This window comes from Haliotis rubra, unplaced genomic scaffold, assembly GCF_003918875.1.
Source record: "Haliotis rubra isolate DU_JTF1 unplaced genomic scaffold, ASM391887v1 Scf110, whole genome shotgun sequence".
Taxonomy (NCBI): domain Eukaryota; kingdom Metazoa; phylum Mollusca; class Gastropoda; order Lepetellida; family Haliotidae; genus Haliotis; species Haliotis rubra.
Genome location: NW_025765004.1, coordinates 1,384,600 through 1,658,471, shown reverse-complemented (window position 1 = coordinate 1,658,471; position 273,872 = coordinate 1,384,600). Strand labels below are relative to the sequence as shown.

General features: G+C 40.6%; 6 protein-coding genes and 1 long non-coding RNA gene across 11 annotated transcripts; 5 read left to right on the top strand and 2 right to left on the bottom strand.

Moving 5' to 3' along the window:
* The first annotated feature begins 35,716 nt into the window (after positions 1-35,716).
* LOC124286314 (transmembrane protein 68-like) lies at positions 35,717-68,302 on the top strand. 2 transcript variants are annotated; one of them, XM_046722678.1, is made up of 9 exons: positions 35,717-35,822; positions 40,097-40,400; positions 43,845-44,012; positions 46,745-46,843; positions 52,387-52,481; positions 59,625-59,688; positions 61,881-61,956; positions 63,976-64,039; positions 68,096-68,302. In XM_046722678.1, exons 2-9 carry the CDS (start codon positions 40,127-40,129, stop codon positions 68,198-68,200), a joined length of 945 nt encoding a protein of 314 aa, XP_046578634.1. In that variant the 5' UTR covers positions 35,717-35,822; positions 40,097-40,126; the 3' UTR covers positions 68,201-68,302. The 2 variants fall into 2 exon arrangements, with proteins under 2 accessions (XP_046578634.1, XP_046578642.1); XM_046722686.1 differs by lacking the exon at positions 68,096-68,302 and adding an exon at positions 64,425-65,102.
* Positions 68,303-77,502: 9,200 nt separating this feature from the next.
* Positions 77,503-82,892, top strand: LOC124286304 (beta-1,3-galactosyltransferase 1-like). Its single transcript, XM_046722666.1, has 3 exons — positions 77,503-77,717; positions 80,794-82,115; positions 82,702-82,892. Exon 2 carries the CDS (start codon positions 81,191-81,193, stop codon positions 82,094-82,096), a length of 906 nt encoding a protein of 301 aa, XP_046578622.1. The 5' UTR covers positions 77,503-77,717; positions 80,794-81,190; the 3' UTR covers positions 82,097-82,115; positions 82,702-82,892.
* Positions 82,893-98,454: 15,562 nt separating this feature from the next.
* LOC124286296 (dual specificity testis-specific protein kinase 2-like) lies at positions 98,455-150,560 on the bottom strand. Its single transcript, XM_046722655.1, has 10 exons — positions 149,898-150,560; positions 130,219-130,340; positions 123,490-123,538; positions 119,034-119,183; positions 118,556-118,641; positions 118,233-118,317; positions 116,123-116,208; positions 115,835-115,919; positions 105,828-105,936; positions 98,455-102,007 (listed from the first exon to the last, which is right to left on the bottom strand). Exons 1-10 carry the CDS (start codon positions 150,168-150,170, stop codon positions 101,151-101,153), a joined length of 1,902 nt encoding a protein of 633 aa, XP_046578611.1. The 5' UTR covers positions 150,171-150,560; the 3' UTR covers positions 98,455-101,150.
* Positions 150,561-155,693: 5,133 nt separating this feature from the next.
* On the top strand, positions 155,694-212,211 carry LOC124286267 (ribonucleoprotein PTB-binding 1-like). Of its 2 annotated transcripts, XM_046722619.1 has the most exons (14): positions 155,695-155,961; positions 157,510-157,576; positions 160,297-160,518; positions 173,804-174,054; positions 178,873-179,055; positions 180,938-181,052; positions 187,946-188,026; positions 194,331-194,443; positions 197,229-197,285; positions 197,616-198,299; positions 198,734-198,784; positions 200,804-200,884; positions 204,837-204,968; positions 209,551-212,211. In XM_046722619.1, the coding sequence occupies exons 1-14, from the start codon at positions 155,725-155,727 to the stop codon at positions 209,707-209,709; spliced, it is 2,433 nt and encodes an 810-aa protein (XP_046578575.1). In that variant the 5' UTR covers positions 155,695-155,724; the 3' UTR covers positions 209,710-212,211. The 2 variants fall into 2 exon arrangements, with proteins under 2 accessions (XP_046578585.1, XP_046578575.1); XM_046722629.1 differs by lacking the exons at positions 200,804-200,884; positions 204,837-204,968; positions 209,551-212,211 and adding an exon at positions 199,049-200,185 and having other exon boundaries at positions 155,694-155,961.
* LOC124286290 lies at positions 195,564-196,241 on the top strand. Its single transcript, XR_006901004.1, has 3 exons — positions 195,564-195,629; positions 195,739-195,998; positions 196,188-196,241. It is a non-coding gene; the product is annotated as an uncharacterized LOC124286290 (long non-coding RNA).
* A 553-nt stretch (positions 212,212-212,764) lies between the features above and the next one.
* On the bottom strand, positions 212,765-223,393 carry LOC124286279 (calponin-2-like). The gene is made up of 6 exons (XM_046722638.1): positions 223,302-223,393; positions 219,379-219,527; positions 218,469-218,535; positions 218,263-218,367; positions 216,711-216,743; positions 212,765-212,989 (listed from the first exon to the last, which is right to left on the bottom strand). The coding sequence occupies exons 1-6, from the start codon at positions 223,350-223,352 to the stop codon at positions 212,771-212,773; spliced, it is 624 nt and encodes a 207-aa protein (XP_046578594.1). The 5' UTR covers positions 223,353-223,393; the 3' UTR covers positions 212,765-212,770.
* A 101-nt stretch (positions 223,394-223,494) lies between these two features.
* LOC124286244 lies at positions 223,495-263,507 on the top strand. 3 transcript variants are annotated; one of them, XM_046722600.1, is made up of 14 exons: positions 223,495-223,573; positions 224,663-224,774; positions 225,375-225,503; positions 226,948-227,081; positions 230,656-230,788; positions 231,003-231,109; positions 231,577-231,738; positions 233,741-233,824; positions 242,742-242,866; positions 243,293-243,394; positions 245,551-245,628; positions 256,277-256,325; positions 258,985-259,152; positions 263,298-263,507. In XM_046722600.1, exons 2-14 carry the CDS (start codon positions 224,708-224,710, stop codon positions 263,433-263,435), a joined length of 1,476 nt encoding a protein of 491 aa, XP_046578556.1. In that variant the 5' UTR covers positions 223,495-223,573; positions 224,663-224,707; the 3' UTR covers positions 263,436-263,507. The 3 variants fall into 3 exon arrangements, with proteins under 3 accessions (XP_046578556.1, XP_046578564.1, XP_046578548.1); XM_046722608.1 differs by having other exon boundaries at positions 223,501-223,626; positions 224,661-224,774; positions 225,378-225,503; XM_046722592.1 differs by having other exon boundaries at positions 223,501-223,626; positions 224,661-224,774.
* Positions 263,508-273,872: the final 10,365 nt, after the last annotated feature.

Below are 273,872 nucleotides of genomic sequence, written 5' to 3'. Positions count from 1 at the left end.
TGCACTATGAACAGGATAAAGTGTATGCTCCTCGTCACATTCAGTGGATCTGTTCTAGTGCAATATCAGACAAGGCCTACACTATGTTTTGGAGAATTACCTCACATGTTGTGTATGAAGATCAGGAAACTGTTCAATAAGCTGACCCCAAAACATTTGCTCAAGATTACTTCTATTTGGTAACTATTGTGTTTCCAAATACTTTTACTCAAAAGCAAACTAAGATCCTGAGCTATGTTTGTGTGTTGATGTTCCTACTATCATAAGATCTCTATCTGGACACAGAGCCAAATCTTTAGTCTTCCGTAGCTATTTCACCTTGTCCAATGTTTTGAACCTTGTGTTTAATGTCCTATTTTGGGCTTTTCATGCAGGCATTAATGGAGCAGACCATATGTTGTCTTAATGCTTGAAGCAGCCTGTATGTACCCACCCATTGCCATGGGTTAGTAATATATAACTGAATATTGATGTGATGACAACAGAGCTACAATTAGCACATTAAGAAGGGATGATGTGCAGTGTGCCTCCCCTTACAAGTCAGCTGGGGTTCCTATCCACTTTCACACTGATTATTCTTGATTTGATAGCACCCTACATGTTCTCGTGATAAGCATTCTGTTTTGAATTTCCTTGAAGTGGCATGACATTATGTAATTGGAGCACTGTAGATAGCAGTGTCATATATACTATAACACAGTGCATATCGTTCAGTGACTTGTTTATATTGGCAGTGATATCGTTGGTACTTGCATTGCACAGATAAATGAACACAGATGCTGACTTGTCTTGTCTTGACTATGCACACCTGTGGATAAAAGCACCACTCACATGTTGTACCCATGTCATCTCCAGTGACTCATAAGAACATGATGCTTCATTCAGTGTGGCAGAAAGAGTGTGTGTTATGTATTTCTGTTGCCTCATCATGGGGTTGATGATACTGTGTGCAGCACTAGTGTTTCTACAAGAGCAATCAAGTTTGGTGTTTGTTGTGTGAAGCACATGGTTGGCATACTGTTATATATGGTTAATCCCAGTATATCATTCAGACCAGGTTGTAGATAACTTGGTTTAAACAATGCTGTAGCTATTATGTGACCATCTATCGTGTGTGTCATATAGTCGTACCTATCATGGTGTCTGTCATATAGTCACACCTATCATGGTGTGTGTCATATAGTCACACCTATCATGGTGTGTCATAAAGTCACACCTATCGTGGTGTGTCATATAGTCACACCTATCGTGGTGTGTATCATATAGTCATATAGTCACACCTATCATGGTGTGTCATATAGTCACACCTATCGTGGTGTGTCATATAGTCACACCTATCGTGGTGTGTCATATAGTCACACCTATCATGGTGTGTCATATAGTCACACCTATCATGGTGTGTGTCATATAGTCACACCTATCATGGTGTGTCATATAGTCACACTTATGGTGGTGTGTGTCATATAGTCACACCTATCATGGAGTGTGTCATATAGTCACACCTATCATGGTGTGTCATATAGTCACACCTATCGTGGTGTGTGTCATAGTCACACCTATCATGGTGTGTCATATAGTCACACCTATTGTGGTGTGTCATATAGTCACACCTATTGGTGTGTGTCATATAGTCACACCTATCATGGTGTGTCATATAGTCACACCTATTGTGGTGTGTCATATAGTCACACCTATCATGGTGTGTCATAAAGTCACACCTATCGTGGTGTGTCTTATAGTCACACCTATCGTGGTGTGTCATATAGTCACACCTATCGTGGTGTGTCATATAGTCACACCTATGGTGTGTGTGTCACACCTATCATGAGTGTGTCGTATAGTCACACCTATCGTGGTGTGTGTCATATAGTCACACCTATCGTGGTGTGTGTCATATAGTCACACCTATCATGGTGTGTCATATAGTCACACCTATCATGGTGTGTGTCATATAGTCACACCTATCATGGTGTGTGTCATATAGTCACACCTATCGTGTTGTGTGTCATATAGTCACATCTATCGTGGTGTGTGTCATAGCCACACCTACCATGGTGTGTGTCATATAGTCACACCTATTGTGGTGTGTCATATAGTCACACCTATTGTGGTGTGTGTCATATAGTCACACCTATCATGGTGTGTGTCATATAGTCACACCTATCATGGTGTGTGTCATATAGTCACACCTGTCGTGGTGTGTGTCATATAGTCACACCTATTATGGTGTGTGCCATAGTCACACCTATCATGGTGTGTGTCATATAGTCACACCTGTCGTGGTGTGTCATATAGTCACACCTATCATGGTGTGTGTCATATAGTCTTGGCGGTGGGGTAGCCTAGTGGTTAAAGCGTTGGCTCGTCACGCCGAAGACACGGGTTCGGATCCCCACATAGGTACAATGTGTGAAGCTCATTTCTGGTGTCCCCTGCCGTGATGTTGCTGGAATATTGCTAAAAGCGGCGTAAAACCAAACTCAGTCAGTCAGTCAGTCAGTCATATAGTCACACCTATCATGGTGTGTGTCATATAGTCACACCTATCATGGTGTGTGTCATATAGCCACACCTATCATGGTGTGTGTCATATAGCCACACCTATCATGGTGTGTGTCATATAGTCACACCTATTGTAGTGTGTGTCATATAGTCACACCTATCTTGGTGTGTCATATAGTCACACCTATCATGGTGTGTGTCATAGTCACACCTATCATGGTGTGTGTCATATAGTCACACCTATCGTGGTGTGTGTCATATAGTCAAACATATCGTGGTGTGTGTCTCATTTTTCCACACCTATCATGGTGCATGTTTTTTCACTACTACCAAGATGCAGGTTCTAATCACTACTGTCATGGTGCAGGTTACATAGTTTCCTAGGTTTGAGTTCTATCCTGTGTTGATGGTTGTGCCTGTGGTAGTGGGGGCTTTTGTTGCCACTAGTGACACTACATGTCAGGCAGCCTCATGTCGCAATCTGTAGTATTCACATCAATGCAAAATGGTCACAGCTTTTGTTAAATAGCTGTTAGCTGTGTAAGTTTTTCTGTCAAACTGTAATTCTGGAGTCCCATTTGTTATACAGTTATACTATTGATAGAAGGAAAATGTTACTTCACTTTGTTATCCTGGTGCAGGCTAATCTGCTGATATTGTATGGCACTCTTCACCACTTCATTCATGCTTTCAGTAAGCACATGGCTGTTGTCACTGTAACACTATAAGGCCAGTGTGAATATGTATTTATTGTTATGACAGTTGGAAGAGAAACATCAACTCAGTATATTGGAAATGTTTATCCTGTACGAAGAAGACAACATGCCACGTCAGAGTTAGTCCTACACCACGGCGTTTCATTCTAACGATGGGTTTTTAACTGATGCAATGCTGAGGATGTCTCTCCGGGATAAAACTATCCAGATAAACACATCATCTGGCTGCTGAGATGGCCTTCCAGCTCTCTCTCTTGTTTTATAGACATAATCCTGGCTCCAGTCTTGTGATCAGTTAACTAGTTATCTAGTGTTATAAATATTCACAAATATTGACAATGCTCATTTTGGAAATGATGACAATTTTTAGATATAAAATAGCAACATATAGCATAGGAAAATGATAGTGATAGTGAAATTCTACTAAACTGATTACTCTGCTGCAAGTGATTATATTGTGTAACACAAAACACATTTCCATTGTTATTTCATTTAGAGTGCACCCAATGTTGCCTTAGCAACCTACAACTTTATCCGGTGCTCTCCTCATGAGAAAGAGGTATTTTGTAAATATGTGTGTAAATTCTCTCAAATCTGTTGTGAAATATTTTGCACAATCTGTTTCACTATTTTTATACATATTGTGCATTTCTTTTTATATCTCAGGATATAGCACTAGCAAAGACACATCCATAGACACACCAACACCCCTCCCCTACCCCGTCCCATCAGGCGTCTTAACTCAGTCCTGAGAGTTAACAGTTAACATGTCAATGTACACATGCTATTTTTTTATGAAAACATGGATGTTCACAGGTAATGATCAATATGACAAGGATAGGCAAGTATCCCACGCAAATCAGATTGATAACATACTTATGTTACACTTGATGTCAGCCAGTTGACATGCTTTAGTAGATGCTAAAACGTTGCCAGTTACACTATATGATGACATTGTGTCAGTTACACTGGACTGTAACACTGTGGCAGTTTCATGAAATGATGACATTGTGGCAGTTACATGAAATGATGACCTGTTGGCAGTTACATGAAATGATGACATTGTGGCAGTTACATGAAATGATGACATGTTGGCAGTTACATGAAATGATGACATTGTGGCAGTAACATGAAATGATGACATTGTGGCAGTTACATGAAATGATGACATTGTGGCAGTTTCATGAAATGATGACATTGTGGCAGTTACATGAAATGATGACATTGTGTCAGTTACATGAAATGATGACCTTGTGTCAGTTACATGACATTGTGGCAGTTACATGAAATGATGACATTGTGGCAGTTACATGAAATGATGACCTTGTGGCAGTTACATGAAATGATGACCTTGTGGCAGTTACATGAAATGATGACATTGTGGCAGTTACATGAAATGATGACCTTGTGTCAGTTACATGACATTGTGGCAGTTTCATGAAATGATGACATTGTGGCAGTTACATGAACTTGTGGCAGTTACATGAAATGATGACATTGTGGCAGTTACATGAAATGATGACATTGTGGCAGTTACATGACATTGTGGCAGTTTCATGAAATGATGACATTGTGGCAGTTACATGAACTTGTGGCAGTTACATGAAATGATGACATTGTGGCAGTTACATGAAATGATGACATTGTGGCAGTTACATGATGAACTTGTGGCAGTTACATGAAATGATGACATTGTGGCAGTTACATGAAATGATGACATTGTGGCAGTTACATGACATTGTGGCAGTTTCATGAAATGATGACAATGTGGCAGTTTCATGAAATGATGACATTGTGGTGAGTACATGACATTGTGGCAGTTTCATGAAATGATGACATGGTGGCAGTTTCATGAAATGATGACATGGTGGCAGTTAACTGGAGGCAGGATAACAACATTCACATGTTACTGTATTCAGTGACATATCTCAACAATGTATGAAACTGTTCTAGAAGGTATTGCTTTCTGAAATTTCCTAAAATGAAACACAAACGCCTCTGTCATTTCTATAGTATTCTTACATTTAAGGATCCTTAAGTTATTCTTTGACCATACCATCCCACAGGTTACCAATGTGATCAGCACAGATCATGTAGACAGGATTATAAAGCCTTCATTGCCATGTTTTCCACAGTGATGCTGTAAGGTTGTGTATGAATGTGACTGCCACCACCAACACTTCAGTTTTTGAAACCACAGTTAATTCTCAGATATTTCATGCAGACTGTATCAAGAAAATATTGAGACGTTACTTTCAAGAAGGATTCTGTGAAATGTGTCCATGTCTTTCTGTGGCAGGCTCATGGTCCACTAAGGTCATGAGTGACCTACATATAAGTCAGTCAACGTTATCTTTGCTGTTTTCTATGAAATGCCTTTGCCTTTTTCTGCAGGTGTTTTTCAGGTTGCATGATTAGTGGTCATAGTTTATTTGCTGTATGACCCTTGTTAATGTCCACGATTTTCACATCACTGATAAGGTCAACTTCTTTCAAGTGTCCAGTAGTCATGGCATGCTAGAAATGTCTACAGGGTACTGTGAGGGTTTGATTGACCAGCATTACAGGTGTGTGGCCCTGGTCACACCCGAAGCTTCTTGTGTTTCGTATTGTCTCTGGAGGCAGGAAACACTTTGATATAAAGATGGACTGCATTTGGCATGTGTTTTTCAAAATAGGAAGTGAAACCATTCAACTGGATAAGCAATTGTCATTTTAAATAAATAACATAGAGCCAGTGGAGTTTGTTTAAAAGCTATGCTTTTTCCAAACTATAAATGGATATTGGAATGCAGAGAACGTTTCCTGTTAAGGTAGGTAGAAGCTTTGAGCACTGCACTTCATGTTTCTATTCCAAAGAGAAAATTATGTCCCATTTAACCAAAAGCGTGTACATTTTAGGAAACTGGAGGCACAGGTCATTCTGCCTTGAAACTAATGCACTGAATATGTTTTTCACAAAGCAGAAATTATTTGAATGGAAGTGATGTCATCAGAGCTGCAGAAATGTGTCCTACTTAAGTAATGAAAGCAATTACACGTTTAGGTTTAAGGTCATGTGTGTTTTCAGATCACAAGTATTCATTAGACTTCAGTGCATTTAAGGCAAGCCAGGAAGCTAGAAGCATGTAACTGTAATGACAACTTTCAGCTGGTCATAGGCATTGTACACCAATGTATGGCACTGTCAGGCACTGATTGCTGGAGTGTTCTCCCCATGAAGGGCTGCTTCTGCTACATTTGCATGTACTTGCAAACATGTTTGTGTCAGACTTGACTGTTATCTGGCACTCTTTTGTTTCATCACGGTTTAATGGCATGGAACAACTGGGGGCAAGTTTATATACTCAACGACTGCATGTATTTCACATATCTCTTCATGTCATCAGAGATACAAGCAGCTCACTGACTCATACACTCGTATGACGTAGTTTATTTTGGCTACCTAGCGTGTCAAGACTGTCACAAGTTTCAACATATGATACAGAACACTCTTGTGCTGAGATGTTTGTACTGACTGCACACACAACAAATGAGCACGCACGCATCTTTGGCAACTTGTTACATGTTACTGTAAACCCCTGATATAGGTGAACACACTCGTATATTTCCATATATCCCACTAAGCTGAGACCTGATGTTTTATTATACAGCTCTATATTTTTAACTATATATTATCTTTACATACATGTGTGTTACTGGTTTAATTGGATTGTGATATTGTTGTTTTTGTAGTTGTTTACAAACTTTCTGATATATTTGAAATGCCATGAATACAACGTCTTAAAACCCTTTGTTACGTCTGAGTTGTTTGTTTCTGTGTTGTGCTATTGGAGAAGTAGTTACAACCAGATATTTATGTGACAAAATGTCTTCCCCTTCTGGCCTGCTTGCTTATGGTTTGACTGCTCACCCATGGGATGTTGCTCCTGATGTCAGACACCAGTAGTTACAGACAAGGGTTTTACATTTGGCTTGTATGTAGCTGGAATAGTGCTTCCTGACGTCAGACACCAGTAGTACAGACAAGGGTTTTACATTTGGCTTGTATGTAGCTGGAATAGTGCTTCCTGACGTCAGACACCAGTAGTACAGACAAGGGTTTTACATTTGGCTTGTATTTGGAATAGTGCTTCCTGTATGTACAGACAAAGGGTTTACATTTGGCTTGTATGTAGCTGGAATAGTGCTTCCTGACGTCAGACACCAGTAGTACAGACAAGGGTTTTACATTTGGCTTGTATGTAGCTGGAATAGTGCTTCCTGACGTCAGACACCAGTAGTACAGACAAGGGTTTTACATTTGGCTTGTATGTAGCTGAAATAGTGCTGGCTTCAAGCAGCAAACAAAACTAAAAAGGAAATGGATAGTCAGCTGTAAGAGTAAATGCTGTAATACACTGGTTTTGTTTGAAATGATGCTAGTGTCATGGTGCATTTAATAAGTGGTACAGTTGTCATTTTGATCAATATTATAGCAAAGCATACATCTCTAGCATAATGCCTATCATTACATATAGAGAAGCAACATGTTATTTAAGCAGTGTGAATGACACCCCCACACATCTTCAACACCCATATGTGCACTGATATTTTGTATCAGCTCACTATTGTCATGAAATTGTACACACACAATATGTTACTGAATGACCACATTAATTTATTATCATAAGCATCTTTATTTTAGCAAATATGAGGACACAAATGTTGTTATTATATCCCATATCTTCCATCATTATATGGTGGGTTTAGTGAAAATATTGTTACTTGTAAACTAACCAGAGAAACACGTTTAAGATCCGTGTGGATGGTGTTTATGCTAGTTTGTCATTGCTTGGATTATTTGGCCTCTGGACTTTTGTTAATATGCAAAGCCATTCACATAGGTATTTGTTTTCTAATACAAAATTGATTAAGTTCAACGTAGTGTTTTTTAAGTACCCAGATAGCATTCGGACGTTGGCCCAACGTTGGCAATGTTGGCAAAACCATTGGGTCTCAATGGGATAATAATACAGAAGAGTATATTCATTACTTTTAGTTACTTTGACATATACCATATGTAAATATTTTGTTCACTCCATTAGCTGTGAGAATCGGTGTGCAAGACAACATGAACAAGTCTTCAAACAAATATTACTGAAAAGTGTTTAAGACTATTGTAAACATGTTAGGTGAATACATGGGAATTATGTTATACATCACCATAAAAATGTACAGGAAAAATTCTTTTTGAGAATGAAAGCTTTAGACAGGTGTATGTTCCACTATTTCTTTGTGAACTGTTGAATTAATTCTGATTTATATAATTGAAACCTGCACTATAGTCTTTATGGCTCGAAGCCAGGGTATAAAATTGCTGTACATTGATCATTTTTAGAACATGATAATCTCTGGGATATTGAAGTAGATATGTTTAAGTCATAAATCCTATAATTTGATATCAGTAATTATTGAACCAGTTTGGTTTAATGCTGGGATGGTGTGGTGGCCGAGTGGTTGAAGCGTTCACTCGTCATGCCATAGACCCGGGTTCAATTCCCCCCACATGGGTACTATGTGTGAAGCTCATTTCTGGTGTCCACTGGCGTGATATTGCTGGAACATTGCTAAAAGCGGCGTAAAAACTAAACTGACTCACTAGGTTAAATGCTGCTATGGAATCTGTGTCCTTTACTATGTTATGCTGCCTGAACTTGTTGACAAGTTCTGTGTGAGGCCCAAATGTAGGATTATAACCCTTTCTGTATTGTGTTCAAAATTCATTTCTTTTCATCAACTAAGTTTAATCTTTTTATAAAGTTTCTGTCAAAGGGAAATGCTGTATTAGATGTTAAGTCAACAGCCATGTGATATTTTGATTGTTTGGGATTTGGGGGCCTTTTTTACGCTGCACTCAGCAATATTCCAGCTGTATTGTGGCGGTCTGTAAATAATCAAGTCTGGACCAGACAATCCAGTGATCAGCAGCATGAGCATCAATCTACACATTTGGGATACATTGACATGTGTCAACCAAGTTTTATAAATTTGTCTCCTTTGGCATTAAGACTTATCCTATTGTTTGAACTACTATTAATGTTTTATAAAGAAATCTTGTGATAATTTCCTTCTGCAGCTGAGTTAGTCAAAATTTGTAAACAAAATTATATATAGTTTATAGTTATTAAGTTATGATACGATATGGAATTTCAAGACATTGTTAAGGTAATTTGATAATTTTGACTGAATACGGTGTACAAGTTTATTTACTGAAGGTTTGTTCATTTTTCAGTCAATCTATTACCACACCTAATATTGTAAAAAAACGTAAGGAAGAAAAATATGAAGAAAGAAAGAAGAAGAAAATATCATTTCATTCAAGGCATGGTCGCTTTGTGGATTGTATATTCTGCATTGAGATTTTAATGGTAACAAGTTGAAGTGTTATGTCGGTATTTGAATTTTGTAAACAGATAACATATATCTTTATAATTTTGGTGAGAACCCTGGTATCTGTTATTAATTCTAGTTATTATACTAGGCATTCAGTTAATTTCCAGCGTCCAACAGCAGGTGATAATGGGCCCTAATAAGTGAAATATATGTCATCACATTTGCTTGAATAAAGATACTAATGATATTTAATTGATATGGTCATTCAGTTCCATGTTCGGTGTGTGTACAATTTCGTGACAATAGCGAGCTGACACAAAATATGTGTGTGGGTGTCCTTGTTTACATTTCGCCCATGTAACTGTGACTTTGTGTCTTGAAACAGCTTAAATAACGTTATCCTGCTCTCATTATCCCCCGCAACGCGTTTTGTGGGGGTATTAAAATGGACTCCATCCGGGCGTGCGTGTGTCCGTCCGTCCGTCCGTCCATCCGTGCACATTTGTTTTTCCCGGAGCAGAACTCTAAAACCGTTCAATATTTCTTCACCAAACTTGGCACATACATGGATCTGGTGGTGTACTGGTGCCTTTTGGTAGTTTTGGAATTCTGAATTAAATATTTTTGCTGTTTCCATGGCAACAAGTTCGACTTTGACTGAAATTAGTGGTAGTGCTCTTTTCCGGAGCAGAACTCTAAAACCGTTCAATATGTCTTCACCAAACTTGGCACACGATAGATCTGGTGGTGAACTTGTGCCTTTTGGTAGTTTTGGAATTCTGAATAAAATATATTTGGCGTTTGCATGGCAACAAGTTCGACTTAGACTGAAATTAGTGGTAGTGCTCTTTTCCGGAGCAGAACTCTAAAACCGTTCAATATTTCTTCCCCAAACTTGGCACATAGATAGATCTGGTGGTGTACTGGTGCCTTTTGGTAGTTTTGGAATTCTGAATAAAATATTTTGGCGTGTCCATGGCAACAAGTTTGACTTAGCCTCAAATTGTGGTAGTGCTCTTTTCCGGAGCTGAACTCTAAAACTGTTCACTATTTCTTCCCCAAACTTGGCACATAGATAGATCTGGTGGTGTACTGGTGCCTTTTGGTAGTTTTGGAATTCTGAATAAAATATTTTTGGCATTTCCATGGCAACAAGTTTGACTTAGCCTGAAATTGGTGATAGTGCTGCTTTCACCATTCAGTACTCTCCTTCCACTTTTCTATATACACACCTAAATATTTGACATAATCATAACTCTTAGACATAATCATGAACAGTATTTTGCCATTGCGGGGGATATTGATGACTGTGTCTTCTTGTTTGGCATTAATCTGGTGACGCATACTTTGCTATAGTGTCCATGAAAATGCTAAGAAAAATTCTAAACATCAAGTCACCACAGCCATAGCCACAGGAACATTACAGTCACCATAGCCACAGCGACATCACAGTCACCACAGCCATAGCCACAGGGACATCACTGTCACTGCAGCCATAGCCACAGAGACATCACAGTCACTGCAGCCATAGCTACAGAGACATCACAGTCACTGCAGCCATAGCTACAGAGACATCACAGTCACTGCAGCCATAGCTACAGAGACATCACAGTCAGCGCAGCCATAGCCACAGGGACATCACAGTCATAGCCACAGGGACATCACAGTCACCATAGCCACAGGGACATCACAGTCACCGCAGCCATAGCCACAGGGACATCACAGTCACTGCAGCCATAGCCACAGGGACATCACAGTCAATGCAGCCATAGCCACAGGGACATCAAAGTCACCACAGCCAAAGCCAACGGTACATCACAGTCTTAGCCACAGAGACATCACAGTCGACCCAACCATAGCCACAGGGACATCGAAGTCACCACAGCCAAAGCCACAGTGACATCACAGTCATAGCCACAGGGACATCACAGTCACCGCAGCAATAGCCACAGGGACATTACAGTCACTGCAGCCATGGCCACAGGGAAAACACAGTCACTGCAGCAATAGCCACAGGGACAATACAGTCACCGCAGCCATAGCCACAGGGACATCACAGTCACTGCAGCCATAGCCACAGGGACATCACAGTCAATGCAGCCATAGCCACAGGGACATCAAAGTCACCACAGCCAAAGCCAACGGTACATCACAGTCTTAGCCACAGAGACATCACAGTCACCCCAACCATAGCCACAGGGACATCGAAGTCACCACAGCCAAAGCCACAGTGACATCACAGTCATAGCCACAGGGACATCACAGTCACCGCAGCAATAGCCACAGGGACATTACAGTCACTGCAGCCATGGCCACAGGGAAAACACAGTCACTGCAGCAATAGCCACAGGGAAAACACAGTCACTGCAGCAATAGCCACAGGGAACATCACAGTCACCGCAGCCATAGCCACAGGGACATCACAGTCACCGCAGCCATAGCCACAGGGACATCACAGTCACTGCAGCCATAGCCACAGGGAAAACACAGTCACTGCAGCAATAGCCACAGCGACAATACAGTCACCACAGCCATAGCCACAGGGACATCACAGCCATAGCCACAGGGACATCACAGCCACAACCTCGGGGACATCACAGTCACCGCAGCCATAGCCACAGGGACATCACAGTCACTGCAGCCATAGCCACAGGGACATCACAGTCACCGCAGCCATAGCCACAGGGACATCACAGCCATAGCCACAGGGACATCACAGTCACTGCAGCCATAGCCACAGGGACATCAAAGCCATAGCCACAGGGACATCACAGTCACCGCAGCCATCACAGCCACAGGGACATCACAGTCACCGCAGCCATAGCCACAGGGACATCACAGTCACCGCAGCCATAGCCACAGGGACATCACAGTCACCGCAGCCATAGCCACAGAGACATCACAGTCACTGCAGCCATAGCCATGGACACATCACAGCCATAGCCACAGGGACATCACAGTCACAGCAGCCATAGCCACAGGGACATCACAGTCACCACAGCCATAGCCACAGGGACCTCACAGTCACCGTAGCCATGGGCACAGAGCCATCACGGTCTCCACAGCCAGAGCCACAAGGACATCAGTCATAGCCACAGAGGCATCACAGTCACCACAGTCATAGCCCCAGGGGCATCACAGTCTTAGCCACAGAGACATCACAGTCACCGCAGCAAAAGCCACAGGGAAATCACAGTCACCGCAGCCATAGCCACAGGGAAATCACAGTCACTGCAGCAATAGCATCAGGGACATTACAGTCACCACAGTCATAGCCACAGGGACATCACAGTCTTAGCCACAGAGACATCACAGTCACCGCAACCATAGCCACAGGGACATCACAGTCACCACAGTCATAGCCACAGGGACATCACAGTCATAGCCACAGAGACATCACAGTCACCGCAACCATAGCCACACGGACATCAAAGTCACCACAGCCATACCCCAGGGACATCACGGTCACCACAGCCAAACCCACAGGGACATCACAGTCGTAGCCACAGGGACATCACAGTCACTGCAGCCATAGCCACAGGGGAATCACAGTCACTGCAGCAATAGCCACAGCGACAATACAGTCACCACAGCCATAGCCACAGGGACACCACAGTCAAAGCTACAGGGACATCACAGTCACCGCACCCATAGCCACAGAGACCTCACAGTCACCGCAGCCATAGCCACAGGGACATCACAGTCACTGCAACCATAGCCACAGGGACATCACAGTCACCACAGTCATAGCCACAGGGACATCACAATCTTAGCCACAGAGACATCACGGTCACTGCAACCATAGCCACAGGGACATCACAGTCACCACAGTCATAGCCACAGGGACATCACAATCTTAGCCACAGAGACATCACAGTCACCGCAGCCATAGCCACAGGAGAATCAAAGTCACTGCAGCAAAAGCCACAGGGAAATCACAGTCACCGCAGCCATAGCCACAGGGAAATCACAGTCACTGCAGCAATAGCATCAGGGACATTACAGTCACCACAGTCATAGCCACAGGGACATCACAGTCTTAGCCACAGAGACATCACAGTCACCGCAACCATAGCCACAGGGACATCACAGTCACCACAGTCATAGCCACAGGGACATCACAGTCATAGCCACAGAGACATCACAGTCACCGCAACCATAGCCACACGGACATCAAAGTCACCACAGCCATACCCCAGGGACATCACGGTCACCACAGCCAAACCCACAGGGACATCACAGTCGTAGCCACAGGGACATCACAGTCACTGCAGCCATAGCCACAGGGGAATCACAGTCACTGCAGCAATAGCCACAGCGACAATACAGTCACCACAGCCATAGCCACAGGGACACCACAGTCAAAGCTACAGGGACATCACAGTCACCGCACCCATAGCCACAGAGACCTCACAGTCACCGCAGCCATAGCCACAGGGACATCACAGTCACTGCAACCATAGCCACAGGGACATCACAGTCATCACAGTCATAGCCACAGGGACATCACAGTCTTAGCCACAGAGACATTACAGTCACCGCAACCATAGCCACAGGGACATCACAGTCACCACAGTCATAGCCACAGGGACATCACAATCACTTAGCCACAGAGACATCACAGTCACTGCAACCATAGCCACAGGGACATCACAGTCACCACAGTCATAGCCACAGGGACATCACAATCTTAGCCACAGAGACCTCACAGTCACCGCAGCCATAGCCACAGGGACATCAAAGTCACCACAGCCATACCCCAGGGACATCACGGTCACCACAGCCAAACCCACAGGGACATCACAGTCGTAGCCACAGGGACATCACAGTCACTGCAGCCATAGTCACAGGGGAATCACAGTCACTGCAGCAATAGCCACAGCGACAATACAGTCACCACAGCCATAGCCACAGGGACACCACAGCCATAGCCACAGAGACCTCACAGCCACAACCTCAGGGACATCACAGTCACCGCAGCCATAGCCAGAGGGACACCACAGCCAAAGCTACAGGGACATCACAGTCACCGCAGCCATAGCCACAGGGACACCACAGCCACAACCTCAGGGACATCACAGTCACCGCAGCCATAGCCACAGGGACATCACAGTCACCGCAGCCATAGCCACAGGGACATCACAGTCACCGCAGCCATAGCCACAGAGACATCACAGTCACTGCAGCCATAGCCACAGAGACATCACAGTCACTGCAGCCATAGTCACAGAGACATCACAGTCACTGCAGCCATAGCCACAGGGACCTCACAGCCACAACCTCAGGGACATCACAGTCACCGCAGCCATAGCCACAGGGACATCACAGGGACATCACAGTCACCGCAGCCACAACCTCAGGGACATCACTGTCACCGCAGCCATAGCCACAGGGACATCACAGTCACCGCAGCCATAGCCACAGGGACATCACAGTCACCGCAGCCATAGCCACAGAGACATCACAGTCACCGCAGCCATAGCCACAGAGACATCACAGTCACTGCAGCCATAGCCACAGGGACCTCACAGCCACAACCTCAGGGACACCACAGTCACCGCAGCCATAGCCACAGGGACACCACAGCCAAAGCTACAGGGACATCACAGTCACCGCAGCCATAGCCACAGAGACCTCACAGTCACCGCAGCCATAGCCACAGGGACATCACAGTCATTGCAGCCATAGCCACAGGGACATCACAGTCACCGCAGCCATAGCCACAGAGACCTCACAGCCACAACCTCAGGGACATCACAGTCACCGCAGCCATAGCCACAGGGACACCACAGCCAAAGCTACAGGGACATCACAGTCACCGCAGCCATAGCCACAGGTACACCACAGCCAAAGCTACAGGGACATCAAGTCACCACAGCCACAACCTCAGGGACATCACAGTCATCGCAGCCATAGCCACAGAGACCTCACTGTCACCGCAGCCATAGCCACAGGGACATCACAGTCACCGCAGCCATAGCCACAGGGAAATCACAGTCACTGCAGCAATAGCATCAGGGACATTACAGTCACCACAGTCATAGCCACAGTGACATCACAGTCTTAGCCACAGAGACATCACAGTCACCGCAACCATAGCCACACGGACATCAAAGTCACCACAGCCATACCCCAGGGACATCACAGTCACCACAGCCAAACCCACAGGGACACCACAGCCACAACCTCAGGGACATCACAGTCATCGCAGCCATAGCCACAGGGACATCACAGTCACTGCAGCAATAGCCACAGGGACATCACAGTCACTGCAGCAACAGCATCAGGGACATTACAGTCACCACAGCCATAGCCACAGGGAAATCACAGTCACTGCAGCCATAGCCACAGGGAAATCACAGTCACTGCAGCAATAGCCACAGCGACAATACAGTCACCGCAGCCATAGCCACAGGGACACCACAGCCAAAGCTACTGGGACATCACAGTCACCGCAGCCATAGCCACAGGGACATCACAGTCACCGCAGCCATAGCCACAGGGACATCACAGTCACCGCAGCCATAGCCACAGGGACATCACTGTCACCGCAGCCATAGCCACAGAGACCTCACAGCCATAGCCACAGAGACATCACAGCCACAACCATCAGGGACATCACAGTCACCGCAGCCATAGCCACAGAGACATCACAGTCACTGCAGCCATAGCCACGGAGACATCACAGCCATAGCCACGGAGACATCATAGCCATAGCCACAGGGACATCACAGTCATCGCAGCCATAGCCACAGGGACATCACAGTCACCGCAGCCATAGCCACAGGGACATCACAGTCACCGCAGCCATAGCCACAGGGACATCACAGTCACTGCAGCCATAGCCACAGGGACACCACAGCCAAAGCTACTCGGACATCACAGTCATCGCAGCCATAGCCACAGGGACATCACAGTCACCGCAGCCATAGCCACAGGGACATCACAGTCACCGCAGCCATAGCCACAGGGACATCACAGTCACTGCAGCCATAGCCACAGGGACATCACAGTCACCGCAGCCATAGCCACAGGGACATCACAGTCACCACAGCCATAGCCACAGGGACATCACAGTCACCGCACCCATAGCCACAGGGACATCACAGCCATAGCCACAGAGACATCACAGTCACCGCAGCCATGGGCACAGAGCCATCACGGTCTCCACAGCAAGATCCACAAGGACATCAGTCATAGCCACAGAGGCATCACAGTCACCACAGTCATAGCCCCAGGGACATCACAGTCTTAGCCACAGAGACATCACAGTCACCGCAACCATAGCAACAGGGGAATCACAGTCATTGCAGCAATAGCCACAGGGAAATCACAGTCACCGCAACCATAGCCACAGGGACATCACAGTGACTGCAGCAATAGCATCAGGGACATTACAGTCACCACAGTCATAGCCACAGGGAAATCACAGTCACCGCAACCATAGCCACAGGGACATCACAGTGACTGCAGCAATAGCATCAGGGACATTACAGTCACCACAGTCATAGCCACAGGGAAATCACAGTCACCGCAACCATAGCCACAGGGAAATCACAGTCACTGTAGCAATAGCCAGGGGAAATCACAGTCACCGCAGCCACAGCCACAGGGACATCACAGTGACTGCAGCAATAGCATCAGGGACATTACAGTCACCACAGTCATAGCCACAGGAACATCACAGTCTTAGCCACAGAGACATCACAGTCACCGCAACCATAGCCACAGAGACATCACAGTCACCACAGCCATACTCCAAGGACATCACAGTCACTGCAGCAATAGCCACAGGGAAATCACAGTCACCGCAACCATAGCCACAGAGACCTCACAGCCACAACCTCAGGGACATCACAGTCACTGCAGCCATAGCCACAGGGAAATCACAGTCACTGCAGCAATAGCCACAGGGACATCACAGTCACCGCAACCATAGCCACAGAGACATCACAGCCACTTCAGCCATAGCCATGGAGACATCACAGCCATAGCCACAGGGACATCACAGTCACCACAGCCAGAGCCACAGGGACATCACAGTCACCGCAGCCATAGGCATAGAGCCATCACGGTCTCCACAGCCAGAGCCACAAAGACATCAGTCATAGCCACAGAGGCATCACAGTCACCACAGTTACAGCCACAGGGACATCACAGTCTTAGCCACAGAGACATCACAGTCACCGCAGCCATAGCCACAGGGAAATCACAGTCACTGCAGCCATAGCCACAGGGAAATCACAGTCACTGCAGCAATAGCCACAGAGACATTACAGTCACCGCAGCCATAGCCACAGAGACATCACAGTCACTGCAGCCATAGCCACAGGGACATCACAGTAATAGCCACAGGGCCACCACGGTATCCACAGTCACAGCCACACGGACATCACAGTCACCACAGTCATAGCCATAGGAACATCACAGTAATAGCCACAGGGCCACCATGGTCTCCACAGTCACAGCCACACGGACATAACAGTCACCACAGTCATAGCCATAGGGACAGCACAGTCACCACAGCGATCACGATCTCCACAGTCAGAGCCACAGGGACATCATTCATAGCCACAGAGATATCACAGTCACCACAGCCACAAGCACAGGGCCATCACGGTCACCACAGTCATAGCCACAAGAACATCACAGTAATAGCCACAGGGCCACCACGGTTTCCACAGTCAATGCCACAGGGACATCACAGTCATAGCCACAAGGCCATCACGGTCACCACAGTCATAGGAGACTAGAGCTTTGCTACAGTCAGTACAGCCATCGGGGAAGGAGATTAGAGCATTGCTTCAGTCAGTACAGCCTCCGGGGAAGGAGATCAGAGCATTGCTTCAGTCAGTACAGCCATCGGGGAAGGAGATTAGAGCATTGCTTCAGTCAGTACAGCCTTCGGGGAAGGAGATTAGAGCATTGCTTCAGTCAGTACAGCCATCGGGGAAGGAGATCAGAGCATTGCTTCAGTCAGTACAGCCTTCGGGGAAGGAAATTAGAGCATTGCTACAGTCAGTACAGCCATCGGGGAAGGAAATTAGAGCATAACTACAGTCAGTACAACCATCGTGGAAGGAGATCAGAGCATTGCTTCAGTCAGTACAGCCATCGTGGAAGGAGATCAGAGCATTGCTACAGTCAGTACAGCCATCGTGGAAGGAGATCAGCCATCGTGGAAGGAGATCAGAGCATTGCTTCAGTCAGTACAGCCATCGGGGAAGGAGATTAGAGCATTGCAACAGTCAGTACAGCCATCGGGGAAGGAACTTAGAGCATTGCTTCAGTCAGTACAGCCTCCGGGGAAGGAGATCAGAGCATTGCTTCAGTCAGTACAGCCATCGGGGAAGGAGATTAGAGCATTGCTTCAGTCAGTACAGCCACCGGGGAAGGAGATCAGAGCATTGCTTCAGTCAGTACAGCCTTCGGGGAAGGAGATTAGAGCATTGCTACAGTCAGTACAGCCATCGGGGAAGGAAATTAGAGCATTGCTACAGTCAGTACAGCCATCGTGGAAGGAGATCAGAGCATTGCTTCAGTCAGTACAGCCTTCGGGGAAGGAAATTAGAGCATTGCTACAGTCAGTACAGCGATCGGGGAAGGAACTTAGAGCATTGCTACAGTCAGTACAGCCATCGGGGAAGGAGATCAGAGCATTGCTTCAGTCAGTACAGCCATCGGGGAAGGAAGATAGATCATTGTTACTGTCATAGAGCCGTCGGGAAAGGAGGTTAGAGCATTGTTACCCTCAGTACAGCCATCGGGGAAGGAGATTAGAGCATTGCTTCAGTCAGTACAGCCATCGGGGAGTTAAATGAAAGTTAAGTGAAATATGATATAATATACTGTAAGCCATTAAAAACGCAATTTGACATTCATACTTTCTTTACTCACACCAATGTCCACATATATAAACCTAACTGGCAGATATGTTTTAAGTGAACATCTGTGAATAATTGCATCTGAAAATGTCCAGTCAACAACAACATCAGTGACGCAACAACGACATCACACAAAGGAGGGGTCACTTGCAGTCAATATCGTGTGTGTCCACCGTGCGCTGCAAGACATGCTCGCAGTCTTTGGGGCATTGAAAGACACACATTTCTCAGGAACAGCTGTTGGATGGTCTGCAGCCTCTGATGCCGAGACTGATGGTCTGTGGTCTGATCATGACACCACCCCCTCCAAAACGATCATGTTCAAGGACACAGTTTGGCGCAAGTCTTTCTCCTTTACGTCGATAAATCTGTTGACGTCCATCTGCAAAGGATCTGGATTCATCTGAAAAAATGACATCTGGCCATGTCCTGTTGCCAAGACTGGCCCCATTTGCTGCCCATCGCTGTCTGGCAAGTCTGTGGCGATGCAATAAGGTTGGACCACGGTACGGGTGACGACACCGGATGTTGAAGGCAGCAAGGCGTCCTTGCACCTTTGGGCGCTGAAATGACGTTGACTTGTCCCAATTGTCCTCCTTGCCTCATCATCAGCTGTTTGGAACCGATTTCGCAAGTATGAAACTCGGATATTGCGGTTTTGTCGAGCTGTTATCACAGTTGGTGCACCAGGTTGCGGACGATCAGCAACACTTCCGGTAGCCCGAAAACGTTGTCTGAGTCGACTTACAGTGGATGGTTACACATTAAAGTGCCTGGCAATCATCACATCTGAAGCACCTTAGCTGACCATACCGATAACCTGATTCCTTTCGTCTTGTGTCTAGTGTGGCATTTTCTCAAAGTGATTGAGTTCCACAATTCCTTGTGCTTTTACAGGGCCTGGGTGCAGGTAATGCATGTGCACAACGTGTTTCATGAATGTTGTTGTGTTTACGAGAAATGTCAAAGGTTCAGTTTTAAGTATCAAAGTTCATGTGAGAGGAATGCTCCGGGACTCGAACTCGAAATGGGCCAGAATAACAGCCTTTTATCCCTACATCCTCTGTATCGCCGGCAAAAATCTTTAATAGAACTTTTGTGAGTTGCAGGACAACAAATACCAATTGCGTTTTCAATGGCTTACAGTATATCTACCACCATATTAGATCGGCCATCTCTGACCACATCATCGAGTTGGACAAAGTACAAATCTGTATTGTGAAGTTAAATCTGACGATGAGGTATTGCGTTCCATTCTTGGAGGTCATGTTCCTATGCATCAAGATGCTGTACTGGATATTCTTTCTGACGTATTCTGCGAGCCATGTGAGTTCTATGGGACTGGGATTTGGCTTCAAGGGCCAAGGTAGAGTTGCTACCGCCTCTTGACGTAAGAAATGCACGATATGGCCTAGTATTGTCGTTCCTGAAGACTGGCTTTGTATTCAGAGTTTAGTATGCCGTTGTTCATTAAGATTTCATCTGATCGTCACAGTGTCAATTTCACAGTTATGTACTTGCTCCAAGATATTCTGTTGTGCATATGCAGTGTTTCTGAGGCGCCAAATACGAGCTCGGTCATCGGTAATGAAGAAAAGAAAAAGAAAAAGTGACTTTCGTCAGAACAGTGGACCTTCACCATGACCTAAGATTCCAGTGAAGTCGAGTTAGTCGTGCTACGTTGAGCTCTGGATATAACAACGGACGTCTGATAAGCTCTGGCTATATATAATAGGCCGAATTGGGGCGATTTCGGACTGTTCTGTTGGACAAATGAGAATGTGGAAGCCACTCTGTTTTGAACACATCACTGGGCATGAACGGAGACCTGAACGCAGACACCCTTAATGCAAATAGTTTTCTGAAGTTTCTGGTCAATAGGCTGATAGTCGATGGCTGACAACCATCAAAAGCCCTCAATGACATGCCAGGATTCCGTACAACAATAACATGCCAATTTTCTCGATACATTATTGACGACATTCCGTCGCTGTACCAGCTGAATTCTTGTATTTTGAACGATACACTCCAGCATTAATCAAACAGCTTGGCATAACTTTACTTTTACCGGAAACATTGATAAACTGACAAATGGTCAAGACGAAGAAAACGTACTGTGGCAGTCCAGAAAATACATGTTTAAAAATGTCATCGATGAACTTCGCCGCGGTCTAGCTTAAAGGGTCATATGTCATTCTTTTGGAAAATATATACTGACCTGCTTGCTTTTTTTTTCTAACATCAAAATCAATAGCTAATGTTAATACGACATGTATTGATCGAGTAAAGACTGCGAACAATATCTAAGTCATTACCAGGGCAGGTGAGCTTAAGTTCGAAGTGATAAGAGTCGTGCAAGTCTGAGCAGGATAAATCGGCATTGCGACCCATACATCCACACATACTGCTTTCATAAATAGGCGTAACAATTCTTCCTTCAGTAACCGTCGTGAGTGAGTGAGTGAGCCACACTCAGCAATATTCCAGCTGTATGGCGGCGGTCTGTAAATAAAAGACCAGACAATCCAGTGATCAACAACATGAGCATCGATCTACGCAAGTAGGATACGATGACATGTGTCAACCACGTCAGCGCGCGCCTGACCACCGATCCCGTTAGTTGCCCGTTGGGTTACTGAAGACCAAATCTAATCCGGATCTTCACGGGTCATTCCCCGCCGTCATATTGCTGAAATATTGCTAAAAAGCGGCGTAAAACCAGGCTCACTCACTCACTCTTACTTCAGTATCCACTACTCCAGCTGCGACTCCACTGGGTCAAAAAAACATCATCCGTGTGAAAGGAGCACCGGGTGCAGGTTATAGCGGAACCTAGTAAGTAAACGCGTGTTGATCCTCGAGGTATTTCCCTTAGATTTCTCAAGAGTTACAGTTCAAATACCTCGATAGGATAGTTTTGCAAACATATGACCCTTGACTATTTTTAAATACTTTTACCAAAGTTGCATTAGATAATGTTACACTGGAGGTGCAGGAACTATATTGTTAATGTAAATCACGATTCCACTTTGAAAAGCTAACAATCTGACACTATTTAACACTCCAAGTCACATGCTAACTGGTAACAGGCAACAGTGTACAACCAAGCACATTGTGTATGGTGTGTATCCTACCTCGTAAACATGTTATCAGTGCACTGGGCGAAGCCTACTTCAGGCTAGCTTCGTTACGGAATACAAAAACTAAGCCTTTTATCAAACTCACCAGCGACACTGATCGAATGTACCTAAACACTGTTCAGTTGGCATTTTGTTTCCATTTCCCGATAGACAGCTAGTGTGAGGACACCATTTCGTGGATAAATTGCAAGAATGTCTGTTGCTGGTAAATCGAGAAAATTCCTTCTGCACCTGAAAGTGTCCAAGAGAGACAACTTGCTACACGACCACGAACTGTATGAGATGATGCGCTCTCGGCAGTTGTATAATGTGCATAATGACCTCAGGAAGAAACTAGGACGCACTATCAGAGGCATACAGGATGCAGAAAGGGTGCATGTTGCAAATATTGAATCTCAAAAGATACTTTTTCTCCAACGAGCAGCAAGAAAGGCGAAAGCCAGATTGCGTTTGACAAGAGTGAACGAGAAATCACCACACGATTCGCTGGCAGTCAACAAAATTAGGGATACAATAGACAATGCCTCACATGAAAACCCAGGAATGGCTGATGTACTCAATCCCCACGAGTACAGAGCCAAACCCAAGATTGACACAACCATTTATCATTCCAGTATGAAGAAACTGTCTTGTGAAATGAGCTATGTTGCGAATCAACGGGACAGAATGAATAAGCAACGACTTTCCCCAAAGGACACACCCTCATCGCTCCCGGACATACGGGGCTTCCGCCACAACAGAGACCGGACTCCAGTCTGTGACAGTAAGGACACAGTCGGTGAACAGTGTAGGCTTCAACTGTTGCGCAGTTCACGATTACAGACCATTCGAGAATATTCTCAGCTTCTGGACAGGCGAGTGCAAGAGTTCCGATGTGCCTCCATAACAGGCATCCAGAGATCTCCCACCTTGCTCAAGTAGGCCACATGTATACATAGTTCTGTATGATATGTTATTTATATGAAAACACTCGATGATTCACCATTGTCCTTCATTTGGCGATGATATTTTGAACCTAAGGGTAGTTGTAATTTAATATCTCCTCCAGGCGTATTGTTTTCCTTGAGTTGTACGTGAAAAGTTTAATGTGGTAATAGTGGATAGTTTTTATTAAAGTTATCAAGTATGTCTTAGGTATCTCATATAATAACGGGCAGGCATTTTGTCCGTACATTCACTTCGTGCAAGTAAGCTAAGGTACGTACGTATGATTATTGAGGAAGCACTGGGTTGTAAACCTAACATGTTGTATATTATGAGACACCGACAAGCACAGGCAGTCCATCTACACCATGTTGTGAAATACTGTTACAGGCATGGATGTATGGTTGTATATGCCCTATATTGCCCTATATTGTTTTAGTAGTCTTGCTTGCTTCAGGGTTTAAATGATTCTATCTGAGCTGTGTTATAATCGGCAAGTCAACGAAGACTAACTTCATTTGTTAAAGAAAAGTATAATACTTTATGGATAACAACTTCTTTATTTCTTATGATGTGGCGTTTCGGTATAGCTTCTTATACCGTTGTCAAGCAAGTGCTTGCTTGACAACGGTATAAGAAGCTATACCAAAACTTGCTTGACAACGGTATAAGAAGCTATACCGAAACGTAGCATCATAAGAAATAAAGAAGTTGTTATCCATAAAGTATTATACTTTTCTATTACTCATCAACTTCTAAAATGCCAATCAAACAGATTCATTTGTTAAAGAGCAGATTTTTCTGTTATATACATGGCTTGGTCAAAATATAACACAGAAAACAAATTTTGTAAATTTTTATACATTTGTGGCATGCAAAGGCATTTGTTTTTCGTTTTTGTGTAAGCTTACAGTCATATATGCTACTTTAGCATCCGGTTAAAAAGAAATCCGGCGTTTAAAAAGTCAGCCCTAAGTAAAGGTATAATTCCTATCTATTGATAGTTTGGTAGTTGTTGTTTTTAAATATATCCCTTGAAAAGGAAAAAACAGTGTGGTTTTCAATAGATTCTTTCTGTGACGCCCTTTTTCCAAATAAAACAACAGTTTAACAAGCATACTGGGGACGTGTATGTTTGGAACATAACGAAGTGAAATAGTTGTGGAGAAGTGTTAACGCAGACTTTTTTGCATGTCCCGGTAACGTCCTTATCTGAGGCACGGCAGATGTACAGCCTAGTACCACATACGTCAACTGGAGGCCAGAAGCATTGCTCACATACAACCCAAACCAACAGGAACTACAAGCCTGGAGCCTTTTCATCGCATGAATAACATCGCATCGCAGCTATTCCCATCCATGCTCAATTGAAATGAGATGCAGTGAACTTGATGCCCGCGTCAGTACCTCTATATTCTGAGCTCTCAGGACGTTTAAGACCTTTAGATAATATTTGACTAAATACACATATTTTTGCCAAAGTACGGACACAAGCATGTACAGAGACAAGTTAAATTTTTGCTATAATTACAAACAAACCCGAACACACCAACCGGTGAAGATATCAACAACTATATCCAAGATACCAAGATGCAACTGTTAATCCTACGAGATATTTATTGACAGCTTATCCAACCAGATGCGGGGAAATAACGAACTGGCCGGCTAAGATAAATTGTTCTACAGCCTTTGCGAGGTTCTTTCAACATTACTTGAAGAAGCTGCGAGAACGTAATATCTGAAGTATACAGTCATCGTTCTCTGAATGGTATGGTTGGCGTAGACGTTCTCTATGTCTTTGCATATGGATGCAATGGACGATGTGTTACAAGATTCTACAGGCACGCTTCCGTCAGAAGCTACTGATTTGTGGTCTGCGCCTGGTACGTTCGGGGCAAAATACTTCGCAGGGTGGAAATACTGACTAGTCGTGGAAAATGAAATAATTATTTACACGTATTTTCATGACACGTGTTACCCGATGAACTTCAATATACTTCTTCTCATATATTCTTTTTCAGATTCTTACTGTTTTGAAGCAAGTAAATTGTACATTAAAAAACTGAAACCACTATAATGTTGGCGTTGTAATTTTCAATTGTTCCCCCGGTTGTAGTAGAGTAAGAGCCTTAGAGGTAAAGATGCATTTGAAGTAAGTACAAAACTGTACATAATTAATTATCGTAATCATGGTACCCGTACCTGTAGCTAACCAGTGGACTTTTCGATTGTTGAGACATTTTATCCTAAGAGCATAGACACTTAAAGCATTCAGATGGTACTACTAAACTACCGAAGAAATCCAAATTCACATGTTTTGATACTTTTGGGAGTGATTTAGTTCGAATTAGTTCATTATATACTCAAAGACCTTGGTTAAGCACCCCCCTAACATATCTCACGATTGAGTGAGTCCAACCTTAACCCTTTGGAGTATATCTGGGACATGATTGGTCGTCGTGTGCAACAAAGGGATCCTCCTGTACAGAACCTGGCCCAATTGGAAGCTGCTGTACACCAGGAATGGCGTAGACTCACCCTTCAGAGGATCAGGAGGCTGACAGGAGGTATGAGGAGGAGAGTGCTGGCACTGCTGGCTGTCATACAGTCACATGGAGGTTATACTCGGTATTGACCTTGAATCGTGTAAGACACGCAAAGTGTCATTTTGAATGTTCACATTCACCAGTAAATTCAACATTAAATATTTCAGGGCCATGCTTGTACAGACATGGTTTTGTATGAAAATCAGTGTTGTTGGCGGTGGGGGTTTTTAAATTAGCAATTATCATCATAAAATCAACATGGACTCCAATCATTTTGTCGTTTTTTTATGAGTCAAAGAATCATACGGGTCAGAAAGTGTATTTGTATAGCGCTGACTTCCACTACACAAGGGTAATGCGCAAAGCGCATGACAGAAAAAAGAATCATTCCTGGCTCCAACTCATATCACTTATTTGCAAAATTTGAGAATATTGTTTAATAACACAAAATTTAAATTATGTCTTTTAACAGGATTGAGTTTTAAATTACATGTATGAAAAGGATGCCTTCACACGCACACGCACACGCACACGCACACAGTGGCCGACGGGAAGGTTTCTTAAAATTATAGCCATATCAGTTATGTGTCACATAATAAAACAGTTATTGACTTTAGTTTCGGATTCGCCTCGGTGAATGTCCCTTGTCCAAGATCGACAGATCAACCCCAGTCTATGATTGTACAAAAATGCCACTGACGGTAATGTTCACCTGGCAGTAACAATGGGCAAGCTTCCAATATAGCAGCGTACCCTGGATGAAAAGCTGTTCACACAACTGCTGATCTTCTAACGTGAGATGTAGTGTGAGATGAGAGGCAAGAGTTCACATAAGAAAGAGCTGCCAGGTATTTCTCTAACTCTCTGGCTCAGATCTAGAAACTATGTAAAATACATCACTGTTGTAAAATGTCTATACAAACACTGCCACACAACAAAATTTATTATTCATAATGAACGTTCTGGTCATGCTATTTTGACATATTTTAAAAGCTCTTTGCTGGAGCTACAAGGAGGCTGACTGTGTAGTAACGATGGTACAGAAGATTAAAATGCATCTGTAAGGTAAATTTCAAGGTGAGCTTTAGTTCGTTTGAAATTCAATAAAAACATTTATCATCCAAAACTGTGTTCCACAGGAGATATCGCTTGTGTGAGATCAAACGATGTATTACTCACCAGTTGAAGATATCACTGTTTAATAATTTTACAATGTTATTACACATTGTTTAATAACGTATGACGTCAAAATGATTTACAGTTATGACGTCACAATGCTAATACCTCTGTGACAATAGTATTAAGGGGCCTCCACACGGCAAACTAAAGTTTGACAACACATGTAGTCAAACTCGAGTTTGAGGGTGTGAACATTCCAACAACTCGCCACCAACACCATTTCAGAGTTGTCAAACTGTTGTCGAGAAATAGGATAGGTCTCTATTCTCACCAACTTTTGCATCAAACTTTCGGTGTTGTCAAACTCAAGTTTGACGTGTGAAGTGTTGTCCAACTGGTGTTGTTCAGAAACAACCAATCGCAGTCAACGAAATTGTCACGTGACCACACCGATAGAGACATGGAGCTCAAATGACATGAAAGTTTGACAACATGTGTTTTACGTGTGAAAACGCGAGTTTGACAACTTTAAAAATGTTAACAACATGTGTTGTCAAACTTTAGTTTGCCGTGTGAAGGTCGTTTTAGGCATTGCTTGACTTGCGGAAAGCTGGGAGTCATCACACTCGTTGAATTCTTAGGAAAGAAGTACTTGGCTCGATAGTACTTTGCTAATGTTGGGTGAGTAATAAATAAAATACTAAACAATGTCCCGTGTATCGCTTTCGCTCGTTACATACCAAATAGTGGGGCGGTTTAGGCAAAAATTGTGCACTTTGGGTTAAAAGCACCAAACTTGGCACACTTATATACTGAACTATTCCGAACATTTCTGGATATGGATCCACCTCAGCAGTGACCCCTGGTGGCAGAAAATCCAAGATGGCCGCCATTTCGACTAAAATGCAATAGATGTTCCATATATCATAATTATCTTGTCAAATTTCGTATTTCATAGAGGATTAATTGGAACAGTGAGGTACATATTCCTAATTTATTACACAGCGCCACCTGGTGGTGATGAAAATCCAAGATGGCCGCCAAAACATTCAGAAATTGCCTTGTTATACTGCTGTTATTTGTAAGTTATTACCTTTTGGTTTTGGATAAGTTGATGATATTTAGATATATTTAATATTGTGAAAAAGACATTTCAAATAGCAACAAATGAATGTATATATTTGTGCACTCTTGTGTATGATCTGTTGGTATTATGCTTTATAATGTAAGAAATATTCCGGTTAGTATTTTACAAATGCAAAGTTTCAGAGAACAATTTAATGCAGACACCTTTCAGTACTTATTTGCAAGTAAACGATTCTGTTGTATTATTAGTGAGTGAGTGAGTTTAGTTCTACGCCACAGGCAATATTCCAGCTATATGGCGGCGGTCTGTAAATAATCGAGTCTGGACAAGACAATCCAGTGATCAACAGCATGAGCATCGATTTGCACAATTGGGAACCAATGACATGGGTCAAACATGTCAGCGAGCCTGACCAGCCGATCCCGTTAGTCACCTTTTACGACAAGCATGGGTTACTGAAGATCAATTCTAACCCGGATCTTCATGGGCGATTGTCTCAAGAACCCACACCTACTTCAACCAACTCAGACCTTCATGGGTCTGTTTCCAGTGACTGATCATGAATATTGAAACTGTAGAAAGATGTATTGTACTGATATTCCTGGCCATTACTCTGTGATTGCGTAAATTTCATCAGAAGAATATAATACATGACCGATGCTCACGCTGCTGATCACTGGATTGTCTGGTCCAGACTTGATTATTTACAAACCGCCGCCATATAGCTGGAATATTGCTGAGTGCGGCGTAAAACTAAACTCACTCACTGGAAACACTTTCCTTCACAACTGCACAAAACAGTGCCCTTTGGACCAGCTTTGTAACATTTACAAAGGCCTGTTCAAGACTTCGTACAGGTGCAGTATGTCAGTTCATAACACTGTTCTTGTGCCTGACCTAGCGTTGTCCACTATGGTATCCATGTTTTATCACATGCCAACTTCCAACCCCAGTCTGCAGGACGTCGCAGAGATGCACCTCACCTTCCTGTAATGTGTGTTGTTTTAGGGTTGCCTGTGTCTGTCTGGCTTTTGTCTGACTGACGTTCCAAGTCACACTAGTTCTGTCATATAAAAGAATGACAAACAGCTCAAGGAATTGCATTGCATTGTCAGATACAACACAATACAGGTATCTGCTGGGGCATCTGCTAGTGGCAGGAATGCTTGGTGACTTCAGGATACAGATTCCAAGTATCCCAAGCAGTTTTCTTCACGATCCCGGCAAAAAAAAATGAAGTTACATCGCAATTGGTGAAGGCATGCAATACTGACAATGCCTTTTATTTTGATGGAAAGAGGGTAGTTCCAATTTAATGTGCAGCTATATATCCTTTGTGCTTGCCTAGGCCAAATGACAACGTCTGTATAAGCAGTACTAATCAGCACCTTTTCAGCGCACCACGTGAAGCAGCAGATGTTGCAATACAAGACGAGTGTGGGCTTCTTCATGAACTCTTCTGTCAGCTGTTTCAGGAGAGGTTACAACACTTGTCTCAAGGGTGCTATAAATTTGTTTTCCTTCAAATTATGTTGAAGAAACCTGTGCAAAAAGCTCATCTTTGTTCTCATTAACTGAGAAGAAGCTTTCTCAGTTACTTCTCACAAGTGATGATGCTTTGACTATTCTTCTTAGACCCTTGCCACCTTTGACTATGGTGAATGCTTTAAGGCTGTACGTTTAGGTGTCCCAAAGAAGATCCAGTCTGTCCTGGTGTTCACGATACTGGAACATGTATGGCAGAAATACATTCTGGATATCGACTTGAAACATTATGGATGTTCTGGGATGAAGCATCTGCACAATCATGGGGCCATCAAGTATCACTGCAGAAACTTCTGGAGAAGCATCTGGTGGCTCCGCCTGTATATGTTCATGTTGTTCAAGAAGGTCTGTACGAGATCTAATTCCTCCCATCTTGGACAATAAAGGAGGCCATGGTTGATTTTCATGCTCGAAGAAAGTCCCCTTCTCTTGGTAGACATGATATGTACAACCTGGTAAACAGACCACACAGTCACCCTCAAGTGATGCACAATGAGATAGGAAGACGAAGAGTCTTCAGTCTTAAAAACAGTGGCAGCTTGCTCTTTCTTATTGGTTCCTTTATTGGTTTTGATCTGTCAATGAACCTTTCTTTTACAAAACTCTCATATTGAATTGAATTCTTGAATCATTCTAGACGCTTCTGGTCCTGCAACCACCCATCCTGATGGGTTTTCTGTCAGTTCAACTGCCCCTCCATCTCCTTTCACAAGAACATTGATTTCTTCATGAGCCTGATCTAGTACCATGGCAGGGAATGGTCGTTTAGGTTTATGTTCTACAAATCCACCAGAACATAATGTGTGGTACAGTGCTGAGTGTTCCACTGATAAGGAATACATGTTTCTGATGTGAACTGAAAGCGAACGTGCATAGATGACATGATCTAACATAAAGACCCATGGTATTACTCTGACAAGTGATGCTACATACTTTGGGGAATCTGCTTTTCGAATTGCACCCACCAGGAACAAAGGAACAAAGGACCAATACTGAGACTAGGATTGAGAAGCTGACTTTGCATCACACCAACTTCTAAAAGTAAAAGGTTTTCTTTGTTTGGTTCTGTTTCCTGATAGTGAGCATATGCCTGTGGTAGTAGGAAGAGTGTAGCGGATATGATCTGATGGACATGTCTTGTTCTAGCAAGGTGGGTACACTTGATGAAGGAATCAGCAAACCCAGCTACGCAAATTGCAGTTGTCCGTCAAATCCAAGGATCCTCAACGCAGCTATTTCAATCTCCAATCCACCAAACTTGATATAAGGAAACTGGCATCACCATATGATTCCGGAAAATTCCACTGGATTGATGACCTAAGTGTAACTGCTCAACAGCTTTCTTTGCCACATTCACTGAATGTTGTATCGTAGCAACAGAGTGTGCACATTCTAAAAACAGTGGCATAAGCGCTGTTGTTGTTGGAGGGTTTGTTAGTGCATTGTATGCTGCCCATGAGAGAAAAACATCATTATTACCTAGTTCTCATAATCAAGTATTGTGTTAACACAATGTTCATCTTAAGTAAAAGGTCATTTCAAAGGCGGCTCATAATGATCCGTCTTGGTAAAACATAATGGGGGTACACTGGTATAGACGAACGGCAGCTTGACAATGATCTTCCTATTTCTTCCATCAGTTGAACTCTGTTTGATGTTCCCTCCCATTCAACCTTACGGTGCCTCATTAATGAAATATCCATCACAAGAACGCTCTCCAAAATGCATCGACTGCTACAAGCAGCCATCTTAGATTGTTCAAAGGAGACAATTCCAATACTACTTGCAAAAGTGCTGATCTCATTTAAAAAGGCCATACACATATGTGTATTAACAGAATATATTTTAAAATCCATAGCTATAAAACAATTAACATTGTGGAACATAATATCGTTGATCAATACTGTATTCATCATGTTAATCATGTGTTAATTATTTTATAAATAACAAAAAGTAATACTTTAAATGTACAAGGAAAATCATTTTGGTATTAATAGCTAGAACATTCAGTAACAAGGAATTTTTTAAATCCTAAATTAAACTGATCTGAACAAATAATACTGACATTGTGTACAAACATTTAAAACATTCTATAGAAATCTAAATTTGGCGGCCATCTTGGAATTTTGTCATCACCAGGGGGCGCTACATGCTAGATGTAAATTACATACATCACTATGAAGACAATTCCTTAATAAAATACTGAATATGACAAGATAATTATGATATGTTGAGCATGGGCTGACATAGTTAGAGATTTCAGTCAAACTGGCGGCCATCTTGGATTTTCGGCCACCAGGGGGCACTACTGAGGTGGATCCATATCCAGAAATGTTTAGAATTGTTCAATGTATCAGTGTGCCAAGTTTGGTGCTTTTAACACAAAGTGCACAATTTTGACAAAATCCTGGCCTTAACCGCCCCACTAAAACCATTCACTCGTTTCATAAATATGGTATTACACTGGACATCGTTTAGTATTCTCTATATCTCCTAGGAGATATCGTTTTAACAGTAGATTTTGAACAATACCCCGACAATGCTATGACGTCATGAGCATGATGGCGTCACGTGCTATGACATCGCTGTACTACAAATCTAATGGCAGAACAGTGGTCAGAGATGTACGTTTTTCAGTGAAATCTAATGAAGGGTGATTTTGATGATAAATATAATCTCTCCCCTCGTGTCCTCTGATATCCAATATATCAACCACTCGTTGATAAAAGTCCAAATATCCTCGGCAAGCCTCGGATATTTGTAACTTTATCAACTCATGGTGATATATTTGATATCAAAAGACACTCGGGTGAGATTCTCTATATATGTTAATGTGTGCATGCGTGCTCGCAAGGGGAGGGGGGCGGGGGGTCCGCCCTTGATGTTTCAACAGGCCTCTAGTAATTATTTGGTTGTAGGTCCAACTTCGAACTGCCTGTGAACCATTTTGCCAAGTGTCAGCTATTGTTTCAGGTGTGTGTGTGTGTGTGTGTGTGTGTGTGAGAGAGAGAGAGAGAGAGAGAGAGAGAGAGAGAGAGAGAGAGAGAGAGAGAGAGAGAGAGAGAGAGAGATGATATAACCTGATGTTATTTATCATAGATTGTTATAGAGAGTTAGGAGGTAACACAAATAATCGTTTTCTCTTTTCTACGGGGACTAATCTAAGGCGAATACATATGGGATTGGGTCGGCCAGCGTACATAGGAAACAAGGTACGTCCCACTGCATTAACGGCCCTTTGAACTGCTTGTATTGAAAACAATAAAACGTTATAGTGTATTATAATTATACTCAGTAATTGGAAATTGTATTTAGAAAAAAGACGTGCTAGGAATGTGTTGGGTTTTTTTTTGTGTGTGTGTGTGTGTGTGTGCGTGCGTGCGTGTGTGTTCGTGTGCATGCATGTATCCATGTGTCGCTCGCGCAGCACTCAGCAATATTCAAGAAATATTTTAACGTCTTTCCTCTTTGAAACGAAGCAAACAGCAAACATAAAATGTCTCGTACGGTTTAATGCGAAAGTATGGAAGATATAAGTCATACTTTAAGAAATACATTTCCCTCTACCCCTATGTATAGTGTAATAAAGTACAGTTTTGCACTAAACTATAATATTACAGATCAATCACAAGGACTCTTCGTTGCCGTGTTGCTGTTTCCACCGGTGATGTTAAGCCCACAGAAGGAACTGCAAACCATGAAACGGGGAGCTAACCGATTTCAGTAACACTGTAGGAAAATGTAGTACTCAAGGAAAACTGACGTGAATCGTGACGTCGATTACCAAAGGTTCGTTTGATTACCAGGGGGCAAAGTAGAATGGCGTAGTGACGTCAATTTAATGTGACGTAATACAAAGTGTGTACCTTATCGCCTGATAAAGTACTGTCAGTGCCTTTGATCTTAACCTAAACATTTAGCGAAGCATCAACAGGTGTCCTCGTGATTTAACCATAATAGTTCAGTGCAAAAATGTGTTTATCACACTATACGTGGGGTAAACAAACTGTAGTGCTTAAATAAAGTACTGTCGACGCCATTGATCCTTTAGCGACCTGGGGCGGCGGGGTAGCTTAGTGGTTAATGCGTCCGCTCATCACGCCTAAGGCCCGGGTTCGATTCCCCACATGGGTGCAATAAACGTTACGATCTTAGGTCATATGAGAGACACAGTGATATATAGAGGATACTAAACGACCTTCCGTGTAGTACCATTTTTATTAAACGAGGTAATGATTTGATGCTAAATCTTTCACGAGTTTAATAAAAATGGTATTTCACGGAAGCGAGTTAAGTATTCTGTTTATTACTCTCCAACATAAACTGAAAGAAACTGCCTACGAAGTGTGATGACCCTCCCTTAAACTCATCATCACCCCCTAGCCATAAATTATGAACGGTCCCTAAATGGATAGAAACTGCCTACAGTGTGATGACTTTCAGCTTTCCGCGAGTCAAGCAAGGTCTAATACCATTGTGACAGACGTATTAGTATTGTGACATCATAACTGTAAACCATTATGACGTCATACGTCTAGCGGTATTACACTAGTGTAATAGTGCCGTCAAAATACTACACTGCAGTATCTTCCACGGGCGAATAATAAACAGAGATTATTACACGAGCAAGTGTGTCCTACGACTTATTCGAAACGAGTGTGAAATTTTGTATTCCAAGGTCTAATAATACAGTGACAGAGTTATTAGCATTGTGACATCATAATTGTAAACCATAATGACGTCATACGTAAGGCATCACGCGATGTTATTACTCAATGTGTAATAACATTGTAGATGTCAAACAGTGGTGTCTTCAACGGGTGAGTAATAAATATCATATGTCTAAGACCTTGCTTGACTCGCGGAAAGCTAAAAGTCCTCACACTGTAGGCAGTTTCTATCTATTTAGGGACCGTTCATAAGTTATGGCTTGGGGTGTGTGTGTGTGCGCGTGTGTGTGTGTGTGTGTGTGTGTGTGTGATGATTTTAAGGGGGGTCACCCATTTTGTTCTGGGGAGCTAGGGGGGTCAGCAATTTTGTACATATGTACTAGGGGGGGTCAGCAATTTTGTACATAAAAATATTTTAAAATAATGCTTAGAAATTATGGGAAGGGGAGGGGGTCATTGATTTTGTACATGGCATGCAGGGGGGTCACTTATTTTGTACTTAAATTTTAGGGTGGGGTCATTCACATTGTACATGCTTCTCCATAAAAAAACCCATTATCACCCCACCTAGCCATAAATTATTAACTTTCCCTTATGTTGGAAAGTAATAAACGGAATACTGATTTCGCTCGTTTGATACCAAATCATTAACTCGTTTGACAAAAATGGTATTACAAGGCAGGTCGTTTAGTATCCTCAATATATGACACGGGTTATGTTTCAACATATGGGTAATAATTTTAATAAATGTCTATGGTGCTAGGAGGCTCTGTGTGTGTGTGCGCGCGCGCGTGTGTGTGCGTTTGTCCATAACGAAGCACTCAGCAATATTCATGATGTATGTAAATATATCACAGCAGTCTGTAAATTAATCGAATCTTGTTCAGACAATCGAGCGATTGACATCATTGACATTCTTTATCTATAAAGTGTTATTCGATAGCATGCATCACAGAAGCAACGTCACATATGTCGCCTCTTTTACCAGTTTGCTGACGGTCTTACAAGGATCTTCAGTGGTTTAAATTTGTATGTGTTCAGAAAAGCAGAGTTTATACCTCTCACACCCAGAGGACAAGCGAAAATGTATACATGTATATGGCTTAATATACAACAAATCATCTTTTTGTTGGCCGTTTCGCAAGTAAGTGGGTCTGTTTGGGGCTGTTTTGGTAAAGGGCCGTATTAACCACACATAATCTCTTACTTCTAGGCAGAAGAGTTCTCTGTATACACCTTTGAAAAGTATAAGTCATGTTCGATGGCAGTTCTACGTGTTGTTGTTGGAAGTATCTGATACTACTTCGTGAACAGGTAACTGTGGAGCGGTCATTGTTAGGCGATGTTAGGTTAGACTCAGTAGCTGTACCAAGGTTATACCAATAATATTTTGACTCATGCTCAATTTACAATTCATGGCAACCTGTTTTCGACGGTAGACTTTATTGCTATTTGATATTATAACAAGGGTTCACAAATTCAGAATGCTCACTCATATTTTCACGAAACGTGGAAATCCGGAAGTAAAGAAAAATAAATTTAAAAATAACAAATCCGTCCATGACTAGTTCCAAGTTTTTTAGTCGCTTGTCGAACCGTTCACATGTGGGGGACCAAAACCGATAGAATACACCACTATGCTCTGAATTCATGCTAAGCTTTGCCCAGTCAGGCAAACTCAAACTCCCATCAAGAGGAGCTAATTGTTCAATAGTTTTGCTTACATAACGTTTGTCAGCACCACAACTGTTCTGGTGGGTTTCACTGTGATAGTAAACATCACAGACCTGCAGCACATTGGGCTGTCCCCACACTGCAGGCTGACACACAGTGATGTCACTGAAATACTGATCAAAAGGGAATTTATCCAAAACACTTCACCAAAGCCACTCCGACCCATGAAGATCTGAGTTTGAATTGGTCTTCAGCAATCCGTGCTTGTCGTAAGAGGTGACCAACTGGATCGGGTTGTCATGCTCTCTGACGTGGTTGACCCATGTCATCATATCCAATTCGTGTAGATTGATACTCATGCTGCTGAACTCTGGATTCTTTACAGTCCACCGCCATGTTGCTGGAATATTACTGAGTGCGACGTTAAACAACAATCAATGATGTTTATAGACAGAGAACAAGTGGTTAGGCTTTAACCCTGGCAATGCTCAGGCGAAATGTGGACAGTGCGGCAAGGAAAATACCTGCAAACACCACTAATTGTACTCTCTACTGTTTCTGCATTTATGTGCAGTAAATATGGTGTACTCATAAAACATATTATGTATTTTAACTTCTACTTCAAATTAAACATAACAAGCAATTAAAACATTTGGCACAATTTAATAAATTCAAAAGGCTGGAAGATACATCATGAAACTTGTCAGTATGCAGCCAGTTACAAAATGTTACAGTAATGTAATAATGTATATTATCTCCCACACAGTACAATTAAGTATGTAGCTTGCATATTGAAACTGACGGCCAGACAAGGAATTGCGTGATACATTGTGTGACTCCACAAACCAGAAAAGCTACTGGGAGGGAGTGGAGGGTAAAGCTTGTGTGCGACAGCAGTCGCCATGCTAGCCGTAAGCACAGTGTTTTATGAAACACCAAGGAAGATAACTGTCCACATCACAAATCAAATGTGCTTTAAGTCATGAGCTGGTCAAAGGGAGGCAACTCTTTACGTACTGTTAAAATCAGTTTTACTTAAGAAATACACTTCGCTCTACCACCATGTATAGTGTAATAAAACACACTTTTGCCCTGAACTATTATAGTTAAAGCACGAGGACGAGAACTATTATAACGTTAAAGCACTCGGACGCAAGCGTCCTCGTGCTTTAACTATAACAGTTCAGGGCAAAAGTGTGTTTTATTACACTATACATGGTGGTAGAGCCGAAGTGTATTTCTTTTTTAAGATGCCAAATTTAATACTTTCTAAAGATAATTACGATTAATTTAAGGCAGAAAACAAACGACGGTGTCGGTGACCTAAATTAAGAATCCTCGCACAGGGCTAACTGGCACGCTGTTCTATTGATGTGTCTGCCACCTACGTTAAGACAAACGTTACCAGAAAAAAACAAATGATAACAGTTTGATGACCGTTTACGTTCGGATTAAATATCTTCTCTGAATTATTTTAATTACATCTGTCATTAACGTAAACCATATGGGGCAATATGAACGCTGCATTTCTACTACCAGCGTAAGTTTAGATCAGTACATCCTGAGGAAGTTGAGTAGTCAGCGACATTCCACAATTGCATTGTGGGAATGTAAACATTACTTAACGCTACCGTGTCGCTGAAAACTTGTGAGTCGAAATGACACATTTTAACCGTCGTAAAACATAAACGTAATGTTTCCACCAGTGATGTTAGCTGCGTGAAGCAACAGCAAACCAAGAAACTGGATGCAACGGTGTAGTTTACTGTAGGAGGCCATACGAGGCGATGACAACTGACATGCATCGTGACGTCGCTTACATTGTGACGCAATGTAAAATGGTTCGATTACGAGGGGGCACACTAGAATGGCGCAGTGACGGGATAACGTCATTCAATTGTTACGTCATCAAAAAACTATACCTTTATTGTCTGATAATGTTTGTTTTTTTCGATTGTTCTAACCGCTAGGCATCATAGAATCTAACCTAAAACTATACTTTGTGTGCATGTATTTATTTTTGACTGATGTGACCTACCTTGAAGTGGAATAAAGACATTTACTGAAATTTTATGTTTATGATCCCAGCAATGTTTACATGATCCGTTTTCTGGATAACAACTACTTATTGTTGTTTATTCGACGTATAGCACATGCCGTGGTCGCAGTTAGTGGCTGGCTTCTTTCTGTGGATTTCGATGCTTTCTTGAAGTTTCCCCTTTTTCCAGTGGTTGATGTTGGTGTGTAGAATTTTGGTTTGTTTACCAGGAAATATGGTGGTCATGATTTCTTATGAGGTGTTCGAAAGGGCAGAATTCATGTCAGATTTTTCAACAGAGGTCTTATGTTCTTTTATCTGGTTGCTATGGGGTATGATGTCTCTCCTATGTATTTGTCTCTACAGTTTTGGATGGACTGGGTGGGACCGTTTCCATCTGCATGTAACATGATTTTTAGTGAAAGTGACGTCTATTTTGGCTCTTCTGGTAGGCAGTCTGCTGATCTGGTGACTGGTATGACGTTGTACTCAATTGTGCTATAATTACTGGCTTCATCTTACGTTGTTATAGGACCACCTCCGTGCTGTAGTTGTTAGAGCATCTGCCCAGAGAGCAGAAGGTCGCAGTTTCGATACCTGGCCGCATCATACCAAAAGACGTTAAAATATGGTACTTGTTGGTCCCTGCCTGGCTCTTGGCATTAATGGGTACAACAAGGACTGGTCAGCTTGGAGTCAGTATAATGTGTCTGAGTGGGGTATTCATGCTTAACTGCGGCATGGTATCTCAGTGAGCAAGCACTATAAAACCAGCTTAAGTCTGGGCTAGTACAAGCAGCCACATACACATACATGCACATCATCATATGAGTGAAATATTCTTAAGTACGACGTTAAACCCCATTTCACCTCACCTCATCTAAATTGTTATACCGTTAAGCTCATTGTCTTCAGCTTTACATTGTTATCTCTGTACACTTATCCCATCTAATTGACTACATGATTATGTTGTTATCTTTGAAGTTTCTCCCACCTTGCTTTGTGTAAACATATTCTGTCGATATATATTTACTTTGTGTAAACATGTTCTGTCAATATATATTTACTCTGTGCATTCAGCATTCACCTGGCGAAGGAGCAAGAATGAGCTCTGAAACATCGTATAAAGAATAAATAGAACTTGTTATCCACAAAATGTGTCATATATTCATGTCCGACCAACTTCTAAATGCCTTTCAAGGATCACAGCAATGTTGTCCCTGAAATATGTTCTAAATATTTTCATCTTACTTTAAACAAATATCATATTCTTCCATAGCTCTGTCATCCTCCATGATGTAAATATGACACTTATTATATAGTATGACTGGAGATAACAAATGTTTCAGAATACTTTTTGTCTGGTCATTCATTTTGATGACAAAAAATATCTCTATAACTGGGATTTACCTTGAGTCCTGTATTTGAGGGTCCCTGGTACTCATGCTTATAATTTTCAGGGGTCCTGGACAACAAAATGGGGGTCCCAGGCACTTAAATATTATCATTAATACTGTTATTGTATTGTGTATCATGATCAACACATTAATTGTTACCATAATGAAATTGTAAATAATACCATAACCCAGCTAGTAACAAACTCAGTGATAACTTATTGTTGCTTGACTGGAATTTTTACAAAAGTATTTGGACTTTTTCTGCATCCCTGTGGATGCTCTAATAAATTTCATTGCTTCCATCGTCAATTTTTATGCGTATAGGACGCAGGAATTTGCGGCCTGTAAATCCCTACTTAACAAGATAATTGATTGTTCATGTGTCATGTATTTACCACTACTAAACCACAGCAGATGTATACGCGGGCATTATGGAACCATGTATCTGACCTTAATTTTGTGTGTTTTGTATGTTATAGGTAGGTAGATGTTGTGCCTGAGGATGTGAGATGTACAACTTGACCAAGAGTGTGGATTACATTCTGCAGCAAGTTGGCCAGCTGGACATTGATTACTTACGCTGGGTAGTATGGCTAACCTACCCAATCATTATCTCCTTTCTGCTGCCACTAGTCCTCCTCTTGTTCCTGTATGCCTCAGTCTTGTTCCTACTGGTGTACAGACAGAGACACAGGCTCAGAGATGCCTATGCTCAAGACTTCTGGGATGGAGCCAGGAAAACTCTAGCAGCTTTGTGGGATGGTCAAGGCAGAATTTGGCATGGTATGTGTTTAATTGTTTGTTTGAGGTCAGTTGATGTATAATCCTTCTCAAAAATAGAATTGATTATTTACAGACCGCCGCCATTTAGCTGGAATATTGCTGAGTGCGGCTTAAAACTAAACTCGCTCACTCACCTTCTCGAAAGTTCGTAATTACTTTGATTAGCCTCCCCCCAGATAGCATTGATATGTTGGCCCATAGTTGGCCCATAATCAACGGTTTGGTTGGCCCATTGTTGTCAAACTGACGATGGGCCCACTTGGATATGCTCATCGGCTCCACAGTGGCCCATCATGTTGGCTAATTGTTGGGCCAACGAATGAAAATTCACACAAAACTATTGCCCATAGTTGGCCCAACGTAGTGATTTGGTTGGCCTTATGTTGGCACCACTGTGTTTCAACATTTAGCTCTTTCTTGACCTTTGTACTCAAAACCATGGCCCATACTTGGTCTAACGATGTGATTTAGTTGGCCTTATGTTGGCACAACTGTATTTCAACATTTAGCTCTTTCCTGACCTCTGCAATCAGAAACATATATAAACAACACAACAAGTTAATCAAGTGAACTATATCTAATTCTTTTTTTTTTCATTGTTATTTGAACATTATTGTATTTCTTGAAAATATTCTTGTTTTAGGTCTTTGGATGTCGCCATGACAGTTTTTTCGAACTGCTCCTGAAAAAACAACCCAAAAATTTCATGATACTGTCGGATATCTATCGTGAAAAGGACATAGTATTTGGCCTTATGTTTTATTTGAAACATACCATGTACAACTTAATGATTGAAAACGCCGGATGTAGATTCTTACACTGTTACCAAGCTAAAACCAAATGATGAGAAGGATATATGTAGTATGTTTTGACAATCAGCAAATTGACATTAACAACAACATGTAATTGAATAACAACTGGTACATTAGTGGGAGAGGCCAGATGGGGACTAAGAACAACAAATGGAATGGTGATGAAGCCAATAAACAGGGGATTCAGTTGTAACAACAAGCTGATAGGGTGCTTTGATAGAGTCTATAGTTTGATTAGTTCTTCATTGGTCTGTCGTTTTCATGTGACTGCAAAATTTGGTTTTGTTGCAATTATTTGATTTTGTGTTAGTGAGCAATTCATCGGTCTCAAGTGAAATCAAACAGACTATGAGTTGGTGGGTTACTGGTTGAGGCTCGTGGAAGACATGTTGTAGGTGGTTCCGCCATGTTCTAGGTCATGGCTGGTGGAGCAATGTTCTTAGCGTGCTTGATCAGGGTTGAGATGACGCTTAACTTAGTTTTAGGGGCTGGTTTGACAAATTTGAAATCTTATCCACCAAGAATCAGGACTGCACAAAAAGAAAACTTTTGGAAGCCATCAAAATCAGCCGCCACAAACCTTTGATCAATAGAGACCAAGGATACTACATACCATTGGGATATGAAGAACTAATTAAACTATAGACTCTATCAAACACCCTATCAGGTTGTTACAACCTAACACCCCACCCCCATCCCTTGTTAATTGGTTTCATCACTAGATCAATTTGTTGTTCTTAGTCCCAAACTGGCCGCTCCCAATTATGTTTATTTGACAAAACATACTATGTACATGTATATATACTTCTCATCATTTGGTTGTAGTCACTTTTAGCTTGATAACGGTGTAAGAATCTACATCAAACGTCAGCTTCTATACTATAAACAAGAAGTTGTTATCCATAGAGATGTATGTTTCATTTTTGACTGACCAACTTCTAGAATGCTGTTCAAACAATGTTTTATTTGGATATGACGTGTAACTACTATAACTGTGACACATATATCTGATTTGATGATGTTTAGCAATTATTGGTTGTAAAGATGAATAATAGAGAGAGTTGTATATGGAAACAGGAGTGTAACTGACAAACACATAATGTTAATAAAGTAAACACAATAAATTTAAATAATTTAAAATGAAATGAGATTTATCAAAGTGGTTAAAACAGGCTACCTACAGAAAAGAGTCAATTAAATCTTTTATCTACTCAATCAATTGCCTTTCAGTACGGTATGTGTCACTTTCTTTAGCCTAAATGATGATTTTAATTAATTATTTCACAATATATTTGCAATTCAGTATCACAGAAATAACAATGCATATTTACCAGTTGAAGGCCTCCAGAAATGTAGTGTCGTCTGCTCTTTGAATATCAGGTAAAGCTATCAATGATGACAAGTTTGGTATTCAATTTGGAGAAAACAATGCTGTAATATTCACTTTATCATAGTTAAAAAACAGGGAAATGGATTCTTTCTTTTGTCTGTGTAATTATTTCAACTTTCATCAAAATCTTTATAAGAAAACATGGCTAAAAATGGCCGTGTGCTCACTCTTTTATTCACAATGTTGGGCCAACGGTGGCCCAACTTTGTGAAATAGATGAAAGATCAGGGAACATAGGCAGAGTTTTTCAAATGTTGGCCCACTGTTGGACCAACGTTCAAAAGCCACCGTTACTTTTAAGTCATTAAGATAACGTTGGGCCAATGTTGTCAAACTGTTGGCCAACCAACCAACCATATACCAACATTGGCCCAACACACCTTTGCTATCTGGGCCTCTATTACATCATATCCACAAATACCTATGTAGCTGTCATCACATGTTTGTTTGTTTTGCACCCTACTCTCAAAGGGGAAGTTCATAAAAATCCAAGTCACCTGAGACTCATCCAAGTTTAAGTCAACACAAAAGACTAGATCATCTGCTAAAATAAGCCTCAAACGTATTTAATGAGGACAGGTTGCCATTGTACGAAGCGATCTTAGAGCTAAGGTGATCGTAACTCCTATACATTAACATAGACTTATGACTATAGTATAAGGTTGTTTTGTACAACGGCGCCCTGATCATTATACCCACCAATAACAAGATCAGTAACACAGTTGGATGTCATTTGTACGCAAAAGCTGCAATCCTCATCAAATCTGCCTAAGGAGAAAAACAGATAGATATCACTTAATGGGGTAAATCTTAGAGGATACGGTTGCATCTGCTTGATTGTATCCAAGGTGTCCAGACTTGGAGGGTACGGTGGCGTCTGCTTGATTGTATCCAAGGTGTCCAGACTTGAAGGGAAGGGTCATGTCTGCTCTGGCAGATTCAAGGCATCATGAAAAAATTAACTTTGGTAGAAACAGACTATTTGCAAAATTTATTCTTGTCTTTAAATCAGGTGAACATATGTGATTGGATGAAATCTAGTTACTTGTCTTTGTTCTGTATTTATCACATGGTGTTCATTATTTATGCACAGAATATTTGGATATCATGGGTAACTTTTGTCAAGTGGCTTTCTTTCTTGATATTGTAAATTGTTGTCCATACATCTGCTAACCTACTGACTACAAATTGTTACTGATAAATGGTTTGCAGAATGAATGATAACTTGTGTATTTGTTTCAGGTTATGAGGTTGTGGGGCTGCAGGAGATACCTGCCACTGGACCTGCCCTGGTTATCTACTACCATGGGGTCATCCCCATTGATATATATTACATCATGGCCAAAATCATCTTAGAGAAAGGTCGTCAAATCAGAGCCGTTGGAGACCGCTTCCTGTTTCACATTCCAGGTATGTAACACTCTTCGAGGAAAGATTTTTAGAAACCTTAGACTCTTTGACTTATTGCATTTGTGACAATCCCCTGTTGTTCAGTTTCATCAATGCAAAATATTGTTGTTTTGTTCACCAAGAACATGTATCTTGTTACATAAAGACCTACATCCACATCTCATGTTCCAACCCAAAAGGCTGGAAATGTGTTCATGCAAAAGAATATTGATAATATGTTCAACCATGAAAAATTTCAAACTAAAACATGGATTTGTAGGTAAAATTTGTGTATGTTTATCTGTGTTATTGTAAGGGGGAATTCCAAGAATAATCAACACTGCAGTTCTGTAGTTCTTTACCATTTGATTAATTTTTAACTTACCTTACCATAGGTCTTATGCATATTACCTCAAGCTCCGCTTAAAAGAGATCAGACAGTCGTTGATGCGCCATTCTCTAGAATGGCTGCCTCAAGTATCGACGAGTGTACAGGAATGGAAGTGACGTGATCTCCCCTCTCCGTGCAAGGGCGGTCTATCCAAAAATCACTTTTACTTCAAGCGTGCTGTGTGTCAGACGTTTTTTTATTTCGCTAGTTCACTACTTACTGATTCTTTCAGATATTAAAGTTCTTGTTCTTCTCTGTGTGGGTGAAGAACATAATTAAAGCCTGGATTTCTCTGATTGAGACGCAGCTCATGATGAACCCCTCAAACGTTTATCGGGTTCTCCACAGTCTTTTACCGACGAGTGCAGGACTCTAAGATGTTGGCTATTGGCCAGAGCTCAAGAGGATGTTGAAGCCTGTTAAGGCGTTGGCCTCTGCAACTTCGGTTGCAGCTTGGAACTTAACTGAAGATAATGCATCGAGGACAGAGCACCTTACCACCCTTTTCCAATGGCAGGGTAAGGTGTTACATGATATACTGGCACACCTTCGACGGCATTGGCCATGACGACTGTTGTTCGACGGATGGGTTTCCTTGAGCCTTGCTCTTGGCAGGAGGAGTTCAAAAGAAAGCTGTTGAGAGCCCCTTTCATGTCCCACTTCCTCTTTGATGACAGGATTCTGGATGTTTATAAGGAACATGCAGAGCTTACTAAAACGGAGGTGTCCCTGTCTACTTTCAAAGCTCTGAGTTCGGCCTTTCGTGGCAAGTCGTCTACAAGGGGTAGAGGGAAGCGCCGTTACGTCCCAAGAAGAGACTCTGTCCATAGTGCCTTCGGCAAACGACGTGGCCATGGCAGGTCAGACCCCGACTTACAGCGCCGGCAGCAGGACCGTCCCCGGGAGCCTCCTTCGACGCCCGGCAGGGGTAGAGGGAAGCGCCCCTACTCAGGTCACTGAAGTTTGGAACCAACACAACTGGGACCTCCCGGCCCCAGCCGTGCCGGTTCGTCCTACTCCAGTAGGCGGGAGACTGGGGATCTTCTGGCCAAATTGGACAGTCCTAGAAGATCGGTTTGTGACCAACATTCTCAGACCGGTTACAAGCTGCCATTCGCCGTGTCGCCGCCTCTGACTACTACGCCCCAGTCATGCGTGTATGCTCCAGGCCAACAGTCACTGCTAGCTCACAACATTCAGACTCTGTTAGACAAAGAAGCTATAGAGACAGTGCTAGACCCCCAACAGTCCCCAGGGTTCTACTCACCCATCTTCCTGGATCCCAAGAAAGACTCAGCGAAAATGCGCATGATTCACAACATGGCAGTTTTCAACCACCTTTACCTTTCGGAGCCGCCTCACTTCCGGATGGTGTCCCTGGAACAGCTTCGTGCTAAGCTTGTGCCCAGGGTCTGGCGGGCCAGTCTCGACCTCCAGGATGGCTACCTGCATGTGCCCATTTACCATCGTCACAGGAAGTACCTGAGGTTTATTTCGAGGATGTTGAAGGTCTGCAATCCTTTGGTCCACTGGTGGTTGCCCAGCAACTCACCCGACCTACTGCCCATTAGGTAATTACTTCTCCTTACCTTCTGGTCTTAAGGATAACTTACGCCCTGGGTGTATTGTTTTCTTAGGGTTTCCTTGGGTCACTATCTGTTTCTTGTTCCAGGCGCTGCCTGCGACAGTCTGCCGATTCAGTTAGTTTCCTTGGTTTCCCTTGGCATGTGATCTTGTTTTTCTTCATGGGTCCTCTGGAGCCCGACACGGCCGTCCTACTGTCGAATCCATATGCATAAGACCTATGGTAAGGTAAGCTAAAAATTTATTAAAATCTAAATATTTTAGATGTTTAAATACTTAGCTTACCATAGGGCAGTAACTCCCTCCCAATGCTGGATGCTCCTCCCCTCTCTGGGCTCTTCGGACCTGGTCAGTAAAAGTGATTTTTGGATAGACCGCCCTTGCACGGAGAGGGGAGATCACGTCACTTCCGTTCCTGTACACTCGTCGATACTTGAGGCAGCCATTCTAGAGAATGGCGAATCAACGATTGTCTGATCTCTTTTAAGCGGAGCTTGAGGTAATATGCATAAGACCTATGGTAAGGTAAGTATTTAAATATCTAAAATATTTAGATTTTAATAATTTTGAAAGAGTACTCTTTATATATTACTTCGACAATATCAATATTAGTATTTATGCTTTAGCCTATGTTTTTGTCTGTTTTTTACATCACATTCACTGTAAGTATGCATATACGTAGATGTAAGTGTTTATACACTTCTCCCATTTTTTCTGAGTGACAAAGAAAGACATTGTCTACTGAATGGTTTGTGTAATGTATGTACTTGTGGTACAGGCTGGCGACTGTTGATGGAGGTGTTCCATGTGACGCCAGGCACTGTACAGAGTTGTGTAGATGTACTGAAGGCTGGACACATACTCACCATATCTCCTGGTACGTACACTGGCCATCAGGCTTCACCATCAAGTCACACCAACTGAAATTGTCCACTTGAACTCATTTGCAAATTTGGAAAATCATATTCATGAAAGAATGTCCCATGGGAGACCAGCTTTCGGTTGATTTGTTTTGTCATATATCAGGTAAAATGACGCATATCACTATGTTCTTGTAAGGACTGACTTTCACTTTGCGTAAATTCATTTAGGGATTAACTTTCACTTTATGAGGTTGTTTTGGAGATAGCGTGAGAGGTTTCAAATTTGAAACTTAGTGAAGTTAGTTTTCAGTTGACCAAGCTCTATGTTTTTAACACTGCATTCATCTCCAGTGTGGATCTCCACAAAATGTACTCTTAGAAGCTAGTGAAGATATTGAATGAAAATAATGAGTTTTGAGTGGATTGAATCAAAATGATTAAGGGAATCACTTACAATAACCTTGAAACAAAATACAGCAGTTTTATGTTGAAACATTGTCAGTATACATGTATAGCGTTGTGGATGTGATGAACCAGTGTGGGGTGTTCTGTAAGGAGTTACTCTCAAGATACCATCAATGTCATGCATTATATATCAATAACGTGTTGACTAACATCCCACGATGCAGGTTTTTACTCATATTTTTAAAAAAATTATTTCCCCTGATGTCATATATTCATGAAACATGGAGTGTCACAGAATTGTTGATTCACAGCTAACCCCATAGCTAAAACACAGCATAAAATGTTGTAAATAAGAGAGTTGGGTTCAAACTGGATTGAGTTAAGAAAATTTAAAATGAGTTAAAATACAGTTACAAATACTTCTACTGAAGGGAACTTACTCATGCATTTGTAATATTTTATCATGTCTGTTTCCTTGTTAAAAGATAGGATATTAATGTAGAAGCCAGAACTGTCTGCATCTGTAGTAAAACATGATGAGACAAAGGTCTTATTATTCTTACGACTACGTTCCTCAAACACTTCATTGCCTTTTTCCAGAAACTTGTTTCTGATGCACAGCTTTAATTGAATAAAAATTGACAAGTTTGGTGAAACTGCTAAATGTGGCAATTGATGTCTCTTCATGATCCCTGTGATTATGTTGGGAGAGTGTAGATTCGTCTTGTTCCTTCGTCACCAGATGTGATATCTGCTCAGCTTATCACTAGCGGCCTATGAAAGTATTGTATGGTGATTAAACAGAATGATTTTGAGTTGGAGAAGAATTAACCGATGATGTTGATCGTGATGTATTACAGTCCGGCAGAAGCTCCAGCGCAAGTTAGAGGCTTCGGGGGAGTTTGTTGTCCTTCCTGTGTATACAGTTCTAAAATCGCCTTTAATTACCAACCCTGAGCTGTTCGTCACAAAGTGGTGCTATCTGCACTTCTCAAGCTGTTTGGAGATCTAATAAGGGACTTATCAAAGCGACTGACAACCAAAGCTGAAAGAGGAAAGTCAGCATCTCCTCCAAGCAGCTTCATCGAGAGCCATCAGCCACGATCACTTCAGCAGAGGTATACCCCGGTGACCTAGTTTCCGAGGCGATGAAGTCACCACTGGACAGCACATTTCCAGGTCACCACGACTTAAGGATCCCTTGCTGTCTACAGCGGACTTGGTGGGAATTGCAGCCAGCCATACACCAGCTGTACACCTGCCGTAACGACTGCACCAGCCACAGAGGTGAGACAGATCACCAGAACCATGATGGCCACTACAATTTAGACGCAACAGCACGAGCATGATTTCCTATTTCAAAAATATCAAAATGGAGGGTTCATTGATCGTCCTACCAGAACTGTTATCATGAACCACACGGCCATGGAGATACCTATACGTCATGGTGCAGATGCAGTAAAACATGATGACACAGGATGTGAAGTTTTATTTCTAACCAACCCAGATGCAGTAAAACATGATGACATAGGATGTGAAGTTTTATTTCTAACCAACCCAGATGCAGTAAAACATGATGACACAGGATGTGAAGTTTTATTTCTAACCAACCCAGATGCAGTAAAACATGATGACACAGGATGTGAAGTTTTATTTCTAACCAACCCAGATACAGTAAAACATGATGACACAGCATGTGAAGTTTTATTTCTAACCAACCCAGATGCAGTAAACATGATGACACAGCATGTGAAGTTTTATTTCTAACCAACCCAGATGCAGTAAAACATGATGACACAGGATGTAAAGTTTTATTTCTAACCAACCCAGATGCAGTAAAACATGATGACACAGGATGTAAAGTTTTATTTCTAACCAACCCAGATGCAGTAAAACATGATGACACAGGATGTGAAGTTTTATTTCTAACCAACCCAGATACAGTAAAACATGATGACACAGGATGTGAAGTTTTATTTCTAACCAACCCAGATGTAGTAAAACATGATGACACAGCATATGAAGTTTTATTTCTAACCAACCCAGATGCAGTAAAACATGATGACACAGGATGTGAAGTTTTATTTCTAACCAACCCAGATGCAGTAAAACATGATGACACAGGATGTGAAGTTTTATTTCTAACCAACCAAGATGCAGTAAAACATGATGACACAGGATGTGAAGTTTTATTTCTAACCAACCCAGATGCAGTAAAACATGATGACACAGCATGTGAAGTTTTATTTCTAACCAACCCAGATGCAGTAAAACATGATGACACAGCATATGAAGTTTTATTTCTAACCAACCCAGATGCAGTAAACATGATGACACAGGATGTGAAGTTTTATTTCTAACCAACCCAGATGTAGTAAAACATGATGACACAGGATGTAAAGTTTTATTTCTAACCAACCCAGATGCAGTAAAACATGATGACACAGCATATGAAGTTTTATTTCTAACCAACCAAGATGTAGTAAAACATGATGACACAGGATGTAAAGTTTTATTTCTAACCAACCCAGATGCAGTAAAACATGATGACACAGGATGTGAAGTTTTATTTCTAACCAACCCAGATGCAGTAGGTGACACAAAACATGATGACACAGGATGTGAAGTTTTATTTCTAACCAACCCAGATGCAGTAAAACATGATGACACAGGATGTGAAGTTTTATTTCTAACCAACCCAGATGCAGTAAAACATGATGACACAGGATGTGAAGTTTTATTTCTAACCAACCCAGATACAGTAAAACATGATGACACAGGATGTAAAGTTTTATTTCTGACCAACCCAGATGTTACATGAAACCAACAGAAAGTATATTTGGCACTTTAAGAGCACATTTTGTTGCTATGAAAATCAAGGGCAGATAATTCCAAGGGAGCTAACTCTGGATGACCCAATATATTGCAGAATCTGAACGATATATTTGTATAATGAGATACTGTACAGGGTTATTATTGCATAGCCCTAACAGCAACCAACAAATCTCCAAATCACAGAACAAGTCATTGACCATAACACAACAACTGTCAACAGCGGTTATGGGATCCATGAGATACGATTACAGCCTGGCACCATAGTCTCATGCTTCCAATAGGAGTAAGGATGGACGCCAAGGGAAGATTGTTCCACTCATGGCGGAGAGCAATTCTGTGTTCTTGAAGAGAACCTGGATACACAGGACAACGTGAGATGGAAACCTGAAGCATGTTCAGAATGTGTTCTATTGGGTTGAGGTCCGGTGAACGAGCTGGCCATTCCATACAGATAATTGTCTCTTGCTCAAGGTAAGCATCAACCACCCTGGTATGATGGGGTCGTGCATCATTGGGTTGAAGTCAGGACTAACTGCACCAACAAACAGGTTCAATCACATCCAGGATCTCATCCCTGTAATGCACACCTGTCATCACACTCCCAGCCCTGCTGATGCCTCCCCAAACCATTAATGAGCCAGATGCCAATCTGTCATGTTCAGCAAGTTAACATCATTAAATCGCTCTCCTGCTCTTCGCTACACCCGTGCACATCGATCGGTGAAGTGCAAACAATACCTTGACTCGTCTGTACCCAATCTGCCAACTCCAACTGTGCTTGTCAGAGACGCCGGGTAAGAGGGATGTGAATGCATGCTCTCCTTGACCAAAGACCAGCCTCCCGAAGACGATTATGAATTGTCTGAGTGGAAACGTTCACTCCAGTAGCATTTTGCAGTTAATTTCATAGCTTGGTTGCCGTCACAAAGTGATGCTGAAAGCAAAAGGTCATTATGCTGGCTGGTGGAACATGTTCAACTACCCGCATGTCGCTGGGTTGTTGAACCATGAGTTTGATATCGATTCCATTCCAGACTCGGGGAACTAGGTACCCCCCTGTCCCCTCTGACATGGATATCCATCAACCTGCTGTACCAGACATACCTCAAACACCTAAATTCATCACTGACGAGACTTTATCTCCTGCTCTCAAACTCTCTGGAGACTTTATGAACGGACTATTGGATAGGATCTCTATGTTGTCCCAAAGGACAGGGGGAAAGGAGGAAAATACAATGCAGTCCAAACACAGATTCCAAGTTAATCTCTCTTCATAAAATCACAGTATATAATAATTTCAGAGGCCTATGTGTAATTGAATAATGGCCTCAACCAAAAGTTATGCCTACTTACCGTGTAAATGGATGTAATATTTTGTTTAGTACACTGACAACAAGTCATTAATGTGATGAATGATTTATATTTCAAATCCTTCAACATCCTTGAACGAAAACTGAAGCACTTATGTTGTCATCTGGTCTATGCTTACATTATTTATTGAACGCTGATGGCAGTGTAAACTAAACCAGCTCTATCAATGATCATGACACTAATACTACTTTGTGTAATGTTACATAATGGGGACACATTCCTTTGACTAGGTTACAAAGCAACTGCTCAGTAAGAAATGCCGAAAAATGGCAATATTACAGTCACCGCTCTAATAGTTTTGTTTTTCGTGCGAACAGACTAGTTCTTAATTTGCTTTGAGTACAGTCTTCAGTCAGGGCCACTTCCATCTTTCGTAATTCGTGATATAAGAAGTACAGTGAAACAAATAGGTTTAATTTCAACGGAAGTTTCGGCTTGGCCAATAGGCCTCTATTTCAATATCAGCCTGTAATGACTACTGTTGGACTGTAACTACAGCATTGCGCCAAGCAGGTAAGGGGACACAACTCCAGGAACATTTCCCATTGTTTGTTGTTAAGAAATATTGATTAAGTCAAGATCTGTAAATAATGTGTGTTAGGACTTGGAGTTCATTATATGCTAGGATTCTGGCAACTTTTGAGAAAATGGTCCTGAAATTGGTGCCGTAAATATGACAGAAACATTGCAGCAAGCTGTCTGGAGAATTACCTGATGTACTCCGTCAGTCTAAAGTCTGAAGTATGGTATCTTGTGGTTCCAAACTGGAAACCCTTCTAAACAGCATGCTACTTGGTATGGGGAATTAGTCAACAAAGAGAATAGGTATGATATATTTTAGGAGAACAGAGAAAACATGATAAACACAACTTTCAATATACCTTTTACACAGGTCAGCAAGTGGATAGTCTTTAAATTCATAAAGTGTTGATGTATTTTTACACAGGTGGTGTGCGAGAGGCACTCTTCGGAGATGAATATTATCATGTCATGTGGGGAAAAAGAACTGGATTTGCCAAAGTTGCTTTGCAAGCAAATGTAGTAAGTATTTTTGATAGCAGACATTTAGAAAATTCTACAGAGTAAGTATTAAGCCTGCAGTCTGTAAGTTTTGTTAAGGGAAAATATATCAGACCAGGCATGTTAAAGGGTTCAATCTTGAACAAATTTTGTGATCAAACATGTTTTTGTTGATGTTTGTGTTCTATGTCGATTGAAGAGATCTGCATAGAATCCTCTTCTCACCAAGTGTAGTGACAGTACCTGTAGTTTTTTCTCACCAACTTAATTATGGGTTACATTGGTAGTGTGACTTGGAGAGACACCACGGATGTCAGTGTTCTTGCAGCATTAAAAGGCCAGGTACAAACTCTCTTTTTGAACACTGACAAATTGGTACCAATCGTATTTCATGTCATCATTACCACTGCTTCTTTGTGTCATACCTCAACATAATATATGACTACCGGTAAATGGAATGCTTTCAAAAGATATTCATGTCTAAGTTACTGCTGCCCTACACTTAGTTGATTGTGAGGGGATTTCACATTTAGTTGATTGTGAGGGGATTTCACATTTAGTTGATTGTGAGGGGATTTCACATTTAGTTGATTGTGAGGGGATTTCACATTTAGTTGATTGTAAGGGGATTTCACATTTTGTTGAATGTGTGGGCATTTCACATTTAGTTGATTGTAAGGGGATTTCACGTTTAGTTGATTGTGAGGGGATTTCACATTTAGTTGATTGTGAGGGGATTTGATGTTTAGTTGATTGTGAGGGATTTCACATTTAGTTGATTGTAAGGGATTTCACATTTAGTTGATTGTAAGGGGATTTCATGTTTAGTTGATTGTAAGAAGATTTGATGTTTAGTTGATTGTGAGGGGATTTCATGTTTAGTTGATTGTGAGGGGATTTCTGATTTAGTTGATTGTAAGGAGATTTCACGTTTAGTTGATTGTGAGGGGATTTCACATTAGTTTATTGTAACGGGATTTTGAGTTTAGTTGATTGTAAGTGGATTTCACATTAGTTGATTGTAAGGGATTTCACATTTAGTTGATTGTAAGGGGATTTCACGTTTAGTTGATTGTAAAGGGATTTCGAGTGTAGTTGATTGTAAGGTGATTTCACGTTTAGTTGATTGTAAAGGGATTTCGCGTGTAGTTGATTGTAAGGGGATTTCACATTTGATTGTTAGGGGATTTCAAGTTAAGTTGAATGTGAGGGGATTTCACATTTAGTTGATTGTAGGGGACTCAATGTTTAGTTGATTGCAAGGTCTGTTAATGTTAAGTAATTCAGTGTAGTTTCCACTGAAAACCGTGTCCCAATGTCCCAAAGCTGTTTTATGAACATGAGGGATTTGGTATCTGTAAATATGATTGTGCAATGCTTTGACATATCACTGATAAGTCAATGTTCCTCCAAATAAGGGTGGAAAAGTAGTATAGTGAAACATGAATGTAATGAAAGACACAAATATGATCCTAAACATATCTAAAATATCAAAATTGAGGAGCAAATAAAACTAAAACTACACTTTTCAGGTAATTTTATCATGTGTTTGATTTTTTATCATTTTTATTTTTCTCGGTTTCCATGGAAACGATTTGGACTTAGTCTCAAAAGTGAGGGGTGGGCTTCATTTCCGGAGCACACCTCGAAAACTGTTCAATATCTTTCAACAAAACTTGGCAGATATATCAAACAGATCTTGAAAGTGGTGCCTTTTGCTATTTGCAAACTTTTGGCATTTATATTTTTCCTGATTTCCATGGAAACGATTTGGACTTAGTCTAAGTAACATTTTAACTGGCAGATGATTTGTTCTTCAAGAAGATGGCATCATCACAGACTATGAAGATAACATGGATACCTTGTCATGATGTATTGTACTATGAAGCATTTCGAGTCGGGGTACATCTAAAATTTTAATAATTTTTTAATATCTGTAATCCTTGCAAAGACACGAGGGCCTGTGCTTCCAGCTGCAAAGTATGCCAAAGACCTGAAAGTTCAAGGATCTGGCTTCTCTGGACAGAGATCCATGTTATTTTCATAGCCTGTGATGATGTCATCTTCTTGAAGAAGTATATATATTTTAAAAATCTTTAATCCTTGCAATGACATGAGGGCCTGGGCTTGAAGACCATAAAGCGAAGTATAAACACCTGCATGGGATCTAAATGTGGAACTACATGTATGTTTTTCATGAGGGGCCCCTCTAGAACCACTCAACACTTGATCTTTCTACAACCTCACCAAGAAGATCTTCCTCTTGGCCACAGTGGCCCGAGTTACTGAGCTTCATGCTCATGACATATGATCTCTAGGGGTTGCTTTGAGTAACCATTCATTGTTGACTTAAGTAACACTGTATCTTTATGATTCTGTGTGGCCATACTCCAGGCATATGAGACTGCTGGTGGTCATCCACTCAGAACCGTCAATCCCCATCAGATTAGAGCAGTAGTGTACATGATGGCACTTGACAGCAACTTTTCTGTTCAAGAAATCATGAAAGGATGTTTCTGGAAATAGAACAGTCTTCACCAGACCTACCTGCAATAGCATTAACCAACATCAAAGGTTGTCGCTGGACAGGTTGCCATGACCAGAGGTTATTAACTCTGCTGTTAAAGGGGCACTGATCCAGAGCGATTAATGTTTTTCGCCAACGGTCTAATTACGAAACCTAACTGCAAGCTGGCCAGTACCTGCTCCCTCAACCGTGATGGACACGGGGACTGGGCTACTGTCCACCTAGGCAGAATTCTTCAACCTAAACAGTGGGACTAAGAAGGGTGGATGCCCATCAGATGACATTACAAAATGTATTTAAAAATATCCCTGGTAGTTCTTGTCTAATTGTAATAAAGTATCCCAGCAGGGTAGGCAGTGTAGTCTAATGCCTGGATGGTATAGTGACTGATCCAGTTTCATCCTATTTCTGTGTTTTTACCTTGATACGTAATCATGTCATGTAAAAATATGATGTCTATTACCTATGATATTAAAAACACACATTTGATTTATTTTAATCCGTAAACTAAACAACCCCACTTTGCCATTGACAGAAAAATCAGAAAATTTATTTAGGTACATAGATATATATACAGTTTTTATCTTAAGTACACAGCAAATGCGTATATGTATTTCTTATGCAACAATGAAGTGTCGTTTGTATCCTCAAAACAGCGTCGGACCATAAGTTTTTTCGGGGCAATTAAAATTGCATGCAATACAGCGATTACTACTCTGCTGTAACCCGTGTTTGGTGGTATAAACCTACACATGTTATTTGTCATCATTCACTCGGTGGTCAGTTAATGAATTTATAACAGGTACAATTAGCGGTAACACCACTCAGATTACCCGACAAAGGTTCCCATTTGTCATTTCTGGTGTCTGGAGTAAATACTCCACATTATACATTAAGGTCTGGCATGGCAAGTGTATTGCATGCTATGTAATATGTGCATGGAAGTGCTGAATTATCAGCTGAGTTATAAAAAACAAACATTGATCAAAGGATTAACCGATAACACGCTGATTGATTAATTACTTTTTGTCTGGTATAGTGGATTTGTCAAAAGGTAGTGTTTATGTAAGTAGATTTACTAATCTATACTGAATATAGTGCCCGTGTAAAAACAATGTCCTTCCTTCAAAGGATTAACCACCAATACGTTGATTGATTGCTCACTATTGACTAAATAAATTACTTTTAAAGAATGGCGGACATCATGTAATTAGTTCCAGGTGGGCTATCTTGGGTGACCAATCAGACTATACACCAATGTGATAAACCTGAAACGATATATCACTTTTTCGCATATTAAAATGTTAAAAACACATGACATGGAACAGGATTCTTTGACAACTGCAGATGAATGGCATATCGTTCCTTTAAGTGGATATTGATGGACACATTCCTCGAACAAGGTAATAGCCTGACATTGTTGCTATAACTTTAGCCTGTTTAATTTTAATATTTGCATTTTGTTTTTATTTATTTGTTGTAGCATTCAACAGAATATATTTTTTCTCCGTGAAGTGTAATGAGACAGACAACATATACCAAGTCGCTGCTAAGACGTTGGCAACCATAAAATGTCTAGATCCTACAGTAATGTTATAAATTCACTATAAGTATAAGCAGATCGCGTGCTTTTTATTAAGTTTCAAAATGCATACAGATGTGATAATAAACTAATTAGGATTATAAGACAAATATAAAGACATACATAGACTTCGTTATTTTTCAGTCAAAACATTTTTTACCACTGGCAGATCGTTATTATTGGCTATCAACCAGTCCACGGAAATTGCTCTGGATCAGTGTCCCTTTAACCCCTATGTAGGCGCACATGAGCACAAAATAGTTGCAACAGTTCTACAACTGGATGGATGATTGATAGGAAATCCTGGGCATTGTTTTGAGATTTACTGAACATGTCATGGAAGAGGTGGAATTTGATGACTTCTTGGACTGTACCCAAGTATATGATGATGTATGTATGTGCCTCTTACTGCCTCAGGATTACAATGTACACATAGGGTGATGATTGGGATTTCATGAAACTTGATGTGTACTATGATCCCTGGAGTGGGTTCTCAATCTCATTAGTTTTTGAGTCATCTCTTTGTAAGGTGACACTTAAAATTCAAACCAGGACATTGTTTCAATTCATGAGAAATCAAAAACTTAAATTTTCACCTGTCGTTTGTCAAATCTATTAAAAGACTGCAGTTACTAAATATTTTCAGGCAGTCTGAAACTGAAGGTCAAGGCTGGTTACTGTCATGGGTATAGTTCATAGTTTAATAATTGTGATGCATCAGGCACACCGTTTGTCCCAACCAGAAGTGAAATGCATACTTGGGTTGATAAAATATACCATGTCGGTTGATTATCGGATCAATATCTGGGGTTATCAGTTTTTGTGAACGACCACTCAAGGGGTTAGTTATCAGATCTTATCTTCTCTAGAGGTTGGTTACCATATAAACCCCTAGGGCGGTTATCTGACCAACTCTCGGTCTGATACTGGGACCAAAGCTCAGATTCGCCTCACCTTATTCTCGGTATTGCAGAAGAACTTGTTCCCTTGGCAGACTGGGTTTGACAACTCTATGCCTCTACCTCAATGTTTTTGTTGGAAACATCTTCAATAAATAAACAAATACAGAAGCATTCAAAAAGATTTATTTTTTACAATATCTGCACACTGCAGTTAATAAATCGAAACGGGTGGGACCTCCTTCCCCCTTTTCCATTCTCCTCAGGGTCACTTGAATCATCTAAAACATGAAAAAGTTATTTAGACAGGATGCTCATAGGTAGTTTTGTAATGAATAATTTGAGTTACGCCAATGATTAATTTTATGATACATTCTTATGACGTGAAAATGCCGTTTACCAACAAATTACATGAATCAGTATCAGGCACATTTTGCATAAATATCTCAAATACCAATAGACTTGGGGTTAGTACAAACTCATGACCAATGGATTGAGAGGTTGGTTGGTGGGCCACTGTGGCCTTTGAGGTGATGAGCAGTGCATTTTCCCCTGACCAATAGCGTTTAATTTTATTAGAAGAGTTAATAATGAGAATGTTTTACATTTTCCCCTTAAATTATCTCTCCACTGGGAGAAAGAAAACATAACTCCTGGAGTTGAAGCTTTGTGTTCCGCTTTGCATGGTACTTCCTTGGTTTTTGGCTTCTTACTGGTGAGAATGCTGCTGACCATCTTCATTTGTTCCTCATTTACTCTTTTGCACACCTGCAACTGAAAGACAATTGTACATCAATCAGATAAATTCCCTGCAACAGGGGTGGGGGTGATGAAGATGTTAAGGGGAGGGGGTTGTTCTGGGGAGTCATCAATGTTGTACACATGTACTATGGGGTGGGGTCAGCAACTTTGTACATGACATGCATGTCACTTTGTATATAAAGTGGTAAGAGTTCCACCCATAACCCACGCTTGAAATGTATTCTGTTTATTAGGATTATTTCGAGGGGGTAGAGTTTAGGATTAGGTTTAGGGTTAGGTTTCTTATTATAAAAACCATAGGCCTATATTCTTAGGCATAGAATGATAGGTTACGGGAGGAAATCATTCCCATATAGATTTTCATTCACATTGTACATGCATAGATATGATCCAGAGGTTACTTTGTCCTGAAAGTTTATTAAATGACCATTGAAATTCGGGTGAAAATGAAGTGTGCACCCTCCATCTCAATAGTGTGCACCCCCTTTCTCAAAAAGCTGTGTACATGCATCCCCATAAAATACACACACACAGACACACACACACACGCATCCATACCCATAAATTATGAAGGGTCCCTTAGTGTTAATCAGAAGAATAGGACAGTGTTACGAGGTAGACATCTAAATAAAAGACACATCAATACTTTACAAGCAATTCAATTAGATTACTTCATTATCTGTGAATTTAACTTTTACTTAATATGACTACCCATATCCTAATATTTTCGAAAAAAGAACTGCTAGGGAGGTGGTAATGAGTATAGCTTTTCTGACAGCTTCAGTTGAGTACAAATACAGATATAGACAAATGCCATGTAGTGCACGATACTTACCAGATGACCAGTTTGCTTCAAAATCCACACCGGCCTGGAACAGTCATAGCACCTCGCTGAGAAGCCAAGAGCACCTCCTTGTCGCAATTCATTTGCTGTAATGGCTTGTACAGCACTGTCAGTTTAAATCACATGGTTTTACATTGCACATGATTGTTAATTGCTTAATTTGCATGAGATTCTGGTGAAGGAATGTATTTTGCACACCTACCCCACATACACATGCAAGATCTTTGAAAATCATTGTCAATTTCAAGTGTTGAAAGGTGTTTGTTAAGCTTGTTTGTATTTGGAACACTCCTGAAGGAAAATAACAAAAAATGTGTTGTTTAATTTTCTTTTTTCGTATATCACTGTGTGTGTTTGTTTCACTTATTTTGTACATAAATTTTAGTGGGGGTCATTCACATTGTACATGCTTCTCCACAAAAATCATCATCATCCCCCCTAGCCATGAATTATGAACGGTCCCTTAAGGAGTATATCACACTATTTGTAATGTGAATTTCACTGAACTGGGAACTTACAATGCTAAATAATTGCATTTATTTCTTGCCAGCCTGTCATTCCAATGTTCACAATGAATTGTCGGGAAGCCTTCCGAACTCCTGGCTGGGGAAGATGTAAGTATGTTTAATCTGATTTGTCCTGTCTCTGGTGGTTGTTACTGCATCAGATACATGCCATGTTAATGGAGTACTGTGTTAATGGAGTACTATTATTCAGTTGTTATAAACTCTTATGAGATGCAGTGTTAATACATATAAATGATTGCGGACAAGCTTGGATACAAAGTCTCGGGGAAGAAACACAGAAGAAAGTCACAAATTTACATGGGCCTAGATTTTCAAAGCTCTCTTAGCGCTAAGATAGTTGTAAGTGCCATACATTAACATAAGCTAACGATGACTACTTAGTATCTTAGTGCTAAGAGAGCTTCCAAAATCTAGGCCCTGGTTAAGCACTGACTTCTTGTAGACATATCTTGTGGAACAGTACATGTACTAACTTATCATGTATTCATGATTTACACTGATCTGGGGACGTAAACCAACTATTAACATATCTGGAATAAACATTTACATGAGATTTTTACCTGAACCTTAACGTAAATCAAAAGTGGATGACAATTAGCTATCCTTGCATATTTACAAGGTAGTTTTTGTTTTGTTGGGTTAAGTGAGGATTAAGGCTTGTTAACATTGATATTTAGACCACTTGTGTGCCATTACTGTTATATTAATCATTGTTTCAGTAGAGATAATTGATAATTGAAATGTTTCAGTTCATGTAACAAAGCATTTAAAGGGCCTGTATGTCATGTGTCAACTGAAGCATAGTTTGCAGCCAAGTGCCAGTGACGCCAAGCTAACAGTGCTCACCTCATTATTCCATATAAGTTTCTGCTACACTGCAGGTGAAGGCTTATGAAGTGACTGCACACAAACAGACATATTCTGAAAAAAGAAAAGATCATCCTAATGCATTTTTTCGGTGCACTTCACTAATTGTTTTGCATAATTATATAGATACGCTCCTACATCTGTGACTGTGAGGTGCATCACGATTCTGACTTAACACAACAAAGTGAACGCAGCACTTGCTTGCTGTAGGGCTTTGGTGACAGTATGTGGAGCCGCCCAACTGATCACAACAAGGGACAAATTTGCAAATGGAAATAATTTTTCTGATGCATATTGGTGGAAGCAGATATTAGGTGCTCATAAAATCTTGAGCTTTGAAAGTGCCCCAGAGCAGCTTGTATACTGGTGACCTGTGAAGGTGTGGTTTAGAATGAACCTTCAGTAACCCATGCTTGTTGTAAGAGGCGACTTACGGGATCGGGTGGTCAGGCTCACTGACTTGGTTGACACAGGTCATCGGTTCCCTATTGCGCAGGTCGATGCTCATGATGTTGATCAATGGATTATTTACAGACTGCCGCCATATAGCTGGAATATTGCTGATTGTGGCTTAAACCTAAACTCACTCACTCATTGTATACAGGTATATGGAGTGACCTCCTATTGGTTGTGGCGGCAAGCTCAGTGAGAAATTGCATGTTACCAAGGTCTACAAACATGACCCTGATCTATGATTTGGCACTAATCTGTCGAAAATCTTTGAATGGCATCTAAAAGTCCTTCGCTTAATGAGAAGACTTTGGGTTGTGAACTTCTGTGTTATGAGGAACACAACATTCCGGAATATGTTCTCACTTACATATACTCAGCAGTACAAAATTAGAAATGTGTTTATACATTTTGTTATATCCAATGTGGAAACCAGTTTAGTTAGAAATGGTCACAACTTTGTTCGTATGCTGTTTCAAAATAGTAGTGTATTGGTGAGGTGTGAGGTCAACTAAAACCTCATGTAGGAAACTTTGAGCATTCATATAAGACGAGTATATGGATGGCAAGTTCTGTTTATTGCATATCACAACGTTTCTGGGCTACTTCTTGCCCCTTCTTCAGGTGATTCAGAAGTTGCCATCCATATACTCATCTTATATATTCATCAACTTCTAAATGCCTCTCAAGAATTTGAGCATTCACTGCTTCAAACACTTTTCTAGTTTAAAAAACTCTTTCAACAATGATCAAGAATGATTACTATCCTAAATATATTTGCTTTGGCATTTAGACACCAATCAGGTAGCTATTTTAACCAAAGGCACTTTCTGTATCTGCCATTTCTGACTGATTAACAAGATTCAAATACTTTTCAATTTCATGGTAAACTTTATGTTCATTAACAGGTCCTCTGTGAGGGCCTACAGCCCTTCATAATGCTATATATTTGTCTATTTCAGCTCTGTTGAGAAAATTTTATGAAATTACAAGACTGCCACTTGTTCCTATTTATGGATTTTTCCCAGTAAAATTGAAGTAAGTTGAAGATTCTCTGTTTGTGTTGTAATGTTCCCCTGTCTATGGTTGGGGTAATCACAGTACATGACATAGCTCACCGTCTCCTCGTCTCATCACCAATACATTTAATTGTTTGTCCTCTCTTTAAGCTCTTCTCTCTCCAGATAATGTCATAACATTTTGATGCTATAGTCCTTGCCATTTGAATTAGAAATTAGAAATATTTGATGACTGTAGAGTAGCAACCAAAACGTGAATGGCTTACACTCACAATAGTTACCAGTATATGATGCAGTTATTTTAGCATACCACAAACAAACAAACAACAGTAGGACATGTATTTCTGTAGGTGGCTTCCACACATGTGTATCCCCCGAAACACGTTTTTGGGGGTATTAAAATGGACTCCGTCAGTCCGTGTGTGTGCGTGCGTCCATGCACATTTGTCTTTTCCGGAGCAGAACTTTAAAACCATTCAATATTTCTTCACTTAACTTGGCACATGGATAGATCTAGTGGTGTACTGGTGCCTTTTGGTGGTTTTGGTATTCTGAATTAAATATTTTTTGGCGTTTCCATGGCAACAAGTTTCACTTAGACTGAAACTGGTGGTAGTGCTCCTTTCTGGAGCAAAACTTTTAAAACCTTTCAATACTCTCCTTCCACTTTTCTATATACACACCAAAACATTTGACATAACTCGAAGACATATTCATAAAGAGTATTTTGCCATTGCGGGGGATATTGATGACTTTGTCTTCTTGTTAAATCAAATATTATGAACTGGACTGACTGATGACTGAGTTTGCTTTTAGCAATATTCCAGCAACATCATGGGCGGGGACACCAGATGGGCTTCACACAGCTGGTCATCTAACCATTAGGCTACCCCCAATCACTTCCTAGGCACATGATTTGGTAAAGTCACAATTGTTTATGAAACATTATTCTGTTAGGAAATGGTTGGAACTTTCAGGTGAACAGGTATGGCCACTTCTTATTTGGCATAGATTTACATTTCTTGTTTACATTATCACAAACCTACTCATCCATTAAGTCTGTCAAGTTTGTATATTAACATCACCTTCAAGTGAAATATGATGTCTTGAAATCTTCCTGGAATTGCCAAAGTTTTACCAGCATGGATCTAAGGCATGTTTTGATTTTTGTTTAACAATGTTGCCCATTGTTACGTCAAACTATTTATGATGTTATGTTGTGCCAAATCTTTCATCATTAATTTTATTTTCTGATTCTTGTTAATTATGACTATATTATGACTGTAATATTGCAAATATATATTCCAGAAATATTCCGTGAAGTGTTGTGTAGGGTCATGTGTTTTGGAATAACATGTATGCGTGGTATGGTGAATGAGCGAAACTTTACATTGATCTGAGATATATGCTCAAAACCTACTCATCCATTAAGTCTGTCAAGTTTCATATGTAAGTCTAAGTAATTCATCACCGGGTTTGTATAGTCTGTCCAAGTGAAATGAAACCTGAAAGGAAAAAATTAATACTAAATTTCACTTACATTTTGTTTTCAATATTTCTTCAGTTCATAATTGTTGTTTTACTGAAGAGGATCAAAGCAATAATTTTACATCAGGACCATGGATCTAAGAATAAAAAATATAATTAAGACAATTTTTCTTAATATTTTAAGTTTTGAGGCTTTTATTGTAAACAATCTGTAATTCCAACAGTCAACACGTAACAAATAAGGGTTTTTAAACCATTAAAACACAAAAACAAAGACCGTGAAATTTCAGAGTTTTATTCATCGGTTCACGTTTCTGTCAGTATCTCTGAATCTGTGATCGACCATGTGGCCCCTTTACCGGTAGCCTTCCCCATTTATGATGTTATGTTGTGCCAAATCTTTCATCATTAATTTTATTTTCTGATTTTTGTTAATTATGACTATATTATGACTGTAATATTGCAAATATATATTCCAGAAATATTCCGGTGAAGTGTTGTGTAGAGTCATGTGTATGACTCAACTAGTGTGTATATCTGTTGTTGGCAGAACGTACTTGGGGAAGCCTCTCTACCCAGCATCAGATGACACGCCGGATTCCTTTGCATCAAAGGTAAGTGGATCAAACTGGTGTAATTTCAGTTTTGTATTTATCAGCAATTGGACTGTGATGTGGTGTATTGGGGAAATTTTATGTTCACTTACATATAGGGGTGAAACGGTATACTGCGGTATTAGTAGAACCGCGGTAGTTTGACTTCGGTTCGGTGTACCGTACCGTAATGCAATCCAAAAATTCGGTTTTCGTACCGTTGTTTTATTGATCATTTTAAACCTTTTCTAAAATGTCTTGAAATCGAATCATTTGGTCAAAGTCTTTGCATTTCTTTGCTTGACGGCCGCTATTTTCCTGGAAGTAAGTTCGAGATCGCCTGAAGGCATCTACTTACAAAGACAGCAACTGCAGATACCAAATTTGGGTTCTGTTTCTCTTTCAGTTATTTCAAATCAGACGAACAGCGGAACATCGTAATAACTTATGAAAGACGACTTTTTCATAAAGACACGCCATCAGCCGAGTACTTATGATGTTTGCTGTGATGCAACACAACGCATTATATAGCGCGAGTAAACACTGCCATCCGAAAACGTCAGGAATGTCAGGAAACTCAAAATAAAACGATCTTCCTCGATTTCATTTTATTTGATTAAATTTAATCCCATTTTCATTCATTAAAATTGTTTACAGTAACATCAGAGAGATCTTGTGTGAAATGACATCACCTCTTTCTCGTACCACTTCCGCTTACCTTTGTAACAAGTAGTTTTCCAACTATTATATGAGCGTTTAAACAACCTTGTTCATAAGGGTCCGTTTTTCGAGCCCACCGCGATAGCACCAATTTCACATTATTCTCAGCAATCATGAACAGACACCCATTGACCCCAAGATCCACGTTATTGACTCATTGAAGTCATATTTGACAATTAATTGCCAACATTTTGTTTTTACAACCAAAGTGGCAGGTACCACGGGAAGTCAACGGTGACTTGTCAAACTGTCTCCTACGTCTCCCACGTAACCCAAAGTGATGAACCTATGTTAATTATTATGTTAAATATGTACGCAAGGACAATGGTCAGTCACACAAACTGTAACTGTCTTATGACCATGGTGATGTGTTAATTTGTTTAATATATTTATCTATGATATGTCATCAACAAAGTCACATTCGACAAGATCTGATTTGTGTGTTGTTTTTGGTTTTTCACTGCAGTAAATGCTGATGTGATGTTAATGACTTTTAATCATACTTGGCTACTTGCTATTTTGCCACACAGCTGTGAGCTCCAAGTTTCCAGTGATACTTTCATTCTTCTATGTTGTCATGAAATGACAGTTTTGTTCATTCAAATTAACAAAGATTATGGATGTTTTTTCTATGTTATTAAACAATGAAAGGTTTGGCTCTTGTCAATTTTCTGCATTATGATCATATCTCATATACCGAACCGAAACGGACCGAACCGAAGGCCTTGTACCGCAATACGTACCGTACCGTGGTAAGAGCGTACTGTTTCAACCCTACTTACATACTATTTCGGTGAATATACAAGACAGAAAATATTATACAAATTTAGTTTGTTGAGAGATAAATAAAATTAATAAAATGATTAAATTAAACTATGTTCAATTTCCATATCAATTTTTTGGGCCAAACATGAAATGAGAATATACATTTGTATACAGAATATATTTCTTTTTTAACACCTCACTGAGCTTTCATATAATACCTCAGAAATAGAAAGCAATTCTACATTAACTATGTATGTTCTACCATTCGAATGATACGTTTGTACATGTTGTAAATCTATTAAGGTTGAACATACAATACAATACTGCTGTCTATTCATACAGTAAGTACCGCCTCCGTGGTGTAGTGGTTAGAGCGTCTGCCCAGAGAGCGGAAGGTTGCGGGTTCGATCCCCGACCACGTCATACCAAATAGACGTTAAAATATGGTACTTGTTGGTCCCTGCATGGCGTTCGGCATTCATGGGTACAGCAAGGACTGGTCGGCTCGGAGTCAGTATAATGTGTCTGGGTGGGGTATTCATGCTTCACTGCGGCATGGTATCTCAGTGGGCCAGCACTCTAAAACCAGCTTAAAGTCTGAGCTAGTACTAGCAGCCACACATACACACGCATGCACGTCGTCATATGAGCGAAATATTCTCAAGCACGACGTTAAACCCAATTCCACCACCACCACATCATACAGTAAGTATGATCAACTCGTAATTTTGGGTCAGTTTGACATTATTAATATTAAAACACATAGTGGGCGCTGGGAGCTGAATTGAGCGGTTTTGGAGGCTCCTAGAGGCATGGTTGTCACCTCCATGGTCTAGAATCCCCTTCCCTACTACTAGTGGACATCACTATATTCAAAGAAATGCCTGCCTGCTGAGTAGAGTCCATAGTGGAAACGTATATTCATATACTATCAATTGAAGTAGAGGTTTCAACTATTGTAATCCACAATATGACCAGGCAATAGTTAGCTTTCTGTCAGAGCATCAGTTCAGCTTGGTAACTTCCTGTTGAACGGTGTAGCGGTTACATTCAGAGACTGACTCGCCCTCATCATTGAAGCCGCATTTTCTTGCCTCATATACTGAAAGCCATTAAAAATGCAATTTGACATTCATACTTTCTTTACTCACACTAATTTCAACATATATAAACCTAACTGGCAGATATGTTTTAAGTGAACATCTGTGAATAATTTCATCTGAAAATGTCCAGTCAACAACAACATCAGTGACGCAACAACGACATCACACAAAGGAGGGGTCACTTGCAGTCAATATCGTGTGTGTCCACCGTGCGCTGCAAGACATGCTCGCAGTCTTTGGGGCATTGAAAGACACACATTTCTCAGGAACAGCTGTTGGATGGTCTGCAGCCTCTGATGGTCTGTGGTCTGATCATGACACCACCCCCTCCAAAACGATCATGTTCAAGGACACAGTTTGGCGCAAGTCTTTCTCCTTTACGCCGATAAATCTGTTGATGTCCATCTCCAAAGGATAAGTTAAACCTGGATTCATCTGACAAAATGACATCTGGCCATGTCCTGTTGCCAAGATTGGCCCCATTTGCTGCCCATCGCTGTCTGGCAAGTCTGTGGCGATGCAATAAGGTTGGACCACGGCACGGGTGACGACACGGATGTTGAAGGCAGCAAGGCATCCTTGCACCTTTTGGGCTCTGAAATGACGTTGACTTGTGCCAATTGTCCTCCTTGCCTAATCATCAGCTGTTTGGAACCGATTTCGCAAGTGTGAAACTCGGATATTGCGGTTTTGTCGAGCTGTTATCACAGGTGGTGCACCAGGTCGTGGACGATTAGCAACACTTCCGGTAGCCCGAAAACGTTGTCTGAGTCGACTTACAGTGGATGGATGCACATTAAAGTGCCTGGCAATCATCACATCTGAAGCACCTTGGCTGACCATACCGATAACCTGATTCCTTTCGTCTTGTGTCAAGTGTGGCATTTTCTCAAAGTGTTTCATGAATGTGGTTGTGTTTACGAGAAATGTCAAAGGTTAAGTTTTAAGTATCAAAGTTCATGTGAGAGGAATGCTCCGGGACTCGAACTCGAAATGGGCCAGAATAACAGCCTTTTATCCCTACATCCTCTGTATCGCAGGAAAAAATCTTCAATAGAACTTTTGTAAGATCCAGGACAACAAATACCAATTGCGTTTTTAATGGCTTTCAGTATAGATTGATTGCTCACATGTGTGAAAAGTACAGATGTGCCTCTCCAGCACAGAGGTCAGTGGATATTGTCATGAGAACAACAATCCAAACAGTTGAGATATCAAGAGAGGGATTTTACTGCTGCAAGAATGTCATACAAAGATGACAGCCAAGTAACCATAAGGGTCTTCTGAAACAAGTCCAAAGAGATAGTGGTAGTGAGAATGAAGAAACAGGCTGTGTTCATCCACCAAGTGGGATTTGTATTTATATGCTAGTTAGATATGTAAACACTGGTAACATTTATAGTCATCCTAACTGGTGAATATTTACAAGGTAATATGTTAGTGAATTCAACTGTTGTAAGATGATAACCCACTACTGTATGTGTTGCAGGTCCAGAAAGCAGTAGAGGCACTTATCAACCATCATCAGCAGGTGCCAGGAAGTGTTGTCAAAGCACTTTTAGACAGAATACCATGGAAGATAAAAAAGAGTTGACCCTATATAGAATATTTATGTTTTTATATGTACAAAATCATCTTTTTCTCTTAATTTGTTGTTTAATGAATGTTTTTGCTCTCAGTAAAGGACTGTGACTTCCTAATCGGTTATTGTAATCCAAAGAATTCTTGACATTGGCTGAACATGCTTTAGAATGTATTCCACAAACTCAGGTTACAAGTGTCAACACTTGTTCCATTTCCATATATTACAATTCAACAGTACCAACTGACAACAAGATACCTTGACACATGGACACAGCCTTCATGAGTGAGTGAGTGAGTTTGGTTTTATGCCGCTTTTAGCAATATTCCAGCAATATCACGGGACAGCCTTCATGAACACACCATTCCTCTCACACCTGGTATCCTGAATCTAACCATCCCACAATCTCATACAATCTATACTAGCCACATAAAGAAACTGCACACAGAAAATTCCTTCAGAATTGGAATACAACACAGAAAAGACGAAATGATGTATACACTTTATAAGCTGAAGTATCGGACCACAAGAAAATGGGAAAGAGCAAGAACAATATCTGTAACGATGACGTCAGAAGTTCAAAATCGAGAACGGCGTCACACGATGAAGTCACAAAGTCAATAACGGGTATGACCACCATGTGCGTGAAGCACAGCAGTGCATCGACGACGCATAGAGGCTACTGAATGAGCATTGAAAGCCTGGGGAATGGTCTTGGACATGGTCACTGCCGTCTTGAACCTGTGTCTGAGATGAGTCACCCAAATCCATCTGTCCTGTCTTGGCGTCGTTACGGCGGGGACACCCATACTGTGGGTGGTGGGCGACATCATTAGTGTTTCCATAACGCCTGACCAATGCAGATATCGTGTTATGATGGCATTGGAAATGTGCTGTCACCTGTTGTTGGCTCATTCCTGCGCGAACCATTCCATTGGCTTCATGACGTTGAGCAGATGTTAATCTTGGCATGATGTGCATGTGACTTCTCATGTGAATTTGTGAACGTTTGAATGACCAAAGATCAAGCTTTCGACAGTGACAGCAATTTCTGAGTTTCACATGTTGTGTGCAGCTGCATGGGCTGCACGTGCAGTAACACATTGCAAGTCCATAGGCCACTATCAATGACGTCACGTCGCCTGACACGTGCATGAGCGTTTGATTGTCTCCAATACTTGCTATGTTCACACCTGTATTTATGTATAAAGACGCTGTGTGCCTATATCTACATTTTCTGTGTGCACAGTTTCTTTATGTGGCCAGTATATATACACAATATAGAATAAAAGTATCCAAGGCTACAACTAACAGGAAGTAATACCATAATGCAAAGGAGAATAACATGTTGACCTCAAGAAAATATGGGAAGGGAAAGCTGAAAAATAAGCTGGAGGTTCTCTGAAGTTTAACACAGGTAGCAGAGACTGGTACTGGTGAATGTCCAGATTATTTCCATTTCTCATATCATGTTGATGGACATCCATTCTGTCAAGTCTCCAACATGTTTAGCTCACCTGACTGTGTCAAATGAGCTTATGCTGTGTCTTGCTTGTCCATTGTCACTTGTAAAGATATCTCCTCAGAAACCATTTGACCAAAGGACACAAACTACACATTCTTTTTTAATACCAGTAATGACACCCAGATTTGTTCATGGCATATGAATCTGCAAAATGTTTCAATGACCTTACACAGTCGGTTTTGTTCAAAATCGAATGAATTTTGGTATATGTGTAGTTAGTTACGGGGCTCAATATATTTCTTCAGGTTTTTACCAGGTGTGAAATTTTGACATTGACTTTATCTCTGCACTCCTTAATTTTCTCAAAATTAAATTCTTTGCATGGTAAGCACTATCTCCTTTTTAACTTGCTTAACGTGAATGATCTGTTTGATTGGCATTTTAGACTTTGGTGAGTAACAATAAAGGCACACTTGCTTGACCTCAGCATACGAATCTATACCGAAACGTCATATCATAATGTAACAAAAAAGTTGTCATCTATAAAGTAGCTTGTCATTATTCTAACTCAACATGAAGTTTCAGCTTCCTGTTTCTGAGGGGATGATAATTAAAGTGTAAGGCATCAGAGATGTTTGGTGCAAAGGTAAAATCAAGGGCAATGCAGCAGGAGAGTTTTTAAAATTGTTTCCACTGATAGGGTGGCAGTTAGGTGGGGTTTTTGTTATCATTGCTGACATGTCTGATCATTTAGAACTGATTTCAAATATGTGAACATCAGTTTTATGGTCATGTGACCAGCCTCTCATCCAAATCTGTCATGCAAACTTAAAATTAAAAAAATCCTTTATCACAACTCTTATGTTTTTCCTACAAATTATAATGAATGAGGAAAAAGAATGTTCTTTGAGTGTTTGCACATTTGCATCTAGCCTCATTATTGGCACAGAACTGATCATAATCTAGTTCACATGGACTGTATCAAACTATATATATATACTGAACATCATTGAAAACGCACCACTTATGAAAGTTCAGATTATTAAAAGCATGTGTATGGAATTGATATTTTTGAGTGGATAATAACAGATGGACGACTGACAAAAACAACAACACAGAAAAGACGCTCATTCATTGAAATGTTCCACAGTCAGAAAGGATTAAACACACGTGGGGATCAAATCGAAAAGTCAATATCGCGTGTGACCGCCATTTGCATTGACACATGCAGTTCAACGTCTCCTCATTGAGTCAATAAGCATCCGAATAGAGTTCTTGAGGATGGCATTCCACTTCTGCACTAGTGCAGCCTCAAGTTCCCAGATGTTTCGCATCTGTTGTCGCCGCGAAAGACTTTGACCAATTTTGTCCCACAAGTGCTCGATGGGGGATACATCTGGCGACTGTGCTGGCCAATGAATAACCTGGATGTGTTGCTGAGCCAGATACTGCATGGAAAGTCTTGTTGTGTGTGCCCGTGCGTTGTCCTGTTGAAAAGTATGGACATCTTGGTGGTGATTGATACGATACGCTTCTGAAGAATCTGCTCACGGTAATAAAGGGCATTAACTCTCCCTTGACAGACATAAAGGCGTCCTGTGATTGTAATTTATTCACCCCAGACCATGACACTTCCACCACCCAAAGGTCTGTCTGAACCACACACCCATCAGCATTACGTTCACCACGTCTACGTCAAACACGTAATCGGCCGTCAGCAAATAAGTAGATAAAAGCGTGACTCGTCAGTGACTACCACACCATGCCATTGTTGTAACCTTTACTGAAAATGCCTGCTAGCCCATTGTATACGCTCATTATGGTGTCTGTAAGTCAGAATTGGTCCAACGTAAGGACGTCGAGCATGGAGCCCTGTAACGTGTAGACAGCGTCGCATGGGGTCAGCGCTGATGACCCCCACGTCAACCTTGAACTAGTGCAGCAGTCCTGGCAGTCGGCAGTGTTCAATCACTGATATGGACAAGGTCAATATGGCGATCCTGATGGAGCGTCGTAACACGTTGTTGCCAAGGTCATTGAAGGTCACGGGTGCTGCCTGTTGACTGATGTCGTCTATGAAGCCTAACGATGGTGGAGTGGCCAAGTCCAAGTTGTCGAGCAATATCCCTGCTGCTGGTGCCAACCTGAATCATGCCTAGTGCACGTTCTCTTTCGTGAGGCATCTCTGTCCTCGTTTCACAATCGTTAGTGAAGCAATGAGAATCGGTTCTCATACACCTGCTTTTAATGTCACAGTCAGTATGATTTCAGAATGAAATTCGCGCTTTTTTCATGGCGTGGCTGCATGTTGATGCATTTTGGAATTAAGAGTCATACTGTGGACAGGAATTTGTTTCTAAAGCATTTTTTCAACTGGACATGCCCTTCGACTTCATGTGAGTTATATTCATTGATCATTGTCCTGCTGAAATCCATCTTGATGAAAATATTGACAATTTTAGACGTGCGTTTACAATGATGTTCAGTAAATATTCAGAGGCACAAGTGATTTTCACATGGAATTTGAGATGAATTGTTGGATTTGTGCCAAACAAGAGTGTGTTGAAACACAGCCATCTTGTGTAAAATCTGCAAGAAGCATGGCACAAATAGAGGAAAATAGCCAGTAATGTTCACTTTGAAAGGCCAGACAACTAGACACTCATCATTATTATTATTATTAATATAGGATATTAATATAGCGCACATATCCACGCAACTATTGCATGCTCAAGGCACTGGTATTTTTTCCCTCGATTATTGGATGTCCATCTCAATGGCACATCGTATTTTCAATTTCAACTCCTTGGGGAGTATACAACTCTTGCTGCCACTAGGTACACCGAGTTATTGTGGCTTTCTCATCCTAACGATTACCCATTCACAGCTGGGTGGACTGGAGACACATAGTCACAGTACTTTGTCCAAGTTCACTGCACGTTGCTGTACCCGCAACTAGGTGTTTGGACGTATTCAATGTGGCCACCATCTGGTCACCCACTGCACACAACGTATGAAATGGAGTGACTTGTCCTCCAAATCCTCCTACAATGCTACAGGAACTTTATCGTCCCTTGAATATGGACTTTGTCTCCCCAGGACTTACGTGTACGTTTAGTGGTCTTAAAGAGGTGAAGTTGCCAAGGCCTGCATCAAAGCACGAAATGGAAACACTCGCTAATGACTATGTGAACTTACTTGTGAACCCCCTCTTGTGTCATGGCTCATTGACAATGCCAGGTGTGCTGATCTTGTGGACTGTTGATCATCACCATACTTTGAACATGAAACATTTGTCTTTCCATGTAATAATTCGTGGCAGTTAAACAGAAGAGAGTACATCTGTATAGTGTTGAAACATTTGTCTTTCCATGTAATAATTCGTGGCAGTTAAACAGAAGAGAGTACATCTGTATAGTGTTGAAACATTTGTCTTTCCATGTAATAATTCGTGGCAGTTAAACAGAAGAGAATACATCTGTATAGTGTTGAAACATTTGTCTTTCCATGTAATAATTCGTCTTTCCACAGTAAGAATACATTTATAGTTTGTGTCTTTCCAGTAATAAAGTTAAACAGAAGACATCTGTATATACCTGTTATTGTGGTGAGACATCTTTATAGTGTTGCATTTGTCTTTCCATGCGTGGCAGTACATGGATTTTATAGTGTTGAAAATTTGCCAATATTTCCTAGGTTATGATCCATGATAATAACAGAAGAGAATACATCTGTATAATAAAAAGTAACTGTCTTTCCATGTAATAACATAAAATTGAACAGAAGACAAAACCTTTATTGTGGTGAGAAAGGCGGCACATGGGTTTTGAAAAAAGTTATGATAATAACGTAAAAATAACTGCATAACATAAAATTGCATAAAATGTAGCAGTTTGAAAAGCACCCAAATAAAATGTAGCAAAGCACTTTGCATGAAATTTGATGTCATGTATCGTGCGTGGCACGTGAACTTGAACTCACTTTTTGCATGCTTTTTCTGGTGTCCCCCTGCTGTGATATTGCTTGAATATTGCTTAAAGCGGTGTAAAACCAAATTCACTCACTCACTCTAGCCTCTGAATGTTGTGGAAAACACGTTAATCTCAACGTATTCTGCGCGTACGCCATGCCACCGCTTACAGAAAGTATGCTGGAAACTGGAATGGCCCAAAATGAAGTGGCCAGACATTTTGGTGTCCATCGAACACGATCGTATCTCTACACGAGAGTTTTGCCTCAGACCGGCTGTCCACGCGTGACGTGACGTCAGCAAGACAACCACATTAGGCTAACCCATCTAAGGAATCGATTCTAGACTGCCAGTTTGACTGCTCGGACCATTCCTGGCTTATGTCCAATCAGTTCCAGGACTGTATGAAACCCACTGAGGGAGCACAACATCCGGTCCGACGGCCTGCAATACATTCCAATTTTGCTCTAACGTCACCGACAGGCACGCGTCTCCCCTGGTTCAGAGCATCTACGGTACAGGAGACAAGATTGGAATGGTGTTTTGTTCCCTTACGACAGGTCTGCGATACAGGGATGAGATCCTTGGGCCACATGTGCAGCCGTTCATTCAGGGACAGAGACGTAACTTCACGCTTCAGCAAGATAATGCCCGTCCACATGGCGATCGTGTTGTGACAGATTTCCTGAGACAACAGAGCATACCGGTATACCCCTGGCCAGCTGTTTCTCCGGACCTGTCCCTTATCGAGCAGGCTTGGGATGAAATGGAGAGACGTTTACATCAAGCCCAGAATCAGCCATCGACGTTAGCTGAATTGGGACAAGCGTTGGTTCAGAAATGGAACAACATTCCCCAAGCTTTCTTTAATCGCTTAGTGTCCATTTTGTAAAACATAGTATTATTGACCATTTATAGAACGTATCGTTTATGACACATCATGTGACAATTAGTTTCTTTGTTTATTTGATGATGGCTGGTACCACGAACAGCACCACACACGGTTCTAAAGGCATCAAGATTGAGCTTTTTAAGTACATCTGCTTGCTGTGTAGTACAATTATCCCATATATGACTGCAATAATCAAATACTGGTAATATGAACTGTTTGCACATGGTTTCTAATGTTTTGTCGGTGACGATATTTGAGACTTCTTAGACAATTCACCATTGGTGCAACTTTTTAGCACAGTCGTTAATGACCTGCAACTGACAAAGAATCCCGTTCCATGTCACGTGTCTTTCAACAATCTAAAGTGTGAAAAAGTGATATATCGTTTTAACTAATGGTAGTTTCTCAACTGATCACGTGACTGCTTCAGGTTTTTCACATTGGTGTATAGTCAGCCAAGATAGCTCACCTGGCAACTAATTGCATGGTGTGACTTAATTTGCCAATAATGAGCAATCAACGTATTGACGGTTAATCCATTGAAGGAAGGGTGTTGTTTTTACACAGGCACTTTTCGACAGGGTGTATTCAGTATAGAACAGTAGTTAGTGAGTGAGTTTAGTTTTACGCCGCACTCAGCAATATTCCCGCTATATGGCGCCGGTCTGTAAATAATCGAGTCTGGACCAGACAATCAAGTGATCAACATCATGAGCATCGATCTGCGCAATTGGGAACCGATGACATATGTCAACCAAGTCAGCGAGCCTGACCACCCGATCCCGTTAGTCGCCTCTTACGACAAGCATGGGTTACTGAAGATCAATATTCTAACCCTGACCTTCACGGGTGTATAGATTAGTAAAACTACATACATAAATACCTTTTGACAAATCCGCTGTGCAAGATAAACGCAATTAATCAATCAGCGTGTTATCGGTTAATCCTTTGATCCATGTTTGTTTTGTAACTCAGCTGATAATTCCTCTTGCTGCACTTCCATGCGCATATTACCTAAGATGTAATACATGTGCCACATCAGACCTTAATATATAATGTTGAGTATTTACTCCAGACACGGGAAATGCCAAATGGGAACCTTTGTCGGGTAGTCTGTGTTACCACTAATTATACCTGTTATAAATTCGGTACCGTAAATTCATTAACTGACCATCAAGTGAATGATGACAAATACCATGTGTAGGTTTATACCACCTAACATGGGTTACAACAAGGGAGTAGTAATCGCTATATCACATGCAATTACAGTTGCCTGAATAAATTATGGGCCGACACTGTTTTGAGGATACGAACGGAACTTCTTCGCTGCATAAGAAATACATATACGTATAAGCATTTGCTGTTTACTAAAGTTAAAAACTGTATATACCTATTTACCTAAGTAATTTTTCAGATTTTTCTAGCAGTGGCAAAGTGGGGTTGTTTAGTTTACGGATTCAAATAGATCACATGTGTGTTTTTAATATCATAGATAAGAGACATCATATTTTTACCTGACATGATTAAATATCGAGGTAAAAACACAGAAATAGGATCAAATTGGATCAGTCACTATACCATCCAGGCATCACAGACCGCCTCCGTGGTGTAGTGGTTAAAGCGTCCGCCCGGAGAGCGGAAGGTCGCGGGTTCGATCCCCGACCACGTCATACCAAAAGACTAAAAAAAATGGTTCTTGATGGCCCCTGCCTGGCGCTCGGCATTAATGGGTACAACAAGGACTGGTCGGCTCGTAGTCAGTATAATGTGTCTGGGTGGGGTATTCATGCTTCACTGCGGCATGGTATCTCAGTGGGCCAGCACTATAAAACCAGCTTAAAGTCTGGGCTAGTACAAGCAGCCACACATACACATACACACGCATGCACGTCGTCATATGAGCGAAATATTCTCAAGCACGACGTTAAACCCAATTTCACCTCACCTCACCAGGCATTACAAAATCCGAAAAGCCTACATTGCTGGTCTACTTTATTACAATTAGACAAGAACTACCGGGGATATTTTCATATAACGGCATGTGATGGGCACCCACCCTTCCTAATGTCCCACTGTTTAGGTTGAAGACATTCTGCCAGTGTGGACAGTAGCCCAGATATTGTTTCAGGCAATTGTAGATAAACTGAATGAGTTGAATGTTGAGATTGTTGTCCCTGATTTTAACCCTTGGGGTTATGCCCCAAACAAGGAGAAAGAAGAATATGGAGTCACTCCAGCGTAGACCAAAGACCTTGTGTGCACACTATGCAGCCGGCAGCCTGTCCATCTCCGAATTCCTGGGGTTCGCCAGAACATTAGACTCAATAAGAACATTTAGTTAGAACTGAGAACATTGCTTATGGATGCAAAAAATGTGTTTGTAATTGTTTTGTTATACTTTGTTAATAAATAAAACACAAACAACTGAAAAAGTGTTTCTTTTTTTCCTAGCAAAATCTGTTACTTTTTTTGCTGTTACTTTTTTTCCGATCACCGAAGAAATTCTGCCAAGGTGGACAGTAGCCCAGTCCCCGTCACGGTCGAGGGAGCAGGTTAAATATGACCAAGCTTGGTTTCGTAATATTTAGGACTAAATGAATTATAAATGGAAACTAATATATATATGTTTTTTAAAAGCTATAAATGTCTCACATATATTGTGCTTGTAACGTAAATTTATCATGACCAAAGGCATGCATATTTTACTGGTGCATAATCCGTTAGGGTTCAGCACTCATAATTGTCATAAGTGCTATTATTGTGTAAATATAAGCCTCGTAAGGTAATGGCTTTGATGACATAACAAATTCCACAATCAGCTGTACTTAGTGATTCCTAAACCGCTTTTACAAATGCGGAAAGTAGCTTGCTGTTGTTGTTGAGTTTGGTGCTTTTGAGGTCGCCTTCGCCGGTTGGCGCTTGCTGCGACAAGCTTTGGATTTTAGACTCACCCGTGACCTCAATCGTCCTTGACCTGAACACACACCTCCACACGGAATTGTGGGATTGATGTAAAGGTGACTGGGTGTTATGTGGCGTATTGTTATTTGGTCTCAGTTGGATGCTGTAAGACAAAATGTGGATTTCTTTTACTGGCTGTGGATAACGCGAGTTATTCACAGCCAGACGAAGCTCATATCATCACGCCCCGAGACAACCAGAGTTTAGCGATCACTTGGATAAACGGCAGAATACAGTCTAAGTAGGTCACGATTCACGTTTGCGGTTTGCAAATTATATTATGTGTTATTCTGAAGGTTTTCTCTTATGTTATCATGTGGAATGTTATTAGTTAACGTTATTTGTTCTGAATTTTAAGTAAATATATCAAACGTAGAAAAACAATTCATAACACAGGACTCACTTGCAATACTTACTATTGACAGTATTGTTATTGTCATAAGATAAATCTATCCCTACATGGGTACAATGTGTGAAGCCCATTTCTGGGAAGCCAAATTCACTCACTCACTAATAAGATAAATCCAGGTATATTGCCTTTGAACCTGTGACTACTTTGAAGACTGCTCCTTTCCATGGGGAAGCATGTAGTGCTGTAGTTTCATTAATCTTGCTTAGGACTTAGATAGTTGGGGAAAGGTTAGGTTAAAACTGTCCTAAGATAAGTGGATCTTCTTAAGATCAAACACCCCAAAAGATCCTTAGTGTTTGGATTCCCCCATTGCCAATTAAACAACCGTCCTTAATATTAGTTGAAAGAGTTGTTGCTTAATCTGAGTAGTTTCATGAAATGTACACCTCCAATGCAAGAATAATGTCAGTGTTGGTAAAATTTCATTTCAACCTGTGTACTATGTTGAGCAAAGAAACATAGTACTCAGATGACCATTGTTCCTCTGTTGCATTGCCACCTGTTTACTGCACTCCATGCTACATACCATGTATACTCTGACCTCATTGTATCGCGGCATTCATTGATTCACTGCATGTGAAAATGTCGGAAAAGCAGAAACACCATGCCACGCATCGGCTGCTTACATATGCAAATTACGTTAACAGTTAAAAAAATAGCTTCGCTCATGAAAGAGCAGGGATTGGGAAAGGCAAGGGCCATGGGCCATTTTTCACCATTAAACTTTTGAAGTTTACTATTTGATTTACTATTAGGGTTTGGGCCCATTCTAAATTCAGAAAATGGCTAATAATCCTGAAAATGGGCCCATTGTCAAAGTTCTCTATCCCAATCCCAGAAAGAGTCATTAATTTCATTGGAATGTTATGTCTAATCATAGAAGTATTCATCTTTGCAGTAACTACTTGAACATTTTGCCGCCATATAGCTGGAATATTGCTGAGTGTGGCATAAAACTAAACTCACTCACTCACTCTGGAACATTTTGAAACTAGTATGACCCCTGCCGCCAATGCATCTTGCACGAATACAAAAATACTTTGCCAAGGGTAATCCTGCGACAACTATAAAGTAATTTGCATATTTTCTGTCCTAAACTATATCAGGAAGTGGCGTAATGTGCAAATTCACCCTGCACACAGCAGCAAATTGTATGGCACGTTTAAGGCGGCGAAAACTGATTTCGTTTCGTCATTGCTAAGCTTTGGTTAAAAACATGATGATATTACCAATCTTAACAAAATCCCTAAATAAATTTTAATATAAAAACTATTTAGATCCGTTACTTGTCTTAAGTCAATGTTTGTTAGTGTCATTTGCTTGTACTGCGTGCCATAGTGGTGTAACGATTCATCGATAGTATCGATGTTTGCATCGTCAACTACGCGATACGAGTGCATCGATACAAAACACGTTTAGGCAATATATCAGGATATTTATATCGCGAGGGTCCATGATACATCGATGTATCGCCACAAGAGACGATATATCCCGATACAACTTAAATATTACTTAAAGTTGTAGGGAGTATTGCATAAGTAATAGGAAGGGAGTCTCTTTGAAATTTTTCTGAATTTTAAAAACAAACTGAACCTTAAAGGAATTTGTTTGTGTCTGCCATCTTTGTTACATGAACAAAGGAGTTAGTGTATCAGTGAAAGCATGTGAACAATCTCTGTGAACTGTAAAGACTTGTCTTTAAGTAATTGAAACATGTTTTAGTTGTTTGACAAAAAACACCATTTATTAACAACTATGAACAATGTCTTAGCTTTGTTAAGAAAGAGAAGATAAAATTTAGAAAGCATACTTATGAGTTTTTTGCAGTGATTCTGGTATAAATTACTGCATACATTGCCTGTGCAAGCATTGGTGCAGAAACACAACTTTCCAAGGGAAACCTAGAGCAAGACATACTGAATATGTTTGATTGTACTTTCTTAAGCATTAAATGCTGAAACTTTATTACATGAACAGCCTTTTAAGTGTGTGTCATTCGGTCATTTTATCTATCATATATGTCCTGTTTTTAGGATTGTAAAGTATCGGGATAAGTATCATATCGCCATCACTGTATCGTGATGATAATCGTCTCGCAGGTTCCTTGCCAATACTTTCATGATATATCATCTCGCCTCATTAAACTAGTATCGGGATATATCGTCTCGCCACTTAGGCCACGATACACAGCTCTAGCGTGCCATATTAAGAAAATAGCAATACTGCGTTACGATGGAGTTCTCTCCCTTGGTTAAGAATAATCAGCTTTGTTCATCTTATGACTTTCGTTGAAAAACTATCAAAGTTAGAATAATACTTTTTTCACATATAGGTTGATTAAATCAATAAATGTCATGTTGATCAGATTTCATAATAAAATAGGCCTTATTAGTTCACAATTTAATTTCCGATCACGGATATATCAAGTACTGCGATACAACAAGGCTGCAAGCTAATACATAAGCCACATCAAACCTGGTATAATCTTTTAACATCCGGGGTGGTGGGGTAGCCTAGTGGTTAAAGCGTTGGCCCTTCACGCGCGAAGACCGGGTTCGATTCCCCACATGGGCACAATGTGTTAAGAGGACAAATGATATTGCTGGAATATTGCTAAAATAAAACTAAACTCAGTCAGTCAGTTTAACATCTGTTTCTCAGAAAAAGGTCCAAGGAGAACAAATGATTGTATAAATAATACTTTGTATCAGTAATGTTTGCTACATGCATCATGATCAGCAACTGGAAATAATGATGGCATGTTGTGAAAATGGCTTAAAGTTGAATCTAATATAAGTGTGTGGCAACAAAAGTTGTGGCTCCTGCATAAACACTGCCATGATATACATGCAATATTTTTGTTCAGCTGACTAGATTATAAGAGATTACTGATATGTTGTTTCAGATGCTAACTGGGCCCTAAATGTTGTCAACATGGTACTGGAAGGTGCACGAGACTGGTACCACAACTTGGTAAAGAAGGTGGATGAGAGGTCCAGCTCACAAGTTCTCATCCAAGTGGTTGTCTTGAATGCAATGAAGCCTCGTCGCCTGTCTGCAAAGGTTATTTTGCAGGCCAGTGTATACACTGTTATAATCATTGTGCTAGCATTTATTCTGCTGTACACATTTCTACTCACCTATGTGGACAGACATTTGAAGATGGCTGCGTCTAGCGAAAGTCAGGCTCATCTACCACTAGAGATTCCTCACAAAAATACTCATAGCAATCACAAAGTCAAATATCAGTCCAAAACCTCAGGAAACTATAGACTACATAATGTGGAAGAAGGTGGCGGGGAATGAAAATACTCTCCATTTCCATACAGGTAGTAACTCTCACAGAAAGGTGTTGTGGAATTCCTTCAAACTTTTATGATGTGTTCAGTACCAGTCCAAAGTGTCAGAGGAACACATCACTATTGACTATCATCATCACATCATCACCAGATCACTTGGATCAGAGGAGTCAGATTCGCCAGACATGGTGTAATGCATCAGCAACAGGATACCAGAAGGGGGAATGGCAGTGTGTGTTTCTGATAGGCCAGACATCCCTCTCTTACATTGATTCTGCAGTAGAAGAAGAGGCTGACAACTTCCAGGACATTCTCAGGGGAACATACATAGATTCATATCGCAATCTTACACTGAAGGTGCTGCATGGACTTAACTGGGTCAGCAGGCTATGTCCTACACAGTACACACTTAAGACAGATGATGACTGTTTTGTTAACACGCTACAGTTGTATGACTTCCTTCAGCATAGTAACACCATCAAAACAAATCTGTATGTGGGCAATATTTTTCACAAACTACAAAAAAGGAAGGTGGTACGCAGTGTGAGTAGCAAGTGGTCAGTTTCCAAGTCTGACTATTCTCCTGACCATTACCCCCCTTATGCTAGTGGGACAGGCTATGTGTTGTCTCGGGATGTGGTGGACAGAGTTGTTGTGGAGAGTCAGTATATTAAAGCCATTCCTAATGAGGATGCTTTCATAGGTATTGTGGTCAACTTACTGAGAGTGGAACCAACATCCAGCTTCCGTTTTACTTTCTTCAGTGAAGGACTGAGGTTGTGTAACTACCTGTATGTTTTGGTGGTGCATCGTGTGCAGCCAGAGCAGCACCATATTTTGCATGCTAGCATGTTGAAGGCCCCACAGTCATGTCAGGGGGACACTGGAGATCTTCACTCTTGGTCATGACATAGAGTCAACTGCACAGGTGTGTACTTAACTTACTACAGTTACCATGTCAAGAGATTATCACATGAATCACTGCAAAACCATTCAAACAAATAAGTCTGTATGTTTTAGTACATATCAGCTACCTGAGACAATCACTTGAGAAAGCCAGTCAGCACAAGGTGCAGTCTTGCAACCAGGCCTAAAAAAAATATGTTGTGGTTGCGATTACCCGACCTACCCTTGAATTCTGGTGCCAACCCTATTTTCTTAAAGCAGTATCAAATGAAATAAAATTGTTCTTTCCCCAGCACATTGGTCTTTCTGATAGAGAAAGTCGACATGATGGCTGCAAGCTTGATTGAATAAACAATACACATTGATAAATGTGTTATTAGTTTGTACTTTACTTCTAAAAAAATGTTTTAAAAAATCTTACCTGCCTACCTACCCTAGATTTTAAAGAGGCGTAATTGGAACCACAACATATTTTATGTGGCCTAATGTATTGTTCTTAAATGCTTTGCAAAACATTTACTGTTCCACTTTTCACTCATGTTTCTTGGATACATGCTGATTACCTGTAAATGGATTTGATTCTGATTCTTTTTATTTGTTTTTTTCAGGATATTTTGCAGAGAGAAGAGGTTTTCCATTCATGCTGGGCATGCTGTTGTTGAGTTTTTGTAATGGTGGCTGCACTCGTATGCCTTTTATTGTTTGTTTTTCCCATCTTTGTGAATTCTTCATAAAGACACATTAGTGTTTCTAACTAAATTTAACTTTGATGAACTTGCAAAAAAATTCATTGTTATCATTTGTGTTTTGGTTTGTTCTAAGCAGTTGGTTTGGAGAACTCCACTAAAAGAAACACACTGAAAATGTATTTCTGTAACATATGTGTTTTGTTACACATACTAAGTTATGTACATGTGTTCATATGTTAAACAAATCCCGACTGGAACATGCAGATGTATAACCTCATTTTTCTATATGGCTGTTGCTCTCGTACATCATCAAATGCACATATCCCAATGCAAGTATATGTCAGGGTAGAGACTGCGATCTGGCAGAATCGTACTAGTAGAGATTGTAATCGTAGTCTCTACTGGTTGAATCGGAGATTCTACCAGTACATTTTCCAATTCAACTGGTAGAAACTCCGATCCTACTAGTAGAGGCTGCAATCGTCTTCAACTGGTAGAAACTCCAAGTGATCTTTGGGTAAACAACAAAGACACTTTTTCTGAACAGTACTATGCATTTTATTCAGATATAACACTTATTGTAACACTGCTCCAGGAAATACAGAATTGGTTTGTTGTTTTAAGCTATAGGTGTCTTGGCATGTCGGCATTTTTGGAGGAAAGCTGTAGGGCAATTCCCCACCAGGACATTACCCCATCTGCCATATCCCCACCTGGTCATTTCCCCACCTCTTTGGAAAGCAGTTTTTTTATAACAATTACTGATCATAAGTTTTGAAATACATCTGAATGAACTTCCTACTTTTAACTGAGACTTAGATAACAAACATTTAACACCTCACTGTAAACAATATCAAAATAAACAATAAAAATGGTTTGTAACATCATGAGACCAAGCTGCCAAATTTGGACTCCACTCAAAAAACAAAAACAAAATACCTTACTCTCAAACAGACTTAACAAATAAAGTTAACAAGATAACAATAAATAAGTTCAATTATAACTGGCAAATAATAGGAAAACATTATCCCCACTTATTATACTTGCTTGCATAGGTTATTCCATATAATCGTAGTCTCTACCAGTAGAGACTACGATTGCAATCTCTACTAGTAGGATCGGAGATTCTACCAGTAGAGACTCCGATCGCAATCTCTACTGGTAGAGACTCCGATCGCAATCTCAACTGGTAGAATCTCCGATTCTACCAGATCGCAGTCTCTACCCTGACATATATATGTTTGAAAATGCAATGAATGAAATGCAATTTTTGAGATTCTTTAAGAATGTTAAGATTTTCCAGATTGTTTAATTGCTTGGAAATTATTGAGTGCATGCTTTGTGTTTGTTAAATGTGATGTTGCGTTTGTAATACCTGAAAGTAGTGAAACCTGTGAATAAGATGGAGATCCATGAGATCTGAGTCTAATCATGCTACTACACCTGCTGATGCTGTACATCAGTTATCATGGCTATGATGATCTGTGCTTTCTACTTAAAACATTCCTCGTACTGCCTGACCTGGCTTTATTCACATGTTTACATAACATATTGGTCAGCCATTGTTCCATATAGAAGATTGTCAAGGGGATTACAGGAATTATTTCACAGTTTGATTGATTTTCAAAACAGGTCAAACATGTATTTAGGCCAAGTGAACACAAATTTGATTATGGAAATGTATCAGTTAGTTTTCAAAAGTATCCAGACAAAATAAACAGAATTTGTAACAGGTGATAAAATGTATCTCTCCTTGCTCTGAGAGGGCAGGATCAGTCATCACTGTTTGTCACTTCACAAGTCAGATTCAGAAATTGTGTATTAAAACTTCTTGAAAATGGTATTTATAACTAAACAAAAATAAACATGTTCATGATAACTGACATAACATTTGACATTTTGGAGCTGTTGCAAAATGAGAATGATCTGGTTTCATCATGTTTCTGAAGGGAAAAGGTATGTCAAACTAATGATAAGAGAATTATTGTAATTTTGTTGATTATAAGAGGACTACTTTGGGAACAAGGACAATGGGTCCCAAGCTGTTTGTTCACTAGCATGAAGCAACTCTTACATAACCAATATTGCCATAAACCCTATTGTTCAATGTAGACCGAATCAAGTTGATACGTATATGGCCACAGAATAGTTATTGTGAAGTAGATAAGTCTATCCTCTGTTCTGTTTCATTTGGACAGATACAGCAAACACATAAGCATGTTTTGTGGACATAAAGTTATCATTTTTTGTAAGTGTCGTTTAGAGTTTAAAACTCAAAACAGCTTGATGTCATTTTGCTGAAGTACAGGCAAACACCATTTTGTTAAAATAATAGTTGACTCTAAGCGAAAGCTTATACCCTGCATATTCCTTCCTTATTCATCACTTTTCAGTCCAACCTCAGATAACTATCAGTATTTAGAGTCAGTACTCCGAATACCGTACAGGCTCTTGAGTTCCGTACACTTTGATTTGTGAGCAATAGCTTATTATGTTTGCGCTGTGGCATCACCTTACCATTGTCGCTTGAAATGCGGTAATTCCCAACTCTATTTTTAGCTATCGTGTGTATTTGTCATGCGCTTTCTCTTTCGAGATACAATTGGTTATCGCGTTGTGCACTTCTTGCATAATAGCCACTCTCTCCACTTGTTGCCGGGTTGACGTCAAGGTCACTATCCGAGACTCTCTGCGCGCTACACCTAAAAGCAGGAAATTTAAACATCACTCACGGTACGGAAACCCGAAATAATGTATTTGATCTGACCAAAAATGTAATCTTCAAACACAGTGACCGGTTTCATACAGGTTACTGTCAAAAGTAACAAAACGTACGATATTTGATGCCCAAATTATTATATATTTTTGCTATGCTCCTTATTTCGTACTGTGACATTTTATTTTTTCCCATGTCATATTTACTCATATGAAACATTTGCATAGGCACTGATAAACAATTGAATATTACATGTAGACATATAATAGAATAATAGTTTATATGGCCGTTGTTGAAGTCCATTTTGAAGTAGTCACTTATTGTCAGAAAAGTATTTATTGTTGATATTAGCCCATGCAACCTTGAGGGGTTTTTTTTACAAATAAAATTAGAAGGGTCGGTCGGGGGATGAGAAACACAAAATGTAAGAATACTGCCCTAATAATTTGGTGGTATAAAGGAGTGTATATGAATATAGTTTTTGAACCTGAGTTACCCCCGTTCATTATTCCAAATTTATAATTAGCCAGTAAATACAAATTGTCTAAAGAACTAACAGCAGCGGAAGTGTCTTTCAGATAGTGTACGGAATTACAATACGTGTACGATATTGGAAGAAATAGCGTACAGTATTAAAGTCAATCTCTACTAATTTAAATGACCAAGGGTAGCTTCCTTTGACTAAACGCATGGTTAAAACGAAAAAATGGAATGCACAACCGGTTTACTGGGCAGGCAAGATGATTGGACAACCTTTTAAACAGCATGCGCCATGACGTAGTATTGTGTAGGAAGCGATATAGGGGGATACCGGTGGCCAAACGTGTACAGTATTCAGAGTACTGACTCTACATAGGTCTCTTCAGCTTAGAGACAGGTCATGACTTGATAAGAATAAGAACATGTTGTCCTCCTCCACAAGAGAAACAGTCTTTATTATTGGTGTTAATGTTAATAAGGTGTCTTCACTGTACAATATAATTACTGATAATTTGGGTGGAGGGTGTGGTATGTTAAGTGTCAAACCCTTGTGTGAGCCCTTGGAGAGGTTATATACTGTAGTATAATTAGTTATAGGCAGTTCCCACAGTCTGTTGTCGTCATTTAAGAATCGGCCACAGACATGGTGAATTAAACAACTTATTTTAATTTATGAGTTTTTAACACTTATGAAGTTGTTCTTTTTATAAAAGCTCTTTAGTGCTAATATTTTGTCAACTGATCTGGAGATTTACGTAGTCCGTTATTGGATGTTATTACCAAGACAAGAAAGACCAAGGTTCCTTACAACCTTTGTGCTTCTGTACATTGCACTCAACATTCCTGGACTTACTTGTGTTAGTGATCAACATGGATATGTGATGTCATACACACTCTTAGCACAACGTAATACAAGAAATCTGTATGCAGTAAAGGTTGAACATTTGTGTTGTAAGTGCTATTTTAGTGCCATTTGTTTTTGCAAACTGAAGTTCTGTATAGTGTGTACTAATAGGCATGTGTTGGCTGTGATAGGAGACTGTGTGTGGTACAATGGTTATACATAGCAGTATAAAAACACAATTATGGTACATGAGAATTCATTGTAAAATCTGTGGTTGTGAGAATCTTAATCAGTAAAGTGTCAGATTCTGAAGGTTGTATTTTGGCAAATTGGAGGCACATTTAACATGTTTAATCAGTTGTTTTGTTGTACTATAGACTGGTATTGATCTTTATCATCCAAAACTGTGTTCCACAGGAGATATCGCATGTGTGAGATCAAACGATATCTCCTAGGAGATATCGTTTTGACAGTAGATTTTGTACAATGCCCTGACAATGCTATGACGTCATGTACTTGATGACGTCACAATGCTATGACATCGCTGCACTGCAAGTCTAATGGCAGTACCATGTTCAGAGATGTACATTTTTCATTGAAAATTAATGAAGAGTGATTTTGGATGATAAATAGAATCTCACCCTCGTGTCTTCTGATATCAAATATATCAACACTCACTGATAAAGACACTTGGGTGAGATTCTCTATTTATCAAGTTGCAAACCATCTAGACTTACCTCTGTATTTGTCAAACGTGATTTTGCAGATCAAGGCACTTAGGCTGCTGGGGGATGAGGGCCTCAGAGTGTTTTGTACGGGAGGATATTGAAAGTAAATCTCTGGAGAGTTTGTATAGGATAATGGAAGTGAATTTCATAGACTGTTTGTGTGTGAATATTGAAAATGAATTCCATACAGTTTGTGTATGATTGATGAATTTTCAAGAGTCTTGTACAGGAAAATGTTGAAAGTAAATCTCTGAAGTCTATGTTTGTTTGAGTGGACATAGAAGGTGAACCTCCAGGAGCCTGTGCTTGTGTGAGTGGAATAGAAGGTGAATCTCCTGGAGCCAGTGCTTGTGTGAGTGGACATAGAAGGTGAATCTCCTGGAGCCAGTGCTTGTGTGAGTGGACATAGAAGGTGAATCTCCTGGAGCCAGTGCTTGTGTGAGTGGACATAGAAGGTGAATCTCCTGGAGCCAGTGCTTGTGTGAGTGGACATAGAAGGTGAATCTCCTGGAGCCAGTGCTTGTGTGAGTGGACATAGAAGGTGAATCTCCAGGAGCCTGTGCTTGTGTGTGAGTGGACATAGAAGGTGAATCTCCTGGAGCCAGTGCTTGTGTGAGTAGACAGAAGGTGAATCTCCTGGAGCCTGTGCTTGTGTGAGTGGACATAGAAGGTGAATCTCCTGGAGCCTGTGCTTGTGTGAGTAGACATAGAAGGTGAATCTCCTCCTGAGAGCATAGAAGGTGCTTGCTTGTGTGAGTGGACATAGAAGGTGAATCTCCTGGAGCCAGTGCTTGTGTGAGTAGACATAGAAGGTGAATCTCCTGGAGCCTGTGCTTGTGTGAGTGGACATAGAAGGTGAATCTCCTGGAGCCAGTGCTTGTGTGAGTGGACATAGAAGGTGAATCTCCTGGAGCCTGTGCTTGTGTGAGTGGACATAGAAGGTGAATCTCCTGGAGCCAGTGCTTGTGTGAGTGGACATAGAAGGTGTATCTCCTGGAGCCTGTGCTTGTGTGAGTGGAATAGAAGGTGAAACGCCTGGAGCCAGTGCTTGTTTGAGTAGACATAGAAGGTGAATCTCCAGGAGCCTGTGCTTGTGTGAGTGGACATTGAAGGTGAATCTCCTGGAGCCAGTGCTTGTGTGAGTAGACATAGAAGGTGAATCTCCTGGAGCCTGTGCTTGTGTGAGTAGACATAGAAGGTGAATCTCCTGGAGCCTGTGCTTGTGTGAGTGGACATAGAAGGTGAATCTCCTGGAGCCAGTGCTTGTGTGAGTGGACATAGAAGGTGAATCTCCTGGAGCCAGTGCTTGTGTGAGTGGACATAGAAGGTGAATCTCCTGGAGCCAGTGCTTGTGTGAGTGGACATAGAAGGTGAATCTCCAGGAGCCTGTGCTTGTGTGATTGGACATTGAAGGTGAATCTCCTTGAGCCTGTGCTTGTGTGAGTGGACAAAGAAGGTGAATCTCCTGGATCCTGTGAATGTATGTGTTTGAAAGAGAATGTTCCTAAATTCAGTTGTAATATATAAGACGTGAATGTTGAAAATTAGTTACTTAAAATTGCCAGGTGTTATTTAGTCCCTGCAATAAAACGCCACATGGCAGCATTTTATTTTGTGCAAAGAAAACCATTTCCCTACCTCTTTCAGAAAATCTACCTTATTTCTAGAAGTTACCTGTGCCACCTATATTGTTGTGTTGAGTGGCAATTATCAGGTTCCCTCAAGCAAAGCTTGTTCTGCACACCACTGTGTACTAAGTCATGGGCTGATGGATCTGTTGCAGTCGTCAATAGTGATGAAGGTAGTCTGACTGTAAAAGAGAAGAGTTAGTTGATACAATCCTGAAACAAAAAAAATAGTTATAATTACTGTTTACCACCAAGTGAGATGTGTTTGTTGAGCTGGATGGTTTTGATACAGAGGGAAATGTTGGGGTGGTTTGGATAGTGTCCCCACAGAGGGAAATGTTGGAGTGGTTTGGATAGTGTTCCCACAGAGGGAAATGTTAGGGTGGTTTGGATAGTGTCCCCACAGAGGGAAATGTTAGGGTGGTTTGGATAGTGTCCCCACAGAGGGAAATGTTAGGGTGGTTTGGATAGTGTCCCAACAGAGGAAAATGTTGGAGTGGTTTGGATAGTGTTCCCACAGAGGGAAATGTTAGGGTGGTTTGGATAGTGTCCCCACAGAGGGAAATGTTGGAGTGGTTTGGATAGTGTCCCCACAGAGGAAAATGTTGGGGTGGTTTGGATAGTGTCCCCACAGAGGGAAATGTTGGGGTGGTTTGGATAGTGTCCCCACAGAGGGAAATGTTGGGGTGGTTTGGATAGTGTCCCCACAGAGGGAAATATAGATATAGCAGGCAGGGCAGTATACTGATACATGTGAGTGGTGCGGTCAGCCAGTTATAGCTGTGTGGAGTACACTAACATGTTATGTTTGTTGTGGCACATTACAATGTGTTTTCATGCTAACTTCCTTGATGTTCTGAAGGCATGAGATAAAGCATATATGTTTTTGCATTGCTGTGTTACTGATATATGATAATAGCACTGGTGTATTATGGATGCATGGTGTTGCACCTGAATGCTGCGTCAGAACTACAAGTACTGACAATCTGATACTAGTGATAGCTACAATTGTTTATATATATATATCATACCGGTAGTAACTGGAGCTGAAGGGGTCATTGTCGTCACAGATACTACAGTTGTGTACCCCAGGTACGTTTCTGTATGCAGAAATATCCCTTCCCAAAATGAAAATACAGAAACATACCCAGTACCCTAAACAGCAGACAAGTCCTTATTCCGCAACTTAAACCTGTATGCAGTTGTTCCCGTTCAGCTGGTTATCAGTGGTGTTGTGCATCGTCAAGTATTTGTTACTGCATATGCTCGTTTCTTATATAATGCAATCAAATGTATCTAATACAACAGTATGACATTGATAGTTCCGATCAAGAAAACACACGATGCAGAATGGAACCATCCTTGGGTTCTGTATTCAGATTTTGACCAGGGTACGTCTCTGTATATAGAAATGTACCTGGGGTACATATCTGTAGTACCCATGCCGTTAATGATCTTCAGCGTTACTGGAGCATGAAGTTCATTGTTGTACATACAATTGGCATTTGTGAAGGTGGCAGCCCGGTGAAAGTACCATGTGCATACAGTCCTGCACTTCATTGTCTCATCTTTTCATCTGTGGCAAGATGTAAGCGTCATGGTGTCAAGGATTTCATTTAATGTTTGTATATGTTTGTATCCAAGAGGAGCTATCTCTATACACATTTCATACTATTGCTACGTTTTGCAATGGGTAGATTGTGTAACTGCAATATGTTTTGTGGAACCAGAATACTCAATACTGACAGGTTTATCAGATCTTCTAATAATATCACTATGTAAGTCTGTAGTTACTCTGGTTTTCCTCTGGGTGTCAAGGAGTCTGAGGTAGGTTAATGCATGGTGTTGACTAGTGCCTGATCCAACACTGCTCACCCAGTTTGTAGCAGAACCTTCAGGTTTACAAGGAGTATTAGAATTTTCCAGGAGTTCTTATCCAGCCACATTTGTGCCTTTATATCAGCTCACATCAAACATTCCAATCCTGTTGTGGGGATATTTGTTTTCCATTTCATAGTATTAAACATTCAGTAAATTTATTAATATTAGCCTTTGTTAACATCTGTGATGAACAGTAGTCTATTTATGGAGGTAATGTATCCCTTGCTTGTTACATGGTGTATTGTAAGGAGTAAAACATATCCCAAACTGGTTACCTTTGTTTAAACCTGTTACACAGGTTATTTGGCTGTTATTTTCAGTACTGATGTGAGACAGCATACAGTTGCATGATTACTCTCCCCATTTGTTGAGGTCACATGACATAACAGTAACTGAAATGTCTAAGAAGATATGGTGAAAGGTGGAGATTGATAATTTCCAAGTTGTCTGATTGGTTTCATTTCAACTGCATATTTTCTAGTTTCATTGTCCTTCTTCAGGCTAAAAACTTAATCAGCTTTGCTTTCTACCCTCTTTGTTTTCTGAGCCAGGGACAGGTCACAAGTTGGGGCTATGAGTTTTGATGTCATGGCCTGTTTGTCTGTCAGTGGTGCAGTGGCATTTGTAAACTTCTCCTCAGAAACCACTGGACCATAAAGCTCATACTTCACACTTTACAACTTGTTCCCATAAGTGAGGACACTTAAATTTGTGGTAGAAAGTGCAATCCTATTTTCAGTGTCTTACAACCCGATTTAATGGCCAACCTTGAGCCACCTATATGTGTTGTAGGTAGTGATGGGGTTAAAAATAGTCATCCTTCACTTTCGGTCTGGCAAAAGGCATTCTTAGGTCTGTAAGCCTCTCTTCCTGTAAAACTATGGGATTGACAAAGTTTAAATTTGGTTGGCAAGCTTGTTTCTCCTATGTTTGTTCAAATCATTGTTAGTTTGTCATGCAAACATGGATATCTAAATAAAAATAATTGATCAAACAGAAATGGATTGAGCAACATTAGGAGAGGTTTACTTTCACCATCTTGGAACTTTTGGTAGAAGAGAAATTGATATTAAAGGTTTGGCCCTCCTTTAATATCAGTTAACTTGGGCTGGTCAAAACAAAACAACACCTTGTTTTGGTTATTGTAAATGGGCAAGGACATTTGGCACTTTCTTGTGACAGACTACTTATAGGGTGGCCCAGTAACCCCAAGTAACTCCTATACTGACCTTTACAGTGGAAGTGCTTTGCATATTACCATGGCTTCCTTTATTATCTACACTAATAACATTTTAAACTATTTTTTGTTGCTGTATATAACATATATTTTGATCTAAAGAAACACCAGGCACAGAAAGATGAAACATTATTTAGATTAATAATGGCTATAAGAAGATTCAGGACATTAGGTTTGCCAGTTAACTTGGCATTCTACATGATTTGCAAAAGATTTGTTTCTTGATATTAGTCAAGTTTTGAATTTATTTCACGTAGATTCCATGCTCTGAAAACATGGCCCCCTGAGAGAGCACTGAACCAATGGAATTTCAAATACGTGTTCCCACACTTATGATGACAACCCATTTTGTTTAGGTTTCAGTCTAATAATACTGGAGCTGCCATATTGAAAACAAATGTTTTGCTTCTTATTACATGTACTTGGCTAATAAGAACAAATGTAATGAAATTTCAATACATTAACTTAATAGCAGGGATTGAATATCAATCCTTAGTTTTCTTAAATACACTGACTGTTTGCATTTACAACCCATGACAATGGCACCCAGGACTCCAGATCCCAGGGGCTGTAGTGCCATGGCATTATTTTTTTAACCTGTGTTCAGACATTGCAACCTGATGTTTGAAGGGTTTTGTAGTTGGTATGGGAAGCAGATGACTGGAACAGTACTTGAGGATTACACTTCAAAGCCATGTCCTGTCAAATAAAATCTTTTGTAGAGCCAACCAGAAACCCCAATATATACCTTTGTATTACTGACATGGTTGTGTATATCCTTCTCGATTTAGATTGTCAAGCAGACACACATCAGGACTCGATTTATATGACTGTACTGCATATTCGACATTTCTTCCCATGTGTGTATATTGGCAAAGACATTTTTGCTTATTTCATCCAGTTATGACCTTTGTTTATAGTCCTTGAAATTTTCAGTGATTCCCTGTGTGGATTGGTTTCAATGGTCAGTAGATCTCCAAAAATTGCTATCAAGATTTTGATTTGATTTTGTGTGTGCCCACCATGGAAAACATTTATGTTATCCATGTGGTATCATTATTGGCAGAAGTGAAAAGAAGTTATTTTTCGTATTCTATACAGGATTGTCAATATTCCAGGATGATTCAAGTGATCTATTGAGTCTTTGTCCAGATAATGGTAAGCAAGCTAACAGTGATGATGGATAACTTGACATAAGGTGCTATCAAAGTTAGAAATGATTCTTCTAAAGTTTCAACTCAAACATCCATGTGATGATAATGTCAGAGGTTGTTTCAGTAGATAAAAGATGCCTTATTGAACTAAGGTTTCACATTCTCAAAAATGCGTTTTATCACCTTGTGGAGTCTTTAGGTCTTTACCATCGACTGAGACTTGCTGTAATGATTTAAATATTACACTGATAATTCAGTTACTTGGTTTTTTTCCTGAATCCTAAATATTCATGTTCAGGACATATTTATCTGTTGATTACATATCCAAGTGAGCCACAGGGAGAGTTATGTTTTGTGTTAACCTAACGTTGTGGAGCATGATGTATGAAAGTGTTTTATGCATAACTAAAGTACAATACTTAAGAGGTTCACTTCAGAGGTTCATGTCAAAAAGGAAAAGAGGTTCACTTCAGTCATGAAAATGTCATATGTTAAATAGGTCAAATGAACACAATGATTACACTGTCAAAAATACAAAAGTACTTTCAGTGGGAGCTTAAGGGTTTCATATGAAAATAAAGATATTATTATTACTCATATGTTAAATATGTTGTTTTGTCATTCAATGCATATTCTATATCTAGGCCATTAATTGATATATATATAAATTATATATATATATATATATATATATATATATATATATATATATACATAACATGAAATATATTATATAGAAATCATGTAAAGAAAGTTTCTAAGAAATCATAGAACAAAGAGTGTCATCATATGTTGACAACATGACATACAGACAAAAGTTCAAACAGCACTAGCAAACAGTAGTGGTATACCCCTCAAAATGAGAATGACAAACATGAAACCGGTTCACCTCCAAGACACTGGGGCACCTTGTTCTCATGCTCCTTATCAAGTTCATAAAGAAAGCTTGTGGAATCGCATTCCATTCCTCTACTAGAGCTCTGCGGAGTGCTGGGTGATGTGTACACACATCAACAGAGTTCATCCCAGTCATGCTCATTTGGGTTGAGGTCTGGCGAGAATGCTGGCCACTCCATCCGCTCTACATCCTGCTGCCTAAGGAATTCCGTGTCAATCCTGGCCCTATGAGGCCTAGCCTGGCCATCTTGCTGTAAAGAGGGTAGACCGTTTAAGCCATGCATAGCTTGCAGGAATGGTACTGCTATAGGAGCCAGAATCTCGTCCCGATAACGCTGTCCTGCAAGATTACAGTCGACCACATGAAGTGGAGTACGTCCAGTAGGATTTATCCCTGCCCAAACCATGACTGACCCCCTACCAAATCGGTTATGCATGGCCATAGTTGCATCTGTGATTCTCTTTCCATTGCGACAATAAATCCTCTGCCAACCATCATGGAAGGACAAATTGAATCTGCTATCATCTGTGAAGAGCACACAAGACCATTGACATTGATTCCAGCGGCCATGATGTCTACTCCATCTCAAACATACCTGCCAGTGACGGTGGTGTTAGTGGTAGACAAACTGTTGGATAGAGCAACTTGCATCTGCAAATCATTGACATGAGTGACAGGTGGATTTCCATATTGACAATTTGAATATAAAATGTGCCATTTGTAACAGAATGTATCGGACGTTAAAGAACTTAATAATGACATTTCAACGACCTGATGCGTTTTTCCATACTGTTAAGAAAGTTTGTAAAACATTCAGTTACATTTCAAACAAAAACAATGATTTTACAACTTTTAAGAAATAGTGTTACCAATAGCTTGACCCTAATTAATGACGTCGGGTATATATTTTCCTACAATGGAAAGCATTGCTATTTGATTTTCTTTTGAACAACATCCCCATACTGCATCTCACAAAGCAGTTCAGTCACACAGAAAGATGAAAAACCCAGCAACCAACAAGAACAATTTATTAGCAAATTCTTTCTGTGCAGGAACAAAGACAAACTGCAGTTAAAAACATTCCTGTAACATGTTATCCAATGAGTGCTGTGTAAGGGCAACCCCCTTCCACCACATGCAGTTCCCTGTAGTGAGTCAGACATTGTGATGTTGGGGTGATCAACCTCATGGCTTTCTGTGAACACAGTCTAAATTTGTTTATTAGAGTGAGTGGGAGTGTTGAATAACCTCTCCAATAAACATGTTTGTGGGGCACATTGTCTTTAATTAAATTATATTCTCACCTGTGAAGTAGTATACTTGTATACTAAGTGCAATCTGTCACTGTAGTAAACACTGATCTGTACAGGCCAGCCTGGACAAGGTACAGGAGACCTAATTGAGGTATGGATGTTGAATGACTTCATTCTGCCTGTTGCATTGATAGGGTACACTAAGTAGAAACAGGGCTGTTCATGCAGCAGAGCAACTGAGCATTAACGATTGTGTATCAAAGCAGTTTCCAAATATGTGATGTGATTAATGTTTGGACTACAAGTGTCCTCTCAGGGATTTCGCTGAACACTGATGGGCAGTATGTGCCAACGATTCCAAGTTAGGATCAGTTATTGCCACTGTTAACACTATTCCAGTTATATGATGGCATGTCGGCTTAATGTAGCAGTCAAGCCTGAGATAATGGAGGTCTGATACACATACAACTTTGGTGAAACCCACAAGCACGGGTTTGGTGCTGATAAACCAAGAAACAATCTGGACAAACACGCAACCGTGCAGGTTTTCTGCATGATGAAAGACTGGAACTTGCAGAGTAAACTGGTATCAAGATGATGGGGCAATCTGTCCATCAGGATACAGCATGGTTGATGGATCGTAAATACACTTCAACCAAATCAACAAATAGTTTGGCCCTTCACACCTCAGTCAAATATATTTTCTAAACATGTGAACTACACAGTAGGATGTATGAGGCAAAATTGTGCACTGAGCAGACTTTGTCTACAAGCAAAGAGTGACATAGTTTGTATCCTGCCCTACTTCATGATACTAGGAGTGTGAAGTCGGGAACACAAATGGTGACCACCAAACACACTCGACAGACAACATGCACTGAACCACCCTGTAAAAATATGTTTTCCACTAAAATTTGTTAATTAAAATTAAAAATACAGCAGTCACTTAATGATGCTTGTCCTTGGCCATACCAGTACCTGATTACTTCCAACTGTGGTATCATCTGCCAGTAGTCAAAGGCATGCATGCTGATCATAACAGTGTATGATGTAATCAACCTGTCATACATTAGGGACAACACCAGCAGGTACTGCCACCATTGCTACAAGTATCCTATATGGGTAGTGGTATTCTTGTCACATTGAAGGGACAGATACAGCACATCTGTCTCACTGAATAGATCTAGAAAGTAAACACATGTAGATTTTTAAAAAATGATTATAACTCATAAAATGGCTAACCATAATAAAACAAATAAGGAATTTCCCTGCCCACTTCTGTTGCTCCAACCTTGTTCAGTGGGATCCTCTGGACACACCACACTTGTCCTCTCAACACCAGCACCATCTTCTTACACTGAGCCGGTTTTGTTACTGTCCATCTTAAGCACAACAATTACTTCTGCATTCTTCTGCTTGCACAAACAACCTTTGCACAATAAGCAAATGGCTCAGACTTGAATATCTCAATGATCTAGAAGAATGGAATCAATTTGTTTCTGTACCATAAATTGGAGTTCAATCTGAATGTGTAACACATGTGAATATGCTGTTTATATACTGTCAAAGAAATCAAATGCAAAACACTGTGAAAGGAAGGCTTAGTCTTGGTGCTAGGTTTAAAAGACATGCCAACAGTTTTAGCCACTTTTCTATGCTCCACATAACCTAAGTATTGCAGAAACAATTAAATTTCACTGTAATGTGAAAGGGCACAACATATTTGGCAGGGAGAAATATCAGCTTATAAGCAATGCAGGGGTAATGGTGCATAAGAACATCTTAAGACAAAGGTCAAACACAACAAAATTCAGAATAAAAGATTAAGAAATAAAGAAGTAAAGGAGGCAACTTCATTACACTATGACAGAAACATGACAAACTGTGTTATTATAAGGGGAAAGAACTCGGAGAGAAATAGGGTTAGTTGGCCATGTTATGGTGTTATCTCCTCAGGAAAGCTTGCCAACATGTTAATCTTGTCTGTTAATAATAATAAAAGGAACATTTTGTACTTAACATAACAAGGAGTGGGATACTTTAAACCATCAGGGCCAAGCTGCCCCCAGACCAACTGTAACACGTTGAAGTGAGACTATAATGATCAAAGCCTACAGTCACTTTGTATAAGTGAATGAAAATATCTTATCCCAAGCTACAATTCCAACAATTACATCAGCTGTCAACTGACTTTGTGCAAATGTCCCTGGTGTACTATACTCAACAGACAAACAATCTTATATCTCAAATATCTCATTGCTCAAAATTTTTAACCATTATTAATGTTTTGGCGTAGGTTTTCAGATCTGTAGGTCTTGAAATTGGCAACTTCAGGCAGTACACAGGATCACACTTAATAACATGACAGTATTTTTAGATCAGTATCATTTTATGAGGTTTCCACCTACAGCTGATGAGGCTTGTAACTTGGTGTACACACTAACAATTTTACATAATAAAGTCAGATATACCTTGACAAACTCAGTTAATTCATTAGTTGTTTCATGAAAATATAAAATAGAAATAACTCCTCTGTAGTTGCAGTTTACACACACACACACACACACACACACACACACACACACACACACACACACACACACACACACACACACACACACACACACACACACACACATATATCCTGGATGATCAACATTTACACCAGACAAAGTTCTCAACAGGTCTGGTATGCAGTCACGGTTGATCTATTTCATTGTTAATGAGATTTCTTCTAGAATATTCCAAAGATTGATGATCCTCCAAAATATCACACTAAATATCAAGTAGTAGTGATCAACTTATGCCAAATCAGATCTGAGCTACAACCTTCTTTTGTCTGTCCTTTTTTTCTTAATGTGAAGGGTATTTTAGAATAATGGAAGACTACTAATAGAAACCCTTTTCTCCTGACTGGTTCTTATCAAATCACCTTTGCATAGCTATAGATTCTTTAATGTTTGGACATTTCTGGCTGTTCACAACTGTAGTGGACCTCAGGCCAAATATCAGCTTCTGTGACTGCCTAATAAATCTCCTATGGCACAATGCAGAATAAAAAGTCTACTTCCATCTGATTTTAGGTCTCCCGATTTTCTTCTGAACATTTGTAATCTCTTCCAACAAACAACATTTACCCATCTGTATGTCAATATGTTTAGATTTGCTTATTTTTTTCTGGCACTAAAATCTAAGAGATATCATTTGAATATTGTGTCGGCAAGCATTAAACAAGGTATGTAAGGCTTATCCAATGTAAACAAGGACAGTAAGAATGGTACACTGCAACACAGGGACAGTACAAATGGCCAGTGGGTGATATATTGTAAACAAGGCAGTAAGAGTAGACAGTAGGTGATACATTGTAAACAGGTCAGTAAGAGTAGACAGTAGGTAAAAGAGTGGCCAGTGGGTGATATATTGTAACCAAGGACAGAAAGAGTGGCCAGTGGGTGATATATTGTAAACAAGAAGAGAAAGAGTGGCCAGTGGGTGATATATTGTAACCAAGGTCAGAAAGAGTGGTCAGTGAGTGATATATTGTAACCAAGGACAGAAAGAGTGGCCAGTAAGTGATATATTGTAAACAAGGACAGAAAAAGTGGCCAGTGGGTGATATATTGTAAACAAGAAGAGAAAGAGTGGCCAGTAAGTGATATATTGTAAACAAGAAGAGAAAGAGTGGCCAGTAAGTGATATATTGTAAACAAGGAGAGAAAGAGTGGCCAGTAAGTGATATATTGTAAACAAGAAGAGAAAGAGTGGCCAGTGGGTGATATACTGTAACCAAGGACAGAAAGAGTGGTCAGTAAGTGATATATTGTAACCAAAGACAGAAAGAGCGGCCAATAAGTGACATATTGTAACCAAGGTATGTAAGACTGATCCAGTGTTAACAAGGACAGAAAGAGCGGCCAGTGGGTGATATATTGTAACCAAGGACAGAAAGAGCGACCAGTAAGTGATATATTGTAACCAAGGACAGAAAGAGCGGCCAGTAAGTGATATATTGTAACCAAGGACAGAAAGAGTCGCCAGTGGGTGATATATTGTAACCAAGGACATAAAGAGTGGCCAGTGGGTGATATATTGTAACCAAGGACAGAAAGAGCGGCCAGTAAGTGATATATTGTAACCAAGGACAGAAAGAGTGGCCAGTGAGTGATATATTGTAACCAAGGACAGAAAGAATGGCCAATAGGTGATATATTGTAAACAAGGACAGAAAGAATGGCCAATGGGTGATATATTGTAAACAAGGACAGAAAGAGTGGCCAGTGGGTGATATATTGTAAACAAGGACAGAAAGAATGGCCACTATAAACAAGTACAGTCAGAGCAACAAGGGACTGATATTATAAAATCTGTTACACACAAATGGAATGAATGGCGATGACATGAATGCAATACCTACAGTCCACTGGAGATGACAGCCAGCATGTGGATGGTCACACAACAGTGGACAGCCAACAGTATCTACAATCAACACTGTGGAATCTATCACTCCTTCAAACGGCAGCACATGGCTTACAGTGTTTTAATAAGCCAGTCCTGAAGAACTGATAGTAAAGAATCTCCAAAACATTGTTCAATATGAACTTAACCATGAAGGACACATGATAACAGTTGGTTTTCTGAGTGCCTATAAAAAGTATCAAATGTTTTAACGAGATTTAAAATTCTCTGCAAGACATAATTTAAATGTGCAGGGAAATGTATATTTATAAAGGGTAAGTTCCACATTGGCTAATATGTAAATACATGTATGTATAAGTGAACTCTTAAATATATCTGTACATAAATAATACTGGCTATAAATATGTTCATCCATTTGGAATACTTTTAGCAGTTTGATTGATGCAATATATAAAGGGAAAAGGGATATAAAAAAATATTCATTATAGAAATAAACAGATTAATATCCTGATACGGTAACAGTAAGCTAGTGATTAGCTGTAAAATGGTATATAATTCACAAAAGAGGTTGTATGATCCTCTGTTGATGCCTAACATGCTATTCAAACAACAAAATAGATTACACCTCTGCTATATGTTTGATTGGCATATTCTCCAGCCAATGCTGTATAGATACCTATAAGTTCACAGAGTCAATATTTACACCCCAGTTGGATTAGTCTCCTGTGAGGAAGTGAGGTGATGATGACCGGGATGATGTGAGAACTGTAGCTCCCCTGCTGCTGCTGCCACCTTGTGATCACTGGACACAGGATCCCTCAACAAAACCACATATACATGAACAATTCACATCCTCACACACATTTCACCATTCATTCTGAGCACATAACTAAATAAGTATCAGGGGACCTGTACAAACTCTAAGTGATCCTTCACTATATTCATCTGACTGGATGAAACAAGAAGATCTACTGATGAAGCATCAACATACTGACAGTCATTGCACAAGTGGTAGCCTAGCCACTTTCTTTCATACGCTGCATGGATTCCAGCTATGGTCATTGTTTGAGACAGGGCTATAGGAGTGGAGGAGCAATGGACTTTGAATGAGTGATTGAACTTGAGGAAGGAAGCTAATCATTTGTCTCACTGTAGCTAGACAGAGAACTTGCAGGAGACACAAACTGTTCATCAATGGACATAAAAGATTCACATGAGCTGCGTACACTAGGTGTTGGGCTGAAGTCCCGAGAAGAATGCTGGGGTTGTGGCTTGTGCCCCACAGCTAGTAGGCCGCTTGTTTTGGTGTATGAGGACAGAATAGAGGAGTCCAGACTTTGCTGCCTGCCAGAAAACATGCGGTGTCTGCGGGCCGCAGTGCTGGATTGCTGACTAGAGTCTGTGTGGGACGACTGGGACTCAATTGCACATTCACTATGGAAAGTGTCAGACTCATCACTACTCTCACTGATAGGATCTGGGCCATCGTTCCACTCATACTGAAGTTTCATGGCCACACTCTCAGATAAAATTGCACTTTTGGATCGTGTTCTTGTGTTGATTTGGGTGGAGTTCCACTTTGCACTACCATGTAGGGACTCCATGTGAAGTCTCTCTGCAGCCTTGCGTAGCAGCACTGGAGATGAGGGGAGTGAGTGACAGTTGCGGCCACACATTGCTCTGGGTCGAGATGACCCTGGTGTTTGTGGAGTACAGGGAGGAGTGAAAGGGTATGTAGGAGACGGCAAGTCATAGGTGGAAGCTGCATCACGGGATGTTCCTAGCAACTTGTGACCATCCTTGTAACGTTTATGAGATGCAAAGGGATTGGACTGTGAAGGTTGATAGTATGGGTCATCTCGACTCATCACTTGTCCAATCAGACGTGGTGTAAGATAAGACTCCTCCATGTTTTCAATGTCACTTGAACTGTCATTGGCCTGCAGAATGTTATCCTCAGATTTTGATCTCTTGCAACATTTCTTCCTTTCTGAAATTTTGAAAAAAGAAATACATCAGTATTTTCTTCTTAGGTAATAGCAGAACTTAGTTAACACTGATGGTTTTCCAATCTTAGTGATTTCTGCAGTGGCTAGGAAATACTGTAAGCCAAACACATGAATACTATACATCATGTTCATTATCTGTTGTGTTACCATGTGTTTGTTCACCGTGTGTGAAAGCCTACTGGTAATTCTCTTTCCATCGAGACAACTGCTTCCTCATGTTCAGTACCTAACAAATTTTATGGGACATGTACACTGCCTAATACTTTCAAAGAAAGAAAACTGAGACACAAAGTGGTGTGTTTTATGTTCAATAATGTCATTTCCCCATAGTAAATCATTACAAAAGTAATCATGTAGAATGATAACCAGATTGTCTGATCCAGACTCAAATATTTACAGACTGACGTCCTATAGATGGAGTATAGCTGAGTGTGACGCTAAGCAACAAACAAACATTATGAGAACTGCTACATACTGGATGTGTCATTGCATTACAATTTCATGTACTGTTTTGTTCTTCATGATCATTATTAGCATTGGGAAGTAGCTTATAATATATAAACAATAATCTAAAATGTCACCAAAGAATCAACAAAATACTGTATAGTCTGCATTGATATTTATCAAATTTTCTACCTATACTGAAAATAAAAAAATAAAATGTTTCAAATGGGGGAATTTTTGTTCCAAGGAGGGGATAACTCTCCTTTTGAAATGATGTAAGACACAGTTAAACTTCTCCCTTCAATGTCCACTACAACAACTTTTGACGAACTACTGTCTGTTTGTTAGCAATTAACATGCCATAGAAAATGTGTTTAAAATCAAATATTGTTATGACAACGTAAATTCGGATTAAACCCATAATCATTCCATGTAAATATGTTTGATTATCTATATATATTTTTACATATAAAAGATTTTACTTATACATAATGACTGCTAAAAAGTCATTTTTATACAAAAGTATCAGATAAAATTAGAACATTGTACAATGCAGACATTTATTGATGAATAGAGAAAAAAAGATTGACATTATTGATTTTTTTATGTGAGTACACATGTATTTTGAAAAATCAGTTTACATAGATAACATAGATAGTAAGGTCGGAAAAAAAAATATGAACTTTGTCATGAATGTTATAATCATCTGATCACTGTGAAGGCAAACTACATGTGGATACTGCAAGTTAGTAACATGTAAACCATTTGATGTTTACAACACTTAACAGTGTCATTATAGAGACTGAAATTTATAATTAGTAATTAGTATAATACATTGATGGGTTTTTTTATATGATGAGTTGAAAGTATCCTTGAATATGTATTAAAACTATTGTAGCTTCTTCTGTGTCTGAAAAAAATATTATTTTCTTCTATTAATTTTTTTTTTAAAGCCATACTGAATAGCCATAATACTAATCAGCCATAACACTAAGAGATTTGAGTCTACATACAATGAAAATAAAAGGCTTAATTACTGATTGCAAAATGTCAACAAAACGACAAAACATGACCTGAAATTAACCATCAGCTGCTTCCACCGCCTCGCTACAAATGGCCATCTGTTGATTCATTATTGCAATATAAGCAATCCATCACTGATATATCATGGAACAAATATTTCAGAACATAACATTTGATGGGGGACGGACAAAATCCCACCCAGACAAAATCCCATAGGACAAAATTTCTTTGGACAAAATCCCACACCAAAATGACCAACATAGGACAAAATCCCATTTTTAAATGTTATTGCTACCCTCTTTCACCAGTTTTAATTAGCATGTTTTCATGACAGAAGCCAGTGAGATAAGTCGATTAGCATGTTTTCGTAACAGAGGCCAGTGGCTGCGTTGATAAATTGTATAAATGTGTCTGTGATGATGACAGTTTTTATCACTGTCAAAATGGAAGTACTGAAGAGCAATGATTAAGGGACGAGTTAAAATAGCATTAGATGGATTTTTGTACACAAAGAAGGTTAAAAATAAGAGTAGTATTAGGTGGGAATGTTCAAGAAAAGTTGCATTAGAATGTCGTGGGTCCATGAAGACAATGGAGACAATGGATAATCCGGTTCTTGTTACATCTCATAGTCATCCAGTCATACATCAATTAAGATGTACAAAGATGCTGATGTTCTAGAATGATGCTTTAGATGATTACATGTACCATAGAAATACCATGATGCATTATGTTATGAGATTGCGTTGAATCATATGATTAGGGCTGAGGACCAATACTGTTTACTTATGAGGACAAATAAAACTATCTATTTCAAAATAAATTGTATGTCTTTCTTCAGACTGTTGGGATTTTGTTCGCAGTGTGCAGACATTTTGACCTATGGGATTTTGTCTGGGTGGGATTTTGTCCTACCCACCATTTGATCATTTGCACCAGTGTGAACGTTACGGGAGAAGGAGAAGGCTAAATTGGTTAACCATCTGTAAGTGTAATAGTAATACATACAGCTCTCGTGCCGTGCATACTACATGCCCAGCGAGTTTAAGGTTGGACAGTCCGAATGAGCCTTCCCAGCGGATCAGTGAATGGAAGATTATTTGAAAAACATCGCCCATTAAACAGTATTTTTAATCCACCACAATGAATGTTACAAGTAATATATCGTACATTATTGCAATACAGAATAGCTCAAATTGCATGAAATACAGTTTCTTCTCTGATCTCTATATGCCTTCGGAGTAAATTTAGTTTCTTTTGCCACAGAACTCCTTCCAAACATTATATAAATTTATGAATTTCCATTCATTTGGTATTATAAGACTTATTCTATCTAACAAACTGCAAATTAGCTATATTTGATTGCTTATGGAACTTGACCAATCTTTTATCAGGGACTATCTGAACAGCAAACATGATACAAGAGTCATCAGAAGATGACAACCCCCCACCCCCACATATTTGAAAGAACAAATCATTTGACTGTTACTTTAAGTCCAACTTGATTCTTTTTAGTCTAAGTCCAAATCATTTCTATAGAAATCATAAAAAATATAAATGCAAAAAAATGGTAAATAGCAAAAGGCACCACTTCAAGATCTGTTTAATATATGTGCCAAATCTTGTAGAAAGATATTGAAAGGTTTTAAAGTTAAACGAAATCCACCCCTCATTTTGGAACTAAGTCCAACACGTTTCCATGGAAACCGAGAAAAATAAAAGTGACAAAAATCTGTAAACAGCAAAGGTACCACTTTAGGTTCTATTTGATATATCGACCAATGTTTTTTTAAAAATATTGAATGGTTTTTGAGTTGTACTCACGAAACAAAGCCCACCCTCCCTTTTGAGACAAAGTCCGAATTGTTTCCATCGAAATCGAGAAAAAAAACAATGACAAAAATCTGCAAATAGCAAAAGGCACCACTTTGGGATCTGTCTCATATATCTGCTAAGTTCTGTTGAAAGATATTGAATGGTTTTCGAGTTTAGCTCCAGAAACAAAGCCCACCCCACCCTTTTGAGACTAAGTCCAAAACGTTTCCATGTTCGTTGAAAAATATTGAACACTTTTTGAGTTATACTCCGCCAACAAAATGATTACAGACGGAAGGGCAGACGGACGACGAGGCATCAACTAAATCCCCCTGCATTGCATACCATGGGGATAAAAAATCAATGGAGGTCTACCAAAGTTAGCTACCTGAAATCAAAACATACTTGCCATTGTATAAGCTAGTGAGTTTTAAGGGCTTCAATGAGTTCATCAGGAACTTTACCAATAAACAAATGTGTATATATATATTTTACATAGCATTGTTGAGATATAAACACCTTTCTTTTCTCGTTCCTTTTGACTCAGTAGTTCATTATTCAAGTTCCTCTGAATCTTCTCCATAGATTCCACAATTTCAGGAAAGGAAGGACGCTTGTTTGCTTCAATCTGGAACAGGGAGCACACATTGAAGCAGGTGAGCTATCTAACATGACTTGCTGGCTTCAAGACAGTGAGGCAACTATGTTTATGTATATTATGGAAGATTAACACAATGGGACTCCTGTATATGTAGTCAATGTTTGAAATGACAGACTGCTTATACATGATCTCAATGAAGGGGTATCTTGGACTGCCTCCAAATAACGCAATATCATAATGCCTGTGGCATATATATTGCTGTAGACAATGGTTATTGTTAGGTGGCAGTGTATATTGCTGTAGACAGTGGTTATTGTTAGGTGGCAGTGTATATTGCTGTAGACAGTGGTTATTGTTAGGTGGCAGTGTATATTGCTGTAGACAGTGGTTATTGTTAGGTGGCAGTGTATATTGCTGTAGACAGTGGTTATTGTTAGATGGAAGTGTATATTGCTGTAGACAGTGGTTATTGTTAAATGGAAGTGTATATTGCTGTAGACAGTGGTTATTGTTAGGTGGCAGTGTATATTGCTGTAGACAGTGGTTATTGTTAGGTGGCAGTGTATATTGCTGTAGACAGTGGTTATTGTTAGGTGGCAGTGTATATTGCTGTAGACAGTGGTTATTGTTGTTAGAGTGGCAGTGTATATTGCTGTAGACAGTGGTTATTGTTAGGTGGCAGTGTATATTGCTGTAGACAGTGGTTATTGTTAGGTGGCAGTGTATATTGCTGTAGACAAGTGGTTATTGTTAGTGGTTATGGCAGTGTATATTGCTGTAGACAGTGGTTATTGTTAGGTGGAAGTGTATATTGCTGTAGACAGTGGTTATTGTTAGGTGGCAGTGTATATTGCTGTAGACAGTGGTTATTGTTAGGTGGCAGTGTATATTGCTGTAGACAGTGGTTATTGTTAGGTGGCAGTGTATATTGCTGTAGACAATGGTTATTGTTAGATGGAAGTGTATATTGCTGTACACAATGGTTATTGTTAAATGGAAGTGTATATTGCTGTAGACAGTGGTTATTGTTAGGTGGCAGTGTATATTGCTGTATATTGCTGTAGACAGTGGTTATTGTTAGGTGGCAGTGTATATTGCTGTAGACAGTGGTTATTGTTAGGTGGCAGTGTATATTGCTGTACACAGTGGTTATTGTTAGATGGCAGTGTATATTGCTGTAGACAATGGTTATTGTTAAATGGAAGTGTATATTGCTGTAGACAATGGTTATTGTTAAATGGAAGTGTATATTGCTGTAGACAGTGGTTATTGTTAGGTGGCAGTGTATATTGCTGTAGACAGTGGTTATTGTTAGGTGGCAGTGTATATTGCTGTAGACAGTGGTTATTGTTAGGTGGCAGTGTATATTGCTGTACACAGTGGTTATTGTTAGATGGCAGTGTATATTGCTGTAGACAATGGTTATTGTTAAATGGAAGTGTATATTGCTGTACACAGTGGTTATTGTTAGATGGCAGTGTATATTGCTGTAGACAATGGTTATTGTTAAATGGAAGTGTATATTGCTGTAGACAGTGGTTATTGTTAGGTGGCAGTGTATATTGCTGTAGACAGTGGTTATTGTTAGGTGGCAGTGTATATTGCTGTAGACAGTGGTTATTGTTAGGTGGCAGTGTATATTGCTGTACACAGTGGTTATTGTTAGATGGCAGTGTATATTGCTGTAGACAATGGTTATTGTTAAATGGAAGTGTATATTGCTGTACACAGTGGTTATTGTTAGATGGCAGTGTATATTGCTGTACAGACAATGGTTACAGTGGTTATTGTTAGATGGCAGTGTATATTGCTGTAGACAATGGTTATTGTTAAATGGAAGTGTATATTGCTGTAGACCAGTGGTTATTGTTAGGTGGCAGTGTATATTGCTGTAGACAGTGGTTATTGTTAGGTGGCAGTGTATATTGCTGTAGACAGTGGTTATTGTTAGGTGGCAGTGTATATTGCTGTACACAGTGGTTATTGTTAGATGGCAGTGTATATTGCTGTAGACAATGGTTATTGTTAAATGGAAGTGTATATTGCTGTACACAGTGGTTATTGTTAGATGGCAGTGTATATTGCTGTAGACAATGGTTATTGTTAAATGGAAGTGTATATTGCTGTAGACAGTGGTTATTGTTAGGTGGCAGTGTATATTGCTGTAGACAGTGGTTATTGTTAGGTGGCAGTGTATATTGCTGTAGACAGTGGTTATTGTTAGGTGGCAGTGTATATTGCTGTACACAGTGGTTATTGTTAGATGGCAGTGTATATTGCTGTAGACAATGGTTATTGTTAAATGGAAGTGTATATTGCTGTAGACAGTGGTTATTGTTAGATGGCAGTGTATATTGCTGTAGACAGTGGTTATTGTTAGATGGCAGTGTATATTGCTGTACACAGTGGTTATTGTTAGATGGCAGTGTATATTGCTGTAGACAGTGGTTATTGTTAGGTGGCAGTGTATATTGCTGTAGACAATGGTTATTGTTAGGTGGCAGTGTATATTGCTGTACACAGTGGTTATTGTTAGATGGCAGTGTATATTGCTGTAGACAGTGGTTATTGTTAGGTGGCAGTGTATATTGCTGTAGACAATGGTTATTGTTAGGTGGCAGTGTATATTGCTGTAGACAGTGGTTATTGTTAGGTGGCAGTGTATATTGCTGTACACAGTGGTTATTGTTAGGTGGCAGTGTATATTGCTGTACACAGTGGTTATTGTTAGGTAGCAGTGTATATTGCTGTAGACAATGGTTATTGTTAGGTGGCAGTGTATATTGCTGTACACAGTGGTTATTGTTAGATGGCAGTGTATATTGCTGTAGACAATGGTTATTGTTAGGTGGCAGTGTATATTGCTGTAGACAATGGTTATTGTTAGGTGGCAGTGTATATTGCTGTACACAGTGGTTATTGTTAGGTGGCAGTGTATATTGCTGTAGACAGTGGTTATTGTTAGGTGGCAGTGTATATTGCTGTAGACAATGGTTATTGTTAGGTGGCAGTGTATATTGCTGTAGACAGTGGTTATTGTTAGGTGGCAGTGTATATTGCTGTAGACAGTGGTTATTGTTAGGTGGCAGTGTATATTGCTGTAGACAGTGGTTATTGTTAGGTGGCAGTGTATATTGCTGTAGACAATGGTTATTGTTTAGGTGGTAGACAGTGGTTAGTGTATATTGCTGTACACAGTGGTTATTGTTAGGTGGCAGTGTATATTGCTGTAGACACAGTGGTTATTGTTAGGTGGCAGTGTATATTGCTGTACACAGTGGTTATTGTTAGGTGGCAGTGTATATTGCTGTAGACAGTGGTTATTGTTAGGTGGCAGTGTATATTGCTGTAGACAGTGGTTATTGTTAGGTGGCAGTGTATATTGCTGTAGACAGTGGTTATTGTTAGGTGGCAGTGTATATTGCTGTAGACAGTGGTTATTGTTAGGTGGCAGTGTATATTGCTGTAGACAGTGGTTATTGTTAGGTGGCAGTGTATATTGCTGTAGACAATGGTTATTGTTAGGTGGCAGTGTATATTGCTGTAGACAGTGGTTATTGTTAGGTGGCAGTGTATATTGCTGTAGACAATGGTTATTGTTAGGTGGCAGTGTATATTGCTGTACACAGTGGTTATTGTTAGGTGGCAGTGTATATTGCTGTAGACAGTGGTTATTGTTAGGTGGCAGTGTATATTGCTGTAGACAATGGTTATTGTTAGGTGGCAGTGTATATTGCTGTACACAGTGGTTATTGTTAGGTGGCAGTGTATATTGCTGTAGACAATGGTTATTGTTAGGTGGCAGTGTATATTGCTGTACACAGTGGTTATTGTTAGGTGGCAGTGTATATTGCTGTAGACAGTGGTTATTGTTAGGTGGCAGTGTATATTGCTGTACACAGTGGTTATTGTTAGGTGGCAGTGTATATTGCTGTAGACAGTGGTTATTGTTAGGTGGCAGTGTATATTGCTGTAGACAGTGGTTATTGTTAGGTGGCAGTGTATATTGCTGTAGACAGTGGTTATTGTTAGGTGGCAGTGTATATTGCTGTACACAGTGGTTATTGTTAGGTGGCAGTGGTTATTGTTAGGTGGCAGTGTATATTGCTGTACACAGTGGTTATTGTTAGGTGGCAGTGTATATTGCTGTACACAGTGGTTATTGTTAGGTGGCAGTATATTGCTATGGTTATTGTTGCTGTACACAGTGGTTATTGTTAGGTGGCAGTGTATATTGCTGTAGACAGTGGTTATTGTTAGGTGGCAGTGTATATTGCTGTAGACAGTGGTTATTGTTAGGTGGCAGTGTATATTGCTGTAGACAATGGTTATTGTTAGGTGGTGGCAGTGTATATTGCTGTACACAGTGGTTATTGTTAGGTGGCAGTGTATATTGCTGTAGACACAGTGGCAGTGCATATTGTTACAGTGGCAGTGTATATTGCTGTAGACAGTGGTTATTGTTAGGTGGCAGTGTATATTGCTGTAGACAGTGGTTATTGTTAGGTGGCAGTGTATATTGCTGTACACAGTGGTTATTGTTAGGTGGCAGTGTATATTGCTGTAGACAGTGGTTATTGTTAGGTGGCAGTGTATATTGCTGTACACAGTGGTTATTGTTAGGTGGCAGTGTATATTGCTGTAGACAGTGGTTATTGTTAGGTGGCAGTGTATATTGCTGTACACAGTGGTTATTGTTAGGTGGCAGTGTATATTGCTGCAGACAGTGGTTATTGTTAGGTGGCAGTGTATATTGCTGCAGACAGTGGTTATTGTTAGGTGGCAGTGTATATTGCTGTACACAAGTGGTTATTGTTAGGTGGCAGTGTATATTGCTGTACACAATGGTTATTGTTAGGTGGCAGTGTATATTGCTGTACACAGTGGTTATTGTTAGGTGGCAGTGTAGCACAGTGGTTATTGTTAGGTGGCAGTGTATATTGCTGTAGACAGTGGTTATTGTTAGGTGGCAGTGTATATTGCTGTAGACAGTGGTTATTGTTAGGTGGCAGTGTATATTGCTGTACACAGTGGTTATTGTTAGGTGGCAGTGTATATTGCCTGTAGACAGTGGTTATTGTTAGGTGGCAGTGTATATTGCTGTAGACAGTGGTTATTGTTAGGTGGCAGTGTATATTGCTGTAGACAGTGGTTATTGTTAGGTGGCAGTGTATATTGCTGTAGACAGTGGTTATTGTTAGGTGGCAGTGTATATTGCTGTAGACAGTGGTTATTGTTAGGTGGCAGTGTATATTGCTGTACACAGTGGTTATTGTTAGGTGGCAGTGTATATTGCTGTAGACAGTGGTTATTGTTAGGTGGCAGTGTATATTGCTGTAGACAATGGTTATTGTTAGGTGGCAGTGTATATTGCTGTACACAGTGGTTATTGTTAGGTGGCAGTGTATATTTGTAGACAGTGGTTATTGTTAGGTGGCAGTGGTTATTGTTAGGTGGCAGTGTATATTGTGTATATTGCTGTAGACAGTGGTTATTGTTAGGTGGCAGTGTATATTGCTGTTAGACAGTGGTTATTGTTAGGTGGCAGTGTATATTGCTGTAGACAGTGGTTATTGTTAGGTGGCAGTGTATATTGCTGTAGACAGTGGTTATTGTTAGGTGGCAGTGTATATTGCTGTACACAGTGGTTATTGTTAGGTGGCAGTGTATATTGCTGTAGACAGTGGTTATTGTTAGGTGGCAGTGTATATTGCTGTAGACAGTGGTTATTGTTAGGTGGCAGTGTATATTGCTGTACACAGTGGTTATTGTTAGGTGGCAGTGTATATTGCTGTGTACACAGTGGTTATTGTTAGGTGGCAGTGTATATTGCTGTAGTGGTTATTGTTAGGTGGCAGTGTATATTGCTGTACACAATGGTTATTGTTAGGTGGCAGTGTATATTGCTGTAGACAGTGGTTATTGTTAGGTGGCAGTGTATATTGCTGTAGACAGTGGTTATTGTTAGGTGGCAGTGTATATTGCTGTAGACAGTGGTTATTGTTAGGTGGCAGTGTATATTGCTGCAGTGTTACTGTTACACAGTGGTTATTGTGTTAGGTGGCAGTGTATATTGCTGTAGACAGTGGTTATTGTTAGGTGGCAGTGTATATTGCAGTATATTAACGTAGACAGTGGTTATTGTTAGGTGGCAGTGTATATTGCTGTAGACAGTGGTTATTGTTAGGTGGCAGTGTATATTGCTGTAGACAGTGGTTATTGTTAGGTGGCAGTGTATATTGCTGTACACAAGTGGTTATTGTTAGGTGGCAGTGTATATTGCTGTACACAGTGGTTATTGTTAGGTGGCAGTGTATATTGCTGTAGACAGTGGTTATTGTTAGGTGGCAGTGTATATTGCTGTACACAGTGGTTATTGTTAGGTGGCAGTGTATATTGCTGTACACAGTGGTTATTGTTAGGTGGCAGTGTATATTGCTGTAGACAGTGGTTATTGTTAGGTGGCAGTGTATATTGCTGTAGACAGTGGTTATTGTTAGGTGGCAGTGTATATTGCTGTAGACAGTGGTTATTGTTAGGTGGCAGTGTATATTGGTGTTAGACGTGATGTTTTAGTACATTGGAAGTTTCTGTGATAGAGTGAGACAAGGGCAATTCGGGGTTTCCTTCAACCTGACTTGTATCTTATACACTTGACAAATGCACACTGTTTTGGGGAGCTGATCACATGCCAATGACACTTATATAGGGCCTATTGCTTTTGCTGTTACCTAATTGGCCTATTGTATTGCTTCTAGTGATTGTAAACCTAATCCTGTGTGTTTCAACATAATTTGTTGATTATGCATTGATCTTTAGTGGTCATTTTCTGATAATACTAATCAGTATCTTATCTTCAAACCTATATTCTGAATTTCCCCCTGTGAGACTGATATTCTGTTATCAAGATATCTAGAGGCATGGGGCTTTCTGTTTCTAAGGAGTACTGTACTAGATGTCAGTTTTTTCTTAATCTGGAAGAGTTGTTATTGAACTGGAAGAGCTTCCACTAATTTGTTATCAGTCAAGCTACGGTCATAGGAAGGACTTGTACAGCATTTGGCAACATTAGATGCAAAGACAAATATGGGATAGGTCTGCTGTACAAGTTTCTGGGGTAAAGAGTAAGGGAAAGGTGGGGGATGGGGTCACTTTTCTTTGTTCCAATGGAGTTACAGGTAAGAACTGCCCTTCCGCAGCCCTTGCTGTGAAAAGCAAAGTAACAGGATGATGTGATCAGGATCGGACTGCTTGATGCATGTCATTGTGTACATCAATGGTCATGATAACTGGACTGTCTGCTCCAGGCTCCATTATTCACAAACCAATATCTCATAGCTGGAACATTGCTGAGGGAGTCTTGATCAGCAGTTCTGTTTTGAATGTAAAGCAAACACCCTCCCACTGATGATTCCTGTCGGACTCTGATATGACCCATGCATTTTGCTATGGGAAAACGAGTGGGGCTGATTCACTGTTGACATGGAATGTAAATGTTTCAGCTTATCTGGCCTCATATAGCTGTGTATCCTTTATTTCAGGGATGCATAAGAAGTACATAAGATATAAATTATATATTTGTCAAAAGCAAGTAACTGTAAAATACAGGACAGCAAAACTATAACTACAGAAGAACATAACTTTAAACCTCTGTGTAACACAACTGTAACCAGCAGGATAAATAAAATACAGGAATACACATCGGTAAAATACTGACAAACACATCTTAAGCCACAGGAATATACACCCATCAACTACAAGAATCCATGCTTGTCAACTATAAGACACCCATACCTGTAAACTAAGGCAGATCACAACAGTAAACTACATAACACAACCAAAAACTGACAGAAAACAAAACCTTAAACTAAAGGAGAAGGCAAAAGTAAACCACAGCACAATAACCATGAACTTATAGATAACAAAACCTTAAACTAAAGGTGAAGGCAAAAGTAAACCACAGCACAATAACCATGAACTTATAGATAACAAAACCTTAACCTAAAGGTGAAGGCAAAAGTAAACCACAGCACAATAACCATGAACTTATAGATAACAAAACCTTAAACTAAAGGTGAAGGCAAAAGTAAACCACAGCACATAACCGTGAACTAACAGATAAGGCCACATACAAAAATATTCTTGTTTCTCATTACTTTTTAAAACAAGCAGTTGTCACTAAGGTGACATAATCCCCCGCCGCAAACTATCAAATTAAACTTAAAGAGTAATGAAAGTGAAGGACGTAGGTTAAGATGGAAGTTAAATGTCAACAAAAACATGATCAGTCAACCTCTCATGATATCTTGCTCTGCTCTGTAGCTGTTCAAACACACAAATAGTTTCAAGACTCACTTTGACCTTGACATTAATGTCATGGTGTATGAAAAATGCAAAAAATAGTAATAGAGAAATTGCTTGAAAGAGAAGTCTTGAAAGTCTATGAAGAAAATCCAGTGAAAAAAACTTGAGATATCTTGCTGACAATCTTAACATACAGAAATCTTCAAAGTGTCGCTGTGACCTTGAAGATTATGGGAAGGTCACTAAACTCGACTGGGCCCTGCATCTTCCCTAAAACGTTAAAGTCCCCTTGTGACCTTGAAATGAAGGTCAAGATCACCAAACCTGACTTGGACCTTTCTAATACTGTGATGAACCTAGGTACCAAGTATGAAAAGAATCCAGTCAATGGTTCTTAAGATATTCCAATTCGTATGTACGTATGGACGGACGGACGAAGCCTAATACCACAGGCCCTAATACCACAAATGGATGACAATATGTCAGGACAAAATCGGGATGTGGTCGAAGCAAGCCCTTTGATTGGTTGATGCTTGTTAAGGAGACATTTACAACTGATGCTTTCTTTTGAGAAGTCATTGCTCGAAAAATATCCTTACATTAAGCAGTCGATGAAAAGAAACATTCCAGCGAATTTACAAACGAGTGAATGAGAGTATGGTTTTAAGCCGCTTTTAGCAATATTCCAGCAATATCACGCCACTGGACACCAGAAATGGGCTTCACACATTGTACCCATGTGGGGAATCGAAGCCAGGTCTTCGGCGTGACGAGCGAACGCTTTAACCACCGCCCCAGCTAATTTACAAAGAATGTGCCGATTTGCAAGCACTGACCAATCAAAGGGCTTGCTTCGACCACACCCCCGTTTTGTCCGGACATATCGTCATTCATTTGTGTCAAGATCGTTTAGTTGAGTGTCTAAATCGGGTTTCAATCGACTTGCAGAAATAACAATAAAGAATTGGCAGGTTTCATGAGTGGTGATCGATAGGCCAATCATTCATGATTATGTTTACATTAAGTTTTATTCGATTGCATGCGATGGTAGCATAGCGATCGGCAAAGCAGGTGGGTGGGGTACACCGAAGTGTCCGGCCTTGTCATGATGTATTGTACTGTGAAGCATTTCGAGTCAGGGATCATCTAAAAAATATAATCTTTTTAATCTTTAATTTTTGCAAAGGCACGAGGGCCTGTGCCTAATACTATATCCCCCGCTTCGCTCTAACCACACAACGGGGGATAAAAAATATGGGGCAGGCTGCGGATTTTATTTTTACATTTTATTTAATTTTATGTCCCAAACCAGTTGATTTCTGAGGAAATTTACACCTTTTCTCCAATAGAAAATCACTTAGAAGTGTGAAAAATTCATGCACATTTTGAGAGCCAAAGTTGCATTTTCTCTAGTGTTAAAAACATATAAAATCTTAGGGTCAGGTCGAATTTTTGGGTTGGGTGGTAATGAGAAACAAGAATATTTTTATATATGGCCTAACATAACCTAAACTAAAGGGGAAGGCAAAAGTAAGCTACAGAATACAAACTTAAACTAATAGAGAACAAAACCATAAATTAAAGGTGAATACAACAGTAAACTAGAGAATGTCATAACTACCTGGCAGCACTTGAAGGCAAACTGTAGAAAGTCAAGCGGGCAGTAGATGACCTTTTCACTGAATGCAACATAGTCCACTCCCGAAGTTCTGTAAAGAAATAAATATCAGTTTGTGATTAATTGGTTTCCTTTTGCACTGTTAATAATGTCTTGTAACTGGCATCTTACTCCACACCGAAAGTTTTTATACAAATACTTGGAAATGTAAATGATGTTATGTTCTTCATCAAGTGGTAAAAAGAGGACATGAAGGCCTCATAGTTCTTGTTAAGGGAAATAACTCCGCATACCTTAGTGCGTGGAAGGTTGTCCGGATCAGAGTCAACACGTGCAGTAATCTCACACAGGATAATACCATAAGAAAATACATCAGCCTGAAAAAAATAATTAACATAGCACATCATTGTGTTTACCCTTAATTCATTATCAATACAATTATACATGGACAAATGCATTTAATGAGGAATACAAGAAACTAACTGTGAACATTGACTAACAGCTTATTTCTTTAGTCTGATCATAAATCTTACCCAAATGGATGTATTATAATACTATCTCACGGAATTGTACTCTCTCACTTATCATCAACAGTTGAGTGGAAACGAACTGTAAACAAAGTTTCTGTCCTCTCTCTCTCTCTCTTGAGTTAGTGAGTTTGGTTTTATGCTGCTTTTAGCAATATTCCAGTAATATCGCGGCAGGGGACACCAGAAATGGGCTTCATATATTGTACCCATGTGGGGAATCAAACCCGGGTCTTCGGCATGTCGAGCCAACGCTGTAACCACTAGGCTACCCCACCGCCCACCTCTCTCTTGAACCCTTTGCCCGAACACACCCCACAGCTCCCGCTCCTGGACAGCCTGTGCTCTGATGTGTCATGTGACTCCTTTGTCTACTCAATCTCGTCTTGGATCAATACCATCTCCCGCGATCATCATAAAGACAGAAGGCTCAACTGTTTAATTTTCGGTTCCGAGCGACATCAAATGACCTTCGCTCCTTTGCATAAGGTTAGTCAAGGATGTGCCCGACAACTATAGTCCGTTTGGCTCAAAAGCGGACCGATGAATTGCAATCTCACACGAAAACTAATAAACATAACATACTCAATGAAACGCTGATCATAATCAAAACATCATACCAACTCTGTGTGTTTTTTGCAGAATTTTTGTCCTAAAAATAATAAAATTGTTTAACAAACTATCATCAAAATATTGACACAGTTCACTATTTGTTACGAGGGAGGAGTGCAGAGAAAGGGACAGCCAGGTGTTCGAGAAGCACATTCACAGACAGTTATTTATTCATTAACCTGTGCTGTGCTGTCTCCATCCGTTCTCGAACACCTGGCTGTCGGAGGGACCATCCAAGAAATCATCATGCTCAGAAGTGGAAAGAGAGACTGTGGCTGGTCTGTTATTCTTGCTTTCTGCTAAGCAGACGGGCCTGAATCCTCTCATTTCTCCCTATCTCTGTCCACCAGAAGTCTAGATGTAACCTAATGATAGATGGTAAAATCATCATCATTGAGGTTGACGCCAAAAATGCACCTAGCAGTCCATGCACAGAGTCCAATACAGTCGATACATGATGGGTGCGGATCCAAGCTCAAAAGGTTCTTCTTGTATCTGCAGCAAACCTTTCTTTTCTGGATGATTTATATTCCTTTCCCATGACTATATGGAGTCTCAGACAACTACAAGGTGTCAGCAAAAATAACAGCATGTCAGCACTCTGGTGCAACAAGAAAGAGAATGACTAGACAAAGGTGAGATGAGGTGAGGTGAGGTGAGGTAAGGTGAGGTGAAATTGAGTTTTACGTCGTGCTAGAGAATATTTCGCTCATATGACGACGTGCATGCGTGTGTATGTGTATGTGCAGCTGCTTGTACTAGCCTAGACTGAAGCTTGTTTTATAGTGCTAGCCCACTGAGATACCATGCCGCAGTGAAGCATGGATACCCCACTCAGATACATTATACTGACTCCAAGCCTACCAGTCCTTGATGTACCCATTAATGCCGAGAGCCAGGCAGGGACCAACAAGTACCATATTTTAACGTCTTTTAGTATGACGCGGTCGGGGATCAAACCCGCGACCTTCCGCTCTCCGGGCGGACGCTCTAACCACTACACCAGGGAGGACTAGACAAAGGAGTCAAATGACCCATCAGAGCACAGGCTGCATGCTTCTCAGGAGTTGCCAGGCTGTCCATGAACAGAAACAGTGGGGTGTGTTCGGGAGAAGGGTTCAAGAGAAGCCAGAAACTTTGTTTACAGTTTGTTTCTACTCAACTGTCAATCATAAAAGAGAGAGTACAATCCGTGACATAGGATAAGTTTAAAAATATATGTAAACATTTTATTCCTACATTTGCACATATAAGTGTTTTACCCTTTCATTATAATATAGACCATTAAGAGCCTCAGGCGCCATCCAAAAGGGTGAACCCACCACTGGTAGTCGTTGGTAGTCGTTCCTGAAATGACACACTATATGTCAAAAGACACAAAAGTAATGCTAATCCCTCTCTCAGAATGCATGATATATCACAAACCTTAAAAACAGATAACGGAACAGTGTTGGTTAACATATTCGTTTTTATTTTAGAGAGACAAGAACTGAATCAAAATATTTGAATTTAACATTAATCAAATATTTGCCATTGTTGGCACCAATAACTTTTCATATTAAAATGCAAGGCAGGGTCTACCTACAGTGGGTCAGGTATCTTGACGGATAAACCAAAATCTGCAATCAGTGCTGTGTAGCGGCCATTATCATGTTTCCGCAACAGGACATTCTGTGTCAACACACAAACAAAAGGCATGTACATTACAATGAAGAAGGAACAGTTGAAATTCTTGAAAATAATCCTCAGGCATGCAACTCCCTTATTTTAACGTCAGTATCACTTTACAGAAATACATAAGAAGCCTGGGTTCATTCAGTGAGAAAATGATCTTGCTACACAGTTTTGATAATTTACAATTCTCTTCATCTGCTATCGGAAGGCCTCATTTGAAACAACCTCTAAACACCATCTTTATCTCATTTTCTAGAGTATTTTCAATAAGTCATGATCCAAATTGTTTCACTTGGCCAGTATATATTCCATCTTCTTCTCTAGACAAGATTTTCTACACAATCAAGTTAGCGAGGCTAGTCAATAGAACAAAAGATGAAGGAAGTTACCTTGGAGGTGAGATCCCTGTGGAAGAAGCCCCGAGAGTGGAGATAGTTGACACCACGCGCCATGTCCAGCGCCAGGCTGATCCGCTGAGTCCAGGGCAGCTCCTCCTCCCACCTCGCCAATAGCTGCTCCAAGTTCCCGCCATTGATGAACTGAAATGTAGACTCATCACTGCTCATACTGTACATACTATGTTGGAAACAAATAGCATTGATCCTATTACAATCATGATTTCCATGTGTTTTAGCAACATACTGTAGCAATGTGTTGAGAACATGTTACCATAGGAATGAATTTATATGTTGTTAAATACTCAAGTTTCTATGACAAGCAACCAAAACCACTTCCAGATGATTATCCAGATGAGGATTACAAACCCGAAGAAGTAAGCACTGCTGATCATATCATATTGATAGTTTTTTTCATGAGATACATATTCATCAACATGAGTTAATTGTGTTGACCAAGAACTGATTTGGGACTACAACAGTACATTGTAGTGAGATCAGAAGAAATGCCACCATGACCTTTCCTTACATTTGCAGTATATTCATACATGGTACATGGAAGCGAAAACCATGGGCAATATGTCAATAACTATGATTATATTAAGAATGCTGTTGGAATGATATGACTAAGGGACCGTTCATAATTTATGGCTAGGGGGATGATGATGATTTTAAGAGAGGGGTGGGGTGGGGGTGTTCACCCAATTTGATTTTTTGATTTTTTATTTATTTATTTTTTTGGGGGTAGGGGAGAGAGGGAGGGGAAAATCACTGCTTTTGTACATGACATGGGGGGGCACTGATTTTGTACACGACATGAAGGGGGGTTCACTTACTTTGTACATAAATTTTAGGGGGAGCCATTCACATTATACATGCTTCTCCATCACCCCCCTAACCATAACTTATGAACGGCCCCTAAAGAGATCAGTAACTTTGACTGTTTCCATTTTTCAAATATCGTGTATGAACAATATAAAGTATCTAAAATGCTCTATTTACTACAGAAAAACTTTGCCAGTCTCACCTATCTAACTGAAATGTCCAAGTTTAACATAAACATACACCCATTTCCCTGGAACTAAGTCAATTTCATCTCAGGATCTTGTTCATAGTACAAATATGGAAGCTACCTGTCTTGACTCAATCAGCATTTCCTTTCATGTCTTTAGAGAAGCAAATAGGTTGAAGCATCACCATTCCCTTGTTCCTGTGTGAGGCAATGCTCCAAGCTCTGCCCAGCAATGCCAGTTATAGTAAAGAGGGCTGCTGCCGACATCACTCTCACCACGCTCACTATGACCATATTTATTTCTACTGAAGGTGTCTGTTAAACATCATTACATGTCCGCCATTCCAATGGCAAAGGGGGCGGTGGGGTAGCCTAGTGGTTAAAGCGTTGGCTCGTCACGCCGAAGACCGGGTTCGATTCCCCACATGGGCACAATGTGTTAAGCCCATTTCTGGTGTCCCCCGCCGTGATATTGCTGGAATATTGCTAAAAGCGGCGTAAAACTAGACTCAGTCAGTCAGTCCAATGGCAAAGTCATAGTATTAACACTCAAATGCTGGACAAACATAAGCTCATATTAAATATGGCTTGAAATAAAGTTTATAACAGAGCTATTGTAGTCCTACAAAAATATCTGACAAGTAGATAATACAGCCCCCATAAATGGAAATCTGAACATCTGTTCAACAGCAACTGAACCTCAGATGTGGAGACGACAATCTAGTTGCACCAGGGGTTATCATGATCAACTATCTAGGTATAGTTTGAGCTGGGTGTCAGCCTGCACCAGGGGTTATCATGATCAACTGTCTACGTACAGTTTGAGCTGGGTGTCAGCCTGCACCAGGGGTTATCATGATCAACTGTGTAGGTACAGTTTGAGCTGGGTGTCAGTCTGCACCAGGGGTTATCATGATCAACTGTCTAGGTACAGTTTGAGCTGGGTGTCAGCCTGCACCAGGGGTTATCATGATCAACTGTCTACGTACAGTTTGAGCTGGGTGTCAGTCTGCACCAGGGGTTATCATGATCAACTGTCTACGTACAGTTTGAGCTGGGTGTCAGTCTGCACCAGGGGTTATCATGATCAACTGTCTAGGTACAGTTTGAGCTGGGTGTCAGCCTGCACCAGGGGTTATCATGATCAACTATCTGGGTACAGTTTGAGCTGGGTGTCAGTCTGCACCAGGGGTTATCATGATCCTGTGTACAACTGGATATGATGCTGGACCTAGCACGGTCAAGTTACCACTTCCTCCAGTCTGTCAGCTGTCTCACACATCTTGCTGAGTAGGAAGTCAACAACTTATACATAGGAACAAGCACACTCTAAATACACTTTATACACTTCATGTAACTCCACCATGGTGAGACGTGGAGAAAACAACACCAAACAAGCAGGAATTACTCAATCCCTGCATGTTACATGTTTTACAGAGAATTCAATTGGCCCCTTGTGTGGATGACACCCTGACAGACTTTACTGGACAAAACACCTACCACACTGATACATACTATGGATAGTTTTATGAAACTGTATTGGTTTGGGGCTGATTCTGATGAAACACATGAATACACTGTGTGGTGATATCTCAACAGTAAATACACCCCACCTGCAAATAACACTTGTTTCTGTGTAAATATGATGCAATGATTTCATTTTGCATTGGAAACCCATAGCAGGTAAATTGGGGAAAAAACACATTTTTCAAAACTGTATCTCTTTACTGTTTTTGGTTTTATAAATTCTGAGCCTATTAGTTTTTTTTTTTTAAATCGAGCTGAAATTAATAATTTCTGTGGTGACAATATTTCAGCATGTCGATAATAACAGTTTGTAGTATGTTACCTCCCACAGTCCTACCTGTCAACATCAGTGGCAAACCTTGAGCCATCAGGCTCCATACATCATCAGAGAATTTTGAGAATGTTTACAAAAGGAATGACCAAAATCTATCAAAGGAAGAAACACAACCCAAGTAGTTTAAATTTCAATGTAATGTTACTCAATACACAATTTACTGTTGGTATATTGAAAAAGATTTCCTTGGCCCTAAACAAATTATCAAGATTTTGGTTAACAAAAGACATGTTTATGACACTGTCTTGCATGTGCATGTTGGCTGCAATATCAACAAAGATTAATCAACCAACACATAATTAAGTGTCAATTAAGTTTAAGTTTGCCCACATTAAGGTAAAACTAAGTATTTTTAACCTTCATCCCAATTTAATTCAGTAGGTCAGCAATACATTCCTTAATGTCCATCCTTCTAGTTCTATTCGATGGTCAGCCTATCACCAAACATATTTTATTTAACACATGTTCATTTTGTCTTTTCCCAGAATTGAGGAATGAAGGATATTTATGGCAGAAAATTACCAAAATATTCCTAAATGGTACACAGAACTAACAATGGTGAATCAGTACTAGCCCATTTATGACAAAGATAGCAGGTAAACTGATGGGTGGTGAAATGCTGTGAATACCACATTTATTTGGTTGTGGAGGTCAATCCTCTGGCTGGCATTCAGTCTAGTTGTGAGGAGGTGGTGGCAGAGAAGGCAGGTACAGCTGCTGATGCCAGCACTGGGAACAACTGACAAACTTCCTCATTGCACACTACAAGCCCCTACTACAAACTGGGTCAGCATGACCTTGCAGCTCTACATGAAGCAGCTTCCACAAAGTGGCAAGTGGTACACAGCTGGGTATATTTGGAAAGCTGACAATCAACATCAGTAACAAGATGTTTCTGTGCACTCAGAGAATGATTTCATAAGGAATTTGTTATATGAACAAATAATATAAGAAAAACAAAATAACTGAAGTTTTATGCTTGGAGGAGATGTCTATACAATGGCACAACAGAGACAGAATATCTACATTCTAGAACAAGACTTGCTTCAATTACTTCACTAACCCTGCCAGCCCAGTCCTCAGAAAACTGGTCCTTACGGCCAAACGATGGCATTGAATGGATCAGTTAACTCCATATGACAAGTACAGATGCAGTTAGATGATATTCCACAGACATTATACATACTCAAGTTGTTTCAATTCAAGACAAGGGAATATAGACTGCTTTCATGTTTTATAACATTGCTCTCTGACATAAAATAGACTTGGATAAACCTTGCAGAATGGCACGAAAGCAGAATCACTTCATAATATTCCAACTGAATCCATTTGTGCACCCGAGTAAATTTAAGTATATTGCATGTATGTTGTAAAGAAACCACGTCTTATTTCTTACTGCTACATTTTATGTATTAGGTGTGCTTTTTTAACTCTTTGTGAAAGGACTTACACACAGAAAAACATAACACCTAAAACCTAACATAAGCCTCTAATGGCAGCCGTAGCAACACAAGGTAGCTTTCATTAACACTGTAAAGAGAGGCAGTCAGTGGTAGGGTATGTTGAGTGGTTCCTACCTCTGTCAGTGCATGTAGCTGGCCTTCATGAACACAAACTCCCAGAAACCTGTAACACAACAAACAAACAAAAAGTCATCACATAACAGTCTGACATGTCATAGACGTTATGGACTGATGAAAATAACAGGCTTACAGTGGCCCTGGGAATTATACTATATTTTGTCATAAAGGTGCACACTGGCAAATATGCTTTTGATGAAGTTGGTAAATCTGCATGACCTTGGACTCACATTAAGTTTACTCAGTCCACAGAAACTTATCGTATATTCTTGTGTATAAAAAACACATTTTCTCCAGAAAGGGCAGCTGAGTTGAGGAGTATAAAGCTTCATACATACAGCCAGTAAGTTTGTTTCCCAGAAGACATTACCTAAGTCATGTAACAATTAGCATGTGTACCGAGGTCATTATGGTTCCACTAGTTAGGAAATGAACACAGTGTATTTCTGGATTTACATTTTCAACTTTTTCATTCAATATTGTTTCACAATGTCTGAATGTCTTGCCAAAGGCTCGCAGAATACAATTTTTATTCTTAATATATGATATTAATTATACGGAAACACGCTTGGTTAATTATCTCATTATCACATAATGTCATTCTTAAAATTACTCTTAAAAAAAAGAAGCAAATCATACATGAATTTATATAACAGAACCAACCATTCGCATAAGAATACTTAGCGGTGCACCAAGGTGAAGGTCTTTCATAACAGCAGCATATGATTGTGACTAGTCAGTAATAGTAGTGCAAACATGACTCTTGCATAAAATAAGATCTTTCTATTTAAAAAGAACAGCATAATCAGGCAGTTTTCACGAGTGATCACCTCATCAATATCAGTTTCTGATACCTGACGGAATCGATTTGTAGTCTGCTTTGTTGTGATCGATAGATTGAAATCCTTGGTTGGTACCTTTCTTAGACGATCACCTTTAACTCGTGCCTCATAATCCATACCTTCAATTTGAATGAAGTATTTTGTTTAATGTTTTCCAAAGTCAATTACTGCAGTAACAACACCAGAGCCTCTGTCATCAATTCTTACAAAATCACCAAGTTTGATAGTGGGGGGCAGCCTTTTTGTTTACAAATTCACCAACACAATAGCAAATCCCAGGCATGGTGTGCATGGATTTTTGTGAAAGTATATGCTTGATGGGCATTTAAAAGTTGGAAAATAACATAACAACGTATGGTATGGATTTACAACTTCCTTAATGTTTACAACACAATGTTTCTGGGCTACTTCTTGCCCCTTCATCAGGTGAATGACAGAATATGATTACGAGCAAAATATATAGTATGTACAAGAGGCCAGTGAGATAGTATTACAGATTGAGATGTACAGAGATCAAGGAATTTCACTTTGAGTCTGTTAGGAATAATGTTATCTTTGCATCTCAGGAGAAAGGTCAGGTTTTTCTTGGTTTTTACATACTTGCCCATCAAGCATCTGATCTGTCATCTACATGGAGATGAAGCTGTATGATTCATGAACCTCAACTCTACTATCAACTCCAAGGTCAAGAGAACTGCCTTGAACTCGAGTTTGTTGATGTGAAGGAACTGCTCTTCTACTGACCACAGTCCTGCCGCTTGATGCTCATGAAGCTCTCCAACCTCGGAGTGACGCATCTACGAACAGGGGAAGCGTCCCGAAATATGACAAGCCCTTAGGCAACATCTTGTACGTTCAGCAATGGCAAAGAAATGTTGCGTGACTTGTAAGAGACTCATCGATCTGGTTCCTCCCTGCTTGTTCACATAAGCCACTACCGTAGAATTGTCCGTGGCTAACATGACGCTCTTGCCGTGCAGAATCCAACTCCAGTGAGCCAAGGCTTTTACAATGGTTAGCATTTCCAATACGTTGATGTGGTATACACTCTCCTGTGGAGACCATGTGCCCTGAACTTGTCACTGTTCCATGTGCGCTCCCCATCCTGTGATCCAAGTAGATCATGATATCCTGAGGAGGTGGATGAAACGGAGTGCCCAGTAGAACATTTGACTCCTGTGTCCACCAAAGTAATTCTGTCTTGACATGATTTGGGCAGACAATTAATGTGTCTAGATCCAAAGTTCTGTTCCGGTTTATCCACACTTGGGTTTCCCGAAGATGTATTCTGCCCTGTAGCGTAAAATCTTGGATGGAAGTCAGAGACCCTAGTAGAGACATCCAGTTCCTGACTGACGCCTGCGGCATCCTGATATCTTGCAGTATTCTGGTCCTTAACTTCTCCCAACGATCCTCCGGAGGATAAATACGGCAAGTTCTTGCATCCAATACTGCTCCTAAGAACTTTATCCTTGGGGACGGTGTTCATTTCGACTTTTCCAGATGAATGATTAGTCCCAAATGTGTAAACACATGAATTATAAACTTGGTCTGCCTTATAAGCCTGTTTGTGATCGTATTCATGGCCAGGAAATCGTCCAGATAACCGTGAATGGCTATGCATCTGTGATGAAGAAAGGCTACACTTGGAGTTATCACTGCCGTAAACAGCCAAGGAACAAGGGATATGCCGAATGGTATGACTCTGAACTGATACCTGCGACCATTTACCGCGAACCTCAGGTATCTCTGTGACCGAGGATGTATAGGAACATTGAGATCCATGCTTATAAACTTGGCTTCCAGTTGAATAAGGCTGCACAAATTGCTCAATGATTCAATCTTGAACTTTGGTGGTTTTCGCAGAAAATTCTTGTTGAGGATCTTTAGGTCTATAATCATGCACATTTCTACGGTATCCTTTTTAAGCACCAGAAATATGGGTGAATCAAAACCTTCCAAAGTGTCCTGCAGGGATAATTCTATTATGACTTGCTTCTCCAATAACTGATGTATAGCTTTTTTGGCCAGTACTAGCCAATGGCCTTTAATAAAAAATCAGATGGCATGTGACTGGTTGAACCTCCCAAGGTAGATGAACGATCAACGAATTACCGATAGTATCCAAGAGTCCCTTGCAATATGCTCCCAGTTCCTGTGGTACTGAGCTAGACGACCCCCTACTGGTGAGGGAGCCACCGGCTGAACAAAATTGAAATCTAACTCCAATTCCGGGGACAGTTCCAAATCGTAAGGCATAGAATGAGCTATTAGATCAGAGTCAAAATTTCCTAGCCCTTGAGGGGCGAAAGGACCTAGCCCCCCTACCTCTACCTCTAGAACTAGAAGGAGCTCCCCGTTGTGATGGAGTAAAAGTATGCGGCCTAGTATCCATGGCCCTGTCAAAGGCCGAGCGGTGTAGAGGAGCCCGATGATTCATAGACTGCCAGTGGGAACCCGAGCTAGACTGTGATCCATCACTCCTACCCCTAGAGCAGTTCTGAATCTATTCTGGTTCAGTAGGGCCATGGCCAAATGCTGATTTAAATTCCTGGAAGTAATAGCATCCTTCTTTTCCACTGCTTGTTGACACTGGCCGTTGAAAATCCTCAGAATTTAATGGCCGTTGGAACATCAAATCTTTAGTAGATTCTGGTAAATTCCGGACCGAATTTAGCTTGTGAGACCTCTTCATAGCAGTGAGTCTGCCCAGCGAGTACACCTGGTTCTGAGTAGTGTCCGAAACGCCCTGATATAACACATCTAGGTAGGGCTGGAACGATTCACCGATGCACCGATACAACACGATAAATTTTAGTTTGATACAGCTATCGTATTGTCGACTGGTGTATTGATACAAAACCAGAGGAAGCAGAACACGGACCAATTTTGATGACTCAAATATGTCAATAGAAGAACAGGCTCCAATATCAAGTTCCTTGAAGTCTCTAGGAAGGCATGGTATGGCATTGTCTCTGTGATTCCTAGCCTCCAGTAAGCTAAAGTCCTTATCTACCGTATATGACCGACTATAAGTCGGAAAAATCAGACCCGACTTATAATTGAGTTCATTAATCTACCCCAAAATTTCCAGAGGTCAGGTGAGTGAATCTGCCAGCCCAGCAAACTCATCTGGCAATGTTTACACCGGAAGCAGGAAGCATATACGTATTGACAACGTTTCCAAAGGTAAATGACATCGTGGGACAAATAAAACATAAAATATAAAATTTTGTTTTTTGTCTTTTGTAAAATATATTTCATAATATAAACGTTAAATTAAATTTAATCAGATATTTTGATCACGACTATTTACTTACTTTGTTATCGATCGATAAATTTGGGCCACGTGACACGAGTTGAAAGAAAGTTTCTTGTAAAGTAAACATCTTTGTATTCTGTGGCAGTTTTGTGTGATGGTTTTGAAAAATACTGTTAATAATTTAATAAATACTACAGATAATATTAATCAAGAAATTACATCGAAGTCAAATATCTGTGTCACTCAATCAGTCGCGGTTGTACAGTAGCGTTCGCTCAATGCATCCAACACAATGAGTGTTCCCAAATGAACAGTTTTTGATACAAAAATATCATTTTGAAGCACATTTACAGAAATATTTTGACATCATAATTTCCGCATCAAACATATTTGAATCTAGTAACATTTATATGATGTGTTTTCAATGATAGTCTTTACACATACACTCACTTTTTAAACATACACTCACTTTTTAAACAAAGTCGAAAAACATTTCACACAAACACAACCTTTCTTGGTTATGTAAGGCTTCTGTTGATTGGCCTTTCATTTTATCATTAGCCAATCAGAAATCTGTTCTCAAAATAAACAAGTTTCAGGTATTGAACATGCTTGAACATGCTTTTACAAAAGATAACAAACACATGTTTACGTTCGTCATGTTACAGTGTTGAACAGTCACGATGTTGATCTACCCAATACCGATAAATACGGGGAAAGGGGTCGACTTATATTTGAGTTACATGGTTTTGGCAAGAATTTAGAGGGTTGAGCAAGGGGCCCGACTTATAGTCAGATCCGACTTATAGTCGGTCATATACGGTAAATGAGGCAAACTAGCTGGCGGATTCCGACTGTGGATGGCATGCGCTGGTCTCTGACGAATCCTAGGTAATGACTATAGCTAACTAGACTTGTTCAACGACTCATTGTAGTTATCCAAAGTAGCCTTGACAACTGAAGAATAATTTCAGGCTACCTTCTGGATGGTAAACATCCGGACAACCCCAGCTCAATGGGTATCTCCTGTTCCATATTTCCCGTAGGAGGCAGTGTATTTGGATAGAGAGCATGATGAAGTTCCATTTGTTCCTTCAAGGACCATCCCGGAGTATAGTCATCTGCTGACGTATCAATAGATGGCAAAGTAATAAATCCTTCCTTCATGACTAGTTCTGGGTTAGCCGCAGGATAAGCCGTATGCCCGGGACTAACGTAATAATTGTAGGATTGTCCGTATCAATGAACTCCCGACTAACCGTAGTCTTAACTGAAGTAGACAGTGCACCATCTGCCACAGATCCGTAGCATTTTGAGGAAGGGAGCCCGAGAAATCAATTTGCCTCTGTAAATCTGAGATCTTCCTTTCATTACGTAATTTAAAATCATGGAATGACTGCTGCATGGATGATTGAATTTCCATTTTGAAAGAAGACACAGGGATGAGAATGAAGTTTTGAGAAAAACTCTGAAAACTAGCCGGGGGTCTGGGGGCCGCAGGATTTAGACGATTCACAAAAATGACCCTTGGCCTAATGAAATCCCTGGAATTCCACAGATCCGAAAAAAATTCTCATCCCTGAAGACAATAGATCTGTAATAGCTGACAAATCGACCTGGCTAGATGATGAGCTTGATTTAGACTTCAATTTTTACTTAGAGTCCGATTTAACTACCGAACTAGGAGGCTGAGAGTCAGATTTCTTACTCCTAGCGGAATCTGAATCCTCTGACAATTTCCTTTTCCTCGCCTGATTAAGGGCTGTATCCATGTTAACCCATTTCTCCATAGATAAGGCAGAACATAGCAAACAGCGATTTTCTACTGTACAAGGGCCTCCCACAAAACATGATGCACATAGGGAATGTGGATCCAATTCAGCCATAAACTTTTGGCATTGAACGCATTTATTCTGAGACAGCTAAGTCCAAAAAGGCGGGAAAATTCAAGCTTCACAAAATAGTCAAAATTTTCACAATATGTAATAAAGTCACAAAGAGATTGTCTATAGTGACAAAATGCGATCTCTACTGACCGTACACTTGAAGAATCTGAAGACTTAAACTTGAAAAAATTCTCTTCCACTCTGAACACGTCTGTGTGTGACCATACAGAAAAAATTATGGAGGTGTTCAAAGATCAGTGCTGTGACGTCACAGCTAAGGGAGATAACCATGTATCTATTTAGGCATACCTCTAGGGATAGCTATGACTTAGAAATCTTTTTAATCTCATTCATTCTGTATGTATCTGCAGTACCCACTGGAAACTGGCAACCATAATCCAGAGGGAACGTTTACGACAAAATTAGGTTTATTTATGACTGGCAATAACCATCACGCATGGAGGAATTTATGGGACATTTCAATCACACTTGCTGGGTTTGCACCAGATCAAGTTGGTTTCATGGTGACTGACTTAATTAGGGTCAAGAGCATTACTTAGTACCACATAGGTCGCACCTCTCGTGTACAAGGGACGGTAGGCATTACGTACAAGTTATGTCTCTAGATGGTAACTGAGGACACTAAAACAACACAGGTGGTTCATCAGCTGAATCTGGACGGGCCATGGGGTGAGTGTGGATTACCTGAGTACGCTGGCTGGTGACAATAGCTTACCTGAGTATGTTAGGATGAGCCAGGCGGTTCATCAGCTGGACCTCCCTCAAAACATTGGCCCGATTACTCTCTTGCTTGTTCATCTTAAGGACCATCACCTGGCCTGTCATACGATGGGTCACCTGACAAATAAAACAAACATGTACTGCAACCGAAGCATTTGAACATCCATGGGCAAGTAAACTGTCAAAATCTCCAAGCATTAAAATTAATGACACCCACATGTATACTGTCAGATGTGGTAATGTCTGTGGTGCATCTTCTTTTCTTCTTGATAACCAAATGGGTTGGGTTTTTTTTTCAAATCTTGAAACTCCTGATGTAGTGTATAGATTTTGTTCCAGTTTTTAGAAAATCCTTAACTTGTTGTTGGACAACTAAAGTTTGAAATCATACTTATTGACAGACTGGCATCGGGTTGGCATGGTAGTTACGTTAATGTTCCAATAATGAAATTAAACAAACACGTTGAGGCTGATTTGTTCCTTGGATTCTGATTGGTCCATTTGACTCTGTACCCTAGCAGATCAAACTTGCTAACAGAAATCAAGGGTAGGTATTGAAGATTGTGAGAACCACGGGAATGGATCAAGGGAATGTTCTAGGTTTACTGAAATATGAGCATTGTAGGTAAACCTCTTACAGAAGACATGACAAAGCGGAGCCGCCATTACCCAACATGTTTACTCATTTTTTCATACTTTGTATCATCCAGGATAATGACATTTTCAACAAGTCATATTTGCTGCAATGTATTTTTATATCAGTACATGGTAAGTACAAAAACATCACAAAAATTTAGTAGAAATTAATATTTTTCATTACAAGAATAGATAATGCCCAAGATTTTGACTATAATATGCATTTCAAAACTCTTCATTGACTTCAGGGCTGGAATAAAATAGTTTGTGCTTAAAGCTTTTTGTTCTTATCAATATCCTGTACACCCAAAACTAACGCTATAAATCACTTCCTCCATACATTTCCAGTGTCATATCACAACCTTAGCAGGGATTAGGAAAGGCAGGGGCCATGGGCCATTTTGCACATTAGAATAAAAAATGGCCCATTAAAATTTTGAAATTTACTATTGATACAAGGGCAGTGGCCCATTCTAAATTCAGAAAATGGTTAATAATCCTGAAAATGGCCCATTGTCAAAGTTCTGTATCCCAATCCCTGCTTAGTTTTGGTGAAGCTACATCTTCAAATCAAAGAACCTGGCCTCCAGTTGACATAAGGCACCTAAAGGCATTTCCACTGTGATTACGTAACTTCAAATATACGTAACTTCAAATATACGTCACATCTAGTTGCATAATACAAATACCTTTTGAAAAACAGTAAATCACATTTCTCTAGCTGCCTCAGTAAGATGTTATAACCATTTCAGGATGAATGTAATGATTTACTGTGGATGAAAATAATTGTCATATGGAGTGCAATTTTTAAATCCAAGAATTGCATGTCTCCAATGACCTAATTATGTTAACAAGAAAGTTCTATGCAACTGACATCAGCTCTGTTCCAGAATACCTTTAGTTCCCATTTCTAAAAGTTTTTTTAGTTCCCATGAAAACCTAAATGTTGTAATGAGACAGTGTTATATTGGACATTAACCCGTCATCACATCATAAAATCTCTAGATTTTCAATAGACGTCCTTTTCTTTGCCAACTATCCTATACTTAGTATTAGGGCGAATTCCATTCTCATGTTAGTGCAACTGCAAAAGCAAGTTTCGGTGTAACACGTAGAACAGATTTTGGATACACTGTCACCTGTAACTCTAGATCATCATTTACATCAAATTAACAACAAATTTGAGTAGCTGGAGATATCAGTTAAGTCCAAGCGATAGGAAGGAGATATATCAGCTTCATTTTCAAATTTACCAGTCTGTTCACATTCTATACAATTTGTCTTTATCACCATTAGAAATTATACCCTAAACACAATGCACCTGAACTTTTAATTTGGATAGGAAGTGCGTTAACAAACTTTTCAAAAGCAGACATCATATGAACAACAGCCCCACCCCTAAACACGTGCATGGGGTGTCATTCTTGATTTTGACGGTTTTCAAGATGGTCAATATATAACTGTAGACCATTAATTTTGACAATCATCTTGCAGCACACAGTTTCTAGCCAGGTCTTTTTTTTTTTTGAAAATGAAAATAGTACACATGCAAATTTCACGTCATACACCAATTTACTGTACATACAACTATGGTCGTAAGGAAGTGCAAATGGTGATTCACTCTCAAAACATTAATTATTAACATATCAACATTGATTGACTCTGATATATGTCCTATTTTTTTCAATCGAAAATTAAAAATGAAGTTCCCCTACTTTTCTTTTAAGAGTATATGTGAAAATTAGAGATGTGAACAGATATGATTTGGAAGTTACAATGCCAAAGCCTAGATCAGGTCTAATTTTGTCTAGATCAGGTCATATTTTGTCTGCCAAAGATTGATAAAGTAATCATATTGTGTTATATATAAAACAACAATAAACAGATTACACTTCCAGGTTTACAACCTCAGTGAATGTTTAACAACAAACGACGAAATTCTGCAATCCGTATATCAAGAAACCTCATTCTTCAACACTGACAATAACCATTATTCTCCTAAGATTTTAAGGGACGCGTTAACACATTCACTTGGGTAGAATCTGAGTGGGCTTGTCACAGTGACTAACTAGGGTACAGTACCTCACTTTGAATCACAGAGACACAGAGACACAGAGACACCCATCTAGCAGAGTGCTCAGTGTACAGTATGTTAAGACTGATTCGATCCTGTCTTGAGACATGAGAGACTGCTGGAACAAAAGGAGTGTTGAAGACTGTTACCTGAAGTAAGCAGGTTTGTTGTTGTTTTATGCCACACTCAGCAATATTCCAGTTATATGACGGTAGTTAGCTGAGTGCATTGCGGGAAATGGACTCTCCCTCACCATCACTGCCCTGCATGTGCTTCAGGTGGCTCAGCTCCAATCACCAGGAATCATCCCCCGGGATGAAACAATTGCAGGAAGGCTACGTGTACACCTACATCGCAATGTTTGCACCACCACAAAGTGTCCAAAAAGGAATATGAGAGGCTCAAGAACTGCTGGGAATCAAAATGAAAACTCTCACGCAATACTAGGAAGTTCTACAAAAAAAAGCTGCCATCTGAAAAATAGGTACTTAAAGAGTTGCTTGTTCGCCTGACGTGCACAAGGACAGTAAGAGGGGGACACATCAGAAGTTCTGTTGTAGACAGGGGGCATATCTCTTCAAAAACCATCCATAACAAATAAGGAGGAGAGACACCCAACTTTCACTGGACAAAGTTCCTCTGTGGGCATCCGTACGGATCATTGGATTCCTCTTGTTCAGAAACAGCCATTATATCATGTAGGACAGTCTAGTTTGATCAGCGTTTTTTTGGACACCTGCCAAAATATTGGATTTCCAAATCTGTTTCTCAAAAACAGATAACAGATCTAGATTGCACAATACTAATTTATGCAGCATTTCTTCCGTGAGAGTGAACGTATCATCTGTTATCACTCCCTGATGAGTAACTGTTGCTGTCTGTTATTGGTCAAGAGAAATGTTGTTTGTAGGCATTCAGACACACCCAAGCATATCCTCAGGCCATGATTTATGTTATGTGTGCCCCATGCACATCTTGACATAATAATCAATATACACCAAGAGACTCCAATAGATCAACAATGATCAATATGTTACTTTACATTTTCATGGAAAAGATCATGTGCAACTGGAGCTAGGTTTCAGTCAGTTACATGTGACATCCTACATTATGACAATGACCTGCAAGTGAACAACACTTGTTTACTGACAACGCTATAGTAAACTACACGTAATGCACAATTTCAGCTGGCCAATGTCCTAAGTTGACATAGGAAAAGTGCACAGCTCCAGTTAACCAGTCCTCCAAGTTTGAGTGAGTGAGTGAGTTTAGTATTACGCCGTTTTTGGTACATACGCCGTCTGGTGCACCAGAAATGAGCTTCATACATTGTGCCCATGTGGTGAATCAAACCTGAGTCGTGGTGAGCGAACGCTTTAACCACTAGGCTACCCCACCAACCCCCCTAAGTTGAAGTAGAACCAGTACACAGCTCCAGTTAACCAGTCCCCTATATTGAAGTAGGAAGAGCGCACAACTCCAGTTAACCAGTCCCCTAATTTAAAGTAGGACGAGTGCAGAGCTCCAGTTAACCAGTTGCAACATAAGCAGAGCACGATTCCAGTTAGAAAAGATCCGTAGGTTGTAGCATGACCCCACATCCCTTAATCCTGTTGACCCTCCACACTCATTCATGAGCAACCAAAGTTTGGCAAGACGCTCAAAGGAAGACGATATCCTTTAGTTTAAATTTGACAAACATGGAATCCCCTGTATCATTATGGGACAAAAGAAATGTGTAATTGAGTCATTTGTAAATGTTTGCTTGCTCTACCTGTTCCAATAGAGAATGAAAACTGCATTGTGTCTGTTTGTTAAAGTACACAGCTTGGACTGACAGTGCCACCTACTTCCACACCCCACAAATACGACTGACCCCCTGGTAACACACACAAGCTGACAATTATTTCCTCAACATGCTGGGCAAGCAAATGTATTTTGAGAACAAATTCTGAAATGATAAACCATGTGTTATTTCTAATAACAAAGACAATGTATTATCTTTATCATGTGCATAAAAATGTTTATGACACATGTTGAAACTTTGTTGATATTTTCAATACAGCTTTTAGAATGTTGCAATGAGAAACTTAGTTTGTCATACAGACCCTGAAACAAATATACCCAATGCAGCCCATGTAAGTCTAGAATGTGTGGCAAGTCTAGATTACCACAGTTTCAGGAAATGAAGAAAGTCTCTGGGCTCCTTTTTATTGTATGTAATTTTAATTTAAAAACCTTTATTGTCTGCAAAATATGTTCATTTCAGAGACTAGCTGACACTGAATTCTTGCACAGATTAAATGAAAATCTACTCAATGCCAACATGAACACTGGTGGCATGAATGAACAAGCACTGTCACTAAGGTGACATAATCCCCCTCAGCAAATTATCAAATCAAACTTATAAAGTAATGAAAGTTTAAGATGAAGTTAAATGTCAACAAAAACATGACCAGTCAACCTCTCTTGATATCTTGCTCTTTAGTTGTTCAAACACACACGTTTTCAAGACTGACTTTGACCTTGACATGAATGTCATAGTGTATGAAATATGCACAAATAGTACTAAAGAAATTGCTTATTGAAAAACATTCAAAGGAAGTCTTGAAAGTTTATGAAGAAAATCCAGTGAACGGTTTTTGAAATATCTTGCTGACAATTCAGGTTAACAAGCTGAAATCTTCGAAGTGTCGTCGTGACCCTGAAACTTATGTGCAGATGACCAAAATTGACTGGGCCCTGGGCCTTCCCTGGATGAAGCTTGGTGTCAAATACATGTATGAAGAAAATCCAGTGAATATTTTTTGCGATATCTTGATGACTATCTTAACATGCAAATTAACATGCTGAAATCTTCAAAGTGTCTCTGTGACCTTGAAAATAAAGTGAAGGTCACCAAAATTGACTGGGCCCTGTGCCTTCCCTAGATAAAGCTTGGTGTCAAATATGAAGAAAATCCAGTGAACGGTTCTTGAGATAGCTTAACACACAGGTAAAACGTTAAAGTCCCCTTGTGACCCTGGAATGAAGGTCACGGTCACCAAACTTGATTTGGACCGTTCTTATACTGTGATGAACCTAGGTACCAAATATGAAAAGAATCTAGTTAACGGTTCTTAAGATATTCCAATTCATACGTACGGACGTACGGACAGAGCCTAATACTTTATCCCCGCTTCTTGCTAAACGCGTAGGGGGGTAATAAATATTCTTTCATGCTGCATCAGCAATATTGTAGCTATTTGCAGTAAGAACACTAATGTAGAGACAATTGTTTGTAATGCAGTCTTGTATGTGAGCTTGGGTGGCATTCAGACAATATTGACATTCTCTCAGATCACAAATTTCCCAACATCTCTCTCAAATCATCTCCTTTGTCAAAGACGTGAAAAATTAAAACCAAAGATTTGTTTTCACTTTCAGCTCCTTTGTAAATAGGACTGTTTGTATGTCCAGATTCATAGTACAGTGATGAATAAACACGTCCCTATGTAAGAGAAACTAATTAAATGTCTAAATTTGCTGAGCAACACTATGTGAAACATTGACTTGTACACAGCAGAAATATCTGTGTAAGACATTGAGGTGCGCACAGCAACACTATGGGGTGATACAATGAGGTGTACACAGCAACACCATTTGGTGAGACAATGAGCTGTACACAGCAACACTATCTGATGAGATATTGATGTATACACAGCAACACTACTTGGTGAGACATTGAGGTGTACACAGCAACACTATTTGGTGAGACATTGAGGTGTACACAGCAACACTATCTGGTGAGACATTGAGGTGTACACAGCAACACTATGGGTGTACACAGCAACACTTGAGACTGTACACAGCAACACTATGAGGTATGAGACATTGAGGTGTACACAGCAACACTATGAGGTGAGACATTGAGGTGTACACAGCAACACTATCTGGTGAGACATTGAGGTGTACACAGCAACACTATCTGGTGAGTTATTGACGTATACACAGCAACACTATCTGGTGAGACATTGAGGTGTACACAGCAACACTATGAGGTGAGAAATTGAGCTGTACACAGCAACACTGTGAGGTGAGACATTGAGGTGTACACAGCAACACTATGAGGTGAGACATTGAGGTGTACACAGCAACACTATCTGATAAGACATTGAGGTGTACACAGCAATATTATGAGGTGAGACATTGAGGTGAGGTGTACACAGCAACACTATGAGGTGAGACATTGAGGGTACACACAACAAAGCAGACACTATCTGCATAAGACATTGAGGTGAGACATTGAGCAGCAAACACTATGAGGTGAGACATTGAGGTGTACACAGCAACACTATGAGGTGAGACATTGAGGTGTACACAGCAACACTATCTGATAAGACATTGAGGTGTACACAGCAACACTATGTGTACACAGCAACAGACATTGAGGGTGTACACAGCAACACTATCTGATAAGACATTGAGGTGTACACAGCAACACTATCTGGTGAGACATTGAGGTGTTCACAGCAACACTATGAGGTGAGACATTGAGGTGTACACAGCAACACTATCTGATAAGACATTGAGGTGTACACAGCAATATTATGAGGTGAGACATTGAGGTGTACACAGCAACACTATGAGGTGAGACATTGAGGTGTACAAAGCAACACTATCTGATAAGACATTGAGGTGTGCACAGCAACACTATGAGGTGAGACATTGAGGTGTACACAGCAACACTACGAGGTGAGACATTGAGGTGTACACAGCAACACTATCTGATAAGACATTGAGGTGTACACAGCAACACTATCTGATAAGACATTGAGGTGTGCACAGCAACACTATCTGATAAGACATTGAGGTGTACACAGCAACACTATGAGGTGAGACATTGAGGTGTACACAGCAACACTGTGAGGCAAGACATTGAGGTGTACACAGCAACACTATGAGGTGAGACATTGAGGTGTACACAGCAACACTATGAGGTGAGACATTGAGGTGTACACAGCAACACTATCTGATGAGACATTGAGGTGTACACAGCAACACTATGAGGTGAGACATTGAGGTGTACACAGCAACACTCTTTGATGAGACATTGAGGTGTGCACAGCAACACAATCTAGTTAAACACTCAGGTGTACACAGCAACACTATGAGGTGAGACATTGAGGTGTGCACAGCAACACTATGAGGTGAGACATTGAGGTGTACACAGCAACACTATGAGGTGAGACATTGAGGTGTACACAGCAACACTATGAGGTGAGACATTGAGGTGTACACAGCAACACTATCTGGTGAGACATTGAGGTGTACACAGCAACACTATGAGGTGAGACATTGAGGTGTACACAGCAACACAATCTGGTGAGACATTGAGGTGTACACAGCAACACTATCTGAGGTGAGACATTGAGGTGTACACAGCAACACTATGAGGTGAGACATTGAGGTGTACACAGCAACACTATGAGGTGAGACATTGAGGTGTGCACAGCAACACTATCTAGTTGAGACATTCAGGTGTACACAGCAACACTATGAGGTGAGACATTGAGGTGTGCACAGCAACACTATGAGGTGAGACATTGAGGTGTACACAGCAACACTATGAGGTGAGACATTGAGGTGTACACAGCAACACTATGAGGTGAGACATTGAGGTGTGCACAGCAACACTATCTGGAGGTGAGACATTGAGGTGTACACAGCAACACTATGAGGTGAGACATTGAGGTGTACACAGCAACACTATCTGGTGAGACATTGAGGTGTGCACAGCAACACAATGAGGTGAGACATTGAGGTGTACACAGCAACACTATGAGGTGAGACATTGAGGTGTACACAGCAACACTATCTGATGAGACATTGAGGTGTGCACAGCAACACTATGAGGTGAGACATTGAGGTGTACACAGCAACACTATGAGGTGAGACATTGAGGTGTACACAGCAACACTATCTGGGGAGACATTGAAGTGTGCACAGCAACACAATCTAGTTACACACTCATGTGTACACAGCAACACTATGAGGTGAGACATTGAGGTGTGCACAGCAACACTATGAGGTGAGACATTGAGGTGTACACAGCAACACTATCTGATGAGACATTGAGGTGTACACAGCAACACTATCTTATAAGACATTGAGGTGTACACAGCAACACTATGAGGTGAGACATTGAGGTGTTCACAGCAACACTATGAGGTGAGACATTGAGGTGTACACAGCAACACTATCTGGTGAGACATTGAGGAGTACACAGCAACCCTATCTGGTGAGACATTGAAGTGTACACAGCAACACTGTGAGGTGAGACATTGAGGTGTACACAGCAACACTATGAGGTGATACATTGAGGTGTACACAGCAACACTATCTGATAAGACATTGAGGTGTACACAGCAACACTATGAGGTGAGAAATTGAGGTGCGCACAGCAAACACTATTGCATGAGACATTGAGGTGTACACAGCAACACTACGAGGTGAGACACTGAAGTGTACACAGCAACACTATCTGATAAGACATTGAGGTGTACACAGCAATATTATGAGGTGAGACATTGAGGTGTACACAGCAACACTATGAGGTGAGACATTGAGGTGTACACAGCAACACTATGAGGTGAGACATTGAGGTTTACACAGCAACACTATCTGATAAGACATTGAGGTGTACACAGCAATATTATGAGGTGAGACATTGAGGTGTACACAGCAACACTACGAGGTGAGACACTGAGGTGTACACAGCAACACTCTCTGATAAGACATTGAGGTGTGCACAGCAACACTATCTGATAAGACATTGAGGTGTACACAGCAACACTATGAGGTGAGACATTGAGGTGTACACAGCAAACACTATTGCATGAGACATTGAGGTGTACACAGCAACACTATGAGGTGATACATTGAGGTGTACACAGCAACACTATGAGGTGATACATTGAGGTGTACACAGCAACACTATCTTATAAGACATTGAGGTGTACACAGCAACACTATATGAGGTGATACATTGAGGTGTACACAGCAACACTATCTTATAAGACATTGAGGTGTACACAGCAGTATTATGAGGTGAGACATTGAGGTGTACACAGCAACACTACAAGGTGAGACACTGAGGTGTACACAGCAACACTCTCTGATAAGACATTGAGGTGTGCACAGCAACACTATCTGATAAGACATTGAGGTGTACACAGCAACACTATGAGGTGAGACATTGAGGTGTACACAGCAACACTGTGAGGCGAGACATTGAGGTGTACACAGCAACACTATGAGGTGAGACATTGAGGTGTACACAGCAACACTATCTGGTGAGACATTGAGGTGTACACAGCAACACTCTTTGATGAGACATTGAGGTGTACACAGCAACACTATGAGGTGAGACATTGAGGTGTACACAGCAACACTATGGGGTGAGACTATGACACAAGGTAATTATGTACTGAGGTGTACATTGTAACTCCGACGCAAGGTAACTAAGTACTGAGGTGTACATTGTAACTGTGACACTTAGTAATTATGTACCGAGGTGTACATTGTAACTGTGACACTTAGTAATTATGTACTGAGGTGTACATTGTAACTGTGACACAAGGTAATTAGGTACTGAGGTGTACATTGTAACTGTGACGCACTTAGTAATTATGTACTGAGGTGTACATTGTAACTGTGACGCAAGGTAACTAGGTACTGAGGTGTACATTGTAACTGTGACGCAAGGTAATTAGGTACTGAGGTGTACATTGTAACTGTGACGCAAGGTAACTAGGTACTGAGGTGTACATTGTAACTGTGACACAAGGTAATTAGGTACTGAGGTGTACATTGTAACTGTGACGCAAGGTAATTAGGTACTGAGGTGTACATTGTAACTGTGACACAAGGTAATTATGGGTACTGAGGTGTACATTGTAACTGTGACACAAGGTAATTAGGTACTGAGGTGTACATTGTAACTGTGACACAAGGTAATTGGGTACTGAGGTGTACATTGTAAAACACACAAGGTAATTAGGTACTGAGAGGTGTACATTGTACATTGAGGTGTACATTGTAAGGTACTGTGACACAAGGTAATTAGGTACTGAGGTGTACATTGTAACTGTGACACAAGGTAATTAGGTACTGAGGTGTACATTGTAACTGTGACACAAGGTAATTAGGGTACTGAGGTGTACATTGTAACAATGACACAAGGTAATTAGGTACTGAGGTGTACATTGTAACATTGTGACACAAGGTAATTAGGTACTGAGGTGTACATTGTAACTATGACGCTAGGTAACTAGGTACTGATGTGTACATAGGTAACTGTGTACACAAGGAGTGGGTACATTGTAACTGTGACACAAGGTAATTAGGTACTGAGGTGTACATTGTAACTGTGACACAAGGTAATTAGGTACTGAGGTGTACATTGTAAAGGTGTAGGACTGAGGTGTACATTGTAAAGTTGGGTACTAGGTAATTAGGTACTGATTGTGTACATTGTAACTGTGACACAAGGTAATTAGGTACTGAGGTAAAGGTGTACATTGTAACTGTGACACAAGGTAACTAGTGTGACACAACTGTACTGAGGTGTACATTGTAACTGTGACACAAGGTAAAGGTAATAGGTACTGAGGTGTACATTGTAACTGTGTACACAAGGTAATTAGGGTACTGAGGTGTACATTGTAACTGTGACATGTAAGGTAATGAGGCACTGAGGGTACATTGTAACATAAAGGTAATTAGGTACTGAGGTGTACATTGTAACTGTGACACAAGGTAATTAGGTACTGAGGTGTACATTGTAACTGTGACACAAGGTAATTAGGTACTGAGGTGTACATTGTAACTGTGACACAAGGTAATTAGGTACTGAGGTGTACATTGTAACTGTGACACATTAGGTAATTGTACATTGGTACTGAGGTGTACATTGTAACTGTGATGCAAGGTAATTAGGTACTGAGTGTAATTGTAACTGTAGGTACTGAGGTGTACATTGTAACTGTGACACAAGGTAATTAGGTACTGAGGTGTACATTGTAACTGTAGGACTGAGGTGTACATTGTAAGGTAATTAGGTACTGAGGTGTACATTGTAACTGTGACACAAGGTAATTAGGTACTGAGGTGTACATTGTAACTGTGTTAGTACATTGTAACAATAAAGGTAATTAGGTACTGAGGTGTACATTGTAACTGTGACACAAGGTAATTAGGTAATTAGGCACAAGGTAATTGGGTACTGAGGTGTACATTGTAACTGTGACACAAGGTAATTAGGCACTGAGGTGTACATTGTAACTGTGACACAAGGTAATTAGGTACTGAGGTATACATTGTTACTGTGACACAAGGTAATTAGGCACTGAGGTTTACATTGTATCTGTGTGAGACAGTGCAGTTAGGCACTGATATCACACTGTAACCGGGTCGACACAGTGTGTACCAAGCTATACTAACCTAACATAACAGACATGTGTCACTCATGTCAGCTGTGATGATCTCCCTTGCAGTCACCTCTTGCCACCATCCATCTGTGTCAAACCATGGACATCACTCATGTGCTGCCGCCATGCCAAGTCAATGATACTATCAAAGGTCTTTATTCTTATCCTTCAGTATAACAGGGAGTCAGTGTGCAAGTGTTCAAGGTAGTTTCCATAGGTAGTGTACAGCATCATGGACTAATTGCCCGTAAAACATTTTAGTCTCTAGTCTGTGTTACATTTGGTGTATATGTATTTTGTAGATATTCTTAAATGTAACAACTCTTTAGCTGGGGCTAACTGTCAGTCTATAACAACATGTCGTCATCATCTCAATAGCTTCAATTTTCCTGTTTGCACTACTTGTGCCTGGAGAAATGTGTGTACATACAATTCAGAGCTCTTGTAAGCAGCTATGCATGACCTTGTCCTACTTACAATGATGAAGTGGTAGAAGATAGTCACACAATTGGTGGGGGCAGGAGGAGGGCCACAGTAGGCAACAGTGGTAGAAGACAGTTGAACAGTAGGTGGGGGCAGGAGGAGGGCCACAGTAGGCAACAGTGGTAGAAGACAGTTGCACAACAGGTGGGGGCAGGAGGAGGGCCACAGTAGGCAACAGTGGTAGAAGACAGTCACACAACAGGTGGGGGCAGGAGGAGGGCCACAGTAGGCAACAGTGGTAGAAGACAGTTGCACAACAGGTGGGGGCAGGAGGGAGGGCCACAGTAGGCAACAGTGGTAGAAGACAGTCACACAACAGGTGGGGGCAGGAGGAGGAACAGCCACAGTAGGGCAACAGTGGTAGAAGACAGTCACACAACAGGTGGGGGCAGGAGGAGGGCCACAGTAGGCAACAGTGGTAGAAGGTTGCACAACAGGTGGGGGCAGGAGGGTAGCCACAAGGACAGTGGTAGAAGACACAACAGGTGGGGGGCAGGAGGAGGACAGTAGGCCACAGTGGTAGAAGGCACAACAGTGGTAGGAAGACAGTTGCAGGCAACAGGAAGACAGTTGCACAACAGGTGGGGGCAGGAGGAGGGCCACAGTAGGCAACAGTGGTAGAAGACAGTTGCACAACAGGTGGGGGCAGGAGGAGGGCCACAGTAGGCAACAGTGGTAGAAGACAGTCACACAACAGGTGGGGGCAGGAGGAGGGCCACAGTAGGCAACAGTGGTAGAAGACAGTCACACAACAGGTGGAGGCAGGAGGAGGGCCACAGTAGGCAACAGTGGTAGAAGACAGTCACACAACAGGTGGGGGCAGGAGGAGGGCCACAGTAGGCAACAGTGGTAGAAGACAGTTCACACAAAAGGTGGGGGCAGGAGGAGGGCCACAGTAGGCAACAGTGGTAGAAGACAGTCACACAACAGGTGGAGGGGGCAGGAGGAGGGCCACAGTAGGCCACAGTGGTAGAAGACAGTCACACAACAGGTGGGGGCAGGAGGAGGGCCACAGTAGGCAACAGTGGTAGAAGACAGTCACACAACAGGTGGGGGCAGGAGGAGGGCCACAGTAGGCAACAGTGGTAGAAGACAGTCACACAACAGGTGGGGGCAGGAGGAGGGCCACAGTAGGCAACAGTGGTAGAAGACAGTCACACAACAGGTGGAGGCAGGAGGAGGTCCACAGTAGGCATGGATGCCCCCCCACGTTATACATACCATTGAATAAAGGCCAAGTAAAATCGTAAAACAAACTTTGTAAATGAAAATAGGGAACTTCCTATCAAACATCTAGACAAGATGATTAAATTGTCATACCTGCTATGCTACCTGTTCAACTAAGCTGGAGTGTTCACATGTTTTGCTCCAATCTAACCAGTGATTCAGTTACAAGACGACCCGAAAACTTCAGAACATTTCTGTTCCTTTATCAGAATAATTCATATTTTAAGCAATTATTTTAACAGGGATAATATATATATTGCCATTGTGTTGGTTTAATGCATATTTTACATCCATATTTAATATAATGATTAACATGGGATTAGCACTTCAGGTATACAGTTGGATACATTTTACGTAAGGGACAGTTTGACAAGTTACCAGTGACTTTCCGCAGTACATCACTCACCTACCCAGAGTTCCGTGCACCCAGCATACTACCTCTGTGACAATTCATCACATCTTGCAGGGCCCATTCAATATATTGTATATATTTCTTAACGCTTTTATTTTTGACGAGTTACATCTAATTAAACCTCTTGACAGAATGGTTTACTTTCACGGAGAAAATATCAAGAAGTAACACTATTTCGATTTACACAGGTTGTGCGGTTCCACGTACTGTCATCGAAGCCCAACAGACAGCAAGGGATGCAGTCACCTTGATGTGTGTATAAATACATGTATGTATTGTCATAAAACTCACTGTTGCAGTTGCAGAAGAATATCTATAAAACAATGTAAAACAACATGAAGAGTGCACTGAAAAGCTTGCATTAGGCCAGTCTTTTCTGATTTACGAATATGCATGTTTTTATACAAACAAGAGAAAAGTCTGGTCATGGGATATGCAAATTAGCCTGTGGCAGTGATGTTATGCTGAGTCATCACTGTGCAGGAGTGTGTCAACTTGCCACTTTCATCACAAAACCAAAATGCTGGCAATTAATTGTCAAAAATGATTTCAATGAGTCAATAACAAATATGGACAGCGGAAGTTGTACGGATGTAGAATGAGGCCAAATAGGCATGCTATTTCACACACGTTTTCACCAATGTCACTGAAAACAGTTTTTAATGAATGAGATTGGGACAAAATTTAATCCAAGAAAGATTGTTTTATTATGTGTTTTCTGACATCATACGTTTTCGGATGTCAGTGTTTACTCGCACTATAAAGCAGTGTGTTGCAACACAGCAAACATTGTAAGTACCTGGGTGATGGCATGTCTTTAAGACAAAGTTGCCTCTTGTAAGTAAGTATGGTGTTCCCAACAACCTATGCTGGACACACCAGCTCATTTAAAGGATAATGATGGTTTGCAACAATGTTCATGGTATCAATCCTTAGATTTCTGCCCTAACATGACGAGAAAATAGCTCAAAGTGGTGGTAATGAACAAACTAACAAACTCCAGACCTTTGAAACCTCAGTCCCCATACCTTTCCCAACAAGCACCCCTCTCACAGGTCACACATAACCCTTCATTATCAGGTCAGGTTAGGTTACCATAAATATAAGAGAAGAACAATTGCCCAAGTCTAATGTTTCCTGAAAGTCTCTCCCAATACATACATATATCTATTGTTGAAAGATTACTCTCATTTCAACTGCATCACTACAAAGTCTAAAAGGCACTTGATACAAGTAACTGCCACATGACCCTGATTAAGCTAAATATAGGGTGGTACAAAAGAATCAATATCATGACATTCGTGCTACACGCTAAACGATAACTATATTCATTACAAAATAACATAATTCATAGTAACTGATTCAGTTTGCATTATACAGGTTTTGACCAAAAAAACAATTCACAATCACTTTCATATATGGTCTAACTAGGGTTGCCAATTATTATACACCACTGAGATCAATAATCCATAACAAATAAAATCAATTGATTATTGATAAATATCAGGGAAGTAAATTTGATCCAAATCAAAACTAAGGTCAGAAAGACATCAACATATTTCCCATCATCAGTGACTGGTAACATACTTATGTGGGTGAGGTAGGGTAGCCTAGTGGTTAAAGCTTTCACTCGGTACGCCCAAGGCCCGGTTTGATTCCCCAGATGGGTACAATGAGTGAAGACCATTTCTGGTGTCCCCTGCCATGATATTGCTGGATTATTGCTAAAAGCAACATAAAACTAAACTCACTCACTTTTTTATGCACATATTACCAACAAACCATCTATCTGAACATAGTTTAGAAATGACCCATGAATAGAGAATTAACTTTGCACATTGTGTGTGCAAATTGAAACTTTATTTCATCAGAATAGTTTATGCAAGATATGATCAATGAAACAATTTTCATGTCAATAATCGATAATAATTCTTCCTATTGAAGATAGTTGTGATTATTAATCTTTTTAGCCATCTCTATATCTGACATCTGATCATTTCATTATTTTAAATTCTCATCAATATCCAATGTCATGCATGGACACAAACACAAATACATTGCATACATAACCATAAGACATACATAAGCACCAGAATGAGGTCACATATTGAGCAATACTGTCTGTTGTGACAAACTCATCGCAAGCATAGAGTAAAAGCATGAGACATGATCCCTTGTAACACGATCAAGTATAGTCTTGGCACCAGATAGGAAGGCATGTCAGTTTTTAATGTTTTAGCTCCTGTCACCAACGGTTATATTGAGTAGAGTTGGGAATTGGTTAGAATCTCACAATTGATGATTGGTTAATTACAAACGATCAATCATCGAAAATAATTGGTTAGCGTCATTTATCAAATTCTCCTGGTTATGTTTGTTAATGCACCAAAAATATAGAAAAAAACATGTAGGTCTTTTGGGATTTTTTTGCAAATTGAACAAAATGCATTTACAAATGTCACATCTTTAAAGGATGACTAGTATGTTAGGAACATAAATTTCCTGGAGTCTTTAAGATAAATTCAATCATGACAAGGAACAAGCTTGTAGTGCTTATGAAATGTAACACACAAAACCAACCTTGTGAAAAATGTTACTGCAAACAAGTGTTCCAAAATTGTTTGTGTTTGATTATGAGAAAACGTGATCGATTGCTTGGTCGTTTAGTCACTGCGACCAACCTTCAATCATTTCAACTAATCGGACCACCGCTAAAAATTGAGCTATAATATTCTGAAGAATGAGACACCTGATGAAGCGTGCCATATATGCTTGCATCCCAGTGGGACTTCTTTGTATAGTGACACTGTTTTAACTACAAAACTACAAGAAGAACTTGTAACTCCACAGCCTCAGTAAATAATGGCTCCGGCTGTAAAACCATGTATTTCTGGTACTCGTTCCAACATTTAACTTACCACCTAAAAATATTTATCTATTTTGTGACATCACCAAAACATATCTTATTCATCAAAACTAATCTTGCTAATGCATGTTAACCTCAAAAGAATTCATCCCTCTACAAAATCCAGTCTGTTTAAATTGATAAGCAAGATTTCTGATTCTTTTTCACAGATGTGCACTATTATATAATCTAAATGTTTTAATCTTACTGTCCACACAGAAGGAGATAGTTGCATTCTACTGAACGTAGCATACATTGCAACAATGATGTTAACTACTACATCAAATATAGTATTATACCCTTTTACTGATGAGGCAAATCAGCTGCATGTACAGAAATCATCCACCGCATGGAAAGTCTGTCACAAACGTTTACTAGTATACTACATAAAATATGTAAGTATTTAACCACATAGGTATTTTGTAGTAAAGTGTGAGTGTTGTGCTAAACAGGGAACACAAAACATACCAGCACTTATAAAGACATTACCTTAAACACATGTTAGTTTCTGAAGAGCCTTAACATGCTGAAATTTCATCAACCATGTACATTTCATTTGAATCTGCCTTTTGGAACTCCTCACCTTGAGGTCCATCACAGTTACCAAAATTCAATGTGCAGACTTAGGCAAGAAGCCTACAAATATAATGGTCACTTTCACCCAATCAGAATATACTCATGATATCTATAGTCATGTGGTAAAGTTCAGTTCCAGCATCACTCAAGATACCTGTATAGAGTATATAAAACTGTCTTGTAATTTGTTAAGTAAATAGTCTGGAGATATTCTGGAGATTAATATTAATATCAACACCTTAACAAAAGCTATTGCACTAATTTCATAACCTTGCTTGTGTTTTCTTACAACTGTCTTAATACTTTTTCTGACTTGGGCCAGACAATCTCCTGAGTATTTAAAACAAAGACTAAAAAAAGCAACATTGTCAAATGTGGACTGATCCTTCGCCATACCTTGCTTCTACACACTTTAAGTTCTTTCATGTGTCTAGATTTAACATCATATACCATAGTCTAGGGAAGACAATATTAATGATCTTCACATGTCAGAGTTGTTGCCAAACTCGACCATGCAATATGAACCTCAGAAATGTGTTTCAGCACTGTGTAACACAATACAATTATCATGACTACAAATGTGCCCTGTGGTCACATCATGTACCACTTCTACTATATCCATAGTGACAGGTATAACATAACACTTCCTTGTTGAGTGGGAATATAATGAAAAATGTTATCAGTCAGTAAATGCCACTAAGGTTGACAGCATGATCTGTAGTCTCTTCTACCATGTCTACTTCATCAAATGTACTTTGTCAGTTTATGGTCAATCGCCCACTGTACCAGCACACAAGATGGACAAAGAGTATAAAGCATGATAATGTACAAGACATTACACAATTTAATCAACAGGAAAAATACAGATATAAACATACTGTAGTTACATACATTTGTGTCTACAAATTCAAAAACTATGTACACCCTTTATTACCCAAAGTATCAGATAATCATTTGTCAAACAAAAAAAGCTGTGGTCCTTGTGATATGTTTGTGCACTATTCAAATCAAATCCTCTACAACCAGACTTTCAACTTTCAACGGGGATTCTGTGACGATAAAACAGTCATCTTCTCAGTCGTTTCTTGTGGGGAAAATGTATATTACACTACAACAAATAAAAGATTCTGTGTTGTTTTAAATAATTTGGGGAGTTTCTTTTTATTTTGTTCTAAAGGTTGGATAGAGGGTGCTTGAAGGCACAGGGTAACAACATTCTGTCGTCAGTTAAAGTAAATGTGATGCAAAATGGACCAGTGCTGTCAAAACAGACTAATGAAATATAACAAAGACAATACCTTAAGAACATTAAGACAGTTATTACCAAACTGCATAATCTAACATGTAATGTATTGCAATACAGGGCTTGTAGACTCATGTACAGTATACTGGACCATGTATCAGGATACAAGTAGCAAGTAGAAATCATGTCAGACATATTTAGAAAATGTTGTTAGATTAATATATTTTGACAACAGGGTTATTACTCCATATAAACAGTAAATAGTGCCCCTGAATATCAACATTAAGTCAATTTACAGTCCTTTTGTTTAACAAAGAAGAAACATGATAAATTCAAACAACCAGTCATTATATATACAGGTTGTTTGAATGCTTATTTGAATTTATACAACAAGTCATTCTTTAAAAGAAGTAACTAATGGAATCAGATGGTCTGTCTTGGTAAAGATCATCATATCCCATCTGCTTAGATTGATGTTGTCAATCAATGGATTGTCTGATCCAGACTCATTTATTTACAGACCTTCATAAAGCTGTAGTACTGACGTTAAACAAACATTCTATGTACAGTTCAAATCAGCTGCATTAGACTTGTTCAGACTGATTATTACACATGTTTGGTGAAAGATTACTTGTGGTGGCTACTTACTTTGTATACATCGGAGAAAAATCCAAATCCCAGTTTTTCAGACACAAAGTCATCAAGTCGAGTCAATGCAGAAACTGCATGTTTCAGGGCTTGACATGTAGACTGAGGGCTTCTCTTTTCTGGGGAATTTTCTCTTGATTTTTCAACAGTTTGTTCGAATGCCTTTGGCTCGAAATTGAGAGAATTTCTGTGTGCGGCACTTACAACACAGGTCCGACTCCGACGTAAAACTTGCCTCTTGGTACTCGGTGGTCTCTTACTCTCACTTGCCATATCCAAACTCAACAGCACAAACTCAAGTAATGACGTCCATTGTAAAGTTTCTATCAAAGAGTAACATTTCGGTAGGATCTGTGATGATTATGGCTTACTGCCAACCAGTTCTAGCCCTGAATCCATTGGCCTCGTTGGTGTAGGCGTGAGAATGCCTCCAACCGAAGCCTTTTTGAGGAAGGTAACGTCTTAGCTCTGTGACTACATAGTGACGCCCACTCAACTTTTAAAAATATGATGTTTCAGAAGTATGTGTCCACCTCTTCAAACAGTAAACAAACAAAACATAAAACTTAGCCTGTCATTTTCAAGAAACATGACAGGTGCCCTTCTCCGTCCTCGGTAAGACTGCAATGAATATCAACAAATCGGACGCAGTGCAACATGGGATATTTTGACAGAATGCTACTATCCTTAGGAGGGATTATAAGCAAAACCGGCACGTCAGCGAAACGTCATTGAGAGAAAACGGCAATGAAAGTGGACAATTTATAGATATAGTCTCATTGTCCCTGGGCCTAGATTTTCGAAGCTCTCTGAGCGCTAAGATAGTCGTAAGTTAACGTTCATGTATGGCACTTACGACTATTTTAGCGTTAAGAGAGCTTCGAAAATCTAGGCCCTGGACAATTAATAGATCTAGTCTCATTGCACTGCCACTTGTTACAGTACAGGACCCCGTGAAGATCCGGGTCTTCAGTAACCCATGCTTGTCGTAAGAGGCGACTAACGGGATCAAGTGGTCAGGCTCGCTGACTTGGTTGACACAATCATGACATCGTATCCCACATTGTGTAGATCGATGCTCATGCTGTTGATCACAGAGTTGACCGGTCCAGACTTGATTACTTGCAGACCGCCGCCACATAGCTGGAATATTCTTGAGTGCAGCGTTAACCAACTAACTAGACCCTAACTACAATGTTACAATTGTTGTGGAAGCCGCGGTGGCTGAGCGGTCTAGGCGTCTGACTTTGTGTGCTGGCGATTAGGTGCCTGACTCTGAGGGTGTGGGTTCGAATCCCGGATGGGACTCAACTCAACAAAAGTACTAGAATCTACTTTACAAAGAAAGTGTAATCCCAAATATAACATACGTTACATTTCACCACTTTCTAAATGGCATTGTGTATTCCATACAATGTTACAGTAGAGTGAGTGAGCTTAGTTTTACGCCGCACTCAGCAATATTCAAGCTTATATGGCGTCGGTCTGTAAATAATCCAATCTGGACCAGATAATCCAGTGATCAACAGCATGAGCATCGGTTACAGTAGAGACCTATGGGTTGTGGTCAAAAGGGCCGAAAAAAGAAAGTCAACTGGGCCGAGGCCATAGGTCAATTGGACCGAAATCAAAAGTCAAAAAGGCCGAAAATTATATAAATTACATAATAAAATAGTGTACATAGTGTTTAGTTTGTTGTTGTTGTTATTTTTAATGGAATTTGAACATGTAATAATAATAATAATATAGATCATTTGTAATGCGCTTGACTCCACAACACTTGGCCATGCTCTAAGGGCAAACACAAGACAGTGACTCAAATGATTTCGTTGTTAAGTGTCTTGACTCAGTGTCGTGACTAATCTGTATAGTGTGCAGTGCTCCAAGACTGTAAGAAGGAACCAGTACGCCTTAGAGTGTTTTATCAATGTCAGTCATGGACACACACGGTTTGTGGCACAGGGATGACTCGTGAAAACTACTTTGACTTATAAATGTAGGGCAACTGTTGCCGAGATCAAGTCCACAGGAGACAGAGTGCCAGGCAAACTTGTCTCAGTCCAAGTAAGAACTCAGGTGAGTTTACGTCCTACTGATTGATTCCTAATTAGTAGTGAATTGAACCATAACTGTCGACGAACTGTTAATTGAACTTCCTTAATTGTTATAATTGGAGTTAACGATTGGAATTGATTCTTAATCAGATCAATTAACCTTGTTGTATTACGTGAAGAAGGCTGTAACACAAGACCTGTTCAAGTCTGCCAGGTCCATAGCTGAGGATGTTATTGATATTGTTATGATATTATGTTTTAATGCTTTATACGTCAATGAAAAATGAAAAACATTTGTAAACTATTTCTTGTTCGGTCCATATGACTAAGAATAAGGCCCTTTTGACATTTTTTTCATGGCCCATTTGACTTTCACCACGGCCCATTTGACTTTCACCACAGCCCATTTGACTTGGCACTTCTTGGCCCTTTTGTCCTTCGGCCCATTTGACAAGATCCCGAGACCTGTACAAAAATATTGGTCTTCAGTAACCCATGCTTGTAAGAGGCGACTAACGGCATCGGGTGGTCAGACTCGCTGACTTGGTTGACACATATTCTGAAATATGGTGGAAAAATGGGGGCAAAAGTAGATCTATTAATGCTTATAAATATAGCACAAAAAACACTGCATAGATCGGTATTACCTATATTAAATATGTAAGAGTCGTTTTCGCCTGACATCCCGTAGCCGTTTCCGCCATATATGAAATCGGTGCCGTTTTGTCATGACACTTTCGACTGTCTGTCTGACAAGAAATGTAATGTTGCCGCGTCAAGGCATTAGTACACTCATGATGTTAAAAATATCCGAAACACAGTAAAAAACTACAGTTTCTTCTTCTTTGTTTACAGCAGTTTGAGACCCCTTGACCTTCATTGTAAATCGGCGGGAGATGGTGGTTGGCATGGTTAAAACTATACATACAGTAATGGCAGCATCTTTACTACCTTTTAGATACACTTAAATACAAAATACCTTAATATGCATACAAATCCTCATCAGGCAATACAGGAAGTACAAGGGTTGTACTGTTGCATCGACACTACTGAAACCCAGATCTGTGAAAATGTAAATCTTACACTGCAACCCAAATACTGCAAGAAATATATTTGAATGTGTTCCAGCGTCGCATATACATAATGAACCTTGAAATCTAAAACGTGAAATATAAGGTGAATAGTTAGCAATGAAAACGGCTCCTTCTGTCGCCAAGTTTCATCTGTGGCACTGGACAGCTTTTGAGTTGAAGTGGGGCGGTGGGGTAGCCCATGTGCAGTGGTTAAAGCGTTCGCTAGTCACGCCGAAGACCCGGGTTCCATTCCTTACATGGGTACAATGTGTGAAGCCCATTTCTGGTGTCCCCCGCCGTGATATATTGCTGGAATATTGCTAAAAGCGGCGTAAAACCATACTCACTCACTCACTATGTGTTGAAGTGACATTAACTCTATTTTATGTTTAACTGTATGTCCAATGTATTGCTATGGAAATGCAATCAATATAAACTGTTTTAATTCGTCCTGTAGCAAAGGGTATTAGTTTGGCTCTTGGTTAATGTCATAATACTAAAATGATAAAACAAAAGCTTATCGAAATGTGCTCCAGAAATATCCCCAACTTTCGCTAAGTCGTACTTGCTGTCTTGGAAATGTATAACATAAACTTCACAAACTCATGAATACCAAAATGCACTTCAACGCTTAACTGATATAATAATGTATAAGGCACGTTTGATACAGAGGTGAGAAAACTACACCTTTTGACGGCTCATTCCCACTTACCCAACTTACTGGGGACATTAAAGGAGATTAACAGTTACGGGTCAGTGATTGTGCAGGGTGAATTTGTTACCCCTGCTTTGGTTGTGACATAAGTTGACCCAGCACTCCAATCAGGGCCAAGCAGAGCAATCTCATGACCACCGGTGCACATATTTCCCAAGATAAACTGATAATCATAACACTTGCTAACAATTATATTTGAGCTGAGTGTTGTACATACCAACTTGTAGTATAGACATACCACTTAAACTCCTTGATCTCTGTACATCTCAATCTTTAATTCAACTAGAAAGTCTTTTTACTCGTAAAAACAAATGAGACGTCTCCCCATTTCCCCCATTAAGGGGCGGTGGGGTAGTCTAGTGGTTAAAGCGTTGGCTCGTCACGCCGAAGACCCGGGTTCGAATCCCCACATGGGTACAATGAGTGAAGCCCATTTCTGGTGTCCCCCGCCGTGATATTGCTGGAATATTGCTAAAAGCGGCGTAAAACCAAACTCAGTCAGTCAGTCCCCCATTCAACGATGAGACCTCAAACAATTCATTTGATTCATTCAATTTCAAAATCTCTAAGTATGAAAATATATATTATTGATAGTATGTTGTTATGTTTGTAAAGTTTTCATTTAATATTTTTATGTTCAATTGATCTTAATTTATTACCGATATAAAACAATTTTGCAAAATACACAGAGAAAGTTCATGGTGTTTTATAGCAATACATGTATATGGTTGATGCTTCTAAGCTTACTAATAATCGGTATTAAGTTTACAAAATTTGGTGAAGATAGGTGGAGTGGTTTTAGAGTTATGCTCAAACGACCAAGTTCAAATTGTTGCCATGAAAACAGAAAAAAATGAAATTGAAAAAGACTCAAACCCCCCAAAAGGCACATCTACATGATATGGAGAGGCAGTATAGCAAATTTGGTGAAGATTGTTCAAGTAGTGTTAGATTTATGGGAATGCCGACGCCAACGCAAACTCAACCCAAAACAATATGTCTCCCGACCCTTCGCGGGGAGACATAATCAGACTGGCCTCCTGTACGCACTATGTATTTTGGTTGTAAAATCATATTCTGTCATTCACCTAATGAAGGGGCAAAAAGTAGCCCAGAAACGTCGTGTATACAATAAAGAAAAAGTTGACATCCAGGCCTGTGGCCTTTCATGCAGTACCGGAAATAAAGAAACAAGAGAGTCAATATTTTGGCTTATACTTGAATACCAACTTCTATATGCCTCATTTCCTGTCACGTTATACTTACTGTGTCATTTTGGATAATCAGTGGTTAACTCTTAGACATTCATGGTCTCACAGATGTAGTTAGCACGCCAGCGACGACAGCAGTGTTGCCGTATGTGATAGCAGATGGGCGATGAAGTTAAAAGACACCCTTTGCAAATCAAATCAAATTCTATTTCCCTTTAACAAGTTTGCAATATGAAGGAGGGTTCGTTCCTTCAAAAACAGAAGTAAGTATTCTTACTTTTTACATTCATAACTCAACCCATATCGAAATGAAACGTGCTTTAGAAAATTGGCCCAATAATGACCTGGAATAACCACAATTGTCAAAACAGTTAACGGTAAACAAAGTAATTGAACCAAATAATGTTTTTAAAAGACATACATTTCCAAACGAATAATATTTTGTAGGGTTAAATAAAACAAGGTACGGATCATCTAGTTCCCACCCTTCCATCACTTGAAATCAGTTGTCAAGAAACCATCAGATGACAATAAATTCGTCTGCATTCAATGTTTAAGTTAGGTATTGAAACCTTGATCTGCTCCGAACAGATACTTCTTTGTACATGATGTGATAGACACCGATTCAGACTTATCGCTTTCATAAAGTAAACGATTCGTAAGGCGTTGACAAAACACTAGTTTCTTAGGAAACTCTCCTGGACGGGTTATTTTAGTGAACAATTTACTTCCGGAAACGACCGCACGCATGCCGGGAACTGCCGCACGTTCAAAATGGCAGCCACCTTGGGAGAAAGCAATGCGTCCCAGGATAATGGTGGCACTGCTGAGATGTGCAATACAAATATTCCACAGACAGACGACATTCTAACTGACACAACGGCCAATGAGCCAGATGCAGCTGCACATAATGATAACTTGCAAGGTCAGGGTTTCAAATCTGCTCAAGCGGAATTCAACAAGGAAAGAAAGGTCTTGATTAAGAATGTGCCCACTGGGACGTGTACACAGGTTTGTAATAATGTAAATGTCAGATGTCAGACTACGTAGTATTTATTTATTTGGTGAAATATTATTTTGTTTGTGAACTTACGAGTTATGTAATACAACAGCTGCTGAAGGGGTCATTGTCGGCACAGGTACAAATGCGTACCCCAAATACGTTTCTTTATACAAATATGTACCCTAGCCAAATTCAGAACACAGAAACGTACCCTTGGATGAGGCTATGCCGCATTATGAATCGTTTAATCGGAACTATCATAGTGATATATTTGATGCATTTGATTGTGTTATGTAAGAAATAAGCATACACGGTAACAAATATTTCTCGATGCACAATACCACTCGTAATCAGTTGAATGGGAACATCTACTTACGGTTTCTGTTTTGGGTTGCAGAATAGGGGCTTGTCCCCTGTTTAGTGTGATGATGCTTCTTCCTTTGTCACTGTTAAAATCTGGGTAGTGGAGTTCAAGAGGGAAAGAGAGTGAGTGAGTTTAGTTTTACACCACACTCCACAATATTCCAGCTATATGGCAGCGGTTTGTAAATAATCGAGTCTGGACCAGACAACCCAGTGATCAACAGCATGAGCATCAATCTACACAATTGGGATACAATGACATGTATCAACCAAGTCAGTGAGCCTGACCACCCGATCCCATTAGTTACCTCTTACGACAAGCATGGGTTACTGAAGATCAATTTTAATCCGGATCTTCACCGGTCCGAGGGAAAGAGAGAGCCTAGAAGATGATTTAAGATCAGGAAGACCTTAAACTGCCACCACTAAGCAAAACCTGAAACAAATATGAGTAGCCATATACTCACCCCACGTTGCATATCCAGCCATGCAAACTAACCAGTGCTAACAGAAAATCGCTAACTTCTCCCATTCCCTCTTTACTATACCAGTTACTCGATCATGGTGATAGTTGAAATGAAACAGAGAATTAGATAAAAAAACAAATCATTTATCAGGGGAAGAGTATTTGACTTCACAGCAGTCATCACTTGTTTGTAAACAGAATGGGCTGTTGCATGCATGTTTGTTGCTACCTATCATATTTGGGACAATGATTGTAAAGAGAGCATGAATGAAATTACACATGAATGTAAGACTGTTACAGATGAATCATTACATCACTTATAAATTTGCCTTTTGTAAACATTTTACCAGTTGAAGAAGTCTATCCAGTGAAGGACACTTGGCAGATGACTGAGCCATGGAAAACAGTGGAATAATAACATTAAAATGAACAGATAATAAAACTTATTATGTGAATGAAATATGAAGATCATGACAATCCCCCCAAGCTGCAGGCAAAAGTGAAATACTTTCAGGGCAAATGACCATTCCATGGGGAATGTGTGCAGGGAATTCATACTGAACAGAAATAGGGGGTCATTGTTCAATAAACATGAATATGTAACTAAGTGAAATTTTACTTGAAGCTCAGCCACAAATGTTTCACATGAGTAATTTGTGTTTATCATGGTTTATGTGATACTGATACTGTATGCAGTCTATCATGTGTATGTTTATTGTCTTTGCAGGATATAGAAGAGTTTTTGAAAGATTTTGAAGTTAAAGAAACTACTTACTGTTGCCAGTCTCAACAGGGTAAGAAATATTTGATTTAGTCCCAAGGTATTCTAATATAATTGCACTATCCCAGTTAGTTAAAACTTTATTGAACAGTATGGTAATTAAGCAAATGAAGTCATCTATAGTCCGTTTGGGTTCATATGAAAACGATGAATGATAAAATATCTTGAAATAGGTATAAGTGCACAAAACACAAATAAGACACATGGTCCTGAAACCTCTGTACCCAACAGGATCTGAAATCTGACGTTTTATGATCGATCACGGAAAAGTTGAAGATGAAAAAGATGAGGTCTAATTTGCATACTGGGGTTACCAGTGGAACTGTCAAAGAAGCTCTGTCATTAACATGATTAATGTTTTCTATCGCGTTAAGAAATGAGTAACCCATGTTGAATATATACTCAAAAGTTTTTGTGACATGGAATCTTTTGATTGGTAATCTTGGGTAATTAGGTTTTGGATTTGAATCAAAGAAAAAGTGTGTTAAAATGGTTGAAGAAGTGCAACAAAGCATTTGCGAGACATTTGCAAATGTTAACGTGTTATTCCGGCCTGCAAAAATCCTGAATTATCACCCACTGAATACATCAGGGATGAAATGCAGCAATGTTTCAACATCATTCAAATGATCATAAAACACTGCAAGAACTTCGCTATATCTTTCTTCGCATATGGAGTGATCTTCCCCAGGAGTTGCATCAATATTTAATGGCCTCAGGGAGGTGATGTTGCCAGGCATCCATCAATGCACAAGGTGGACAGACCTGCTACTGACCATATGAACTTGCTGTAAATACATGCGATATAGTCGTGGGATTAAATAATTGATGTCTTTGCTTTTGCTTGAGTTGTTAGTTAAGTAGTAATAGGCTCTGTCAGAACCATATTATTTGCCTTGACAGAGCAATTTCACGAAATGTTTGTCAGCAGTTAGGTTTACAATGGTGTAACCTGGTTTGCCGCCAGAGCCTGCACTGAAATGAAAGAAATCATGTGTAATTGATAGTGACACATTTACTTACATCAAGACAAATAGTTAATCTGTTTACCAACAGTGTTATTTCCAGGAGCACATCTCATGTACATCAGTCAGTGACTCCCCATATTGTACATGCTGACAAATTGCATGTTTACATTGTACCAATGGTCCTAGTATTAAAGCAGGGAATACTGCATTCTTCAAAGGATCATTGTATGTGTCAAACCAAAGGTCTGACAGAGATAATATGACAGTCTTTGAATGTGAAACAAGGACTAGACAGCATTGATCAGAATTAGTTTCATTGCCATGAATGAAGAAAGGAAAGTGATATATTTCTTGTTCAGGTGGCGTTTTAATTACCGGTATTCAGATATATCCTTTTGACTGAGAAACCAGATGTAACTGTTTTGCACATGTGTGTCCTCTTTATTTGTTCCCCTCGCCAATCTTTGGGTGAGACAATGCTGTTGACCATCTCACTGATTCATTTGTTCTCCTCTGATAATGCTGTTGTATATGAGGCTAAGATAATGCTGTTGTATATGAGGCTAAGATAATGCTGTTGACCATGTCACTAATTCAATTCTTCATTTCTCCATTGTATACTTGAGATAATGCTGTTGTCTATATGTGGTTGAGATAAAACTCGTTCAATTCACTCATGCCATTTTCCCGTCATGGTAAATACTTGAGATAGTGCTGTTGTATCATCCTCGATAATCTCCAGGGTATATGTTCAGATAAATCTCCGCAAGTACCCTGGCCGAGCCGTAGATGCATCCAGGGTACAGTGGAGATTTATCGTAATGTATACCCTGGAGATTATCGAGGATGCTGTAAGATAATGCTGTTGACCGGTTTTATATTTGTTGCCCTCTCCAATATTTGCTTGAGATAATGCTATTGTGCTTCCCATCATACACCTGAGATAATGCTGTTGTCCTTCCCATCATACACCTGAGATAATGCTGTTGTCCTTCCCATCATACACCTGAGAAAATGCTGTTGTCCTTCCCATCATACACCGGAGATAATGCTGTTGTCCTTCCCATCATACACCGGAGATAATGCTGTTGTCCTTCCCATCATACACCGGAGATAATGCTGTTCTCCTTCCCATCATACACCGGAGATAATGCTGTTGTCCTTCCCATCATACACCGGAGAAAATGCTGTTGTCCTTCCCATCATACACCGGAGATAATGCTGTTGTCCTTCCCATCATACACCGGAGATAATGCTGTTGTCCTTCCCATCATACACCGGAGATAATGCTGTTGTCCTTCCCATCATACACCTGAGATAATGCTGTTGTCCTTCCCATCATACACCTGAGATAATGCTGTTGTCCTTCCCATCATACACCTGAGATAATGCTGTTGTCCTTCCCATCATACACCGGAGATAATGCTGTTGTCCTTCCCATCATACACCGGAGATAATGCTGTTGTCCTTCCCATCATACACCGGAGATAATGCTGTTGTCCTTCCCATCATACACCTGAGATAATGCTGTTGTCCTTCCAATCACACACCTGAGATAATGCTGTTGTCCTTCCCATCATACACCGGAGATAATGCTGTTGTCCTTCCCATCATACACCTGAGATAATGCTGTTGTCCTTCCCATCACACACCTGAGATAATGCTGTTGTCCTTCCCATCATACACCGGAGATAATGCTGTTGTCCAAATGAATGAATCATTTATTTCACTCACCTCAACATGGCACCCCTATTCTATGTTGTAGCTGTGGTGGTATTACTGCATGGGGAGGAAGCTGAGGCAGTGGTCAGTGCCCTGGACAATTGTGAGCTCCTGGGGTCAGAGGTATCAGTGTGTCTCTGCCCCAGCGACAGACTGCTGGGGGTAGCACATCTCCCACAGGATTACACTGATCAACAGTTCACACAGCTAGTCTCATCTCATGGGAAAATACTCAAGGCTTTCTTGATGAGAAATCAACAATCAGGTCAGTCATTATTTAATTTTTTTTATTCAATTTAGGAAAATTTGAACATCCTCATGGGATCATTTTTTTATATGTAAAAACAGTTATTAAGGCAGTCATTGAGGCAAAGGGATTGGAGAAGTTGAAACATGTGCATCTCATTTACTTCCAATCTTTCTGCCTTGCACTGTCGTGGGAATGTCTATTCTGTGCTTAGTACAATGGATGTTATGAAGATTGTTGTTAGAAATTAAAAGTCAAATTTAAAGGTCTTAGTAAGCAGTTAGCAGGAATGGCACCAGATGCTTTCAGGGGAAAACTCTGACTTACATGTATTCTGTAAGTTGTGGCAGAATCACTTGGGGTATATATGGACACCTTTCACCCCTCCTCCCCCCTCCCAATCAAGTTTCTTTCTCTCATTCTTAAATCTAAAATTGAATATGAATTTTAAATATATACAAGTATTCCTCAAACAGGGATATACACATGCTAAGGCATTTGATTTTTTTTTTCAAAAGAATTTCACATTTAGAAAAATATTAATCAACACAATAGGGTTATATAATTAAAATACTGTGAAGAAGTATTTAACTGCTCTCTCGAAGTATTTTTTAATATTCATAATTTTTCCTTACCCTGACTCAAGCTATATTGCTTATCTCCCTTCTTCTTCGAACGGTTAAGTGGAAGCTTGAATCCCTTTCAGTTCCCTGAAGCAAACATACAATCACTCGCCCTAGAGTTGCCTCCCTTGCCTTTCCCCGCTAAAAGCACCCACGTGACCGCAAGGCATGCAGTCCTCACTCTCTCCTTAATCAGGGGCAGTGGGGTAGCCTAGTGGGTAAAGCGTTGGCTCGTCACGCCGAAGACCCGGGTTCGATTCCCCACTTGGGTACAATGTGTGAAGCCCATTTCTGGTGTCCCCCGCCGTGATGTTGCTGGAATATTGCTAAAAGCGGCGTAAAACCAAACTCACTCACTCACTCTCCTTAATCGTCCAAGTGGACGGTTGGGCGGTTTCTTCAGGGTCCCTTTGCAGCTTATATTACTGTTTCCTTTGGATATTTAACTCAAATTTTGCCGTGAATGTGTTCTTTAGGATGTTATTCACCATATTTATGGAATTTATTGTATAAATTTTGACTAAATTGTATAAATTTTTGAATATTTTCACTCCATTCCACGTGACTGTTTGTTTACATCAAGACTGTGTATGCAATGTTACTATCACTTACTGCTCAATTTTTGTCTGGACTCGTGTTTGAGATCGTCAGGGTCGGTGAACTCCCCAGGCAGCAGTCAGCTGGCATCGACGAAGTCTCACCTTGGTCGGCAGCCATCAGATAACCCATTAGCGTTTGCAAACACTACCTCGTCCGTCCAGACCATGAACAACATGTTCCGGCAGATGTCTCAACATGGCCAGCTGCGGTCATGTTTCTCTGGTATCCAGAGGTCTAAGGAGAAGAAGTATCCCTCACCTTGCGGCGGCAAAACAGGCTCCTTTCGTCTCTCCTACAATGCTCGAAGTTACCCCAGTCGTGGTCGTTCCTCCGGCAGCAAGTTCCTGTCACTGAAGTCCAGGTTCGGAACGACTGGTCCGTACCACCTCCAGCCGTTCCTGTACAACCGTCAACCGTGGGTGGTTGCTAGGGCGCTACTGGGAGAATTGGAGAATACTACAACACTCAACACTCCACTAGACATAAGAGCGTGGCAGCGACTCCTAGTTCTACTTACAATGGCGCAGGCTCTCACAGGATGGTTGCATCTACAACCGTTACAGTGCTAAACTCATCTAGACAATGTCTACAGATTCGCCATCCAGCAGCATCTGTAGTCGCACCTACTCTGGTGGACGGAGAAGTTGAATTTCTGCGGCAGAACCTGTTTACGAGGGCCTACAATGTACATCTCTTCGTGGATGCCTCACTCCAGGGCTGGGGAGCACACTTCAACGACGAGGTCGCCTCAGGAACTTGGTAGCATGTGGAGAAGGCTCTACACATCAACCAGCTGGAATTCAAGGTGGTGATAGAGGCTGTTCAACATTGGGCACTGCAACTAAGGAATCAAGTCCTTATGATCCACACGGACAACTCAACAGTAGCCTTCTACATCAACCTACAAGGCTCCACGAGATCAGCGCCGCTGCTTCAACAGACGCTCCAGCTGTTCGACATAGCAGACGACATCAACCTGCGGATGAAGGCCTGCCACATCCCAGGAGCAAAGAATATTGCTGTGTGCGGCGTAAAACTAAACTCACTCACTCCTAGCAGCCGGCTTATCCAGACCGGTCTGTACATCACCCACAGAATGGATGCTGCATCCAGAAGTGTTCCAGTTGTTAACAGTAGATCACGGTCATCCCCTCATCGATCTGTTTGCAACACGATTCAACCATCACGAATCTACTGATCCACCCTCACACCAAGCAACAGCATGCAACCCATGCAACCCAGCAGGATTCCAGCTACACGCATGGAACATATTACGCACTGCTTGAAGAAAAGAGGGTACTCTACCAGAACAACTAAGGCAGTGACACTGGCTTTACGTCGATCTACTCGGAACCTGTATGGCGACAAGTGGAGGAGCTTTGACCAGTTTGCTGCTCGCAAGGGGTTCTCGGCCATGAAAGCTGACTACTGGTGTCATCTGTGGGCTACTAGACACCTGAAAGGTTCTAAGCTTTCTACCTACCTAGCGGCGATGAGCTCTGTCATCACCATGGATACAGGGGTTAAGCTGACCAAGCTACCTGAACTTGTCTGCCTGAACTTGTTGCTGAGATCGTTCAAGTTGGAAGATTAGCAGCAGAAGTTTAGAGCTCCAGCTTGGGATCTCAACATAGTGTTGCAGCATCTTATCAGTGACGTATATGAGCCGCTGACGCAGACAACATTTGAGTTGCTAACTCAAATGATGCTGTTTCTCCTTGCCCTAGCTACTGCTGCTAGAATGTCAGAAATCCACGCCTTTGACTTCAGCTGTACAAGATTCAACAGTCCATCTAGGCCTCAGATGGGACTTCATCGATAAGAATCAGCTGCCTGGCCAACCGGATCGTCAGTTCTACGTTCTGGCACAAGCAACCATATTGGGTCCAGACGATACACAAGATTTGTCCTTATGCCTGGTCAGAGTCTTGAAAGTCTACTTGGACAGGACTGCTGTGAGGAGGAGGAAGTTCAAGCGTCTATTTGTCCTGCTATCACCCGCCACGGTTGTAGACGTCTCCCGAACTACATTTGGATCAGAGCCTATAAAGCAGCAGGGTTACAGCCACCCAAAACATCGAACCCGCATGAAGTTAGAGCACAGGCCTCGACACTCGCCCTACACGGGAACTGCTCTTTATCATCCATCATGGAAGGCTGCTTTTGGAAGTCGGACACTGTATTCGCCAACCACTATCTACGGGACTTCGCTACTGAAGACATATCCGGTATACACCAGTTCGGTCCACAAGTAGTAGCGCAGCAACTCACGATTCCAGCCAGACGATGAGAATACTCACCCTTGTCACGCAGATGCCAGGCAACTGATCCATTGCCATATTCCCCTGTCTTACAAGATAAGTCAGTGCATGCTTGATTTAGGCTCAGTTTCGGCAATAGTCCTTACCATAACATATTGAGTTGCGATACCAGTTTCGGTAATAGTCCTTACCTTAACATATGAGTTGTTCAAGATATTTAGACATGGAGACATTCTAGTTTATCTTAACTCCACGAAATCTATATGATTTACTGGTGATCATCAGGAAAATTTTGACGGTTCCAGACGCAAGAAGAATTCCCAGGGGGTATATGTGCGAATGCTGATGTGATTATTCAGTCACAGAGAATCCCGGCTGACCCACCACCTGTTTCCGTCGGATTCAATAAGCAATATAAGCATGAGTCAGGATAAGGAAAAATATGTAATTTTTCAGATAAAATTGATATTTTATACTTATCCTGACTCATGATTTGAAGCCCTCCCAACCGTCACCTCTCGCCACTACGGGCTTCCCTGCAAACCTTAGTGTAGGCAGATATACGGGGAGAGTGAGGACTGCATGTCTTGCGGTCACGTGGGTGCTTTGGCGGGAAAGGCAAGGGAGGCAACTCCAGGGTGAGTGATTGTATGTTCGCTTCAGGGAACTGAAAGGGATTCAAGTTTCCATTTAACAGTTCGAAAGAGAAGGGAGATTACATTTTCCATGTCATGCATTCCTTGCAACACTTATATAGCCATATCACATTTTCTTAAATTAAGAAAACGTAAACTTCTGGGAAATATTTTTGGGATTTTACCTCCAAAAATCCCCTGAACAAATGCCTATTAAACATTGTCTCACTGACCATGTTTACAACCATTGGCAGATCATACATTTAAGAGCTACATTATAAGGAAATATTATTTATATTTTACTTTCTAATTTTCATAATTATTATGTCACTAAATCAAGACCAAAATTTATGAATGTATATATTCATTTTTCAATATTTTCATAAAACATGGGTAGGTATTTCTGTTGTTGCAGTATCACATTCTGTTTTCATGAAACCTCTGCAAAGTACGATTGAGGGAGGTATGTGTTGTGTGTCATGATGGGTTCCACAGCAAACCCCAAACTAAAACATATTGGATAAATTTCTTTGAAGTACATTACCTAGTAAATCATAGTCATTATTTGTATGTAATGGCTGTCCTCACACTGTTAGACCCTTAAGATTTCAAACAGAGGCTCCTCTTCACTTTCAGCTATCAAACAATCCAAATGCAGGTAGTTGTGTTCCAACCGAAACGCACTGCATGCCTGCTCATGACAGGGAATGCATTACTAAATGTACATACTTATGAACCTTATGAACCTGTACATGTAGCTACTCTTTTGCAAGTTCATCAAAATGGCCATGTCAGCAAGTTACTAGTGGTGTTCCGATTAATTGAAATAATCGAAGATTTGTCGCAGTGACCAAACGACCAAGCAATCGATCACATTTTCTCATGATTGAACATAAACGATTTTGGAACTACTGTTTTAGTCTTTGAAATACTTGACAATGGAATATATCTTAGAAGTTGTCAGGGCCTGAAAACATGTATTTTTCCTTATCCTGACTCATGCTTAATTGCTTGTCTCCTTCTTCTTGTGAATGATAGTGGAACACTTGAATCCCCTTTTGAAGCTCCCTTGAAAAAAGCGGACGTAAAATCACTCACCCAGTGTTATCTCCCTTTAGATGTTTTGGCGGGAAAATCCATCACATGACCCAACATGCTCTTCACCCTCTCCTTCTTTGCCCTAGAGGACGGTTGTGAGAGCGCCTGGGTCCCCTATACAGCATTATATCCTTTTATATTTAGGCCTTTACTACTAAATTAGCTGTATACGGCATTTAGGTGATATACCAGCAATATGGTTTGAAATTTTTGTCTAAATTATCTGTTTATTCACGTTGTTGACATGATTTTTCATCTTGTTTACAATTGATGAAAACTTGCATTCACCATTCCAGTGATTTACCAGTTGATGTGGCTGATGGTAGCTCCGGCTCCAGGAAGAGGTCTTCAACATCAACTATAACCTCGTCACAGTCTAAGAAGACTAGGGCATCGTCTTCTCAGAAGAAGAAGTCGTCTGCAGATAAGACTACGGCGAAGTCTTCCCATGGGGCAGCGCACAAGACGAGGTCCTTCGCTGCAGAGATCATCCCTTCAGACGTAGTAGACGTATATGACGAGCCACCCATCCTCATTCCTGAAGTAGCAGTGAAGAAGAAGACGAAGTCTTCGTCTACAGTAACATCAGCAGTCATCTCAGCGCTGTCAGATGTTCTATCAACGCAGACATCAGATAGAGATGGCAGGTCTACACAAGTGCAGCAGTCCTTGGGAGAAGCCTCAGCACTCTCAGATGCGTCATCCTCAGATGTTGGACCTGATGGAACGGAGGTTTGCGCAGGAGAAAGCTGCAACGAAGGCCCCATCTACGACGAGCCTGCATGAAGGACAAGCAGCCTGCAGATCGCATCCCGCTGAAGATAGTAGCCTGTGTGAAGGAGGAAACCTACGTGAAGGATCACACACTCGACGATGTTCCACGACAACTTCACGAGAACCTGCCAGCCTGGACAACGATGAATCTGCAATAGATATTCCAGAGGAGCCTTCTGCGCAGGAGCAGAACCAGAAGTTCACCGGAGCATCGCAGATCATCCTCCTCAGATACGGACAGCCATCAGGAGCTGTGCGCAGGCACCCTGCATACCGTAGAAGAGAATCTACACCTTCACGAAGGCACAGAGATACGTCTCAAGACTCCAGGGAGGATCCTTATCCGAACCAGTCAGCCTGTGCACAGGTCTCCATGAAGGTCTCCACGCAGATCTCCACGCAGGTCTCCACGCAAGTATCCACGCAGATCTCCACACAGGAAGGAGGCACAACGGCAACGATCTCCAGAACAAGAAGCCTCTAGATCTGAAGATGATGGCGGAATCATATTCTCCGATACAGAGATCAAATCTTGGAAGGCAAATGGATTGGAACTTGCATCACCTTCTAAAGAGGATAATGAAGCATTCATGTGTATGATGTCAAACGAGGACTTTGATACACTTACCCTTCCACCCATTGATCCTGTCTCGGATGTACCGGAGAACCTCAGCACAGCCTTCAGGAAGGCAACGAAGTTCCAGAGTTAAAGCGTCCCGCCATTCAACGCCAAGAAGTTCTCACTTCACCACATGGAACCCTTAATGAAGGCCCAAGAGATAGATGAGAACTACAAGATCATCAACGACTCCCGATCTAGGACTTATAAAGTAGAGGATAAAAAGTTGACACAACTACCAGACATACCTTCTTTGGTCTAGCCAGGTCAAGAGCCATCAATGAAACCCTCATCGCGAAGTTCAGGAACTCGACCTCTGAAGAAGATAGAATGATCTACTCGGCATTGCTGACCCAAAAGAAAGATCATCAGTTTATGTCCGAACATCTGGCATCCACATCAGGGGCCTGACGCTCTTGAGAAGACAAGGATTGCTATCTTCCTGTAGTTGGAGTGATCGCTTCACCAAGTCACTATACAGAGCTCCGTGGTCAGCATCATCTATCTTCGCAGGGGAAATTGAGGACGCGGCCAAGGAAGTAACGAAAGAGTCAAGGGAGGTAATGATGATCAAGTCCATCGATACACTGGCCAGTGTTATCCGTCAGACGTCATAACGTTACTCCGACAAGTCGAAGTTTACGGGGATACAGAGAGCCAGGGAAAAGAAATACGGCAGCTCCAGAGGAGGCAAGGATTCCTTTCGTCGCCCAACCGGAGCTCCCAGAGGTAACCCCAGAAGAGGCAGGGCACCCAGAGGTGCCAGGAACTTTAGACGCTGAAGGATGGGGTCTTCCACCCCCAGCCGTTCCCATACAACCTTCAACAGTGGGTGGTTGTCTACAACGCTACTGGGAGAATTGGGGAATTCTTCAGGACGACTACGTATCCCAGATCCTACACAGAGGATACAAGACACAACTACAAGCAGTACCACCATTGACAAGCAACTCTCTGGCCCACAACTATGCTGTCGACCAGATGGAGAACCTACTCGACGCCATCACAACTCTACTCGAGAAGGAGGTGATCGAAGAAATAAAACAGGAGCTTGTCACGCCCGGTTTTTACTCCCCAATCTTCTTAGTACCAAAGAAAAATTCCGGGGAAAAGTTCCGACTTATCTATAACATGAGGAAATTCAACCAAGATTATCTACGCAGTCCCGCAAAGTTCAGAATGATACATCTTCCTCAACTGCGACAACTCGTACGTCCGTTAGACTACCTCGCCAGCATAGATCTACAGGATGTGTATCTTCACATCCCGATACATCCGGACTCAAGGAAATACCTAACGGACGTCACTTCAAATGGGAGGTGCTACCATTTGGAATATCGTCAGCCCCCTGGTTGTTTACTCAAGTGACAAAGCCAATCATCACATATCTATGCAGTGCGTTTTACCTGGACGACGGGATTCAAGCTCATCAAGATCCCAGTCAACTCAGACTGCAGCTAGACTTCACAATCAGGCTACTCACTCAACTAGGATGGCTAGTAAATCTCCTCAAATCGGAACTAGAACCCACACAGGATCTTCAATTCCTTGGAATACGGCTCATCACATCTGGCGAATCGTATAGTCGTCCCAGAGGAGTGTTTGGTCAAGATGCAACAAATGATATCTCAAGCACTACTCTCTCTGTTACCACTACGAAGTTGGCAGAGCCTACTTGGTCTTCTAACGTCAGCACAAGACATGACACGCAGAGGAAGGCTACAACTGTGCCCACTACAAGTATTCGTGATCGCTCATTTAGACAGTCCGGTATACTTCGGACTACCGGACGGACTGAAACCATATCTCCTATGGTGGACTCGGAAGTCAAATGTTTGCGGAGGAATCTACTTATCAGAGCCGGAGTACAACACTCATCTCTACGTAGATGCATCACTTCAAGGATGGGGAGCCCACCTCGACAATGGAGTGGCAGCAGGGAAATGGTCGAGTCAGGAGCAAAGTCTGCACATCAACATGCTCGAGATGAAAGCAGTAATAAACGCCTTACTACACTGGTCCAGCATACTAAGGAACGCACAACTGATGATCCATACAGACAACTCCACAGTGGCGTTCTACATCAACAAACAAGGATCAACAAGGTCAAGGAATCTTCTAGACCTCAGCTTTCATTTGTTCAGCATAATAGACAACCTGAACGTCGACTTAAAAGCATGTCACATTCCCGGAGCCAAGAATGTGATAGCAGACGCCCTATCTCGTCCAACACAATCATCCCCGACGGAATGGATGTTACATCCAGAAGCATTCAGATGCATCATACAGAGGATAGGATCTCCGCTGATAGACCTGTTTGCTACAAGGTTCAACAAACAACTACCAACATTCATCTCTCCGGTTCTGGATCCTTAAGCATGGCAACTGATGCTCTAAGCATGTCCTGGGAAGGACTAAATGCTTACGCGTTTCCACATCCAGCTCTAATACCGCAGGTGTTGCAGAAAATCAAGCAGACAAAGAAGCTGCAACTGATTTTGGTCGTGCCCTACTGGCCAGCGAGGGTGTGGTTTCCCATCCTCATACAAGAACTCGGAAGTCCAACCTTGCAACTCCCAGAGTGGCCGAACCTACTAATTCATCCGCACACCAAGCATGTACATGGAAATCCAACAGTATTCCAACTACACGCATGGAACGTATCAAAACTTGCTTGAAGAAAAGAGGATATTCCGCCAGAGCAGCCAACGCAGTCACTCTAGCTCTACGTAGATCAACCCGCAGCTTGAACGACGACAAGTGGCAGAGTTTTGAGAAATATGCATTGAGGAAGGGCTTCACGGCGATGAAAGCAACACATCCTCAAGTGGCGGAATACCTTTGTCATCTAAGACAAACGAGGCGGTTAAAAGGTTCAACACTCTCTACATACCTAGCGGCCCTCAGCACGGTTATCACCATGAAGACGGGTGTAAAGCTGACCAAAGTACCAGAGATACTGGCTCTACTACGCTCCTTTAAGTTGGAAGACCAACAAAGGAAATTTAAAGTGCCAGCTTGGGATCTCAACGTAGTCTTGCAGCATCTCACCAGTGACGATCACGAACCACTAGAAAGGACATCCTATGAGTTTCTAACACATAAAACTCTGTTCCTGGTCGCCTTGGCAACAGCATCTCGGATGTCGGAAATACATGCTCTGGACTTTGAACGAATACGATTTGATGCACATCGCAACATCATACATCTGGGATTGAGATGGGACTTCATAGCAAAGAACCAAATGCCCGGTCAACCAGACAGACAATTCCACATCCCAGCACTCTCGGCAGTCCTTGGGCCACAGGATACTCAGGATCTATCCTTGTGCCCAGTCAGAGCATTGAAAGTCTACCTACAAAGGTCTAAGACAAGGAGACGAAAATTCAAGCGCCTTTTCATCCCTCTATCTACGGAGACGCCTACAGAGATCTCACGTATGTACGACGATATCGATATGGATGAGAGCCATCATCCTAAGGGTCTACAAAGCAGCAGGACTTGAACCTCCACGAGCCTCCATTCCTCATGAAGTCAGAGCGCTGGCATCGACACTCGCTCTACATGGAAACTGCTCCATCTCGACAATAATGGAGGGCTTGCCGGTGTTTGCCCACCACTACCTCAAGAGACATTGCTACCGAGGACGTCTCCGGCATTCACCAGTTTGGGCCTCTTGTTGTAGCACAACAATTGGCGGTTCCTCAAAGGCGCTGAGATGAATCTCACCCTTTTATCTGTGACTTGTAAAAGCCAACGCTCAGAAGAGCTAGAGCTTAGAGTCCATGCGCACGTCTAGGACAGGCCAGAATGAGTGGCAGACCCTATACTTGTAAGGACTTACTCGTATATGAAGAAGGGTCGCTTCTCCATGGAGTCGTATAAATCCACACTTAATGTCAGGAGAAGCGGTGCCAGAGAAATCTGACGAGTTGTGGTCCCCCCAAACTCATCAGAGGAAGCTGGAAGAAAGGATCAGCATAGTACTATAAGAAGTTCCCTCAGGGGGGTATGCAGGACGTAAATCAGCAATGAGTGGCTCGACCCACCACCGGTTCCGTTGGATTCTACAAGCAATTAAGCATGAGTCAGGATAAGGAAAATATGTAATTTTTTAAAATAAAATTGATATTTTATACTTATCCTGACTCATGAGGTAAGCCCTCCCAACCTCCCCTCATGGCACTCTGGATTCCCTGTAAGCCAGGTGTCGGGCGTATATTTCGAGTAGAGTGAAGAGCATGTTGGGTCATGTGACGGATTTTCCCGCCAAAACATCTAAAGGGAGATAACACTGGGTGAATGATTTTACGTCAGCTTTTTTGAAGGGAGCTTCAAAAGGGGATTCAAGTTTTCCACTATCATTCGCAAGAAGGAGACAAGCAATTAACCATGCATCAGGATCAGTGTTCACGAATGGTGTTTCAAAGTAACAAGATATTGGGTCCTGTAAGTTTAAGATGTCTGTCTGACCCATTGAAAATTCACAGGACCCATGGAATAAAATTAAACACACATTTCAGATTTAACATTTCTAATAATTGGCATTGAAATTATTAACAAACATAAGAAAAATTAAGATAAAATAAACAGCAAACAAGTGTCACATGTCACATATAACAACTTCAGTCAAAGTCATTGTGAAATATACAGTCGGACACTGGGGCCGGTGGGTTGTAGACTTCTATCGGACCGTTGGCTGAATCTGCCAGATTTGTCAGAGGGTCAGACACTATTCGCGAACACTGCAGGATAAGTATAAAACATCATATTTAATAAAAAAAATTACATTTAATTCTTAGAAAACTCACTTCACTAACTGAAAAGTCATGACTGAATATTTCTCTAAGACTCCAGGAAGTTTATGTTCATGATATATATTAGTCATCACTTTAAAGTAGCAAGTTGCATCTTGTTATACATATCAGCAATAACAACCTGGATAGGAAAATCTGAAAAATGATGCTAACCAATTTTTGTCGATGATTGTTTGTTGGTAATGAAACAATCATCAATTGTGAGATTTCAACCAATTCCCAACACTACAAGTTGATTGCTCCTTACAGGCTCCTGATCAAAATCTCAGATCTCTGCCTGAATGTGAAGCCCAAAAACAGTCAGGACTAGCCAGAAAGTGTAATCCCAATTATGACATATCTTAGGACTACCCAGACCCCTAGGTCACATAATGTACTCCATACAGGCTTGGAACAAAGTTGTGGACGGACTGGACAGGTTGCTATGTCCAAAATGAACCTTGAAATTCAATCTTGCAGCCTCTGAAGGGCTAAAACAGCTCAGAAAATGACTCCTTGTTGAAAGAATAATTCAAAGATATATCTAGCCTGTGGTAGCAGCATGGCGAAAGACAACCTTAACAGCTAGCAAACGAATCAACTATCTACACTTTGCCATGACAACAGTAGAGCTCCCAAAATACATGAGTTAACTACAAACGTAGATTCTTGGAATACAGTTTCTATAGAACAGATCATTTCTAGCTGCCAATGGCGTTCACATTACACTGCCATGGTCTGGAAGGATTATATTCTCTGGGGACATTGGGGCCTGCCCAGGGTATAGTTTATCTGAATCTTATCCTCCTTTCTCAGGAGAAATAGATGAGGTACCATAACATTGATCACAATGTATGCCAGGATGAACAGATCTGTGTTAACAGTTGGAGGCACAGTACAGATCTTGAGATGATTACATGGTTGATAGTTGTCAAGCTTTGTTATGTTATCAGTTACAAAAGTGTTGTCATCCTGATTGCAAAGGATATCATCAACAGGAAGTGAAATAATCAATAGGAAGTATGGCAGAACCTTGTGTATGTGTGGAGTATGTTTTTGGTGGGAATACACTATCTGCATTTGGATTGGTTAGTAACTCAGGGACTTACATGGCACATAATTCCTGCATATTTGATTCGACACTTTCGTGAAATATTCCCAAGTAAGTCATGGCTGATGCAATCTTGTTTTCAAATATGTGGACCTTGATTGAATTGATTAGTTAATATAGATAAGGAAACATGCTCTGCATCAGACTGCTTACAATAGAGAACAATATCATAAAATATACTTTCACAGTCAGTGCTGTATTTAGAATTAATAATGGAATTATTTTATTTCAAAACATTTTCATGACTCACAAATTTAGAAAACATTTCTTCAAATACTGATGCATATTCAGAGTTATGTATGGCCAGTTGACAAAATACTACTGAAAATCTGGAAGTTAATTTTGTTTTGTTTTGTCAAAAAAAAAGATATGCTGCTTAAACAGTTGGTCAAAATCAAAGTTTTTATTTGGACTTTCAATAATTCCCTTTCACAATAAATTATAATGTATTGTATTTGCAAGGTAAGATTTTCAGTATGGGTAGTTACTGGGTTTCGTCACTGAATGGCTGATTCTACTCCCCTACTGTGAGTGAATTCAAGATTTGTCCAGACGCTTGGTTTGTCGGGACATACCTGTGTTCATTGGTTTCAGTACAGTGAAAATAGTGTGTGACTTGAGTCACATAATCCCTACATGGTAAACTGCGACTGATATACTGCTCCAAGTGGCCTTGTTCTAGGATAAAGTATTGTACTTCACATAATTATTCAGCTTTGATAGCTCTTCTACTAAATTTAACATTGTTTCATCTCATTTTATTCTTTGACTGTTATTCTTTTACAGGTAAAAGCAAGTCATATGGCTTTGTTGAGTTTGAGGAGAGTGAAGAGCGAACCAGAGACATCATGGCTGAGTTGGACTGGAGTGAATTGGGAGATAGAAAGTTACATGTGGACTTCATAGAGGAAAATCTGCAAACATGGAGCAAGCTACAGTCTCGTTGTCTCCTCATTGACAACTTGCCGTGGGACTTTGTGGATGTCTCAAAAATGCGTGAAATGTTCAGCTGTGTCACAAGTCCCGTCTACTGTCAGGTAGTTACTGTTGATCTGTGTCACATGTAATGTCTACTGTCAGGTAGTTACTGTTGATCTTTGTCACATGTATTGTCTACTGTCAGGTAGTTACTGTTGATCTGTGTCACATGTAATGTCTACTGTCAGGTAGTCACTGTTGATCTGTGTCACATGTATTGTCTACTGTCAGGTAGTTACTGTTGATCTGTGTCACATGTATTGTCTACTGTCAGGTAGTTACTGTTGATCTGTGTCACATGTATTGTCTACTGTCAGGTAGTTACTGTTGATCTGTGTCACATGTATTGTCTACTGTCAGGTAGTTACTGTTGATCTGTGTCACATGTAATATCTACTGTCAGGTAGTTACTGTTGATCTGTGTCACATGTATTGTCTTCTGTTGGGTAGTCACTGTTGATCTGTGTCACATGTAATGTCTACTGTCAGGTAGTTACTGTTGATCTGTGTCACATGTATTGTCTTCTGTCAGGTAGTCACTGTTGATCTGTGTCACATGTATTGTCTACTGTCAGGTAGTTACTGTTGATCTGTGTCACATGTATTGTCTACTGTCAGGTAGTTACTGTTGATCTGTGTCACATGTATTGTCTACTGTCAGGTAGTTACTGTTGATCTGTGTCACATGTATTGTCTACTGTCAGGTAGTCACTGTTGATCTGTGTCACATGTATTGTCTACTGTCAGGTAGTTACTGTTGATCTGTGTCACATGTATTGTCTACTGTCAGGTAGTTACTGTTGATCTGTGTCACATGTATTGTCTACTACTGGTAGTCACTGTTGATCTGTGTCACATGTAATGTCTACTGTCAGGTAGTTACTGTTGATCTGTGTCACATGTAATGTCTACTGTCAGGTAGTCACTGTTGATCTGTGTCACATGTAATGTCTACTGTCAGGTAGTTACTGTTGATCTGTGTCACATGTATTGTCTACTGTCAGGTAGTTACTGTTGATCTGTGTCACATGTATTGTCTACTGTCAGGTAGTTACTGTTGATCTGTGTCACATGTATTGTCTACTGTCAGGTAGTTACTGTTGATCTGTGTCACATGTATTGTCTACTGTCAGGTAGTTACTGTTGATCTGTGTCACATGTATTGTCTACTGTCAGGTAGTTACTGTTGATCTGTGTCACATGTATTGTCTACTGTCAGGTAGTTACTGTTGATCTGTGTCACATGTATTGTCTACTGTCAGGTAGTCACTGTTGATCTGTGTCACATGTATTGTCTACTGTCAGGTAGTCACTGTTGATCTGTGTCACATGTAATGTCTACTGTCAGGTAGTCACTGTTGATCTGTGTCACATGTAATGTCTACTGTCAGGTAGTCACTGTTGATCTGTGTCACATGTATTGTCTACTGTCAGGTAGTGTTGATCTGTGTCACATGTATTGTCTACTGTCAGGTAGTTACTGTTGATCTGTGTCACATGTAATGTCTACTGTCAGGTAGTTACTGTTGATCTGTGTCACATGTATTGTCTACTGTCAGGTAGTCACTGTTGATCTGTGTCACATGTATTGTCTACTGTCAGGTAGTCACTGTTGATCTGTGTCACATGTATTGTCTTCTGTCAGGTAGTCACTGTTGATCTGTGTCACATGTAATGTCTACTGTCAGGTAGTCACTGTTGATCTGTGTCACATGTATTGTCTACTGTCAGGTAGTTACTGTTGATCTGTGTCACATGTATTGTCTTCTGTCAGGTAGTTACTGTTGATCTGTGTCACATGTATTGTCTACTGTCAGGTAGTCACTGTTGATCTGTGTCACATGTATTGTCTACTGTCAGGTAGTTACTGTTGATCTGTGTCACATGTAATGTCTACTGTCAGGTAGTCACTGTTGATCTGTGTCACATGTAATGTCTACTGTCAGGTAGTTACTGTTGATCTGTGTCACATGTAATGTCTACTGTCAGGTAGTCACTGTTGATCTGTGTCACATGTAATATCTACTGTCAGGTAGTCACTGTTGATCTGTGTCACATGTAATGTCTACTGTCAGGTAGTCACTGTTGATCTGTGTCACATGTAATGTCTACTGTCAGGTAGTTACTGTTGATCTGTGTCACATGTAATGTCTACTGTCAGGTAGTTACTGTTGATCTGTGTCACATGTATTGTCTTCTGTTGGGTAGTCACTGTTGATCTGTGTCACATGTAATGTCTTCTGTTGGGTAATCAGTTTTCAGGGTCCAAATACACAGAACAATCTTAGTCACAATGGATCTTAAGTCCCTACAATCAACTTTACAATCACCATACAATTGCCCTACTCCACCTGCACACACCGATCTTACTGCAATTGTAAGTCAACTTGGATCTATTATTGCAAACTTAACTAAGACCAAAATCTTTAAACTTAACTCCCATTTAGAATTGTCTGCACCCTCCCTCACACCTTACACTTAAACACTCACAAATATTTTAAGGAAACAATTACTGGGAAGACAGCATATTGTTTCCTACCGTTACATTAAAACTGTCAAGAATTAGGAACTGTGAGTTTGATATTGCAACCATGGAAATACCTACCCATGATTTATGAAAATATTGAAAGATATTCTTAGATTTAGGTCTGGACATTATAATTATGAAAATTGAAATATGAACAGTATTTCCTTCTAAATGAGCACAGAAGTGTATGATAGTCAATGAGTCATTGTTTAATCTGTTAAATGAACACGGAAGTGTATGATAGATAGTCAATGAGTCATTGTTTAATCTGTTGAATGGAGTGGGGTGGGGATTATTTTTGTAACATCCCAATTATATCCCAGAAGCATAGGTTTTGTTGTGAAGAATGTATGACAAGGAATTACAAAGAAAAGAAATAATGTTTTGAGAGAGGAGTTGTTAAATACTTATTCACTGTGCATTAATTATTTACATTATCACATTGATAGATGTATTTTGAAATGCTTTTGTTTACACAAATTACAATTTCTTCATCATGTGTATTTCCCTGTTTGATGAATACATGTATATGTTTTAAATACATAATTTTTTCCTTATCCTGACTCATGCTATGTTGCTTATATCCCTTCTCCTTCTCCGGTTAAGTGGAAACTTCAATCCCTTCCAGTTCCCTGAAGCGAACGTACAATCACCCACCCTGGAGTTGCCTCCCTTGCCTTTGGCGGGAAAGGCAACTCAAGGGTGAGTGATTGTACATTCGCTTCAGGGGAACTGGAAGGTATTCAAGTTTCCACTTAACCGTTGAAAGAGAAGGGAGATAAGCAATATAGTTAGGATAAGTATGAAATATCAATTTTATCATAAAAATTACATTATTTAACCCCTCATCTCTCAACCGACTCAATTTTAGATTTGAGAATGAGAAGGAAACTGAGTTTGCTTGTTAACTTGTTTCTAATTGTAGATTATTTTAATTATGAACCAAAGACAAAATTACGAAAAGAAATATATGTGGAGCTCCATTGTTACAACATTTAAAAACAATGGGCAAGGCTGACTCTGTGCAAAGGGAAGTCAGTCTCATCTTGTGTATAAACTAAGATGAATTATTGAAAAGGTCACAGCCATTGCAGACAAATTTCGTTATTATCCTTTCCTTGATTATTGAAAAGATATGTTGTGTCACACTTCTTCCAACATAGAAAATGGTGGGAATAGTACTATTACATATCAGCTACCCCAAATAATGATGTTTATGATGTTAAATCAGTGGAGCATTCACCATGTTGTTGAAGTGTCAAGGCGAATCATACAGTTTTAACAAAATATAAAAGCAACCTTTGAACTTAAAGTGGATTACTTGAGTGAAACAGACCCTGACTTGACATTTTGTCACAGACTACAACGATCTTATGGGCCTTAAGATTGGTCTGGACCAATTGTAAGTTTCAATAGTAGTTTACAATGATCTTAGCCTATAATATACAGTGAAGCCTCGTTAATCCGGACGGTTGCGTTTCTCAGTAAATTCGTCCGGATTGCGAATAGTCCGGACTACTGAATCAAGACCCAAGTTGCTTCCCTAAGAATTACAAAAACGACACGAATCTGGATAAAACAAATAAGCATTTAATGTAAAGCTTAATTCATCACATCAATAATTTTACCGAGTGACATCCGCATGTTGATCCGACGTGTCTGATCACGTCCTTCCTCAGCACAGGTGAGGTAATGTCTAACAAGCGATCTATTGTAGTATGCCTTGAATGTCCGAATTATTCCTGCATCCATCGGTTGAATATGAGACGTGGTATTTGGTTACATTTCGCAAAGTTAGCGAAGCACACTTGTGACTTGCAGCATTGTCGTAAAGAAAAATCACTTTTAGTCCACATGACCGGATCTCTCTGTCAAAGTACATTAACCAATCACAAAACAGTTCACTTGTCATCCACGCCTTTGTATTGTGGTGTCAATCAAAGTGTAAATGTACAGTATCTTCAGTCGGGAGCTTTTTATGTCTAATTAAAACAACAACCCAGTTGGCCAGTTAATTAAGTAAACATCGCCGGGCGGTGTTGTTACGGTTCGTGAACACGACTTACAGTGTCCGGACTGTGAAGCAATTTACTGTTTATTTTACTGATTGGTGACAGCTACTTACCGTCCGGTTCCGGAAACCGAATTTCCGGATTATCGAGGCAAATTATATAGGCATAGATTGGTAACAAGCTGAAATCGCCTGGGAGGCGAGACTTCCGGATTATCGGAGTCCGGACTAACGGGGCTTCACTGTAATCGCTTTTGTGCATGTAGATGACAATTGTTAGGCTTTGTTATCATTCCTCTATGACATCTTCAGTCCTAACTGTAAACTGTTTGTTTTCAGATAGCTGTGAAAGATGGGAAGTCACTTGGCTTTGGAATCATTGAATTTCGTGAAGACGGTGAAGCTGAAGCTACCTGGATTAAACTACAAGGTCATTTACTCAAGGACACCCCTCTATCACTGTCCTTCTGTCTTCCGGGGCGGCCAGCTGTTGTCATATACAACCGAATCATGTGGAAGATGGTATGTAGATCCAGCCCAAGTCAGCTGCACCACTGGCTGGTCGGTCATTTAACATCTTATATTTATGGAAAGGAAAACAAACAGCTTCATTTATATTGAAAATGAGCCCATGTTGGATGGGAGAGTCAGCGACTATAAACACACAGTGGGATGAGTATCAGTTTTTGTTCACATTGTACATCCATCAGATGGAAGGTTTCAGTGACTGGCATGATTGTTCACCTGTGTAACTGCTGCTGTACCGATAAAGGCAACATGGTATTGTATCTGAATAAGAGACGCATGATACAATATATCAGGTTTACAGTCATTGTATTGCAATACATGACACATTACATTACCAGTTGTGTTGGTGTAAAGACACAAGATCAAATGTTAGCAATGGCATTACACTCTATGCAACTGTTCAACAACCAGGAACTCTGTGTAGGATATGGTCTGAAATGTCAGACCCTAAGCTGGTTTGAGGCAGTTAGACGGAGACCGAGTTCGAGTTCGAGCTAAATGTGCAAAAATAACTGTGCCCTTGTAGACCTTGTTAAATATTCATAATATTCATACTATTTATTGAAGGCTTTCATTTTGAAATCTTCAACTAAGATTCATTTGACTTTGTTTTTAAGCTTTTAGTGCTTGCACTAGTGCAACCTGAAAACGCAAGATGCAGCCTCATATTTATGTCAACTTGCACCCAGTGCATGCTAATATTTGTTATTCAAAGGACACAGACTCACTCATTAGGACCAGTTCAGCCCTCCATTCCCTTTTATACTCAACAAAATTTGAAACTTGACACCTACAGTTTTGTTGATAATTGTGGTGGGGGGGAATTCCTTTCCATTTCTTTTGGTATACACACAGCAATTGTCTGTAGGTTGTTTGTATATGGTCTTGCCACCTACCACTCATGCAGCTGCATGGCCCCGGACTGACATGTTAACATGACAATGCTATTCCCCATACTGCAGTTCTGACACACAAGTTCTTACATAAGGAGGTCTCAGTCTTTATTGACTTCTTATGCTTCATCAGTGTGAAGTTTGTGTTGGGGGATCTTGGAACATCATGCATTATTTTTCAAAATGATGCAGCAATCCACTTTTTGTCTTCCGTATTGGTGAAGCCCATTTCTGGTGTCCCCCGCCGTGATGTTGCTGGAATATTGCTAAAAGCGGCGTAAAACCAAACTCAGTCAGTCAGTCAGTCTTCCGTATTGTTGCCAGGATGGCAGTGTCATGCCCATCTATTTTAATATTAAAGCACACACTGCTTCCAGGATATTGATAAATCTCTTTACAGAAGAAAACCTGCCACTCTGAGAGAACATCAGTAAAGTGACAAGAGTATTGATATCCGATGCAGTGAACCTGAAATCAATTCCCTTTTTATCATCTATTAGCAAGTGTTGGAGAAGGAGTATATCAGAAAATGAACACACTAACCCAGACTAATTGGTGAAATAAAATTAAAGGAAACAGACTTTCTTTGTCTAATATATTTCAGTAGTTAAAACAAGCCAATTTGTTTACGTTCACTAATATGCTGCTGCACTGTGTCAGCACGTGAAATGGTGACGTGCTGGTGTTCTATGCGACCAAGCAGCTTATGAAAAACAACAGACGGCAAACACATTTTTTAATGCTTATAGAGGGATTGTGTATGCTTGATGTGCTCATATTCCAGATTGCTATCAATTTTGGGTATTTAATTAGCATCGATTTTGAAGGATTTACAGGGTGGTCACATTATACGCAGTGCCTCTTTAATGATGCGATATACAGTTGTCAACGCTAATGTTGAGAAGTAGATTAACGTGAATGTACCTTCAAGCATCATGTAAGATATAAGCTACATGTACTGAAAACACTGTTCTCTGCTCCAGGACAAGAAGTTTGAGCCCAGCAACAAGAGCAGCCTACTACCAGACCCACTGTTTGTGAGTCCTGCCCTGCTGAGCAGTCCACTGGTCAAGGGGCTTACTAACCAGTTCCCTCAGTGTAAGTAGATCACTACACAGCAAAGCTGGCACAGGCTTGTTTTCTAGAGAATGTAATACACATGGTAGCCGGCATACAATTTTCTAATACTGTGGTCAATAACTTGTGTGGCCTGGCACAACTGTACTTTGATTGGCTGTTTAGTCTTGTTTTGATCATTGACTTGTGTTGGTTATCAAGGGCACACTGTGAGGTGCTGATCATTAACATTTGGCGCCTTTAGAAACCTGTAACAATGTTTGTAAGTCATAGAAGCATTGAACGTATGGGCTTCTTATTACTTCTTCCAGTTCGAAGACACCAATGAAGATCCGGGTTAGAATTGATCTTCAGTAACCCATGCTTGTCGTAAGAGGCGACTAACAGGATCTGGTGATCAGGCTCGCTGACTGGGTTGACACATGTCATCGTATCCCAATTGCTTAGGTCGATGTTCATGCTACTGATCCCTGGATTGTCTGGTCCAGACTCGATTATTTACAGACCACTGCCATATAGCTGGAATATTGTTGAGTGCAGCGTGAAACTAAACTCACTCACTCACTCACTCACTCCAGTTCGAAGAACGATAGTAGCTCTTAGGTATTCATCACGTTGTTAATGATATGTTCCCAATGAAAATCAGTTTTCAGATCTCTAATTTGCATTCAGTTTCTTACATAATTTCTTGTGTTAGCTGCTTTTGGTTACAAGATTCATGAAATGTTTTTCTCAGCATTTATATATTTGTCCTTGTCCTGACTCATATTATTTGCTTCTCTCCCTTTTCTGCTCGAGATACAGTGGAAAAATCTGTTTCTATGTTCCCAAGAACAGTAAAAACATCTCATCTGAAGACACCTCCTCCCGCGCATGCGCACCAGGCCCCGATTTCTCGAAATAAACTTAAGTTTGAGTTTTGACTTAAGATAGAGTTTTTACTCAAATTTGAGAAAACGCATCAAAATGCATTTTCCAGAAAGAACTGAAATCGATATTAAACTAAAACTTAGTAGACAATTTTTGTTTGGTGGATAGATTACTTAAGTTTTTTGGGCTTTTGTATTTTAAAAATGCAGTTGAGTTAAAAATTCAGCTGTTTCAAATTGTTAAACTCAGTTTTAAATTTGAGTAAAAACTTAAGTTTGTTTCGAGAAATCGGAGCCAGCACCCATTTGACTGTGCAGGGGTCACTCTCCATTTTCGCACGGCGGATGGGGGAAAGTTCCTCTGTTGTCTAATCCAAGCCAATCATCTTTTATAATAAGTCATCCATCAAAATTAATGCTTGGATTTACTTCATATAACCTTTATGCATCATAACCATGAATTATTTGTCCAAAATTTGGAATTACTTAACCATATTTTTCAATCGTTGTGAAAGTTTGTGGGTCACATGAAAACATGCTTTTTCTGTAAATTGAGAGTCTCCAACCATGAACCACACCCTGCTTGTCCCTCATGCATCAATTACAAATGCAATTTAAGTTCTAAATGTAGTTTCTGCACCCCCTTAGGGGACAACAACTTTGCATGTTACTCATTTGCCTTACAACGCAAAAGGAGTGAAAACTCCAGGGCATTGTCACAGTCTTCTACACCCAGAGACAAGACAACCAAGTATATGGCTGAACATAAGTATGTTCCATTACAGTCCCTGTGGACAATATACTTTCACATGATGTTAATATGGATTCTTTTCAGTCAACAGAGGAGATTCCATTGCAGGATTTTCCTGCTGACTTAGTCAATACGGAGGTAATGGCGAATATGAGAGTCTGAAAAAGCTTGCTAAGCTAAAGAAGATATCTACAAGGAAGCGAACTTCTACAATAACATCAGGGGCACTTATTCCACCTAAGCTGACAGATGAAAATGAGACCTACACGCATCGTGCGATGATAAGACGTTCGTGAAGGGTTCACCAGTTTTAGAACCTGAAATGGTAGTAGTACAGTCTTCAGCGCAGCCTCTACACTCTAGAGTGTCTTCAAAGGGACTCTTCATGCAGTCTCAGCCCTTTACGCAGCATCTGAGCTTCACAGAGCTCCAAACAGGCACAAGGTTTCACATAACCGCAAGGTTTCACGCCTTCACACAACCTCAGTCATTCACGCAGCCTCAATCATTCACGCAGCCCCAGACCTTCACACAACCTCATCATGCGTCCCCAGAGCTTCATGCAGCCGCAAAGCTTCATGCAGGCTCAAAGCTTCACGCAGGCACAAAGCTTCATGCAGGCTCAAAGCTTCATGCAGGCTCAAAGCTTCACGCTCCCCTACACACACCAATCAGCCTTCAGGTATGTGTATCTCAAGGAGGCATTCAATCTGCTAATCAACAGATTTTGTGACTAACATCACAAAAAACATTTTGCTTGCTTTTCAACAGCAACAAAAACAACATCATCATCAAATGGGGGCAGAGAAACCGGCAACACAGTCAACACCAACGTCTACAGTGTCACAATATCATATTCCAAACTTTACTCAAGATGAAGAGAATAACACATGATATGCAAATCAGATCTGCACATGGGCATTGCATTCTGTTGAATACATAGTCTCTTCATTTAACAGGTATTATTCCCAAGATGAAGACAACTCTTATATCTATGAAGGTCATGAATTACTAGCCTGGAATGCCGATTTTCCACTTATCTCTTCTCCAACAAGAGACTTATCTCCTGCAGATACATATTGTATCGAGGTGAAGATATTGGCACATTAACCATTCCAACAACAACAAACAAAAAAGTCCATATTGACACCGGCTCACTGATATCTCTGAAAACTACCACAGTTTCTGTTGTGCAAGACACCACTACCCGCGGTCTTCACGTAGAAGTAATGAGTGAAGTTGATGAAGACTCGCTTCATGAAGCTGTTAACAATAGTCTTCACAGAGTTTAAGAATGCTTCTTGAGTAAACCGCCATGCTTACGTTGAGCAAGACATTGATTTGCGAAGGAATCTTCACACAGCCCCAATCCTTCAGACAGCTTCAGGCCTAGCACAACCTCTCTGAAAAGATATTTGCGTAGATGCAAGCTGGCACGCAGCTTTAGATCATCATGCAACTACATGCAGGCCGCAGTCCCAGACATCCACGCAGCTTCAGGTCTGCATGCAGCCTTAGATCTTCATACAGTTGTCTGTCTTCGCAGAACCTCATTTGTCGCTGTGAGCGGTCAGCTTGTGAACTATAGGAAGATTGCACCCTGACTGGTCAAATACGGCCATTATCTGTATTACCTGAAAGTGGAGAGTGACAATGTATTTGAAATTAGACTAGTCGAGGAGATCCCTTCGAGACAAAGATTCTAATAAAAGCAGAAGCATTATATCTCAACATTAAGAGAGGACCCTTGCTTAACAGCAATCCTCCAAGTATATCTTACTTGGAAATAAAGTAACCAAGTTATCAGAAGACCTCAACTCACTTCTAGCCAAAAAATGCAGTAGAAATATAAACATTTGACCGGAAGACATGAAGCTCCCTTTGGCATCATCCGAAGTGGTGTTGGAAGATAGCGGAAGCGGCGTAAAATCATACACACGCACTCAGTCAACCATCTATTGCCCCAAATATCATGGAGGTCAACCTGATAATGCACCGGTGACGTCATACATTCTACAGGGAATTGACTGGAGGTACATCGTTAGTTCTTTGAAACTCGGTAGACGACCATGCTGGCATACAGTTTCACTGTATTATTATATGAAAACAATTTGTGTATGTGGAGTTTCGACTATGCATTCAACAGAATGCAATGCCCATGCGCAGACCTGATTTGCATATGTGGGAATCTCAACAACTGCCATAGCCCTAGCAGTTTGATGACCGTTCATCATCAAGGGATTCATCGCCATTTTAGATGACCGTATGTGTTACAATTCAGATCAACTCATCACAGACCGTGAACGAACAGAGATTGTCTGAGGATGAAAGGAAAATGGCGCAACAACACTAGAAATGTTGACACCCCAGGCATGGTATCCATCGCCTCTTAATTAAATTTATACATCGGGCGACAACTTCACTGTGAAATTTCAAAGTGAAGCGTGAACCATGCAGCATTATAGCGAGATAATGATCTCACTATAACGTGATAATTGCCTTTCGGCGAGCGCACTTTGCCTGATAAACTGCATTCTAGCCATCAACAGAAGTTTAGAGTTCTTACTTCGAACCTAAACATAATTCTAATTAAAGGAATCTAAGCTACCAGATGGTGAACATCGACTGTCTTATTTGAAGATGTTATTAGTATGGACTGTTAATGCATCTAGAAGTATCCTGGGAAGTTCTTCATGCATATATGTCCCATCCACCCGGTGTTAATGCAAAGAGTCATAGAAAAGGTTACGCAAACATGGAACCTGAGATTGACTTTGATAGCGCCTTAATGGCCATCGAGAACATGGTTTCCAGATCTGATGGTGGTAGCAGGAAAACCAAGTCTAAAGCTTCCAAACTGGCCAAACTTCCTACTCCATTCACACACAAGGCAACCACACACAAAACCGGAAGTCTTTGAGTTTCATGTATGAAGGTATTACATACTGCCTTACCAGTAGAGGGTACACGGCTAGAGCAACCAAGGCTGTCTCCTTAGCACTGAGAAGATATGCCAGAATTGTTTGATCATCATTTGAAGAATTTTGAACAGTTTGTATCGCTGAAGGGGATCTCAGCAACTAGGCCGCCTCAAGTTGCAGAATACTTGTGCTATATGAGAAGTACCAGACATTTCAAAGGCTCTACTTTAGCCACTTATTTAGCGGCCATAAGTTCTGTCCTCACGATGAACACAGGAGTAAAACTCTCCAATGTTCATGAGCTCCTCGCACTTCTGAGGTCTTACAGATTGCAGGATCAACAGAAGGAAATTCCAAGCACCAGCATGGGACTTCAACAACTTACTAGTGATGTGTATGAACCCCCTCAACAAGCAGAATTTGAGTTGCTCACTCAGAAGATGCTGTTTCTCTTGGCACTAGATTGACTTCGGTCGAACAAGATTTAAAATGGATGAACATGCTGCAGTCCATCTGGGTCTCAAATGGGACTTTATAGCAAAGAACTAACTTCCAGGACAGCCTGACAGACAGTTTCACATCCCTGCTCTTTCATAGGGACAAGACTTATCTATGTGCCCGATCAGAGCTCTGAGGGTTTGTTTGTTCCTTAAGAAGAAGGAAGTTCAAAAAGCTGTTCAAACCTATATTGCTCAACGCTTCTGCAGAAGTCTCTTGAACAACGATCTCATCCTGGAGGAGAAAAGTGATTCTGAGAGCTTACAAGGCACAGCGGAACTGGATTTGACAAGGGCCTCCAAGTCAGAGCGATAGTGTCAACCCTAGTGCTACACAGAAACTGCTCAATCACATCTATTATGGAGGGATGACGCCGGAAGTCGAACACTGTCTTCACAACTATTATCTTATGGCCATCGCCGCACAAGATGTTGTGTGTATACACCGGTTCGCTCCCTTGGTTGTAGCGCAACAATTGATAGTGCCATCAAGAAGATAAGAACTCACCCATAATCACGCAGATTCGTTGAAGTCAGGTTACTGTCCCATAACCAACGACTGAGGGTCCATATTTTACTATGAAATCAGAGCATGAGTGATACGATTAAGCCAGGTTTACAATCTATTCTTAACATATGGATCGACCCAAGACAAGCAGGAATGTAATTCCATGCACATCTTAAAATCCACAAAATCTTTTGATTTTTGATTTACTTCTTTTTGAGAAAAAGGGAGTACCCTGTTCATCTACATCAAGAAGATGGAAGAGTTCCCAGGGGGTAAAATGAATAGTATTTATGTATCCTAACTAGGTGGCTGTCCCCACCACCTGTTCTGTCAGATTCAAGCAAATAGTATGAGTCAGGATAAGGAAAAATATGTATTTTGGGGGGATAAAAATTATATTTTATACTTATCCTAACTCATAGTCGCAACTTTCCCAATCGTCCCCACTCTCCACTATTTTGGCACAAAACCTCATTTGGCCTTGAAAATGGAGAGAGTGACGAGACACTGCACATTCTCAGGGGTGCTGGTGTGCATGCGCAGGAGGAGGTGCATTCGGGTGAGATGTTTTTACTGTTCTTAGGAACATAGAAACAGAGGTTTCCACTGTACCTCAGGCAGAACGGGGAGAGAAGTAAATAATATGTCAGGATAAGTATAAAATATCATTTTTATGAAAGAATAATACATTTTTCGATAAGGTGTATCTTCCTTGATTATATCTGACTGACCCCGAAACCTGTACAATTATTTTTTTGGTTCTGATTACTTTGCATCTGCACGAGCTATGCATGGAAATCCTTGTATGGTTTAACTTGTGATGCTATATTGACCGACAGGGAACTGTTTCTCTCCCTACTCCATGTAGGTAAAGAATGTGTTTCTTGTCAACAATAGTAATTGCCATTTACACACTTTGTGTAATCATGTCAATACTCCTATCACAAATGTCGAATTACTTAGATTTTATCTCCTATAAAACAAAGAGTACTATTTTTACTCGTCTGATCCACTTGGCCTTGTCAGCATGTGGGATCGTTGATCGTGACCTCCCTAAGTAAATTAAGATGGTATCAAATTTTATTAAAGAGATTTTGGTTTATTAATCGTCCATTTGATCAGATTATGACACTTGACACGTGACATATATACTATAGATTTTTATATTGTTCAATGGTGTTTGAATATATCTTTGATAGAAATTAGCACTTGGTTGAGCCAGTTTTGAAAGTTTTAAGGTCTAAGCAGTGATGTTTATTTCATTTCAATATATTGACGCTGGACAAATCTTTGTGTTTTTGTTTCTGTTTGCATTTAAAGAAAGTTGAAATGTATGAACAGTGTAACACTTCCTTCTGTTTCTAACAGTGATCCCAACCTTTATGAAGTCACTTCATCAGCTTCACCAGACCTACATCAACTCAGTGATGTCCCGCAATGCCAAGCCAGGTATGTATATTCTCTGCATCAACAGGTGTGTGGGTCTTCCAGATAGATTTTGGTGGCTTTGTAACAAGCTGGTATGTGATTTCTTTCTCCAAAAAAGACTGGTAGGCCTCACTTGCCTGTGCCTAGTAGCACATGAAACAGCAAATCTGATTGCGAAATGGAGAGACTAATATCCAATTTGATTTAGTCTATTGACTCAATAATAATTAAAATACAGTCATTATAAAAATTTGCAATAAATATCAACTATTCATCTGTGCAATAATTTTATGCATCATGCACCATAAATCCTTACAGATGCATAAATAAGATGGATTTCACTCATTTCCACTCTATTTGTATCTCCCGCGTTGTGCCGGGGTATTATTTTGGAATCTGTCCGTCCGTCTGTGCAAATTCGTCCTTCTGGAACAGAACTTTAAAACCGTTCAATGTTTCTTTACCAAACATGACACAAAGATAGGTCTGGTGGTGAACTGGTGCCTTTTAGTAGTTTGGGATTTCTGAATAAAATATCTTTTTAAAACTTATCAGGGTTCGAAATTATTAGTGCCATCATGCCAACGGCACGGCTAAAAACAAATGGTACGGTTAAACTCTTACCTGCATGCCCTTATGCAGGGATGGCAATTTTCCGCCAATCCGCGGATTTCCGACAATTTTATCTCTAAATTGGTTATAAATTGTGTGATTGAACCCTGCATTCGATGACACAATATTAAGTTTTCTGCTGAAAATAGATTTTCCTGTTGCCTTCCTTGCGATCACCGTTATTATCTTTCATGATTCAATGTGAAGGTCAAAACAAATTGTGAAATTACTTTCTCAGGAAACGGCAATGTAAACATTGTATGGGCGCGGCCATTTTTATGATTACTGCGCGTGTCCAAACTGCATTATGGGTAATCTTGGAAGCAGATGATATGTGAGCATGACAGTGACTCGTGTTTGATAGAAATAAATGGAAATTGAGGTTTTAATTGTTTCCGATCATGGAACAACAGAAGATTTGTAAAAAATTCAGAAACTTCAAGTCTAGAGAATCTGATTCTATTTGAAATACATCAAAAGGAAAATGAAGTTTAGAAGTTGAAAGCGAAAGTACGTTGGGTAATGAAACTGACAGCACTGTAGGCAGCGTGAAAAAATAGTTAAAAATAGACGGATTCCTTAGAACTGGCCGTCTGATAAGTACAAAGATTGGCTTGGCTTGGAGTGTGACAGACTGAAAGATTTTCTGTTGAATTTGTTGTGAATTCGGAAGGCAAGTTGGCAAGGATGGAAAAGTCAATCAGTTTATTGTAGGGTAACTCGAAAGCACACAAAGTGAATAGTGAACATTGGAGAAAGGAATAGTGACTTTTGAATGAGAAAGAGACAGAACATTTATGTACACTTTTCCCAAGTGCATTCCACCTTGCTCAAAGGAAAATGCCATTCACAGAATTTCAACAACTACTCTCAATTCAAAGTATGAACTTTGATGTAGATTTGACTTCCAATTATGTTAGTGACAAGAAAGCCAAGATCTTTATTGAAATTATAGCCAAACATTTGACAAATGACATTATGGGTGATGTGAAAAAGTGGCTTTTTCAGTGTAATTTATGATGGCAGCACAGACTCTTCTGTGAGAGGAAGAAGTCATATATCTGAGATACATTGAACAAACTGAAATTAAACCTGTGACTAGATACCTGTGTGTGAGGAGAGTGGAAAAGGCTGATGCAAATGGAATATATTCAGCCATAAATGAAGGTCTAGTGGAAGTAGGATGTTTTGAGGACTGGAAGACAATATTGTAGCTTTGGGTATGATGGGTAAATAGGGTGGAGTAGCTGCCAAACTAAGCGAGATGGGCCTCATGTAATAGCAATCCCTTGTGTTGCACATTGGGTGGAATTTGCTAGCAAAGATACATGTAAAAACAGCCCCTTGCAGACAAACTTTGACACAACACTTCAGAACATTTACAGATTTTATCATTACTCCCCACTGAATCTGAATGGATTGTTTGAGAAAGGACATGCCTTTGATATTGAAGCGAAAATTCCAGTAAATATTAAGAGCACATGATCTAGGCTAACCATAGATCACGTGCCATTAAAGTTGTGTTGCATGATTGGACAGCCTTCATCACTCATTGTTGCCAGATAAATATTTCTACCAAATCAGGGGTACAGTGACTAATGATAAAGTGTACAGGTCATACACCATCAATGTCTTTTAAAGGTCAGTAAATAAGCAAAAATACTTACCAAGCATTGCTTTATTACTCATGATTTATTAGTGATGGTTACAATGCAATTATAACTTTGACATTCACGTCAAATCCTTCACTTCAAGTGTTGTAATCTTTTGAAGTTCAGTTTAATAGACCATGAAGTTATGGCACACATGAAAATTGAAATGGCACACTTAAATCATGTGACTCCTTTGTGTAGTCATTCTCTTTCTTGTCGCAGACATGCTGTATAGAAGTTCTTCCCTTTGAATCCCTAATTTCCCCAGTTTCATCTAGAGTAGTGGTGGTGGTGCAGCGTACGCCAAACCTACGAGAGTCCTTTACAAACCGATCAGTTGCGACGATCCCTTCTTCAACGGAAGCTCCAGACCTGACAGTGATGGCAACTTTCATCTCCGTCTGTCTCAAGAGCCTTGGATCATTTGTCAGTGAAATCTCTGTTTGCAGACCATTTCAGTGCCTCCATTGACGCTTCCAGGTTGACATTTAGGTTCGACAAAATCATTGATCGCCAAAGGATACTCGCAAAAGACGAGTTGCTTCGGCAATCATTTCAGCTCATCGTAATTCCACACCTTCACTCTGTGATGACAGGTGGAAGTAGTTTGAAGACTACTGCTGAGTGAAGGGCATAGTGTCTCCTACTACAGCATCCACCCAGATTGTTGCTGAATATCTTAGTGTATGGCTAAAAAACTGAAGGCGTCTACTCTAGCTACTTACCTCGCAGCTATCAACACTTCGACCTGGAACCTCTCCATCTTCCTTCAACACCTTGTCTCCATTGACTATGAACCGCTAGATGAGAAGGACTTCAAGTTAATCACTTTCAAGACCTTCTTCCTAGTAACCTTATTTACTGCTGCTTGTATGTCAGATCTCCACGCACTGGATGTTAACCGGGTACGAGAAGCACGTAACAATTCTTGCTGGGTCTTCGATGGGACTCTTACAAGCATACAAGATCTCTCGCTCTGCCCAGTTCCAGCTTTAAAGATCTACATTGCTGCCTCACTGGATCATCGCAGGTTGCGCAAGTGCCTGTTTATCCCACTCTCTACAGCCTCATCAGCGGAAATCTCCCGAACTACCTTGGCATTTTTATCAGATCGGCGATCCTGCAAGCCTGTACCCACGCAGGTCTTCCATCTCCAGCTGGGTCGAACCCTCAGGAGACTCAGGCCTTAGCGTCTACGATGACTCTTCACAGCAACTGCAACTTCAATCATAGAGGGGTGCTTTTGGAAGTCAGAAACAGTCTTCGCTTCCCACCATCTACGTGACCAATCAGTGATTGACGTTGAGGGGCTTCACCAGTTTGGTCCCATGGTATTGGCGCAGCAGCTGTCTTCGGCCTGACAACCCAAATAGGAACGTCCTCCGTTTGCTGAATCTATGTTACCTTGTACATAGCTAATAAAGATGTATGAACTCCTCTTCATCTTTGTTCTACTTACCTTGGGCATAGATCTACCTCACCTAACTTCATGCCAGGGCATTGCAGTACAGTCACTGTTGAGCGACTTCATCATAGACTGAGAGGTCAGTCCTGTACTATGTTGCAGAGGCAATCGACACTCGTGCTTACTGACCTCTACTCTTCGAACAATTATGCTCAGTGTGGAAGTGGCTGAGCGAGTTAGGCGGCTGACTTTCCGTGCTGGCGATTAATTAGGTGCCTGACTCTGAGGGTGTGGGTTCGAATCCCGGATGGGGACTCAACCCAAAAAGTACTAGAATCTCTACTTTACTAAGAAAGTGTAATCCCAAATATAACATATGTTACGTTTGACCACTTTCTAAATGGCATTGTGTAATCATATTCATACGTCATTGAAGTGTGAATACCGAATTCCAGTGTATTTCGATGCGTATGAGCGAGAGTCATTTGATGTTGTTAGGAACTGAATGTTAAAAGTATTTGAGCATACGACACCTTTGTGTGTAATCTGGGAGATGGTTTCGAAGCCATGACTGGCCAGATTAGGGTCGTAAGACTTTAATTTACTGGGATTTCTGGAAATCGGGGCGAGGCAAGGCATTTGCTGAGTTCTGCATTTGTCTTTGGACAAATGTATGGAGGAAAACCACATTTACTGGGTAGTGCCCACTCCCTGGGAGAGTTTGTGCTGAGGAAGCCTGTTATGAGTAGATTGTGCTCACAACAGGCCTCCTTGTGCCTCGCCATTACATCTTTAAACAGGGCTCCAGATAAGGGCCGTATCGGCGTATGTACGGATAAAAAATATGCACGATACGGTAGGAAATAATTTAGCACACGTAGCAGATACACACCACAGCAATGGTGTACGGTCTTAGAATCATGTACAGACGTATTTATCTGAAAAAAGTATTGTTTTATTGTTTATTGACCTGTTTACACAAGAGTAGCAATGTTGTGGTGCATATATGAAACGAAACAAGATTACTGATAGTCCATTAACTTCCATTCAGTACTCTAAATGTACACTTAAGGTTTTCCAGTACTCAGTATTGAACAAATAAGGAGTACGTACTCCTGATGTTGAAAAATTATCTGGAGCCCTGTTTACAGTTGTATCCTCCATAGACACAGGGTAGTCTGCGACCCTCAGTCCAACCATGGGATAAGTACAAGATGTGAGATTGGATAAGTTTTAAAAATTTGAACATTTTAACTAGAAATGGTATATTTATAAATACTTATCCTACCCCACTACACAGATTATGACATAGGCTCCAAGAATATTGGATATATGACTTTGTCTTCTTGTTAAATTGTATTAGAACATTGTACTATGATAGGAAGTGTTGATAGGCAAAATTCCACCCTGACTGTTTATTGTACAATTAATAAACATTGTTTCTCACTTCTCTCATTTATATACCCGCTAAGTATTTGTGCTGTAAAAAGTCCCGGTCCAATGGAATTTTACAGGTTGCATACAAGACCATCACATTTTGTGTATCACATCATGAGATATGTAATATATATTCAAAGCTCAGTGATTTTTTGCCAAATTGCTTAACCAAAAAATCAAACATAATTAAAACACAATTATCACTTATTCATGACATATAATATACATTGCTGATTATGAAAAAACATATAAACAAAATTATAAGCGTACAATCGCAAATCAAAAGTGCAATATTTTGTACTTGGGTTTACTTCCCAAGAAACGAAGCAGCCGGGATACCGAACCCAGTCAGAGCGGGTGGGTGTGCACTCAAGTGTAACGGCTGGTTCATTTGCCGATGCCCTCACGGCTCATTGTGTGTGTATATATAGAGATGTTGGGTTTTGTAAATACATTCTCATTTTTTGTGTATTACATTTTGCAATCAACAGACATCATAACATGTCATGTGTACAAGTTTCACACCTGCCTGTCTGTGTAATTACATAATGTGACAGAGACAGAACTCGGGCCATAAATCAATGCGTTTTGTTTATGGTGTGTAGCCTGATAGGTGTTAAGTTCAAATTGCATGTGGTCAGTGATCGCAAGTTGTGTATTGAATATTGTCATTAGCAGACAGGCAGGCAGACACATAGATGTCAATATAACAGACATTGAGTTTTGTCTGTGACAACGACATAGCTATATCACAGTTAGAAATTCTGTCAACACTAAATAATGACATTGCTTTTAAGTATCGAACTGAGAAAGTGACTCGGTAAGAAGAACGTGTGGTGAAATAGACAAATGAAATTATATAAACAGTTAAATCGGTAATCTACTGTCATAACATATGAAAAGCTCGCGCCTGTGAAATGTCAACAAAACATTAGAAAATTAGCTCATACTAAAGCCTTCACCGAATATTCACCTGACCACCCGCTTCCAACCTATTTCACTGCCCCCAAGCGCTGGGGTAAAATTAGTGAATCGTTTGAACTACGATTTCGCGTGTTTTTTTCCATCGCGTTATGTTTCAACTTTATAAGTTGAATTTGCATTTTTGATGATTTGTTTCGGTAAGTCCATACCGAAAGGTATCAGAAACTGCAAAGTTGTGTTTTACGTTGCATGTGACCTTTAATATTTTTATGCAGGATTATGATGTTTGTTACAGGACTGCTTGGCCCGGCTCCATACCCACCCATGAGCCCAATTATGAACCCCAACATGCAGCTGGGACTTATCATCCTCATAGCCCTACGTATGCAGGCACAACAGCCACAGCAGGTATGATCTCCTCCTCATAGCCCTACGTATGCAGGCACAACAGCCACAGCAGGTATGATCTCATCCTCATAGCCCTACGTATGCAGGCACAACAGCCACAGCAGGTATGATCTCATCCTCATAGTGCTACGTGTATGCATGCACAACAGCCACAGCAGGTATGATCTCCTCATAGCCCTACGTATGCAGGCACAACAGCCACAGCAGGTATGATCTCATCCTCATAGCCCTACGTATGCAGGCACAACAGCCACAGCAGGTATGATCTCATCCTCATAGCCCCTCATGATGCAGGCACAACAGCCACAGCAGGTATGATCTCCTCCTCATAGCCCTCACGTGATGCAGGCACAACAGCCACAGCAGGTATGATCTCCTCCTCATAGCCCTCACGTGATGCAGGCACAACAGCCACAGCAGGTATGATCTCCTCCTCATAGCCCTACGTGATGCAGGCACAACAGCCACAGCAGGTATGATCTCTCCTCATAGCTCCCTCATAGCCCACTATGTATGCAGGCACAACAGCCACAGCAGGTATGATCTCATCCTCATAGCCCTATCATGCATGCAGGCACAACAGCCACAGCAGGTATGATCTCATCCTCATAGCCCTACATATGCAGGCACAACAGCCACAGCAGGTATGATCTCATCCTCATAGCCCCACATGCAGGCACAACAGCCACAGCAGGTATGATCTCATCCTCATAGCACTATGTATGCAGGCACAACAGCCACAGCAGGTATGATCTCATCCTCATAGTGCTACATGTATGCAGGCACAACAGCCACAGCAGGTATGATCTCATCCTCATAGCCCTACGTATGCAGGCACAACAGCCACAGCAGGTATGATCTCATCCTCATAGCCCTATGTATGCAGGCACAACAGCCACAGCAGGTATGATCTCCTCCTCATAGCCCCCATGCAGGCACAACAGCCACATGCAGGCACAACAGCCACAGCAGGTATGATCTCCTCCTCATAGCCCCACATTATGCAGGCACAACAGCCACAGCAGGTATGATCTCATCCTCATAGCCCTACGTATGCATGCAGGCACAACAGCCACAGCAGGTATGATCTCATCCTCATAGCCCTATCGTATGCAGGCACAACAGCCACAGCAGGTATGATCTCATCCTCATAGCCCTACGTATGCAGGCACAACAGCCACAGCAGGTATGATCTCATCCTCATAGCCCCAGCCATTATGCAGGCACAACAGCCACAGCAGGTATGATCTCCTCCTCATAGCCCCTCATTGATGCAGGCACAACAGCCACAGCAGGTATGATCTCATCCTCATAGCCCTACGTATGCAGGCACAACAGCCACAGCAGGTATGATCTCCTCCTCATAGCCCTACGTATGCAGGCACAACAGCCACAGCAGGTATGATCTCCTCCTCATAGCCCTACGTATGCAGGCACAACAGCCACAGCAGGTATGATCTCATCCTCATAGCCCTACGTATGCAGGCACAACAGCCACAGCAGGTATGATCTCATCCTCATAACCCTACGTATGCAGGCACAACAGCCACAGCAGGTATGATCTCATCCTCATGCAGGCACAACAGCCACAGCAGGTATGATCTCATAGCCCTACGTATGCAGGCACAACAGCCACAGCAGGTATGATCTCATCCTCATAGCCCTATGTATGCAGGCACAACAGCCACAGCAGGTATGATCTCATCCTCATAGCCTATGTATGCAGGCACAACAGCCACAGCAGGTATGATCTCATCCTCATAGTGCTACGTATGCAGGCACAACAGCCACAGCAGGTATGATTTCCTCATAGCCCTTCATATGCAGACACAACAGCCACAGCAGGTATGATCTCCTCATAGCACTATGTATGCAGGCATAACAGCCACAGCAGGTATGATCTCCTCCTCATAGCCCTACGTGATATGCAGTCACAACAGCCACAGCAGGTATGATCTCATCCTCATAGTGCTATGTATGCAGGCACAACAGCTACAGCAGGTATGATCTCATCCTCATAGTGATATGTATGCAGGCACAACAGCCACAGCAGGTATGATCTCATCCTCATAGCCCTACGTATGCAGGCACAACAGCCACAGCAGGTATGATCTCCTCCTCATAGCCCTACGTATGCAGGCACAACAGCCACAGCAGGTATGATCTCCTCCTCATAGCCCCCTCATTGTGCAGGCACAACAGCCACAGCAGGTATGATCTCCTCCTCATAGCCCCTAATGCATGCAGGCACAACAGCCACAGCAGGTATGATCTCATCCTCATAGCCCTACGTATGCAGGCACAACAGCCACAGCAGGTATGATCTCTCCTCATAGCCCTACGTATGCAGGCACAACAGCCACAGCAGGTATGATCTCCTCCTCATAGTGCTATGTATGCAGGCACAACAGCCACTGAAGGTATTTTCATAACTGTATATATGCAGGCACAACCACGGCAGGTAGTGACACTGATAAGACTCCAGAGTATGACTTTCATCTCTTATGATGGTGTCAGTGGTCAGAAGGGTTACAGTCAGATGTTTGTGTCATGATATATATATGATCTCCCACATGTTGTACCACCCCTAGTTGTCTAGGTGTGAATCTTTTTGGATAACAATAAGGTGATGTCACAAGAGGTTTATAAGTTATTATCAGTTGATTTTAGTGACACACATATTATAATGCCATGAATTGTCATTGAGGCATATTAGAATGTTGTTGTTTTTTGTTGTTCTATTTATAACATTTAGGGCAAAATGATAAACATGTCTTTGTAACAGTTCACAGGACCCCTGGCAAGACAGCTGAATCTGCTCGGTCAACAAACTGATACTCAGGTATGTTCATTGTCTAACTGTACAGATTAACAGTAAAACACAAGATGTCCCTATTCTGATCTGCAAGTGGGATTCATTGGGGTAGCCTAGCAGTTAAAGTATTCACTCTACATGTCATAGGCCCAGGACTGATCCCCTGTGTAGTTAGAGTAGAAGGCCAATTCAAGTGTCCAATGCTATAATATTCTTAAACGAGAATTAAATATCTTAATCACTCATACACTTACTGTAACATATGTATTGTTGTCATCGTTTCATTATATTAGAAAAAGGTGTGAATATTGACTAATGGCACTGAAGACATACATTTTTTTTCTTCTTTTATTTCAGAACAATTCTGTAGGCAGCAAGCCCTCACTTCTCGGAGACCCAATGATAGCACGTGCCAATATGTTGTTGCAAAGTTTGTTAGTTCAGCTAAGACCACCCCATGCCTCAACCACACAAAATCCAACCATGCCCAAACCTCACATGCCCATTCAAACAGACTTCACATCAACTGCAGATCCCAAAGATGCACAATTTTTCCAGAACAATTTACAGAATGTAAAAAATCTTAACCTGAATCTGCTGATGAGCCTTGGTCAAGTAATGTTTTCAATGAACAGTAAGCAGAGTGAAGGAATTGATCAGCCAGTGCTCACAGCTCAGCCTTCAAACAAGGGGAAGGAAGGATTGTTACCGAACCCAAATCCTGTAGCCAGTTCCAGTATGAGAAATGGTCCCCTGGGAAAGTCAATGATGGGTAATACATCTGATGGTAACAGCATCGCACAGACTCTGCCTAGTGCACTTGCCCCTGCATTACTGAAGACAAGTAGCCATGAACCTGGAGCTAAGTCTTCGCTGCTGGGGGAACCACCATCTGGTCTACAAGGGTTGGGTTTAAAAGATTTTGGCAACATTCTGGGCACACACCTTTCCAAGTCTGTCTTCAGTCACCCGAAGGGTGTTGGTGGGGATGCAGGTTTTTGGAGTGGAAATGGCGTCAACTTTGATGACTCAGGATATGTGGTGAGTGTGAAGTGTGTTATTAGCAACTAGTTGACAAGTTGATGGCTAGAATTGTAAACTAGAGGGAGATATAGAAACAAGCCTTGTTTGATTTCCATGCAATTTCTCCCTGAAGCTTCACATAAATGGGAATAACTTTGTCTTGACTTACTTTTTTTTACATTTAAATTCCTGGAAACCTTGTGGAAATACCATACATATTACTAAGTTTCCTGACTTTTAGTCAGCTATGACCATCTGCCGAATGATGACAATTATGTCCTTGTCGGTGTGTGTTCCCAATTTGAATTTCTACTCCTCTATGTGATGTATCCCAATTGCGTAGATCGATGCTCATGTTGTTGATCACTGGATTGTCTGGTCCAGGCTCGATTATTTACAGACTGCCACCATATAGCTGGAATATCACTCACTCTATGTGATGTACATTGCAGGAGCCTACTGAATATGGCCAACAGAAGCAGTTCTCAGAACACTACCTACAGGTAACTTCGCTCTCTCTCATCACTCATTGTAAATGCCGAACATTCATCTTTGCTATAGGGTGTGAAGCCCATTTCTGGTGTCCCCCGCCGTGATATTGCTGGAATATTGCTAAAAGTGGCGTAAAACTAAACTCTCTCTTTGCTGTAGCATTCACATGACCAATAAGGGATATGATTATTGATTTTCAAGGGTTTTGTGAAATACAAATTTACCTTATCCTGACTCCTACTAATTGCTTATCTCTCTTTATTTCCAAATGGTAGTGGAAACTCCAGTGCTTGCGTACCATTAGTACTGCAGAAGATCAGTCAGACCAATCACCTGTTACTGGTTTTGGTCGCTCCTTATTGGCCAGTAGGGATGTGGTTTCCAGACCTCACCAAGCTAGCAGGCAGTGCGGTTCTAAAACTTCCTGATTGGTCAAACCTTCTCACTCATCTTCACTGGAAGCAGAATCATCCAAATCTAGGGGTCTTTGATCTGCACGTATGGAGCATATCGAGAGGAACTTGACCAAACGAGGCTACTCCAGCAGAGAAGCATCAGCAGACTGACAGTTTCACATTATCTTCAATATGAAGATGATAGGAATGAAGACAAGGAAGACTTATCACTGTCCAGTCAGAGCCCTATACATCTATCTACGTAGAATGAGTACCAGATGTCAGAAGTTAAGGCGAGTCTTCATCCCTCTCTACAGCGCTACATAGTAATTGCTCAATGCCTACCATCAAGGAAGGATGTTTCGAACTCAGACAGTGCCAATCATTACCTCAGAGACTTCACAACTGAGGATGTGGAGGGTATGCGTCATTCGGACTCTCACCCTAATCAAACAGACTCGTAGAAGTCAGGTTACTGCTTAACGATCATAACTTTAACTGAGACCACTTTTCATAAGAAATCAGAGCATGAGTGATGTATGATTGTGTAAGATTACAGATCATTCAAAAGTTAGCTGGAAATATCAACTTGTCGCACGAAAATATTATCTTTGGTTTCAAAGGTAAAAACAATAACCCACTTAATCTGGTGTTTTTAATTGTGAAATATATGTTATATAAAATAAGCTTAAATAATATAAAGCCAGATTTTAAAGTGCTTCAAAGGGAAATACTCAACTACTATAAAGCGACCAAATATACAGCATTCTCTAATGCAAACCCAGCAAAATTCTTTGCTTTCTGGTCCTCCTTCCATACACTTTTTGCTAAATACACCAATTTAGATGTTATTTAAATATAACGCAATTGACAGTATATCTGAACCTTTGTGTACATATTAGCCTTGGGTAAAGATAGCAGTCATATTACAGTTAATTCAATATGTAAATCCTGGTAAGACATTAACCCCTGAATATATGATGATGATGTTTTTTAGATGATGATGATGCTTATATGATGTTGATGCTTGTGTGACATTGATGATGCTGATGTTTTGTACAATGTAATATGACAACAACAAATGTACTTTGGGAAATAAAAATACTTTTAAAAAAAGAAGAAAAAAGTTTGCTGGAATCTAATTCTAAGTGTGCTTACCAAATATACAGAATCAATGCGATTCACTCTCTCAAGTGTTTGATAATTGGCCACTAAAAGAAGCAGATGACCAGAAGAAAGAAGAATACATTCCTAATGGGACCATGAAGAACAAATTATCGATCTGAATCACACAAATGGTGGATCCCACCACCTACTGTGGGATTCAAGCAATTAGTATGAGTCAGGATAGGTAAGATATATATATTTTTACTTATCCAGTTTCGGACTCTGACTGATAGGGTTAAGCGAAAATGAGAGAGTGACTAGTCACTGGCTGGGTCAAGTGCTTCGGGTGAGCATAAGAGGCTTGGGGTGTGTTTGGGTGAGATGTTTTTCTGTTCTAGGGAACACTAGCACTACCATTTGTAAATGTGATGAGATAAGCAATTAGTATGGGTCAGGATAAGTATAAATGACATTTTTATCCCAATCAATACATTTTTCCTAAGTGACATGATTGTGTTGTTGATTCAGCCTCTGTCTTCCGGCTCTCAGAACAGCAGCAGTAATGGCAGCAATGGGTCCAGCCTCGTGCATGCCTTGGCCAACTACCAGGTACGTCCTCCATAAACTGTTTTCCTCCAAAAGATGGGGAGATGCTCCCTGCAGTCCTCCATAAACATTGTGTTTCCTCCTCAGGATGGGAAGATGCTCCTTGCAGTCTTCCATAAACATTGTGTTTCCTCCTCAGGATGGGGAGATGCTCCCTGCAGTCCTCCATAAACATTGTGTTTCCTCCTCAGGATGGGGAGATGCTCCCTGCTGTCCTCCATAGACATTGTGTTTCCTCCTCAGGATGGGGAGATGCTCCCTGCTGTCCTCCATAAACATTGTGTTTCCTCCTCAGGATGGGGAGATGCTCCCTGCTGTCCTCCATAAACATTGTGTTTCCTCCTCAGGATGGGGAGATGCTCCCTGCAGTCCTCCATAAACATTGTGTTTCCTCCTCAGGATGGGGAGATGCTCCCTGCTGTCCTCCATAAACATTGTGTTTCCTCCTTGTGTTTCCTCCTCAGGATGGGGAGATGCTCCCTGCTGTCCTCCATAAACATTGTGTTTCCTCCTCAGGATGGGAAGATGCTCCTGCTGTCCTCCATAAACATTGTGTTTCCTCCTCAGGATGGGGAGATGCTCCTGCTGTCCTCCATAAACATTGTGTTTCCTCCTCAGGATGGGAAGATGCTCCATAAACATTGTGCTGTCCTGCAGTCCTCCATAAACATTGTGTTTCCTCCTCAGGATGGGGGAAGATGCTCCCTGCTGTCCTCCATAAACATTGTGTTTCCTCCTCAGGATGGGGAGATGCTCCCTGCAGTCCTCCATAAACATTGTGTTTCCTCCTCAGGATGGGGAGATGCTCCCTGCAGTCCTCCATAAACATTGTGTTTCCTCCTCAGGATGGGGAGATGCTCCCTGCTGTCCTCCATAAACATTGTGTTTCCTCCTCAGGATGGGGAGATGCTCCCTGCAGTCCTCCATAAACATTGTGTTTCCTCCTCAGGATGGGGAGATGCTCCCTGCTGTCCTCCATAAACATTGTGTTTCCTCCTCAGGATGGGGAGATGCTCCCTGCTGTCCTCCATAAACATTGTGTTTCCTCCTCAGGATGGGGAGATGCTCCCTGCTGTCCTCCATAAACATTGTGTTTCCTCCTCAGGATGGGGAGATGCTCCCTGCAGTCCTCCATAAACATTGTGTTTCCTCCTCAGGATGGGGAGATGCTCCCTGCTGTCCTCCATAAACATTGTGTTTCCTCCTCAGGATGGGGAGATGCTCCCTGCTGTCCTCCATAAACATTGTGTTTCCTCCTCAGGATGGGGAGATGCTCCCTGCTGTCCTCCATAAACATTGTGTTTCCTCCTCAGGATGGGAAGATGCTCCCTGCTGTCCTCCATAAACATTGTGTTTCCTCCTCCCAGAGATGGGTCCTCCATAAAGATGCTCCCTGCTGGGAAGTCCTCCATAAACATTGTGTTTCCTCCTCAGGATGGGAAGATGCTCCCTGCTGTCCTCCATAAACATTGTGTTTCCTCCTCAGGATGGGAAGATGCTCCCTGCTGTCCTCCATAAACATTGTGTTTCCTCCTCAGGATGGGAAGATGCTCCTGCTGCAGATGCTCCCTGCTGTCCTCCATAAACATTGTGTTTCCTCCTCAGGATGGGAAGATGCTCCCTGCTGTCCTCCATAAACATTGTGTTTCCTCCTCAGGATGGGACAGATGCTCCCTGCTGTCCTCCATAAACATTGTGTTTCCTCCTCAGGATGGGAAGATGCTCCCTGCTGTCCTCCATAAACATTGTGTTTCCTCCTCAGGATGGGGAGATGCTCCCTGCTGTCCTCCATAAACATTGTGTTTCCTCCTCAGGATGGGAGATGCTCCCTGCTGTCCTCCATAAACATTGTGTTTCCTCCTCAGGATGGGGAGATGCTCCCTGCTGTCCTCCATAAACATTGTGTTTCCTCCTCAGGATGGGGAGATGCTCCCTGCTGTCCTCCATAAACATTGTGTTTCCTCCTCAGGATGGGGAGATGCTCCCTGCTGTCCTCCATAAACATTGTGTTTCCTCCTCAGGATGGGGAGATGCTCCCTGCTGTCCTCCATAAACATTGTGTTTCCTCCTCAGGATGGGAAGATGCTCCCTGCTGTCCTCCATAAACATTGTGTTTCCTCCTCAGGATGGGAAGATGCTCCCTGCAGTCCTCCATAAACATTGTGTTTCCTCCTCAGGATGGGAAGATGCTCCCTGCTGTCCTCCATAAACATTGTGTTTCCTCCTCAGGATGGGGAGATGCTCCCTGCAGTCCTCCATAAACATTGTGTTTCCTCCTCAGATGGGAAGATGGGTCCTCCATAAAGATGCTCCCTGCTGTCCTCCATAAACATTGTGTTTCCTCCTCAGGATGGGAAGATGCTCCCTGCTGTCCTCCATAAACATTGTGTTTCCTCCTCAGGATGGGAAGATGCTCCATAAACATTGTGTTTCCTCCTCAGGATGGGGAGATGCTCCCTGCTGTCCTCCATAAACATTGTGTTTCCTCCTCAGGATGGGAAGATGCTCCCTGATGTCCTCCATAAACATTGTGTTTCCTCCTCAGGATGGGAAGATGCTCCCTGCAGTCCTCCATAAACATTGTGTTTCCTCCTCAGGATGGGGAGATGCTCCCTGCTGTCCTCCATAAACATTGTGTTTCCTCCTCAGGATGGGAAGATGCTCCCTGCTGTCCTCCATAAACATTGTGTTTCTCCTCCTCAGGATGGCTGTCCTCCATAAGATGCTCCTCTGAAGATGTCCTCATAAACATTGTGTTTCCTCCTCAGGAACAGATGCTCCTGCTGTCCTCCATAAACATTGTGTTTCCTCCTCAGGATGGGAAGATGCTCCCTGCTGTCCTCCATAAACATTGTGTTTCCTCCTCAGGATGGGGAGATGCTCCCTGCTGTCCTCCATAAACATTGTGTTTCCTCCTCAGGATGGGGAGATGCTCCCTGCTGTCCTCCATAAACATTGTGTTTCCTCCTCAGGATGGGAAGATGCTCCCTGCTGTCCTCCATAAACATTGTGTTTCCTCCTCAGGATGGGGAGATGCTCCCTGCTGTCCTCCATAAACATTGTGTTTCCTCCTCAGGATGGGGAGATGCTCCCTGCTGTCCTCCATAAACATTGTGTTTCCTCCTCAGGATGGGGAGATGCTCCCTGCTGTCCTCCATAAACATTGTGTTTCCTCCTCAGGATGGGGAGATGCTCCTGCTGTCCTCCATAAACATTGTCCTCCATAAACATTGTGTTTCCTCCTCAGGATTGTGTTTTCTCCTCGGATGGGGAGATGCTCCCTGCTGTCCTCCATAAACATTGTGTTTCCTCCTCAGGATGGGGAAGATGCTCCCCTGCTCAGGATGGGAAGATGCTCCCTGCTGTCTTCCATAAACATTGTGTTTCCTCCTCAGGATGGGAAGATGCTCCGTGCAATCCTCCATAAACATTGTGTTTCCTGCAGTATATCTTTGTGCCAGATTTGTGCTTGTGTGTGACTCCAAAGTTGTAAGCTTCTGATACCCGCATCATTGTCCACTGTTTGCCATCATGCCATGATATATAGTTTGTTAAGAAGTCTTCACGAAGCTGACACACACTCAAGTGTTCTTTGAAAGAAAGACAAATCAGCTCTGTTACTAGCTTTCTTTATTGGGAATATTCTCAATTCCATACATGCCTACCATGACGTCTTTTGTGGTTTTATGTCAATCATATGACCTTCTCTTCTTAGTAAGTGGACTGGTGGCAGACATAGATAAATGTGTTACAAAGACTTCATTTCAACTTTTGTTCAGTTGTTATTCTTTTCATTGAACAAGAATATTTTTGTTCATTTGCCATATATTATATATATTAATATCACCTGCTAGCAAAGGTGGCAGTTAATACAGAAAAGACTTGTTTGAAGTTGAATTATGTCCTGCAGTTCTGTCTAGTCGTGTCTGGTCTTAACTTGGTTTGTTGTTTTCAGGCTGCTACCAGCGCACAGAGCAGCGACCCAACATCCATGAGCTACACAGGTTCTGGCGGCCTGCTCCCAACACCAGCAGGAACGTCCTCTGCATACACCCCCTCTCCTCCTGTTCACCATATCAAAGTGCCAGTATGTACAACTGTAGTACAGTCATCCCTCACAATAACGCCCATCGCGGTACCCCAGATTCGGATAAACCACAGGGTAATCTGTGGCTCCCATAAAAAAAGGCTGTCCAATGATCACACATCTTCGCATCGGAAATAGCATATCAACAAGTCCACTGTTTTTGCTCAGGTTAATCGTGTTGTAAACTAGCGAAATTCAATGCGGATCGAAATTAAAATAGGTTTTCACTGTACATGTCCTCATATAATGGGTTTACAGATGCTTTAGAAACATTCAGGATTTTCTCAAATAATCACATGAACAGCATCACTTATAAAAGACAACTTTATCATAAAGACATGCCATCAGCCGAGTACTTACGATGTTTGCTGTGATTCAGTCCACCACATAATTAAACGATCTTCTTGATTTCATTTTATTTGATTACATTTCGTCCCATTTTCATTCACTAAAACTGTTGACAGTAACATCAGAGAAAACGTGTGTGAAATGCATCACCTCATTGTATACTCGTACTACTTCTGCTTTCCATGTACCCATCTGTCTGATTTTCTGTGATAGCACCAATTTCACATTATTCTCAGCAATCACAAACTTATTGTTGCCTCATCATCCATGGACCACTAGACCCGTGTTATTGACTCATTGAAGTCATATTTGACGATTATTTGCCAACATTTTGTTTTTACAACCAAAGTGGCATGTACTGCGGGAAGTCAGCGGTGACTTGTCAAACTGTTCTATACGTAAAATGTATCCAGCCACGTACACAAAATGCCTAGCCTATGTTAATTATTATGTTAAATATGTATGTAGAAAACATGCATTATACTAATACGATAGCGATATAAATTATCCCAGTTAAAATATCTGCTAAAGATATAAATTTTTCTGATAATGGAATAGAAATCCTTTGGTATTATTTTTTAACTGAATCTCCAGTTGATTGGATAAAAACGTGTACACAGCTGATTGCTATTTCTGGCTTAGTTGAATAACAGGAAGCGACAATTGAATTATCATATATAGTGATGTTTGATTGCAGGTTTCTCTACTCATATCTATTTTCATTTACAAAGTTTTGTATTTTCACCTCCGACTATATGACAAGGTTTTGACTGGGCACAATACACGAAATAGTAGTTCTTCTTTGTCCATGGAATTTTACCATTTTACTTGGCCTTTATTCTATGTTATGTATAGCGTGGGGGGGGGGTGTCACACATGGACCCCAAGACCCACATTATGGCGAGGGATAACTGTAATTATTTACGAACATTAAAGCTCAAACTCATCACTTCTTTTGTTTGACCTCACAACCTTGACTTCATCCAGGCAACAAACTATTATGATGAGTGAAGATAATTCTTTGTAACCCCTTCCCGTATTTGTTCATTACAACATAGCAAAATACTTGATATATTCAGAATTGAGACTTTGAAATTCATTCAAAATCTTCAAACTTTATCAAAGGGTGTGGGCACATAATGTGACAAAGTTATGATCATAATAATAAACTCCACTTTAAAAATTGTTTAAGGATTGTTCTTTGTGAATACAAAAAGCTCAGGGAGCCGATTATATTTATGATCAACAGAGCTACATTTCTGCCTCCCATTTACTCAAGGCACTAAGATCAGGAATGTTTGAAACACAAAAGTGTCCTACATCTCAGAAACTGAGATTCCACTCACATAATGTGACATGTTTAACAGCTAATGATTTCACTGAATAATGGTTGTGGCCTATCACAATTCCTTTGAAATGATAAATTATATGAGTCATGATACATGTAAGGGCAATATGGAAGTAATTAATGTTTCACCCAAACAACTAGCAAACCTGTTGAAAGTGAATAGAACCTGAAATGAAATGATATGATATGGGAATACTGGCAAATTCCTGGCAAATAGTTTATATCCTGATACAACATATGCAGATATCTTCTCTTGGTGCTACTTCCCTTTAGGTCTTTTTTTTCCTTTCATCACAAACTTGCAACACATGATTGTGATTTAGCTAGTATATATCCTTCACTTAAAGTGCTTTACTAGTTCTGTCTATTGCTTAAATTTCAGTGGAATAGAATGTTGTGTGTTGATTCCCAAGATGAAACTAAATATACTAGGCACATAAAGAAACTGTGCATACAAAAATTTAAAATCTAAATTTATAAAACCTGTGTAGACACATAAGGAATTAAACTCAGAGATTAGTGACATGTATCCAACATGCTTGCACGTGCTTTGTTCCGTGACGTCAGTGGGTTCGTCCTTGAGACATGCAATACGTTGTTGCACGTGCATTCCGGGAAAGAGAAACAGAGCAAATGAATGCCACACAATACTGTCACTTTGGAAAGCTCAACTCCTACCCTTGCGATTGTTCAAAAAATTAAACGGCTATTGAAACGCATAGCATGCCAAGGCTCACGTCTGCACAAGGTCATGGGGCCATTGGGATGGTCCGTGGGGGAATGTCTGAACGACAAGTGGCTGCACATTTCCACTGCCACCGGAACACCATTTCTGCACTGATGAGACGCTACCAGAACACAAATGACGTCATCGATCGGCCACGTTCTGGACGTCCACGTGTAACAACGCCAAGACAGGACAGATGGATATGGGTGACCCATCTTCGCCACAGGTTTCAGACTGCAGTGATGACTGCCCAAACCATCCCAGGACTTCGCCGTATCACGGGATCAGACCACGACGTCCTGCCATACGGCCTATCCTGACACAACGTCATCGACAAGCTCGCCGAATGTGGTGCCGAAATCATGTCCGAAGACCCTTGTTTTGGTGGAGAAATGTTTTTACAGATGCGTCCAGGTTTAACATTTCACATAGTGATGGACGTCAACGTGCCTATAGACGCGTGGGAGAACGTTATGCACAGGCCTGTGTCTTGGAGAGGAATCACTTTGGTGGTGGTTCTGTGATGGTTTGGGGTGGAATAACAGCACGCCAAAGAACTCCTTTGGTGCTTGTTCAGGGCAACTTAACTGGTGTGGGCTACAGGGATCAGATTCTTCGACCTGTGGCCATTCCTTTTCTGCATGGCCCTGGGTTAACATTCCAACAGGACAATGCCCGCCCTCATACGGCAAGGGTTGCTATGGATTTCTTGCAACACCACAACGTTTGACTTACTGCCTTGGCCTGCAAATTCACCGGATCTCTCCCCGATAGAGCATGTTTGGGACGAGATGGATCGATGTCTACGCCGTCTTCCTCATCCGCCAGATAGCGTCCTTGACCTTGCAACAGAACTTGAGAGAATCTGGCGTGACATCCCACAAGCCTTCCTTGCACGTTTGATAGGCTATATGCGTCATCGATGCACTGCTGTTCTCAATGCCGATGCTGGACATACCCGTTATTGAGCTTGTGATATGGTCGTTTGACCCCTGTCCCGCTTTTGGACTCGTGACGTCATTGTGATTGACTTTTCAATTGAAATTCTCCCAACTTGTTATGGTCTCATGATCCCTCCATTAAAGTTTATATGTACCTTTGACATTGTTATCGTACTTATCAACTGGGATAATATTTTGACAATGCACAGTTTCTTTATGTGGCTAGTATAGTTACCTGGCAATCGGGCTGTAAGAGAACTATGTGTGAAACCAACAAACAACAAAGAAATGTGCTGTAATTAACACTTGTATTCTGAACTTAACTAAGTTCACAACCGATAAAGTGGTATCACAATGGCAGTACAAGACTGAGTGGCAGTCCATATTGAAAGCTAATATATTACAAGAGCAGTGCTTATAGGAATAAATACAGTGTTGGTAATATTCTCCTCTCAGCAATAGAAGTGAACCCTGGAAGATAGGCCTGGAAGGCTATACTGATCATCACACACTGTGCTTGTACTCTGGTAACTTGAGACAGAGGCAGGAGTTAACTCCTAGTTTATACCAAAGAAAAAGATGCCAGAAAATTCTACAGTACTCTCAAAGACAGATGATTCTGGAATCTGCTCCTTGTAGCACATTGCAGATCTTTCTGTCTCAGTCTAACACAAATCGAAATATAGAGCACACCACTGCCCCTAAATGAATGTCAAATGGTAAAATATATAAGTTGAATTTTTGCACAATGTATTACACTGCCACTTACACTGCATAAAATATGTCTTTTTATTTGTATGTGCTTTTCATTGTTGAAATAAATCATCAAGTATACTATCTGTAATGTCATTATTATACTAATTATTTGAAAGTTAGAGCTGTTAGACGATATATTGCAGTACTGATAATAGTCATACTTTATCTAAGGAGAATATATAGATAATTCTTTTCATATCGTTATTTGTATCGCTGACCTTAAATTGTTAATTTTCAGTAGGAATTGACGGGTATGTCAAAATGTACACTGTTACTTTCTGTCAAAATATACTTTTTTAAAGAAAATAAAGATAGCATATCCTGATATGCATCGAATCGTATCGTTCCAAGATATCACAATACATATCATGTTGTATCGTGAAGTTTCTGTATCGTCACACCTCTATTGAAAAAGCACTTTAAGTATGGCAATAATAAATATTTGATTTCTCTGTTTTTCAGAGCACGCCAATTGGTCAAAAGCGAAGTTATAGTTCTCTCTTACCAAAACCAGAACCCAGCCCAGAAGGTGAATATATCATAGGGCAACATTCGCAAGGCATCGGGGGACATTATGCTGACTCCTATCGCAAACGCCAGAAATTGGATCAACGCTACTGAGTCTAATTTTGTACTCAGACTAATTTGCTGACAGTCAGACTGGGAATATGGACAAGTAAGGACTGTTGCATCTCCTCAGCATCCCCTGTTTCACGTAGGATGGTGGTAGACACATATGAAGCTGTGTGTCTGTGGGGTCACCATGATCTGTATGGACTTTGTTAATGGCCATAAACCCAGCTACATCAAATCTGAATGTACAGTATCATATAGAAATGCTGTGTATGGCAACTTGGATTTGAAATTATGTCCATTATTACTAAAAAGAAATATGGCTTAACCATATATTTATATGGACACTTCAAACAGTAAATCATGACATATGCTTTATGTACAGTATTACATAAAACTGTTTTAGGATGAATGGGGTTGCGTTGAAGAAAAACAACATTTCTTGTAGAGGATATTTTCTAAATAAAATGTAATGCCAAAGATTGATTACAGTGCAGTTCTGTAAGTTATGCAGTCAGATAGTTGGAGTTGTGTCCTCTGCATCAGTGTTTCCTATCACATCAAGCTGGCATGCAGTGATATGACTTGAATACTGATGCTCCCTTTAAGTTCCCTTGTGTGACCCAATATAAGTGGACACATTCAGATAGTGTGTTTATGCTTGTGGGATGGTGTAATATGCATATGAACGAAATAAATTAACTGGCCAGTCATCTTGCCCTTAGAGTTGTGAATCATTAATCAGGGCAGATGGCTATTTAATAATGTAATACTCCAATAAAGGTATTGCAGATTAAGTTGTCCCCTTGTTTAATATGACCCATTGCATTGCTGCGTGTGTCTGGTACCTCTACCGATTCCTGTTGGAGGGCTCTGCTGTATTTATGGACATGTTCAATTTGATATAGAACGTAAGTCCAAACTGTTTTGTATGGCTGCTTCATTCTATTTTATTTCTCTGCTGTCTGTACAAAAAGCACCGGTCTCTCCAGCCTGATGTACGAGATTCAGTAGTACACCACACATTCCATGCATGAAGCAGTTGATGTGATTTGGACCATTTGTTCTGAATTAATCCAAAAATGTATCATTGTGATGTCACAATGTAACTGACTTGATATTAATGGTAGTATATTGTTCGATTATTTAATGAAGAAATATCATCACTCTTTTGGCGGCACTGATATATTTCATGATGACATGTCATTTCTGCTTACTGTTTTTATATTTAAACAGCGTGTTTTTATATGATGCTTTCCCAGACAGACATTTTGTTCCAGGCTTCACATCTCAGTGACTTTTAGCCTCTATTTCACCAAAAAGAGAAACTTGTGCAGCCGAGTCACTTAAGTTCAGTTAGACTTTCTGGACGATGATCAATTGATATCAACATCAGCTCGCTCCAGTGAGATGTAGAGTTGCTTTAGTTTTAGTTCATTTGGAGAAGTATAATAGCTCCAGCAGGGTTTACTGTGCTTCTCTTGTATAGTGATGGAGTGAGTGCCACCTTCATCTCTACAGCCAACCAGTGAACATTTACAGTATTCACACCCATCACTTGTCATTGTGTACGTATGTGATGAAACATGTCCACATGCTGCTACTGCTGGTTATAAATACACTGTAGTACCACAGTAGGACGTTCAGTATTTCCTTACCTGACATCATTGTATAGCTTTAATATTCCTTCTTGTTATTATCTGAAGGTTTGTTAATCATAATGTGTAAGTAAGATCATTATGTGTGTGTTCATTTTCTGTCACTAGTTAACTTGCCAATAGTACATAGTCTACATGAGGCACAATATGTCATAAACTTCTCTTGATGTAGGTAAGGTAACCTACATTGATGACTTTCAGAGAGACAAAAAGAGTAAATAATGGGATTTACTGTGGCCCCACAAGCAGGCTCTAAATTGTTTATGCTTTTTAATGATATCACATTCCTACATTCAAGTACACAATGAAAATCATCTCATACTGTGTGACCTGTTACTCTGTGAATAATGTCCAAAGCTGCAGCTCTTGTCATGTGTTACCTGTGGAGGTATACAGGAACATCTTCATCCCCTTCTCACTCATGAAGGATTTGTATTAGACCCTTGGGTGCAGGCATTGCATGCTTTTGTTTTGAAGCATTAATACAGCATCAGTTCCCAGTATTGAGATTATTTTCTTTGCCCTTGCCAGCAAACAGTTGCAGTTACTGCTAGTAGCCACCTCTGTTTTATACTTCTACATTTATGTGTTTAACATATTTAATTCATTTTTGTTTTGTGTGACAGGATGATTTTTATGCAGTGATCTGACAGCTGGCTGTATGATTTGATGAATATGGTGTTGTATGTGTAATTAGTTGTGAATGTAGACAAGTGTGTGAAAGTATTTGTACAGTACCATGCTTCTACTGTTCTGTAGCCTGTTTTCCTCTTAGTCTGCTCTATATCCTGTCTTATTTCATCTGTCTCTAAAACTTCCGTACTCTATGCCGATTGGTTGTTCCAGTCATTGACAATGCATTTGCAATTGTAAAATAAATGTTCAAACAGTATTTTTGTTGTGTTAATTTGGTGAATGTAAGGTTATTGCTTATGGTATATTATATGACAGACTGCAGGCATGCAATGTAAAGCCCTACCTGAGACTGCAGGCATACAGTTTCAAGCCTTGTCGGCCCCCTGTCACAACCTTCACCTTAAATGTTTAATAGATCATCGTAACTTAAGTACCAGTATAGTATTTTATTTGAAAATATTGATATTAACAAATACTGAATGTCACATCAGATCAGTGCTTGTTGCTGATTTTGGTTAAGGATGATAATATCGCTAAGCCATGAAATATCTGCAACTAAGCTGTAAAGCATAATATCCATGTCACACTCAAACTTTTATCATCTGTTCTTTAGATGGCATTGTGTTGGGGGCTCACATTGGGTCTTGTTGATTAAGCACAGCTTGTAGAAAGTTAAATGGAGACTGGCTGCCTGTGAAGGGACTGGAGACAGGCACACTTGCTGCCTATAAAGGTTACACACTTCGCCAGTGACACATGAGCAGACACAAGGAAGTTCATTGTCATTAAGATATTGTAAGCCTGATTGTAGATGGTCACAGAGGAGGCTGGCTTTCTGTAGGAGAGCTTGGAGAAAGGATCTGCCGAGCCAGTCCGTAGGGTGTCATGCCTGCTTGAGAAGCCACCTTGTTACTCCCATACTGGAGACCTATGACCCGGTTTGATTCAGCTATCTGATCTTCAGTGAATTTACGTTCATTCTTGTCGGCTAACTTCACACCAAACTGGGAGTCTTCAAAACCATTCTTCCGAGCCTGAAGTTATAATATCATATGTAACACATCCCTAAACACCACCCAGTTTAAACTGTATATGACTGATATTTTTCCAATGTGACTCCCTTGCTCAACTGGGGAGGGTCTGTAAGTGGAACCTACAAGACAAGGCATAATTCTTACGAACATGTCTCTGTAACACTTGAGTTATTTCCTGGAACTTGTTTCTGATCCATAGGTTTAACTTGAATAAAAAAATCTAAAACATCAAAAATGATGTGTTGTGTTACTTTCTATAGTGGTCTTCACAACTGCTTCTCCAAAGGAGTTGCCTCCCCTAACAGGCTCGGGAGAGTTCATAATTTTCCTATGGCGCTCACAATCACATGTGCTCTTTTATTCTCTGAAAAAAAATATAAAATTTCCAAAGTTGATCTTATTATAAAATGGGTAAATCTACAAGCAAGAAATATATTTTGTATTCAATTACAGCTATTAAGTATTGTGGAAAATGCTTATGTTCCACCACAACCCTCACGATAACTGCTGGGAGTGCATTGAGAGACCCTGCCTGACCTGATTATCCCAGCTGAGGAATTGGACCGTCAGGGGGCTCTGGTTGACTCGAAGGTGTTTTACTTCCTCCCTGTTAGCTAGATCTAAGCGTAACTCCGATGATGTCGAGGAAACTGTCTGGCCACTCTCAAGCCTTCTCTCTCTCTCTTATAAATATATGTTGTATGCAATTACAGCTACTAAGCCCAAGTCTCAGCCCAAGCCTCAGCCTAGAGGATTCAATGAGCCCTTTCCGTCACTGAGGTTCGACAAGCCAGGCATTAATTCCTATTGACACTCCATGACTCCACTAGGTATCAGAGACCAGATGCCAGGGTTTCAGGTGAAGGTGTTCCAGGGACTGTCAATCACCATTCAACTGGAAGGTCATTACCAATAAATAGATCCTCAAGATCATCAAAGAGGGATTCAGTCTTCAGTTCCCTAAGAGACCCCCGTTGAAGTCATACCCAATGGGTCCTCGATATCACCTTCAGAAGCCCAAATATCTATGCTTTCCCAACTATTCCAATTCAAGGTCCTCCCATTTAGAATCTCAATTGCTCCATGGCATTTTACAATGATAACAGCCCCAGTGCTTGCATACCTCCATCTGCAGAATTCACGGATACCTCGACGATTTCCTGTCACCAAACATCAATGGAGACGAGAATATGCAGATTCTCTCCACATTCTGAGACACTGGATGTCGCTCTTGGGAGCGCTTACATATACTTACGAAAAAAAAGGTAACTGTGCATAACATAAAATTGCATCAAATCAAAGTTTAATAAAAAGTTATATAAATAACCCTAAATAAACATAGCAATGCACTTTGCATGAAAATTGATGTCACGAATTGCACTTGGCATGAGACATTCTCTTCCCATAGAGGTTGTGGGAAGAGAATGGGCATGAGCACTTTGTGCACAATGAACTTTTTGCATGCTTTTAGACCCCTGAAGTTCACACACCTGATATTGAAAATTGAAGAACGGTTCACTTTCCGAGAACATCTGCATCCCAGATATCATCAGAAGTGGATTAATCATCAACGGGGCGAACAGCTAGACTGTCATAACACATACAGAGCTAGCGTTCAGGGTCCTTGTCTGGTTGATGATCCCCACCAATGTCATACAGGGGGACGCCAATCAGGATGCTGTCAACATATCGCCATATCTGCACGGATGCCTCACAGGCTGGGGAGCCCATCTAGAGGACATGGCGGCATCAGGTTGTTGGGATCTAAAAGCACCAGTCCATATCAACATATACTGGAGAAGAGCGCCCGGACAAGATTTTGATAACAGTATGGACCTCATTCAGTCGCCTTCAGGCAGAAAGCAAACAAATGGGAGTAACTGAGCATAGCTCTGTTTGCAACATCTCAAAACAACTATAGTACTGTCGGAAATAGAAAAAAAACTGTATTTTCTCATTTATCTCTACAATTTATGTAGTTGATATGTGAAAGTGTGAAATATCTGTTAAACTAAGTTCGGCCTAACTACAGTCTCAGTGGTAGAGAGATAGGAAACGGAGAAAAAGGACTTTACTGAGGGGAAATTAGTGCAGAAATGAGCAATGCGGTTTTTTTATGTCCAAAAAGACTTATTTGGAACAGACCATGGCTTTATGCAAATTAGTGTGCGACGATATTGTATTACAAAGGACACTTTTTAAATGCCCAATTTGAAATTAGACGAAGATTCATTATAAACGATAGCTGACGTCAAAAATAATAACTTTTATGCCGAAACTATTAAGGATGTAGCTACCATGCAGTCTCACTGTCACTATAAAAAGAAACAGATATGAGGGGTCGCCTCAAAAGCAAAACCTGGGGTCGGGCTTGGTGATAGAGATATCAGCTAAGATAAGATAATCCTTTAGGGCAATTATACTGGGGAGGTACACAGCACGTCATAACAATTTACAAATAATATCCAGTCCTGTCGATCTTCGGGTGGTCATGCCACCTATATACTACGATGCGTTTCTGTGGTTTTCGGGTATCATACTCTCTTACATATCTCAACATAAACTTTATGAAAGAAAGACACGTAAGATGTTAATCAGTAGATGAGACATAGTCAACACACATGGACAAAGCACAAAATATCTTTGAGATGACCCCTTGTGCCTGTAGGCAGCGCGTGCATTTCATGCCAGGTGAGTCGGCGGTCCGTCGTCATACCTGGCTGAGCGACCTAATTGCCATCTATAGTCTGATCTATTGTTTTGAGCAGCTATTCGTATTTTTTCTGAGTTTTGCCCGATTTTACGAGTAAACATGCTTTTCTGGATATCGTATCCCACTGAACGCCCAGTTAGGCCGAAGTGGGTTATTTCGACATATGCTATTTGCAATTGTGTAAATTTTAGGGATACAGAGTAACAGCCTAAAAACAGTTTTTGTTCTATTTCCGACAGTACTATAGTTGCCGACCTATTATAAGTCCGGTGCCAGATACTCAGCCTTTTATGGGGTTCTCTTGTGGCAACAAGCCTACGTGGAATTTGCAATCAAGTGTTACATGGACGTATTCTTAGAATTCTGAAATATCATCAACAAGGATAAGCATTCTTAGAGTACTACTTCTAACACTTGATGTAAAGGCCCGTCCACCCTTACCCCGGAATCCCAGAGTGCCTTTCACACAAACTATCCTATGGAAAAATTATTAATTTTCCCCGAACCTGTCAGGGGAGACAACTCCTTCTTAGAAGCGCTTGGAAAGACCACTGTGAAGTAACAACACAACATACAGATGTTTTATAAAAAATGTTATTCAAGTTAAACCTGTTGATAAGAAACAAGTTTCAGGAAATAAGGCAATAAGGAGTTATTATCATTGTTGATAACACTTCAGACTTTGAGTATGAGAGCTCACCATTAGCATTAGCTTCTGCACATCCAGTTCTGGTTGTTACATTTTGTTTGGATGGCATTTGAAAGGAATTAGTTTTTGACAACCTTGCTCCAGCCAAGGTAGGTCCCTTGACAGCGGTATTTCTTCTACCATGGAAAGCTGGTTTCTTATGATACCTTGGATACGACTATAAACGAAGACTTAGGTTTCATGATTTTCATGATTTAGGATATAGTTACCAAAACAAGTGCAAATTTGGAACCCGCTTATTTTATCAGCCACTTCATACATACATTTGCAATTGGTGTCTTCCTTTCCAAACTACTTACCAGAGACCCAAGAGCATGGATGCAGTTGACAACCTGGAACACAACACAAAATCCAGTCAAACACAACATCCTATGAAGCATCTGCTATGTTATACAGTTCCCACAGGTTTGGACACATTTTCATACTGGTCTGTCGTGTGCACTGACATAAGCAGATTCCGGTTCAGCAACCACCAATGTTTTGATACATGCCAGGTGTTGTTGTGCTTGGTATCAAGGGACACTAGTTCACTATAAGGCTGCTATGCTTGATGCCAAGGTAAGTGATTTGGGGAGTGGTTGAAAAATCTGCCAACAGTGCAGAAATGCCTTAATTCCATTGGTTTAGAAAGCCTGCTGGTAGTGTAAAACATGCACTTTAGCAAACATGACAATACCATTTGCATAAGGCCTTCCAGACAATGACTTACTCAAGTTTGGGAAGAGGTGGAACTCAGATGGCCCCATATCTGTGGAATAGGGAATTCAAATTCATTTAATTCAAATTGCATGCATTGTAGCCATCACATGTTGCATTGTCTACATGCTTTAGTCATGATATACTAAGGCTATTGTCCTATGCAGATGAGAATAATATTGGTAATTAATGCTAGGACGTTTTCAGACGTAGTCCACCAACAGGATTCCTTTGGAAACCCAGGAAACTGAAGCTTTCACCTTGCAAGCTGATGGAAAAGGCGTGACTGTTAGTGAAGTCAAGAATCAGCCATGGTTACAAATCGCTTGACAAAATCGGCTGGGTGTGCTTCAAGATGACGCAAATGCTCATAAGAGATGATAATTCTGAAGCTTTCCTGTTTAGAAATCTTGGAACTTGGTGTGATGGAACAATTGTGATGCCAAAGTCATTCCTCAGAATGTTCTCAACTATCTCATGAGAGATAATTACTGTATTGACTGTTTGACAGGTGGTGATTCGTCCATGATCCATAGTCACTTCATTTGTGTGTGTAGGTCGAGGTCTACCCCATCTAGGATCATCTTAAAGGCTGTCTCAAAAACCCTCTTGAACTCAGCGTCCCATATCTCAGTGGCAAAGGAAGAAGCGCCATACCCTAAAGTATACATGGCTTGAGTTTGAGATACTTGGTGACAGCTCGGTAGTCAATCTTTACTATTTTCATCAACAGGGAACACCTAATCTTTTTGCACAAATATACTTCATGGTTATCTACTTTGGTTCAATTGCAGCCTGTCAACGTTAAAAGTAGTATACTTATCATGAGTAGACTGTCGAGAACCTTTCAGCCACCCCTTGTATACTCTTAGCTTGGTACAAAGGGAAACTGATGTGCCCTATGCTGCTATGCTTGGTACCAAATAAATCTTTGGTCCATCATGTAAAATCATAGATTAAATTCAGCAGGAACATAACAACTTTGTTGCTAAAGTAAGTAAAATTGTCTTTGTCAGATAATATTATTACTGCTTCGTAATTGAGGTCATCACATACTTGATTACTGATGAAAATACAGCTTATCTTTTGTACAGGGCACAGCAAACACTCGTGTAGGAGGTTTGTGCTTGTGTAATAGACGTAGTGACTACTCACTGTGTACATGGCCTTCACTTCGTACAGGTCCCCAGTCTGGAATATGTCCAGGTTGTTCATCCCATACTTACTGCATGCTGCTGTGAACATATCCAGATTCTCCATCTAGCATAAAAATACGGTGTTACTTCTTCGAATTATGTACAACGAATGGCAAACTAACGTATTTTAATGACTATGAGATATGTGTGCATTCAAAGCATTACCTGTTGAAATGGGGCCATTGATTTGTGGATTTTCGGTATAGACTTTGGTTGTATCTTGTTCATTAATCTGAAACAGAGAGGGTCCTAGTGTGAAGGCACGGGCTGGGGGCCAGACTGCAACTTATGTAACAGGGCCAATGAAACACTAGATGGATGTATGCTAAACAGACAGATTTATGTATTCATTTGATCATTTGCAGAAGAAAGCCTAAAATGAGTCTGTAAGAAAGTGTTTTTCTAATGCTTCAATTTGAGATAATCTTAACCCAAAGCTGAAAATCATCTTAAGTCTTGGATGTGTTCATAGATGTCCCGTGGGTTAATTAAAGTCATCAGTGTTCGCTTATTTCAGGATATAGGTCTGTATTTGGTCAAATCCTAGGAACAAGCCGGCACATGGTGTGCCCTGACCTTTACATTCGACAGATACTCCTTTTAGTTAAACACAGGTTTCAAAGCATCTTAATACGCCGCCATCCACCTAAAAGTGCTAATCAGGTTTCAACACGCAAAAGTGATAAGTGATAAGCCCGGGAAAGCAGGTTCACGGGTAGCTGGGGTTAAATATATTTTTGTCTTATAATGTCGGGATTCACTCCGACAATCAAGACAAACTATTTTTCAGTCTTTTCTCTCTTTAATATTTGGCATCCATTTACCACACCAAAGAGGCTACATATGAGTTGTTCTATCGTCAGTGCTCACACCAGGTAACTAGCCCCTGTAACACATCCTAACAACCTTGATTTGCCATAGAGCTAAACCAGCTCAGTAACATGCTACCAGCAGATTAGATCTATGTGGAAACATAGAATTTGTACCTCCTAGATATTGGTATATCATATACCTACCAAATATAGATTGAATGACAACAAGAACGATATTCAAGGGACAAACCAAAGCCACTTACTCACACAAGGCGACACCATTTTTGAGAACGGCTGCAACATCACGCTCATTCCGGAATTCTCCTGATGCCGGCTGCAAAGTTCTACCTGTCACCTGCTCGATCCACGATATGGCTTCCTTAGCCTTGTCCAGATCAAACTTCTCCCTCGTCTAGTTATAGCGGAAATAGACACCATCATATTTTAAATTATGGTCACAGCTTTAGTCAACATCCTACAATTCAGCTTCCATTTTGTTGTAAGAATATTTGACTTGGCAAATGTATACACAGACCATAAACTATTGACATCGGTGTGGTCCATCAGCTGACCCTAGAGGACTAGTATATTATACTACTATCGCCGATGTGTGTTAAGGTATGGGAGCTACGGTCACCTTAGCGCTAAGATCGATGCATACACCTCCCTGTCTTTTGTTGCTTTTGACGTTAATAAATGTTCATCTAAATTATACATCTATTTATACATCATTCACAATTAAATATGTTTTAACAAACGGCATAAGCCCACGTGTAACACAGTATGTACTTTTCCAGATTATGTTGCCATGGAACGCAGGCCACATTGTACGTATCACGCTCGTTGAATTACCACTAAGACTACCTGCCAATCACCAGATACACTGTTAGCGACGGATGGTTAGCCTCTCTATAGATAGATTCGTACTCTGCAGTAGTGAGTGTGTGGAACTTAACGTCGGTTTGAAGAGTATTCCAGTTATAAACGATGTGTCTGCTTATGTTAGGACGGATAGCCCGAAGTGCAGGTCTCAGACCTACAACACATTGGTGAAAACCACGGTCTCCTCTAGGGGTGTAGAGGCAGTGGACAAACACGGCCCCGTCGATCCAGTGGTGCAGAGACAGTGGACAAACACGGCCCCGTCCAGTGGCGTTGAGGCAGTGGACGAACACGGCCCCGTCCAGTGGTGTTGAGGCAGTGGACAAACACGGCCCCGTCCAGTGGTGTAGAGACAGTGGACAAACACGGCCCCGTCCAGTGGTGTAGAGACAGTGGACAAACACGGCCCCGTCCAGAGACAGTGGACAAACACGGTCCCGTACCAGTGGTGCAGAGACAGTGGACAAACACGGCCCCGTCCAGTGGTGCAGAGACAGTGGACAAACACGGCCCCGTCGTCCAGTGGTTGAGGCAGTGGACGAACACGGCCCCGTCCAGTGGACAGTGGACGGCCCCGTCCAGTGGTTGAACAGTGGACGAATACGGCCCCGTCCAGTGGTGTAGAGACAGTGGACAAACACGGCCCCGTCCAGTGGACAGGCAGTGGACAAACACGGCCCCGTCCAGTGGTGTAGAGAGGTGGACAAACACGGCCCCGTGAGACAGTGGACAAACACGGCCCCGTCCAGTGGCGTAGAGACAGTGGACAAAGAGGCCCCGTCCAGTGGTGTAGAGACAGTGGACAAACACGGCCCCGTCCAGAGACAGTGGACAAACACGGCCCCGTCCAGTGGTGCAGAGACAGTGGACAAACACGGCCCCGTACCAGTGGTGCAGAGACAGTGGACAAACACGGCCCCGTCCAGTGGTGCAGAGACAGTGGACAAACACGGCCCCGTCCAGAGAAAGTGGACAAACACGGTCCCGTACCAGTGGTGCAGAGACAGTGGACAAACACGGCCCCGTACCAGTGGTGCAGAGACAGTGGACAAACACGGCCCCGTCCAGTGGCGTAGAGACAGTGGACAAACACGGCCCCGTCCAGTGGTGTAGAGACAGTGGACAAACACGGCCCCGTCCAGAGACAGTGGACAAACACGGCCCCGTACCAGTGGTGCAGAGACAGTGGACAAACACGGCCCCGTCCAGAGACAGTGGACAAACACGGCCCCGTCCAGTGGCGTAGAGACAGTGGACAAACACGGCCCCGTCCAGTGGTGTAGAGACAGTGGATAAACACGGCCCCGTCCAGAGACAGTGGACAAACACGGCCCCGTCCAGTGGCGTAGAGACAGTGGACAAACACGGCCCCGTCCAGTGGTGTAGAGACAGTGGACAAACACGGCCCCGTCCAGAGACAGTGGACAAACACGGCCCCGTCCAGTGGCGTAGAGACAGTGGACAAACACGGCCCCGTCCAGTGGCGTAGAGACAGTGGACAAACACGGCCCCGTCCAGTGGTGTAGAGACAGTGGACAAACACGGCCCCGTCCAGTAGTGTAGAGACAGTGGACAAACACGGCCCCGTCCAGAGAAAGTGGACAAAGACGGTCCCGTACCAGTGGTGCAGAGACAGTGGACAAACACGGCCCCGTTCAGTGGTGCAGAAACGATAGTCAAACATCACAGAGTAATACTGTGCCTATTAAGCCCTTACAACACTGTATATTTAAGTAACAAAACCCCTTCGTAGATTGTAGAGAAACAAGACAAACAAGGACTATCGTAGATTGTAGAGAAATATAGACAAACAAGGACTATCGTAGATTGTAGAGAAAGATAGACAAACAAGACTATCGTAGACTGTAGAGAAGGAGACAAACGAGGACTATCGTAGATTGCAGACGAGCGGCGTCTATCAGATACACGCTAGATAGATTATTGAAGGTATATTTTAATGGAGAGAGAGACGATGGACAAACAGGGTCAATCGTAGGTTGAAGAAACATGATAGAAAAGAGACAAATGTATAGTCGATGATATTTCAGCATTTCAGAGAGGACTATGAGTCACATGCACCTGTTGTCTGTGTACAGGATGGATGTTGTAAGGAATCAGCATATCGGGGCCCTCGTAATTACTCCGAGATACGTAAAAAGAGGGACAATTCTAAATGTATTAGATGAATTAGTCGAACAGGCAGTGCGTGTAATCATGTAACTCGTTCTACAATAGCACGTCATGATGGGTTTATCCTTTTGAGTCTTTACAACACTTATGTCACCCATATGTATGTAATGAACCTTAAACCTTAAATATTTCAATGACAACACAATGCTTAGTGGCTAAAGACTCTCATTAGTTGCTGATGTAGAAATTCGCCACAGTGACTTCTTTGTACACACATACCAACCATGACAGATCGACATCTAACGTGGTGCCATCGTTGTCCTCGCCATGCCCTACAAAACATTACACTAACACCAAGTGAAATATTGGGAGTGCACAACATATATTACCCCATCTGTAGTCACTTGATTTGTTCAACAGTTCACAAATACATGCATTCCTTAATGAACACATCGTGATTTGACCCCAACGGGAGTCTATGTATTAAACGTATACAATGTTTATCGTGCCACAGACGATACTCGTTCGTTTACAATATATTAGGTCGCATTACAAAAAGCTCGGACCAGGAGCTCATTTATTCCTCTAGGTTCTGTTTCACCTGCCAATGGGCCGTCATTCATGTGAGAAGCCTATCAGACAGGCTATCTCAGTGTTCAGGTGCTCGCTTGACAACCAGCTCTGTGCTAAATTCTATAAGCACACTATTCTCCACCACTAGCTGCTGAGCCTTAAAAGATGTTTAGTCACTGAATTGTAGCTACTGTATCACTGACGTCATAGCCTTTCACATTAGTTTGAAACACAACATACTTAGTGTCAGCATATTAATTACCATACATAAACTAAAATGTAAATTAGTATTTTTAAAAATATATCGTAACACACACACATATATATATAGATAAATACTAATTTATATTTTAGTTTAAATATGCTAATTTCTGTGAGGTCGTGGATGTTTGCTATCCTATAACAGATTGTAAAATGAAATACTTCGTACAGCAATATCTAAAACTGTGAAACAATACGCACCAGTACATACCATACCAACAGTGACATTTGACGTGACATTGCAAGTTCACTTAAGACAACTAACACCGTAATTTGAACAAAATGGAATGAAATTAGAAATAGTTGGAAAATATAATTATAAAAATGTTGAAACGGTTACCTTTTTTTGGCAGTCTAGGCTTAGCCCATACGAAGGTCCCCGGTATGCCATAGTTAGCTGTTATATGTTAATGGCTCTAGATAATGTTGTAGTGTACCTGATGGTCACGGGCTGCTTAGGTTTCTCAGCTATCCAATGGGAACCGCGCTTTGTTTTTGACCAATGGGTGATGACCTCTCATTCAGTTGCTGTGGCGCCATATTCAGAAGACTCTTTTCGATAGCAGCTTTGAACACGCGTTTTATTCAAGCCACCCAGTGTATTAAGAACGCGTACGTTACAAGGTTTTTGTCTGCGACACATCTGATATATGACTCATTATCAAATACTATACTTTGGAAAAGATTTGCCTGAGTATATTTGAATAGAAACCAGTAACGTTCACTTTCTCAAGGTAGAAATCTAATTCCAACTAACACAGTGAATGTCAACATTTTCATATTAACCAACAGATAAGTATCATGTATTATCTTTCAAATTTTCAAATGCTGAATATTATATGTCTAAGAAAGACAGAATTTGAACTATAACAATGATTACATTTCAAATTACTTCAGCTTTAGAAACGTCCTCTATCTCAGTGACACGGCTGATATATTTTAGAATTTTATTGTTCTTGTTTTAACAGCAGTATTTGTCTGATCGGTGATAATTTTCATATTTACTTCAATTGGGGGTGAGTGAGTATGGTTTAAGGTCGCTTTTAGCAATATTCTTAAGCAATATCATCACGGGGACACCAGAAATATGGGCTTCACAGTTTGTACCCATGTGGGGAATCAAACCCGGGTCTTTGGCGTGCCGAGCGAACGCTTTAACCACTAAGCTACCCCACCGCCCATATGTTTACTTATTGTGCATGTGATGTATTTTGATGTGATTTGTAAAGTTTGTGCTGTATTTTAAAGGTAGGTCCAAAGACGTATATACCTCTTTGGTAAGTCCAAGTAAACTGGACAAACACATTGAAAATAATGAGCACCAGGATAGTTAGTCAGAGTGCACTTCCATTCCACATTGATCCGTTTTTTGATCAGAACTGTCATACTGCTGTATGAGATGTTTCTGTATTTTGACTTTGTTCTGTATACAGAAACATAACTGGGGTACATTGTAACAAATATGTAGTACTGGTACCAACGCCCCTTTCAGCTTAAGTAATATGATGTTTGCTGTTGTTTGCGGTGGTCACCCTGAGACCACAGTTTTAAACCTGGGACCTCCCAAATAATTACAGTCAATCTGAAAGTCCCCAGGGATCACAAATATATTAAGGGCAGGAGAAATGAAACAAGGTTACCATTAAATTCAACTGATGCAGATGATCAACTTAACCCTAACACTGAATGTTCCACTTCCAGAAAAAGCCTGTCATGAAGGGAAGTTCCTGTACATGATCCTGGACCATGAATGGGGAACGTTGTTTTGAAGGATTGTCAGGATTCATTTATCCATCAGCACAGTACGCAAGAGGTATGAGATATACATGACTTAACTGAAACAATTGACTATGTTACATGGGAATACATAATACAGTCATTTCTCACTTGATATGGAATCTAAAGAAGCATCTACTAAACAGAATCTCCCTACTGCTCACAAATTGTACATTTGTAAATTACCTATTAATGAGCAGTTGAACATGTGCTTCCATTTTGCTACAAATGTTGTTTCATTATGTTTATTGCAAGTGATGTGTTGTAAATAATGTATTTGCCTTTGTATGAGGAAACTCTGGAGGAAATAAAGACATTGATTGATTGATTCATTCATTCAATCATTCATTCACGTGAGTTTCATGATCCTCCAATAGAGGTGGTGGATGAGGTGAAATGGGATTTGACATGCTCACAATTATTGGATGACTCTACTTATGAAGTACTTTGTCGTGTGTGTGAGTGTGTGTGTGAGAGAGAGGGAGAGAGAGCTTGGACAGGCAATGATTAATGATGTTTCTATTCCGACTTAGATACCATGATGCAGTTTAACATGAATGTTAGCATAGTGGTGCTCTGCTATTGTTTAAATGGTTATGCCAATGAACTGATTGAAGACATTTGTTGTTTCCCACTGAAGACAGTTCCAATGTGACAGCCTGTGCACCATGCTTCTTCCCCCACCACTGCATGGCAAACAACACTTGTCTCCTGGGCACAACAGGTCTCAGCTGTGAAGTGTGCTTCCATGCAAGGACAGATCAAGGTACAATAAATGAGTAAATATATAATGCTAAAATTATACAAGTAAGATATGTGCATTACTCTGATGATTCTGTATTTTTCCATATATGCTAATTTTTGCATTTCTTTTGTAGTGCAAACTTAAGACTATATGAATGATTTATAATATTGATTGCATGTGGACATAATTTTTTTTGTCAAATCACCATGAATTAAAAAAAATTAAGTAAAGTAAATCTCTAATACTAGTACTTGGAATATGAAATTGAAAATGAAAACACCTTTAAGTTTAGACATATAAAAAGAAATTAAAAGTTCATTCTTTTACTAAATCCTTTTCCCGATCAAATTCCTTCATCAGTGGAAGACAAAGTCAATACATGATCAGACTGAACAATAGATGAGTATACACCGAAACTGTCCATGCGTAGAAAGGTACACAAAGAAGCATATTGTATAATGTATACCAAGATTTTGTGGTATATCATTACCTCTAGGTATACTCTGTGAAACCTTTTTTGAGTGTGTTTTTTTTATTCTGCCAACAATAAAATGATGAAAAGTGGAAAGAAAACAATTTTTAAACAACTTATTTGTTTTTTTGTAAAAACTGCCAGCTTGCATCTACAACACAAGTGGAATAAAATAGCTAACATTAAGACACATGAAAAAAACTGTTACTACCCACATGGTAACATATTCATATAACTTTTGGAGGGTAAAAAATCTTGTGTCTACTTCCAGCTTCATGAAAAGGCTAGTCAGGATCAACACTTACATTTTGATTGTATGAACACTTTTCCTCTTTAGCACACTCAGTATCTTCCTAAGGATGTAGTGTATGGATCACTACATCCTTGATATGTAAATAGCAATGCATGATTAAGCTTGTGATTTTTATATGCTAATCATGTTCATTTGTCTCATGTGTTGGGACTTCTGGTCTTTACAAAATTTTGGGCATTCAGAAACAGATTCTAGAAACTGTAGCTATTGGCATAGAGTTGTTTGCTAGTATCATTAGTAACTCATTGAGAGTACTTGCTCAAAGTTGACGGTACCCTTTGGTTGAGTGGCAAACTGAAATTTTGATAGTTTACTTCAGAAAGCAGATTAGAGCAGGAGCTGAGAAAATACATTATGTTTATTATGGTTATAATGATTGCAAGTGGACTAGAAACGAGTTTAATATAACTGATTACAAGTAGTTGTAGTCTCCTGATGACTGCATCTTCTTCACAACACTCTCTCATTTTAGGTTTTGATATGTTTTTCAGTAATAGAACAATTCCTGGTGGTCCAATGGGTTATATACTGTTCATACGCCTTGTACAACATCCATCGTTTTAGGGGACAACCTTTGCTGTCCTGCTATATTTCTCAACTAGGCAACAGGTTTTGAGCCTTGTCTTCACAACAACTGTTTGCACTTTAGGGAATACAGACTGATTGCATGATTGTTTCAGGTTATCAACTGGTGGGAAACACATGTTTTCTGTGCAGCCCAATTCCTCTAGCTGCAATAGCTACAGGTATCTACATCCTTCTCATTGTACTTTGTGTGGCTGTCAGTGGACTTACAGCAGCGGCAGTCACTAAGGTGGGAATCTATGTGCATAAGATGTAGATGTTCATGTACATAATCAAACTGTAGAATATTGTTAATAGTGGTGTAACGATTCATCATTTAGGCAATATATCAGTATATTCATATCGCAAGGGTCCATGATACATCGATGTATCGACACAAGAGACGATATATCCCGATACAACTTAAATACTACTTAAAGTTGTAAGGAGAATTGCATTAGGAATAGGAAGGGAGTCTCTTTGAAATTCTTCTAAATTTTAAAAACAAATTGAACCATTAAAGGAATTTGTTTGTGTCTGCTATCTCTGTTACATGAACAAAGGAGTTGTTGTATAAGTGAAAGAATGTGAACATTTTTCAAACTCTGTGAACTGTAAAATACTTGTCTTCAAGTAATTGAAATAAGTTTTAGTTGTTTGACAAATAACACCATTTATTGATCACTATGAACAATGTCTTAGCTTTGTTAAGAAAGAGAACAAAGAGAAGATAAAATTTAGAAAGCATGCTTAAGAAGTTTTTTCAGTGATTCTGAATTCTGGTATAAATTACATTGAATTGTTTGTGAAAGCATTGGTGCAGAAACTTCCCAGGGTAAACTTCATTTTTAAACTTATATATATTAAATCAAGGTATACTGAATATATTTGATTGTACTTTCTGAAGCATTAAATGCTGAAACTTTATTAGATGAACAGCATTTTAAGTGTGTGTGTGTGAATGTAACACAAGTTCTGCATTAAAACAAATAAATTTTCAGTCATTTTATCAATCATATATGTTCTGTTATTAGAAATTGTAAAGTATCGGGATACGTATTGTATTGCCACCATTGTATCGTGATGATAAATTGTCTTGCAGGTTCCTTGCCAATACTTTCATGATATATCGTCTCATTAAACTGGTGTCGGGATATATCGTCTTGCCCGCTTAGGCAACGATACTCAGCTCTTAATTGTTAACACTGAATCTTTTTCTTTACTTGACTTTACTTGAATCTAATAATAATACAGATCTGTGTAGAGGGCTTTATCCGAATTGAATAATGAATGTAACACTTTGGAGGATGCTCTACGTGAATTAAAAAATAATACAGCCCTGGAGGCTTCACCTGATAAATAGAATAATGCAGCTCTGTGCAGAAGGCTTCCCCCTCAAACTACTAATAATACAGTTCTGTGTGGTAAGCGATACCTAAAGCTACTAATGGATCTAAATCTACTACTAATGATAGAGTTTGGTGTAGTAAGTGGTACCTAAATCTACTAGTGGATCGTTGGGTGAGCTGTCCAAGGTGCCAGGCTCTTGATCCAGCGAGCTTGAGGTGCCGGGATCGAGCCCACCTGTGACCGGGCGTAAAATCCTTGGAGTCAAATTTGTGTGCAGACTCTTTCAGTGTTGTCACAACCCCTGGCCCTAGTGTACAGTACACAACCCTGTGCACTTAAAAGAACCCACGAATCCGTTGGTAAAAGACCAGATGGTGGCCACATGAATACGTGCAAACACCTAGTTGCGGGTACAGCAATGTGCAGTAAACTTGGACAAAGTACTGTGACTATGTGTCCCAGTCAACCCAGCTGTGAATGGGTACTGCAAAAGGGTGGGGAAGTCACATTAATTCGGTGCACCTAGTGGCAGCAAGAGTTGTATGCTCCCCAGGGAGTTAATATGATGTGCCGCTGAGATTGACATCCAATGATCAAGGGAAAAACAAAGAAGCGCTTTGAGCATGCATGTGGGATGGACTATAGTGCTATATAAATACCCATATAATATATATATAAATCTACTACTAACAATGCAGTTCTGTGTAGTAAGCGGTACCTAAATCTACTACTAACAATACAGTTCTGTGTGGTAAGGGGTACCTAAATCTACTACTAACAATATCTTTCTGTGTGGTAAGCGGTACCTAAATCTACTACTAACAATTCAGTTCTGTGTGGTAAGCAGTACCTAAATCTACTACTAACAATACAGTTGTGTGTGGTAAGGGGTACCTAAATCTACTACTAACAATATATCTTTCTGTGTGGTAAGTAGCAATACCTAAATCTACTACTAACAATTCAGTTCTGTGTGGTAAGCAGTACCTAAATCTACTACTAACAATACAGTTGTTGTGTGGTAAGGTACCTAAATCTACTACTAACAATATCTTTTCTGTGTGGTAGCGGCACCTAAATCTACTACTAACAATTCAGTTCTGTGTGGTAAGCGGTACCTAAATCTACTACTAACAATACGTGTTACATTCTTCTGTGTGGTAAGGGGTACCTAAATCTACTACTAACAATATCTTTCTGTGTGGTAAGGGGTACCTAAATCTACTACTAACAATACAGTTCTGTGTGGTAAGGGGTACCTAAATCTACTACTAACAATATCTTTCTGTGTGGTACCTAAAGCGGTACCTAAATACTACTAACAATTCAGTTCTGTGTGGTAAGCAGTACCTAAATCTACTACTAACAATACAGTTGTGTGTGGTAAGCGGTACCTAAATCTACTACTAACAATTCAGTTCTGTGTGGTAAGCAGTACCTAAATCTACTACTAACAATACAGTTGTACAGTGTGGTGGTAAGCGGCACCTAAATCTACTACTAACAATACAGTTCAGTGGTGTGTAGTGGTACCTAAAAACCTACTACTAACAAATACAGTTGTGTGTGGTAAGCGGCACCTAAATCTACTACTAACAATACAGTTGTGTGTGGTAAGCGGTACCTAAATCTACTACTAACAATTCAGTTCTGTGTGGTAAGCAGTACCTATATCTACTACTAACAATACAGTTCTGTGTGGTAAGCGGTACCTAAATCTACTACTAACAATACAGTTCTGTGTGGTAAGGGGTACCTAAATCTACTACTAACAATACAGTTCTGTGTGGTAAGCGGTACCTAAATCTACTACTAACAATTCAGTTCTGTGTGGTAAGCAGTACCTAAATCTACTACTAACAATACAGTTGTGTGTGGTAAGCGGTACCTAAATCTACTACTAACAATTCAGTTCTGTGTGGTAAGCAGTACCTATATCTACTACTAACAATACAGTTCTGTGTGGTAAGCAGTACCTAAATCTACTACTAACAATACAGTTGTGTGTGGTAAGCGGTACCTAAATCTACTACTAACAATTCAGTTCTGTGTGGTAAGCGGTACCTATATCTACTACAAACAATAACAGTTACTAACAATACAGTGGTAAGCGGTACCTAAATCTACTACTAACAATACAGTTCTGTGTGGTAAGCGGTACCTAAATCTACTACTAACAATACAGTTCTGTGTGGTAAGCGGTACCTAAATCTACTACTAACAATACAGTTCTGTGTGGTAAGCAGTACCTAAATCTACTACTAACAATACAGTTGTGTGTGGTAAGCGGTACCTATATCTACAAATGGATCTAAATCTACAGCTCTGTGGGGTCTATGAGGTTTTAATGTGTAATTGATATTACAAATATTTCAATCTCACACACACCATATTTTGTGTATCTCGTCATAAGTATATGGTCTAGGGTAGGCCTGAGAAGACAATCCAGAACAATACTGTGGTTTTATTTGCAGCTGAAGATATTGATGAACTTCGTGCAACTGGTTTACCTGTCTTTCTTTGTGAAAGTACAGTGGCCATCATTTATGTCTCATCTTGCTGCTCTTCTGTCTTTCTCCACCTTCACCTCAGATATCGTGATGACAGGTACCTTGTTTCATTAATCAGTATAAGGAAAAGTGCTCTTCAATGTTTTGATTTGTGTTATACAGATGTTAGCCGTTTCCAAAACATATTTTCTTTGATACCAGTATTGGTATTACTTGAATACAGGTCTTTGATTACATGTACAGCATGCACAGCTTCCCATTTCTTGCTCAGTGTGTTAACCCATGCATGAAAATGAAGGTCTCCATTTCAGAGTGCCTTTTGCCAGGTGTGAAGTGGTCCAGTTACCTGAGATGGGGGACTGCCATAGCTATCCCAAGTGTCATTGTCTCTTTTGGTATTTGCGTGGACCGGGCATTAGTAAGTTTAATCTTGTTAACACATTTGTTCTATATTTTACATTATGTTTTCGTTGTTACTGACAAGAATAATATTGTTGCAGAGTTGCAGAACCTAACATTATATAGTATTGATTCATACTTCTTGGTGCCAGTAACATGTTACACAAGGTTTAGTACCAGAAATTCATTTTGAAACAGATTGTTGTTAATTGTAGAATGGACAGTATCATTCTCTCTGAATATGTACTGACTGACATAAAGTCAAATTGCAACACTTTTGCTATATTTGTATGCATACACAAAATGCTTTGTACATCACTGCATTTACCACATCACTTCATTTGGGTGCCTGTATCTAAGTCAAAAGGTGAAGCTAGCTAGACAGTACGAATAGACCTTATTACCTAAGAAAGCTGTATGTTGGAATTAATCTAGATGAAAATGAAGTGATCACCTTTGTCTTAACACTACACTTTTTTTGTGTAGGACAACAAGGTAAAGGCTGCTAAGCGTGAGCCTGTGCGAGTGGTGGTTGAGAGGCGCCGTGCTGGGATACGCAACTTCCTCTTCCTCATCGTGCTGTCCTACTACCTACCGGTAGCCCTCAGCGCAATCCAGAGTTTCTCCTGCACACAAACATTTGGACAGGTCGGTCAGACAAAGACAGATCTGAAGTGTCAACTTTCCACCATAAAAAAATCAAATGAAAATTAGGGCTTGTCTTCATGCTAGAATAAATTTCAGGAATCACTTGGCCTGGGTGTTATGTTATGAAGATTGTTTGGGATCACTTGTTCTGGGAGGTGTGTTGTGTGAATGGAGATTGTGATTATTTGGTCTGGGAGATATGTTGTGTGAATGAAGATTGTGATTACTTGGTCTTGGAGGTATGTTGTGTGAATGAAGATTGTGATTACTTGATATGGGAGGTATGTTGTGTGAATGAAGATTGTGATTACTTGTTCTGGGAGGTATGTTGTGTGAATGAAGATTGTGATTACTTGGTCTGGGAGGTATGTTATGTGAATGAAGATCGTGATTATTTGGTCTGGGAGATGTTGTGTGAATGAAGATTGTGATTACTTGGTCTGGGAGGTGTGTTGTGTGAATGAAGATTGTGATCTTTTGGTCTGGGAGATATGTTGTGTGAATGAAGATTGTGATTGCTTGGTCTGGGAGGTGTGTTGTGTGAATGAAGATTGTGATTACTTGGTATGTGATTACTTGGTATGGGAGGTTGTTGTGTGAATGAAGATTGTGATTACTTGGTATGGGAGGTGTGTTGTGTGAATGAAGATTGTGATTACTTGGTATGGGAGGTGTGTTGGTATGGGACTTGGTGTGTTGTGTGAATGAATATTGTGATTACTTGGTCTGGGAGGTGTGTTGTGTGAATGAAGATTGTGATTACTTGGTCTGGGGGAGGTATGTTATGTGAATGAAGATTGTGATTATTTGGTCTGGGAGGATGTTGTGTGAATGATTGTGATTATTTGGTCTGGGAGGTGTGTTTTGTGAATGAAGATTGTGATTATTTGGTCTGGGAGATATGTTGAATGTGATTGTGAAGATTATTACTTGGTCTTGGAGGTATGTTGTGTGAATGAAGATTGTGATTATTTGGTCTGGGAGGTATGTTGTGTGAATGAAGATTGTGATTACTTGTTCTGGGAGATATGTTGTGTGAATGAAGATTATGATTACTTGGTATGGGAGGTGTGTTGTGTGAATGAAGATTGTGATTACTTGTTCTGGGAGGTGTGTTGTGTGAATGAAGATTGTGATTATTTGGTCTGGGAGATATGTTGTGTGAATGAAGATTGTGATTACTTGGTCTTGGAGATATGTTGTGTGAATGAAGATTGTGATTATTTGATATGGGAGGTATGTTGTGTGAATGAAGATTGTGATTACTGTCCTGTTCTGTGAATGAAGAGATTTATGTTGTGTGAATGAAGATTGTGATTACTTGGTATGGGAGGTGTGTTGTGTGAATGAAGATTGTGATTACTTGTTCTGGGAGATATGTTGTGTGAATGAAGATTGTGATTACTTGGTATGGGATGTATGTTGTGTGAATGAAGATTGTGATTACTTGTTCTGGGAGGTATGTTGTGTGAATGAAGAGTGTGATTACTTGGACTGGGAGGTATGTTGTGTGAATGAAGATTGCTTTTTAATAAGGTTCGTCCATAAGCATCATTGAATAACCAGGAATTAACATATCTACGTCTAGAATGCATGAATTACAGTGTTGTTACAATGGAAATTTGTTTAGGAATAAATTAAGAACTTATTCTATTTTCCATGCATACTTATGTCAATTCGATGACCTGATTGATATCATGGCAATGTGCCACCCTGGTGTAGATTGCAGATCAATCACTCAATTGTCTTGTTCAGATTTGATTATTTATAGGCCCTTGTCAGAAAGTTGGGATTTTGTGTGTGCAGTGTTAAACAACAATACAAGCCATACAATTTAGACCCTTCTGGTACATTGTGTCTCCAGTAAAGCAATCCCGAGGGCATGTAGACAGTCACAATGTATGAGAAGCTCCAAATAGAATTTGTGGAAAACCGAATATTTGGAGGGATTTTCAGAAGTATATGTAAGCCTTTGTAATGAATACAGATTTATATGTTGCAGAATATGGTGTTGGACACCGGCCTGTTTCCAGACAATGTGTTCCTGTATGACCACACAGTCTCCTGTGATGACTTTCTGTTCCAGGTATCTGCTCATTGTTGGTCTCACCATGTGGTAGTTCATGTATTTAACCCTGAACCTAACTTCTGCTTATACTGTCCCATCAAATAGTTGTGTATGCTTAATCTTTGTGTTTACTACAAATTGAATGCGTCTATCAGAAGGCACCTTGAGTGTGATTGACTGACACTGAATTTCAAAGTCATATAAGCTGTATGGAGGACTGAGGCTTTTTTTGACTGTATTCTCTTTCCCCGAGTTTCAAGAACGAGGTACGTAAGCATCTTTCTTATGAGTGTTTCTTTAAAGCACACCTGTATCTTCTGTTTCTGCCAATAGTTAATTTACTAATTGCTAATTTACTTCTAATATCTTAAAGCAAAATTTTCACTCCCTGAAATCTACAATGGTTCAACATAACCTTAGAAGTGTTATAGGGCAGATAATTTGGGTTGTCTAAGGATTGACTTTAGGAAATATTACTTCCTGAAAATAGGTCAAAGCGTCATAGTGATTTGATTTTACAGTGGCGAATTGCACTTCATCCTTCATTGTGACAAGCTTTGAATACTAAACTATCCCACTCCAGAAACCCTCTGATGGTCATCGTGCATGTCAAGGCCTGCTTGTCTGTTGTCTGTGGGCATGGTTGGGTGTTCTTCCCTAAATTCAAACCACAGAACAAATATAACGGTAGTTGGACAAAAAAAGCCCCCCTCCCCCAAAGATCTGATTTGATTATCATCATCACCACAACTATAAATATACACACTGTTTTGATCATTAATCAAACACTTGGAAACATTTAGATGAAATGTTTCCTTACACCTTCCAGAACATGAAAGTTTGTAGGAGGGATTTGGGAGATTCGGGTTGTGACAATCTGTATGGAAAATCTGTAAACTTCATGAATCTACAGGAGGGTGAAATTCTCCACATATACAAAGCATGTTGTAACTTTCTGGTGCTGTGGTAAAACTACACTCACACCCAATAATCTGCAAAACTAGCCTGAAATGAAATAAAGGTTATAAACTGATATTTAATAGTTTCCACAATATAAATATCACAATATATATTTCCATAAGTATTCTACTGGTAACATCCCTAACTTGTATTGAAATGCTGCCTGTGTCATGCTGATTCCTGTGTTCTTTGGTATGATATTAGTTAGGTGGATGTAGTGTCTGTCATGTAGCACATTATAAAGAAACTTCTACAACTATTCAGTTCCTTACTGTATCAAGGTTACAGGCCCATGTACAAGTGAGTTTTATAAGATACAGTCAAGGTAACAACTCATAACACATGATGTATGTACCAAACTAGTGAGTGAGTGAGTATGGTTTTACGCAGCTTTTAGCAATATTCCAGCAATATCACGGCGGGGAACACCAGAAATGGACTTCACACATTGTACCCATGTGGGGAATCGAACCCCGGGTCTTCAGCGTGACAAGCCAACGCTTTTAACCACTAGGATACCCCACCGGTTCATTCGCGTTGTGCCTTTTTTCTCACAAACAATAACAAATTTATTCACATGTTGTGACGCATCTTCACATATGAAACAGTCGTTAAGCAAGTTTCAGAGCGTACGATGCCCTTTCAGCATACTCGATGACAGAGACGTGCCCGGTGTCAAGTCTGGTCTTCAAGTCAACCAGTTTTCGCTGAAGGTCTTGATACTTCTTTTTTTTTTAGGAGGGAGGCGTTGTCCACGGTGTATTGAACCAAATGCATTTCTGTTGTCTTATGTTCCTTCATCAGGAATTGAATCAGTTCGAAAATATTCGGGTTGGTTCCAATAATCAACATCATTTGCTTTTCGCTTACTAATACGATACATATAATTTCCAACACAGATATCTGCCATCTCTACAAGTGGGAAGATATTTGTACTTGAGTTGTGCATTCGCCATGATGATAGTGATTGTAAACTTCGAAACTTTTATAAGAAATTTTAATTGTCTTGCTGTCATAGTTACTTAACTAGTTAATTGATATAAGCTCACGATGACACATAGTTATTTAACTAAACGTGAAAAAAGTTCACTTTTCACCAAAAACATTGATGATTTAAAATGTGTGCACCACTGCAATTTCGACTAGGTAAGTCGATAATCCTTTCGCTAATCCCTTAAACAAACATTACTAAAACAACACCAAACATCAAAGACTACCGCCAGTCGCCTTAACGCGAATACCTGAAACTAAAAAGTCGCCATAACGCGAATACCCCACCCCACCGCCCCTGTACCAAACTGATACAAACTCATAGCATTAAAATGAGACAAAGGCCACTGTTGTAAGTATCTGTTACTTTGATTTTTGTACAGAAGGAAAATAAACAAAATGGTATCCAGAGTCCCATCAATTTCCCAAAACAGGCATACCTGTAGGGATTTCTCTGGAGATAAGAATCTTTCTGTGTTGATGTTTACATGATTTTAAGCAAAGTCTGAAGGGTAACGGGTTACTCCATCCCAAACAAGTTCACCCCAGCACAGTTTCACCCCATTTAGAGGTTGTTTCACACCAGCAAATAATAATTATTATTATCAACTATAAAATTGTTTCTATTCAGATTGTTTGAATAATTGTATCAGTTCATATTGACTGTGATGGATCGGGTGAAGTCCTATATAGACACTATAGACAAGTAAATAGTCAGTTTATTGAATAATAACAATTTACAATTTTAATGTACTCTTTGGATACTTAAAGGGCCACAGATGCAGAGCAATTTCCATGGACTGGTTGTTGCTTTTGTTATTTTTTCATCCTGTGATGTTGTCTGTCTCATTACCTTTCAAGGCAAAAAAAGGATTTTGTTGAATGCCATAACAAATAGATTAAAACAAAATGCAAATATTAAAATTAAAACTAATAGTTATAGCAACAATATCAGGCTATTACCTTGTTAGGGGAATGTATCCATCAATATCCACATAAAGTAATGAGATGCCATTCATCTGCAGCTGACAAAGAATCCTGTTCCATGTCATGTGTCTTATTTTAACGGTCTAATATGCGAAAAAGTGATCTATCGTTTCAGGTTTTTCACATTGGTGTATCCCATTGGTCACCCAAGATAGCACACCTGGCAAGCAAATTGCATGATGTCCGCCATTAGTTAGCCAATAATGAGCTACCAATCAAGGTTTTGGCGGTTAATCCTTTGAAGGAAGGACATTGTTTTTACAAAGAAACTTTACAACAGGGTGTATTCAGTATAGATTAGTGAATCTACATACATAAACACTACCTTTTGACAAATCCGCTGTGCAGGATAAAAGCAATTAATCAATCAGCGTGTTATCGGTTAATCCTTTGATCGATGTTTGTTTTGAAACTCAGCTGATAATTCCTCTTGCTGCACTTCCATGTTTTCCTCTTTTTTTTTCTTCAGTCTGAGAGGTATATTCTCTGAATCTGTTACAAGATGCAAATTTTATTTCTGAAAATGAGCTTTTACTGAGATCTGACTTTGGATACCATTGTGTTTTTAAATGTCGTACCTGTCAGTCTCAGGGTGTAGCAATTTTACTTGATAGTAACTTTAAATATAAATAACATGACATACAGAGATGATAGTGGTTTCTCTTTACTTATAGATGTTACTGCTTTTGGAAAAGACATACTGGACCAAATTCTTACAAACCTGAATTTTACAAAATTGTTTTGCAAGATTTCGGTAACATATCTTGTATTACTGGTATAATTAAATCTGATGATCTAAATTTGGTGTGATCACAAACCTGACTTGTGCATGTATAAATGGAAGAGAGAAAAATCCCTGTGAAGCAAGCAAGTCTAGATTGTTGTTTTTTTATCTGAAAATCTGTATTGTCACAGTAATTCAAATATTATGCCAGGTTACAGGTCTGATCTGTGGTTAGATATTGGTTTCATATTGAGAATTTAATCATTCATTGTTTAGAAACACCAAATAAAGTATTGGAGTAAAAATGTTAGTATGTGATATTACTAAACAGTAAGACCAGTCTATAGCAATGACTCTGTATCTCCTGCCATAGTCATCTTTACAACCAGTGATGGAGATCAGAGGGACAATTCTCCTATTCATCTTATAATGAACAGTTTAAGGAGAAGGAGAATGATTTATTGAATGAAATAGATTGTTTAGAAAGCAACAAAACAGAAGAAAACAGTTAGATGAGAAGAGACAAGAATTACAAGATATATGAATAACAAAACTAGAAGGATTACTGGTGAGGTCAAGGGCTCAGCGGATCAATGAGGGTGAATTGGATACAAACAATTTCTGTTAAGTTGACAGGAATTATGTTAGTAAAATCATGTCTCCTTTAGAAAAGCTTTAGCTTTAATTTTATCACCAGTCATCTTGGAAGAAGTTTAAAATTAATAGAAGTCTGGCTTAGTTGGAATTTCCCATGAATCTGTATATTTTTGGAGTGATCTTGTTCATTTTCAGTTGAGATCTATATATGATGGCTGTAGCTGAGGTCACAGTAATTTTTTACTTCTCTCAGACTAAAGATAGGTGGCATCAGAAGTCTTACAGTTGGTCAGGAATCCATTCTAATCTCACATTCTAATGTACTTGCCCCTAATAGAGCTGTGATGATATATCGTAGTATCGATAATCGTGATACTTTATCCGACGATACATATATCGATACTTTTTTTCATATCGTGATATGTATCGTTGACCTTAAAATTATTAATTTTCACCAGAAATTGGCGGTTATTGCAAAATTTACACTGTTACTTGCTACCAAAATATACATTTTGAAAGAAAATAACTAAAGATAGCATATCGTGATAAGCAACGAATCGAATCGTATCGTTCCAAGATATCGCAATACGTATCGTATCGTGAAATTTCTGTATCGTCACACCTCTAGCCCCTAACCATGGAAGATCATATAAGTTGAAAAGGTCACTTCCACTTCAGGAATATTAGTTCTATTCGGCATCGTCCCTCTGCTACACTCATGCAATCATGATTAGGTATCATGTCTTGTGACACAAATTGTTGACAGTTGCAGGTACAAGTTCCAAAACCTTTAACTCTTCATCATTTCACATTTGTAGGTTTCACTTGTGTTCATATAGCTAAAACATTATTGACAGAAAATGATTGCTAGTAGATCTGAAAATGAAATTGTACAGGTTTGGGCATTGATATCAGAGTGTTACGAGTGAAGGTGTGATAAAGGGGTATATGACACCAGTTCACTCGCACAATGAAAATGGATCACACAACAATCTGACTACTTCAGGAAGATTTATTTATACTATCCTAACAGAAGGCTGATGCAAAATACCAATTTACAAATGTGGAAAGTGAAGAGGGAATTGTCTTAGATATATTATGGGCAAAGCAATATGGCATAGTCACCTTCCAAAACTGTACACCATGATTTCTTAGTTTCCATATTTGACACAGTCCCGACGTGGGTGCAAGTTTGTGAATTCACATCATGGGTACAACCACAACTGGCAAAAATCCCGTCCTCAAGAAACATCCCAGCTAGATCAGAATCACCGAGCTTCTCCCTATAAACTGGCTGGCCACATTCAATTAACTGACCAAAGCTGAATTCATCAAACCCCAAGCTGTACCACTAGTTACATAACAATTTCTCGCTCAAGCGAAGGCCCCTCACCCCAAGCTAAAACTAATTACACCAAGTATACTCATCACTATCTAAACCTGTACATTATATTTGCAAAATATGTTTCATCACCCAGAACAAGCTTTTTGCATAATTTTTGTCCTGAAAATAAAAAAGTTGTTTAACAATCTATCATTAAAATATTGACACAGTTCACTATTTGTTACGAGGGAGGGATGCAGAGAAAGGGACAGCCAGGTGTTCGAGAACGGATGGAGACGGCACAGCACAGGTTAATGAATAAATAGCTTCTTGTCCTTTTTTTGAGACACTGACATTTTGGTGATCCTATAAAGGTCAAGGTTAGGTGGTATAAGCTAGGAAACAGCTTATGGTATATTTCTGACAATTCTTGAATTTTGTCCTGAAAATGGTAGCCCGATCTGTTGACAAATGAAAAATATGATATTGCTAACCATCGACAGAATAAAAACCGGAGTGTTGACATCGCATGGTCAACATACCGTGATGGTGTTAATTAAGTAAAGAGAATGTTTGCTTGGGGATTTGCAGGTGGCTATGCTCGTTTCATGAGTAAATGAATTAAGTTAATTAAGGAGAATGTCTTTTTAACAATTTGTATGAGAATTAAGGTTGCAAACAGACTATTATTTTACGTTATGCGAGTGGAAGGATTACCATTTTGGAGTTTAACATGCAAAAAAAACCCGGAAAGAAACAGAGAGCTTATAAATTATTTTGTGATATTGGGAGTAGAAGGATTATCGAAATGCTGTTGAAAACATTTAATAATAATAATAATACTTTATTGCCCAAGAAGGGAATTTGTCTTGCATTATGGACGCTGGAATTACAATAAATACATACTATATCCATTACACACATATTACAACACGAACAGCAGCAGTCACACAATCTGGAGGTCAGAATCTTTACCACAATGGATTCAAGTACAGAGTCAACAGACGCAGAGCTCAGAAAACATGCTGGAGATGTACAGATGCCACCTGTCCATTGTATCTGGTTATAGAAAACAGCCTGCTGAATATAGTCAAGGTCTCAACCATCCTGCTGTTCTGTTTCTTACTGAAGTTGATGCGTTCAAGTCAAAGCTTCATCATCTTGCAAAGACTGACAACACTACGCCTATCCCCCCAGATCTACCATGAAGATCTCAGCAACTTGAGAAAGGATCCAGCAGCTGCACCGGACGCCCTTCTCCAACACATTCCTGTCTTTGACTCCGTGAACCAGCATGTATCGACAAAGACATAAGACCGTCCCTAAGCTCCCACAGACCCTTGCAGACATCAATCTAGAGAATGAGTGGACAACGACTGAAGCAGGAGATGACTTTCTTCACCGACTATATGATGGCAACATTTTGCTCTTCTTCACCAGCAAAAATCTTCTCTCTGCAGCAGATGTCATCTTTGCAGATGGTACATTCTCGTCTTCACCTCAACTGTTTGACCAGATTTACTCGATCAATGCTGAATACCAAGGACACATGAAACCCCTGATGTATGGACTCTTGCCAAACCGAACAGAAGCGACCTACACAAGCATATTAAATGCTTGATTGGCATTTAGAAGATGATATTTGATGAACAAAGATATTTTTGGGGGGTTACATCTTTTTATTCTCGAGTACAACGTTTCAGAGTACAACAGTTTTACCTGATGATGGGGCCAGAACAAGCCCTGAAACATTGTACTCGAGAATAAAAAGATGTAACCCAGAAAAAATATCTATGTTCTACACAAGCGTGTTTGACTATCTGAATCCAGGGGCGTAGCTACCATTATAGAAAAAGCCTGGGCTTACACATGATGTTTGCTTAAAAAATATTTTCTAATTCTTGCCAAAAATACCTACAAATACGTTATCAGAACAATTTTATAGTGGAAATGCATCCATGGATCATTTTGAGTACTACTCATTTTGAATATTCTTTGATAACAAAGCATTACCAATACATGCATGTACAGAAAACGTTATTCATCATATCATAAGTATGAAAGGTGTCTTTCTTTCAGTAATGATTGTTTTTCCATCGACATGTATGTTAATATTTTGTTTAAGTCATGATTATATGTGAATCATAACTGAAATGCAGGTATTTACAAACTCCCTTCAACGAAAACTTATACATTACTTCATTTTGTAGTCGTTCTGCAGGCTTTTAGGTGTAACCTATCGGGTTTACACGAAAAAATTGGCTTGCTACACGCCTGGAAACAGACTGGAGGACTTCAGGTTTCTCCTGATTCAGTTGGACTTTGAATGTGCATCTCACAATTCCGCCAGTGTTGTATTTCCAAATACTCAGCTTCGTGGGTGGTTCTTTCATTACACCCAGTGCATCTGGCGTTGCTCACAGAAAGTAGGCCTTGCTTCAGAGTACAAGTCAGACACCAATGTGAAAAGACTAGTGCGTCGAGCTGCAGCTCTACCTTTAGTGCCACTGGATAAAGTTGAAGATGTCTGGCTTGATGCCATTGGGTTACTACCACCTGGATAGAAGGTCCATGGACTCTACCCACTTGGAATCATTTTGAAATGATGGACACAGAACTAACAATAATTTGGAGGGTAGGCACAACAAAATCAACAAGTATGCCATGAAGACACATCTGAATGTGTTTGAGGTTGTGCCAATGCTGCAAAAAGAACAGTCAGCTACTGAAGTTAAAATTCAGCAGATCCAAGGACAGCAGAGAGATCCCGTCCGTAGACGTCGCTACCGAATCATCGATGCTAAGATTCGATCCTTGAAGGCCGACCTTCTTGCAAACTGACTTGCTGACTTGAACTGCACAGACCATGTGTCAGAGTTGCTTCATCTTGGACTATATGAATCATTACAATCTCAAATGTTACATATCTATTTGACTTATGTAATATATATTGTGTGAGATTTATGAAATATATATACAAATATGTTATGTTGTGTGACATATGATACATGTTGTTATATTGACTAAATAAATATGTTGTCTACTATATATATTGCACTCTGTTTTAATTTGTTTGTTAATTTCGATAACACTGGGCGTGAAGTCACTCATGTGGAACATCATCTCCCTTTCTCCGCACTGTCGACGAGTAATTTCGATGGATTATTTGTTGTTGACAGTCCGGGTATAAATCCTAAAAAGTGTCCTGATTGATGAGTTACTGAGTTTTATTAGTAAAAATGTTTGTTTTGATTGCAGCTTGTACAAATTTCAAGGAAGTGTATTATAATATTGCAGTGCATGCGTTTCAGACACTTTTCCAGTTACAGCAGGTTTTGTTTCTATGTGAACAGACCCTCAACTTTGTGTTGACGCTGTTTATGTTGGTGTACATCGTACTGCTGCCTCTCCTGCTCATATTCTTCACACTTCGACAAAGGAAATGGGGGCTCCTGGACTGCAAGTCAGCGAGATATGGGTAACTCATGTTTGCAGTTACCTTTTGAAATTAATTGAAGTGTTAAGTGATCATTATTTTAATAAACGCAACATGGATAAGATAAAGTCTTAATTTACTTCAACTTTGTGACAGGGTGAAACCATACAGTGTATTTTCAACCTAATTTATGTCCATTACCATCAATACTCAGTTGTCTGTACCTTTTTAGAAAGTGTTCAAATGTAACCTCTCAGAGTGAGGCATCTAATCGCCAGCACACAAAGTCACAATCAAACTAAGTTAAATAATCACTTGGTTTCTAATTGCAAAGAAGAATTGAATCACTAAGCAATAGTTCAACAACAGGCAAACTGTATTGATGAATGAATCATTTCCCTATTGAAAATGAGACTTTTACATCAGTTAATAGATAGTTATTTGGTGAGAATAATTATCATTTTGCAGATTTGTGTATGAGTCATACAACAATCGCTGCTGTTTCTGGGACTCTCTGGTGATGGTGAGAAAGGTAGTCAGCATTGCAGTCACCAACACTATGCTAACTGAGTAAGTACCAGTAACACATATACAGCTGAACTGTGTTGAGAGTGTGTCAGCAGTCTGTCATACCCATCTCTGACAAACCCTCTCCTTCACAACACCAGCAGTATGTCATACCCATCTCTGACAAACCCTCTCCTTCACAACACCAGCAGTCTGTCACCAGACAGTACCCTCTGTCATACACCATCAGTATGACAAACCCTCTCTGACAAACCCCTCCTTCACAACACCAGCAGTATGTCATACCCATCTCTGACAAACCCTCTCCTTCACAACACCAGCAGTATGTCATACCCATCTCTGACAAACCCTCTCCTTCACAACACCAGCAGTATGTCATACCCATCTCTGACAAACCCTCTCCTTCACAACACCAGCAGTATGTCATACCCATCTCTGACAAACCCTCTCCTTCACAACACCAGCAGTATGTCATACCCATCTCTGACAAACCCTCTCCTTCACAACACCAGCAGTATGTCATACCCATCTCTGACAAACCCTCTCTCCTTCATAACACCAGCAGTATGTCATACCCATCTCTGACAAACCCCTCTCCTTCACAACACCAGCAGTATGTCATACCCATCTCTGACAAACCCTCTCCTTCACAACACCAGCAGTATGTCATACCCATCTCTGACAAACCCTCTCCTTCACAACACCAGCAGTATGTCATACCCATCTCTGACAAACCCTCTCCTTCACAACACCAGCAGTATGTCATACCCATCTCTGACAAACCCTCTCCTTCACAACACCAGCAGTATGTCATACCCATCTCCTTGACAACACCAGCAGTCTGACAAACCCTCTCCTTCACAACACCAGCAGTATGTCATACCCATCTCTGACACCCTCTCCTTCACAACACCCTCTGTCATACCCATCTCTGACAAACCCTCTCTCCTTCACAACACCAGCAGTATGTCATACCCATCTCTGACAAACCCTCTCCTTCACAACACCAGCAGTATGTCATACCCATCTCTGACAAACCCTCTCCTTCACAACACCAGCAGTATGTCATACCCATCTCTGACAAACCCTCTCCTTCACAACACCAGCAGTATACCCATACCCATCTCTTGACAAACCCTCTCCTTCACAACACCACCGCAGTATGTCATACCCATCTCTGACAAACCCTCTCCTTCACAACACCAGCAGTATGTCATACCCATCTCTGACAAACCCTCTCCTTCACAACACCAGCAGTATGTCATACCCATCTCTGACAAACCCTCTCCTTCACAACACCAGCAGTATGTCATACCCATCTCTGACAAACCCTCTCCTCTCACAACACCAGCAGTATGTCATACCCATCTCTGACAAACCCTCTCTCCTTCACAACACCAGCAGTATGTCATACCCATCTCTGACAAACTCCTCACCAGCGGTATGTCCTTGACAAACCCTCACAACACCAGCAGTATGTCATACCCATCTCTGACAAACCCTCTCCTTCACAACACCAGCAGTATGTCATACCCATCTCTGACAAACCCTCTCCTTCACAACACCAGCAGTATGTCATACCCATCTCTGACAAACCCTCTCCTTCACAACACCAGCAGTATGTCATACCCATCTCTGACAAACCCTCTCCTTCACAACACCAGCAGTATGTCACAACACCATCTCTGACAAACCCTCTCCTTCACAACACCAGCAGTCTGACAAACCCTCTCCTTCACAACACCAGCAGTATGTCATACCCATCTCTGACAAACCCTCTCCTTCACAACACCAGCGGTCTGTCATATATATCTCCATCTCTGACAAACCCTCTCCTTCACAACACCAACAGCAGTCTGTCATACAAACCCTCTCCTTCACCCTCTCAACACCAGCAGTCTGTCATACCCATCTCTGACAAACCCTCTCCTACACAACACCAGCAGTCTGACATACCCATCTCTGACAAACCCTCTCCTTCATAACACTAGCAGTCTGACAAACCCTCTCCTTCACAACACTAGCAGTCTGACAAACCCTCTCCTTCACAACACCAGCAGTCTGACAAACCCTCTCCTTTACAACAACACCAGTGTGACATATCCACCTCTGACAAACTTTCTCCTTATACTAGTTTTGTGAAGGACAGTATGAATGTACTGAACGTTTTATTGATGTTCTGTGTCTTTTTCCAACAGTCCCCTTCGACAATCTATTGTCCTGCTGTCAGTTTCTGGCCTCTACTTATTGTTACTGCTGGCTGCTCGCCCTTACAGGTATGTAAATATCCATATCATCTGCTGCTAGCTACTGTCCACCTTGGCAGAATTTGCTGTTATTTGAAAATATCCCTGGTAGTTCTTGTCTGATTGTATCCAAGCAGTGTAGGCTTTTTCGGATTTTCTGATGCGTGGATGGTATGATGAATGATCCAATTTATCTTATTTCCCCATTAGTCAGACACCCCAATTGTCAGACACTTAAGTGAGGGTGGAGAAGGCTCACCCCTACAGTTACAATAGATCAGTCCTAATTAGTATATCCCCTGTTCTTTAGAATCAAGTGACTAGCATAACACAGTGTTTGCTTTGGATAATAAGGACATAATAAGCCTTATCTAATTGTCTTATCTCTTGCACAATAAGATCAAACTTGACTGTCAACCTTGACTGTTAAAGTTTAATCCCTTTTAATTGATCTACTCACATAGTATTAAGAGTCTTCTTGTGCATAGTTGATAGTGTGGCTTAATTATTATTGTGAGTAAACCAATAAAAAATTAAAAAGCAACTTGAGACTGACTTCTCAATGCAGGTCTAATGTTTTTACTTGACAATGTTTATTAGTTTCCAAAAGCGTCTGTACTGCACAATAATGGCAGGTTTGCAGAAAGTAGAGTTCATGACATCGCAGAGAGGCACGATTCAGGTGCTCTTTGATCGCCATGTATACCACAAGAACAAGACGAGGACGACTTGTGTGCATGTACCATGAAGTGCGCAACAGTTGGAGACTTCGTAAGAAATTCCACTGAACACAACCATCCACCGCCTATTAACACAACAAGAATCGACTTCATCAGCTCGATGAGAAAGTGTGCCTGAGAAGAACCCATGATGTCTATGCCAGCAGTCTACCAAGACGAACTACTGAAGTACAATGAAGACGATGCTGTACACCTGCCCTCCTACTCCAGTCTTGACAGCGTGCTGTACATACACAGAAGTCACACAATCCCAAGACTGCCACTGACCCTTCAACTGGATGGTATGTGGATGGATGGTTACCTTCAACGACTACATGGTCACTACGTGGGTGGATGATGACTCTCTGTTTAGGCTGTCCTTGTGGAATCATCATGAGACCGAGGACCAACAACTGCCTTGAGGGATTAACAGCCGTCTGAATGCCAGCCTGTCAAGTCGTCACCCGAATGTCTTCAGACTGATCGAGATTCTCAAGAAAATTCAGAAGGCAGACGATTTGAAGATCACCCAGATTGACTTCGGTGCAGCTCCTCTGCCACGCAAGAAGGTTTACAGGGAGATCAACCTCCAACTTGGTCGATTAAGAGAGCAGTTGGAGCAAGACTCCAATGCAGTATTTGGGTGCTGTTTGGAAGTCCATACTGTGCCAGTAGTGCTAGAGAATGTGACAATTTTATTTATATGCATGTGATATTGTGAAAAAGTAACAATTATTGTGAAAATTACAAAAGATGCTATAAAAGATAATAAAACTGGTCTAAAAAATGGCATTGTGTAATCATGGTCTCAAAAATCTCAATTGTCTCCTTATGTCTGACTAATGGGGTAACAGTTGGATTAGTCCATTAACCCCAATGGGTAACAGCCTTCCCAAATTTGTTCACTCAACCATGTAATTGGATTTTTCAAGTGTCTCACTAGTAGGGGGACACCCTGATTACTACTCCCTTGCTGTAACCCATGTTTGGTGGTATAAATCTACACCTGTTTATTTGTGATCATTCACTCGATGGGCAGCTGACCAATTTATAATACCGGTAGGTATAATTAGTGTTAACACAACTCAGATTACCCAATGAAGGTCCCCATTTAGCATTTCTTGTGTCTGGGGTAAATACTCAACATTATGAATTAAGGTCTGATGTGGCAAATGTATTATGTTTCATGTAATATGCGCATGGAAGTGCAGCAAAAGAATTATCAGCTGATTTAAAAAAACAAACATTGATCAAAGGATTAACCGATAACACGCTCATTGATTACTTACTTTTATCTTGCACAGCGGATTGGTCAAAAGGTAGTAGATTTATTAACCTATACTGGATAGTTATAACGTTATACATTTTTTGCATATTAGACTGTTAAATGACATGACATGGAACAGGTTTCTTTGTCAGCTGCAGATGAATGGCATATGGTTCCTTTATGTGGATATTGATGGATACAATTCTCGAACAAAGTAATAGCCTACTATTATTGCAATAGCTATAGTTGGTTTTAATCTTAATATTGGTATTTTTATTCATTTGTTGTAGAGTCAGCAGAATCATTCCACTTCATTATTTTTTTTGCCGTGAAGTTCGATGAGACAGACAACATACACTATGTAGCACTTAGGGCGTGTGTGTGAAATATGATTCATGTTGGCAATCTATGAAATGTGTAGATATTACAGTCATTTCATAAATTCACTAAAAACAGATCATGTACTTCTTATGAAGTTCCAAAATGCATAAAAATATTATAATGAATTTATTAGGATTATAAGACACAAATATAAAGACGGACATTGACTTCAGGTGTGTGTTTTTTCAGTCCTAACATTTTGTATCACTGGCATATGAAGTTAAACTTCAAAATTGTGTTCATTTGTTATCATAATAATGAAAATGGAAATATTAATCAATACAAAGATTTCATCTTTGTTGATCAATGTAAGGATATATATATATATCATACTTATACTACGAATTGTGACGCAGCAGTGATCGCAACCCAGTCAAGAATTCTAGGATATCATCTGGGTAGTCTTGGGGGAAAAACAATAACAAAAGCAACAACAAGTCCCGGGGGAATTGCTCTGGATCAGTGCCCCTTTAACGGTATAATGGTATGTTTTTCAAACGTATTGCAATATTTTTTCTTAGTACTGGTATATTAAATCTTTGAAGGGCATTTAGATGTGGAATGCATATATGAAGGAGCAAGCATACACTCTCCGAAATGTCATGTTATTCACAATAAAGAAGTTAACATCCATAAATCTTTCCTTTCTTTACTGGTATATTAGGTTAAAAAATATGTGATTTTGTGATTATCTCTATGGTTTAAGTTAAGATATACACAGACTTTCATACACAACTGATTGACAAAACAGCAGAAACATAGAAGCAATTATACTTTCAACTGCAAGTTATCTCCATTGTAGTCAGTACCCATGACAACAAAATGCAGTTTTACATTTTAATATGTACTGTTTCTTGCTGTTTCAATAACCTGACTTACCACATATGACCTGTTCCATGCTGGAGAAAGCACCCACTACTGGGAAACAAGGACAAGATGAGCACAGACCTGACAATTGACCCGTATTAGCATGTATGAGTGCCGCCCACTGGTGCTTGCCATTGTTAGCGAACTGGGCCCCAGGTTGTCCGCGATCAAGTGTAGTGTGATGGGTGAAGCGTGTGGCCTGTTTCAGGAAACACCGAGTTCGACAGTGACAGGTGCATTTGTTGCAGTCTCTCATAACCATGAATGGTTGGCTCATAGGTTACTATGCTTGAAATAACTGAAAGTAATGCCAAGGTGTCATAGGACCTATGTAGCAATCCCTTAATAATATCTTGTAAATGTTTATCGTGTGTCCGTGCACTGTAAACATAATACTGGCAGTGGGATATAACAACACTAATTGTCACATTCTGATTCGCTATCTGATTCAATCATAAGACCAGGTTCGACAATGATGTTTTCCATTTCTGCTTCAACTGCGATTTCTCATTGCCAGTACCCATCTTCAATAGCTTGGACATGCTTACAGTATCCTGACCATTCCTTGGAGCCGAGTGCTGACATTCTCTCTTCACATTGTGCCCGAGGCGATGTCTTTGTGACCTGCAAGTTTTGCCTGGCAACATAATTCTTGACATTGGCCCAAATCAATTCAATTGGGTTAAAATCTGCATGGTATGGAGGTAACCGCAGAACGACATGCCCATGTTGCTTCAGCATGGTATCTACGCGATATACAGGACAGGCTTTTTTAGATCTGGCAAGAAACAACCGTTCGGCTTTGAGCATTTTGTCGTTGAACGCAATATCATGCCTTTTTAGCCAAGCTTTGATGTCACCCTTCCTGTTGGCGGTTGTTGGGCACTTGTCAACTTGCTTGCTATGGTATGGAGCGTTGTCCATAACAATAACAGAGTTGGGTGGAATATTGGGTATCAATTTTTCACTCAACCATTTTGAGAAATTCTCAGAATTCATCTCATCACGATAATCTGCCGTTTAGCGTCAAATATTTGCAGTGCATTTGACACAAATCCGTTCTCAGAACCTGCATGCACTTCTAACAGCCATGGTCCAGATCCAGACGGTGGTCGAACCCCACCTATATCCATCCAGTGACATGGGACAGTGTGGTGCACATGTACCCACGTTTCATCAATAAAGATGATTGGGAGTTTTTCAGCTCGGTATTTTTTAATTGTTTGTAAGTATTGCATTTGGTTTGCAACTGTATCTTTCCTTTCCATCAATAGCTAGCGATTTGACTGCGTTTTGCACCATCTAAACCCCATTTGCTTCAGAGCTAACTGTAAACATTCTCAAGAACCCGCATAATTGAGATCTGTTTTGACCATCTCATGGATACTGTCAAGAGTTGGCAGTTGTTTTCGCACCACATATGAGTTTTGCACAACCGGCGAATTGTGAACTGGTTGAAATCATCGCGTTGGAATTTAATCACAGGACGATTTCGTGACTTGCTTGGGCTAACGAAACTACCCTCCCAATTATCACGATCGATACCTTCTGCTCGGATGCGCCTCAGTGAAGAGAGTAAACCGGTGGCATTGCTACCTTTTATGTGTCTTAGATGTACGTATCATGTTTTGTATATGTATTCTTTCACTATGTACTTAATAACATTGTATGTCACTTCTCGGGTCTGAGAATGTATTATCTGACCGTGCTTACCTAACTTTGACATGTTTAATTCTCTCGAAATATATATCTATATATCCAAATATTACTTATTTGCTACACCGACCACATGAGAGTCTTATGAGCAAGGCGTGTGCAGCTACTCGGAGAATCAATTTCATTGTCATGCAATGTACGTGCACTAGCATACATCTGCTCTACCTTTCACAAACCAAATTGGTTTGCTCATTGCCGTGCACCACCTACTTCTCGTAAACATGTTCTCTGCGCCGGTCCAACTTATCATTGTTTGCCAGTAACATTATTTGTGGGCTAAATTTTACATTTTGAGTTTTTTAGCCAATGGGATACTTCAGACATCACCATTCCTGACCATTATGCTAAGGAATGAAACAAGGATCCCCTTTTACTGTTAATTTTGGAAAACATGCACGGAGAGAAAGGATCTGTACACTTTGGATACTCTCTGAGCTTTTATATGCGATTGTTTTGTATGAATTTAGGAAAAAACATTTGTCACTTACATGAATATGAATCAGTCTAAGTAAGTCTAAGTAAACTTAGTTTCTTTGAGAGGCATTTTAGAAGTTGGATAGATGAAGGAAAACCAAGTTGTATGGATAGTCAACTTCTTTATTGCATTGGGTGCGACGTTTCGTTGTAGGTACTAACACCGTTATCAACAAGTGATCACTTAGCGATAACGGTGTTAGTACCACAATCATACGTCGCACCCAATCATTGCCAAGTTGTATGGATAGTCAACTTCTTTATAGCATTGAATGCAATAAAGAAGTTGACTATCCATACAGCTTGGTTTTCCTTTAAGTAAACTTAAGCTCAGTATTATTCGTTACACTGCTATACTGAGTCTAACAAAACCTAGTAGAAGGTCGCATGAGCTAACCTTTGAGCGACCTATGACCGTCCAATCAAACGTGAGACGGCCGAATGGATTTAACCAATCAGACAACGACTACTGGTTAGGGTTCGGTGGGACTTAAAAAACGGTTTTTGGATTTTCTCTTCCCTGGTCGCTGACACTGATCTATCAACAAACGAAAATCATTGGCTTCTATCATTTACTCACTTAATCCACTGTAACAACACCATATCTACTTTTGTATATTTTAGTCTCTTTCATCTTATAATCCTCTTATAATCCCCTATTTATTGTATATACATGCTTAAAATCACTCTGGTTCATGTACATTATTAGTATATTATATATATCCTGTATATCTGTTATTGAGCATTCACCTGACGAAGGGGCAAGGAATAGCCCAGAAACGTTGTGTATACAATAAAGAAGAAGTTGACATCCATAACATTTTGTCTTATACTTGAATACCAACTTCTATATGCCGCTCAAGAACCTAAACGAAAATCCTCCCAAAACACAGATATTTGACCTGCAGTATATACGCTTGTGGGTTTCTAATGACATGGTTACTATTTGCTTATATTTTGGCAAGATGACATCCTTGAATATTGACAAAAACGCTATTTTCAGCAACTGTTTTCTCATTGCGTGTATACTCGGAAGCAATCATGCGGAAAATAGCATTCGGAATCGTTCAAGTTTTTTAGGTAAAGGTTCAAACAGTATGTGCGAATGTTAACTTTTGCGATTTGGTAAGCTGTGTTTTGATTGGTCAGTCCAAAAGGTTAGCTGACGCGACCTTCTACAAGGTTTTGTTAGACTCAGTATAGCAGTGTAACGAATAATACTGAGCCTAAGTTTACTTAGACTGGAATATGAGTTTGCATATTATCAGATAATTTTCACTTTGATATGGATTTTGTTAATAGTGTATGAATGTAGAGACTGTACAACAGTCATGACAGTGAGTGTCACCAACAGAAGTATATATATATAGTCATGAAGTATATATATGTAGCTACTTACTAACACACACACATGCTACTCACTACCACACACAGTCATGAGATCAACCACAGGCAAACTGTAGCACAAATAGGGTTGCGCAACAGAGAAAAATTATCAGTCTTCCTATATGCGCGTGAAGCGAACAAAGTTTGGCTACGTACTTCCCTTGCTTTGGTTTGAAAAATATTTCTAATGTCGAAATATAATATCCACACCATCATAGGCAGACACCCATTTCCTCACTGGGTTATTTTTCATGGTCATTTTTCTCTCTGTTGCGCAACCCTATTTGCACTGAAGTACTGTCAGAAATAGAAAAAAACTGTTTTTAGGCTATTACTCTGTATCCCTAAAATTTACACAATTGCAAATAGTATATGTCGAAATAACCCACATCGGCCTAACTGGGCTTTCAGTGGGATGCATAATAGGATATCCAGAAAAGCATGTTTACTCATAAAATTGGGCAAAACTTAGAAAAAATATGAATAACAATAGATCAGACTATACATGGCAATTAGGTTGCTCAGCCAGGTATGACGCCGGACCATCAACTCACCTGGCATGAAATCCACGTGCTGCCTACAGGTACAAGGGGTCATCTCAAAGATATTTGATGCCTTTTCTTGTGTGTTGAATTATGTCGCATCTATTGATTCACATCTTACGTGTATTTCTTTCATAAAATTTATGTTCAGATATGTCAAAGAGTATGATACCCGTAGAAAAGCATAATCAGTCATCGTATTAAATGTCTCACAATATATAGGTGACATGACCACCCGAAGATCGACAGGACTGGATATTATTTGTAAATTGTTATGGCATGCCGTTTACTTCCCCAGTTTATTTCTCCTGAAGGATCATCTTATCTTAGCTGATATCTCTATACCCCAGCTCGACCCCAAACCAATCTCCGACACCCGTCCTTGGTTTGCTTTTGAGACGACCCCTCCTACCTGTTTCTTTTTATAGTGATAGTGAGACTCCATGGTAGCTACATCCTTAATAGTTTCGGTATTAAAGTTATTATTTTGTTTATGTTAGCTATCGTTTATAATGAAACTAAGTCTACTTTCAAAATGGGTATATAAAAAGTGTCCTTTGTAATACAATATCATCGCCCTCTAATTTGCATAAAGCCATTGTCTGTTCCAAACAAGTCGATTTGGACTGAGTCGTAAGTCCAATTTTTATGTTTCCTATCTCCCTACCACTGAGACTATAGTTAGGCCGAACTTAGTTTAACAAATATTTCACACTTTCACATATTATCTACATAAATTGTAGTAACAGTTTTTTTCTATTTCCGACAGTACTTTAGAGTTTGCCTGTGGATCAACTTCTAGCTACTCAACATCAGAAGTAAACATACAGTTTTCCCAGAAATTATTCAGAAAATCTTTGTTTCCTAATACTGATAATAGAATTTTAAGATAAGTGTTACATTATGTAGTAAAGTACTCAGTGTGTGAGGCAACTCTTGTAGGCTTAATAATTAACCTTACAACATCAAGAGTTATCTACCCTGCTGTAGCAGACGGCTTCCTTTGTTGACATGGCAGATTTGACAGCAGAAGTGAAAAGAAAGTTGGTTCTAGATGATTTTGAAAGGGGTGTGACTAATGCAAAAGAGTTAGCTGGTAGACATGACATTCCTCTATCTACAGCATACAGAATTTGAAGAATATTCAGTCAGGAGTTGGGATTGACAGGGGCAGGGAGGCCAAGGAAGTTCAGTACTACGGATCGCCCAACTTCAGTCCAGATCTTAAACCTGCTGAGAATGTGTGGGACTAATGAAGGACAGAATAAACCAAAAAGGACTTAGAAATATTAAGGATATGAAGAAAGAAGTGCCGGAATATTGGGATACGCTCTCACACGATTTCCTACAAACTTTGATTGGTAGTGTACCTAGGCGCATTCAGTTGTGTATTGCAGGGCAAGGATGTCTCACAAAGTACTAAAAAGACACTTAGACTGTAAGAGAATCATATCTCAACATATTCATTTAAGTAAAACTTCTATAGTTAATATACATGTATTAGATATTTGCTGAAACAACTTTCTCAATAATTTCTGGGAATACTATATCCAGTCATGATATTACCTGCAGGTAGCTACATACAGACTAACATACACACACTAACACACACAAATATGTATGCACTCATTATCACGACTCTGTACAGTGGAAGCCCTCTAAACCGGCATTCGTTGGGACCGGCACAAAATGCCAGTATAGAGGGCGTGCCGGTTTAGAGAACTTTTCCCTTTTCAACTTGAGAATGATCTTCCGTGTGCCATAAAATACAACTGAACAACGTGTTGATAGTCATCGTATTCTTTATTCATCAATAAAGATAACATCCGGTAAAGCACGGAAAAACAAACCAGTCTCATCGCAGTTAAAGACATCTTCAGACGCATATCCATCAATCAAAGTCGGGAGGCTGGACATCACTCTGTTCTACACTGGCACTTTCGCCGCTCACTTTGACCTGCTTGATGTCGAATCGTGTCTTCCAACATGCCAGCCAACCATCTGATGCCTTAAACTCGATGACATTTAATTCTGGAGCAAACTAAATCGCTTTCTCTTTCAAAATAGGGCCAGAAATGGGCACGTTTTTACTGTGGGTAGTCAAAAACCTATCATGCGTAAGTGTGTTAATTTTGCCAAATTTACTGTTTTCATTCGCACGACAAAGGATTTATAATACAAGTGACACGTGTCACTCACCAGTTTACCTGCCCTACTTAGGTCTAATCCTTATCCATACTCTTTTTATCAGGCAACATCAGTGAGCTAAATGCCGATGGTAATCCACTTCAGCCAATCAACAGGAGAGCCGAGATACCAGATGCTGGTTTAGAGAGCATTAATTACTGTACAAACAGTCAATTGGGCGGTGTCAGTTGTGCCGAAATACGGAATAGACTGACGCTGGATTAGAGGGCATGTAAATGATCATAAATTAACTAGCTTCTGCCGGGACCAAATTCTAGTGCCAATATTGAGAGCATGCCGGATTGGAGGGATGCTGGTTTAGAGGGCTTCCACTATATGAACTGCTGTTGATATCATGAGAGTGTACACACACACACACACACACACTCTCTCTCTCTCTCTCTCTCTCTCTCTCATACACACAGTCATGATATCAACTGCAGGTAGCTAATATGGAGAGACCATAATGAGCATCTTACTCAGGCTACCACTCAAGAAATTGTCAGATTTGGAGGAGGATGTGTCATGGCCTGTGGAGGCATTTCTTACCGACACTATTGATTCGTCTGGATGATTGAGTAAATGCTCAGCATTACATAACCAAAGTTGTTGATCTGGTGGCACTCCTGATTTTCATACAGGAAGGTCCAGACTTTGAATTCCCAAAAGATAACATCAGGCCAAACATGGCAGGATTGAACATGGACCGTTTAAACCAATGCTTCATCTGAGTCCTACCCTTGCCTTTAGAGAGTATTGACTTGAATGCTAATGAACAGTTATGGAACATTTGGGGGAAATGAGGAAGACAAAGACCTAAAACTGTAAATCAACTGTTTCAAGCACTCCAAGAAGAGTAGCAATAAATTCTAGCTCTTGTAATTCATAATCTGACACAAGTAGCCAACAGCAAAGCCAAGCTATTGGTTGCAATGAAATTTTTATCTCCATCTCTTATTGATGCCCTTAAAATTGCTGTTATACAAATGCTGCATTGAACTAGTGTTCTCTTATATTTTTCACTGAGTATATGTGAGATCTAGTGATGTATTAGTAACAACTATAGCATAACTTGCATTGTCATTTTTAACTATGTTCTCACACCATTTTTTTTATAAACTTCAATATTTTTGTCACAGAAAATGCACATGGAAAGGTCAGCCATTGAATATCCATCAGTTGCTGGAGGTAAGTATAGTACAAAATGTCTATAATTGTTTTAGTGTCTTGACAAAATGAAGCCGTTATTTTAATTATTTTGAGTCACAGTATAAAACTGGCAGTATTATATTGTAGCAAGACAAAGCTGGCTATGAATTATCTTTAGTTACAATACAAAGCTGTATTTCAATGATGTTTAGTGACATTACAAAGCTGGCTATGAATTATGTGTTCCTACAACTGTGCCTGTACATAGCCTTGGACTCAATTGTATGTAGACTTGAACATCTTTAACCATCTCATCCATGGTTGTCTTAGGTAGGAGTTCTCACTTTCATTTCTCAATGTTCACTGCAGGGCATTTGTATGTAAAAACTAGGTGGCTTGTGTGGCCATGTTATGTACTGGCGTCAGTTATGATTGTCTCAATTGATGCCCAGAGCGGCCCTTCCCACAGTGGCCCCTGAGTTTTCATGCCTTGTTAACTACCCTTCCTAGAGTGGCCCCTGAACACTTAAGTGTTCCCACACTGGCCTCTCTTAATCCAATCAGTGTAATTACCAAACAGTGTTGGACTAATTACGGAGGCGTGATGCTTTGAAAGAGCTCTGAATACCATGATGAAAAAGAAACACAACAAACCAAAGAGTGTTTTACGATACATTTACCATGTCCATGGCTTTACATGACTCCCAAATTCTGTGTCCCATTATCATCACATCTGCTTGAAAAATTTGTCGAACAATCCAAACCAAGTTTGTTATTTTCAATTTTTTCATGGATAGACAATTGCATCTGTTCATAAAAGAATAATGCCCGTATACAAGAGAAGCTTCTAAAGCTTCAGTTGCAGGATGAAGAAGGTAATCAAGCAGTTGTAGCCGCTGCTTTGGTTTGGCAGCAGGAGGGGCTGGATACAGAGATGCCAACCACTCCCCATTTTGGTGGAGTTACTCCGATTTTCAAATACAAAATCTGCTTTCCAATTTCTCTTTAAAAAACTGATTTTTTAGAAAAACTTCTGAATTCATTTTTATGGCTTACAATTTCGTAAGTCACCGGTGATTTATTTGAGTGAAAAGCATTCAGAAGCTTAGCATGTGATCCTTTGGGTGTCAAGTGTGCATATTACACGTTATTGAAGATGAAGTTTTCAGGACATGAATGTCGTGGTGGAGTTAAAAAACAGGAACCAATAGGAACAGAACACTGTGGCGGTGGATGTTGATGACCATGTCTTCTTGTTTTGTATTTCTTTATTTCAATTTCTTTCTTCAAATAATCTTCATTTGATTGAAACGTGTTCAGGGTTTTTGTGTGTTTTATCTAGTACTTGCATGGTAAGTAATATGGAAAGAAAGTGTTCAGAGATGCTAGTACTAAGTCACATGGTAAGAATGGATAAGGATAAGAAGGGTTGATTGGTAGATCACAGAGATTTCTTACCAGTGGTGTGGAGTTGCCTGGCCAGATTTTCAAGAAGCCTATTCTTGTACTTAGTGTTCTCAGACCCTTTGTTGTTGTAGTACAAGTTGTTTTCTGTGAAAAACTCAACAAGTGAATTGTTCAATGACTTTGTTGTATTCATACTTCTCCTTTTGTTTTGCCGTTGCATCTTTATGCTACTCAGGATCTTTAACTCCTCATCTTTCTCCTCATTATGGTCAGACCTCGCTTCAGCACCAATAACAGGCTGTGGCTCTTCAAGACTTATGTCTCTCTCTATCTTCTCCTCATCTTCCTCCTTCCTCTTCCTCTCCTTTCTTTGTTTTGATAACTTCTTGCTGCTCTTTCCTTTGGGTCTCATGCCAGTGCTTCTGAAGCAGACTTATGGACACTGCAGCCTGCTATTTTATCTGAGGTAGTTTCAACTGTCTGTTCTTTGCTGGCAAAGCTGATCCTGACCTTGCTTCAGGCCCGTCCTTTGAAACCAAACACAGTTGGTCCATGCAGAAGGTATCAGTATAATTATACAATCTGTGATCACTGTCTTCTTTCATACCAGTGACAAACATGCCCACCCAACTCATGGTTAGGTTGGGGTGAACATCTGTAGAGCCAGTGGGTCAGGCATTGGGCTGCCGTATATAGGAAACCTGCTGTTAGGGCAGATGTGGATTGTCCATTGCGACCGACTAATACCTCAGGCTGGAGAGACCAACTCCTTCGACATGTTCTTGTTCTAGGACAGCCATGTTTAACATGCTGGGTATGTGACATGTTTCAAGCCTGCAGCTCATCAAGTCGGCTAAGGGTAACATTTGAAAAGTCTCTGACTGCAAATGATTCAACCTTGTTTATTCTCGATGCTGTATGTAAACTACCAACTTGGTGTTGTTTTGATTGCACTGAACACACAGAATGAAATTAAATTTGGTAAATGTGTAGTAAAGCTGAAGTTGGTACCTCACCTGGCTAATAATACATGGACCATTTATGCATTTTCAGCTCTGTAAGCACCTCCTCCTCAGTAACCAAAAGTCTGATTGAGCCAATATTATGCTCAATTCTGTCTCTTTATGGTGATATGTAATATTTTGTATAAATTGTAACTGTAAAAACTTAAAACTTATGTTTTAACTTCAGTGGTCATGCTGAGGGTGCTGTGAGAGTTGATGACAAATATTGATGGATTTTACAAAACCCAGTCTGTTGTCATATAAATGTGAGTGTTATATGTCATCAGGTGGTGTGTACTGTGAGTCTGTGCACGGTGCAGACAGGGGGACTGCTGCTGTCCCTGCACCTCTATCCAGAGATGCTGAATTATCTGCTGATGGGGCTTGTACTATTGGCGTTGGTCCTGTGGCTGGGATGTGCAGCAGCAGGCAAAGTTGAGGACATGGAGGAACAGGTGAGTACAGCACAGTGAAGCATCAATATCTCAAATATATCAAGACAGCCTGCAAACAATCAAGCTGATACCAGGCATGAACAAAGATCCATGCAGTTAGAATGTGATCAAAACACAACATCCTGCTCACAAACAATAAAGTAACTTTGAAATATTAATAAGTTAGGGGGGTAGTTAATCAAAAATGCTTAACAAAATTAAATATGAATAATGGGACAGTGTAAAAGAGCCAATGAAAAATGACAGCCAAAACTCATCATGTTGAAAAAATCTGCCACCAGGGTTAAAACGAGTTCCCAGTGTTCGACACGCAGCACAATCAGTCAGGTTGGCACTCAGTCTCCTTGTTTCCACTACAGATTTTTTAATTCCAGGGCTTTTTCTGTCTGCTCATGCATTTGATTTCCATGACCAAAACTCTTATGCCTAACTAGTAACATGGAAGATGATTTCAGGTGTGGAATACATATATAGAACGTCATACTAGTGCATTTTGATGTTTTGTATTGAACAAGAAGATGTCATGGGAGCAGAGAAGCAGCAAGTTTGAAGAACAAGTTGTTTCTCTGTTCCCATGACATCTTGTGATCCAGTTTCTTCATGGCAAGATGATCGGAAACCTTGAATCTTGAGAAAGATGCTCAGCATAAGCCAATCGTCCATCAGATCTCATCACTCCAGCTTCATCCAGCTTCGGTTGTAGTCCTAACAGCTTGCTATTAGTTGGTAATGGTTTTCCCTACTCAAGGCAGGAATATTCATCTAGAAATTCTTCTCTCTGCATCTGTTCTATGATTTTGAACTGTGCTGTTTCAATTCCTTCTGCAGTCAGTTCTACATGAATCCTTTTAAGGTTCCCTACAACACAGTTGTTCAAGAATCTGTATACCCATGCTTGGATTCTTGTCAGTCTTCTCCAATCTGAGTTTCATGTAGCTTTGAGTCTCCACTCTTCACAGGACGAGTCATTCGCTATCATGGTAATAATCTTGTTTACCTTCAGACTTTTAGTTTCTGGTAAACATTTCCTTCTGTCTTCTCTTTCAGATAGATTTCTGGGCCATTCACTTTCATCTCTGGCCAGGAAAAGTGGTCCTGACCACCAGATCTGATTGTCAATCAACTTTGATGCAGCTGTTCCTCTGGTCAACATATCTGCTGGAAATTGACCTGTTGGTACATACCGCCACTGACACGGATTAGTCAGTTCTTGAACTTCACTAACTCTATTTGCTACAAATGGTTTGAATGTATGGCTATGGTTCTTTATCCACCCCAAAGCATTTGAACTGCTAATGGCTTTCAGTGGTGCTACTCGTCATTTTGCAGCAATGATTACTCTGGAGATTTCATTATTCTGGTAAGTATTCACAGCATACACAATGGCACCATATGCATTTTCAGAAGCATCAACAAAGCTGTGTAGTCTAGTTTCTTTGACCTTGTGACATCAACGCAAACATCTTGGAACCTGAATGTGTATTAAATCTTCCCGTTCCATAAGCCACTGAAATGCATTTCCTTTCAGATCATTGTCTAGTTCCTCATCCCAATCTAACCCTGCCATCCACACATTTTGTAAGATGATTTTTGCCCTTACAGTGAAGGGTGCAAGGAATCCTAGAGGATCAAACAGTTTTGCTATTTGACGAAAGAAGATTCTTTTTGAGATTGTGTTGTTCATGTCAGGTAAGTTGGAAGTGAATGTAAAGACATCTCTTTCAGCTATCCACATGAGCCCGAGTGTCTTTGCTGAGGGGAAGTAACCACTGTCTAACTTAACTTCTGATAATCGGTCTTAAATAGGTATCTGACTGAGAGCCTTGTGAGAATTTGAAAGCCACTTCCTAGGACGCATTCCAGCTCTATTCTAGAGCTCCATCAGCTGTCTGTACAACTCAATAGCGGTGTTGCCATCCTCCACAGCGTCCATGCTATCATCCATATATGTAGCTTTTTGCACAGTTTCTGCAGCTAACAGAAGATCGTCCTGACGTTTATTGGCATTTTCCTGACTCACAAACTGAGCTAAAAAAGGTGATGCATTCACCCCAAATGCAACTCTACTAAACTCATACTCTGTGGGCTGCTCATTTCGTTTCACGGATCACCAAAGGAACCTGTGATAGATAGGGCCTATCATCTGGAGATATTTTGACCTGGATTGCGTCTAAATTTCAACAAGACATCAAACAGTTCCCTCTGTAGCTTTGGGCCTTGATGGATAACTTCATTAAGAGAAATACCCTTGTACTTGGCCAAAGCATCAAATACATTTCTCACTTGTGTTGTGAGACGATCTAAACGGACAACTGGAAAATGAGGGAGATACCACTTTCCAGTATGTGCCTTTTCTTCGGGAGATACTTTTCTGATATACCCTTTTCTGTGATACTGTGAAATGATATCATCATATGCTTGAGCTATTGTCTCATCCTTTGCTAATTTCTTTTCTGTGCTCTCAAGACGACTGAGAGCCATCTGATAGTTATCAGATGGTAAAGCATGTACCGGTACCTCTTTCTTCCATGGTATGCCAATTTGATAGTGACCATCCTCATACATCAATGTATTTTTCACCCTATTGTGCACATTCTTGTCTTCAGGGTTCATATGTTCATTTTCTTTAGACTGGAATGCTCAATTTCCCAAAACTTTTGCAACAACATATTCAACTCTTGACCATCAGTACTGGAACGAGAAAAGAAAGTACTGGTACAGTGAGATTGAATGTTAGAGCTTGTCCCTGCAATATTTCCAATACAGGTCCAGTCAAGAGAAGTAAACCTTGCAAGAGGTTCGCCTGTATTTCCACATACATCGGAGTAGGAATAATGAAGATCTGCACTGTCCATGCCTATGAGGATATCTACAATTTTAGGAAAATCTATGTCTTTCAGATGTGGCCATAAACACGCAATAACCAAAATGTTGTACAACGTGGGGTTTTATGACTTGGTCAATATAGCGAGCAACTGTCACGTCATTTCCTCATCCTGGACCGAGATTCTGGAACACCATGGTGCCAGCTATCTGGTTCAGACCGATTGAACCCCACACCATGATGTTTGGACCACCCCACGAGTCTCTTTCAGCAATACACTCATTGGAAAACAGTTCCCCACACCTTCACCATACTCTAACTCTGCCATTGACTGTCGAACACAATATCGACTTTCATGAGAAAAAAACACAGTTCTCCATTGTCGATAATGCCAATTCCGATGCTGAGTTGCCCATTGGAGTCGGTTTTGGCGTAGTCCTGGTGAGGACAGGACTACGATATGGTCTGTGACAGCAGAGGTTTCTTCTGCTCAAACGCTGACGCATTGTATCGGCACTGATGGTTCTATTGTGAGTCCCAATGGTCTGGTGTGCTGTTTCCGTCGCTCTGCGGAAGCGACCCTGCAGATGGTGGCGCACAATCTGTTGGTCTTGACATTGTGATGTTACTGAAGGTCACCCACTGCGTGGGCGGTCTTGGATGCTGTTAGTGACCTGATACCACTCCTGCAGTCGGTAGATTGTCCTAACATGAACATTAAAATGATTGGCAGTCTGGTCAACTTGCAATCGTCCAAAGTCTTGGTTCCTCTGATCTCTCGTAATTCATACCATGATGATTGTGTCAAAACAAAAATGATTTCAGGCGAGTTTGGGACTCGCTGTCATTGGTAGGATTGTCACTATATGCACATGCATTTTCATTTTCATGAATGTCATACGGAACCTCTTACCACGTCTGCCTATTTAGGTGCTTTTGGTCGATGTATGCTTTTTCCTCAGGAAACACACTGATGTTGGTAATAACTGTCAATTTGGATTGAAAAACAAAACATGTACAATCATAATAAAAACACCATTTTGTAAGAACAAGACCTTGCATTTGGTTTTGAAAAGCTATGTTTCTTTTGTGGTTCAGTATATGTTATCAAAAGTAAATTTGTCATCACCTAGAATAACATTAAGCTTTTACTTCAACTCTCTGTGGCATCCCCAGCTTTATATAAGAAATTGTTATTTGGTTCTTGAAATTCCCAACAAATACCAGCATGGCATTTTGTCACAATTTCAGAGCCACATTGCACCATACCAGTACCATAACTGGTAGAAAAAGGTAGTTGCTAACACCTCCTTGCTTTCAGGTTGTCTTTGAAGATGAAGTTGAACGAACAGTGTCCAGGACAATAAGTTTGCCACACCAAAGAATAAAGAGGAACCAGGTTGGAGAGTATGTGACATCACACGAGGTAGAACGCAGAGTGGCACATGTGGAGTTCTGATCAATCCTGTCCTTATCATGGAAGTTCTCATCAAACTTGTTACATTCCAAATAAACTTTTGGTTACTTGCCATTGTTATCTGATGTTATTGTTACCCATGAAGGTCCAGGTTAGAATTGATCTTCAGTAACCCATTCTTGTAAGAGGTGAATAACGGGATCGGGTGGTCAGATTCGCTGGCTTGGTTTACACGTCATCGGTTCCCAATTGCACAGATCGATGCTCATGCTGTTGATCACTGGATTGTCTGGTCCAGACTCGATTGTTTACAGACCGCTGCCATATAGCTGGAATATTGCTGAGTGCGGTGTAAAACTAAACTCAATAACTCACTCACTCACTGTAATTGTGTCCATGGCTTATAATTGAAACTGAATTTTCAGATATAGCTATACCACTGAATTAACTATGCTGTAGGTAACACGTTTAACAGAAAACTTACTGCATTTTAGAGATATAAACCAGAGTTGTTTGAGAAGTGTCAGACGCAGTTAGGTCTCTCTTCAAGGATAAATTGATGGTTTAACTAGACAAGAAGTGAGTGAATATTGCTTTGAGCAGCATCAGTAGTTTTGCAGCCATATGTGGTGAGAAACTAGGCAGGGTATTGTAAACACAGTGACAGGTAAATCCATATCGTTGCTCTCATGCTGCAAATGTTTTGCTGGTACACTAATTGTCTGGAAGCCAGACGCCCAAAATGGAGAAAATGTGGTGCAGCTCTGGCAACTGAATGGATGTGATTTTTCACAATCAGGAATGATTTAGCTTTGGTTTAAAGCCGGTTGTCGGTGGAACATTTCATTCTAATTATGGTAATATTTTAGCTATGAATACACAATGTCATTCAGAAAGTGGCGATATGTAACATGTTATATTTGGGATTAAACTTTCTCAGCAAAGTACAGATTCTAGTACTTTTGTTGGGTTGATTTGAAACCACAATCTCAAAGTAAGGTGCCTATTTGCCAGCACACAAAGTAAGCCATTGAACCCACTCAGGGCAGAAGCTGCAGTGGGTTAGATGGCTGCCATTGCGTGCTGGCGATCAGGTGCCTGACTCTGAAGATCGTATGAACTAATGGTAGACATTGTATGCATGACAAACCATCATGAGTAAACAAAGGTTGGTGTTTTTGTATTTCAAATATTGCACAACTTTGGCATAATTTTTATAAAACAGCTTAGTGCTTCACAAAATATCAAATATGTCGAAAATATTGTAGATTTATTATTCAAATCTCACAAAATAAAACTACGCTCTTAAATGTATCCTTTTATAGGAGTTGATCAAACTGTATTAAAGATTAATCACACGCAGTACATTTTCATCATTTGTTACAATACAGTTGCAAGATAATAATGATATATGATGATGCACTAAACTCAGTTTGTTCCACCAAGAATGAAAACAAATCATACATTGCATAAAAAACAAATGATGAGATAAATCATGTGACCATAACTGTCATGAACATGCTAGTCAATGTCAGAGATATCAAGATCACAAGGACTTGTTCCAGGTCCATATTGAAGCTGAAGTACACAACAGTGTATAACATGTTGGACTCATGGCTGGCCATGGGATGGGCTCAACAGCATTCGGTTACAAAAACTGGGTGACAGCATGTGCTTGTTCAGGCCTGGGCCCGTTTCACAAAGCTATCGTAGCGCTATGACTGTTGTACCTCCTATACTGTAACATAGACTTACAGCAGTCGCAGCACTACGATAGCGTGTGGAACGGGGCCCTGGCTTTGTCATCCATAAAGATGGGTCTTGTGGCTAGACAATGGCTATCAAAATGTTGGACAACAGCCCTCTCTAGGATCTCCTTTTGATACCAAGGCCCATTAAGGTCCATCTTGCAACCCAAGCAAATGAATCGCCATACCATGATTGACCCTCCCCCCAAGAGAACTGTCTCCTGGATATTGCAGGGAACCATAGCTGTGCTCCTTTGTCTCCAGACACGTATATGACCATCCACACATGCAATAAAAAAAAGACTATCATCGGAACCCTCTGCCATGATACAAGTTTTAGGGAACATGTTGATTACACCAGGCAAGTCCTGCTTTGTGAGCTGGAGCAAGTTTAATACACTTGATGGGTCTTTCAGTTGATTTCTCACAGCTCTGCAGGAAATGGCTCTCTCTGGTAACCAGTGGCATTAATGATGTGCTTGAGTCCCATGAACGGCATCTATCAAGTCTCGACAATGCTCCATCTTCTTTTATTGTTGTCTTACGGTACTGAATATTCAATCTAAATTGAAGGTGAGAGGGTGACATGTTATCAGTAACACCAAGATTTCAACAATGTTGCAGGTATGACATTTCACATGCATTGTACGCTGTTGCAGTGTATTGAATATCACCACAACAAAAATCATGCTGTCCACCAAGATGCAAAATGTTTATAAATCACTCAGAAAATATGTAATTTTCTGAATAAAATTGATATTTTATGCTTATCCTGACTCATGCTCTTTTGCTTGTCTTCTTCTTCTTGAGAACACAGTGGAACACTTGTATCTCCCAATTGAAGCTCCCTTCAATGTAAAATCACTAATTAGTACTCACCAAGAGTTATCTCTATCCCACTCCTTTGCGCGTGAACGAGGGCGCCACTTCCCGCCACATGCCTCACTCTCTCCTTATATAGCGAGCCCAACACTTGAATTTTCAGGGAAATCCAAAGTGTTATGTAAGGAGGATGGGAGGGCTTACCTCATGAGTCAGGATAAGTATAAAATATCAATTTTATTCAGAAAATTACATATTTTTCCTTATCCAGACTCATGCTCTTTTGCTTGTAGAATCCTACGGATACGGAGGTGGGAATACAGAATACTTTGGATTTAGATAATTAGTGATTTGATAACTATAATAACTGTAATAACCCCTATGGGAACTTCATAAAGGCACTGAATTGATAAATTCCTGCTGTAAAACTTATCAGCTGCCATATATGGGTTACTACAATATATATATATTATGATAAACATAAATAAAGTATTTACAACATGAATACTATGCTTAAGACTAAGATAGACTTAAGCTTGATAATATAATAGCATAAACTTCATAGAGTTGTTAGCTAATGATATTATTATGATATAATAAACATAGTACTGAGCTTAAGATTGTGATTGAACTTAAGCTAAAATATATAATAGCATAAACTTCATGGAGTTATTAGCTATATAGTACTGTTGTGAAATAAGCAGTAAAAATCTCGTAAGATTGACTTATCTTCTCCGAGGGACTGTCAGCTGCTGAGCGAGAACCATGGGACCGAAATGGTGAATGCCTGAGACGTCCTCGGTGGTGATATCTCTCAGATAGTGGTTGGCAAACACCATATCAGATCTCAAGAAGCAGCCCTCCATGATGGTATTCAAAGAGCAATTGCCGTGTAGAGCAAGTGTTGAAGCTAGCGCTCTAATTTCATGTGGATTAGATGCTCTTGGAGGGTCGAGTCCTGCAGCCTTGTAGGCACGTAGTATGACAGTCCTGATCCATATCGAGATAGTTGTACTTGAGACTTCAGTCTGTGTAGCTGTTGATAGAGGGATGAATAATCGTTTGAGTTTATGTCGCCTCGGATTGGAACGTCGTAGATATATTTTCAGTGCTCTGACTGGGCATAATGATAGATCCAGTGTATCATGAGGTCCGAGAATTGATGAGAGAGCTGGGACGTGGAATAATCTGTCTGGTTGACCTGGCAACTGGTTCTTGGCGATGAAATCCCAGCGTAGTCCCATATGCACGATGTTATGATTGTCATCAAAGCGTGTTCTCTCGTAATCTAGTGCGTGAATCTCTGACATCCTGGCTGCTGTTGCTAGGGATAACAAGAACAAAGTTTTCTGTGTCAGAAATTGAATGATGTTGATTCCAGTGGTTCATATGCCTCACTTGTGAGGTGTTGAGCACTATATTTAGATCCCATGCTGGAGCCAAACCTCTGTTTCTGATCCTCCAATCGGAATGCATGTAGTAAGGCGAGTAACTCTGGGGTCTTCGTCAGCTTGACACCCGTTCTCATAGTTATGACAGAGCTTAAAGCTGCGAGATATGTTGATAATGTTGAGCCTTTTAGACGTTTAGTCTGACGTAGGTAACATAAGTAGTCAGCCACTTGTGGATGTGTAGCATTTCTACCTGTAAATCCTTTCTTTGCAGCATCATTTTCAAAACTGTGCCACTTGTCATCGCAGTTGCGAGTGGAAAGTGGAGTTAAGGCAAAGCGTGACTGCTTTCGCTTCGCTCTGGCTGAATAACCTCTCTTGTTTAGACGCCTTTAATACAGTCCATACGTGAAGTTGGAATGCTTCTGGCTTTCCGATGCTTGTTTGGTGTGAGGATGTATTAGTAGATTCGGCGCTTTGGAAGTTGTAGTATTGGATGTCCGATTTCTTGAATAAGAGTTGGAAACCACGTTCTCGCTGGCCAGTAGGGCGTGACCAAAATCATTTGGAGGCTCCGAGTTTGCTTGATTTTCTGTAACACCTGTGGGATTAACGCTGGCGGCGGGAACGCGTATGCGTTGAGTCCTTCCCACGATATGATTAGTGCGCCCGTTGCCCATGCTAGTGGGTCTGGGACTGGTGATAATGTAATGTTGTCAGCTGATTGTTGAAGGCGAGTGGCAAATAGGTCTATTAGTGGAGCTCCTATTTTCTTGATAATTTCTGCGAATATCTCTGTATGGAGCATCCATTCTGTCGGCGATGGTAGGTGTGGGCGAGAGAGAGCCTCTGCTATTACATTCTTTGCTCCTGGAATGTGACATGCTCTGACATGTATGTTGAGATTGTCTATTAGATCGAACAATTGAAAACATAGAGTCAATAGGTTCGGGGACCTGGTTGAGCCTTGTTTGTTCACATAAAACGCCACTGTTGAATTGTCTGTGTGAATCATCAATTTGGCATTCTTTAGTAAGTTGCTCCAATGATGTATGGCGTTTACTACTGCTTGCATTTCTAGCAAGTTTATGTGTAGTTTGCTCTCTTGTTGGCTCCATAACCCTGATGCCGTCCTGTTGGCGAGGTGTGCTCCCCAACCTTGGAGCGACGCGTCTACATAGAGATGTGTTTTCAATTCCGGCTCTATTAAACAGATTCCATCGCAAACATTCGATCTCTTGGTCCACCATAGTAGGTGAGGTTTGACGTGATTCGGTAGACTGAATGGTTGAGGGTCGTCGAGATGAGAGTTGATGAGGACCTGTAACGGACGTAACTGTAGTCTGCCTCTGACTGTCATGTCTTGAGCTGACGTGAGTAGACCCAACAGGCTCTGCCATTGTCGTAGTGGTAGCGGAGAGAGTAAGGCTTGAGGGATTATCTGTTGGATCTTGATCCACCGGTCCTCCGGTACGACGATACGATTCTGCGCCGTGAGAAATCGAATGCCTAGAAATTGCAGATCTTGCGTAGGTTCTAGGTCCGACTTGAGTAGATTTACTAACCATCCTAGCTGTGTTAGTAGCTTGATGATGAAGTTTAACTGTGGATCTGGATCCACTTGTATCCCGTCGTCGAGGTAGAATGCACTGCGTAGTCCTTGACGATGTAGGTAAGAGACGATAGGTTTCGTCACTCTTGTGAATAACCAGGGGGCCGATGAGATTCCGGAAGGTAGTACTTTCCATTGGTAATGCAGCCCGTCTAGTGTAAACCGGAAGGTATTTCCTGGAGTCGGGATGTATTGGGATGTGTAGATATGCATCTTGCAGATCTATGCTGGCCATGTAGTCTCTGAGACGAATTACGTGCCGAAGTCGTGGTAAGTGTATCATGCGAAACGCTGGCGGTTTGCGTAGATAGTCTCTGTTGAACGTGCTTATATTGTAGATGAGGCGAAACTTTTCTTTGGAATTTTCTTGGGCACTAGGAAAACTGGGGAGTAGAAGCCTGGTTCGATGTTTACTTGGTCCAGTACTTCTATGGCCTGCTTGGTTAAGAGCGTTGCAACCGCTTCTCTTAACTTTGGTAGTTGTAGAGCCTGGAAGTCGAACCTCGGAGGGATGATTGTCAGCGGCGGCGTGGCCAGTAGTTGTATGCGATATCCGTGCTGTAGGATGTTGGAGACATATGGATCCTCTAGGAATCCCCAGTTTTCCCAGTGCAGTTGAAGGCGTCCACCCACTTGAGATGGTTGTACTGGAATGGCTGGGGGTGGAAGACTCCAGTCGTTCCGAACCTGTCCTTCATCGTTTATAATTGCGGGAGCCTCTGGATGACCTGCCTCTTCCCGATGCTCCTCTGTAATTGCTGTATGGGCGGTGAAAAGACTCTTTCGCTCCTCTTACACTAGCCATCTTCCTTTCCCGTGCTCTCTGTAGACCAGAGAACTTCGATTTGCCTGAGTACCTCTGCGAAGTTTGTCTGATGACGCTTGCTAGCATATCCATAGACTTTATCATGAGTACCTCTCTTGAGTCTTTAGAGACTTCTTTAGAGACTTTGTCTATGTTACCATCGAAGATGGACGGTGAAGACCACGGGGCTGTGTAGAGTGGTGCGGTGAAGTGATCACCCCAATTACAGGTGGCGAGGAGACCTTGACGACGAGCCATAGTAGTAGCTGCGGATAGTGCTGTTAAGTGATTCGAAGGAACTGCTGGTCCTTCTTCTGCATGAGGAGGGCCGAGTAAATCATTCTATCATCCTCAGATGTAGAGTCTCTGAACTTCGTGAGGAGAGTTTCGTTGACTGTTCTTGATCTGTTCAGACCAAAAAACATCCTCCTTGATATGGTTTCCATCTGGGCTAGCTTGTGGTCATCTATTCTGTAAGTCTTGGACTTGGCATCGCTGATCATCTTATAGTTATCATCGATATCTTGTGCCTTGTAAAAAGAGTCCATGTTGTGACCTGCAAACTTGTTAGCGTTGAAATGCGGCACATGAGGTGTCTGTGATTTCGTGGCTTTACTAAAGGCTGTATCCAGATTAGCTGGCACCGCTGCTATCGGGTCAATCGGGGGTAAGGTGATTGTGTCAGTATCGTCTTCCTTCATAAGATATGTGTGGGCTGAGTTCTCGTTCTTAGACGGGGAGGAAAGTTCCGGACTATTCACCATCCAATATCTTATTTCTGCGTCGGAAAATATGATACCATCTTCATCTTCAGACATCGGGTCACAGATAATGTGTTGATGCTCCTCCAATAGTGACTGAGGTGGAGTCCTTGATGATCTGTACGTGGATCTACAAGGTGATCGATAAGGAGATCGGCGAGTGGAATGATGTGGTGAATGGACTGACGAGTGGCGTCTATAAGGTGACCTTCGCGGAGACTTCCTCGGCGAACGCTGGTAGCTTGGCGAAGCTCTCGGTGACTCTCTTAATGATCTTCTAGATGAGGATGACTTGGAGCCACTTAACCTTCGTGAAGGTTGAGAGTCTGAGTCGGAGTCATGGGATGAGAGGATCTTGCTTCGAAACGTCCTCTCTCATCAAGGTCCGACGTAGGTGATACAGACATCCTCCGTGAAGCCTTCCGTGACTGCTTAGGATCGGGGTCCTTCGTGCAGGCGGGCTGGGTCGCCCTTCGGGGAGGCGCGTTAGCGGGCTGGGTCGCCCTACGCGGAGACGTGCAATGGGCTGGGTCGCCCTACACGGAGGTATGGGGGTGGGCTGGGTCGCCCGTGGCTCTAAAGGCCGCCGAAGACCGTAGCGATCTTCCATCATCTTCATGATGTGGTTCATCAGGTCGTCTGGGACGGTCTGCGCTGAAGTAGTTGCTGCCTTCTCTACGATGGTAGCGACAGGACCCTCAGGACGATTCTCTGACATCAGTGTAGGTGCCTCAGCCTGCGTGCTAATCTGCGCTGATGTTATAGTTGCCGACACTGGCCGCTTCTTCCGCCGTACATCTGGAATGATGATCGGATCATCATCATCAAACAGGCCCAACTCTGCAACGGGAACAATCTCGGCTGAGAAAGTACTGCTGGACTTCGATGATTTCCCCTGCGACGTGGATGTAGCCCTGGGGGTGCGGAGTCTGCGTTGAGACGACGTGGAAGCCATCCTAGTCTTTGGCTGCGACGACGGGATGTCCGGGGATGCAGGTCGCTTCTTGGAGGTAGTGGACTGCGTCCCACGCCTCTCCTCCGAGGGTAACTCTAGCGGAACACCAGACGGGAGGGGGTCGTCCGACAACAGTTGACAGGGTAAGGGCTCTGGTGTATTAGCCATGGCTAAAATCCATTTACGTGACCTATCTGCTGCGCGTCTCAAGACGCAGAATAAATATTTATCAAAGGCAGAATTGGATAAATTAATACAATAATTGCAACGTGAAACAGTAGAGCATGGCGTAGTACAACTAGGGCATATTAAATGTGGGTCAGCAGCAGAAAAACGTAATTTACAAATCGTGCAGATTTTCATCAACGCAATCTATCTGAACAAACACGGAGTCCCGTGAATAAAACAGTAGAAACACGAATAAATATCAACTCATTATGTTGAAGGATACTAGCTACACCTCTATAGAAGTCTATGAGAGGTAAATAACTAAGAATAAACAAAGGATATAGTGTGTAGGGAGACACAGGCGCTCTCACATCCTGCTCACTGGGCGAAGAAGGAGAGAGTGAGGGAAGTGGCGCCCTCGTTCCCGCGCAAAGGAGTGGGATAGAGATAACTCTTGGTGAGTACTAATTAGTGATTTTACATTGAAGGGAGCTTCAATTGGGAGATACAAGTGTTCCACTGTGTTCGCAAGAAGAAGAAGACAAGCAAAAGAGCATGAGTCAGGATAAGGAAAAATTACAGTTTTCTTAATTCACAGAATGATAGGTCTATCAATTAGGTGTTGCATAATCAATTTCCATATATATAGTTGTTATGAGGCAGTGTTATACATATGAGAAAGAATGTTTCATGTTACACATTGTACCAAAGGAGTAGGGGAGAGGCATTGGTGTGGTATATTTAGACAGAGCTGGACTGTATTAGAACTCTCCTTTGATGCAGAGAATATTATAGAAAGATCTGCCTTAGCATTGAAGTTTTTTAAGCAACATATTTCTGTGCATATAAGGGAAGCTAGCTATTACCTCTCATCTCACCATTACACAAGACATCGTGTGTGATGATCATTTCAGATCCTGCCTAGATGATCCGGGATAGAATTGGTCTTCAGTAACCCATGCTTGTCATAAGACTAACGGGATCGGGTGGTCGGGCTCGCTCACTTGGTTCACACTTGTCATCGTATCCAAATTGCGTAGAACGATGCTCGTGATGTCGATAACTCGACTGTTGATTATTTACAGAACACTGCCATATAGCTAGAATATTGCTGTGTGCGGCGTTAAACAACCTACTAAACAACCTAGTTGCAAGTTGGATAACCGTTGCAGATAGAATATTACCATCAAAGTGTATATTGCTATAGCCACTAGTCTTCAAAACCTCTAAATTTGTACTGCCAGACACTTTCGTACAACCATGGTGATACCTTTGTACCGATTTCTTTGTTGCTTGTTGGTTTCAAGCCTGGTTCTTTTACAGACTGATTCCTGGTTAACTTTTAATTCTTAACTTGAGAATCAACATGCAATCAATCCAGTTCTTTTCTCCAGTCTAGCATCTTGACCATAACGACTTTGTATGTTCTGTCCCAATATATATATATATAATACTTAACAACTGATGAGAAGAAAAAAACCCAACAATTTTCTGAGAAAGGGTCACACGAAATATGCCATGTAACTGCTTCTTGAACCTGAACCTCCATTGGGGAGCCTAGAGGAAACTATAGTCTGTTTGGGTCAAAATGCTACCGATGAATCACAATCTAACACCAAAACGGTTCATGATGAAACATTCATTTCAACGCAGAATGTAATGAAAACACCAGACCAACTCTGGAAGAAAGTTTCATAACGTTTGTCTCAAAAATTAAAAAGTTACTCAACAAACGATTTTCCGTGTGACGTTTTACGAGGGTAAAGTAACAGTAGTACTGTTGTAGGAACAGCTTCAAGGGCGGGAAGCACGTGCAGCTAAGGATGTCAACATTTAGGGGTTGTATCAAAACTCTTCCAGGTCAGAAGTTTCTTGTTACATGGTTCTGTCGAGGAGCTATCTACCCATTGTGTGCTTGCAGTGTGGCTGTCGTTCACTCATGTTTCATCCCAAAACAATGGTTCGAATCCTTCGCGATGTTTTTAGTCTGATAGTGCGTAAGTATGTGTTGCGTAATCGCATGATGTCAGCTCTTTCACATAGCATCCGCCTGTTTTCTGCACTTACCTTTTTGTAACGAAACCCAAATGTATGCAAAAGTTTCCATAACTGATATTTGGATACACGCCTGGATATAGTCAAAGAATGTTCTGTATCCATGTGTTTTTGCAAAATCCATAAGGAAAGGAATGTTTTTGGTCAGCTTTCAAAAGTGGA

Coding starts and splice junctions, on each gene's coding strand:
- LOC124286314 (XM_046722678.1), top strand. CDS start 40,127: ATGTACAACTTGACCAAGAGTGTGGATTACATTCTGCAGCAAGTTGGC. Junction 46,844..52,386: donor CATACTCACCATATCTCCTG/GTACGTACACTG, acceptor ATTTTTACACAG/GTGGTGTGCGAGAGGCACTC. Junction 61,957..63,975: donor TTTTTCCCAGTAAAATTGAA/GTAAGTTGAAGA, acceptor TGTTGTTGGCAG/AACGTACTTGGGGAAGCCTC.
- LOC124286304 (XM_046722666.1), top strand. CDS start 81,191: ATGAAAATACTCTCCATTTCCATACAGGTAGTAACTCTCACAGAAAGG.
- LOC124286296 (XM_046722655.1), bottom strand. CDS start 150,170: ATGGCAAGTGAGAGTAAGAGACCACCGAGTACCAAGAGGCAAGTTTTA. Junction 119,184..123,489: donor AGCTACATGCACTGACAGAG/GTAGGAACCACT, acceptor TCTACATTTCAG/TTCATCAATGGCGGGAACTT. Junction 105,937..115,834: donor TTGCCTTCAAGTGCTGCCAG/GTAGTTATGACA, acceptor TCCCTGTTCCAG/ATTGAAGCAAACAAGCGTCC.
- LOC124286267 (XM_046722619.1), top strand. CDS start 155,725: ATGGCAGCCACCTTGGGAGAAAGCAATGCGTCCCAGGATAATGGTGGC. Junction 155,962..157,509: donor CCACTGGGACGTGTACACAG/GTTTGTAATAAT, acceptor TTGTCTTTGCAG/GATATAGAAGAGTTTTTGAA. Junction 179,056..180,937: donor ACCGAATCATGTGGAAGATG/GTATGTAGATCC, acceptor TCTCTGCTCCAG/GACAAGAAGTTTGAGCCCAG.
- LOC124286279 (XM_046722638.1), bottom strand. CDS start 223,352: ATGGCATACCGGGGACCTTCGTATGGGCTAAGCCTAGACTGCCAAAAA. Junction 219,528..223,301: donor GCCTAGACTGCCAAAAAAAG/GTAACCGTTTCA, acceptor CGCTATAACTAG/ACGAGGGAGAAGTTTGATCT. Junction 218,368..218,468: donor CAATGGCCCCATTTCAACAG/GTAATGCTTTGA, acceptor TTTTTATGCTAG/ATGGAGAATCTGGATATGTT.
- LOC124286244 (XM_046722600.1), top strand. CDS start 224,708: ATGAATGGGGAACGTTGTTTTGAAGGATTGTCAGGATTCATTTATCCA. Junction 231,110..231,576: donor TTTGCGTGGACCGGGCATTA/GTAAGTTTAATC, acceptor TTTTTTGTGTAG/GACAACAAGGTAAAGGCTGC. Junction 245,629..256,276: donor CTGGCTGCTCGCCCTTACAG/GTATGTAAATAT, acceptor TTTTTGTCACAG/AAAATGCACATGGAAAGGTC.